Source organism: Calonectris borealis, chromosome 8 (genome assembly GCF_964195595.1).
Source record: "Calonectris borealis chromosome 8, bCalBor7.hap1.2, whole genome shotgun sequence".
NCBI classification, from domain to species: domain Eukaryota; kingdom Metazoa; phylum Chordata; class Aves; order Procellariiformes; family Procellariidae; genus Calonectris; species Calonectris borealis.
In genome coordinates, this window is record NC_134319.1 from 24,278,064 (window position 1) to 24,495,731 (window position 217,668).

At 38.6% G+C, this 217,668-nt stretch overlaps 1 protein-coding gene and 1 long non-coding RNA gene across 4 annotated transcripts; one reads left to right on the top strand and one right to left on the bottom strand.

Moving 5' to 3' along the window:
• Window positions 1-22,452: 22,452 nt before the first annotated feature.
• VAV3 (vav guanine nucleotide exchange factor 3) lies at window positions 22,453-201,725 on the bottom strand. Of its 3 annotated transcripts, none has more exons than XM_075156466.1 (28): window positions 201,536-201,725; window positions 163,568-163,684; window positions 131,144-131,202; window positions 130,185-130,250; window positions 127,166-127,274; window positions 122,953-123,045; window positions 122,784-122,852; window positions 119,348-119,451; window positions 117,311-117,410; window positions 115,844-115,939; window positions 115,584-115,667; window positions 114,135-114,203; window positions 111,546-111,632; window positions 110,998-111,083; window positions 110,485-110,617; window positions 110,031-110,140; window positions 93,433-93,534; window positions 90,764-90,864; window positions 81,860-81,882; window positions 78,653-78,698; window positions 55,982-56,118; window positions 48,995-49,060; window positions 44,175-44,209; window positions 42,760-42,876; window positions 41,968-42,055; window positions 37,676-37,805; window positions 26,810-26,961; window positions 22,453-25,031 (listed from the first exon to the last, which is right to left on the bottom strand). In XM_075156466.1, exons 1-28 carry the CDS (start codon window positions 201,560-201,562, stop codon window positions 24,990-24,992), a joined length of 2,448 nt encoding a protein of 815 aa, XP_075012567.1. In that variant the 5' UTR covers window positions 201,563-201,725; the 3' UTR covers window positions 22,453-24,989. The 3 variants fall into 3 exon arrangements, with proteins under 3 accessions (XP_075012567.1, XP_075012565.1, XP_075012566.1); XM_075156464.1 differs by lacking the exon at window positions 201,536-201,725 and adding an exon at window positions 196,141-196,416; XM_075156465.1 differs by lacking the exons at window positions 115,584-115,667; window positions 201,536-201,725 and adding an exon at window positions 196,141-196,416.
• A 9,151-nt stretch (window positions 201,726-210,876) lies between these two features.
• LOC142085016 (uncharacterized) lies at window positions 210,877-212,063 on the top strand. The gene is made up of 3 exons (XR_012674524.1): window positions 210,877-210,928; window positions 211,666-211,724; window positions 211,853-212,063. It is a non-coding gene; the product is annotated as an uncharacterized LOC142085016 (long non-coding RNA).
• Window positions 212,064-217,668: the final 5,605 nt, after the last annotated feature.

Here is a 217,668-nt window from a genome sequence, read left to right on the forward strand (position 1 = left end):
ACAAAGTCTTCAGCTTCACAGCAAAAGGTTAAATACAGAAATGAAGATTGGAGCCCACACTGCAGAAGCAGAGGTTACTGAAAAGGAAATGTAGACCAGCAAGAACAAGATGAAGTAGAATTAACAATTCTGTTCCCACTACAGTCAGACACAAATTTTACCTCTGTCCCACACAGAAGTGTATGTGAAAGGCATTGGAATCCAAAGGGAAATAAAGCAAAAAGCAAAAAATCCACTTTTCTCAGGAGTTATGATATTTGGGGGAAACCCAACACTGGGAGAGTGAAAAGAAAGAGAACGCAAGTTGCTCTCAGACTAAAAATATACTAGGATCTCAGGGAAAAAGCCAATCTAGATACTACATACATACTCATAAATTCATAGACACAGCATTTGACATTGTAATCTCTGATTTGGAAACTGCAGGACTTGGCCTCGCACAGACAGGACACTCTCCGCTTGAGGATTTCACCTCTCTAGGTGAAACACTGCTCACTTATCTGCTGGAAGAGCCTAGGCCCATCAGCACCACCTCTGCTTTCTCTTTGGCTCCAGCTGTGAGTTTAGCAGCACTAGTCTGGCCATCTAGTCCAGATGTTCATGAAACAGCTGCTTTTCAACACTTTTTGAGAAACCCTCAGAGCTCCCTCAGACCAAAGCAGAATAAGCTGTGTGGGAAGAACCCCATTGCCACGATCTGTCCAAGGCCAGCGGTTACATCTGCTCTTCGCCATGCACCTCCTAAATCATTAGATGTAATTCTTATAAGGAGATAGAAGATGAAATGTGTTCAGAAGAGAACATTTTTCCTCCAGGCCTTCTATTGGCATCTGCTGTCACCATGTTCATCACGGGACTGAGCTAGGCTCTGAATGGCTACACTGACTCATTCAATGCATTTCTTGTTAACATCTCTTACCTCTAATTACTGTTGCTTGGTAGGATGGGAGAACCGGCATGTAGAGCACTCCAGTAATTACATTTATTGTACTGCTTTCTTTTGCCATCCTACAGCTTGCTTTCTTCCCTCATGTCAGAGGTTCTTTTTCTATGCCCTCAAAAAATGTACTTATTACTTTGCTCTAGAGATCTCCCATGGGCAAAAAGTAGGTGGATTGGTACTTATTAATTAGTCTTGGCAGTGCTCTTTTGCCTCCCTAGATCTGGTAGAATCACAACTACTTCTACAATTCTCTTATTGAGTAGGATGTAAGGAACGATGACTAAACTATATAGATTTAGTGGTGAACAATTTTTTGACAGGTTTCTCATTTATTGACAATATCTAGCATCTGAGTATCTCCCAGACTTTACTGAGGTTAGCTTCATGACATTACTGTAAAGCAGGGAGGCATGCTATTTCCATTTTATTCATGGGGATTGAAGCTTGAAGATGTTGAGAGACTTACAAAGTCAATTACAGAAAGAGAGATTAATTCTGACACCTTGTCCACCACATTAAGTACTGAGACCTCCTCCATCCAAATTACATACATCTGAAGTTAAATAGTCTTCCATCTGCATGTATTTGCCACCCACTTACTTCAAATTATCTTATCCAAGTCTATTTTACATTACACCTCCCAAAACATTGTCTTTGCCTACCATGCTTGGAGTTTCAATGTTGTGATATGTAACTCACACATTTGATTTTGCTGTTTTGGGTTTTTTTCTTTTGCACTTCAGTCTAAGGCTAGAAGGAAACCACAACTACTATTTTTTGAAGGGATGTTATATATGAATCAAAGTAATTGGAAGCATCTTAACAGTCTGAGAAATTAAGAGACATGCATACAGAAAAAACAGTAAAACACTAAAATACTTTTCCAAAAGAAAGAGTTGGCTATGGGGGTTTTTTCCCCTCCTTGTCTGATTTTTTTCTTTATTGGATGTATTAAAGCTCATATAATAATAATATTATGACTTTATAAATTAATACATAATATCTTTTTTAGCTTGAAATACCTATAGCTTAGGCATTTAATTTCTTCCATAAATGTCTAGATACTGACACAATAAGGTTTTGATACATAGATATTTCTGCTTACTGGAAATCTGGTAGCAAAAAGACTCTACATTTTGAATGGGCTCATAAATATATATTGAATTTAATTTTTTAGTACACAAAATCCATTTTCCTATTGTTTGGTTGGGTTGGTGGCTGCTTGAGAGAAATATTTTCTATAAATATTTTTGTTTTGTACAACTAATTAGTCCATAAATCAGTACATTGTAATATGGCAGAGATTACCCTCAAGCCAATAGAGAGCAACTGATTGAATGTACTTACCTTCTTCATAATTCATCTATCTCTAATGTCTCTGCATTTTCTTCTGCTGCTTTCAAACACTGTCTTGCCACTTTTTTCTCTTTTCCCATTCTTCAAATATATACGCCAGTTTAACCAATAAGCATACTTTCTGTTAAACACCATATTTTTCCTGCGTTTTCAATCAAGTGTAGTGGGCTGACGAAGTACATAAATAAACAATAACCAGATAATCATAGATTAATCAGTTTGATTCTGTAGTAGGAATTTTTACATGCTTTCCATTTTCACATTACTTATTAGGGCCATTTACTGATATTAAAAATGTGCCAACTCTCAAGCAAAAACATGTCTCTAAAAGAGAGTAAAGGAAAACTACAAACATAAAATTCCTGTAATAGATATCAAAGACTAATTTAGAAGTCAGTTCAGGATGGCAACCACATTAAAAAAAAAAGCGTAAGCACATGCTGGACTTGGAGCATGTACGTTAATAACACCGAAGCCCCCTTTAGTGTATTTTTTCTTCCTGACCGTAATGTCTACTCTGTTTTCCTCAAATGGCTTGCAATGGCTAAGAGGTAGGATTGTTCTGAGGCAGTATCACATGTGAGTTGCATGCTATTAGTCATCCAGCCCTCTACAACTTTAAAAAACAAAACAACAAAAAAAAAACCCAACAAACAAACGAAGACAGGCATGGCTTTGTCATTATTTCTGCTGACTTAAGTTCCTGAGTGGCAATTCTTGTGTGGCAATTAGTTGGCAGTCTTAGTACAGCTGCTAATGGAGATATGCACACTGATTAACAAAAGCTATCAGTGTTTTTTCCCTAGCTGTCAATCTTAACAAAGGAAGCCAAGTGGAAGTGGAATGAAGATGAGCTAGCCTTGCTCCTCTCAAAACCAGGCCTCAGAGAAGGAGAAAATAGATTGACAAAACAATATTAGAAAACATAGAACTTCAGTGTACGTGATGCATCTATTCTGTAGACAATTAGGATTCATTCTCTAAGGACTGACCAGTTTGCATTCGTTAATGACCTGCTCCAGAATCCACTAAATGCAAAGGAAAGCCTTACCTTGATTTCAACAAAACAGAATCAGGTTTTAAATCCTATTGAAAAATAATTTCAGGAAAGGAAAAAGTAATCCCTTAGGCATTATCTCTCTGATCCTACTACAATCTGCAATATTTGTACAGTTCCATGTACTATTTATTGTGCATTATTCTATTGCAGCACTTAAATTATTCTCATTTAAATGTTTCCATAGACCCAGCAGTTCTGGTGACAAATGTCTTAATTTTAAAAGCTGGTCTGCATGGCAGGCACCATTTCTATCCAACAGAGAAAGGAACTCCCTAGCTGAAGCTGTTTTCACCAACAATTTGTTTGCCAGCAGCATGTTTTCCTGTTTAATCCGTGTTAATATTTTGTTCGGAGTTATCCTAACTGGCATGTATTCTGTCTGATAAACATCTCCTCTTTTCCCTCACGGAAACATTATTTATTTATGACATTATTGTTACAGACAACTAAACAGCCAAGAGGGAAATACATTTGCTTTTCTACAAATACCTGCACATGCTGTTAAACCTGCATCATTTTTCTTACAGAAACATCTAAAACTTGGTAAAAGGCTTCCTAGCATGTCTTTGGTATCCACTGAGAACAAGGAACAGGGACAGACACATGCAGCAGTACAAAATCAGCAAGGGTTCAGAACAGGAGGAAAATAATGACATTTCAGGTTGTTAGGCTGATATATGAAACTTTCTCCTTTCCGGCCCAATTTGTCATGACTCCATGACTAAATGAACTAAATGGACCCGACATAAAATGACTCAAATCAAGAGCTGCTTTCATTCATGCTCTCTGTACTTTTGCCAACGTAGGAACTAGCTACTGTATTATCAGGAAACCAATGCCCAAACATACACACAGTGAGCTAACACCAAATAATCTGTGTTGGAGGTCACAGTGCCCCCCAGGCTTCATGACTGAGGCTGAAATAAGAAGGAGGAAATAGTATAAATCAAAATTACCAAAGTGCCTGAGAAGCAAATACCCTCAAATTCCATCACTTCACCAGTTAGTACCACATGTTGGATCCTTGGTGACAGAAACACATACCCATTTACCAAAGGACTCGAAGACCTACATCTGTTTCATGAATGACACTGACAATGGGTCAATGCATTGTAATGGGTCATCAATTAAGTCATTACTCTGCACCAGACTGGGACCAGCAATCTCCCACTTCTTTGAAGATCTTGTTCCATCCAGGATCTGTACTTTTATCAACATATAAAGATTTTAGTGTATCTGTCTGTGGGTTTCCCACCATTCTTTCTGTATGATCTTTGTCTCAAAGTGCAAGTTTCTTTAACACATACATGTCTTCAAACTACGTGACACAGCTCAAGACATAGCACATATCCTCAATTATTATTAACTGAGATATTTTTGAATCTTCTCACAGTGGGCTCAGAATTTTTCAGATACAGAAAGGATATTCTCTGCAAAAAGGCTCAAGTCAAAGGAGAAAAAAAACAAAAACTGGAAGAAATGGAATGCATTGACTTTTGACAGCAGGACAAAGGCAACCTTTAAAGATGGACTCAACTGTAGGTATATTATTTAAATAATACATACTTACATGCATTGGAATTATGTAGGTGGATATACATATATGCTTGTATGCTTATAGTATTTGCTAACCAAAAATTTTATAGGGCTTTCCAAATATTTCAATTCTGTTACATGGGAAAGTATTTGCATATTATGTGAACACACACAGGTAATAACTGTGTTTGAGTATCTACCCACCTGCTCATTTGCAAATTTCTTTCTAAGTTAAATCAACCTTATCCTCTGTACTTTTTCTCAGCTAAAGGATGTTTTTCTGCCCATTATCTGCTTCTTAGTATAGAAGATTTAGAGACCTTCTGAAGTCCCTCACCAACAGAATCTGTGTTTCATCGATGTGGTCCTTTGCAGCAAAAAAGCAACACATCCTGGGAAAATTAAATACAAGAGTCACCAAATAATAGCCGCAGCACATAAAGGCATGATGGCAGCAAGTACAAGATGAAATTCTGTGCAGAACTTGAGTGCATACCCATGGTCTGTGACAGTATGAACTGATGTCTCTGTCACTCTGAGCCTGTGCCTTGACTATAGTTACCCACATTAATTAAAACAGAGAAAGAAAGGGGTGCCGAGCTGTGCAACCAAAGCCGCACTCCTCAGAGGCTGAGCCTGTACAGTGCAGAGGAGCCACTGCATCATCTCTCAGCCAGGGACCGCAGGGATCACCAGCAGCATGGGGCGAGGGAGAGGGAGGCAGGGAGAACAAACACATAGAGGGCAGGTGAAAGGGTCAGTAATGTGGACAGCAAAAATAATGGTTATTGGCAGGTCAAGGGGGGAAACAGGTATACTTTCCAAAAACATCACAAGCATTATTGACTAATGCAGAAAATTTTTAGTTTAGCCCCTAATTAAGTTTTTTTGCTGCACACCACTACTCCTGAGAGCAGGTCAGGTTGCTGATTAAGAAGTCCTGCCTGCTTGTGTTGGGTTTGTGTAGCAAGATAGCGGGGGGGGCCCTACAGGGGTGGCTTCTGCAAGAAGCTGTTAGAAGCTTCCCCTATGTCCGATAGAGCCAGTGCCAGCCGGCTGCAAGTCAGACCCGCCGCTGGCCAAGGCCGAGCCAATCAGCGGCAGTGGTAGTGCCTCTGTGATAACATATTTAAGAAGGAATAAAAGTTGCTGCACGACAGCACAAAGGAGGCTGGGATGCCCAAAGGAGGCTGGGACCCCCTGGGAAGCCCACGCTGGAGTAGGCTCCTGGTGGGACCTGTGAATCCGTGGAGAGGAGCCCATGCTGGAGAAGGTTTGCTGGCAGGACTTGTGACCCTGTGGGGGACCCATGCTGGAACGGGACGCACGCTGGAGCAGTTTGTGAAGAACTGCAGCCCATGGGAAGGACTCACATTGGAGAAGTTCATGGAGAACTCTCTCCCGTGGGAGGGACCCCACGCTGGAGCAGGGGAAGAGTGTGAGGAGTCCTCCCCCTGAGGAGGAAGGAGTGGCAGAAACAACATGTGATGAACTGACCATTCCCCGTTCCTCTGTGCTGCTGGTGGGGAGGAGGTGGAGAAAATAGGGAGTAAAATTAAGCCCCGGAAGAAGGGAGGGGTGGGGGGAAGGTGTTTTTAAGATTTATTTTTTATTTCTCATTATCCTACTCTGATTTGATTGGTAATAAATTAAACTAATTTTCCCAAGTAGAGTCTGTTTTGCCCGTCTATGGTAATTGGTGAGTGATCTCTCCCTGTCCTTATCTCGACCCACGAGCCTTTCATTGTATTTTCTCTCCCCTGTCCAGCTGAGGAGGGGAGTGATAGAGCCACTTTGGTGGGCACCTGGTATCCAGCCAGGGTCAGCCCACCACACTGCTTAATGTTTCTCTGCTAAATTAGAAAAGCCATGGAGCAAGTCTTACAAAAACTCAAAAAAAAACCCCAAAACACCCCCAAACAAAAACAAAAGAATGCCTCCCACATCTTGTTTGTGATACACCTTAGAACTTTCTCAGCTTCTTACAACAATGCTGAGCAAGTGTGGGGTGAAGGGGGGAGGTGGTGTTTATAAAGCCTTCTTAGAACCATGTGTTGGTTGCATTTTCAGACTCATTATTCGCATACCTCCACTCCCAACTGAAGTCACTGGGGCCACTGACTCAAAAGACAACAGGCCAAACTCAAAATCCTTGCATTCAGTGCACAGAACACTATGCAGGCTTTCTACCTAATTGTGTCATAGCACAAAACAGTAAGGGCTGAGTTTTAAATCATTCTAAGGAAAGTGAGTAACAAAGTCTTCGGTCTTTAGAAAGAACTGATTGTCTGGCTTCTTTAGATGCCTTTAAAAATCCAAGATCTAATCATTATCTTCATCATCATTTTTACTGGTATATATATGCACACACGTATACATAAATATATACGCATACATAGACACGCACGGTAGTCTAACCGCCGAGTATTGCTCCTTACTCAGATTAGCCTGACATCTTGTGGCTATAAGGAACATAACACTCCGTTTAACCAAACATCCGAATACCACCCGGATGCACATAAGCATACTAATGCCTGTATATTTTAGGCAAATACAAAACAGCTCTTGAGCAATGCAAGGCAATTATTTCACTCAATTAGATGTGATGTGGTGTCAGCATCGTGTTCTGATAAGACAAGCTGGCATAGAATTGTAAAGGCAAACCACAGTTACAAATAATGCAGAGCTTTGGTTAACTGGACTACAGCAGATGACATTTTGCTCAAAACCATACACCTATCTAATCTGAAATAAGAATTGCCAGGATTATCTGCAGTTGTTCTTCTGATGTTGCCATGTTACTTTGATTTTTGTCACAGGAACCAAACCACTCCCACTGCAAGAGCGGAACACCACTGCAGCGGATTACATGGAGAAAAAATGTCTTAGATAAATGACTAACAAAGAAAAGTGGTTTTGCCTTTATACACAGGCATATCATGGGTACATGTGTGGCAGCGGGGAAAGGGGAAACACCCATCCTATGAAGAGTAGCTGCTTTTTCTTTTCCTAAAAAAGTTGGTCTATTGACTCATTTTCAAGAAAAATAACTTGACTCTCAGGGGAAGAAAAGAATTCTTCCTTCTAGGAGGATTCACTGCACTGTCTGAAGAGGTTTGACACTCACCTCCTGTTTTCCTTTTTGGCATAGAGAAGAACAATCAAGCAATAACACAGAGAAAATAATTTGTGCAGTTTGATTAGTTTCTACACCAGATGTTCCCACATATATTCACATCTCCCCAACTCTCTTTCTCCAGCCAAGAGTGTGCGCAGCTGGTACTTCTGTTGTCAACACCAAAGCTATTTAACAGAGCTATTAGCAGGGGGGGTTCCATTATTGTTCCCATCACTCTTCTCTGGGGGCCTGCTCCTATTCCCATTGAAGTGAAGGCACCATCATGCTCAGCCAGAAAACGTTGCTGGAAACATTTTTACTACTCTGTTACATAACTGCACTTTCACCTCTTCCAGCCTATGATTTCCATTTCATTTTCTTGCTGGTACCGTAAGGGACTACAGCCATTCACTGACCAGTTGTGGGTTTTCATTCTTCATGAAATAGATTCCAATGGCAAACAATTTTTAAAAGAATCGCAACAGATAAGAACTGTTGCTTGTTTGTTAATTATGTTTTAATGACCATAGATTTCAAGATATGGCAACTACAAAGTTGCATCTCATTAACGTACCAGTGACTGAATAAAGCTCAAAGATGGACATGAGCGTTCCCAGATGAAAACAATAGTCATATGGGTTCAGGCAAACTCCCCTAGGGCAAGGGCTGGCTAGAAAGCCAGCCCCCAGCTTTCAAATGGCCACATTACAAGAAATTCTAAATTGCTAAATCAGCTCCTGTTCATTTTTTTTTTTTTTAAAAAAAAAAAAAATTCTTACTTAGTATTGACAGAAATACTTCCATTGCCTTGGAGCTTTGGGGTTTGTTCTAATTGCTCTGGTTGCAAGTGAGAGGTTTACTGTAAGTGCAGAAAGGAAAAATTTCCTACCCCTTCATATCTTATTAAGAAGGAAATTATAAGGTTATGTACATTTGCATTTCTAGGATCTCAGTATCTGCAAATTTTGCAGCCAGTTTGTCTTCACAACTTCCGTGTCTTGTTGCAGAAGACACACGTGGGATTCTTTCATGAAGGATTTATGCTTCCTTGATGCAAATTAAAGGTGATCTGAGGTGGAAACATACTGGTGGAAGCACTGCAGTAACAGCTGGGAAGAAATCATCCTGTATACCCACAGTATTGTCCACGGGGATTTTTTGCCACTAGGTTGTTAGTGTGTGCATCTGAGGACCCGTCTTTTCTACGTGATGATCACTTGGAAAAAAATGTTAAAGACAACTGAAGGATTCTGGTTATCAGCTGAAAGCTGCTACTCTCCAGAAAAGACATTTTAAATGTTTAAGTGCCAGGTTAGCTAGATTACCTTAGATAACTAAAAGCATAAATAAGGAACACTGCTTTCAGAAGGCAAGGGATTGCAGGAACTGGTCAGTAAGAAGTATGTGATTTGAGAAGAAGGAATGGTCTGTACCTACGCCTGAAGTCTCTGTAACGAGACAAGATGCGGTACTGCACTATACCAACACAGTAAGACTGGGTGAGTGCTGACAACAGACTGTCAATGTCAGCATGGGCTGAGCAGGTACTACTGGGAAGTAGGAAAGTACATAAAAATAGGACACAGCGATAAAGTAGTCAGAGGAGTCTGGAATATGCTTCCTTCAAGCAGCATAGGGAGATGCAGAAAGGAAGATTAGCAAACCTAACCCTCTCACTCTGAAAGGGACAAGCTGATAAGCAGAGGATATCTTCAGAACAAAGAAGGCAGTGGGCATCATATGGGTCTCCTGAAGCCTTAAAGGGAAGTTATAGGTACAACTTGCTCAGATAATTAGATATAAATTATCATACTGTTCATCGCTGGTTTGGACTTGAAATGTCACAATGTTTAAACACTCTCCTATGGTGACTGCTACGCCAGTATAGAAGTCTTGTTTAAAACCAGGCAGAAAATGAAAACGACCTACAAAGTAAAGTAAAATAATCCATTGTTTTCCTTCTCCTTGTTGAATGAGGCAAAGAAGGGCAAAGCAGCACAGAATTAAAGGCAAATTACATGGCTGACAATGTCTGTATACTAATCATTGAAAGCATTGAAAGTAGAATTAACACAGGCATCTGTATTTCGTGTGGGCAATCCCTTTTCCTGAACTTTGCCGAGTTCTGCCACTGACTTCAATGTAGCCACAATTTTATCCAGAAAATGCATCAAGTCAAACTCGGTGAGAAAATGGAGGCCTGCCAGTGTGTTAAGATGTGAGGGACACTGCATACCTCAGTCTTAAAATAAATAAATAACTAACAATCTTTGCCATGAGAAGTTTTCTCTTCATAGGGAAATAAAATATATTTGCATCATACCAGCACAGTAGCTTATTCCCCTCCCTCATGCACAGCTGATGCAAACTCCCACTCTTCTTGTTATAACAGAGAAAACACCTGGGACTGTTTCAACTGTATTAGTGGAACCTGATTTTTAAAGCTCCAAAGATGCAGATATGACATGGGATTCCCAAATGCATCTGAATACTTTAAAATCTGGCAATGAAACAAGACACAGGATGTTTTACCATGTTCCAAAACATTCTTGGGAGGTATCAAGTTAAAGCAAACATAACATGAGCAGAATAGTAGGGTCTGGCAAAGGAAAGGACACCTTGCACAAGCTGAAACAGTGCTAGAAAATATCATTTGGTCCCTTCCAGTAATCAGAAAGCTTTATTATCACAAATGATAAAGCTTAGAGAGACTATATGGCAACCAAATGCTCCCCCTCCACCCCCTTCTGCAAGCTCATTTCAGTTGCAGTTATAAAACATGAACATAAAAAGACTTCAATGAACCCAGGAGAGAGCAGATGTTAATTATAGCAAAATGGTATCAAAGCCAAACTGAAATTTGGGTTGGTTTGGTTTTGCATGATTAGTTCAGCAGCGCTCCCGAATAGTGTAAACTACAGGGTATGCAAACCCTGACCACTTGACAAAGATATATGTAGACTTGCCCATCCTATGTAACTGAATGTCACCTATGTGGTTATTAGCAATTGCCCTTAAGCTAATGCATCATATGTCTTTTTGACAAGAGTACTGGCTGGGTTCTGACAAAGAATAATTGCCATTTCGATTGAAAAATGTTAAAATATAACCGAAATCGAACATGAAATAATTAGTGAAAAATGTAGGAGAGATGACAGAAGTGTATAACTTCACTGGAATTATAGTAGCTTGACTGACCTTAATTTAGTTCTAATAAGCATACAATGCAGTACAAGCCACAAAAGCAAATAGAAATGGTAGTTACAGTGCTTTGAGACTAGGGTGCCCTCAGAGCCCAAGGAGCTTCAATGCTAACCAGAGAACAGCAGTGCTCCTAGGGAGTTTCCGTTCCCACCAAATCTAGGGCTTAATGGCCTAATTCTTCAGTTTTAAACTAATTTTAAACTGTCAAACTATTGAAAACACTATACAGTGTAACAAAATGAGGAATAAGGCCGTGTCCTCCAGGGTCAGCTGCTGTGCTCCTCCAGCACACCCTTTCTGGGAAGTAATGAAGAGAACAGTAAGTACTGCAAGTCTCTCCTTCCAAATCTCAGACTTTTGCAGTATGCCATTGTCTTACTTTCAGCAATTGAAATTAAGCTCTCTAAATATTCCAATCAATTACTTTTTGATTTACTGCCTTCCATGGCATTTTCCTCTTTCATTTATTGGTGCACTTGACTTGTATTTCCTACGGGGACATTGCGTGCTAGAATTATATATCATTCTTTTAAAACATCTCTTTCCTTCCAGTACAAGTTTCGGCTGTACCCTGTAAGGTGCCCCTGAACTAATCTCTTCTCTCCCCAGTCCTAACAGAGATCTCTGCCTCTCCGGCTAGCAGTTTTTCCTACCACAGCAATGGTTAGAATATTGATCAAAAACTTCTCCTGAATCCTGCCTCTATAGGACTGCACTAAGCATAACAAGTTAACAAACTTAATATCTTCCAGCATGCATTTATAACATCGTAGTGTCTGCTTTCCTACATTCAAATGCACTGGTCATAGTCCTTGTTTCCCTCTGAGGAATAATCGATATAAATCGTGAGTGGACTTTGCCTATGTATCCGTAATACTGGGCAATCCAGACTTTGGGATTGTTCTTGCTATGTGGGCCACTAATCATTGCCAAACAAGTCAGAAGATCCTTGTGCCAGCCGTGGGCCAAATGCATGATGGAAATATCATTAGAGCAGCTCTTCACAACCCACTGACTTACACACCACCTTACTGATCAATTGTTATTTGTTTTGCAGTAGTTGGAAACTTAGGTGTTTTCCTAAAAGTGAATTTAAAATATCCCTTTGCATTCTACCCAGCCTTCAAAATACTCAGTCATTCAGGCCCATTGCTTTGTCATTGTTACTCACATAGATCATTTTTCTTGCGCACACACAGCCCTCACCGCACCCCTCACAAATATTACGCTTTTCTTCAGCAATAGAATACTCAAATTCTCTAAAGCAATCCATTGCCAACACTATTATGGAGACCTTAAAAAAGAAAAAGCCTTTCGGATAGTAATCTCTTCACCACAAGTATCTATTTTTCCCATGTATAAACATAGCAGAATATATCCTTAAGTCTAAGTATGCTGTTACTTGTTCTTAAAGTACCAGAAACTAACAAGAAAGCCATGCCTTCGCTGTATTGATAATTCACAGCGCCAAAGAAAGGGACAGGGTGGGGATTTTCTGAAATTTTAATTAAACCTAAAAGAATCAATAAAACCATTTGTTTAGTTCTAGCACCTGCTTTTAGGTGATAGTATCTTCATGCTGCTGCTTGTTTAGTTATATTAGAAATTACATTATCTGCTCAGCTGCAAAAAGATTATTGATTTGTATGTAAAACCAGGCAAAAATACTGGCTGTTTACAAGGGATTCATAGTTACTGTGAATAGTGTCTGTAAACAGTCACCGGACTCCAGTGTAACATATCAGCATGCCTCAAAGGAAGCAAGCTAAAAAAATCAACAGTTCATATAGCACATAGGAACTACTAAGCCACTTACTTTGTCAGGTAAGAAACTTTCCAAGTCTGACAATATATATAACACAAAAGAACACGTGCTTTTCAACAGCTCCTAAGAGGAAGATTAGGGAAGGGGAAATAAGAGAAGAGTAAAATAAAAGAAATTTGATAAACATGATCATTTACGATTCAGGCAGGTTTCTGCTACATTGTTCTTTCTGCATACCTACTAGGAATTCTTAGGTACATGCAGAATTCTAAAAATATGAAAACACTTATCTACCTAGTAATGACTTGCTACTAACCAGTGAGCACTCACTGGTCCAAAGCACTCCAGGGAACAGCACTTACTGGTCAAAAGTTTTTTGCCACTGAAAGAATAATAGTCTGCCCTTGATCATTTCTGCCCATACTAGAGGAAGCAAACAGAGTCAATGCAAGTGGAATCTTTGTCACAGCCATTACCCTGAGCACCTGTAGGTTTCAATTGTGAAGTTTCATACTTCGTTCACCTGGTTACTGCATAAGATTTCTATGAATAGACCTACAGCTCTTTAGTACTGGTAACTGCATGTTTTTCATTTTAGTATGTTTGGATTGAGGTGTAAGCTTAATTTGAACCTCCTGGCTTTGTTATATGTAGAACAGTTGTTGATCACCTTTTATTATTATGAAAGTAGATAGATGGAGAGTTGCTTTTTTTCTTTTTTTTTACATTCATAACACTAACATGTTTAGTAAGGATGAAATTAGTTTCCCAGCCTCAAGAATTCAAGAACAGAGAGACAGAGCAGTCTCTTTTCTGCTACCAGGGCTTTGTTGCCCTTTGGGTAAATTGTAACTGAATCCAATAAACATGGAAGTACTTGGGTTTTTTCTGCACTAACTGTTGGAATCATAAACCCCAAGCAAGTGATACTAAACAGGGAGGAGGCAGTCACAATTAATGCTCCTCAAACTTTTTTCAGCAGATTCTTCATCCTATAGAGTTTTGTCAAAAATATCAGGCATCCAAATTCCAAAAAGCTTTTCTCAAAGCTTTAATGGACAACAGAGCTGGGTAAAAGCAATAGATCTTGATTTTTGGTCTACTTTATTTCTGACACTGTAGGATTACTGTAGCTTTTAGGCTCTGGCTTAGAAATGCTTAGCTCCCACCACATTAATTGAAGTTGAGGCCTCTCTGCAACTTTGGGGTTATGTCTTTAACCTCGGCTTTCATGCATGTGATACAAGGATGCTGATGTATTCCTCCCTATGCACTGAAGATCAGTTTGCTTGAGATGCAGCTGGAATATAGTTTTCTGGACAGTTATTTTATGTGATTGCCAGAGAACTACGACTTCCTCTAAGACATGTCGTCAGGCACCATCACTGCTAAAAATCATGCAGCTGCGTAATTCTCAAGAGCACACATATTGACTGATGCACATGGCTTCAGTTTGCACCAGTCTGTGTCCTTTTGACAATGAAAGGTCCACAGTTACAACTGAACTTACCAGTTCTGGTGAAGCTTGAGCTGCTTCTGAGGTTGTTGCCTACATTCTACATTTTTTTTCATCTTAGAAGCTTAAAGAAAATATGATTCTAGTGTTATGCTGGAAAGCGTAATAATGAATTCTGATCTTGAAAGTAACCCCATACATTTAAGGGATATTTCAGTTTAGAGTTTTCCCCATCCTTATAACAAGCTATATTGTTGCACGATCACAATAGATCACTTAAGTAGAAGAACTGTACAAAACATTTTGAAATAATATAAAATCTCTGGAAAGTTCCACTACTCAAGAGAATGTTGTTAAAATGAGTGTTCAGTTCCCTCTTACAATAAACTTCCTCTCAGCCTCGCAAGAAGCCAAACCAGAGTGTCCTATAAACTCTTACGTAAGAAAATGCCACCACTGAGTAGGTGATATGGCAATACTATTTTGGGTTCTGTTCTTACCAAAACGTTCAATATAGAACATTAATATTTTTCCAATAAAATAAATGAAAAATACAGTATCTACAAGAAATGCTCACTTTCAAAAAAAACAGAGGAAATGTTGATAGTACTTGATTAACTGTGTTTTGCCACTGAATTTGCTACTACCTATATTCCATAGGATTTCTTGTATTTTTTATATATGCACCATGCTGTGTTACTGTGCTGGGAAGTGTTCCAAGCTGCTTTAATATGTATACTTCAATAAGTTGAAGTTAATGCTCTACTAAGCATTTTTCACACTGACTATATGAAAAAGAAAAGTTAAATGCTTCTTGCACTGGTAAGTATAATAAGAAACCACTGCCCAAGGCAAGGTACTCCTTGTGAAAACTTAACACAGGCTGGCAAAAGGCCTCTCTGGGTATTGCTTCCTAAAACAGGGATGAGGCATGGACCGCAGAGTTTTTGTTCGTGTCGTTAGAGGAGAGGGAGAGGAAGAAAGGAAACAAAAAAGCATAAGAAACCAGGGAAGCAATATACAGGCATAGAAGAAAGCCACAAATGAGACTAAAAGGGTGGTTTTTTGAACAAAAGTGTTCACCAGAAATCTCAATCTCTGGAAAGAAAACTGATTCTGGTCTGGAAAATGGAAAAATCTGTATATTTTTCGTATACTGGCTGCGCCAATGAAATACATTATTTTTTCCCCCAATTTCTTCTCCTAAAAGCAACAAGATTCTAAATAGTGGCTAACCACACAGACCACAAAGAATATTGTGTATGCACACCTGAATGCATACTATGTAACGCAACCTTATACAGATATAGCTGTAACTTCAGTGTCTAGATAATACAGTTTTTAGAATTTATTACAAATTAATACATCAGTAGAGCAAATCCTGACATTTTGCCAACTCTTTGAAGGCAGGGTGGACCCACACAAGGACCCATTAATATCAGCTCCCAAATAAGCAGCCACGATGACAAGAGGTTCAACCACCATGTCAAAGCTCAAGCTGATGTGTGGTGAACCATGTATATGCTCTAAACACCAGTCACTTTAACAGGTTCTGGATTTTGAACCCAGTTTCATTTTATGAATGGAGACAGGCCGAACTCCAATGACACAAGGAAGAACAGTGTCGCATCGCATACCAGTTGTTCTCCAGGCATATTCTGTTATGTCACAGGTTAATCATTGTCACTTCATGCAGCCACACATCACACGGTCTATTAATTATTACTTAATGTCACTACACTACTAAATAGTTTGATGAATTCTATTAGTAATTAGAACTGTTCGTGCAGTGACATTCAAATAAAACTTTTCTCTTCACAGTGCATTCCTGATGAAGAGACAGAAAGAGAAAATACCTAGGTTTATTAGTCTTACTGACTATATGCATTTTATTTGGACTACAGCTGTTTTCTGTGCGTGTTGATTTATTTCACTGATAACTACAAAATACTCATGACAATCCAAAAATTGAGACTAAATTCAGCTGCATGTAAGACAAACTATTGCATCTCTGTATACACATTTAGAACAGAAAGAAAGGATGCCAAAAGCTAACATTGTTATTTGTTATTTATCTAGAAAAAGTCAAACAAGAAAAAGATGCGTTCAGACACCAGGTAGAATTAACCTTAGTACTAGTATTAAATCATTTTACTTTAAAAAATTGCAGTCATGCTGATAGCTTGTTTGCCACTCTCTCCTTTGTGGACAAATTTTAATATTACAGTACTTTTGCAAATTCTGCATGAGAACTAAATGAACTGGTTTTGCTTTATAAAAATGTAGTTTCTGACTATTTGAGGGAAGGATACTTGAAGCAAAGTCATCTCTTTCTCAGAACTTTCATTTTCCATGCCTTCCTTGTTAACCTTCCCTGAAATCAATGCATATTTAAGAAAAGTTTTGATTTTGACAACACTGCATATGTTGCAGCAACAGTATGTTCTATCAAAAATAAACTTATAAACTGTAATAATGCTGTTTAGCTCATGCTTCCCACTGTGAACCAACTCTTAAGGCTGTGGTTTTACACCATTTTTACACTACTGTGAGCTAAATATGAGCCAATTGCAACTCCTGAAGAAACTTTTAATTCGTAAACATTCAAACTCTTTGCATATTTAGCAACCTGCTAGCTCTATGTTGGATGTTCATCTTACTACCTTTCGTGTATCTTTTCCTCTCTGTGTTGGTGTAACATTTCTATGGGATTTTGGCAAACATCAGCAGCTGATTGAAGCACTGCACAGCTGAAAGGCAATTACAGAAAGGTAGTACAGCAGGAGCTCCAAAAGAACATGTGGTATGCATCTTGGGCATCTTGAACTATATATAAACTATCCCTGACATACGTTTAGCTAACCATATCTTAAAAACCTCCAGTGTTAGAGATTCCACAATTTCCCCAGACAATTTTGCATCTAGGTAGCTTGATATTCAGAAAACTTCCCTAAAGACTAAAACTCCTTGCCCCCGTTCAAGCTTGTTTTTTTCTGGTATTATTTACACTGACTATGGAGAACAGTTCAGTCTCTTTTAACCTATGTAAAACCTTTCACTTACTTGGACGCTATTACCACCACCCCCCTTAGCCTGTCCTATAATTCGGTTCAAACAACTCCAGTTTCTTCACACTTCCTTATCAGTTTCTTCACACTTCCTTATCAGTTTCTTCAGGAATATTTTCAATGAGACTATATCTTATACAAAATTTAGTGCCCAAAGCTGGCCAAAGTACTTCAGCTGAAGCCTCACCAAAAATGAACTAAATGATTACCTCACATTTTATAGATGATGTTCCCATTACTATACACCAAGACAGTATTTACCTTCTTCCCAGTAAAATCCTGTTAACTTATGTTCTTTCCATGATTCGCTTTTATTTTCCTCCCTCAGTCCTTTAATACAATACTGCTGCTTAGCCCGAAGTTGCCCACTCTTAACCAGTGTAGACAATTCTTTCCACCTGTAAATATAACTTCATAGATATTCTTATTTAATTGCATCCTCTCTAAATTACCAATTTATCAGTATCTGGGCGAGTTAAAATCCCATCCTCTAGCCCACTCACAGCTCATGCAAGAAAAGTAGTGTTTGTCAAGAATTTGCTTGCTGGGGGAAGGTCACATTTGAAATGGACATCCCTGAACACAGTATAAAACTTAAATCCCTATAGACTGAGACCCTCAGAGATTTGCAAGTGAAGAATGTGCAAGCTGGGAATCACTGCTTTTGGGAGCTTGTTTTTTCTAAAGCCGTGCAGCAATTTGGAGTAGTAAGCAAAAGAAATAATGAATCAGAAATATTTTCTGTAGCTATCTTTTGTATACTTACATGAGTATTTACCAGTATGCCCTAGAAAATGTAAAATAAAAAGCGGTTTGTGCATCTGGTCTTATTGTACAAATTTGAGTTGTTGTAATCAGACTCTGCTGACAGGAAGACTAAGTCTGCATTCCCACGTTCAGGAGAACGTAGGAAAAAAGGTATATGTTCCCCTAAAGTGTGAAGCAAAGTTGCAAAGACTGAAAAGCTGTATCTAGATTTTGTTTAGATTGCAGGGACTTCATTTTCCACAACTTATTATCTGGAAAAAGTTACAGTGACGTACTGATTTGGAGAGCAATCTGCCTTTTAATCTTTTAATTCCTGTCTTTACTTGATCTAACTGGATATGCTTATGTTGCTACACAATTGTAAAAACAATAAATCTCTCTTTTTAAAATAAAATATCAATAGATGACCTGCTATTGCATCCTTTACTTGGAATGGTTCTTGGGAACAGAGCAGCTGATATAATAGGAATGAAAGTCCCATCCCACCCTTCCCTCAACAATAAAAATTAACATTACCAAAACAAAAATCAGGCATGATTGCTTTTATGATCTGCCTGTATTTTTCTTCTCTCCACGTTAATATTCCTGACGACTTATACATTTATGGGATTGGGCAGGTTGACTTGTACCACACCTCAGCTGAATTTTAGAACAGTCTTTGTGATTTGAGGAGGGAAGAGAATGAATGAAAACAAGCCTCCCTTTCAGCGTGTAGTACATTCAAGTGTTCTTTCAGCTAAAACACTCAAACTAAATGACACCAAAGAGTCACACCCAGAACATTACAGAACACACAGTTCCAAGGAATTTTATCTTTCATCCATCACAAACAGATGTTTAATGAAGCTATATTCAGAGACACATCAAATCAAGAGAATAAAACTGGCCTACAGATTCCTCTGAGGTAAGCATTCCCCTCCCTTACATTAAAACAAGAGTTGCCTATACTACCCTTACAGCCATTCTAAGTCTATATTAAGAAGTCGGGAAGCAAAGGAGAAAAAACTCCCAAGCCACTGCGTTCACACTGTATTTAACTAACTGGCCTCTCTGAGATACCAACTTTAAATAGCACTTGACAGGAAGGGGAAGGGAAAACAAACTCAGGATTCAAAGAACAAAGTATCTGGGAGAAGAGGTAGGAAAGGTGTTCGTACATCACCTGGCAACTTAGTAGGGTTGGGGCCTCCTGGCACGTTCCACATTATTAATAGCTTACAAGCTACAGGGACACTGATTGTAAAACTACCAGAGAAAAAGGTTCCTTCAATTATACATATTTCCGTTAGCCTTACGCATGAGTAAGAATTACAATCCTAGGAAAAATATTGCATCTCCTTGAGGAAACCTTTTAATTGCTTTGGGAAAAAATACAACTAATTGAAGGCAGATTTATAGAGTTATCTGGTAGGACTGGGACCAAATCCAAGGGTCCTTGATCCCTCTACTGCATTAGCAAAGTTTTCCCATACAGAAGCATTAAAGAATTTCTGTTTCCAATCCAATGCTATCAATCGACATTTAATATTTTGGGCAATCATTTAGAAAAGTTATCACACACCAGGTTGTTTCTAACACATATGGTATGGTATCAACTTTTTACTTCTTGTTCTCTGATCTTCTCTATTTCTGTTCTTCCTAAAGCCACATATTACGCTATTAATACAAAAAAACAGTTCTGAAAGAAGCAAACCAGCTTGCCCCTTGCCAAACAGCCACCTGCAAACCTGCCATTTGTTGTAACTATGAGTTTACTTAAGGTCAGTTTGCAACGTTTTAAAATGAAATCACATATTTTCTGAAAAGCACATTACCAGGTAAAAAACTGTAGCCCAGAAAAAGTCACCATTAACTCAAACATTTCAGGAGGCTTATTAAATAAAATCTAACTTTACAGTCATGTAAGCAGCAGAAATCCTTATAATGAATGGGCAGAATACACTACAGCAGATCAGGAATTATAAAACTAAGTTAGAAACCCAAATCTCATTTGCCATAAAAACAAACGGCTCTTTGTTCTTGAAAAGGAAGTTGCTAAGATAACGCAATGACTCACTCCTTCTGCAGTCAATTTCTGATGCTTAATCCTTTCTGTATTTCTATTAGCTAATTATACATGCATCATACATTTCAGCATTTTGGGAAAAAGTGGATATCATTGACATCTCATCACACAGCTTTATGAAGTTAAAATTACTCAAAACTACCCTTCCTCCATATAGTGGACATAAGGTAAGAGCTAAAATTCTGTGGCACATTTCAAGAAAGGCTAGGGAACGTATTAACTTCTTTCCCTTAAATGAATACATTCCAAGATTCAAAGTTGTATGCCAGTGATGATCCTACCTGAATTTGATGAGAACAGATACTACTATGGCTTGCTAAAGCACCGTGCATTACATATACACACAGCATCTCTGCCTGTCATTTTACCTTTATGCCTGCAGTACTTGGACCGGCTGAGATGGCATTAACTTTCTTCATACCAGCTCTTACAGTGCTGTGTTTTAGATCTGCGACAAAAACAGTGCTGACAACACTCTGATGTTTTAGCTATTGCTGAACAGTGTTGCATAGCATCAAGGCCTTCTCCGTTTCTTACTCTGTGCCCTCCCCCTGCAGTACTAGAAGTTGGGAGGGGACACAATGAGGTAGATGACCCAGACTAAGCAAAAAGATACTCCATGTCATATAACATCATGCTCAGCAACAAAATGTAGAGGAGGGAGTGCTTCCTCTGTCGCTCAAATGGAATAAGCAGTACTCTCTGAACAGAACTTTAATTTCGGATAAAATAGTAATGTAAGGCTCTCAGCAGCCCAGTTTGTAGCAAAGAGACAAGAGTTACTTTACTGTAGTGTCAATACAGTTGGTGAAACTGTATGACAGTGCTAGTGCATAAATTGTATCTGCCTTTGCAGGTCTTTTTCCTAAGTGCTGGCAATATTGATTGTGAAATAGAAACAAGTATTTTTGCACTGAACGCCAAGTCAACAGAACAAAACCTGGGTCTGAGGCTGGGTATTTTGTATAAACAAGCCCCACTTTTTTCGAGACAGCACCTCTCCCTCATAGAGCATCTAGAGTTTGCCTGTGAGGCAAAGGAGAAAGGTATCCTGGTTGGCATAATTTTCATTGTTCAAGTCAGATTTTTTTCAAGCTGAGATTTTCAAATAAGCTTCCAAGTCTTAGAGCTGAAAAAATTATTCAGAACACAGTCACAAGCAGTTCTTACGCCCTATTTACAGTGCTTTCTCAATTTCTCACCCATCAGAGGACACACATCTCTTCTCGCATATAAGGGGAAGGAGAACGTCTGTGACTGAGTGTGGTATTGTTAACAAGAGAATTTAATTGAGAAACATTTCTGCATCTCGCATTAGGTGCGACTCTTAGTTATGTGATATGTTCATGGGTGACAGGAAAATTATGCCTTACATCTGTAGAGATGTGTAAATGCCTCATTACATTTAATAATTATCTGTTAGAAGGGCAGTTCCACAAGAAAATCTCTGCTACTGAAAAATAGAAGGGGCACAATGAAAAAAACACTGCAATTGTATCATCACTGACCTTGCTGAATTAATTCAGTCCAGAAATATTTTTATAAACATATTAATAATGAATATTACATTGTAAAAAATGCGTGAACGGGTTACACCATGAAAGGGTTATCAAATAGTCCATGAAATTAGACACAGACTATATTTTCAGATTTGAGCTCAATTTAACCTGAATTTATATGTTAATTCACATATGACGGAGAAAGCAGAAGGTGGAAGAGAAAGGACATTGCTATGAAACATGACACATAAAAGGAAACTTTTTAAGAACAACTTTTTTTTCAATCAAAAAACTACAAGTATCATCTTTGACAGACAAAAATCAATAGTATATGACTGATTCCACAATGTTCTCTATAGCTAAAAAACAAAACAAAACCCACCACCACCTTCTTGGATGTGGCAGAAGGCAAAGTATCCCGACAACAAAAAGCTCTCAAGGAAAGCTATACTATCCCATTTACGTTGAGAGCTCAGTTTTACAGTTAAACAAGGATTATACAAATCTGGGAAACCAAAACAGAACATTATCAACTTCTGCTCACAATGAGAAGGCGGTTAGACAAACGAAGCACAACCTTCATACTAGCCAACTACGCATTTTGACACATACCATTAAACAAAAAATTAACCAGTTTATTGTATTTAACATATTTACAAAATAATACAAATTAAAGTACTGTAACTCCATTATTGCATGACAACAAAACCTCCATACAGGCAAAAGCAGCACATGAAAGAAACACTCCAGAATATTTAGGAAGTCTTTGGTACTCAAAATAGAGTTTAAGATGCAGCATTAACTCAATCAACACAGGGCATTAAACACAGACAATGAGATGTAGATTTATGCCACAAAAGTAAGTTTAGCTATGGCTTTCATTCTTCTCAAAGGCTGATTACTGAACTCAGGAATTGACTAAAACCTTTACAGCAACTTTAGGACGGAAAGACTACTCAAAATGATTCTTAAACCAAGCTGTTGAAAATGACTGTTGTATTTCTCAACTTGTATTGAATTGACCTACCTCTTCTCAGAACTATATGACAGCAAAGCACTAAACACTTCACAGGCCTAGAGCCTATTCCTCTACACCTTGAGCAGGCAAAACGGTGAAAGAATCAACTTTGTCTACTTAAGGAATATAGGATCAGGCTCACAATAGACAATAAAACTCCATGGCAAAACATGATCAAAAGACAGTATACCCTAGACTACACTGCTGTACATATCATTTACAAAATATGTTTTATGCATCATCTACATATTTACAAATGCTCTTAATTGTTCCATCATTAATGTATTCAACACAATCACAGTTTACATAATTTTGAGGTAAATCCTTGAAACATTAGAGCATCAGCAGAGTTTCATCTGCAAGGCTGAATCTCACAAGCGGAGGATTTCTAATTAGAAGATCCTCTTTCACCTGGTCACGCAGCAGTGTATGCTAGGTGTAGCAGATGGGCAAGATGGTTGTAGAGACGAAGGGGATTATTGCGAATCCTCTCTGCTGTGCTTGGTTCTTCCTGATGGCCAGAAGGCGGCCAGAAGGAAGCAAAGAACACTGGGGTCAGCCAAAAGGAATCTGAAATACGCAGAATCTGGAATAGCAGATTCTGCTCTGTCGACAAACAGTGGATATTATGTTGCTTGCAGAGTGGGAAAAACTGCAGTGTTAAATCGTGCAGTGTCTATGCACACTAATTGCAAGATGCCTATCTGAAAGGAGGACAGGGAAAAGCAAAAGAGAGTATTTGGGACAGGATGAATTAACTTTCTTGATTGGTCAACATTACCCTAGAAAGAAAATGCATTTAAGAGCTTTATTTTCTTAGAAGTTTTCAAGCCAGGTTAGACATTATCTAAATATTTGAAACTGCACATTTGAAGTCATCACCCACATTTATTTTAGCTTATAACTATCGCACTTCTGACCCTCCATAAATATATTAAAACACTGCCTCACCAAGGGGTGGACACCACTTTACAAGGCCTGAAGTTTCAAGCTAGCTAACCTCGACCATTTTTCCTCGGGGATGTTCATAATACTGCCATAAGACCAGTCACTCACTGAACTGCCACTAACATCCCAGGGAACACGAAAGGAAAGAGCACAAAGACGACTACAAGTTCCCTTTGCATTACCTCATAAAAGCACAAAAGGTGATAGAAACTCCTGTCTAACTAGGAAAAGACAGCTTAGAGTTGGAAGCATCAAAGTTCATTTGAATCAATCAAAAGGTTAAGATAAACAGTTTTGTTCTTGAGAAGTGACACTATATAGCATTAGTATATTCTCCTACAGAGTAGGTCTACAATATTTTTTTAATGTTAATGCTGAAAATTTTAGAACTCATCTTGTCATGACTATCCTCAGTTGCACTTTTATCGTCAGCTGCTTAAATAAAAAACCTCACACAAAAAGACTTGAGATGACAAAGAAAGGATCCCACAATTCCACTTTGTGGATGCTTTTCCAAGCAATAGGACATCACTACACCTTTTTAAAATGTTGCCTTTAAACAAATTGTTAGAAGATTTAGGCAGGACCTCAAAGTAGTCAGTTAACTAATTATATATGCATGAATGCTACTCATGTTTACTACATTCATTTTTCCTTCAGAATGTTTTTGTGAGTGTAAAACTGTTTGTAAGGTGATAAGTAAAGTCATTTGATGTTTCAAGACAAGTCTACTGACTATACTTTATGCCCACTGGAATGACTGAACTCTGTTTTCTGCATGCAGTGATAAGGAATAATAAGCCTTCATCTCCTTGTACCATCACAGATGCTAGCTAGAAAAAAAAAGACTTATTAAGTATTCAGCCACAGCTAGTATTCATGGTGTAGTACAGGGTGAAATGAAAAGAAGCATAAAGAAATTTGTTTTCCAGAGCTCTTCTGGGAAGGTGAGGGTTGGACTTTGTACTGATCCCCAGTGATGGCAAACCGGCAGGTTGTTTCTTGCACAGCTCTGGGCAAGGTAATCTGTCAGCAAACTTCTGTATAAATCCCAACATTAAGACTGGAAGGTTCAGACAGACAAAAATGCTGCTGTTTAAATACTTAACAAGACCAGTAACACTTTGAAGATACTAAATTTTTACAATCCCTGAAACTGCTGGTCAGCAGAGGAAAGTTTTTAATTCATTCGTCCTCTTCAACATAAGTTGATGGAAACCAGCCCACCTAAAAAGAGGAAAAGCAGAACAAAATAATACATGAGATGCACAAGTTTTTTTTAAATGGCTGAACTAGGAAAAACAAGGATGGGTCTGTTCAGTAAATATAAGATTACAAAGATAAACTTGACTGACCTGCCACAGTTAGGGTAAGTACCCTAAATAAAAGAATAACTTGCAGATATGATGACCTTGAGACTAACTCCCCTCCCACCCCCCACAAAAAAAAAACCACCACACAACAACTTTTGCCCAAATTGGAAGTCTAAGCATTCAGGAAAAAAGTCTAGAAATGCCAAGAGCAGAAACAGTTTTACTACAGGCAGGATGCTGCTATTTTTTTGAATGAGCAGTTAAATATTTAACAGGCTTCAGTCAGGACCAGGGAATCCTCTTACAAAGGAAATAGTGACTGATTTGATTGCATTACATAGAGTTAAATTCCACTGCCTCCAACAGGAGTTTTAAATAAGACGGAACTGGAAAGCAGAGTCCAGTGTTTTACACTTCATAAGTTATAATGCTATCTCCATTCTGAAATGAATGATGTGTCAAATAAGGATTATATAAGACATACAGGGAAGCAATGTCATATATTTCTTATTGTCTTACCTATTTGCTTTAGGTTTTTCACTCAGACTTCTTTATACCTAAGTCAATTTAACACTCATGAAAGACCTCAAAACCAAACCTAGAGCATGATTGGAAGGAGTAACTGCATAAACTTTGTTTTAGGCTACCTTGCCAAAACATGTCCAGAGGTGAGCTTATGATCTCAAGTCCAGGCTGTGAAAGCCATCAGAAAGAATGCTAGTAGATAACAGAGTGTCCTTTAGGGTGTGTGTAGCTGCATTAGAATGAGATGCTCAGTTTTCTTCACATGTGAAGTGTATATAGGATGACTGCTATTTCTTCTGCTTCCCTATTTCTTCTTGTCTAATTGACCATTTCACCTTAAGATCATAACCAGGCTCATAAAAAAAAATACATAAAAAATAGTTCTCCAAATTGCATAAAGCAGTAAATCTTTCAAATTTAATTCAAATTCAACCAGACTTGCAACTTTCATTTCCAGCTTCCAGCCAGTCTACTTTCTTCCACCTCACATTCCTTGACCCTTCATCTCAGCCCTTTAGACATGGAAACAGCAAATACTCAAATACTTCTGACTAATCTACATTAAAGAGCAGTATACCAAGATTGAAAAAATATAGCCTTTATAGGTCAAAACTGAAACTTTACTTCCATGCAAGTCTCAGAGTGCAGTGTAAAGTGAAAATCCCTTCTAAATATGCCACTTCATATGAGATACGTTTTTAGAGATCAAAGCAGCAGCCTCCTATAAAAAAAGGTGGCTGATTCCATTGCATTGTAGTCTGGCAGAAAGGGCTGGAAATCATTCTGTGTCAAACTGCTAAACAGACTTCCACAGCACCAGGAACCTGAGCTTTTGACCCCAAATACATGTGTGCAACACAGTTCAAGAAAGTTCAGCTGTGGCTATACTATTAATCCTGGTTATTTTCCAACCATATAATCTTGCCCAAATATTCAGCCTGGTAGGTCACATTAAATAACCAATTAATTTAGATGCTGGGAAAGCTGCCTGGCAAGAGCCTGGCTCCTACGAAAGAGAGATGAGAACATGTTGTATCTTGTGAATTTAAATATACAAAGAAGGTTTATGATGTAAGAACACACCTTATTTTTTTACAAAATCACTGTCAGTGAAGGCAGAAATAAGACAAAGAAAAGAAAAAAAAAAACACACAAAAACAACCTTACCCTTCCATTTACTTCACCTCTCCACCAGCCATTCGCACTCATCTTTGTATAAATTTTTACAACATCCCCTTTCAATAAGGACAGTTCTCTCATGTCTCTTGCACAGAAGTCATACCTGGCTATGGCAATGCCTATCACCTTTGGGCTCAGCACTGAAATGAAACAGACATTGATATTATCAGGGTTTGTTAGTTGAAGGCTACTAAAGTAATGTAAATAGCAGTTCTGTAAAATATAAAACAATTATTTCACAACAACATAAACTGGCATTAATTTTATGCAAATGTGAAAGCATCTGCACTACACAGATCAACAAGGTTTAAACATAAGTGAATGGTGTAAAAGTTGAAGGGATTTTGTGATTTTTTTTAATAGTTCTTTTTATTTTTAGAAAAAAGTCAAACTAGATGAACCATAAATAAAATAACCCACACCCCGAAATTGCTAAATACATCTGTGATTATTGTATTTTTGTGCTTCATAATAAAACTTGCTGCCAGTTACATGCATAAACATATTTTACAGGTCACTAGTTTCTTTCCAAAAGAATTATTAGCGTTTACAGTTGATTTAACTTTAAACCTCTAATGAAGCAAAACAAACACAATAAGGTACTGTTCTTTCAAAAACAACTCCCAAGTTAAATATTAATGCACTTAAAATTGGAAGCTAACATCAGCATGAGCAAAAAAGTAAAGAGTTTTGACAGGAAATTTGTATGGATCATTTGTTACAATCTGCAAGAACATTGGCTGATGTAAATCTGCTCTTTTCAGGAGTTTATTCTGTAAATGTATTTGTTCTACAAAACTTTTCATGAAAAAAAAAATCCTTACAAATTTTTTCCTAAGTTTCAGTGAAATTAATACTTAAAAATTTTAAGCTACATCAGTATGTAAGCATTTTACCAATGTAAAGCCCAGACATTTTAAGCAATAAAAAGTTGTGAAATATTTTTAAAAAGCAAATGTGAAAAAAGCCTCATTTCAAAAACCAACCCCCCTCTCCCAAATAATTTCATAGGAAATTATGTTTTTAACCCTGATGTAGAATGTCCAAACTTGCAAAAGAAACCCTTGACTCTTCCAATGAGAGGAAAGTGGGCATCTAAGAGACAAAGGCCTCTGATTTGAGCAGTTTAGAAAAAACATCTACTACTCTACTGCATTTTGTAGTTGGATTATTTCGCCAAAGCATTCTTTTTTTATTTTTTTTCCATTAACGCCATTTTCTTTTGCAGTTGTTTTCTTATGTAAGTCACTGTAGATAGGAATTTACAAGCATGAGCAAGCTTCCTACTGAAAAGATTTCAGAAGAATTCATCATATGATCATGATGGATGACTTGATACAATGTACATCAAATAATCTTTTTTTCTCAGAACCCTTTTCAATTTCTCAGAAATTCCCAATCCTCTTTAGGAAATACCATTAAGATTCTAGTTTTAGCAATGCCTTCAACAATATAATATTAAAAGTTCATAGCTAGTTGCCTTTAATTTAAATCAGGAACACAAAACATGGCAAATGAGCTAGAAAATCCTGACAGTTTCAGCTCTGCTTAAGATTTCTTCTGACTCCACTGGAGACATTTCATAGAAACAGTGTCTTTTGCCTAATAGTATTAAATATATGAAAATCATTATTTAAATATTTTACCTTACAGAGACAATACAAAAAAATAATTTTAAAATAACAACAAATACTACGTTTAAATTATTATTAGATATATCACAAAAACAGAATGCCTAAAAAACTGTTTTGGCAACAGATTATGCCCTTTTTTATATCATGCCATTAAAGTTTAGTCCAACATTTCAGACTGCTTATGTAGAGTATGCTTATCAGATACTTGATATAGGATGTACAGGATGCCATATAAAAGAGAATCAGCATCTCAATTTATTGCTTATATTTACAATATGAAGATGTAAAAATCTAGGTGATAACATATTAAGTATATTAAAGTTCAAACATACTTTTTTTCCCTCTAAGCAAGTCAGATGTAGACGCTACTTGTTTAGACCCTGACATGAATGTTATGTCCTGTACCTTATCAGGATTTCAGTAATCAATTTTGCAGTGAAAGAGCACATCATGGGCAGCAATTGTTTTAGAGAAAGAAAAAAACAAAAAGAGCAGTTACTGATTCTAAGGTCAGTAACCATTTATAAATGTGCAACAAAATCACTGGCAGATTTGGGGAAGCATCGCAGGATGGAAGGAGTGATTCTGAGGAGCAGGGTATCATTTCCGATTTTAGAAAGGAGAAAAAGGGGCAAGGAAGAAGATTACATGAGGCAAAGATGAACAAATTTAGGAAAACCTGGAAGAAAAGAACTAAGGAGGGAAGAAATGCATGGAAGAAGAATAATAAACAGGGAAAATACTGAGAAAAATTAGGATAGAAAAAGAAAGGGGGGCAGATCTGGGGGAAAGGAGGACTTCTAACTCTTTTTCAAGTTGTGAAGCAAGAGAGGAAAAGGAAAAAGAAGCAAGAGGAATCCAAACCATATATCTCCAAAAGTCTTGAGGCAGAAAGTAGCAGAATTTAGATTAATTTAGAATCCAACACCCATATTTTCAAATAAAAGTGATGCTCATGATAGGAAATATATAAAAGGAAGCCAGATGAGTGATGGAATACAGGAAAATGACAGTGCTTAATTTTGGAAGAAATATTAACTGTATCTCTCTGGTGACATAGTCTCTACTCAAGTTGTTTTTGTGACTATCAGCCCTGAATTTCCAATCAGATCTGTCCCAGGATAAATGAAACTTGAGGGAAGAGAGTCAGCATGTGGAAAGGACATCTGTACAGCTGGGAGAGAGAAGAAACACTGAGTGGAGGAGAGAAAGAGGATAGCTACAGGGAGAATGAGGAAGGAGAGATAAAATGGGATTAACAGCAGGGACTGATGGAAAGAAAGTGCCCAACAGGAGAATGTGAATGAGAAATTAAAGAGGGAAAAAAGAAAAGGCAAGAAAAAAAGAAGAGAGGCTATTGAGAAAGCAGTAATAAATAAACCTTGTGTATTAGGAGGGAAATACTCAGAGGATTAACAGGAAATAGAGTGAGAAATCTAATGGAAGTGAATAAAAGGTACATGTGTGAATGAGTAAAATACACTTTTGCTTAACCTAGCCTTTCCTTCTGCAAACAGGAGAAGAAGAAAAGACAGGGAGCTATAATCACACTAGATGTATGTTGGATTCACATTAGAGTATGTTGGAAAAGTTTCTCACCAACAGTGAGATAGATGTGCTGCAAATGCACTTAAATACTAGTTTGGGCCACTGATGAAGGAACTGGGGTGCAAAAAAAAGAGGCTCCATGTGATCATAGCAGGCTGGTCTAGCTCACGTTTCTGCCTGTGCTTAAATTCCACAAGGGTCAATGCATCATTACAAAAGCTGTTAGTAGGTTTTTTTCTCTCCTTGTGGTTTGGCCTCCTCGTAATTCTGCAGCCATATCCCCTAAGGGTTGCTCTTGTGCATTAGCTTCCATGCTCCTTGAAGCAATGTACGTTTACTTGCACTGTTTTACCAAACCTCAGTTCTATTATACAAGCACAGGCAGCACCTCCAGTAGTGCCCAGCAGTCGGCTTAACCCTTCTCCTGTGTTACCAACTTCCATATCAGCAGAACTAAGCCAGCTCTGAAGATCCTTTTGAAAAAAAATACTTGTAATATCATGAAATAAGTATTTGTTCATTTAATGTAAGCAAATTCTTTGGCTATTGTAAAAAAGATGGTTTTACTAAGAACATATGAAGCAATGTAGCCTATCTATCAGAATATGAAATCCCATAAAAACAGGTAAATAAGCTTAAATTAAGAATTACTAATCACTATTTTCCTTTAATATTTTGTACTTGTATAAAGAAATACTTTACACAGCGTACTGTGACATGCAAGACATTGAATCCTTACTTATTGCTACAGCTACTTAAGAATTTTCTGATACAGCAGTTTTTCATAGGAAAAAAGGAATATAATTATAATTTGTTGAAACCATATATGGGAATATATGGGAATGTCTGATAGGCTTAAAGTAACCCTGAGTTTTGATTGCTGTTGTATCACTGTAGGCCACTTCAGAGTTTTGTTTCCATGGAACAGATACCAGTTTCAGTAAGAATGGACTTCACAATCAAGTACTGTGCAGTTGAATGAAAGAGGTCATCTTCTATCCTCGCCCAAAAGGATAGAAGCTTACAGCACTTGCCTACAATAAAGGGCCAAAGCTTAACTCCTTTGTGTTCTCCGATTCAAATGAGTTGAGTGCTTCAGATGTTCCAGCTGAATGTCATGACCACAGGATAAACAGCTATACCAGAATGGCTTTCTATTCATCTTTTCTACAGATGTATCCCTTTATATAAGTAATTGTCAAAAAAAATCTGTATGTAAGGAGATAGAAATGGAAGAAACAGACTCCCAAACAGTGAACAACTGAGGGGCAAAACATTCAAGAGCAGTATAGGACACTGAGATTGAAATCCCTGGCATTAACCCAGGGAGGGCCCATCAGAGACACTCTCAGCACAAGTAAGCACACTAACCATTCTACTACTGAGCTGCCACCTACATCCTTTTCCCCTCTAGAAACTATGGAAAGCCTCAAGAATCCATCTCAGAGCACTAAGCAATTTGGACGACCTCTGTGGGGTCTGCCTACTCAGATCTCCTACTCAGATCGTGATTATGACTACATCCGCATTCGTGCATGCTGGACACCTCCCTTTCCCTAGTGCAAAAGCCAGCCTTAATCCTGATTTGCATAACCTAGGCCAAGTCCTCTACGCCCTGTACACAGAGGCGTGTCAGCGTAACGTGAGTGAATGCTGCGTTCTCAACAGTAGTAGCTCCTTCCATACGCTCCTCGAAGGCATTTACCTTCCTACTAGCAAAATTCTTCTTGAATTGTCCAGCGGTGCAGTTCACCTCTGAAGACTAGATCATAGCCATACTGATGCACTAATTGAGACCAGCACCGCTACTACTTTAAGCATTTTTATGCAGCATCTTAGTTTAAATTGTTTGCATTTATTAAAGTCAGAGATGGTTAAACGAGAATAAAGAAAACAATATTTAGAAAACAGATGGGTAAAATTAATTAACAATGTTAATGCAGAATTTAAAGAAAGCATTTTCTACAAAAAACCCTACTGTATTCTAAGATGCTGCTGCAGTATGGTTTACTGCAGGGATGGGACGAACATATTATTTATCTACAAGCAGTGAAATTTTCAGGTATGTGCATATGAACAAATACATTAAAATATATATAGCTCATAGATGTCAACTACATAGCAAATTAACGGTCAATTGATTATTGATTGAATCTGCTGCAACTATTGAGCTTTGCAACATCTATTCAAATTGCTTATTGTAATATACACTTTTTCAGAAGTTTAAGAGTTTGATTTTTGTTACACTCCAAGAGTAACATGTAATAATTCAGTTTTTTGGAGTCAGAGAAGTGGAGTATTAGATTCGTCCCTTCCCTCGCTTGCTGCACACAGAAAAAACAGAAGCAAATTTAGAAGAAATATAAAAGCAGTAAAGCAGTACCTGACCAGAAAGGAGTGGAAGAAGGGGGAACAAAGCTGTAGTCTGGAGGAGTTACAAAAGAAAACCCACAGAACAAAGAAGGGGCTTAGAGAAAGAAAGAGAAAAAGACAAAAGCGAAAGAACATTGAAATATTGGCACAAGATTTAAATAATAGTTTTTTAACTATATAATTCATTGATAATAAGGAAACTAAGGTTCCCTACTAAGGATGTCTGGAAGGAAATTGACTATAATAACTAGAAAATTTGGATCTATGATTTAATTTTTAACAATTGCATTTTTCAAAGAGTAAAGTAGAAAGAAGACACCCATTTAGGGTTTAGAGAAGCAAATTAAAACTGCAGACTCTTGCAAATATTTTCAGATTTAACAGAATATTTTTTTCTTTAATTTTGTGTGCCCCACTTCTTAACAGTACAAAAGCAGGAATTCATGCATACATAAGAATTCCTTTGGAGCCCAGGAAGACTGTCATATGCCCTTAATTAGGAATACAGTCTAAGTACCGGTTGAACTGGGGTCTTATAATACGCATGGAAAAAAGTATGTATTTTGCCCTGATAATCATTAACATCAATAGAAAGTCCACGGCTAACGACATCCTCTAAGGCCCAAACAGTATTGCTCGCCTTTGCAGCTTTCCCTGACTTGAGAGAAAACCCTTGAGCAAGCAAAAAAAGCATAAGTTTGGCCTATGCAGAACCAGCACATTATCCTAGTCCCTATTAACAGCTTCCTCAGTGAAAGATTAGAGGTGCACTTGCTCTATGGCCAATAAACCTAGGGTCAACATATTTTTAAATACAAAATTAGATGAAATGAACTAAAGTCGCTTCAAATGGAACTACAGTTTGTTGACATGTTTTCACATTTTGTCCCTCTTTTGAAAAGGCAATGAAAATACATAGTGTACAAATTCTAATAAAGTTGGCATCTTTGTTCCCAGCTGTGATTTGGAAAGGGAAGTCCATCCTCAACTGGGTAAATGATAATGTAGCCTCTAAATTACACCTAATAGTATCTACAATTACTGACCAAGAGTGTTCCTTAAAAAGGTAGCAGGGTTATATTCATCACATAAACTGCTTCCTTGAATTTATTCTTGTGACTACACATGAAACAAAATAATTTTGCTTCAAAATGGTTATTTGCAGGAATGATGACTAGAACTACTTTATGCAAGGAATTAAGAAAGAATCCATGGTGGAGGTAATGATACAGTTTTGTGCATCTTACCTGGATGGGTATAGATATATTTGTAACTATGAAACTACCAGCATAAATAAAATAAACAGGACCGATGCTGTATTTTAACATTCATAAGCTACGGGTTATTTGTTAAAAAAAACGCGCAACATAAACCAACAGCAGTTTAGGTTAGTACCTCAAAGTAATACAAAAGAAACATACTCCAGGGTCTCTTGCGCACTAGAAACTCCCTTCTGATCCTTCACAGTGATGATCCTTTCTCCGCCTTTAATACTAAGCGGATTATCTGAGAATGCATGAGGTTACCTGAGGAACTCCTTTATACTGGAGCTAGTAATCCCCGGTGACAGCTCTGTGTGGAAATGTGTTACACAAACTGAAAGGGCAAATTGACTAAAATAGTGTGCCCATTCTTAGAGACAACTGCCTTTATTTCTACAGAAGTACAATGATAGCGTGCAAAAGTAGCATGCAGGATTAGACAGGTTAGGTGCTATATAGGGGGTGGCTGGTCCTTTCCTGTCCATACAGTATCTTCATTTTTTGAGAATTTTTCTGTCCGATATAACTAGAGGTTTGGTTTCACGTGTGAAATTCTGGACAACAAAACCTATGTGAGCAAGGAAATCCTACTAGATTTCTACAGATAACTAGTCTATTTTTAAACGTCACTGGTAAGGGCTTTTAAGGAGAAAGGCTGGGTTCTTCTGTTTCCTTAAGTGTTGAGGTGATACTTGTTTTTACACAGTTAATGCATTAAGTATTAGAATGATGTGATATAACTAGCTAATGTACCTACTCCTAGTCTACAGGTGATAAAAACAGTCACTCAAATAGTATTTGGCTTCGTAACTTAAGTTACATTAAAATCTAAATTTCATAACGACTCGGATTTCTCAATTTGCATCAGCAGATTGGAATAAAGCGCCAAAAACTGTTCTGTAGAAGAATATCAACTTTTCTTCCATTTTTGCCTTTATTTCATTAAATGGTCGATCACGCCTCTAATCTAATGTAAGAATTAGTATCTTTCTGAGTAGCAAAACAAAATTTGATCATACGATTTCTAGAAAAGCCTAGGACTGAAAAATTAAGAAGAAAGAATGTACCATCTCCCAAAAAATCTTCCTAATTAATTTGAATTTCTATATTGAAAAAAGTAAGTGTCTGACAGCTTTTACAACCACGTTAAAAGTGTACAATAAATATCAGAACAGAGTGGGTGACTTCTGCAAGACCAGGAGACTAAAAAGCAAAGTTCTAATTAAAGTGGGAAGCCAAATTAACTATCTCCATAAAATGAAGATTTTTGTTCTAAAAATCTAGTAGATGCTGAAGGGAGAATCAAATTCCCTGAAAATTAAGAAGTTACAAGGTGATTTATTATGATTCATATCAGAAATCACAAGTAAACTGAAATGCCACTTGATTTTCTTTCCTTCAGTGGGTAAATGAAAACATGACAATTACAAAAAAATGAATATAATCCTTTCTCACATTGTTCTAGAAAGTGAAGTTAATTTGGTATTGCCATTCAATTTCACAGCAGCTCAAAGACTTCAGCAGCAGACAATAATACAACTCTGTCAAAGTCTACAGTGGTTCAACTCACGTTTTTTAGAAATACTTTTCCCATTTATTCTGTCAATTATATATGCTAAAGACCAGCCGTTTTGAATAAGAAGCTGATGCCTTTTCAAAGGATGGACTCATTAAAAAATCCAGATACAGTCATGTGAATAGTATAGTGCAAAATATTGAGCTGAAACCCAAAACCTCCTTCAAATCAGCTTCAAACTGCCAAAGTCCATTGCACTCATTAGCTTAAGCCCCATGCTTGTTAAAATATGGTGAATGTGGCACTGAGTAGTTACACAACCGAAAAAAAAAATGAGAAAGTGTCCCTCTGTCTTCAGCTGACTTGTCTGGCTTCCTTTCAACAACTGTTTCTCTTGCACTCAGATTAAGTGGAAAGAGGTCAAAAAAGCAGCTGTCTGGTGGTTCTCACTGAGGGCTGCAAAGTGAACTCAATGTCTAGCCGCTGTCCCATGGCTTATTTGCTTCCTCCACTAAACAAAACTGCAGCCTAAAGTTTACCAACTTCTTTCCAAATTCAGCCCAGCAGGGTTCAAACAACCTAGATATATAGTTATTCTAACATCAACTTGGTAAAAACTAACAGGATAGCTTTAAAACTGAGCAGTGTGACTCACAGATGGGCTGTTAATCATGGAAATTTTGCTTTAAAAAAAAAAATCCACCCCACACTCATGGGGACATGCTAAAACTTTAAAACTGTCAAATCCATTAAATGACAGTGTCATCCAGAGTCTCTAGGTAGGCTAGCAGAATTGTGGAAATCTATTAGATTTTATGAGGAGTCTGAGAATTGAGAGGTTTTTTTGATCAGTTTGGCCTAAGACAAAACTGGCCAGTTCCCACCAGCACAGTTTTTAACATTAAATGGCTGATATTTACTGTAGCAGAGATGCACTTTCTCATCCCCTGGACTAAAATGAGAGCATCCCACACTCACTTCTCTTGCTTTTCCATATACTGCCTAAAAGATCTTGTTAAAGCAGATTTCTTCTTTTGTATGTGGACTGAAGGTAATGAGCATGTACCATAAGTCTTGTATCCTATAAAGCATGAAACAATTGAACTAATGCTCTTGCAGACTAATAAGCTGATGGACAGTATAGATACATTCTAACTGGTCTAAGAAAGGAAAGAAAACAAATTGGTTCTGCTCACAGTCAATAATAACCAAAACAAATGCAAAGTAAATTAAGCAGGGCATATCCTCTCAACAGTTAAAGCCTCAATGCTGTGAGGAGGCAAGGGATGAGGAAAGCACGAGAGATGACAAGAGGAAGAGAGAAGCAAAGGGAGATCGCAAGTAAAGGGAGAAGAAAGGATGGGACAGATAAATTCACCAAGAATGGAGATGTGTTGAGATACAGCATTGCAGGGAGACAACAGAAAGAAAACAGAAATGGAAAGAATAAAGAGGAATTGGGAGATAGAGACAGAGTAAATGAAATGCACAGAGACACATTGGTTTCTTACAATCATCTGTCCTAAATTATCTTCACTTTAATTAGGAGAGGAAGAAAGTCCCCTAAGTTACAGAAATGTTATGGAACAGAGGCAAGCAAGTAAACAAAAGCTCACAAACACAGCAAATGAAAGTAACACAGCCGGCTTCATCATCACACAGACTAGACTGGACTCTATGGTCCTTCACAGCAGTCTTCATATTGTTAAAATCCCCATCAATTTTTATTTTCCCCTTATTATCTGTTGCAGTACAAAGATACAGCCATTGTCTGCAGCACTGCAAATCTAGTATTTGCTCTTTGACAGAAACATTATATATTTTCCAGAGGCCAGCCACGTGGTAGTTTTTATCATTAACATTGAACTTGTACGTGTCCTAAAAATCATGCTAACTTCCACTTAAGTTGTAATAGGTTAAATAAAGGATACCATATGCATTGTAAATCTTCTCAGCTTATTTCTAAACTTCAAAACTTTTTAACTGCTATTTACATCGTACACTAGTTCATTAACTTTCAGAAGCTTAGAGGCCTGTAACAAACATTTAAGGTTAAAAGGCCGGCATAAAAATAATTATGATACAGTAAATCTAATGGTTTTTTTGAGACATTTATGTGGTATTACTGAGATGCTACTTCATATGGCTACACTACAGACTGATTTATTTAAATCCCTTTTTAAGGATTAGAAATTGTCACAGATATTATTAACACTTGTATCTGCCTGTATGCAAATGTCTGAAAAAACTAGGCAGGATGCAGTTTAATCTCTCACCAGCATGCCTAATAGATTTTTGAATATCAGGGAGATTTTAAACTTGGCAGTTAGACAAACTTGCTAGACATGTTTATAAACATCCTGACAGACCTGAATCTGCTTAGCTTCAAAAAATCCTAGTGAAAAGCATTACCATATTAATTGGTTATATGTCAAAAATGGAAAATGAAGATGTTCCAAGTACCTCGTCCTTTTAATATCTATATGACAGAAAATAATATACAAAAATTTATAATACTCACAGTTGCCACCTGTTCTGTTACTCCTTTGCCCCACTGAGTTTTCAGATTCTTTGTATGGAAATTGAAGAGTAGTATCCAAACTTCGAAAGCCTTCCTTGAGAGAGTGGTGCTTATAGTATTCTACGAGTTCCTTTCAGAAAGGAAAAATACTATGTCATTGGAAATTGAAATTACGTCCTTTTCAACATTCTGGTGTACAGTCAATGACAGTTTTATCACACAAGTAACCTTATTTTATAATACAACTGCTTTTACACTGCCACTTATCTGTTTTTTTGGGTTTTGTTGTGTGTTTTTTGGGTTTTCGGGTTTTTTGGTTTTGGTTTTTTTTTTTTTTTTTTAAAAGTAAAAACTTATTGTCACAGTCAACACTTATTGCTCCTTTGAGCCAGGCTGAGCATGTATTTGCTTTTCTGAAGTCTGGCAGAAGGCAAGGTCAGCTGCTTGTTAAGTATATAATGGTAACTGTCTTTGTTTTCTCAAATTTCTTTTGCAATGATAAGTGATGTTTATCCACAAATGCATTGAGTATACAGATCGAAAATAAAGCGTAAGGCTTGCATATAAGCATGTAACTCAACAGCAACTTAATAAGCAGATACATGGACCATGTAAAACTTTCAAGGCTCTGCCGTTAAAATTTGTGGGGTTTTTTTTGTTTGTTTGTTTGGGGTTTGTTTGTTTGCTTTTTTCAGATAGTGCGCATTGACTGAAAAATCCAGCATTTCACATTCTCCTTAGGCCCAATCCAAAAATTTGTCTCTATGTGTGTGTATATGTGTGCATATATAAAAATATACATATGCACACGCACATACACAGATTTTATATATATGCACAAGTTTTATGTATATGCACACACACATATAGATATGAAAATATAAAAATCTGGCTCAAATAGTTTATGTAACCAGGGAGATAAGTTACTTTAATTTCTATTCTAAAGAAGGCAACAACCATCAAAATACTGACAGCTCATGTTATTCCTTTGCGATCTTCAGCCCCTGCCACTGTCTCTTACATTTGAATTAGCCCTAATAATGTCAATATCACACAGTTTGTACACAGACCCTAGAATAAGATTAAAAGTGACCAAACAATTCAAAGCAAACGTATTTCATTTGATTAATGATACTTCCAACTGTGGGATTTCACTCTTCAGAAATGCAAGCAAAAAGCAATGTATTTAGTGTAAACCCTTCACTCCTAACAGTAACTCAGTCATTCAATTCTACTAACTTACATTTAGATTTGCAAAATCAAAGTTGACCAAGCCAAGCTTAGGTCAAAATAAGGAAATAGTACTGTGTTCAACCATTTCCTTCTAGTTAAAAAAAAAAAATTAACGAAATTACTAGTCTATAACAGCCTACATCAGTGATATATTAATTCCAGACAAACAAAATGACTCTCAAATTATCTAGTCCAAGATCTTGTGCATAAGTTCTTGATAATAGCTTGAAGATTATCTTCTGAACTGAACTCTGGAGCACTTCACTCCCCATGCTGTGAGCTGTTGCATGTCTCTCAAACTCTGCTTCTAAGGCAGAGTCCAAAGCTAAGTAAAATCTACACCTGCTTTTAACAGTTCATAATCACAGACCTGCCAGGCACTCCAAGTAAGCAGAAAGGCCAGAAGAATAAGAACTGTTTGGGCTTTGTGTCTGATATCAGCACAGCACGCAAGCTACAATGTCAGCAACCAAATTTTCTGTCACATATCATCACCGAGTACCCAGACATTCAAATTACCAAGGCAACAGAGAGGGTGATTTGTAAGTAAGGAGCATTCAAAGTAGGATTTCTGGATAAATGCAAAAATAATTAGTATGAAATTTTATTACCTTTTTGCACCACATAAGTCTGTAAGAATTATGCTGTTTGGTAAAGATAGTAAGAATTTCAACTGGACAGATTTTATTTGTTGGCAAAATAAGTAAAACAGTTCCAAACTGAGAAAAAATTTACTTTGGTTCACAAAGATTCAGTTGCTTTTAAAAGCTTAGTTTTTAATACCATTCTTCCATTGAAACAGTCAACAAACAACTGGCCTCTAAAACATTCATGACACAAATCACAGTAGCAAGCTTACAAACAGGTAAGTAAGGTAAGTAGCCCCTACCAGCGTGGATGGGGCTCCTCAGGAGTCTGTCACATTACCATGATTCACATCAGCAGCAGAGCTGACCTTTCACTACATCTTGGCCTGCTCTACACTCCCAGCACGTTTTAATTACTCCTGTGAGTGTTTTTCAAATGTACTATGAAAACTATGTACAAGAGCTGTTCTACTTTTGTTACCTCCAAGGTAGTACTGAACACTGTGTCACCGCAGATCAATACTTTAGGTTTCCATGGCTGCTGGCTTTGTCTCTCTTCTGCTCCCAGTTCTACTCAGACTACTTTTGTTCCTCTCTTCTTCCAGACACTGTTACCTTTTCTCTTGCATCTACCCAGAACAAAGCAGTTGTTCCGCAGCACATGCAAATTGTACTTACACTATCACTTGCCTATTTAACTCTCAAGGGCAGACTTCATAATATCATAAAAATGAGTTAAGAAATTACTCTTTTCTAATTGAATGTCAGCAAGGCTAACTTGGTAGCGATGAGGTCTTTACACTAGAAATTTCTTTTGTCCTCTCAATTCTTTGATGCAATGCATATTCTTTTTGTTTCTTTTTTATCCAAGTTTGTGTCCTGTACTTATATCTCTGATCATTCAGCTCTATTTTGAAACCTGCATCAGTGCCATAAGAAGATATCTGGCAGCGTCCGACTCCAGCTCACATGCTTTGTCAAGATCCTGAGAGCACTCCTATGTTCTCATCAGTTTCCAGTGAATCATTTGTAGTGTTTGCAGCCTAAGTAGCCACCTCCTTCATGCACTTGAGGAACACCACGATTTCTGTTGCTACCAATGATAAGATCTCAGGGTCCTCAGCCTTAACACTAAACACTTCACTGTTTTTAAGTGTCAGATGAAGACATTAGGGTGCAGAAACAGCTTGGTTCATTCTTCATCAGGAAATATATGTTCTTCCCATTCTAATGAGCACTTATTTCAATTAGGGTCAGGCATAGATTTCTGCTTGATTTTTTACCACTTGTAGGATGCTCTTGCTTTACAGAGTATAAGTGCTTAAATTAAAATAATTTCTAAGGCTTCCTGGTTTTAAAGCTTCTCTCCCTACTCTTGTTTTGCATTGTCCTTCATTTTTACTTATCATTTTAGAGTACTTGGATATGCATGCAGGAAGGCTGCAGCATAAGTTTTAATCCAATTGATTGCACTAAATATAATATATTGAACAAGCTTCCCTTAACAATGCATCAGAAAATGCTTAAGCAGTAAAATTTTACAAATGCACTACGGTAATTTATTCAGACACCTTGTATTTATGAGTCTTGTCTGAGAAAAATGAGCTGTCAAAAAATTCTTTCAAATTGAAGTTCAAAAAAAGGAATTTCTTCCCAGTACAAGATGACTCTGACATAACATTGAAAACTCACGGATCTGGGCAGTTATAACACCAAACTCTTATTTCTGGGGATGAACTATGCCTATAGTTGGCGTGAAAGTTAATGAGAGTGCCTATGTTTTGTGTGTTATTACCATAGTTTGCCAGTGAGTGGTTTGCTGCCACAGAGTGTAAGTTCGAAGTAGCCACACAGTTGCTTTAATTTAGACTAGTCGATATTGACTCCGTATGGCTATTATTCCAAAAAGAACTTCTGAGCTATTAGACAGCACCATTCTCTAGCTGCACTACTTTGCCTGGTGCACCAGGACGACCAGCCTCTCCCGAGTTTTTCAGGGTTCTCTGACACAGCTGCACCTTATATCCTTCTCCCTCTCAACTTACACATCAATAGGCATCATTATGTTCAGCAGTGCACGTGTACATGTGCTGGGCTGGGAAGGAACCTTCACCTAGCTACTTTTAGGGATCATTACTGTATAGAGAAAGATTTCCAAACTCATCAAATTCTCCTTTCAAGGTTCAGCCTAATTCCACAGTGGGCTGATGCATGGGATTCAAATTCCTCCTCTCTTCCACATCACTGCAAGGGACACAGTCCAGTCCTAAATATAAATATGTAGTTTTAAGCACGTACTACCATAACTTAGAGAATAAGCCATAAATATAAAAAATTATCCTATTAGCAGGTATGGACACAATTCAGATCTCTCACTCTCACAGCCTTCGGTAATTTCGCAAACCAAAGTGGCTCTAACAGCAACAGCTACATAGAAAATCGCACATTGTTAAAATCCTAATCAATGCTTACCATTAAATTTTTAAATTTTCTATTTTCTGCAATGTGGAAAAAGCCATCTCTTGTTAAAATCTTGATGTGTTTCACTTCGTTATTGTACCTGTGGGCAATGAATAACTTATGAATATAAATGTGTTTTTAATCAGACACAATCAATAATTTCCTGAGGGCATGTCCCAATAACACCACACGAATAAATTCTTAAGACAAAATATATATCTGTGCCAAAACAAAGTTGATGTCTAATTAACCAAATATATTTATTAAAGTACAGCTCAAGAGGTAATCTGTATTCAGAAAAAAGTCACAACTAACTGCTCATTCTAATTGGGAATTCCCATATACTTCTTACTTTTATATCCATGTTGATAAACAACATGAAAGCTAACAAGATCCTCACAATAATTTGCATCCACAAAATTTATGAACCCAGATTTTACTGAAATGTCCGAGATGCAAAGGGCTTTGACAAGTTCTCACTGAAGTCAATGAAACATTCTTATTCACTTCAGAGAAGCAGATCATGTTACACTCCAAACACTTGCTTATTCTTACCCGATATACTAAACCACCATTTTTGCAGACCCATTTGCTACACCAGCATTATAAAACCATTGCTACCTTCCTACTAAAAATCCTGGGTATTTTTGTCAGCAACTTCAGTTTTCCTATATTGACTCTCTTAAAGGCTGTTTATGATTATATAAATTGAAACATGTTTTTATTTTCCTTAATTATTTCAAATATTGTCTAAACGTAAATGAGAACAGGAAAATTTTCTGTAGGAGATCTTATTCCACTTACTTAATACTAATTGCATATTCTCCTGACTCTTTGGTCCTGTGCCGCACCAGATAAGTGCTATTTACTCTGTTAATAAGTTCACTTTCTGCTTGCAATCTTTCCATTGCTCCTGCAAACCTGTAACAGAGAACAATAAAAATTGCCTATGATTTTTTCAAAGCTACAAAAAAAGGTCTATCAAATATGCAATGCAGAGTCCCAGTATTCTGCATATGATGGGGACCTAAAATTACATCAGTTGCAACTGAATACCACTTCCATATCTTTGAATGAAGAATAAAGTGTGAAAAAGCTCCACACTCGGGGGGGGCAGGGAGGAATTCTTAGAAAAGTACTGGTACACATGTTGAATACAATGCCTGTTAAGGAAAGTACTCAAGCCTGAGCATTAGCTGAATGACTACTGGTTGAATGGCTCATAAAACCAAATGGTGCCTATTTTACCTTTTTATAAAGTAGTCTAAAGACAGTCAACATCACAGACCACTACTATGTAAAATGTCATACTAATACATCACTACCAATTAGAAGGGAGCTTTAAATAAAAAATAGTTATTTTATGAAACACACCAGGGAACATTTTGAAGTTTATCACAAAATACATGACTTTTTACAGCAAGTTTCAGCCTAAAGTCATTTTTCAGCTAAGTATTACAAATCCTTAGAAGATAAAGACTGATCCCCCTGCTTTCTTCTAACAAAATTATAAATAGAGCAAATGTTAGAATTTAATTTAAAATACCAATTTTAAATATGAAACATTCTATTTGGCTTGTTATGAAAAAATAAGGTTTTGTTTAGATCTGATTCTGATTTCACTTTCGGCAAACTAGAGGAAATCAGAACTCACATCTAAACAACAAAGCATAAAACCAGTGAAAGAACACAAGTGATGCTTATTCTGTTCTCTCAGAATCACCATGTCTTTTCTAGAACCGAGCTGAATTCCGCTAAAGAGTTCACACACTACATAAGCCCAGACCAGCAGTGGTTGCAGTTTTGATACACTGTCCTTTTATATCCCTACAGTCTTTTTTTTTTTTTTTAAAGGAATGCAGAATTATTCATGAGACAAGATGTATTTAACATTATTCCTACTCTTTATTCACTTAACATGTAAGATCTACTTGCACACTTCATATTATACTCATCTCTTATTATTCTATTTCAGACCTCTGGGACTAAGGCTGCACAGCTATAGACTTGTAAACAAAATGTCAAAATCATTAAGCACTTTATTACATCAGAAATGCTTTTAGGCAATGCATGGTGTTGATTTCCCAAACCACTACATAATGCCTTCTTCAGAAGCCTAGAAAGGTTAAACCAATATAAATTAAATTGTAATAAACACAGTCATCTTTCTGTGACTGCTTCTTTCAAAGAGATTCTTGTAAGCCTAGTCAGGGACTCACCACAGCTGTGAAGAGTAGTCTACTGGTTTAGGAACCTAGGACATGAAACAATACAAGAGAATGAGGATCAAGATTTTTTTCCTCATCAACACAAATTAGATGGCATTGATCTAATTGTCAATATCCAGATGAAACAAGTTAAAAGAAACAGACAATCTAATTAGGCTGCAAATCTATTTTCTTTTGAAGGAAGTTAGAATAAAGGACAAATATTCCATACCATTCTGAAAGTAGTGAAGAATATTTTAACTCTTTGCTGCTGTGACAGATTTTTTTACTTGATAGAACTGTTAGCAAAGTTTTTCTGACAGTGCCTACATTCAAATTTCACACATAAAATAGCCCAATGCTACATATTGTTGAAAAGTATCATTAAAATGTGCCACAAATTTACAGTAACGTATAAAATTCACTTCATCTATGGCCTTAGAAAGACTGTCTACTAGGAAATATAATATATTATCTTCTGAGAGAGTTAAGGATAACCATCCATACGTTGTATTGTATGACATCATACATACCTTTGTATTTGACTTGGTTAACTCTTGTACTGGATTTTAATAAGCATGGAATTTGATTCTCAAATTCAGTTTAAAAAATTAAGCAAACTATAATCAGTTTGCAAAACGGATGTTAATATGTATACATAAACATATGCACAGATAATGTTTATACATGCACAAGATGCACAGTATAGCAATCCCCATGAAAATTAGCATTTCATCTTGACTATCTTCCACTGGAGTATGATACTTCAGTATTACCCTACTCTTGTAAAACGTGTGAAACTTGCAAAGTGCTGAAAAATTTATTTTAGTGGAAGCTTAGCATACATCTTGCAGACTTATAACCTAATGTAATGGATTCTTAGATAAGCAAATGATTTCTTTTTTTTCTTCCAGTAAAACCAAAGAATGTTTTATTATTTTCTGGAATCTAATACGGAAAAAATTACAGTCACATTCTTTTCACATTTTTTTATTTATGATATATGGAATGTCTTCAACAGAGACTCCCAAACACAGATCAACTCAGGAAGATATTATTATACAGGCCTACAAACTTAAATTAATTGAAATTTAAATCAATTACAACTCCCACTAACTTGACCTCAGGTCTCAACCAAGATCTCTATCAAGTCTCTAGACCTGACCTTGAAATAAACTCCAGTGATGGGACAAAAAAAGCCCCCAAAAAACAAAACCCTGACAAAAAAACCACACAACACAAAAACCCCACCTCCCTGCATTTTTAATCACAGTATTCTGCAGTTAAAGTTGCAAGGGTCAAATAATGCAAAATTTGTGTTAACCTGTTCAAAATGCTATGTTATATTCTAGCAATATTGCTGAGGTAGTAATGGCAGCTTTTGAGTGGAAAAAAGCAGAATAGGACGCTACGAAGTGATTATTGAACCAGGATATTGTAAACTAGATGACAGCAGACGGTATGTGTTGAGGGAACGTACAGAGGAATATGATATTTACACCACTTGTGTTGGTAACATATCTTGCAAGCTCCTCAAAAAAGCAGTTACTGGAGTGCAAAATTACTATATTATTGAAACAAGAGCTGTTACAATTTCACCATTTTAAGGCTCTCATCTTCATGCTAAGAAGCCTCAACACTAGAGTTATATAACGCACTTACTTCAAACACTTCACTTAAAACACTGGCTAAGTATTTTCTTAGATAACTTCAGAACATTTTTTTATTGAGAAAGTTTTCGAAAAACTTAGATTAGGAATTAAATTAGTACCTCTCCTAACTTCTCTTTCTCCACAGAAGTAAACAAAACTGCTCAGGTTTTTGTGATAGGATAGGGTTTCAGCTAACTTTAAATCTACTTAAGATGTAACTTCCATCCCTGCACTGTTAAGATTCATTTCCATGAACCAAAATTTGCAGCGTTCACAAAGCTCTGCTTACTGCCTTTGATATAATGGTCACTCAAACTAAATACATAACCACTTAGTCGAATGCTTCTCAACCCAAGATTTTTTTGATAAAATTCTGAATTTTACAGGACAGCCCAAAACTTACATTTTTTCTAAATAACAAAGCAGACACTAGTGTGAAACACATTAAAGTTCTCTGTGATAAAACCAGGGTCACATGTTCAGCTTGCAAAACAGTAAATCCATCCAGGTGTTAAAACAGACATTAAGTTAGTCTAGTTCTTGAGAGAGAAAAAGGAAACATGCATTACTCCCAAATAGCGTAGACAAGGGGCTCTCAAATATTAGCATTTGTAGTGCTGGTGGTACGCAGTCCTTTGAAGTGTAGGGGACCTAACACAGCCAGGTACTACCACTGGCAGCAGCAGTGGCACTTCATATCCCTACATCTACTGATGGTGTTGCTCGGGCACCTCTGCTTCTAATGGTGAGACTTGGAAAAAAGTTAACAGATTATGAATATGCTGACAAAGAATTCCTACAAGAAATGTTTTAGTGAAGCAACCAAATGAGACATTTCAAGGCCAACTAGGCACTTACAGAGTCTTTACATGCTGTGAGATATTTCAGTAATACATTTCATCTACACAAGAATTGCACCTTTAATGATTTGTTTTATCCCCCATAGGACTAATTAAATAACATTCTATCAGCAGCAGGAGAAGAAAGAATAGTTTGAAAAAAATAAACATTCTTAATTTGTCAAGTAGCCCTACTATGTTTAAAAGGATATAAAAATTCAAAGATGGTTTAAGTCCATCCTTCAGAGCAGTTAAACAATAGATAAGTAGTCCTTTTCATTAATTTTGAATGGACATATATATATACAAAAAAAAAGAAGTGGTGTTCATTGTAATGAAATACAGTAAAATCAAATGTTATTCCAGAAGCTCTTGGCTCATACTGTGCTATGTATCCAATGCCTCTATAGAAATGAGAAAACTGGAAGAAAGCTAGGAAGAACCAGATATTACTCATATGGTGCAGAAAATGTCTGCTGACATATACTACTTATTGCAAAGAAGAAAAAATTGTTTATAGGTACATCTGTGAAAAGTCTGGAATATAAATATTCTGGAGCTCAGCAGTTTTTCATTCAATATTCATTCCTAAAGTCTTTTGATGGATGTATTTTATGCTGTTTCTGGGCGTTTTTATATCAGCTGGTTGTAAAGACTGTTAGACTTAATAATAACAGTAAAAGTTATAGCATGTTTAAAACCTGATTGATGTTACAGTATCTTTAACTGCATCATTTATCATAGTAAGATGTTTATATTTCATCCTTCCAAGTTAACAGTGGTAAAGCATCAATTTATCTTTTTGTTCTGATCATGACACTGGTTGGTAACATTTCATGAATAGTATTTATCAATTCGGTATTATTTTCAATACTCCTCTAAATAGTCTATTTCTAAATTTAGCAAAAAGCTTTATCACTAGAAAGCAATCTTCACAACACCCCAGTAGCGTTCTTCCTAACTTTGGATATCCTGCTTCCTCTGCTTTAAAGTATAGTGATGGTTCCTAACATGTTGCTACAGTTGCTGTCAGTGATGCTATACAATGACTGACTGGGTGGCTCCAAGAACCTAACGCCAACACGTAGCAGGTACTGCCGGTGTCCAGAAGAGTGACACCGTGGCACAGGAAATCCACAACTTTTACACTAAGCAAGGGGTGGAGGGAAGAAAGCTAAGTTCACAAAACATTTTCATCTTTATTCCAGACCTGTTCTCTCACCCAATCTAACATACCTTGTACGTACAAATATTCTGTGCATCAAACAAAATTCTGAAAATATAGGGTACTAAAGATGTCTAAAGATACACTAATATACTAATATCTCAAATATACTAATATACTAACTATAAATACTAATGTATTTCACATGTAATATATGATACATATAGGCATACATATACATTACAATATATAATATCACTAATATCACATGTATATTTGTTTTAGAAACTAAGGCACAATATAAGCCTTAAAGGCATATCAAAATGCAGCCACTAACAGCTGATTCCACCTACTTATAAACCATTTAAGTGGCATATCTTGATTGCTGTAATGAAAGCAATTCTATTAATAAGTTAAACTGTTGTGAATCAAGTTAAAAGAAGTTAAAGCTGTCTTAAAGCAAAGGAAGGAATACGATTCATCACTTTTTTTGGGTTTACATCAATTAATCTCAACAAAGGGAAATAGAGTAGTCTGATGCACAGTGTTATAGAGGGCAGAGAATGAAGGAGCAAGCGTACAGTATATTAATGCATCATCACATCTGTATACAAAACTCGAGTACATTTTATAAAGTAATTTTTCTTATTGTTATCCTGAACTTTTCTAGATTGAGAACACCCTTGTGTGAAATAAAGGCAGGTAAGAACATACAGAGAGGAGAAAATTTATCGAGCAGTCTGAATTCAAAGTTTTATATTAGTTTTACGCATTTTTAAACTCGCTACTTATGGTATAATCCCTCTCTCTAACCCAAAGTGACTGCGGAGTAGATTAGAATCACAGCATTCCCACCTTACTGCTGGGGAAGGAAGAAAGTGCACTTTCACATAAAATGCATTTGTTTTATACTCTGGAAACTCTTTAGACAGTTCAATTTATTAATAGTCCCAGAAGTTAAATCTGCTTCTCAAACATGTTTTCTTGACATGTCCTATTTACTTCTGATAACCAAAAGTATTAGAATGCTATATTTTAAGCAATATTGAACATACCATGAAAACACAAAGGAACTAGAAACAATATGATTTTCATAAAGTAAGATTAATAAAGCAATGGTATGAACTAGGCAGTTTTTTTGTAAGATGACAAACAGAATTAAACAATTGTACTTACGCATGGGCTAGGCTTTACCGCATCACTTGGGAAGAATCCAAGCTCTCCTGTTGTTAGATTTCTGCCCTAGAAAAAAACCAAAATTTTCCATATTTGAGACATAATGGGGATTAATAGTAAATAATAATACATGCACAGGGATTTAGGACAATAAGTGTATCAAAGTGTCTTTAAAATAAAATGCTGTTCTAATGGAGTGTTACTCAATAGTTGTGTGGGTTTTATTGGTTTGGATTTTGGGGTTTTTTTTTTTAATTTATATACTTAATAATTATAGCTGATACACCTGAGAGCTCTGAGACATGAGATGCAAGAAGGGGTCTCAGAGCCTGGGTTGTGATTCCCAGTTCTGTCAATGTCTGCCAGTGTCTGGTACCTTCATTAATGTTAATTAACTCCTTTCAAGTTACTTCCTCCTCAGCTGGCATCACTCTAGTGACAGCTGCCACACTGCAACATTACAGATCCCCAAAACGACTACACCACCATGCAGCAGCAGTTGCAGCACCTGAGAAATCACGCTAACTCCAATGGGAACTTATGGCTAATAATCCATAAGCCAATTCAGATACAAAGTTCTATAGTTAAGGGTTTTCATAAGTGATGCAAATTGTTGGAAATCAGCTGGGCACGAGAATACTAACAGAATTAAAAATTAACTCTCTATGATATATTCACCACATGCTGTAGATGCGCCCACACAACTGGGAGACCAGCTGCAGAAATGCATCCAGCATTGCCTAAACTGAGCCTTTTATGCAACCCAACTGCTGCCCCAAAGTTGCAGGACCACCAATTTACTCTGGGCTTCTGCAGGCCAAAAGTGTAGATCATCACAGAGCCATGTCTCAGCAGCTCACAATTCACCATCAAGCTCTCCTGAAGAATGCCTCCTCAGCCAGACAGAACAGCAAAATAAAAACACCTTTCTAGTTCTAGTAAGCATTCGGCTGTGACCATGTTGACCACATTTTTCAGAGCAGAACAGAGCACATAGCTAAAATTTCTAAACACAGATACATAAAACGAAGGCATCAAACTGTGTATTTTGGCAAATGCTTTCATTTAACAGATTTTTAAAAGCACATAAATGCCTAACCTCCATGAAATTTAATATACTGACTGTAAACATAATATACTATCAACATTTGGCAATGAGAGTAAGAATGAGTACTTTACAAGCATTGTAATCTTGAAAATTTTGGGGTTTTTTATTTTTGATGGCACACCTGCAACATAAAAAAATTAAAAGGGGAAAAAATGCTTCAGCAAGATTCACAGAATTTCTTTGGGGTTTTAGTTCATTTTGTTTCTGTAACACTAAATGTGTAATTGTACCCTAATACCACCACACAAAACAGAATTCAGAGATTTCAAACAGGCTGAAGCTGAATGTAAAAGCAAGAATTAACGAGGGTTTATAAAAAATGAAAACATTATTTGATTGTGATATCCTAAGCACAATAAATAAATGCATCATTTTCCTAGGGAGATCATGACGCAATTTATCACACACAGATAGTGATGCCAGCAACTGCCATCTTTACCAAACATACAGAGAAGTGCAGAGCAGAGAGAAAAGTAGTTCAGCAGTATTTAAGCTATAATATGCTGAATAGTGATAATATTAAAAAAAAGAATTATGCGCAAACAAGTGACAATCTTCTAGATCTGAACCTGTGTTCAAAGCTTCCTTGCCCTCTTTCCCATTATCTCCTCAAATACAGGTTACCCTTTGCATCCATATATTCTATTTACTCCCAAAACATGAATCCCTTTCAAGTACAGACTTAACTTACAAGCAGAGCTCAGACACAGTCTCCCATCTAAGTGATACTTCTTTACAATACTAATTTTATCTGAATAGCAAGTGATACCACAGTCAATAAGACCAGTCACTGAGTAAAATATATTAATGAGAAAAAGCGTTTGAAGGAGCACAAATGAACATTAGTTTTGTATGTGCCCACACACCATTGCTATTCATGAGAAACTTTTATATAAAGTGAAAGAAGCTGAACAAGATGACACATCGTGCAACTTATGTCCACAACAACTAGAAAGCAGCCAAGGATCAAAATTTGATGAGCTCAGGGACAGACCCCTGTGTTACCTCTGAAAGTGCAAAAAGGGACATAATTTCAAATGTTCAATAGGGTTTCATAATGCTTATAGTGCCTCCTCCTGCAAGTTAGAAATACAGTCTGGATACTTACAGGATTATGTCTTGCTGTTTTTCCAGAAGTGTATTTGCACACCCCGAAATACAGAATGAAAGCTAGCTTTGATTTGCAGACATTTAAATGCTTCAGTCTGCACTGAATTATACCAAACTGAGCTATTCTATGACCTCAAGTAAAAATAAAAAAATAAAGCCACATTACAGCCACTGAAGAAACTGTAGCATGTACAGAAGGACCAGACCATGGGACAATATGTTGTAGAGCCAGCATTACATTACCTGGCTTAGATACTGCTAGCAGTACACGGTGGTATGAATCACAGCTTAAAAACCCAGCAGAGCAGCAAAGATCATGAGATTAGCTGTGGTCCATACTGGTTAAATCATTACCACAATGCAGGCAGACATAATGTACACACATTCAGAACAAGGAAACTGAACTGCAATCCGTGGGCTGTGTTGTAACATATATGTGCACTTTCACTTTAAGTATCCTGTAGATAACAAGTCAATGGCACGTGCAGCAAAAAATGAATCACCTGGAGGACACTGAACATTCATTGAAATGAAGTGGTGAGAAACTACATCATCAGTGGACAGACTTATATGAGAGGTACAGCATTAAGAAACAGTCTGCCCAAGCAACAATCCTACAATTTCCTTAGATGTCACCGCTTGTTGGAAGATGCTGTTCTGTGCAGCTGTGAGACACAGATGTGTCGCTTCGTTGGGCTAGGAGAGGCGACAAGTGAAGTATACATTCTATGGACAGTACACCAAGACCAAAGCGAAAGCAGCAGTAGAGAAATCACATGGACAGACTCTCTCATCACACAAAATATCCCGAAGTACTGTGACCAGTACAAAACTTTGCCTTTGCATTTTGAGCAATACCATGAATGTAACAAGCACCGAGACAACCCAAGAAAGGCATTGTCTTCTGAAGACAAGCTTCACATGAGATAACTGCAGATGGCTTTGTTAGTTAAATAAAAGCAAATCCTTAAACAGAACAGGGTTTGATTTATTACACATGACTGAAGGAAACAGCTCACTTTAAAATACTCTGTCGATAATGAGCTCATATGAATAATTTGATAATGTCCTTAGGAGACTAAGTTATTTTGTTTACTTTGGAAATTCATCTAGGCTTGGTGTCATTCATACACAAAACCATGACCTGTTGTCAGATGATGATTTCAAAATTTAAGATCTATCCATCAACTCATTAACAACAGCAAAATTATGCCACTTCCACTAATCATTTCTTTTTACTTTATGTTTCCTGCTTGCTAATTGATTATTGTTTGATGAGTAAGCATTTCCCTTGAACACTGCCCTATAATGGCTTATGGTCATTAAAAGCAGAAGCAAAGGACTGGACAGAACTAGTTTTAAAATTGATATTATGTATTTCTAAATTATTATATTATATATTAAAATATATACTACATGTATGTGTATGTGTGCATACATATTCATATATACAAGGGCCAATGAAGCCCTTCAGTCCTCTTCTTTCAATGACAGTCACAGCAAGACTAGTGGCCAATTCACGACTCTTGTACCTGTTTTAACGAGGGAGACCTTCTGAAGCCATTTGACACAATTGCTCTAAATTTCCAGACTGCCGCCTGCTACTTAGCTATGCAATGCCCTTTAACGTCATTGGACATGCACAGAACTAGAACTCCAGGATAGCTAAAATTTCTAAATTATCATGTCCTTCACCCATTTTCGTTTTGTTTACTGCAGTATGGTGAAGAGAGGAAGGACACATGAAAAATTACAAAACGAAAGGAAAAAAAAGGCATTTTCAAAAGGCACTTTTCACAGTGCTACCTCCCCAATGTTTCAATTTCATATCCTAAGTATATTTACAATATACTTAATGCCTTTTGGCTGTTTACAGCAGGACCACTAACTACTGAAGCATTAGAAAGTACATCTGTAATAGCTATTACTTGATATGGGTTTAATCTGCATCAAAGAAAAGCTGGTTTTGAAAAAGGAAAGAATCAGTCCAGGAAATATCTGTATTCTTTTGGCATACTCGAGAAACATGACTGCCTGAGGATACCAGGTAATTGCAATGCAAACCTGTAAAACTAGAATTACATTATATCTTATGGTAGGCATTGTGGCACCCCTGAAAGCCTACCCTCAGGTTAAACAGGTACCAATTTACTCAAACCAAACTCAGAAGAAGAGAGAAATATTCACATTTATAATAAAAATCTGACTACTTCAAAGCTGCACTACTACAGCTGAAACAACTAGTAGTGCTCTGGTTAAGGGGTCTGAAATTTCCATTTAAAACACTAAGTTTTCTCCTCTCTTCCCCCCACCCCAGCCCCTCTTCCTTTTCTTATTTCATTCTGCAAGTGATGTTAGCCGAGCACCAGCCAGGCAAGCAGCATGGCTCTTCTAGTCTTGCACCTTGACTGAGCAAAGAAAAGTAGTCATGCACAAGGGGATGCATGAGTATCAGCATAAGACCATCCTTCTCTCTGTGTGTAAACACAGACAGGTGTTTACTGAGGAGAGTAAAATAACTTGTGACAGTATCAACCCCCCTATATTACACATTCTCTTTGAAGAAAGCTTAGGTTTTGGATGATACCAGTGAAGAGGCAGAAAGCAAATTCATGGAATTCAGAAATGCTTATCCCAGCCATCTTATTGTCTCTGTAATCGCTCAGTTTGCCTCCCAGAAAAGTTTTTGCTGTTTCATGAAGAAAAAACCCCATACTTCTCCTGTTTTCCAGACTGCATAACAGATAGATTCATATGTGTATATGGTTTTGAATTACTACAGAACTTACCACAATAATTGCTATACAGTCATTCAAACATTAACTTAGCAGAATTTTAATGTCTACCAAAACACATTTGATCGCATTTAAGCTATAGCTTAAGCGTTGCTTAGTAACTTGTAGTGTTTATTTTATGTACTGTAAGGAATGAAAAAATCATACTTAAACCACACATACTTATCTATTACAAGCACTTGAATTTCTAAACTGACTGACCGTTGACCTAAAAATCCATTCTAATATTGGTCTTGCAGGTCAGCTGTAAATTACTTTAAAACGACTCTTGAATAAAACTTACAGATTTTAAACCCTGTGTTTTGCAGGGGTTTTTTCTTAATATGCATGTTAAAATGCAGATCTCATTACAAGACTTATGAAAATCTGTATTAAGCAGTCTGTGACAAAGCAGCTTGTGAGAAAAAAAAAATTCCTGAATGATGCTAATGGAGATGACAGTTTCCATTAAGATTCAAATCTATTACTAAGGCTTCTGGGGGAAAAACCTCACACACTTTCCAATTTCTGCTAGTTAAACACAGTGAGATTCTAACTAAATTCTTTAGCATGATAGTACAAATAACATCTAAGACAAATTCCAGTAGATTGAGTTGACGGATGTATATGAACATGGCAATAGAGTCAGTCCCACAAGGTGCCAATAATTCTGGCTTGTACTAAGTGTATCAGCCAGGTGATTACCTTCTAGGCAGTCCCAAATCAAGAGCATGCTTAAATGCTTCTCTGGATCAGAACTCAAGACCTTGCAGAACCATGCCCTACATATAAAACTATATAGGGCCAAAATCTGCCAGCCAACATTTGAAAAAATTTATTTTTAGTGATGTGAAATATCTATGATCTGCTAAGTAACAGTTTTGGTGGGTTTGGGGGGGTTGTTTGGTTGGTTTGGGGGGGGAGAGGGGTGTTACAATTATTTACGTATTTTTAAATAGATAATGCAATTCTATTGTTTATGACTTCCCCCGGTTAAATGTTCTTCAGGATGATGCAGTGGCATAGGAACAGAGTTCACTGATTCAGTCCCGGAGAGTTTGGAGAAGATTCAATCCTAACAGAAGCCAACAAAAAAAATGTATGACCTAACTTACGTAACAGAGCAAGCAGTTTTTATAATTTTATTCATTAACTTCATATAGCCTCAAAGAAAAAAGAAAATCACGAAGACAAACACAGGAATGACAATTCAAGACAATGACAGGTGCTTCCCAGTTGTTGTTCTATTAATATACTGAAAGTTCTTCTATTTAGCTCTACTTCCATTATGCAATAATATCAGTAGTACGTAGGATTCTAGTACAAACAATTAAGAAAATAATCAAGAAAAATGAGACATGCTTTAATGCTTTTATCTTTAAATTGAATGCAAGACAGCATTTTGAATCTGTTTATAGTTCTCAATTAAAAAGAAATTTCAGTAACAGTGATTGAATCACATGATACTGAATTTTGCCATCAATAGAATATACTTTTCCCATGTACATAAAAAAAAAACCCTGTCCTTAATTGACTTGAGAGGTCATCATGAAGTTTAGGTGTGGTTCTGTTTTGCAGAGCTATTTCTCTCCCCTATAAATCTAATATTCATAACTGGGTTTTGCCAATATAGCTTTTAGTTCTGCTATGTTAAGAGAAGCAGTGACTGAAAATTCACAGGACTTCGCTGTTTATGTGCCAAGTGCTCTCCTTAATTTCTACAATTTCACTAGAAGGATTGCTACCAATGCCATGTTCTTGCAGATTTATTCACTGGGACCTGTACTCTAAGGCTGCAAGAATGAAGCTTTACACAATATAGGAACTACTGGCACTTTAAAAGTAAAAATAGTTGTATTAGACATTTATTTTGGGTAAAACACAACAATATTCTTTTGCTGTTCAAAAATGAAAAAAATTACAAGAGCAATATATCAAAAAGAACTTCGTATCTGGGACTAATGGAATATAGCCATTTGCTAAATTATACAATACCTGCCAAAATAAGCTATGTGCATCTCCTCTAATTAGTTCAATAGTGTCCCCAATCTGGATATGCAACGGTGGACCATCTTGGGTCGCTGGTTGTGGTATTCCATTGTAGTTTCGAATGACTTGCATTTTTGGTAAACCTGAACAAACAAACAAAAACCAACAAACAAAACATAAGTCCGCATATATTTTTAGTTAATGACAATTTATAAAATCTGAAGACCACAAAAGCAATCACAAAGAGACACTATGTCTTTAATAGGTACCTGACTAAGGCAATGCCTCAGCACTACACCACGTACAACCCAATAGAAAAGAACTACTTCGAAAAAACATCTTTGTCCTCCCTTCTTCTTGGGGTAAAGTTGATTTCACGTCTATGGAGGCTCTTTCCTCTACATGTGCACCCCTGGCTCTGCATAAGGTTCAAATATTAAGGCTATCTTTGTAGTTTAATGCAAAAATCATGATGAACTAGTATTAAAGACAGCAATACAGATAAACTCCATCAGCTTTAGATCACTATTACCAAAAAGCCTACGGCTGATGTGAACATGTCCAAGAGAGTAAGGATGACAATCCTTGTAGGCTTCTTAGAATTCTTCTTTTTTTTTTTTCTCTTTTTTTCTTTTTTTTTCTTTCTTTTTCTTTTTTTTTTTTTCTTTTTTTTTTTTTTTTAAGATTTCCAGGTTTTGACAATATTTTTGATCCAGGCTTTGCTACGTATATCCAATTTAAGGTTTCACTTTCAAGACAAGGACTGTAGTTGCACACTAGTCCTTCCACGTCAATACTGGCTGCATCTAGACAGCTGATCCATGATTTTTTTTTTTTTAAGGGAGCAATCCACTTCTTGAGACAAAAAATATTTTCCCCAAAGATTAGTGTCTCTGCCTGCAGAAAGAACTATATCACTGTTTATAACTACAGTTCAAGAAGAACTGTAGCATATATCAAATAGGGGGCGGGGGACAGGATTTCAGCTGGAAGGGAAAACAGTGGGTACTGTAACTCCATGTTCTTATAACTATAATGGCATTTTTTAAAAAACATTTTAATATTATGGACAGCTAGTGTATTGCACTAAAAGAGCATGCTGTGATATTATAAGAATACTTGAAATCAAGTGAAGTACCACACACTCCATAACAAACATAGTAAAGACTTAAAAGCTTTTAGAAAAGCATTTTTTTCCTCTCATTATACTGCCAAGGAAAGCATCATTTTAACAGAACAGATCTATTTTTAATTACTCTCTATCTTTAAATAAAACTTTATATAGTAATTTCCCTGTTTTTAACTGCACATGGGATTGTAAAAATTGCTACAATTAAGTGGGCATATCCATTTATAATCTTAACCAGAAAGTTTTTTGTTAAGTAATATTTTGTAAAAATGTGTATTAATAAATACAAACAAGAGTGAAAGCATGCAAAGTCAAGGTAGCTGGGCTGCCATATTTAACCAGTTTCTTGCTGGAGAGTCATGATTAACTTAATTCTAACAACAAAGGATCAGCAGGCCTGCAAAAGACCTATTTCTGTTGCAAGATCATACTGTAATTTAGGTGGCAAGAAATAAAAATATTCATGATCTCCTCTAAATTGTATGAAACATGAAAGAGATCACCTTCAATAATTACTACTCTCTGTATTTAAAAATAAATACTAATCCAAAATGCTGACGAAACGCTAAGCAAAGTAATAACAGGTCTTACGTTACTCAACCCAAATGACACCATAACTTTTACTATTTCTTCCAAGTTACCTGGCATACTTAAAATGAGCACCTAATTATTAGTAAGCCATTATTCCACTTAGGTAAATACTAGACTTTGCTTTATTTCTCAACTGAAGGCTGTCATGCTTTCAAATACTGATTCAGCATCAACAAATGTCGCTACTATTGTGTGGCAAATAGAAGCAACGCTGCATACAAGTATCTACCCAAACCTGACAACTTCGTCCTAATGCAAGGAAACTCCCTCATCACAATATAAATGATAGCTCTGCATATGTGATAAACAAACTGTAAGCATGCACTCATCTTAGAGACATACTTGGAAGATGAAACAAATGCACAAAAAATTATTCACGTTATGAAGCCTATCAGGTGGTTTAGTTTATCACATTTTTAGTGTGCTGATACAATATACTGAAAACAACGCCTTTGTATTGATCTCATCAGAAGATAATCACGAAATACTCTCATGCATTTTTCACTGCAAATCCTGGGGTTTTTTAAAGATACTATAATTCTGAAATTACTTATCATAAACACATGTAAAATGACTTCTTATTCCTATGTCACTGGTAATTATGAGTATTGGCATCTCTGAACACCAGGCCAAGAGAACATGGGGAAAAAATCATGCTGTGTCAACGAGCAGAATTATTCAAAAGCTAACACAGAATTAATCATGTTAAAACATATCATGCCTATATACTTGTGTATAATTCAATATGCTTAATTCTGTAAAATCCTATAGCGATTTTGATTATAAAATTCCCTTGGCAGATACAATGTTGTAAGATTTGTTCTAACACCTCTTGACATCACTAGAAATAATCCTATTCATTTAAATAGGCTTTCGGGTTAGGGTCTTGGTCTTAAAGTTCATTATCTTGCTTCAGATCCCTTCTTAAAACTTCTTTGCCATAATGCCTACAGATGTGCATTGATGTGCTACAGCTGCTCTCTACTACGGTGACCAACAAATCTTATTCTTCTACTGTAACTTTACTACCTACTTTTATGCAATTGTTGTCTTTGCTCTACTTAGGAGTCCTTTGTGCTCAGCGTGGTCTTTGCTATGAATACACACATATTGCCTAGAACAACATATACACACTATCACCAAACCTACAAAAACCAGCATCTGGAATAAAAGGGATACATGGCTAGGATTCCCATACATTGTAATAATACAGAACAACATTGTGATTTCATTAATTAGTGTATTACTTTCATTCATCCACTTTAGTAATGATATTGTGTCCACGCATAAACAAGTGAAATTATTTTCTGGTGCTAATTATTTAAGCACGCATTAGATTTGACTCAGATTCTGAAAAGATTGCCTCGAAGTACAACAACTGAAGGTAAATTCACTCTCCAACAACAGGAGTGTCTGAGTCACAGAGAATATATTCATTTCAATATCAGTAATACCAGACATGCATAGACAGCCTGTACTGACCACAGATATAAAAGCAGTGAATGTGCAACTAATGCGTTTTACTCATTGTATGACAATATCATCAAAAGGACCTGTTCCTGTTACATGATTTTAAACATTTTTCAAAGATCAGTTTTTCAAGGAACAAAAGACTGAATTAAATCTTTGAATCAATCAGAAACAAGCACATACTATTCTGGAATAGCTATTTTTCCATGGATAAATCTTCTTCTCACATATCACCATTAAGCATGGAAGAAATAAACGGCGTAGACAAAAGTTAATAAATTGAGGTAAAGAGTCAAAGAGCTCCAAACAGAATACTCAACTTTCTTTTCACCATATTATTATAGATTTGATAACAGTAGCTCAGAAACAGTTTAGCAGATTAACATTGAGATGGTGTACATTTAATTGGACAGAATCTGGTCAGCCCTTCACCTCCTAACCTATACAAAGTACTCTAGGGTGTGATGGATCAAGTCCCATCCATCGTTATCACAGGAAAGAGCTCATACAATCTTTCAGCTGTTTAGCAAGCTTATCCTAAAACTAATTTGTTTGTTCCTATGGTTCATTTTAGAACTTTATTCTCTGAGCATTTAGAATCCTCTACCTTCCAGTGTAAATTAGTTCATGGCCAACTTATATCCATCTAGAGGCAGCAGCCTGAATAGTCTTTTCCTTGTCTGCATTTATTTTCATAATGTAGTTATAGAGAGCAATCATACCCCTTTTAACCTTCATTTTGCTAGGCTAAACGAGCCAAGTTCTTTTAGCCTCCTCTCATAACAGATCAATTCCTCTGAGGCAGTATACCAACTGGTTTACTGAAGTTCAAACAGACAAGATCTAGAATATTTTCCTTGCCTATCTTGAAATTTCATTCTTAATCGACACATGGATTCATCAGAAATATACTCATTAAGAATCCTGAGTATCTGCTGTAATATAATAATGCAGACAAGAAAAAGCACTATGTAACAGAAACCTGAAATGTTTTAAGTGTAATTATGGATTATTTGTGATAGAAACAGTATAGAAACATTCTGCATTAATGACTAAAATGTGAAATATGATAAGCATCAGAGACACTGCTATTGTGATGTACACAGCTGCAGTACTGAGAGTATCCAACAACTGCAGAAAACCTCTGGAAACAAAAATGTTATTCATAAATATGCTTAAAAGCAGATAAAATTCCAACACAAAGGACAAAGTCAGTACTTCAACCATGCATTATTATAACTAATGGCAAGATTTCCACGTGACAAAGCTTTTGTCAGGAAAATTCCTAATTTAAAGACGGAAAACCAGCCTGGCAGTTTCCAACCTTAAAATCAAAAAGCAAACTGACCCCGTTATTCCACCAATAAATAGCTGAAATTTACTTCACTTGAAAACCAGGAAAAACCTCAGATTCCTAGAAGAGTCTTCATACCCAAGCTCTGGGTCACAGACCTAACACAAATTGATGATCTAAATCGTAGCTCATGAGAAAAGCAGAAAGCATGCTAGAGTCAGAGTTTACAAAGTATCAATTTGGCTACAGTACAGAAAAATAAAACCTTTCATAAACCATACCACACATTTGAGTATTTAATCTCATAGTTATGAGTCAAGGAAGAAGGTTATATTTTAGAATTAACATAATACATAATAAGTTAGAATACCCATTATATATGAAATGATGAGAACATACAAACTACTTGTATTCCTTACAGCAACTCTGCATTTATGAATAGCACTGAATGACCCTCAGAGTTTCATGCAGCGATTCAAAAATGTTATTTTTTGCCAACAACATGCATAATGGATGCCCTGTGATGACCTCTTATCCGTCAAAATTGATTCCAGCATCTGTTATTTCCCAACAACACAGAACACGGTTTATGCTTTGGGCAGGGATCATTTTAACATACAGACTAATGACATAGAGTATATGAGGAGGATACGAGTATAGAGGAGACCAGGGCTCAAAGGCGAATTTGTGGATATACTATATACTATTAGCACAAAGACATAAAAGAGCTTTGTCTGCATTAAACATCCATTCCTAGTTAATATGAGTCTTGAAGGAAGATTTTCTTTTTTCTCTAGAGAAAATACAGCCTAGTCACCAAATATTTATAATCTGATCCAAAAACCACTAATGTAATGGAAGAAAGCTTCCTGACTTCATGAGGCTTTGAATCTGAAACAGAATTTCAGACCATCTGACAAGGCCACATCTTAATGTTTCCAGAATCTCACCACAATGACATTTGCCTTTCCTATAGGAAATGACATGAAGTCTCACTAATTCTGTCCTTTCGTTCACCGAAAGAGCGTTTTGGGTGTCTGTTTGAACACACTGAACTTGCTTTAAACCTTTTTGCTTTATAGTTTTGTAGCTACAAAAACAGGGAATGCAGCTCTGCTGACAAACAGACTGACATTTAGTGATTGATAAACCTTCCATAGCAAAGACCAGAAGAAACACTCCATCTCAAACCTCAGAGTAGGTGCATCTCCAGCCATCTTCACCCTCCAACCAGGAAATGAGGGCAAAGTAACCCACGGCAGTATCTCATTGTCTCATTGGATTAAATGTCCGTACAGTGACCCACAGTGTCATGAATCACTAACAGCACAAACTAAAGACACACAGGCAAAGGAGACCTTGTATTTACATAAAAGTGAAAAAATCCAAAATTAGTAGTTGCACCACCGTAAGTAAAGTTAGATTGTGAAAGTTTCAGATCAAGAAGCATAACTGCAGATAATAAAGTAACAAGGAGTTATGATAAAAGTAGAAAGAGGAAAACATATGGGTTAATAAGGACAGCAGTGTGAAGAGCAGGTAGACAGTTATATCCACAATCTGAGAATCCATGACACAAAGAACAGCAGCTTTGCCACCTTTTTTGGCAACATCTTGGTCCAATACTAATATTATTAAAACCTAGTTAAAGGGAAGCTCTATTCTGAGCATGGACTATATGAAAACAAAGTCCTTTGACACTCTCTGTATGTTCTTCAAATCAGCTCTGCTAGCTTCAGTGTTTAAAATTCCTGTTCCTAATGATTTTGTGGCAGAATTAACAGTAAACTGGATTCTCCTCTCTTGCATTTATCAAGAGAGCTCCTGCTTAATTCCTAATCAGTGTCATCTATCTCCACAACCAGTGGAAGTCAATAGCTTTGTACAGCTTCTGCCAAAGGCAAAACTTGTCTGGAAGGACTACTTAGCTGGTGAGGAGACACAAAAAAAGCAACACTACATAATCACTTACAAAAACACACATACATTCAGTTTGTAGGGCTGTCTATTAATGACGCGAAAGAAAATAGGTGGGTTTTTTTTTTTTACTTTTAGGCCAAGTACTTACGACACAAATTACAGAACTCTCATACATGGAACGTGCCAGCACAGTCTTTTAAGTGCACTCTTCAGAGTGGCGATGATTTAAATAACTACTATTGGACAAAATTAATACAATGAATAAGTACACAGACATACCTCAAAGAAGATATTTTAATTTAACTTTTAATTCTCCCAGTCTTAAGTCATTATTTTTTTATGTCACCATAATTAAAACTTCTAATTTTAGATCTTGCTTATAAGCCTTACATTCAGGCAAGATGACTGAAATGCTGACAGTGCCTAAGAATCAGCTTTGAATACTTCACTTGTTTGTCTTCTCTTTAGCGTTTTGTCTTTGAGTACTGTTCGATAAAGTCTCAATATTTTTCATATGACTAACCACAACCCCTGAGTTTGCTGCTTGACTCAATTTTAAGTCAAAAAACTTCAGAAGACTGACTATTAAAACATTTAACAGTTACCATGAGCCTTACTGAACTAACTGTTTAAGCTTCTGCTTATAAAGGTATATAAGCAGAGCAGCCCTGGCAGGGCTTTGTTCCATAAACAGAGAACTCACAAGCACCAGGGCGGGCAAAAATCTTCACTATCTCATAATTCAGATGACAAATTGGTAATGCACTCCAAACCACATCTGATAAACATTCACATTTCTCTTCCACTTCTACAGACACAGAAGAATTAAAGACAGTAATCCTACAGGACAAATAAAACTACTGAAGAAAATTTTTTTTTTTTTTTTACAGTCCTAGCCCTGCTTTCTGTGACTGTCCTCCCTCAACTGTTCCTACCATTGCACCTCCTTAAAAACCTTCTTGAAGCATTCAGGGTTCCCTCCAGTCCTTCACTACCTGCCAAATCTTCTATAATTATTCAAAGACTCAATTTTTCCATCATTTCTCTTTAATGCTGCATATATAAGCTGTATTCTTGGCAGAGATCTCTGCAAAAATGGTTAACCATCAACTAAAATGAAGATGTGTAGGAGGAAAAATCTGTCTGCTAACAGTCTGATCAACAACTTGTTATCCGAAACAGAAAAACACCACAACTCCGGAAGTCCTTTTGCTTCTTTGGGTTTTATAGACCTGATCATTAGCAAAAAGCCTCCTGATAAGTAGGTGTATCTCCATTTTCCAGATAAGATCCACAGAAGACTTGGAACTACATTGCAGATCATAGGAGTTCATTACAAGGAAAATAAACAAGTCTAGCTATGTTATTCAATTCACATGGTTCCATTTTTGAAATTGTGTGACTGCTGAAATATTTCTACACAGATTTTTTTTTAACATTACAGTAGTTTGTTTTGCTTAAAGAACAACGCGTAGACAAATGGACATCTTCCCCTGCTCTGAACATCAGTATTTGACTTAGCTCAAATGTTTTTTCAGCAAAGACATTTGAGGATAACTCTCTTTATGCTTAGTGACAATATGAGCAGCATTAGCAGCATGGGAACATGGACACTCACTGAGGTGCACAGTTGCCTCTCAGTAGCAGCTTTAAGTTTTCAGGTCTTCCAAGTCAAGGCCAAACTTAATGCTCAGCTTAGTGTTCCTATAAATACAGCTAGCATTTATTTTGATCAGAAATAAGCAATTTAGCTAAGAAAATTCAGAATCCAAACTGAAGTTTCAGAATTTAGTTTTTTATTCAGAAAAATAACTCCCACAGAAGGCATTTTCTTACTTAACTCCTAAGCAGGGACATTTGGCACATCATGACATTCATTTTAAGGAATCTGGAAGCTTGCCTCTGTGTAAGAAAAAACTGGCACTGCAGAAATGCTTCTGAACAGTTATGTTTTTAAAATTAAGAAGAGAAAGCCATAAGGGCTGCCTTTTGGGAAAGGAATGAATCTATCATCATTTAGATGACCGATGACCATTTGTGTCTCATGCCCTTGAGGGTGGTTCTGCTCACAACTCTCATAGATTTACTCCTCAGGTTTAAATTTCTTTTTTCTCAAAACAGAACAGACGGAAAAGAAACTGTGAAGATTTGGGGAAGTCAGGGGACAAAATGTTACAACAGAGCAAAAGCAATCTGAAAATTAGTTAAGTACACTACTACACAATCTACAAATGCCAACCCATTCCTGTTTGCACAGCAAAAATTTTCAGAAGCTGTCCTAGGCATCATTCAAACACTCAGCCTTCTCTTAAAATACATACATTTGTTTTTGTACACCCATATATAAGTGCAGCAATAAAGGATCCCATTTTTAGAAAGTACCAAGTACTAGAAAGATCAAGTACCACTAGCTCCAGCTGCACTTGTCAAATTTTTTTAAAATTTTTTTTTTTTAATCTTGACACAGACACTTTAGCAGATCAATTTAGAAAACCTGACATGGCACTCTAAAATGTGTATTTGTTCAAACATTGATGTCTGCAGTTTGTCCTCCCTCAAAAAAGAGGGCTCCCTCCAGGACTGCACTGAAAGAAGGTGGAAGAGACCTAGGAAGGTCACTGACTTCATAATAGTCAAAGCCACATGCATTTTGTGATAAATTAGAGTGTAACCTATTTTTCTTTTGCTGACAGACCTTGGTTTCCCTTTAATAGCATGTCCTCTTCCAAACAAGTGCTAAGTACAAGCTCTCGTGTTTTGTACAATTTTAACTTCAAATGCTTATTCAGGCAACTAGTCCTTTACTTGCAGTGACTGAAAATAGGCAGCTATTTTTGTGAGAGTAAGGGATTTTGGAATTGTCTAGATGGAGAAGAATCTCAGCTCTTTGAACAAACGTTAGAAATGGCTGAGTGCTAAATATTTATTACGTGAATAAACAATAAAGAACAATCAGGTTTCAAAAACACAGTTTTCATTTGTTTTGACAAAGTAATGAAATCTTATCATTTCAATGTAGTCTAGTAGGTGAATTGGGGATATAAATTTTAAAAATAATGTTGCCTCAAAACTAAGAAGCTTCACTATCTTCTTTAAAATTGAGCAAACTAGAGTTATGGCATATGAATTAAAAAGTGTGGTACATGAGGTGCTGCTTTTTATAAAAGCACAAGGTATGAAAATTAACCAGTGTTAATTATCACATCTTTTAATGTGGTGCTGTAGACAGGCATGGCACTCTAAAATGTGTATTTGTTCAAACAAGTACCTGCCCTGAGGAGCTAACAACTTACATTGGGCAGATACTATAGATGAGCTATAAAGGTGTGTCCAGACAGTAGTAGATTACGTGCAGCAAAATGTTCTGAAAAACAGGGACAAATCTTGGAAGATAAAAACCCATTATTCCATGGAAGTAATTACTTTGAGCTATATTTTTAACACTACCTTCTGCCTGCCCAGGGATAATTCCGCAGCAAGCAGTAAGAAGAAAAAGGCTTGAGAACAAGAGCCCCACTTTAATACTGTGAAATGTCATGAATCTTGTACAGGTTCTAGGCATTTTTCTGTTCTTGAGCATTCACAGACTGAATAAGTATGAACAAACATAAACTTTGTCCTTTCTAAAAAATAAATATACCGCAGTAAGAATATGATAGTCAAATCTCACCTGCAGTGTGCCTGAAAGCATGGCACGACAGGAGGCAGCCCTACCTTTCAACAAGTCTATTCAGCACAAATGGAATTAGTCATCCTTCTGACTACACTGTACACTTCAATGTACACATACTGTACACTAATATAATAATCACAGACAGCCAGATGGTAACTGTGCACAATATAACCCATGAAAACGCACACCTACGCCACCTAGAATCTTTCACAGGTCTCAAAGAAAATTTAAAAACATGCATTGCTGAAAACGTGCTGAGTTTTTATTCATCAAGCATTGCAAAAATGAAAATTAAATTATATTTCATGCAATTTCTTTTATGCTCAGTATTGACTAATAGCATCTGCCTCGTAAGATAAAACGCCTTACTCTCCATTTCTGCTACTTAAAAGAAATAAATTCTCTGGCAAGAGAGGAGTTTTAAATTATTACATAACCTGAAGGGGAAGTGGCTGATGCCTGGCAAAGCAGGCAGGTTCCAGCAAATGACAGAATAATCTTGCCTGCATGCACCCTCTTCATAATGCTACATAATCCTTCAGCTTTTTAAGTTAAACGCTCTTGTGATCTTCCTCTTTGAGCAATTTTTCTTTTCTGTGGCCTCTACCCTGATTATGGCAGATACCTCTTTTACTTCTTAAATGACAATTCTTAACCTACATGCAAAAAAATTTCAGGCCGATATAGATCTTCTTTGCATGGAACCATCTGTAAATGAATGTAGTTGAATGTAGAAGAATTATGGCATTATATTAAGCAATGAAAAGACACTGTTTGCTTTGGCTAAAACAAACCTGCTTTCAAAAAGCATGCCTACTGATGTCTGGTTTGTATAGGTTCCAGCAAATAACTTTTCTTTGGGAAAAGAGAACAAAACTTGCTTCCATTACAAAATATTTGTGTTATAAAAGTAAAAAAGGATTAATACGTATTTCCCTGTTACCGCAATGTAGTTAAAATTGTTTATCCCTAAATAATATATACTTGTGATTTTGTTTTTATACTTTGCACATTTGAAGCATTGGCAATCTATGAAAATAACTTCTAGGAAATCCAAAAGGCATAGTATTTTGTGATACCTCCAGCTTTTCCATGAATTTGTAGTATCCCTAGCCTCATTCAGCTGACATACCTACACACAGGCATTCAGACCACGTTTTAAGTATCCACTGAGTATAAAAATGTATATATCTTACATATTATCTGGTCTCACTGTCTTCATTTAGAAGTTACCCTTTCTATTCTAGCAGGATTGGCATATCAAAAATTATGTACTACTCTGATGCACTAAAGTTTCTGCAAACTTCCCCCCTTTTTATCAAAGAAAAATATTTTCAATTTTTAGTACAAATTTTAAAAATTGTTTAAAGAATTAAATAGCTTAATTTTCTATGTTTACATATAAGTCCTTAACTTGAAGACAGATCACATGATGAATAAATAATAAGCAGTAAAAGGGTGTTGTTTAAAGATAAAAATGAAAACATACAATAAAATCATCCATGATCACTTGATCTTTGTTGCAAAATCAAGAGGTTATTGGTAAATTATCATAGGCAATAAAGATGGAAATCAAGTCCAGTCCCCTGTCAAGATGTCGGTCCTGCCATAATAATCAGGCTCCATCTTAAAATCTTTTTGTTTCTTTCACTCCCCCCAAGAAAACCATATATTCATCTTCCCAATAGTAAAGGTTCTCCTATTTTCTGTTTCCAGTCTGAATGTGGATTATATACTCCAGTAAACACTGGGTAATTTGTTAGGACATAAACCATACCTGAAAGCAATAAAGGATATGGGTTGATGTTCCGTCTAACCCAGGATGAGCGTATTCTGTCGCTCCCCTACTAACTGTGCAGCCTCAGGACTGAGCTGGTTCAGCAACCCAATCAGATGGAAAATCACTTATTTCCCTGTCACTGCCATCACCACCACCTCCCATGACCATTATCTCATGGAAGCAACTTAGCCCTGTGACTAGATGATCATTAGATTCAAAAGAAAGGGCAGTGAGGGAACACCTGGGTGGGAAAAAGCACCACACCTTGTGGCAGCAGCCCGTAGTTACATCAAAGAATCACCAGAGGTCAAACTGACATAAGCAGAAAACCCGGAGTTGGTTCTTTCTCCCAAAAACACTGCCCTGACAAAGAATACCCCTTATGCACTTAAATCCCAGCGTCAGCTTTTTGAGCTTAGTTGATTATTTGATGTTTCTCAGATGCCTGAGCCACGTACAGAGCGATGTACAATTACAGGATTTAAATCAATACCACCAGCAACAGACAAACAACAAAACCAGCACACAATGCACAAGAGCAGTCAGAGATTTAAGTCTCCAATCATTAAGTCTCATACTCTTTTCATTTTGGGCCTTTCTCCTTATTTATCCTCTCTTCTCCCCATGATCAAGCAAAAAAAGTGGGAGGGAGAAAACTATAGGGCAACAAAAAAACCCACACATTTAAATTGTAGAAGAGGTAGTGGCATTAAGTGAATTCCACTGTACTAACATAATCACTGCTAGTTGCAAGACGACTGCTACTGCCAGGGGTGAGATGTTATTCTGGAAGGAAAGTTGTGCTCTGTACATGCAGCTTTTGTTGTTGTATCGTATTTCATGCGATTTGTTGCTGTCAAACCCGATTAAGGAAAAAAAAAATCCAAGAACAGTAAACATGCTGCTTTATCATCTGAACTAAAAGACATAGTGCCTCATGCTCTCTCCTCATGTCCCACACGTCCTGTTCCAAATGGGCTGGTTAAAGAATAACTTCTAAGGTTAGTGGAACTGATGCACACTTTCAAGGTATCAGATAACGAAGTTACTATTAAATTCCCTGTTACACACTAAAGCTTAAGAAATGCGAGTTATGAAAAGTGCAAGACTGAACACGTCTTCTATTTATTTGCAGGTCAGCAAGAGCAGCAATGAGGGCTGAACTCAAGTGCTTTCTCTGAATCCCTTATAAAGGTACCTTACCTTTTTACCTGGATAAACCACATCAAAAGGTTAAAACAACTGGGTTGAATGAATTGATTCTACTGAAAATCAATCACATCAATTTTTATACTGTCATTACTTGGAAAGACTAAGTACTAAATAAATTCAAATATGAAATTGCCGAGTTGTTTAACCGTGATCTTTTTTAAAACAGTCTCAGTACCATAGAAATGGGAGGTTAAGTGTGAAAGCAATATTTTAAAGCAACTCAGTTGTAATCAGTAGATGTCCCAACACAGATATCTGATGTTTGTACGAGGCAGATGGTTAAAGCCTACTATAAAAACAGAATTTGCAAATATATGGATAAATATAATGTAAAAACTAAAAATACTTTTTAAAGGAAAATTGGGGACATTGTTTAGAGTTCTTTGAAGTAGACAATGAACATGAGGATCAAGAGTATATATTAATGCGGATTAGGAAAATAATTTTAACAGGACTCACTATGAGGCTCTCTTACAGTTTTCATGATATGAGAGGCAAAGTTCCACCCAGATAAATAAGCAGCAAAACGAAAGGAAGTAAAAGGTTGAAAGAACAATATTTTTTTCAAATAGAAGGTGGTTTCCAAAAGGGTCACCCAAAGGAATCTGTGCTTGGACTTGCGTTGTTCAAAAAATTAATAAGCAGTATTGAAATGAGAGTAAAAGTGGATTAAGTCTTGTAGAAGGTGCAAAATTATTTCTTTAAAAATAACACTACTTGCAAAGAATTGAAGGAAGATTTCACAAACCGAAGTGCCTGTACAATAGGATTACAAATCACAGAATAATTTTGGCTGGAGGAACCTTTGGAGGTAATTTGGTCATAACTTCATCCAAGATCTAACTTAACAAATACAAAGTAACGTATGGGTTGAATATTCATACACGATGATGGACTCTAAAACAGTTACCATCATATAGACAACAGATCTCGGAGCAATTGCTAAGTATTCTTTAAAATCAGTTCTTTAAGATCATAATCTAATTCTGCTGCGTACCAATGCTAAGAAATGTCTCGGAGCAGACCACAGAACCAGAAAGACCAACCACTCTTGGACCTAGAAATATGCAGACAAGCAAATAGGATGGTCAGACGTAAGCAGATAATGGCTCTTCAGCCTAGAAGAGAGATGACTGGAGGGAATAAGACAGAGACAACTCGTGAGTGGCACAGAGACAGTGACCAGAGAAAAAGTATTCATTATTTCTTCGTTTATTATTCACTTTCTTGATTCAAAAAATAGGAGGCATCAAAGTAATAGGCAGCAGGTTTAAAACAAACAAAAAGTAGTACTTTATTCACACAACTAATTATGAAAGTAAAGGATGTTAAAGGATGTTGTGAATGCCAAGATTTTAGATTGGTTCAAAAAGTGGTAATGAAAATATGTGGAAGAAAAATTAAGAGCTAAGAAACAAAAACACAAGGTACTGGGGGAAGTACCACATCTTCTTACCCCATATTCTATCCTTACGCATCCATTCAATTGGGCTACTGCTGAAGAAGGGATTCTGGGCTAGCTTGGCCTGCAGCCTAACTCAGCCTCATTTTTCTCTTCTCTGGGAAGCTCAAAGAGGTGAGCACATTAAAAACGCTCCTGAAAAGCGGCATCAGTTTCTCAGGCTCTTGCCTCTGGCCCCTTCTACCAAGCTGTAAAACCTTCCTCAGGCAGAAGGCAGAGGCAGTTCTGGGCGCTTCTCTTCTGTGAATTTTCAGCAGTCTTTTCTCTCCCATGGGATGGCTGCTTTCAGTTTTACAATGTTTCCCAAATTCTTTGTGTGAGAATTACTTTGAAGTAATGATCAAATACTGATTTAGTTAAATGAGTAAGCCACAAAAAAAGAAACCATATGCTTTAGAGTACTGTTAAAATTCAGTAACTTTTGACTATTTTTAATCATTCATTGCCTTACTATCTTTGTTTTGCCTTCTGAGAATGACAGTATCCTGAAGATTAAAATCAGATATGAAAATATATGGGTAAATGCAATACTCCTCTTGAAGATGAATAAGAGATTTACAAGTCCCAATAAACTTTAGCAAAATACTATGCAATTCCCTTCTACTTGTCATGGTAACTAAAGGCAACTTTGGGCCGTGTGATTTCTGCACATGCCTTTGTCTATTTTTTTCTTTTTTCTTTTTTTTTTAAATAGTGCTGTACTATTTTTTTGTGTGTAGAATGCAAAACAGTATATTTTGTTTTATTGATCACACTTGTATGCCCATTTTGTCCACTTGTACCTTAATCTTTTCCTTTTTTCTGCCTGCCAACTCCCTTGTAGTTATCTGCAAACAGCAACGTTTTGCTTAGAACAGTCCATGTTGAGAGTGGTTTTATGCAGAAAAAGAGAAAGATAACTGTAGGACTTTTAACCCACCTCACCTTAAAAATTATCCTAATACATGCTGGGCATGTATTAAACACCATTGTTTCTCTAAGAGAAAAATAAAACGTTAGTTGCTCAAGATATAGAGACAGTCCCAAAAATACATCCAGTAAGACAAGAGTGCCTAAATTACTCAACTACAAACTAATCTTGCAATCCAACCAGACAAGGATGAAAGAGTTTGACAAAATAAACATATTTCACCCTTTGGCATCTGGGTCTTCTGATGTTTAATTAAAAGAAAAGGCTAAAGGCTATGTTCTTCTCTGAATGTTAGCTCACTGCTGAGATGCCAAAGGGACAGGCACCTTTCAAAATACCTCTCCCCAACAGGAATGTAAAAATAATTTTAATTTAAAATATAACAACTCAAATAAAAATCATTAAACTGCATTTGAAATGCTTCATTGGAAGACAAAACTCTGCTTTGCCTTCCAGAAATGCGTTAGTGGAAAATTTCTTGGTGCAAAACATTAGACATGTTCTTTCTTGTATCACAACAAAGATGAATTCGTTATTTTGGGAAGCAACAATAGCTCAGCACACGGCATTAGCGCTGTAGTAAAAAAAGCAAAGATCCTCAATGTTATATGCCTTTTTAATAAATATGTGAGATAAGTTAATTTGATCTCACAAATTAGGTCACACAATTCAGTGTATCTCTAAATTCACTGCTGCCGAGGTCCACCTGGAGGAAGCTGTCCCATTAACTGCTCCTAAGAACGTGGTGACCACAAAGAAATTCACTGATTCTGGTCTCAAACCCCAACACTGTCCCAGCCACATGATATAAAACATGTCAAAACATGTCTATCAACACTAAGAGCTGGTCAGGTTACAGCTGCAATCCAAGTCCTTGAAGGACTCCAGAACATTCAGAATGATACAGCTCGTCAGCAAGCAGTATTGCCTCTATCTAGCTAAGGAGACTTACGTTTGCAGCAAGCACGCTCCTAATTGCCCTGTTAAACGAGTTCTTACCTGCGATTCACCTGGTTCACACAGATTCCTAGAGACATGCACTGTATCCTTCATATACACCCTGAACAAAGTGTTCAGATGCTGTGTAAGGAAGGAAAAAGCATCCAAAACCCAATAAACTCCCCAAAAAAATTAAGCATAAGTGTTATATATATATGTATAATCAAAGCTCGTTTTTGGTTCTGTAGCTTAATACATTACCGTGTAGAGAAGTCTTTAGCTATTTAGCAAATCTAATGCTCCACGAACATTACAAAATTATCTCTAGGGAAAACACGCAAAACTATATATACTTGTTATGACTGTTAATCATTAGACACACTTTACTTCCAAGAGAAGTAGACGTTTGAGTTCCTTCAAGTCTCTAAAATAGTAACTTCTCTTTTTTTTTTTTTAAGCATATAGGCTGCATTTTGAAACCGTGGGCTGCATTTTTATCTATACTAGGAAATTGCAAAAACTAAATCAAAAGGACATAAACGAGCAGGTCATTCTGGTTAGTCTGCGTGCAGCAAGTGTCCAAGTCTCCCGGTCAGTTACAGGATGCAATGGATGTTTTACTACTATGAACCTCATTAGGTTATCCCATATCAGTAAGCAGTGGGAAAAACCTCAAACTTGTCAAACAACAAACTCTTCACTAGAGAAAGTTTTGTGACACATTTCTCTTTCCTTCAGTATTCCTTCAGGCTTTCCCCAATTTAATTTACGGTCAGCTGCTCCTTCATGTACACATTCATGTTGACCAGCCATTAAAACCCATGGTTATGTTCCATGTAAACAGTATCTAAAGCTGAAAAGAATGTCTTATGTATAGTCTAGTACTTCAGTCCATGCTGTCACATCAACTCCCCCAGAAGCTTTTCCAGAGATATTTAACAGAGAAAGAAATAAGCCTGTGGGACTCTGAGCAAGGTCCTGAGGGAAGAAGCAGAAACAAATGGCCTGTAATGGTTTGCTCTACTCAGTCTGAAAGGAAAGTCAACTATTAAAAGGGGATTGCTATTCACACCTACATTTTATGACAGGAAAAATAATTAAGTAACACTACCAAATGTCTCAGAAAAACACCTATCGATGTATTTCTTGATTCTATACACAGAAACTCCTTTACTAAAGGAAAAAATGCTACCTTGGTCTAAGCCATCTTGATGAAGTCAGACATAATAGGGAGATACTATTAGTGACATCAGTCAGCTCCTCACTTCTCATGAGAAAACTAAATGCTGGGAGCTTGTTTAATACTGGCTTTTTACTTTTGGTAGACCTTTTTCTGTGGCTTAAAACTAAGATAAATTCTTGTTCTCAACAATGACATTGACAGCCAGTTAGTAATAGGCCACCAGAGATCCAACCAGAATCACAGGTAGCTGCCCCCATTGCTGAAATTTCTGAATGCCAGTTTTTCAGCACTGGGCTTCATGTTGCAGAAGGTTATCTTTTCTTATCCATGAAATTGGGTATTCTTCTACACTGGGCTGAACGAGAAAGACAACAGTCAATCAGGACTACCAAGGACTTGCCTGGATAGTTCATAAGACAAGAAAATGAGAGACATGCTTCAACTTCTCAGTTAGAGAGAGTAGTTTTACCTATAACAACTACATGCTTTGCAAAGAATTATCTGCAGGCTGGGATATTCCAGCATTTGAATTTGGGCCAGATTTTGCTTTTGGCTGGGCATATGGTTGGAGTGGCACTGAAATGGAAATCAGAGTTAGACTTGCATATCAAGAGCACACTGTGTGCTCTTGTGTATCTCACAGTCTAATATACCTCATTCTTAACTGAAAAGGAAATTTAAACTGCCAATATTACACTATCCCCTAATTTCTACTACGAAGACGAGATGCAATCATTACCCACAATATACAAACATCTCAATATTGTTTCACTGCTTAGTAATCAAACACATATAACAATGACACAACCGAGTTAAAAGATTCCACAATCCAATTTCAACAAAATATGAAGCACACAGTAGCTCATTTCCCACTATGTCTAATTAAATAAACGTATCTCCAATCTATACTTCTCCCTGCGCGGATTTTTTTTTTTTTAAATATATATACTTCAGGCCATAAACCCAATTATTCTTTTCAGATCCTTTTCTTTATAATCTGTGTAAAATCAATATTACAGGATTGCTTCACAAAGCAAGTATGGACCAGACACCAACCAGAGATACAAATACCTCTTTTTATAAAATTACTATTTGAACTTTGAACTCCCAGGCTGAAAAATAGCTTTGCCCAAGCTACTGCATTGCATACATTACTTGTTAATATTGTGCCCCCCCCAAAAAAAACCTCAGTTAATATTTTACTTTCTTTGAAGGGAGAAGACCTGTTGGTTCTGTCCCTCAGTTCAGAACCAAGGTTTTCTAAGCTTTCATCCATGCTTATAAAGAAATCAGCTATTTAAGAAGTCAGAACATGCTCAGTGACATTCTTTCACAGCTCAGATTGAGTTTAATCTGCAATGAATCTTGAATATAAGGCTTCTAGTGTTCTATTTTTACGAAGTTTATCCTTCTGATATGAAATATACTTTCACACTTTTGGAGATTAAAGTTCCAATGTTTATATTAGCAGAAGTGTTTAGGGTAAAACTAGTTTTAAAAAACACCAAGCTGTGAATCTATCACATTTAGACTCTTTATACTGTTAAAAATAAAAAAGATAGCAAACATACACTGTATTATTCCAATAGCTGAGAAAGAAAATAATTTTTACACTTATTAAAATACATACAAAATTATTTCTATTAAAAATATTGGTCAGATTGCATCATCCTTCTCAAGAAAACATACAAAGTCTTAATTTATGTTTACGAATATACAGATGAATGGTCCATTTGTTATTTAAGTCAATAGTGCAAATCACATGCTTAAAATTAAACACACGCATAAAAGTTTTCATGACATTCCTTACACAAGTTAAAAAACATTATACAATTATCACTCCATATGCCCATCCTAGGCAAAACCTGACACCAATCTAATCACTTCTCAAATACATTTAAGCAGAATCATGATGTTCTACAGTAAAATGCAAACTCTAGACCAAATTTTTCCTGGTTTTATAGGTGCAGATGCATTTACAGGTTCATTCTCTCAATGGCTTTTATTATCTGCTGACTAATCCAAGAAAAAGTTATCTAAAATCTGCCTCCCCTAAAACTTAGTAGATGGACCAATGCAGGAGGCTATCTGCAACTGGACCACAAGCTGAAGTCATAGTGCACAGAATAAAGAAAAGACAAAGTCATTATTTTCTTATAATTGCTTTCCAATTTGTTCTTTACTTGTACAGTTTCTGCACACATTTCTTTTTGTACAGTTTCTGCACATATTTCTTTTCTCATGATTGTTTCATTCCCCAGGAATTTCTCTGCCTCATCATCCATCTCCAGCAAATCTCGAGGAGGAAACTGTCACTGTCAAAACTTTTAACCAAACTTCAAAGAGAAACAAATTAAACAGCCATGAACAATTTATTGCTTTTAGGGTACTTCAGCTAGATAGGTTCCTCCACCAATGAGCTTTACCAGCAGAAGACAAGAAATATTTTAATCCAGTATCTTCACACTGTTTTGTTTAGACCATCCTTCTACTGGCAGTACTTCTCATCAAACTTAAATGATTTTTCATTCATGGCTAAGCTGTGTCAGTAAAAGTAGAATTTGGCTCTAACAAGCATAAAAAGAGAAGCACAACGCATCAACTTTACTATGCTATGCCTCCCACATTCATTATTCTTTACTAAAATAGCCAACGACAGACAACAGAAAGAGACAAGACAGAACATGATGTTGAAAAGTTTGTGCTAAAATACTTACAGCCCAAAATTATTGTATTTACTGCTGATATCAAACTCCATCAATATTTAGGCACTGCAGGGGCCTGTTATTGATTCACAGCAAATGCCTGCTTTCCTAAACTAGTACCCATGCTTCAGCACCATAATATGCAACACAGGTAGCGGCAGCATACTAAACCTCCTGAAGAGAAACCAGTCTGGGCAGTGAACTTTTTTTTTTTCTAAGATAGACAGCACATTCAGAGTTAAATGTTATCTCTGATTTTGAGTACCTCTCTCAGCAAAAAGAGCACCATGGTGCTAGGATTTCCAGAAATTTATATACCAGTGTTCTTGAAAAGCTCTTAGAATCAATGCAGTAAGGTATGCCTGAAATAACTGATCTCTTACAAGTGCTGCTCTCTGGATAGCATCTTCTGTCTCTCAAGGCAATGTGCAATCTGCTGAGCACTATTACTTAGAATATGTAAAAGAGATGCTAAGAGTTTACTAGAGACATTAATGTCTTTAAAAGTTATCTCCACCAAGTTCAGCTGGACTCAGAATGCATATGCTGACAAAATGCAAATAAAAAAGCTCACTTCATTTGAAAACTGACAAAGTACAGAGCATGTTAGTATGTAATATCTTTTTTATTATTATTTACTTATTTTAAAAAATTTGTAATCTCAGAAGTAATTCTGTAACAGTCTTCTGCAACAGTATCTCTAATAAAGGGACCTAAATATAATGTAGATGTTCTGCATTTCTACTGGCTTTCAAAAATATAAGGGGGACCAAGAAGTTTACTCAATAAGACTAACCCAACAACTCAAAGAACTGTTCTGTGTAGGTAAATGGACGGGGGGGGGGGGGGGGGGCGGGAGCAGAACCATATTTTAGGTATTGGTTTCATACAGCTTTTAAATACCTATTTAATTCAATGACTCCGGTGATTTGAACAGTACTTAGTCTTCGATAAAAACTAATTTTTAAGTATCCTTGTATATAAAGATCATGTAAATACTTCTATCAGACTTCAACAGCAAGTAAAACTACCAGTATACTCAAAAGGTTCTCAAAGCTAAATTACTTAACCTTTAGGAGTCTACATGAGACAGCTATGTTTAAAGATCTGGACCTACAAAGACTATTCTTGCAAGCACACATTACACGTCAGTGCAACATATACCACTGAATGGGAAGAACTCAGAGAGTCCCACTTGGAAGAAGTATTCTTAGCTCTTCTACATTATTTAATTGATATTTTTGATGTTCCCCCTCTGACCATATTAATTTTCAGAGTTACAGGGTGCTCATTTTTTCCTTTTTTCTTTAATGACTTCAGTCAACAACACACAGAACAGTTCAGGAGTACCATGAAGCAATTTTTTTTGCTCGAGGGAACAAAAGTGACAATACGTGTTCCAAAACATGTCAAAGTTACGTGAGCAAGAAAGGTGTGGTCTGCTTCAGCTAGTTACAACGTTTAGACTTTCAGAGCCAAGGCAGCTGCAATGCTAGTGGCACAACCAGCATTCCTACTTTTTCCAAAGTGCTTAGCTCTGCCAGGCTATAATGTGGTGTATAGAGTTGCCATCCTGTTTAATGTTTGACTCCAACTATTCTCAGGTGTCCACATCTAGAAATATTTAATAATCCACAGCTTAGTTTTATCCCAAATAATATTTGCATAACAAATCTCCAGTAATTAAACTATGCAAGAAACATAAAGGACAGAAATGTAATTACTGTAAAAGAACGACACTAAAAATATCACACAGTTACACTGAAAAACATTGAGTATTTTATACAGACATATAATGGGTCTCCAGTGGAAATGTTCACCCACTTGAGTACACAGTCTATAAGCAAGCATTTAATTTTCTTAAGGGCTGTTGCTGCCATGATTCCACAAAAGTATCTACTATAAACTAACAGGAAAAATAAAATCAGTCTGAAATTCTACATAAAACTGCAATTGGTTTATGCCTTTTAGAAGAGCAACTCATATTCAATACAGCTAAGCACTGAGCACCACTGAAGTTAGAAGAGTTGAGAATACCCACAACTTCACAGATCGGAACCTAAGCTTTATAAGCAACTGTCTGCTTTTCATCACTTAGTTATTTCTTTTAAAACTGCAGAGTACAGTAGGGTGGGTCATGTTAACTGAAAGCCCAGAGGCATTTTGTTGGTCAGGTAGAACTGCAGCAGTTAAAAAAACAAGGAAAAAAAAATAGAGTTCAATCAGCTGACCTTATCTTTGAAATCACAAACAAAGCAATCGCTTTAGACCTTCACGACTTTAGCAATAAAGAAAGTTCACAACATTGCGTGCATTACAATAGCATTCATAATGCAACCTCATAAAGTGACTTACAGCTATCTCGCTCTTTTTATTTAATGTTTAACTATTGAAAGTCATGACACAAACCTGGGTCCACGTGTCTAGAGTTTCTTCTAATTCCATTCGTTCGTTTCTGCGTAGCAAAAATACAAATCAAGGATATGAATAAACATGTTTTCATGTAGGCACATCGCACTCCTTTCATTCCCACAATCTACTAGGTAAAGCTCGTTTTCTTAAGTTATTTCCCCCAACCACCACCACAATTATATTTATCTTGTAGAAAGATCATTCTTTGAAAAATATTCTTAGTAATGTAGACAGTTTTTCCATATATCCCACTTTTTCTGACACTAGGCTCAAAAGATTCTTAGTCTGTAGATTTGTTCATACAGCAACATCTTTTGATACCAAGAACAAATTTATTTTTTAATCATTTATGAATAGGATAGTGGAAATATATACAGTTTGGCATTATCTGCCCCAGATAATGTCTACAAACACAGAAGTAACAAAGCTGCTTGCGTTGCTTTAGTAAGGCAGAAACTTTCACTATTCACTATTCCTACTTTGTACTTAAGGTAGCTAGAATTTCCTGTGCAATTCTTAGTTTCCTTATTTTCTGGGCAAGTACTTAAATATATTTAGTAACTCGCCTCCCTCTTTCTTTTAAATTTGGATGAACCAGAGCTGTGTGAAATCAGAAACTCTCTGACAAGACTGAGACTTTTTTAAATTTTTTTTTTATGTATTTTGTAGTCCAAGACATTTAATATGGATCCCTTTAAATTTCAATGTGAAATAATGCATATCTGTGAACTACTGATCTGCTTTTGCAAACTTGTTTTAACTGGTATCTTGCATGAAGGTTCATGCATTTATTTATTTTTTAATCAAACCAAGCAGAGAAAAGCATGTTGCATAACAAAGGGAACAATTAGGTTGCTCCAATTTACTTGCAGTTGATATAAGCTGATGCAGGACACACACCGAGGCAAGCCAGAAAGCAGTAACCTGAGGCATAACCAAATTACTAAGCCCTGTAGCAAGCTGGTTTAAAACAAAAATGCTTGGTTTAAAAACAGCTTTCAAACTCTTGAATCTTTGGACATACTCTCTCTGTATCCCACAAAGGATGCAAATTTTGTTTCATCTGCAGTGGAAAGAAGAAAAATTTAAAACTACTGCTACAATGAAGGTAATATCACTGAATAAGAACAGAAGGGTCAATTATATCCTAGGTTTTTTTTTTTTAAATGAAGGCTGTACTGCTGATAAGGATTGACGCAGAGTGGCGAGTAACTGCAGATTTGCACAAGAGAGGGAAAGGGGCAGGAGTGGGAAAAGCAAGAACGAAGGAAGACACAGAAATGTTTAACTGAAATGAAAAAAAAAAAAAACCAAACAATAATTCTGTGACAACATAAGTCATATACATCAGAGGACCGGATGGAAAACAATTTTAAGGAAATAATTCTTGGGCTGTATGAAAATACGCTCAATACTCTTAAATGTATTGCAGCGCCAGTAGATTTTATTACATTACTGGTATGAAATCTAAACCCCTGTTTTCCAAAATGATAGCTCCTCATCTATGCTTAAGTTTCCTTCTGCACAGAGAGAATTAAAGCAGGCACTTAAACAAGAGTTTTGGTAAAAATGAAAGCAATCCTGACATTTTGGACCAACTCAATAGTCAATAGCAAATCAATAGCTCCAGAAAGGAAGCCATTTTTTCCTCACAAAAAAGATTTACGAATCAAGCTAGGGAGTGAGAATCTGAGGAGCAGGAGGGATTAGATACAACCAGTATACATATTTTCTTCATCCAGCCACGGTACATTCACCACAGTTAGCTTTACTGAGTCTGACTACCTCGTCTGCAAGGCCCAGTAAGTGATCTGTTTATGGCTCCCCAGCACTGCCCGTCAGCTGCAGTCTGGGGAGACTGTCAGGCAGACAGACCGTGCTGTAGTTTCCCTGTTTTAGAATGCCCTTACTTAGCGGGTATTTCTAGGCAGAGACATGAAAAGCCAGGCAGCACGTGGCAGGAGGCACGGCTGAGGGAGCAGCAAGAAGAGCGGGCAGGCGGCAGCATCTCGGGCACCGGCACGGCCTGTGGTAGCGCGCCCTCTCCTCACCCGGAGCTGCTCCCGAGCCACCTCGCCCTTCCCCTGCCCGGCCCACAGGAAGCCGGTGCCCGCTGCTGCGGCCTGCGCCCGCCTGAGGCCCGCAGCCAAAGGGCTCGCCAGAGGGTGCCAGGGCTGCCCTCACCCGGCCCCCGCCGCCATCTGGGGTCACAGCAACCCCAAACAGCTCAAACATCAGAGAGCACGGACATGGTCAGCCCTGCACACGGCCGCCCCCTGCACCAGGCACGTCAGCAACATCCTTCTGATTCCATAGCCCCAAACACATACATGCTTATGGAGAGAAGCAACATACACGCTCCTACGTTGCTCATAACCAGCGTGTCATTTAAGCAGTTAAATTACCATAAACTTCGGATCTAAAATAGATGCTAGAAACTATTATACTCTACATTTAAAGCGCTGCCTCTCTCTTGTCAGAACCGGCAGACAAAACCCTGCTGCCATGCCCTCCTGTACTTTAGTGGAAAGGCACCAGGAGCTGGCAAAAAAATAACCCAGGGTAGCTTGCAGCCTTCCTGGGCTGATGGCAAGGTACACTACGTGCACAACAGTAGCTCCTCTGTACAGGGCCCATTTTACCATTCTCCCCAGATTATATAAACTCCATAACTACTGGATAGCTCTGCAACTAAAGTCTTTTGACTTGAAGAGGCAAACACTGCCCTGCCGATCCTTCATCGCCCAGCAGTCTGGCATGGCAGAGATTGGTACACTAGCATGTTACTCCAGCACGACTCGTTAGCATTTAAAGAAGGGAAAAAAAAAAAAAAAAAAAAGAGAGATTACTTTTAACTCTACTGCTAGATTTGGTCTAGGAACAGTAAGGATCTAGACATCAGTTGTGAAGCAATAAAGGTTTTTTATCTGTAACTTTAAAAACACATCTCCACCCCTTCCAGTGCTCTCAGCATTAAGCCACATCAACTGAAAATTGACTCACACTTTGAACAGAATACCTTTATATTTAATTATGAATACCTTGTTTCTTAGACAACTTCTATTTTCCACCACTCTCAAGAAATCTGTTGTTAAACACAGAAAAAAAACATACCTGCTCCAACAGCACATGCACAAAGTAAATAAGGAGCTCTTATGTCACCAACAAAACAAACATCACATGCAAAGGAAAACAAATCCTTACCTCATGTTTCAGGTTCCCGTGTTCTGAAACGTAAGTAAAAACTGGCATTATTGGCGATTGTAAATTGTATGCTTTTTATATAGCAATCTCAGTCTGTGCTGCGTTGCATTACAGAAAACACCGCTGCCTTCTTTCGCTACCTGAAACCTGCAGCCGCCCCGGCAGCCCGGGGCTGCGCCAGGTCCTGTTGTGCAAACCCCGCCGCGCTCTCCTCCCCGCCCACCGGTCCTGCGGGCAGCGCCGGGCCGGCGAGGACAGGCTCCCTCCTGCCAGTTACACCGGCTTCCCGACAGCGGCATGGCGGTCTGGTACACCAAACTTTACAAACTTTTAGAACATTTCAAAAATACTTTATAAATACTGACTTGTTGGGAATTCAAAAGCTACAGTTCTTCATTGCAAGTCGAGTGTACACCTTTTTTTGTCCCTGTCTTTTCATAGCATGCCAACGTATATCAAGATAAGATGTATACCTTCAGCGTCAAAATTTTCTGTGTTTTATGTCTTTAAGTTCAATTCAGCATTGCATTAGTATACCACAGACTCTGAAGCCACTGATGTTTTATTTGCCTCTTTTGCTATGAATTTTCTTGTATTATTGAAACATGAGAAAAAAAAGTCCTGTGGGTGATCAGAAGGACTGCATCAAGACAATAATGCTTTTGCACACACACACAACCACACATCTCAAAAGACACAAAAAGGGGTATTTTTTTTACATTTTCTTTGAATGTCTAATCTGATAACAAGTATTTGGGTGTACTCTAGATTTTGGTTCGGTGCCTTACCGAAGCACACGCAGCTGCATTTACCTGTGTGCGCTCTCTAGGACTGCACACGCTGTTGAGGCAAAGCACGAACTGCAGATCATCACATTTGAAAACTTTTACTGTAATATCTTGTAAACAGTAAGCTATATTCACAGTAAATCAACTAAAAAGCTTTAACTGCAAGTAGATTTTGTTCCGCTAAAAAAAATTACATTAAATAGTAAACTGTGGGAAAAAAAATCTTTGGCTTTCTAGCATTTTATGCAAAGATGATAAGGCATGCCGAGACCAAGCACGCCAGCTGGGACTCTGGGCCGGGCCGGGGAGGCACAGCCTGTTTACCACGGGCAGAGCTCTCTTCTCACGTACGCTTTCAGTCACTGTTTTCTCTCTCGTACAGTGCACCAAAGACACATCATCTTGTCATCCACAGAAAACACTTTTATGATTATAACCTTTCCAAAAGTATTAATTTGCATTTGTATAGTGAGCAAAGAGAAGAAAAATAAGCCCGCCCCAAAGGAGGAGATGCAGGTAGACTATTGAGGTTTTCTAAGGAGCCTGAGGGAATTAGTTGCCTAGGTCTGCTGAAATTCAATATAATTTTGGTATTTACTTTTGCAATTTGATATGCCTTTCAGAATTTTTGCCAAAATCTCAATAAAATCACCTTTTTTAAATGTTTCATCTCAGCATTATAAATTATTTCAAACGAAGGGAAGTCATTTAGGTAAGTACTTGCGGGAGGGTCAAAACTTCAAATCCAGGGTTTTTTTGGAGTGATTTTTGTTGGTTTGTTTGTTTTTTAAATGCCTTATATTTAGTTCTGCAGATCTCTTATCAAAAAAAAGAAATGAAAATGTTATTCTATCCTCCAATGGGAATGAATGAATCTGATTTTTAATGGTTGCTGTTGAATATTATTTTTATCTCTAGGAAATATCCCAAACCCAACTAGATGAATGAGTCCCATGTGGTGATTGCAGCATCCCAACACTTTTCATAATAAATAATAAAGAAACTCATCGATAAAGTTTAAATAAGTGGATTCAAGAAATCACTACACAGGAAGATAATAAATACTTATTATACTTATAATAAGTACTTATTAATAATAATTACCAATAAGTAATAATAAGTATTTATATAATACTTATAATACTTATACTCCTGATAATTCGCATAAAATAAATTTCATTGGGGGGGGGATTGGATTACAAAGAAAGCCCAAAACTTTGCCAACACTGACGGACTGAAATGCCATTTGTGACTTCACTATTAACACTTCAGGAATAGAAAAATATCCAGTATCTGTATTTCCACATAAAAGCCTATTCAAAAAATAAGACTTATGCCTGTCTTGTTATTTCATTACAGTTTAAATATTCCTGTACTTCAGAATATTCTGTATTGAATTATGTGAATTGCTTCCTTTCTTCCCAAGACATCTTTTTTCCGAATGTTTACACAAGTACAAGAGCAAAAAAACCTCATTTCTATTTATTTCTATTTTTAGAAAAAAATGAATGTCTGAGGATACCCACCAGCAGATACTTTACACATGACAATTTTAATTCAAGTTCCTGCTCATCACCAATGTGCCAATGAAATTATCAAGTGAGTGAGTTCTCAGTTCTGACAGCAAGCTACTTTTACTGCCATAGTTCAGCACAATTTTTAGGTTTTTTGTTTATTCGCTGAGGCCATGATACCATTGGGTCACATTTTGATAATTATATTTTACTACAAAAGCAACAGGAGCAGCAGCTGGCCTTCATAAGTGAGGGAGCACAGATCGGAAAACGGGAATAAGCTGCTCCTCAGGGTTGCAACAGAGCAGCTGGATTTACATGCTAACTAAATGGAGAGTAAATAAAAAGGATATATAGTAAACTACTCACCTTCCTATTTTAAAATAAAATTCAAAATATTTAAAATGCAGGAACTATAAAGTAAGCCACTTTGAAGGAGCTGTGGGACTACCTGCTCCTTTCCGGTCATTTAGCCAGTCATTGCATAATCAGAAGAAAAGCAAATCGTGACCTAAAAGTACCATAGCATAGGACTGCAGAAAATATCAAGCCCTCTAAGTGACTCTTGTTCAGGTTGAGCAAGGATGGTTAGTTGAACAATACAGCTCAACCTTCGTTGCAGTTAAATAAAAAGCGGCATAACTCCAATGAACATTCTCGGATTTGAGCATTTATTTGTCAATGATGTTGACATGGTAGGTTTGAAGGAGAGCCAGCAATTTTGCAACTATTGATAAAGCCAGCAAAAAGGTAAACAGTGAAAGCTGCTGGTTTCTTTTTAGATGTCAAAACACATGCTTTTTATGAATAATCTATAATGTGCTGTAGCAAGCAGTTATTACCTAAACAGCATGGACTATGTTATTGGGCATACACATTACCACATGAAAGCAACTCTAAACTTAACCCTTAACCCATTCATATGGTAACATTTTCTTTCAAGTTCATCACACACTTGAAGAAACGTCTTTTCCAACTAAGGAAATGTAGTACTTTTTCAAAAGGAATTATCTGAAGGAGAAAGCAATCATGCATAAGTTAACTAAAAATTACTATAAAAATGCCCAGTTAATGTTTTTCTAATCCATTTATGCCCTGATGAGAGATGCTTCCAACATTCCCTGGGAACAGCGATATAAAGAAGAAAATTTTGTGGGTTTGGCACCGTATTTAAAATATTCAAAACATTTTCAGATTCCAGAACCGTTATTGGAGGTTCATCTAATTGAAATATTCAATAGTCTGTGGAACCAGCAAACATTTGCCTGAGAATACTTAATTCAATATAATTGAATGGACTTGGAAAAATTCCAGTCTGGCAATAGAAATGGATTATTAGTTCTGCTGTTTTAGACTAGGAAACAGACTGGAGTTCCGCAGTATGTTCTGGGCAGAGTGATACTGCAGAAATTGCAAGGGCCACAGAACAACCTGTACAATGGAAGTGGGAATAATGAGGGAGACAGTTTCTCCCTTTGTCTATTAAAGGTGTGTCTTACTCATGCTCGCTTAAAGTCCCACTCTTAACCATTCCCAAATATAAACCCTTCCAACTAGTGGGTGAGCATCACCCACATCATAAGTAAAATTGTCCCGTGCCTTGAAATAAGACATAGGAGTGCAGTTGAGAAGCCAGAAGAGGTAGGAAGGGAAGAGGAGACCTCCTCAGCCACCGGAGAAAAGGACACCACATACGTTCTTATAAATGGCCCTGTCAGAGAAATATGTCCATCCATTTTGTAACCTCTGTGCTTAAGGATTTCCTAAGACTTGAAGGAGTTCATCAGATCATTAGCAAAAAAGAGGGGGTGTGGAGGATTTCAAGTCACGGACAAATTAAGTGATAGGGCATAAAAGTAAAATATATGAAAATACAGAGGACTACTTGAGCATGGACAGGGCAGCATTTCAGGGGGAAAAAAGTTAATTCAACAGTGACAGAAATGAGCACAGAAGACTTCAACCAGCACTGCCTATTTACAACAACAAGGGCAGGAACAGTAACAAAAAAAACCAAGGGCTAAATGCAGACATTTTGTTCTATTTATTAATTTAACTGATTAACTCTGCATCTTTTATTACTGCAACTTCTACAGTCTGAACTAGCCTTCTTTGAAGCAAAACATCTGAAGAGCTGGCATATGTTTGTGTATAAGGCATAGCATAATAACACAGCAATTTATCTTCAGATTTTGTCAATGTTTCTCTCGTAAGTGTATCATCTAAATCTGACACTTATTAAATTTGTCATTCTAAAGGTTTCATCTGTCTTTGGATGTCTGTCTTTTGAATTTTCACAAACTGTGACTTGGAATGAAATACAAAAAGATGTAATCCACTCAGGGAGGTTCTTAGCATCATTTCAGGAAGGCTAGCAAAAACATCTGCTCAGTGGTCTAAAAACAAAACAAAATCTTAAACCGTACAGAAACAGAAAATGCTGAGGAAAATTCAAATGCCTTTAAGAAACCTAGTCGTATATTCTTATTGCAATGTTTTGAATTCTGATCACCTCTTTTCAAATAGACCTCTGGAAATAGAAGAGGTCTACAGAATGGGAAAGAAAGTTATTTGAGGCATAGAAAAAGTTCCACTTATGAAGAGATAATAAAAAAAAATTTAAGACTATTCAGTTCAGAGAGTATACTCATAAGAGGTCATGAGAAGTTATAAAATAATTTATCATATAGAAGCAGTCAGTCAAGACTTCCATTGACTCTTCTCACAAAAACCCAAAGTCACACGTTAAATTAAAAAGGTAAAAAGGTCAAACATAACCAGCATAAGATACACAACCTACAAAAAAAACCCACAAAAACCAAAAGCCAAACAAAAACTTTACAGAACTCACTGTTCCAAAACATCTGAAATGCAGTTAGATATTTCTATCAACAAAAATAGGGAATCTATGCAAAAGCATTAACAAGATATAAAAACTCTTCAAACACCAAAAAAGATAAAAAGAAAATCTAACAGGATTAAGAAAGTAGCATCATTCCTGGGCGTTGTCTACCAGACAGAGGATTTGCACTTTCCTGTGAAGCATCTGGAATCAGCCATTGGCAGAATGACAGAACACCAGATTAAACATATATATCATGGGATATATATATATATTCCATGTCTGTGGCTGTAACTAATACCACTTGACTGGGGAATAATAATGTCCAGTTTCCTAAAAGGATGATTGTGTTTCATGTCCATTATACCCTGTGAAAAAGGCTGTAATAGTCCCCTAGAAACAAAAGAAATACATAGCGATACAATAAATGTTCCAGGCATTTTGCTACTATTGAAGCATTCCGGCTATGCTCCACAATTTCTTATCTAATAGCACTCTCAGGCCACCTTTGCTAATTTCCTACAGGGGCAGCAAATGACACCACTAGAAAAATTAAATTTATCCTAAATGAATTTCTCTAAAGATTTCAAAAGGAAAAGCTTCAAAATTAAAACCATGTTAGAATTTTGTGCATGTAGAGCACACTTTTTCCACAAAATGCAGTGAAAATGTTGAATTTTACATGATATCTTTGTGTCTGCATTCCTTTAATAACATTTCATAACTTAGCAGGCATGGCAGATAACTTAGAGGAGACCTCATTTCTCAGCATAGCTCTGGAAAAGTGAGAACATAGCTCTGGAAAATCATTCATACTCAAGCTGCACAAACCAATATTTAAGAGAGTCTGATTTGTCCCATCCCCTTCTGGACCATATAGGGAAGCAGGAACTGGTAAAGCTCCTCCTTAAACCTTTCCTTACTCTGTGCACATTATGAATGGGCAGCACTGCTCAATCAATACTTCCTTCTTTAAAAAGACAAATAAAGAGAAAAAAACACTTCTCCACAGAAAACGGTGGAGAAAAATCTCAAGATTTCCCTTCCTACTCATTGGCCAAAGTCCCTCATCAGGTGGAGAGGGGACACATTTTCAGCAAAGTGGGCAAAACCATTTGTCCTTTCCATACTCATTCATTCATAGAGCAAGAGGGAGCATGGCAAGAACTGCAATTTAGAGTTTGGTTTTGCAGCTATGATCTATTCTCAGAGCAGGCTGTAAGGAAGCCACAGCCTAGCACCTCCTGTCATTTTGCCTCATGAGCAGGTGGAAGATACACAACTCTGTACTAGAGCTACAGACATCTGGGAGCCTTTGCGTAGAAGAAAAATAGACTGGAAAGAGAAAGAGAAATTTGAAGGGGGACAGAGCAGAACACCTGGATGTAAGCTAAATGCGTAACACAAAACAGTATCTTAACAATCCAGTTGCTTCCAGTTACAACTTCACTAAAAAAAGACTCAGTACAGTATCATTTTACAAAAATCAGGGCAATGATTTAAAGTAAAATCCAAAATAACATTCTGCTCCTTTGAAGTTATAAAATGATAATTTATTCCACTTACAAAGAAGCAGAAATGTGATTTTTTTTTTCTTTACTTTGTTCCCTCTATCAAGTGCACAGCATTACTTAAGTATATATGCAGGAAAACGGTAAGAAATCAGACCTTGTGTTATTTAGGCATTTACGGTCATTTTTACTGATACACGCTGCACCATATGTGTCCACAGATCTTTACAGAGGAACAGAAAGACAAGCTTCTGCCTCCTGGGGTGCCAGCTATCCAATTAAAACAAAAACTACAAAAGCGCTTAAAACAGAAGGTGCAAAAGAAAGAAAAAAGTAGAAGTAGGGGTGGTTTATACCACAGAAGATAGCTCTTTTAGGAAGAACAGTATGTGCTTTTTTCCCACTCTATTAATTTAATTGTAATTGCTTTAAAATATTCAATTTTTAATATAATTTTAAATACTTTTTTTTTTTAGAGTATCTGTTAGAGGTTCTATGAAAAACCTGCATTCCAAAAAGGATTTCAATGAAAAATAATGTGATTGCTTGTATGGTTTTCAGATCTACGAAAGATTCTTTCTAAAAGTCCGGACTTGGAGGACGGCATGGAAAATCTCCAATACAGGAAAGAAACTGAGAAAATAAAGTTCACCGACTGCAGCAGAAGTCAGTAGCTCCCATCCTGATGATTTCATGAAAGAATGAAGCAGGTAAATAGCACAGCGAGCCAAAAGCCAAGTAGAAGTAATGCAAACGGGGACAACGACAAACAAGCTTATACAATTTTGAAAGGAACAAAAAGCTAAAAGAAAATCTTGAAGCAGCAGCTTAGTGAAGAGCAGTGGATGAAGTCATGATGTAATTCAAGTAGTGGGAGAGAGATTATCTCTGCAACAGCATTTTGCAAAGATTGTAGATAGTAATGTCAAAAAGAAAATAACCCAATGGAGGAGGTTGCAGTAGCTTATGTGAGACATGAGAAACTTCACAAACTATTATGAAATAATTCTGGATAGGAATGTAAAGGTTTTAGAGAAGTGAGAAGGACAATTAATTAGAAACTTCCCCAACATATACAGAAACACTTTCCAAAAACATTTTCCAGAAATCACCATGTGTTCCAATGGCTTTTCTCTTTCAAACACAAACAACAGAAATTCAAACATAATAATGGAGAGGGAAATTGGGGGGGGGTGGGAGGTTGGTGGCGTGGTGTTTGCCCATTGTCCCCCCCCAACAGCACCAAATCACCTCTAGAAAGAAGAAAGAACAGTTAAGAACCTGGACAGAAAGAAGAGTGAAAAACGGCACTACGGCTACGTGACTAGCTGGCTGGAGTATAACAAACTCACTGCCACCAATTGAAGAGGGGAGGGAAGCAGAAGGGAAGCAGAAGGGAAGCAGAAGGGAAGCAGAAGGGAAGCAGAAGGGAAGCAGAAGGGAAGCAGAAGGGAAGCAGAAGGGAAGCAGAAGGGAAGCAGAAGGGAAGCAGAAAGCGATGAGAGCTAACATTTGGGCATTAGCAGTGGGAAATCCAGAACATGTCAGACAGAGAATTAGAAATACAATACTGAGCATAAAGGGAAGAGGTCAAATTTGGAGTCATCTGAGGGAGACCAAAGGGTAGCTGAAGTCAAAAGTCCTTAAGGTCCCAAAGAGCAAAAGAAGAACAGGGGAAGTGCAAAGTGACAATGCCCAGGGAAGAAACTCTCAGACTACAGCAATTAAGATTAAAAGAAGAGGAGAAAAATGGTCCTTAGATGTGGGAAGCAGAGAGCCATCAATCACCTTTTTGTGAATATTGTGAGTGGACAGAAACCATGGAAACCAAAGAGATGAAAGAGGAAGCTGAGGCAACACAAACAGCTTTAGGAGCTGAGAGGAAAATATGAAAATTGACATAGACATAACGGGAGAACCACAAGGATGATAGATGATATGCTGTACAGTAGGTGTTACATACGAGCAGTCTACGATTAAAACGAGAGCAATTCCTTGTTGTATACGACATTGATGAAGAAATTGGGTTTGACCTATAAGAGTTCTCTCCTGCTTTCGAACATTTCAATTTAGTAGCAATAAAAATCCCCATGAATTCTAAATGCAATTCTAATTGTGCTTATAAATGGTAGTTTCACAAGTATGTATGTTACAATAAACACAAATTAGAGGTAAATTAAACCTTAATTATATCTAGCAAGTTTTATGTCCTAATTAAAAATGGTATTCTAACAATAAGAATGACTTACCACCTGAATTAGCTCTGCCACAATTGTCTAATCTTCCTAAACATTCTTTGTGTGCTCCAGCTCCACACTTAGAACATAAATAGCCTTGATAAAATGTTCCCCTGCAAAATAAAATTAGGTAGTGATACATTAGAGGTGATAAATTCTATGCATAAAGGAAATAAGAGACATGGCAGAAGGTATTAGAAGTCATTTGCTGTTCTGCATAATGATAGTCCTTAAAGGCTCAACAAAAAGTGACAACTGACAAGCAGTTCATCTGCTTTTTGTCACTACTAACCATTCAAAAATCACCAACAGATAGTTCTTCTGGACTACTAGTAGAATAACAATCTCCATTTCAATTTAGCCCAAAGCAACTTTGGCACAGTACACTTCAAATTGTACCATTATGTATCTATCCTACTATAGATCTACACTTTGTTTCATCTCAATGGGAATTTGCCTAGACACCATGAAGAATAAGATCCATTTCAAGAGAGTTGTAAGTATATTTAAGCATTAAGGAGTTTATAGGCTACATTGCAAATATTCTTGACTTTAAATTTATTCATTTTAAAAAAAAGATAGAAAGAGATCTGGGTACACTTCAGTTAATATTCAGAGCTGCTAAATAAGGAGTCATTTTCCTTACTTTAAATATTCTCCAATTCCCCTTAATGAATTGGAATCTGAATTTGAGTCTGAGGAAACTGATTTATTTTCAGATTTGTGCATGGCAGGTACGATTCACTGAATGGCTGAAGGGAAACATTTTTTTACATGTACCTGTGAGCAATTATTTAAATTCCATCTACTGATGTATCTGCTTATTCTTCACACTTGACTTGTCTCTCTCCAAGATTATCCTGACCAGTTTGGAGTGTTTACGCATCCTAGTGTAACATGACACCTTCAAAGGAAAATCAGGTGTCTCATATGGAAGACAGGATTGAAAAAGTTAAACCTGAACAAAATGTACAGCCACTGCTATTTACTACAGCAATTTCTAGACTGTTAGTGATGAAATATATTTTTAATTAATTTCAGAAGCTCAGTATTTTTAAGTGTTGGAATACACAAACTTAAAAGACAAATAAGTAGAAAGTATAAAAATATTTTAATGCAATCTTCCATTTTTTTTTTCCTTATTGCTATACAGGAATGCAAGATTCTCTAGATAAAAGTATAGGACATAACATTATCCTTCCCTACAGACGCTCCTAAGACTAGGATTTTATCCTCACTTAAAGATTAGGCACTAAGGTTTCGATTTTTTTTTTTTTTTGGAAGTATTTACACGTTAGCTTATGTTTGAAGCTTAAAATTACACTCCATTTTAAAAAGTGATTTAGGCACTTTATGAGGCTAAGTCCAGTAGGCTTTCAATACAACTTAGATATCAAGGGACACGTCTATATACCACAAGGTAGTACTTGGGGATACCCAAGCTATTTTTGAGCAAACTGGCATGCCTATGCACAACAATGCAGCGTTACGCGCGCTGTATCCTGAAAGCAAGACCGCTGTTTCTCAGCAACAGCAGTTAGTGCAGTAACAGAGACACAATGACTCAACTATACTGCTTCAAATTCAGAAATTAGCCCTGCCATCTCTAAGTTCAGAATGTCTGCACCACTCTTCATAGTCACTTAGACCTTACTGCATTGAGGGGGGGGAGGGGGAAAGCATCTAAAAAAAAAAAAATCTCTGAAAATCCAGGTCAGTCTAACTGTTCAGGAAAGAATACGTGACAGGGACGAACATACCTGAGATTATTTTATTACATGCCTCTGCTTAACAAAAGCACTACCCATACTTCAAGTGCCCTTTCTAAAATGCTGCGGCTACATTTTTCAGAACATCAACAATATGCAACATGAGCACCTGAACTGGCCAAAGTTTACAAAGCTTTTGCATCTCCAATTTACACTATGGCATTTAGGTTGAATACATGCCTCTGTACCATTGGACATTCCATATTTACAAAAAAAGAAGGTAGCTCAAATAATGAATGAGAAGCTACAGATGTGCAAGCATGTGTATGTTTCAGAGGAAAGAGGCAGAAAACATGGAATTTCTTAGTTTAAGTTAGCCTTACAAATCCTTGTTCATGAAAGCATTAGTTGTCTGCTAGCATTTCTTATCTAGCTTTGAAACATCTACCTTCAATTTGTCTACGTATGCCTGGTTCAGAAATGCCTGTTAATGCTTCACAGTTCTTTTCTGTCTCACAAAGCAATCTCCCCATATCAAACATTTATGGGCATCGTCATCATCTGATTTTCTGGGGGGAAAAAAAAAAAATTCCATCTGTTCTTGTGACTGGTGGTCTACAGCAACGGGACCCATGGAACAGCCATGGTAGTGAAAACTGTACAAAACAGTTGTCATTTACTCTTACATAAGAACTCCTGTATTAAATAAAGCAATTCTCATAAGAGAATCATGATAAAGCAGCCTTCTGATAAATGAGGAACATCTTGAGGTTTTGAGCTTTTAACAGCATTCCTGCTAATATTTGTCAAAATGATTATAAAAACTTGCTAATATAACAAGAAATACTATGTATGACTTCATGGCTTGTCTGTCTTGGACAGGTAACCAGCTAGCCATGTATTTCCACATAATCCTTTGACTCGGATATTTCATCTGGGGAAAAAAAAAAACACCGCACTTAAAAATCTTACCTCAGAAGCATCTGACAGACTTTGCAAGACGTCACGCGACTGAAGGTATGCATTTTGAACTCATGAAAGCTTGTATCTGCATAATCTGGCCGTATGTTTGACCTAAAAAAAAAATGAAACTCTGCTTTAAACAGATGAAATCTAGAACATAATGCAGCATTCACAGCAGGAAATCTGAATCCACAAACAATTAGTTTTATTTACAGTTTAATGTTTTTCACTGGGGTGAACCAGAAATATGGACTTTACCACACACCTGGAAACGAAATCTGAATTATGATGTCATGCAGACCTGGTCCTTAAAATACACCCTGTAACTACCTTAATGGTCACAATAACTAGAAAACTGTACATCAAAACAAACATCATCTGGTTTTTACTCCTGTTCAAGTAACTAGGATCATTTTATGGACCTAAAGAACGCTCGCTTTTTCATTCTCAAATATTTTGTTATGTCCATGTACAACGAAGAGCAGCTAACACTGAGAACCACCACATCTGAAAACATGAGCAGCAAATTTGGGACAGTTAGGTCACAATTATGCAACAATACACTGGATAACAAGAGTGATTTCAAAAGCAATCAGAAAATATTTACTGGGGTTTAGCTAGTCTTTCTTAAATGACTTGCCCAATGCCTACAGCTGTGGCTACACACACTTAATTTAACAAATAAAATAGATCACTATATACACTGCTAAGATACCAACACACTATTGGCACACTTAATTCCAAAAATCAAATTTATGTACAAAGCACTGGTCCATTACTGTACATGTGTTTTGTTTATTCTCCCTACTGATCCCTTTTAAGAAGCAGGAGTATAATTTAAAAATGAACCACTCATCATTTTGTTGCACTGGTGACTGTTTGCAGGTTTACTTAAACTTTATTAAGTAATCCATTCAATTTTTTCTGTCATCTTCCCCATTTCCAAGACGGGGCGGGGGAGGGAGGGGAGAACAGGAATTTTCAATTGATTTGTTTTTGTTTTGTTTTGGTTTTTTATTCAATAACATCCCCAAACTAGCTTAACACTGTCAAAACCAGTAACACGACCAGAAGCTTTTCCAACACACAAAATAAAAAATTCATGCATTAAAGTTGGAGATACTTATTAGATAAGTTTCATTTTTATGTATTATAAATAACTTCTAGACTAAAACATAGACCAGCCACAAATTGCAATGAAACACATATATAGGTAACCATGCAAGCATCAATCTCTCCAGGACTGAATGAAAAGGCTTATGAAAAAAACATTCAAAGAATCTGTTTAAGTATCTAGTGTCAGAAAGGTCAGTCTTCTAAACTGCCTGCTGAAAACGAACATGCTGAAAACGAAACTGTACTCAAAAAGCAAATGGGATTTTGCTTTTATGCTCAAGAATAATCTTACACTCACTACTGTTTTAACTAGCTCACTAGCGTCCCTCTTTCTGCTACGATATGCAATATGTCAATACCACAGCTTCTGCTAACTAAAACAGACATGAATACTACCCATTCACAGCAGGAAGGTACAGGTATCAAGGCTAAAATTAATCTCAAAAAATTAAAGAACTTTTTAAACCAGGAGAACAATGTATTATTTTTGGGCTGTTAACTCGGCAGAGCAAGGCCTGTATTTCATAATATGTTTGCCAAGGGGCTGCTAAAATCTCTTAGACTACACAGTTAACTATGGACAATCCTGAAAATTCCCTAGAACAAGTTACAGTACCTATACTCCCAAAAAAAGCTGCTTTTTGTTGACCATTTGGTTCAGACCAGGATAGCTTGCAAAACCATGTCAAAAGTATCAGCCTAATATGCAGAGACTCATCAGATTTGAAAGCATATCAAATTAATCCTAACAACTTGACCATTTTTCAAGAACAAACCAAAGAAAAAATTCCATTCATTTAATTAGAACAGAATCAATCTTCAAAAAATAATAAGCATAGTGGACAACCAGGGGATCGGGCCCAGCCAGCACAGGTTCATGGAAGGCAGGTCCTGCATGACCAACCTGATCTCCTTCTATGACCAGGTGACCCACCTCGTGGATGAGGGAAAGGCTGTGGATGTGGTCTACCTGGACTTCAGTAAAGCATTTGACACTGTCTCCCACGGCATTCTCCTAGAGAAGCTGGCGGCTCACGGCCTAGACAGGTGCACTCTTCGCTGGGTAAAAAACTGGCTGGACGGCCGGGCCCAGAGAGTTGTGGTGAACGGAGTTAAATCCAGTTGGCGGCCGGTCACGAGCGGTGTTCCCCAGGGCTCAGTACTGGGGCCGGTCCTGTTCAAGATCTTTATCAATGATCTGGACGAGGGGATCGAGTGCTCCCTCAGTAAGTTTGCAGACGACACCAAGTTGGGTGGGAGCGTTGATCTGCTGGAGGGTAGGAAGGCTCTGCAGAGGGACCTGGACAGGCTGGATCGATGGGCCGAGGCCAACTGTATGAGGTTCAACAAGGCCAAGTGCCAGGTCCTGCACTTCGGCCACAACAACCCCAGGCAACGCTACAGGCTTGGGGAAGAGTGGCTGGAAAGCTGCCCAGAGGAAAAGGACCTGGGGGTGCTGGTTGACAGCCGGCTGAACATGAGCCGGCAGTGTGCCCAGGTGGCCAAGAAGGCCAACGGCATCCTGGCCTGTATCAGAAATAGTGTGGCCAGCAGGAGCAGGGAGGTGATCGTGCCCCTGTACTCGGCACTGGTGAGGCCGCACCTCGAATACTGTGTTCAGTTTTGGGCCCCTCACTACAAGAAGGACATGGAGGTGCTGGAGCGTGTCCAGAGAAGGGCAACAAAGCTGGTGAAGGGCCTGGAGCACAAGTCTTATGAGGAGCGGCTGAGGGAACTGGGGCTGTTTAGCCTGGAGAAGAGGAGGCTGAGGGGAGACATCATCGCGCTCTACAACTACCTGAAAGGAGGTTGTAGCGAGGTGGGTGTTGGTCTCTTCTCCCAAGTAACTAGCGATAGAACGAGAGGAAATGGCCTCAAGTTGCGCCAAGGGAGGTTTAGATTGGATATTAGGAAACTGAAAGAGTGGTCAGGCCTTGGAACAGGCTGCTGAGGGAAGTGGTTGAGTCACCATCCCTGGGGTATTTAAAAGACATTTAGATGAGGCGCTTAGGGACATGGTTTTGTAGGCATGGTGGTGTTGGGTTGACAGTTGGACTCGATGATCTTAGAGGTCTTTTCCAACCTCAATGATTCTATGATTCTATAAGAAAAAAAAATTACAGCCTCATACAGACAGTTGTTTAACACAAGTGTACGACTATATAACTTCTTTTCGTATGTAAAAATTCTCCATTCTTTTCTCGGGCTATCTTCCAAGAAGATTCAAATACACGAGCTACTGAAAATATACGTCCTATTAACAGAACAAAGATCATACACTGTGTTCATTCTTCTTTATATTAGAAGTAATATTTGAGTTTCTTTATATTTCACAAAGCCATTCAGTTTCATTTTACAGTCCTTAATAGAAAAAGTTATTCTTGAGAAGAAAAAAAGCATAGTGCTAAAATGGCAAAGAATGGAGCTGTTACCTCACAGAAGAGCTGTCACAAGGCCCTCCACCTTCTTTCAACATAAGTTGTTTTATTGCACCTATGGGTTAAACTATCGGATTATAACGTACCTAAACAAGACAGAATATTTATCCAGGTAAACAAGCTTACAACTTCGGCTCTCTACTGTATGCTAAAATTTGGATACATTTGTCCTACTTGCATAAGGAGAGGAATACAAAACTGAAAACATATAATACAGCACAACTTTGGAATATAATGCAAATTTCGGTTTATCTTGTCCACTATTACCTACAGGAGGACCTAGTTTGGTTCCAAGTACTACTCAGTTCTTAAGGATCATAAAAATGTATCATAAAGAGTGAATCCCTCAGTTTCTTTAAACCCCACAGGTTTTAGTTTAGTGATTGTAAGATTCTAACAATTACTTCAATAAATTCTCTGTCCAAAAACCTGTTCCTTCTTCACCACCTACACATCTTTCATACTCCCTATCAATTCACTACCATGTAACTTCATGTATTTCTTTGTTGGCTAAGGTCAAGCTAGCACAAAGATCTTCTAAAATAGCTTTTTTTAAAAGACGTGAGCCTGAGTAGCTCTTCTAGGGGCACACAGCAACTATTCATAAATCAAAAGGACCTTTTACATTTTGCTCGCCCTTCCTTCCACCACTCAAAAGATATCAGTCTTCTCCCCTTTTTCCCCAAAGCCACATCACCCAGAAGGAAAAGCCTAAAAATCCCTAACAACAAAAGTTTAATGAATCAAAGGAGATGCCACTGAAGTACATCACCCATAGATTAAATGAATCTGGAAGGGACTAGAGCCTCAGCGTATTACAGAGGATCCTGTGTAGAAACAGCAGGAATCAACAAGAGAAGAAACCTCACCTGCTGCTCAGTCTTTCTTTTTGCGCAGACTTAGAAGATAATTCCAAGCAGTTGTCTCAAAACGAACAATGCCATTGCATTCACGGAGAAGAGCAACATACACATTTTCTTTTGTCTATTCCTTTCTATTTCTAATCATTCCTCTTAATTGTCTCAGATTTGAGGCCAAACAGGAATGGGAAAATGTCATGTGTTTTGTTTCAGTTTACACATCAGCAAAATATATTCTCAAGTTTGAGAGTCCGTCACATTTTTAAAAGATTAGTATTTTACCCATTATCTCATGATTCTCTTCATAAAGAAACAGTCTATTAAAAATACTAATATTTAGATACATTGTTATCAGTTGATTCACGTTAGACAAGAAGGCATTTCATCACTGCTCAAAAAAAAGCATTCACATTTATGCAAAAGCAAAGTTTCCAGTCATCGATATTCTGACAAAGGCAGTAATGAACAGTGCAAAATAAGAAATATGCTTACTCTGAAGACAGAGTAGTGTAAAGTGAAGCACAATATAGAAAGATAATTAATGATACAACAAAACCCAGAAAAAACTACAGCAAAAACAAAAAGATAACGATAAGGTAATATACTGTAAACATAGAGGTGGAATAAAGAAAGCTTAGTAGAAAAATATATATTGCAGTGCTAACTGTGGAAAACTCTTGCACATTCTAGTTCCTGATCAGCCATGCTGCATTATGGCAAATCCAGTTCTGTAGTCACATTACACATCACATCAGACAAGTCTGAGATAATCGGAGATGATGCACTGTAGCAGTACATATCAAGTAGCAAGTCTTTTAATGTAAAGTCTGAAACTTCATGAATCTAGGCGTTTGATATTTTAGTTTTCAATATATGCTTTTCAACAAATCAAAATTAATGCAAGAATAACCCAACTCGATACCACACGCATGTTTCCAACTAGAGATTAAGCACAACTCATCTGTGACTGTCCAAGCCCAAATACCACAAGGACCATAGGAAATTTTTTCCACAAAACCTTTCACACTGAATAGCATATACTATTTTTTGAGTTTTTAAATACAGTAAATAAAGCTTATAACTTCAACAGAAAAACAGCAGTCACAGCATAGCATACAGCTTTTCATAGTCATGTCCAACCATAAAGAAGCTCTTTTAGTTACAGCATTCAAGCCTTACACTGATACCCTGAGAACACAAACCAGAGCTGCCACAACACAGTAAAGAGAACATTTCATCCTTCTGAAATCTTCTTTTCCCTTCTACTTCCCAACCTGTGGTCACGTTCCAAGACATAGAAAAAACTGAATATTAAGTCAATATTAATTTTAAGCTTAATACTAAGAATATTTTCTTCTTCAGAAGGAGGATTTCTTGCCGGGAGGGCGGACGGGAAGGAACCCACACATGGAACCCACACTCAATTGTTATAAAAATTGAAACACATTGAAGCAATTTCTGTGGCTAGCATTAGGAATATCTAATTTAGGACTTAAACTAGGTTCCTTCCCCATCACAGTGGAACAGTCACCAGTCAAGCCCTCTTAGAGGTTCCTCAGTCCTCCTTCCACAACAACGTCTTCTATTGGGTGCCCCAGGCTCACCGCAAATGAAATGTTTTATCCATCTCTGCTGTCGAACAATCTTGATGATTGGCCAGAGCAGGAATTCACCCATATACCAGGAATACTTAATCTGAAGTAAACAATGACAGAGAACGTGTTCCTCATTTTATGGTAAAACTCTGTCTCTTATTTTTACAAGCAATGTGGGAAGTCAAAAGTCGTTTCCCTTCCTCTCTTCTACTTTTTCCCCAGGTTGTTTTAACTCCTACACTCTAGCAGAGACAAAATGTCAGGCTACAGAAACAGAGTGAATCTGTAATTAGGAAATTTTTCCCAATTCTCTCCTCAATTCAGCAGCAGAAGGCTAAGAGATAGTTTACTATAGGTCCTTCCTTCTATTTTCCTATGTGGAGAATAAACGCATTAAAATCCCAGTCTTCATTTCCAGAAAGGCCATATTTCTAAAGATACAAACAATGAAAAAATCCCTGTTTCACAAATTTTAACATACTGAGTACATCTTCCCTTGGATGTTTTGCCCTTCAGATGTTTCAGTATTAGCCGTACAGACATTAAGAACTATTGTCTCAAGTTTGGTTTGCATGGACATATTACTAAAAGCCTACTGGCTACCAACAAGTCTAACAAAAATATAATAAAGGGATAAAATAATGTATTGTATTGATTAGATTAATTAAATTATTATAGCAAGTTTAAATTTTAAATAGGAAATTAGTGAAATGCAAGTAATACTGCCTCTACTGAAAAAGAGCACACAAAAGAGAAGACGTGGTATTATAAAAATATAGAGTAGAAGCAACTAGAATCTGCAGTCTTTGGCTCCTGGTTATGGGCATCAATCTCATGCGCAGCACTAGCAACAAGAAGGTATGCAGCAGCAGAGAGCACTAGAAGTCTACCATCTTATGGCTTCATATTCTGCAAGGAGTTAAAGGAAGGAGACTTCAGAACACCACACAAAGAAAAACTCTCCTCTTTCTTTTATTCTAAATCTATTTACTATTACCTTCAATGCTACCAGTTAGAAACTGTAGTTTAAATAACCTGCCTGGAAGGTCCACTGCTGTCCTCCACTAGTGACCAGTTCTTCTGTCTTTCTTGCTGTATTTTGAGGGCCATTTCTTTTAATTGCTTCCTTGGCAGCTTTTCAATACTAGCTTGACTTCAGCAACTAAGATCTGTACAGATTCCCCCCCTCCCTGGGTCAAGACCACTGAGAAGGTGTTGCTTATACCCATTTCAAACATTTCAATTTATGTTGAAAAATTGCTTCTCTGGAGTACTTAATTAACAACTCAACTTCTCCTTCCCAGACTTCAAGTATTTTTAAACTAAATTTATTTTTTCTTAAACTGGAAGGAAAAATGTATTGGGGGGAGGGGAGGCAGGGGGGAGAACCTGAAAAACGTTTGATATTTCTCAGATATATGCACATCATTTTTCCACCACAAAAAGCACATACATGCTTCATTGCAGGAATCGCAGCACATACAGAAAAAGAAAGAACTAATACATCACGTAGAGAAATGCAAAAGTAACCCTTTGCAAAAGGATCAAGAAAGCTCCTTTCAAAAGTGAATTAGCTGCAAAACAAGACAGGGTATCAACAAGAGCAGGTGCTGACCTAGACACTGTTGAGTAGATCACTTCTGTTAAATACAGAGAAAGCAAAGGTATTGTAAACACTGACTGAATTGAGCCATTCTTCGCAGGGGACTGATGATAAACCTCACAGGTATCATTTAAGCCCAGAGATTGGGGCTTAAATCCCCCCCCCAGATTGTCATTAGCTCTTGGGTTGGGAACAGGCTGTCCAGCAGAGTCACAGGTTCTACGTAACAGTACAGTGCGACAGCTGCCCTTTCTTTGGGGTTGACAGTTTTCCCCCAAAAGGGAAAAACATGCTAGGAAGTTTTAATGATCCTTCTTATTTTTGGTTTTGACTCATTTTTGCAGAAATGCTATTTAGGTCAGGTTTTGAAGATCTTTTTCCCATATCAGTCTCTTCAAGAAATGCAATCATGTCACAAGAAATTACACAGGGTTCGATTGTATGTAGATGTCTGCAAAATATCCCATAATTTAAAAAGTGCATTATATTTGAAACTGAGTAGCCATTTCACTTGATTAAAACTTGGCTTTAGAGAATAAGTATGTATGTGAGCCCAGAGGCATAACAAATAAACACGTATGAAGTCTGCAGATGAGGAGTCTGCAGTGAATTGCAACTGTTTTAAGTATTAAAAGAAGAAATACTACAGGGAACTCAGATAAAACTCAATACCTTGAACTCCCCTCAACTCTCAACCCAAAGTTAGACCTTTGCATTTTAGAGCTGTTATTATTCTACACTCCATGTTACGCTTATAATAATTTAAAATGCTTCATACAGAACTGTTCAGAATTATGGACACCCTGAGCACAAACTGCTGAAGAACATTTTAAAGTCTATGTGACATGAAATCTGATGCTGTATTCATGCAGTATAGCCTATAAAGAAAATGGCACAGGTTAATACCTGAGGACACTGAAAATTTTCATTCCAGTTTTACTTATTGTACTAATATTTGACATCACTGCAGAAAATGCATCAATAAACCTAGATCTGCCATAAGTATTTTTAAGGTATTAATTGCTAACAGAAATTGTTTATAAAGACATCCTAAGTTAAAAATCCTGTTTTGTGCCAAAGTGACCTTCTTTCAAAATTTTAAGCACCTTAGCCATGACAACTGGTACTACACACCTCAGAAAATTTTGGAAAATTTAACTAGGCAATAAAACATAGCTAACATTTGTCACATATTCAAATGTTTTAAGTAATAACAAGGACAGCAGAAGTTAAGAAACAGAAAACCATATACGTTACAGTTAAGACAAAAAGCTTTCAGCCAAACCTCGTATGAAGAAATTCATGCAAAGCTGGTCCCAAGAGATGTTCAACCTCACTCCCTGCTCTGATATGCAGACTTCCCCTAGAATCCTGTTCCCCACAAACAGCAGAACCAGCCTTACATTTGCACTATCCTTTCTTTCCACGCGAAACATTTCAGCTCTGTGCGGCTATTACCATTTCAACTGATCACTTGATACAACATGCTGTCATCTAATAGAAAGGCATTTGTGTAATAAAATAACAAAATAAGAGTGCAAAGACAAACATACAAATAAATAATGCTTTTTCAATCTTTACAAGGATTTTATTATTAACTGTAAAAAGGTGAAGAGAGAAAATGGCATTCTTAAGGGGTATTCTCACTAGAGGTGGGCAATGCCACTTCACAAAGGATGATTTTCAGCTTCTTCTCTAACTTCTCTTCTCAGGAGCAATGCTGATTACTTACAGCTAATTCATTTTCTCTGTTCCAGCTAGGCTGTTATATTTCAGAATCATCCTTGAAGATGCTATTTACTGAATTAATCAATCAATCAATTCTCCATATGCTAATACTCAAACAGTCTGGTTTGTCACATCAAAGAGTCTCCATCAAGAAGACATGTTATATAATTAAATTAACCATATCACAAGTAAATTGCGCTTTTGATCAAGAACACACAAGTTCTAAGACTTTGCTAGGAAATTTGCTTATTTGATCATATGATGAGTGGCTTTTTTGAGATCAAGAAAATTATCTTGTTAACTTTTTGGAAACATACTGCATTGTTTCAAACAAGATGGCTTTCCTTGTTCCTTATCAGCCTACTTCCCTGAAAAGCATGGGAGATGGACTGTTTTGAGCTAATCTATTCCTGTACAACATTTTTAAACACCACCTGATAGGAACAAAGCTCTGTCACACATCAGTATTTGTAAATCAAAAGCATCAATACTTTATATACTTTAATATTCACTGGCTGAGTCTTATTTGTGGAAGTTCTAGTCTTACAAATCCAAATTTACAAAGTTACTTGTCTTGATAAGCTTGAAATATTTTATCATATATTTACACTTCACTGAAGACAAATGTCTATGTTTTGGAGTAAAAAAATGTAAAAATACAGTATGTATACAGCCATAAACTTGTAAATTACTGGACAAACACCTAAATCCGCTAAGAAAAAAGATAGCATTGATTTGCAGGGAGAAACTAGGACATCTGTTCATATGCCAAAGTATCACGACAAACACGTAATGCAGCATTCCATGTTTAAAGACTGAAAAAAACTAACATCTTGTGCAAAAACCAGTATTTAGATGGTAGTACTTTACTTTCATGAGGTAGTGTCACTACAAATTTATTTCACTGAATTTTAAGAAACACTTATTAATTTTCATAGTAATATACCTCACATGTTGTAAAGTAAGTTGTAAAAACATAAGGACTAGGAAATCTTTGATTTTTGTAAACCAGAAGACATAATATCAAAGTATATTTATCATCTCCAAGTGTTTACACACTGTTTTCATAAATTCTGTTTTGCTTTCACATTCTACACTGTCCTTACACTGTGCTCTTAATCATATACAGAATCTTCACACAGTTCTTGCTGTGTCTGGAATAATCTAAAGAAATTGCATGACTATAAATATGTTGTGAATGGTTGCTTATAATCCTGAAAAACATTTGATCAAAAACAACTGGAGTCATAGCAAAGAACAGGCAACCATTCTTCTTTGGCAGACACTAACTTGGCACTCATTTTTGCAGTAGTGAAATATTTATACTGATGGAGAAGCCCAGGCAGACATGTTTGTTTATTGCTTTGGTAACCTATGTGAGGTTGGTATAAGTGAAACACCTTTTCAGGCTATTTGAAAAATGCAGCAGATATTTAAGGCTTTTAAAGTGCTCTGATAAGAAAGCTTTAATTTAATATGTCAGTGCTCAATATGTCAGAGCTCAAATATTCTCTCAGAAGTCATCTTAATGCATGTGCATTATTAATGCACTATCTAAGGGAACAGATCTATTTGAGCTGAATCTGACCAATGTCATAGTCACAGAGTGCAACCAAATTTGGAAATAGGTACGATAATAGGTAAGAGAACACTTTTCACCTACCTTGTTTCTTGTACTAGTTTTCTTTAAAATCTAGTAAACCAATGAGCTCTATCTACAATTTATGTAGCTTGCCTAATCTAAAGTGTTGCGCACATACCCATCAGGTTTGAGAATCAGTGAATCTTGGGATTATTTCCTTACAATTAGATGATATGTTCTGTGTCTCTTGAGTTACACAGTGTGAATTTACGTCTAACTGAAACAGTAATTTTTCAAAAACATATTAGACTGTACCTGAGCTGCTGCACAAACTCTGTAGTGAGTTTAACTTAAATACAGTGTAATTAAAACTAAAACCACCAATTTTTTGAGGGCTGTACAGCTTTCATGTTTGAAATATCTTTTATTTGGATATTAAAAAAAAAGTCAGATTCATTAACTCCATGCAATTAATGTGTACCCTAATCACTATAACAATCATGTATTTCCCACTGATTTTTCAGGCATTACTAATTAGACATGACATTAATATTGCAATTTCAGTAACAATGTCAAAGCAGAAACTACAATCACAGTACTTCTGAAGGTGAAACTTTAAGTACATTCAAAAAAGGCCTGTTCCTCTGCCTGCAAGATGTTTTCATGCACTTCTCAGTTTGTGAAAGAGAGATGTTGAGTAAAGCCTAATTAAAAGGCATGTTACAACACTGTTGCATGAGACTTTGCAATATTGGTTCTGTGCATCTTGAAACCCAGCAGTACTAAACTCAAGCTGACAAGGCCCTAAGCAACCTATGCCTTGCAGGAGACTGAGGCAGACAATCTCCACACACCCCTTTCAACCTAAATTCTTCTGTGATTACATTTTAAATTGCATTTCTGTGTAATATGTTCTTGTCTAGAAATATATATTCTGAAGTAAAGTTTGCTGATGGCCATTTTTAGAGTGGGTTACAAAGCACAATTGAGAAACCAGAGAAAGACTTAATTAAATTAGCAAACTGGACATCATGATGACAAAATAAATTCAGCACAAACCAGCATAAGATGTTGCACGCCATATTACACTAACGGATTCAGATATTAAGTCAGTGGGAAAATATAATATGTTGCCTCTCATGGAAAAGGTCTCTGCCATTGTGAGGAAGACCACACACCCCTGCTCCATGCTCTACTGTGATCAAGAAACAAACTACACACAAAGAAATATTTAGTGGATGGAAGCAAGCATTTAGTCAACACGAGACAACTGTAATAATAATCAACATATTTTCTTTCAGTATTTATTGTATCATCTCATGATGAAATGAAAGAGAATTAAACTCATCACAGCAGTGATGAGAAAAGCAGTTACCACACAATAAGAAATTAAGTCTGATAATTACTCAGCTAAGTAGTTCCAGAGTAATATAACTGAGGTATATACACACATATAATAGAGGAGGACAACTTCAACTTCCAAGGAGTTTTTTCTTTTAATAAAAAATGGTTAGCATAAATTCATTGACACATACATTAGTCAACTATTTTTAAAAATAAGCATTTTTAAATTAAGAAAAGCATCTGTAGGAGAGCTTTCTAGGGGAAAAAAAAAAACCAATCAATGCTCCTACCTTTTAGCATAAGCTGAATAACATAAAAGTATCAAATAGTTTATGTAATTTGTAGGTATATTATGAGACATTATATATGTTATAATTCTTCTGATTGTTTTTGATACAGGAGAAAGATTAGACAGGATATGCTACTCAAAAAATCTAACAGAACTGTGTCTCACACTCACAATCAGTTTTTGAGGTTTTTAATGGCTTAGTTGCAGCAAATAAACCATGCATTTTATCACATTGCTGACAAACTTTCACTTAATACATGATGTTTCTAATTTGGCTGAGTAATTTGGTGCAGTAATTTGGCTGTACACTTCTATTAATATTATCTTGGATATGGAATGACTTTGCATTTAAACTAATGCTATTTGACATGCTAGATTAAATTTAAACATTCCACGTCTAGTACAGTAAAGTCTTTGTAGTACTATCTTTTAAAAAGTGTTTATTTACTCATACAGCTATAGGCTCATCCATTACTATGAACAGAGGTCCAAGAACAAAATAACAACTGCTCAAATTAACCACTATCGCTGTTAAGCAGTGCGTCTCTTCTGAGGCAATAAGCGGTTACGCTCCCCCTGTGCATGCAAAGCTTCCATTCACACGAGTGAGGGAACAGGCACACCAAGAGAGAACTCAGCCATTTATGATATGATGGCTGCTCTTAAAACATCCTCCATCGGTCTTTGCCTGCTAGCTTTACGAAAACCTCTCAAATTCATCAGATTTATGAGTCCAACCAAAGTTTCAGCTTCAAGAGCTTGATTGTGATATTAACTGTGCTTGCCCCCGTGTCCTACTTCATTTTATTGTCATCTAGAAAATCCAATGCTCCCAAATAAACAGCAATTTTGAAGGTTGTACACAATAAACTTTAAAAAAAAAAAAGGGGGGGGGCGGGGAGGAGGAGAGGAGGTGACCCAGCCTCAACTGTGGAGATTACTGTGAATAGGTCAATAGCATCAAATTCAGTGCAGCCGTGCCACTGTATCATTGGTGCTGAGGATGTAGTATATGAACAGGTTTCATCAATAACCCTCATGAAATTCTTAGGAAAAGTAAAAATTGAGGTGTTTTGGTATTATATATTTTCTAAATAAAGCAATAGTCTCAGGAAAACAGCAAATACATACTGTAGCAACAGAACTGCCACATGAATAAAAACAATTTACTCAGTTTCTTATGACCAGTAACCCGTCGTTCCCAACCTCCCTCATGACAAAGCAATGCGCTATATACTACAGTAACAACAGAGCTGGCCAAGGGGTAAAATATTTTCACAGGTTTGAGAAACTAGTTTTCTAACAGAAACTTACTAGTCTGAAAAGTAACACTGGAAATTGCACTGGGATTTCATCCTTCCTTTCTTTAAAGATTTTCCGTATCAAGTGTGCCTAATGTATTCCTGCCCTCCAAACCTAAACCAAGTCCAGCCAGCAAAGCAGTATTCTCCTCTGTTTCATACTTCACCAATAACATAAGCTTCCCGTATCTGGAGACAAAGTCTCATCTCAGTGACACCACCATCTCAACAGTAGGTGCCTTTTCAGCAATATAACTATAATCACTGTTGTTCATACACTGGGATAAACATCTAAACTTCTAAAAAATAAAAATAAAAAATTACAGCCTAGCTAACATAGTTATGCCAATAAAACTGTTCTAGTGGCAACAAGGTTAATTCTTAATTTAAAAATAATAAGAGATCCTAATTTGTTCTCTTGTTATGTTCTTGAATTAACACTTGCACAGACCTGACTTCATACAGAATGCTATGCCAAAGGCAACAAAACTGCATTGAAATTTCTGTCTGGAACTTAGTAAACAACATTTCTGATAATCAAAAAAGAATGTAATTCAGCCCTTCAACCATGCTGTTTTTGCAGTCTCAGTAAAATTTTTAAGTAATGAGAAGTATTTTGCCCATAGAAGCAGCAGTTATAATTGAGTATGATAAATAATAGCATACTTCCAATCACAGATACTTTTCAGAGTAGAATCACACTAGAACAGATAAACTACACAGTAGGCAATGAGACCGCTGAAAACAACAAATCAAACCAACCAACCAATTGTTCAAAACACTTGGCTTAGTTTATTCCCAAACACAAACTCTTGTGCCTCAGCATGCATTAGAATATAATTATCACTACATACACCAAGGTATGTTTTGGGAGAGCTGCTGAGGGAAATACGCTATTAAGTCAAACCCATGTAACGGAATTGGGGGAAAGATATAAAAACTTCAGAAAGCATAAAAGCTCCCCATTGTTTTCAATCCTAATAGTTATAAATATAAGGGAGCAAAAGCATTGCCCAATGCAAATAATGCCACTATATCATTTTGCACCTCAGCCCTGGCCTGCAGCAACCCTGCTGCTCCAGTTCCCATGCCTCTGCGTTACGGCCTTTAATCACACAGAAAGAGGTTAAACTAGAGGTATGGGTTTATGAGAAAGACAAACATCTGTGCAAGACAAGGGTGACACGACGACTCTCGTTTCCAACCACCAGCTCCATCTGCCCAAGAGGAAGGAGTAGCACATTAACCTGTCAACCCCTCAGGTCCCGTTCGTTCTGCTCACGTAGGGCAACCGGCAGCAGTAAACCATTGTTCGCAAGGCACGCTGGTGAACCGCTCATGAGCGCTGGCTGGCGCCTAGCACTGTGTAAGGATACGCAGCTGCACTCACTCACCACACACGCGGCCATGGGGGGGTCCTGCACGGAACCATAAAAGTGTTTGGGAAGAACTAAGGATACAGCCCTGGGAAAAAAAAACATAGCTCTCTTACTGCTCTCCTTAGCTCCTTGGCTGACTTTGGTTGGTTTTTTGCAATGCTAAAGCTGACAATCTCATGCTTTTCATACATGTTTTATCTATGTTTAAGTAAATATCAGTAATGACATTACAGGAAGTGCAGCAGGGAGAGCACAGGGACAGAAAGAGGCAAAGTACCCAGCTTTCTGCACACAAACAAATAAACACCTCTTCCCATCTCCCACTATGCTAACCAGAAATTTTTGCCAAAACACATGCCATTTTTGTCTTCAGTAAAAATCAGCAAGATGGGAACCCTAGTAAACAGGCCTCATAACATCTGTCCAGCCCAGGCTCTCCTCCCTTATGTCTTCATTTAAATCATTAGCACCCATCAAACTAAGGTTTTAAAAAATATATATATAGTTTATGAGCAAGTTTCACTCATAAGCTCATAAGAGCTTCTTTCTGAAAACACATACCTTTACAATCACATCCAAAACAATCTTTATTAATGCCATCTCTCTATTTTCACCGGGAGTATCTCACTCCTCCTCACACTTTTTTTTTTTTACCATAAAGCAAGCATCAACCTGACATCCGATTCCCTTGTTCACGTTTTAAATTTAATCAGAATACCTGAGGTGTCAATAATCATGTCTGTCTTTCTGACAAGAATCAGAAATGGAAATAAAGCTCAAGCTGCATAACAATAATGTAATCTGCAGTGCTGCATCTGAACAACTTACTTTTCAAGCAGTCTAAAGCAACCTCCTCTTTTAGTTGAAAACATTTAAAGGAAATGAGCCTTTTGAAACTAAATTTATTAAGCCAAGCAACTTGATCCAAATATTAAACAATAAATCAGTTAAAACCACTAGGAAAGATGCCAGGATTCCCTCTCAAATCATCAGCATCACCTTTCAAAAAATATATTTCAATTAATCAAAATAAAAATGGGAGGGGAAAAATGTCACTATTATGTTAGATATTTATGGCTAAAATAATTAACATTTCCCCCTGGTTGCTTAAGACAGTATTACTAAAACAGTCTTAGCAGCAAAGTTGGAAAGTAATACATAGCCTAGAGTGCCCTCTTTCTTTTCCAAAAGGAGTTTCAGGGAAATACTCTGTTCATGAAGATGTCGGTCAGTTGTTTCTCAGAAAGTCAAATAAAACAGATAACTAGGGTATATTAAAAAAAAATCTAAACATGAAAGCAGTTTAGCATAATTTAAGTGTATTCTTACACTTGTGATGAACGTGATTCTACCTTAATAAAAATATACTTACAGAGCCATCTGAAATTGTTCAAGCCATTTTTTCTTCAAGTCTTTAGTTTTGCAATAAACTTCTAAACCATTTTGACCTTGGATATGAATGAGGTAGAAGCCATAAGACCACTGCATAAAAAGATTGGCAATACAGAGGTCATCAGTTATGAAGAAAGGAGAAAAAAAAAAAAGAAAAAATAAAGAAGCATTTGTATGTTCCTTAATTCCCTGATTTTGGGAACAGCAAGACCACATTATTGTGGTCACTTTGTGTGTTCACTTTGGAATGACTTACTCAAACATTTTAATTACATGAAAATAAACAAAGTTGAAATCCCTAAATATTCACTTCAGCTTACATTTAAAACATAAAACTTTGTAAATCAATTGTATATGCATTCTGAACTCCTGCAAAATGCTTCAGATTGCTGCTAACAATATACATTTTGTATGAATTAGCAACAAATATTTACCTTCTTATTTTCTTTATCAGTAGTGGGGTTATTTGTAATTTTGTATTTCTGAAGATCTATTATTTCCTTCATTTCATAATTATCACCTCTCCGTTTGCAAACAATTACAGCTAGATCAAACAAGAAGATATGCCTATGAAAATACAATATAAAGATGGTTAAAAACACTCCAGAAAGCCAACACCCAAAGTCTTATTTTACACACCTGTACCTGTGGCACTGAAAATTTTGAAGGTGAACAACAAAACTACTGAATAACAAAACAAAAAACACTGAAAGTACTTTTGCTAGAGCCTTGCTATTTGCAACGGACTTAGGTGATCTTAGATGATAACTTAATAGCTAACTTCCCGCAAATCGCTTTGCAAATGCAATTGGTAAACAGCGGATAGGCTCTGTGAATGCACAGTGAAATGGAAAGTACTCTCAAGAATCACTGAGCTGACCTCAAATCTAAAAAGAGAGTTATGTTACAGGCTTTTTAATAGCAAGCATCAGAAATCATGCCATCACCTGTCTTGCCTCGCACGTTTGTCTAACGTAGTTATCCTTATTTCCCCATCACCTTGAGGTCTTCCATACTGTAAGAGGGAATGATTCTGAAACAGAAGTAATACGTACGATTCAATACAGCAAAAGTGTCAAGACGATGACACATTTAGATGTTAGACCACTCACTCCTTTTACCCCAAAAAAGGACTTACCAGGCCTGAAAACAACATCTTTTCCTCACTATCATCTAAAATAAATACAATAAAGAATCGGTACATTCCATTTTTGTCTTCAAATGGGAAAATTTTTCCCATTACAAAAACACCTGAGTCACTTATACAAATACAAACCTTTAACTATGCCAATATATTTAACTACAGACAGATGCCCAAAATAGCAGAGATTTCTGTACTTAAATATTTGTGTCACTCTAGACCAAGCAAAGCATACTTATACTTAAATATAACCAAGAGTACTATAATCTCATATGAAATAGGGAAGAAATACATCCATCAATATATTTGATCAAAAGTGATTTAAAAACTGTATAAATGAAAAATATCACATACCAAATTCTCTATTGATAGTTGAAACTGTCTAATTTCACGGAGTGTTTCATTATCTCTCTTCACTTCATTTACATATTGAGCCAAGTCCTAGAGCATCAACAGAAAAAGGGAGGGGAAAAAACCCACTTTTCCGTAACAGACCACTTTATTACATGATTTTGGCAAATTTATTTCTAATTTTGTCTGACTTATCTGCATATTTAGTCATTTTTGTAAAAAAAATTATCTTTAATGTTCAAGAATTACCAAAATGTATGCCTAAATAAAGAAGGAAAAAAGCCTCTGCATATCTTCAATCAGATTTGCAACTTTCTTCATCATGTCTATTGAAACACAAATTTAGTAGCAAGAAAGAGGGAAACATGTAATAAATTGTAAAAAACAGCTGATTTTTTCTGAATTTTGTTTATGTCTTATTTTCAAGATTAAAGATGGAAATGTAATTTATGCAGCACACTTATGGTCCAAAAAAGCAGTCGACAACATCCAATATCTGAGAATAAGACAGAAGGTAAGTAGAGCATATAGTAGAAAACGTATGTAAGGCAGCTCAAAAGCAGCATGTAAGGTGTCAACGTATCATAAGCCTGGGTGCTTATTAGGAGAGAAGAAGCTACTGCCCCAGTAGCAGGATCTTGCTCTTACTGTTGCACAGCACAGAGAAGCCATTACACAGCAGATTTTTAAAGGGGCTTTTAATGCGATATACTACCTGAAGTTGCAAGTTGAGATCATCATTGTCCCCTTTACCAGAAAGAACAGGTACTCTACACATTTCACTAAAACCTTTAAAATGCCCTGAACATGCTTGAGTAATAGCGACAATTTGCTGGGGCTTCTCTGTTTATGGCTAGAGATAGGAGTGAGCAGGAGTGGTAATTTAAGGTCAGGGATGCTGAGAGCAGCATTTGGAAAAGGCATTCTGATCTTCACAACTTGCTTTTACAGTATCCCTTCAATATGGTCACAAATTTAGAGGGTGGGATAAAGATACATCTTCTTCCTAAGACATTTTTAATCAGAGTCTAAGAATAGCTACAATCATTATGCTAGCTTCGCAAATTAATCTGTGCAGGATACATTCACATCAGTCTTAAAAGGGTTACTGTAGAAATTAAATAACCTCTTTTCTTGCTGCTCAAAGAAATCTGACAGCATAATCCTTCCTAGAATTTTCTTTCTTGGGGGCAGTGCCACTTTGCTGGCAGTTTTTCCAAAGACATTTTGTTTTCGAGCAGACACACCAGGGTTTTTAGATGCTGCATACCGATGCTGCACGGTTACTTTTACTACACTGGCAGGGACTATTTTAAGAGGATACAGTAAATTGGGAAGGAAACAATGCTGCAACTTTAAGGAGATATGCTCATACCTGGGTTGGGTTTTGAGGTTTTTTTTGGGGGGTGGGGTTAATTGGCTGGTTATGTCCTGCCAGCCAGCACATAACTGTCACAGCCACTCTGGCAAGAGATTTCTTAATTGGTCTTTTATTTGCAGTCCAACAGCCACCAAAAACAATGAAGCAAGCCAGCAAATGGGAAAGAAAAAGGGGGGTGGGGAAAGTAAATTCCAGGGTTATTTTCCTAGCCAATTTGCAGCAGCCAGGATGCATGGCTTGCCACCACATGGAAGCAACACTGTGCCATCCCACTTCAGGCATATCACCGTGGGAGATTATCATGGTGGCTCTCTCCACATTCACTGCACAAAAACGCATGACAAAAAGGGGGCACAAAAATCCCATTTGTGAGCTGGTCTGTATTGCAGGCATTCAAAGCAGACAGTCACATAATATGAGGCAGCTTTGTGACCCAAAACTAACTTAGTCTGACTTCAGCATCTTCCATGGACCATACAGACTACAACAGAAGGAGATATGACCTATGCCGTGTTGGCTTCTTTCCCCCTTTCCCCACAAAGGATAGAAAAAATTTCACAATTCCAGCACATGAATGTCACAGTTCATGCCATGAAGTCAACTAAAGCAGAACTGTACCTCATTTCTGAAGCTGTGCAGAGGAACGCATAATATATTACCTTATACATAAGGCAGTACAGCTATTCTATAAAGCATTTGTTTGTACCGCTTGCAGGTGAATGTACAGTGACAGATACTCTACCTCCAGAAAGACTGCTTTCAATGGTAAAGCCACAAAGATAATATTAAGATGACAGAAAAGAAGTCTTGTAAAGATAATGGTCTTCATCTCACTGGGAAACTACCAACCTTGATTAGAATTGACTTACTGTGGCAGAAATATTCCTAAAGTTGGGAAGTGAGACCAACATTATTGAAACACCTGTTTTTCATCTCATTGTATGACAGCAAATTGATGCAGAAGTAAACTGAAATAAGGAAGTTCCATTTCATAAACCCTCCACTTCAGAAAACCACTGAACTTGCTTCCCAGACTTGAGCAAAGCCTTCAACTATATACTTGCACTGACATACTCGTAAAGCTCACAGTGACCTGTGAAAACATGTTTGACCTGCTGTGAAGAACATCATCTCCTTCAGGAAACATAGTTCTGAGCTACCATTTTAACTGCCAACAAAGACATAAATACTTCATTGCCATGAATACTTACCTTCATCGCATCAAGTGCCAGTTTTAGATTTGCCTTCTCCACGGGATCAGTAGTGTGCTTTACTAGCTCCTGTGGACAGAGCAGTTAAAACTTTTCACCCACTGTCTGTCAGTTTATAAACTGAAGTTGTCATTGCTCATCCACACCCCCCCAAAAAAAAAAAGAAAAAAGCCAAAACAAGAAAACACAACCCAAGAATTCACATTTTCATCCCCATAGTGAGCAGCCTATAACCGAGTGGGGACTACTGCAAACAGGTAATTGGCAAGTGTTTAAGAATGATTGCTATATAGCCTAAACGCTGACTTTAGCTGATAATGAACCATCATTAGAAGCTAATTTGGTCTGTCTAGCACTTAAAACTTGCCAATCAGATCATTACTGCATGTGCATGCTGAAAGCACAGGCAAACACTTGAGTTCATTTGCACATTACTATACAGTATATCATCCCATTCCAAAGCATGCACTTGTCTGCAGAGAGGGATGTATGCTGGCAATAAAATCTCAGCTAAACTGTGCAACTGCTTAAAAGAAGTCACTGTCTCATTACGCCTAAGATAAAGCTAACTCAGAAGACATTTCATTTAAATCAAATGTAAATGTTTAAAGAATTTTTTTAGCCACTTCCCATATGGAAAATAAAGGGGCTTTTTTGGTTTTTATGAAGTGAAAAAGTAACCTCTTGGGAAAACAGGTTATTTCTTCTTTATAATTTGAAAAGAGAATTATACATTTCAGCTAACATAATAACTTGCTAAAATCCTAGGAAATAAGTATTTATACTTCACATTACAATTCCAACAATTTACTGGATTTTTTCCTTTCAAAGTCTATCATTTCTTTCTTGTACGATGCATACTATAGTGTCACACATTAAAGCGCAGTGACATATTGACTATCATCTTTTCATAATATACAGGTTGATTATAAAATCATGACTCGGATCTCGTAAGTTTTTTTAAAAAGCAGTTGTACCATTCATTTTGGTTTTTCCAATTTTCCATTGATCAAAATATTGATGATTCATAGAAATATTTCCAAAAATTTAGTATTACAGAATGTTGCTCTGCAGAGTCAAAATTATGCTTCACATACAAGTAGTAGATCTTTTTAAAATGACATTTTACAAGCATCAGCAGGGTTGACAGTCTAATATAGTAATATATTTCTTTGCAGCTGAACTAATGAGTCTCCTGGCACAGCTATCAAATTAAATTTATAAGACTCTCCACCCTTATTACAGGACTAACTGCAAAAGCTAACGCTTTGTGGGTTATAACAAGAAGCATTTCAAAATAAATACGGCTTTATTGTAATTTATGACAGCAATGAAACATCTTAAAAGTATGCTGTAAGTATGGTCCAGCTTCTTCTTTTGGGGGGGTAATGGTTCACATTTCAAAGTACCAAGATTATAGTTTGGTACTACTATCCATTTTAAACATACCAAGAATGAAAGGTGCAGATGCTGAGGAAACAATTGTATTTTATTCTTTTTTCCCCGATATGCTTCAGCTCTGAGGAATGATCTCTGTAAGAAAACCCGCACTTGACTGGATTTTATTTTGTAGCAAATCAGCCTCAAATCTATGGAAATGTCAATCACCTCCCCTTGATAAAGACTTTTAGCTCTCACTCTTACAATCCACTGATGATAAACAATCACAGTTTTGCTCTCAGCCCCCTTAAACTTCAAAAATAAAATACCTGGAGCAATAGGTGATATTTTAGCACCCTCTGCATTGGAACCACTAAAAGATCCCGCAATGTAAATTTCCCATTATTGGCCCTCTTGGAACATTCCTAGTTCAAAGCAGAAGAAAGAGTAAGTCAAGAGAGTTAGAAAATAAAAATGTTCAAGTGATATATATGAAAATTCAGTGATATATGGGCCAAGCAACTATATTAAGCTTGAGATAAAGAATATCAACAAAACGAAGGAAAACAGCTGATACGGCAATAATAGCTAAGCAAAAAAAGATTAGGTCTAGACACTTGTTCTTACATATTTCAACAGCATGAGAAAGAGTAGAATAAATATCACGGAAACTACAGAAATTAGGCATTCTATTGAAGTTAAAAAAAAAAGTGAAGGCAGCACAGCAAAGGCAGCAAATATTACACCTATCTTCAAAAAAAGGAAAAGGTAATCTTGGAAACTACAGGCCAGTCACTCTCCCTTCAGCCCCCGCAAAAATTATGGAGCAAGTCTTCTTGGAAGCCATTTCTGGGCACATGAAGAAGGTGACTGGGAATATCCAGCATTTACCACAGGTAAATCAATGCTTGACCTACTTGACTGCTTTCCCCAATGAAATGGCTAGATCTCTGAATGGGTGGGGAGAGTCTACCTAGACTTTTCCAAGGCTTTCAACACCATCTCCCACAGCATCCTGATATCCAGGTTGGGATGCTATGTTCCAGATGAATGAACTACTAGGTGTATGAAAAACCTGGCTAGATCATGAGGCTCAAAAAGAGCAGCGACTAATGTTTCCTACACTACCCGAGGGACAGTTGCAAGTAGAGCTCCTCAGGGGTCTATCCAGGGACCCCTCCCATTTAATATCTTTAGCAATGATCTGCAGGAAAAGACAGAGGACACCCACAGCAAGTCTGCAGACAACACCAGATTGGAGGTGCAGGTGACACTCTTCAGGGCATGTCCAACAGGAACCTCACATGAAGGCAACAAGGACGAAGGCAAAGTCCTTCACCTGGTATGCACTAACCAGGGACACACTAACCCTGAGGGCAGACCAGCTAGGGAGCAGCTCTGCTGGAAAGGAACCAGCAAGCCATATGAGGCTGTGGGACCAGGGCTTGTTCAGCCTAGAGGTCCCTCCCAACCTGAGTGATTCTGCAATTCTGTGTTCTCGGCTGAGATGTCACAATAAACAGAAGGGTATCGTTGATGATGACTTCCCGGAAAAAACCCTAACCCTACTGACACCAGTGTCAAAACTGCATTCACTTCAATGCCAGGATATGTACCGCCAACAGCTCACATATTCATTTGACCAGAGGCTCCAAAAAAATGAAAAGGAAGAGAAACGCATTCAGGTATCAGTCCAGCTAGTTTTTCATCATAAAGTTTTTGAATTGGATGAAAGCAGGGCATATTCATAGAAACATGTGGTTTTTATATATATACATGTTAAAAAATACTGATACCTCTAACTTCAATTTAACATCTTCTTTTGTCTTAGAGATGTTGTCTAAGCATGATATCGCTATCTCCACTTGACTGCAGTACTGTCCATAAATAACCAATCTAAATCAAAGCAAGAGATAAAGAATAAAAGGAACATTTGCTTATTTAAGAAAAATCCTTGATCATTCTTCACAAATATATTGTTAACAATCCTCCTTTCAAAAGGAGCAGTGCCTAAATAAGGAAGGATAGGATTTAGCCACAGACTTCAATAGGCAGCATGAACTCAAAGAATAATATTCAGGAGAATACAATTTTGATCTACCTTCAAAATGCTGTATAATCATTGCAATTTCCTTTAATATTCACATGTATATGTTCTGATAAATATAGGACTCATCAAAAAGCAGCGTAACTGCTGTTTAACAGAACAACGGTCTGTAGTATTTACAATTCCAAGGTTGTAATGACTAAGTTCTGTAACACAAGCTTAACAGAATTAATTACAGCTATCCTTTAAAGAACTTGTAGGTTACCCAAACTGATCCAGCTCCAACACTTTCTACCAAGTTATATTCTGTGAGCTCTCAGATCAAAGTAATAGTGTATGAAAACTGAAGAAGTTTTCAGTAGTTGTCAAGGGCAGCAATGCTTCTTGAAGGAGCCTGGTTTTATGACAGAAGTTTCTTGACCCTGTTCGGACTGCTTCTTTCTGCTAGTCCCATTGCAAAAAGTGCTGTTTCCTTTCACCTTTTCATGTATTTCTGGAGGTGATTCCTTCTGTGTGCTTCAAATCTTTACCATTCTTTTTTCACAATTAAAGTGATACTGATTTAACACCTACCACTTCTGATTACTTTTAATCACTACACTGAGTCTACCTCCATCTGTTTCCTTTTTGTGTAATATAAACTTGAGGTTTCTTCTCAGTGTCCTTTGTTCCCTTTTAGCACAATTTCAGAACTATTTTTGAAAAGTAAGCATTTTCCAGAACAACTTCTTGTCCCCTAATTCCCTCCTACAGCAGCAGAAATTCTAACAGCCTGGGAAATAACTGTCCTGCTCCAACATAAAAGCTGAGACAGAGGGTCTCTGAAGGCAAGACTGTTTATGGGTAGCCTGGGACACCCTCCTCCCTCAGAAAACAACTCTCCTGTCTAACATTTTCCAGATGCTGCTGTCCAATTTCTCACAAGCCTGTTATTACTGCAACGATCCTCCTTCCCCATCACCCTCAAGCAAATCCAATTAGCTCCCACAGGTCTTTCCCACTCCGGTCCCAGGAGAAACTAATTTTTAACCACAACCCAAGGGTTACTTCAAGGTAGGTCAGCACTGTAACCCACAGTACAAGTGTTTTTCAGCTAAGTACCACAGGCATATAAGTTCATCTATACAGTCCAACAGCTGTTCAGTGCTGGCAGAAAAAACCATCTGAAAAGGTGGGTAAAAAAATTGGCAATTAGCCTACAGGGCATAGCATGCTGCCACAGCTATCCTGTTATCAGCTTGGCTGTTTTTCACAGTTTGAAGATAGAGCGTGTTTGCTTTGCTGTCACACCTTTGACTGCAGGGTAGGGTGAGATCCTAGTCTCTTCTCTCTTCTCTTTTGCACCTGCTTTCTCTTCCTTCAAGTTATGACCTCTTCTGTTTTCTTTAACCTGGAATAGCCTTAATATATATCCTTCCCTTATTTTGCCCCTTCTTCCCCTTTTATAACATTTTATCTGTTAAACAATACAAGTACGTGATATAAAATACCTGGGATTATTTGCATGGAAAAAAAAAATGCTGTGCAAAATAAGTTATTTAAGTTGTGTTCAAAATGCTACCTGTAACAATATTGCCAAAAAAATGGGGGTAAAAAGAGGGAGGGCTCATATAGCAATAGGTTGCATTTTGACTTCCAGGCTCAAAACACCAAATACTAGCTTAATAAGTATACGGATATTGAATTCAATCCTGTTTCAGAGACATTCATCAAACAAAAATATGGTAAAATACAGTACCAAATTGAGCATAGATTATCACAATTAGTAAGAGTGCATAAATCTTACCTTTCCTTGTAGTTAATAAAAATTTGATGTAGGTTCTGATCATTTTTGTTAACAATGGAATCATTGATGTCCTGTGTTAGATTCCTGTGAATCTTCACCAGATCCTTAAAAACAATAATGAGGATGGGGAAAGGTTTTTAAAAACAGAATGACTTAGAGCTTTGAATATAAAAATAAATTATTTCATGTTAGATCCATTAATTTCAATAAATTGGAAAACAGATCACTTCAGAGTAGAACCTAATTTTAAGGTTTGCCACATCTTCCATATAGTGCAACAAGAAAAACTAAACTCCAAGAACTACCTATTAGAGACTAATTTATTCTAGCTTGGAACGTGCACTGTTAATTCATCTTCATTTTATAATGATAATTTTAAAATTAAGCAAGTCAAGTAAATGCTTTAGTGACAAGATAAAGTAATGATTCATGTCCCTGAGCTGTGAAAAATTAGTTTTGTACATTACATTGGTCAATTAGTGATGTTCTAGTGCTAAGTTAACTGCAATCATAATGAGTTTGCCAATACAGCAGGCAACTAATGGCTGAGAGAATGGCAAGAATATTGCAGAAGGATTTGCTCCCTGAGTATAGTAGCAACTCACCTTTCGTGTTCATTATTATACAAAAATCTGTAAGCAACTACAGGAGATTACATCAGCCTTAATACTGTATGGATACTGTCAGAGAATTCAGAAGAAATTAAGTCAAAATAGGTTAAAAAGTTTTGAAATCAGGATAACTGACTGTAAGCAGTGTACAGACCACGGCAATGAAAAATAGAGGACTGTTTAAAAAAAAGCCATTGAAGATGGTTTGATGCAGCAAACGATATACTACAAAAATAATATGCAATACTGAGTTGTGAACTAAGTAAAAACATTTCACTTCACACTGATGAAAACTAAGAGTACACACAAGGTCAATCATCACATCACAGGTGAGGGAGCAAAAACTTAAAACAGATCAAATTCAGTTGCTAGCGATTGTTTGGCCATAACCTCAGAATCTTAAGTTGCAGCAGACAAAGACGTTATTATAGAAACGCTTCCCGATTAATACATTCCAGGAGCATATTTTCTCAGGAGTGCACAAGGACTTAACTAAGCAACACTGCTGAAAAACAGCTTAATGCTAAGGGGACAAAATGTCTTTTTGAGCTTCCATCTCCAATTCAAAGTCAAATTTTAAATTAAACTGATGTTAACATCATTAGAAGTTAATTAAAGTTCCAACTTCAGTTTCTGTTACATGTACTCCCATCTCTCTTTCCCTCTGTATGTCCATATATACATCTCAATTCAAATGCATGCATAGATGTACATACAAATGCATCTGTATATGTGTGCACACATATATACGTACACAGATGTACGTACAAATGCATATATATGTACATAATATATACATAGACATCTATGTACACATATACACACACAAATGTAGAGCCATACATACATTTTGTAGGACAGAACTTTGAAATCTGAGCCCTAATGAAAGGCACTCTCTTTAGACTGGTGAGTAGTTTGGGTTGGTTGGTGGGGGCTTTTTTCTTAAAAATAAAATATATTTTGACATCGGCAGATGATTTTTTCCGGCAAGCATCTTTCAGAGTCTATATAAGGAATATAGCATCACCCTAAAGCACCGGTCCTTCACCACAACCCTTTAACAGAGGCAAATCCATCCTCTTCTGATAACGCTGCTCTTGCTCTCCACATCAGTTTGCTGTACAGCTCTGTGTAACAGCTATTTTTAGTTTAAAACAAGCTTCCACTGCCCTCCAGCCTTCCTGCTGAGGAACTGCCACAGAGACAAGGTCTGAGCAGACAAAGCGTTTGCACATATTTTTGGCTTAGGGAAGCCCTATATTTCTTTTAATGTTTTTGGGTGCCTATGAAATGTTACTGGAGTCAGAAATAAGCACCATCTTGTAACAGCAAAATACTGAATGCTGATAATGAAAAGCAAAGTAAAACAACCTAAATATAACAGTTTACTACATGCCTTCCTAGTTTCAAATAAACAGGTTTTGTTCTTTTTACTCCTTTTATCTGATCCTCTTACATTTCTTTAACAAGTAGTTAGTAGGCTGACCTCTCAGTGCTTACAGCGTGTAAGCCCTTTTTATAACCCTGTGCAGTGTTCCACGTTGGCCGGCTTCACGTCTTTCAATGCACATAAGTCAACGTGCCTGGGCGCACAGAGCCTTAAGAAAGAGGTTTACAGTAACTTAGGTAGGGCACATCCAGGGCCTTATTGCAATGAATAAGAAACATTAATGTAGGAGAGAATATAAATTTGTTTTCAAAGGCAAAGGGATCTCTATGGGCAGCTGACATACTTCAAGAAGACAAGTAGGTTACTGATATCTGTGGCAGTATTTTGGACTAATATTCAAAGAGAAGGAAATTACAGCAATTGAGATTCAGGATGAAAACTTTAATAGCGGGACAAATATGGCAAGGTGTCAGGTATCATCAGTGTAATAACTGTCGTAATTTACCTTCTGTCAGGATGGTGCTGGAACAGCAACTAAAACATTCTTACAGAGCAGGTTCCCACAGAATAAAAAAAATCCCCAAGACCTCCTCCTACAGCCCTGAGAGCTTGTGGGACACGCCAGAGGTGGCCAAAACAGATGTGATCTTTTACAGACAATAAAGGTTTCACGTGGCCCATGCGCCACATTCTGGGGACCCTTTCTTTACAGCATGCCTCATAAAAGAACATTCCTTTCATTTGTCTGTGTTGAGAGAGGCTTCAGACCATGTCTGATGTCTCCCTTTAAAGAGAGATAAAGACATCTGCTGAATACTTACATCCACTAAAATATACATAAATTGTCATACTATTACGATTAGGCCAAAAATAAATGGAACAAAGTAATAATCACAGAAACCTTTAAGATTTCAGTCAAATAAGGAGATCTCTGAGATACTTCACAGAGAATTTCCATACCCTTTCCAGCACCAGATTCTGAATCCAAAACTGTGTGTTATCTTAACTTTAAAATGTCTTCAATGATGACAGAGCCAGGGTAGATACAAGGATTTGCAGAGTAGCTATAGAAATACTAATGAAAGCACCACTCAGCATACAGTGGTAGGCAGCTTAACAGGCACAACTTTGTACCATCACTAAAATGCCAGCATATATTAGAAGATAACCCATCCTCTATAAATTATTAGCTTCTATAGGTCAAAGATCTCCAGTTTATATCTGACATGATAATTCTATTTCTCTCATCCTATTCCCTCAAGCGGAAAAAAAATGAAATAGCGTGCACATCCTTTTTCATCAACTGTCCTAATATCTACATAAATGCATTGTGCACCATATTTCATATAATCATTTTGTGCAGTAACATACATCACAAATATATCATAACCAGCTACGAACCTTATATCTGTTCAGTAAATATGCAATTACTTACAGGAATGTTGATGAAAACAGTATCAAATTCTGATGCTGACAGAAACCTTTTCAATGGCACCATGAAAAACTGCAAGGGAAAAAAAAATATATATACATCGACTATGTCGTTATATTTTCTAGACTGTTACAAAAACACGTAAGTAACAATTCTATAAGTAGTCTCTTACTTTCTCTATTGATTCCAGTGTTTCAGTGTATTTCTCTTCAGTTTGCTTTATTTCAGCAAGACAACAGCTTCTTATGTCATTTTCAGTATATTTCTGCAATTACAATGGAGTCAAATTTATGTCATTAACAGGCATCTAATGGATAACAAATTTATTTATTTGTTTAGAATTAAGCAATTAGGAAAACTGCTTCCTGAAATTTTCTGAGTACTGCAGCCTCCAAAGATGATAGCAATAACTAAGAATATTTTAATGTTCAATTAGTTGATGACTTTAAGAGTTGTACTAAATTCAGCATCAAAGGAATATTATGAAAAGTTAATGTTTAGACATAAAACACCGAACTCTCTGCATGTACTTTGGAAGCTGAAGTACAAGGTCATATTTAATTTACATCCAGACTGAGAAATCTTATTTAAAATACTTAGCAGTTAATAATTCCATTAAACTTAATGGGACTAAATCACATAAGTAACTTTGCATTGCCATAAATATTGGATTCAGTCTAATCCCAGCACTTATTTACAGTTTTTCCCTTTTAGTTCTCAAGGGGAGCTTTCTCTTCAGACACAGTATAAGTATGTCCATGAATCAGGAAGTGCAGTGACCTTCAGCTCTTGCATACGTATGCATGTGTCTTCAATGAGACCCTGGGATTTTCCCATGTAAGCCACGAGACTCATAGGAAATTGAAGTAATTCTCAGCACAGGACTCTATAAATATAGTTTACAAGCACTCTTACTGAAGATCAGATTTACAGTGTTACAGCTTCAATAACTTGCAAATCTGATTTCAAATAAAAGAGTAAATACCTGGAAGAAGGTATGGAAGTATCCATGTCAAGCAAGACTTAAAACATCTGGAGACATACAGGTCAGCCTGGAGACCTGACACAGTAATTGGATCGGCCCTTACAATTAAAAGCAATAATTGATCCAAAATATTTTCTCCAAAACCAACGTTAAGCAGAGGCTTAATATGCAATAGTACTGTCAAATCCCTTCTGAAGCCTATTTATCACTTTGTGACATCCTTCCAAGGCATCCTTCAGCATATCCCTGACTGTATTTTACCTTTTTTCACCCAGTATAGGGAATCCACATACTGCACATAATAGACCTGATGACTGGATGTTACTCAAATACGGGGGGAATCAGGACTAGAAATTTAGTACTACAGTTCTTTCCATTCAGAAACAGACTTTTCTTTTGCACAAAAGACTCTTCTCCTCCAGGAATAGCGAAACTTCTAGACTGAAGTTTTAACGATTAGCTGTTTAGTATGCCCAAGAGCTAGACTCCTTCCACTCCCTCTCCCTGTTATCAGTCTACCTGACACACCTGCGAAGCACAGCACAGCAAATAGCAAGCCACACTTAAACTGTCCATGAGCCACATACAGCTCCTGTGATATTGCTTGGCCACCTATGAAGAGTGGGAAATGTATTCCTATCGTCTAAACTAGATATCAAGTTGCAAATCATACAGGCACATAAAGCTTCGTCACTGTTCGCACTTCTGTTTGCTGTTTTGACGCATCTCCTTTACCCTTCTCTCTGTCTCCATGTGACTCTACAAGCACCTCCTGCAACTGGAACATGGCTTCTCACTCATCTACCAGGTGCTGTGTTATCTCAGAAATTACTCTTTAAAACCCAATTGGTGCAGTTATTAATTTTCCCACAAACGTTGAAGTGCCATCCTTATCAGCTGCAGACAGAAGAAACCATTTTGCAAAAATACAGTCTGTCATTATCAGTAGAAAAGTACTCTGTGAGCATCATCTGATGATCAGCCTCATCTCAAAATCTATCATTTATTCCCAAATTCTTTGGCAGGGGGAAGCAGGCACTGTCACAGTTAACCGTAGTTAATCAATCTCAATGAAGTATTAGAATTTGACATGATTCAGGCTTTTAGTTATTTTTCACCTTTACTTTTGTGAGCCCAATACTGTTCAAATTGCTTGCAGTATTTGCACCAATACAGAAGCTGTTGTACCCGATAGGAGTTTATATCTATTTGCAAAATGTGGGGCTTTGTTTTTCACCAACTCTCATATGGACAATGCAAACAAAATCCTGGGTTTCCGCTTAAAACAATTCACTTCAGTTTTGTGCTCACTTAACCAAAACAGGTCATTCACATAGGCACTTTTGGCAGAAATTAACATATTAATTTTCTATATGTACCACAAACTTCCAGAATTTAAGTGCAATAAACAAAAGGAGAGAGGAAATAAGAAATAACGTGCAAACACCAGTACAAGTGAGAAAAATTGCCTTTGAAGGTCAGCTACTGCCAGAGAAAATTTAGCGGAACAGTTTACTTTGCAAGATAATGACAATAAATCAAGGATGAGGGAGATGCGAAGCAATTTTGGCTGCTATTGGAGACTCTGAAAAGTATTGGGTTCTTCTAAAAATCTACTTGATTGTCCTGTGTTAGTGTTTTTTATATGCAAGGGGTTCTCACGTAGGATTCAAATGAAAGAACTGTGCAAAATCATCATGTTAGCATGCAATATATTTATAAACCTGAGAGGAAATTGTCACAAACCAGAAATAACGACAACATTCAAGAAAGCTATCACAGCAACAATTGTAATGTTTCCATTCATTACATGTTGTGGAAAAAATACTTTACTGTACCATGTTTTCAATTTTCATTTACTTTCTATAAGAAACAAATACACAAGTCTGTTGAAATCTGAAGTATCTAGGCTAAGACGCAACTAAAATTAGAACATGAAAGTTCTGATTGCTATATTAATCATTTGCTAGAAACACAGATATGCAAGACAGACATTTGCAACAGGAAAGAATCAGAGAAAGTTTACGCATTACCAACTGCCAGAGATTACCAACTGTTATGGTTGAAGAAAAAAAAAAGCCACCAACACTCATATGAAACCCAAAACTAATGCGTTCTGAGTATAAAATAAAAACTCAAAATAAGATCACAGTAAAGATTTCCAATGATTCAAACACTTTTCTAAAACATCCCGTCTGCAAGTGAATGTGACTTCATTATATATAAAACAGTGTTTTTTCAACTCAATTTTTTATTTGGTTTTCACTGAATAACCTAAACTTTAGGAGGTAAACAAAGTTAAGCAAAATGTGAAAAACTAACATAACTTTCTGCTTATCTCATCCTTAATTTACACACATTACCTGCAGGATTATCTATTAATAGAAAAACAGGCTTGAAAACAATATTGTTACACTCAAAACAATAGAGATTAAAACAAGACAGTAATCTTCCCAAAGACAAGATAGTGGTAACTTTGGGGAATCACCATAAGAACAGAGAACACAAATCACATTAGGTATCTCCTGTGCTTGTATTGAAGAGATACACAAGGTATTAAAAAAAAAAATCTTTAGACTTCTTCATATAACTATATTACTAAAAAGCAATTTGGAAAAGTAGAAGCAAGTTTCCAACTTCAGACAACAGGAAGCATAATATAGCTTCATGTCAATACAGAGGAAGAAAACAACTGTCCTAAAAAACATATCCTGTCATGGCCACAGACTAACATTTTCCAGATCAGAAAGCACATCTCTAAGGATGGGCAGACAAGTACATTAGGGTTTCTCCCAATTAGCAAGTAAATTTTATTGCCTAAATTTAGATTTTTTCCAAGACAGTTTTGAAAACTGACCATTGTACCTTTATATGATAAAGTGAATAAGCTACTTGTCCCATTCCCAGTAAGACAAACCTAACCTAAACAAAAAACTACAGGGTTGAATAAGCAGGAATTTCATCGGTATGAAACAATTATCAGTTGTCCTTGTTAGATTAGTTGTCCAAATTATGGCTGAAGCAACAGCGTTTCACAATATTATAACTTAATTTTTGAAGTAGGGCACTTTGAAGTAAGTAGTTGATTTAATTGCTCTTAAAATAGCTGGTAAATCTTACCATTCATAACTACCAATCTTAACAAATTAAGTAATTATTATATCTCATTTTAAAATTACATTTCTTTCAAAAAATTACCATAGTTAACATTCGACCCTTTGCCAAAACAGCCTGCAAAGTCTTACATAGGAGATAATGCACTGCACGTGACAGCTCCAGATGCAACTGAGCATGAGTGAAGTTTCAGTGAAACTAGCTATAAAGAGATCATTTCACAAATATTAACTTTCAAAAATATAACTGCTATTGTTCAAAACTAGCTAGGAATTGGAAAACGTACAGGTTGCTGTGCTGCTTCATCTTTCATCAGGTCTTCATAAACCTCCCCACCTTCATCTTCTCCATAGACGCAATCATACAAGTCCTCATCTTCATCAACACCAGTTTCACTGAAAGGAAGAGGAAAAGACAATAAAAAAAACCTGTGCAGCACAGCTCTGCAAGGGATCACTCCTCATAGGAAAAGATTTCTATAGTAAACAGATTAATTAATAGAACTATCTAATGAAAAGAACTCATTAAGGGAAATTAAGTCCATTAATTTTCTTTCCTCAACACATTTAAAATATGATTGTACGAAATCAACACACCACTGAAGACTCCATGAATTTAGAACCACACAGGAACTAAACCAGGCATCAAAAGCAGCTTGTCAAAGCAGTTTTATCACGAGGTACTGTCCAGATGCTCTCTTCGTCCCTTTTCCCACCACATCCAGTGAAGAGGAGCTGCCTCTCCTTACTGCCTGGCATCCCACTGCACTGGGATGTGAAACACAGCTACAGGTATCCTTCCTGCTGAAAGAAGGGATTATCTGGGGTAAAATATACTAAAGACTGTAGAGCCAGCAGCTGAGAGTCTGTACTTCCAGACCGTAAGCCAGTATCTTGATCACCTCATGGCAACCTTCAGCTACCCAAAAATGAAAAAAGCAACCTTTCAAACTGAAAATCAGACAGCTTAACAAAATCGAGTATGCACAAGAAGTGTCCTATTACCCAGGCTACACGAATACGTCAGCATAAAGTCAGTGCTCAACTCTACCGTCAGCTAATTCAGCGTCATTCATCCTGCTGGAGTTTTGCCTATTTTGCACTATATATATCAAGCCCATAATATCTCTTTCACTCACATTTCTTAGGGTATGTCTACAAAAGAACTCTAAAAGATATTGAAAGTAGTCTGGTCATAATAACACAGAGACTTGATCAGATGTGCTGATAATTTTGAGATTTTTATTGTTGGAAGACAACACTGAAATCCTTCAGAGTAAAAAACAAACTGAAGATCAGTCCACTAGAACTAGGAAGGATAACCATTTTTGTAAGTGGATTGTCAGTACTCAAGAACAGGACGTCAGAAGCTCTACTGGCAGAGACTAATGATTTCAAAGAAATCAAAATGAATGAGAATTGCTACCAACACAGCTGCCACACGGACTACTTGGAAATGCCAGACAAAATCACTACGTCTATATACAGGACTACATACAGAAATCAAGTGATTTTTTTATTTCTCATTAAATATGTAGTACCCTTTTTGTTGATGTTGTTTTAATCAAGGACATCAGAAGGATTAAGTAAGCAAGCATTAGAAGTTTCAATAGATGGAATGATTAGAAAAAAATATTTGGAGGATTCAACAGAAGACAGAAATTGCTCACATCCCTTCCTTTTCCAACAGATACCATCCCTAGCAGAGCTAGAAACCGCAGGTGCTCCAGGTTAGTCTAACATTTCAACTTGCACCAGTGATGATGGTGTGCTAGCATTTCACATTAAACACGAGCAGCTGTGTCAGATGCAGCACAGACACACTCCATTTTACCACTACGCTCCAGGGAACAAAAGCTGGCAAAAGGCAGAGTAAGGGTAGAAACATTTAACTACTACAGCTTTTTCTGACAGACAGCCTTAAATTCATTTTAAATTCCTGAGACACCATTTAATCTCAGAGACAATTAGATTTATTTTAGTCAAATACACTTACCGATTAAGATAAACTAAAAAATGTGGGCCATTTGCATCATTCACTGGCACTTTTTTTCCTTATGAAGAGAGTACTTCTTGAATTGCTTCCTCCACAATTGAAACAGCATATAACTATGAAATTTCAGTAAACAATATTTGTAATTTGATGCAAGAGAGCTATGAATCTCAATTTCTTTGGTATGATTTGTTAACTTTTTTTTTTTAAATGAAAGGCTGTCTCCCAGTACTGAATTTGTATACCTATTTAAGAACTGATAGAAATAATATTTTCAAACAGTGCTAATGCCACCACATCTAAGAGATGAGGACATCACCTCTAGCCCACTTGGGTCTCAGAGGAGACTGCAATTCCTATCTTCTGCACTCTGCTACGCAGAGTGAAAAGCAGCTATCTATGAGACAGCCAGTCAGCTGCAGGAGTCAAGGAAGAGCTTTGCAGGGAAGGTGATAAGTTGAGCGATGCCAACCATGGTGGGGTTTCCCTTCTTTATAGGCAGTAAAGAAACAAATCCACCGTGTGAACAGCAGCTGCTTCACCACATCACAGCAAGCGACATACAATGTGGCCAGAGCCAAGATAGAGCCAGATGGGCACTAGTGAGGTGAGCGATGGTGAACTTTGAGCTTTGGGACAGTGAGCTCTGATCCTAGCTCTTGTCCAATGCGATTCCTAATGGATCTTTAGAGATCCTAGCCATAGGATACAAGAGTAGTTCTTCCTGACAATTTTTTATGCCCAGATGTATTTATCTCACCAGTCTGCAAAATAAAGCTGCAGTCTACCATTCAATACTATACAGTATGTTCAAGTCTATCTTCCTTGTACCTCAAAGCTAATGTGAAAATTGGCAATAATTAATAATCCTGCAAACACTTAGTCAGAGAGGTAAATGCACTCATACAAAGAATTTCATTGACTTTAGGGAAACAACCCACTTGAATTATGATCCAAACATGCATTTTCTTTGCAAGTTCAAGACAATTTCCTTGGGTCCCTTACAACTCATATTGTCATTCCATGAAAGCATTCTCATAGTACAGACAGAAAATTTTAAAAAGCGTTCATGATTTATTTTGCTAGCAGCGCCCTCTATGGAATATGCTTCTTTACATATCTACATGTATTACAATCATTCAGATAAGCTTTCATAATTAATTCTTCCTGGTCAGCATAATGGCTAACAAAATCTTTTTAAATCAAATAAATATCCCATTCTCATTAAAACTATGTGTTCTATAACATCATATAAATAATAGCATGCAACTGAAAGCCAAAATCTTTAATTTAACTGAAGATTTACAACATACTCTATTAAATCAGGAAGACCTTTGTAGACATCTTCATCATCCACACTTTCTTCTGTAGGGAAAGGCCTAGAGAAAGAAAAATAGCATGAATCATAGACAGCACTAGTCTAGTCACATAGTCTAGTCTAGTTTTTGTTTGGTTTCTAAAATTTTCACACAGATTATTGTATGTTAATGTGTTTGTATGTTCTGCTCTTTCTCTGATGAACCGTATACATGTATCTAGACTTCTAAATATGAATTGATACTTAATATAATAAGAAACCCTACTGGATGGGGTTGTTATAAATCACCACTAATACACATCATTGCCAGTTTTTCAACCGAGAATATTAACTACTCTTTTTAGCACAGGACATGGATTACAGGACTGGCTGGGGAATTTTGTCTATGTTTTAAAAACATCATCCATTCATATATGATAAGACTGCTGCATCAAACCATTCAAAAAGATGGAGAACACCAAAGCATGAAGTCTTTCACCTTCTCTCACAGCCCACAATTACAGTTCATGGAGTTAGGTTTGGCTGGGGTTTTTTGGTTTCTTTTTGAAAATGAGCATCTTGCAAACTTGGTAGTTTTGCTGATTTTTAGAAGGGAGAAAGAAGAGAAAACCCATTTGTCTTTACATAGATCAGCACTGCATCAGCCTGACTCACAATCCACGTGTCACAATTATCACACAAGTTCTGTAACACTAACTGCTCATTTGTTCACCTCGTGTTTCAGCACGAGAAGTAACTGTAGTTCAGGCACTTCAGTAAGCGTACCAGCAGTAGAAGATACCCTTCGGAGCTCTTCAGAGGTCCAGAGCCTTGGTTAGCTGTCCACTGGACAATTTGGTTTACAACCAGAGAAGTTCCTACTGGGGGACACTGCCTATACTGCCTCTAACAACTTTTCCAAGGAGCATCAGGCAAGAGGCGTTATTCCCACCATTCACTACGGCAATAACATACCTTATTCCTGTGCCTACTGCAATAGGAGTGCGAGAAAGTTTTGAAAGTGTTTCTATCACCTGGAGAAGGAAACAGAAACCATTATTGGTTGTAGAACAGAAACAATAAAACATTTTGTTCTCGATTGTTTAATTATCAGCAACATGATTTCACATCAAATGATATAAACAGACACAGAATCTGGCTATGCCAAACACTGAGTGCAGTGAACTTCCACAGATTTTCCATGAGCTGGTCTTCAGTGCTTTTATACGGGGATGTGATGGGAGCACAAAGAGAGGAAAAGGGAAATCTCTTCTTTACAAGTTTTAGCACAAGTAAAAGCCAATTTAAATGAATTTAAAACCACGTCATATATGTCACAAATTAGACATTCAATTTGCAATTGAACCTGGATGCAATTGTAATCAAATTTTATCTTATAGACTGCACTGATTTTTTTTTTTTATTGTAGCTCCAGAAAGAAAATCCAGAGGTATTAATTTGAGCTTTTCCAAACACTGGCCAGAGGAGGGAGCCAAATGCCAAAGAAATGCCAGCAGAAAGCCACCTTTTCAGGACTGGTTTGCAAAGGAAAGGTAATCTTTTATTAGCCAAACAGTTAAAGAAGCGGCACATTTGAGCCTATAAGCTTTGTTTATTTTTAGAAGATGGCAGCAGTCTGGAAGATCTCATTCTAAGAAAATACCTCCTGTAAGCGCCCAAGGTGATACAATAAGAGAGGGACAACAATAGGGAGGGTAGAATACATGTACATATGGTCATGTATGTGAAGTTATTTTGCTGTCAGCTGTAATAATACAAGACAAACTTGTACTCTGCCTAGTATGTCCTCTCTGTCACAAATATTTTCTCTTCTTTTGAGCACTATCAGATTGGCAAGCCTTATTTGCTAGAGAGAGAAAAAGAGCCAAAATGACATCCTGTCTGAATTTCCATACTTCCAATAACAAGGTTCCCCTGAACTTCGCAGAAGTTTCAGGTTGGGTCTTTGCAACTTAAAATCCATAATAAGCTGAAGTGAAATTTCCAAAGAAGGTTTTTATTGGTAGTATCAAAATTCAGTATAGCAATTCTACATTCCATGGGCATTTGGGAATAATCTCTACAATTAAAATGGTTTATTTTTGTAGTTTTAATTACAAGACTAACCTGACCATAAAACAGAGTTAAAAGCACATCTCTCAAAGGAAGGACAATGACATATTTACACAGCAGAACGACAAAGTAAAAACCACAGAGAACAATCACTAACTACAGAGCTTAAACTGAAGTTACAAAGCCTCCGAAGTGAATCAGGTCCCATACGCAGATGAGCAAAATTCAGAATGAACTAAGTTATACTACTCCTGTGAAAGGAACATTTGGTGTACATTTAAGCTGCTGTGAAAATTAGTGTCACAGGAAATCTGGTTTTGCCTTACAGAAAAATCAAAGAATGATAAAAACAAATAAATATGCTATGAACATAATCAAAGGGGCAGGCACATTAATTCCCCTATGAACAGAAGAACTGCAATGCAGCCTATAGTAAGTTTTGGAAATTGTGAATAAAATTTGATTGAATAAACCATAAAGTTAATTAAAAACTATTACACATTAGTCAAAAGGTCAAAAAGGAAAAAAGACTCCTTTAAAAAGTCTTTGTGTTGCAGGGGAGTTCTGGTTTCTGTACCAGACAAAAACCTGCCTCTGCACACCTGCAAGAATCCCAGTGCAGGACTGCAGGGACTGCTAAGCCACATGAGACAAGACATTGTGGGAAGTTAACAGAAAATTCAATAGCTGGCAAAATGATGTGTCCTGACAGATGGGTGAACACCAACTGTCAAAAATCACAGGAAAAGAGGTTCAATGATTATCGAAATAGAGGGGGGCAAGTCTGGTGAACTTTCCTGTTTCAACATGTTATTTCCCAGCACACAGAAAATCTTTTGCAAACTACTCCACCCACGCAAACCTTGTTCCTTAGAGGGGTTCTCACTTATCTAGCATAATCAAACCCAGTAGAAGTATGACTTGCTCTTTACAGCTAACTATGGTTGCTTCAAGATAACATGAAAAAGATCTGTACAAAAAAAAATTAATTAATTTTAGGAAGAAAACTAGCAAATGTTATTCCAAAATGCACCACCAAATTTCATTTTACAGCTATCAAACAAACATGCACACCCAAAAAAGGAGACAGAAGGAACTATATGACTAGAGAAAACAGAAGACTACTATTAACTTCCACTGCTCTTAGAACGGAGAAGGTCTGGCACCGCAGGAAGAGCAAACTAACATGCCAGGAAGCCAAAGGGCAGATTTCTGTCAAAAACTGAACACTGGATAATCCGCTAAGAAGAAAATGATAATCACCACAACAGCTGTCAGTATCTCATCAGAGACACCCTGCGTTCTCCAGAAGTACGTGATAAAGTGTGGCCACGCTGGCATCACAAAAGGGGAAGTCATGGGCAGAGATCGCTATTCTTCTATTTCAGAACAAAACAATTAAGAACTGAAGACCATTACCCACCCCACTGTGCATTTAAGATTAAATATGTTAACTGAAAACAGACATAACTTCCACAAAATAATGCTTGCCCATTGACCGCTCCTATTAAAGCGCAGCTTAAAACAGCGCTCTGTCAAGAAACAGAATGGTTTCTACTGAGGGGTCTTGTTCTTGCTGCTGTGGCTTCCTTAAAGAATTCTGAAAAAATGTCAGGAATACTTACACAAGTAATCATACATGAATACCATTTCTGGTCAACACACTATTTCAATGTCACATACGTGTAGATGTATTTGCTCCAACATGAAGTGGGGCAAAGAAAGATTCTCCTTCCACATGAAATTTCAGTTCTTTGGTTCCGAGCCACTGCAGGAATTCTTAAGAGTTCCTGAATTTCTAGGTCCATGGGCAAGGCCGCAGTTATGTATGGGTTGAGTCGTCAGAAAAACAGAGTTTCAATAGACATTCATCAAAGCAATCAAACTAAACCAAGCAAGTGTCTGATTTTCAACAAACTGGCAAAGAAAGACTCGGGTGTTTTTCAGAACAGTTCTAGTTTGAAGCCCTATACAGTTGACGTGAGGGAAGCTGTAATATAGTGCAATTCTGAACTCCAAAATTACAGTGTACCATACACATGAAGGTCCATGACATCCAATTTAATGCTTTTCCTGTGCTTTTTTTGCCTTGCTCTTTCAGCGGAGCTTTAATCTGTTTTACCCATTTAACCCTAAATGATTGCCCAGTTCTCTTCCACAGCAAGGACTCAGACAGATGCTCCTGTACCTTTGAATGAGGCTAAACTGGATCTTAGCTTAAGTGCAAAAGTAGCACTCCTTGCTTGTACAAAGTCCAGAACAACAGGGCTTCCGTGACTGGCACTGCTCTGCAACAAACAACTGCACAAAGGGCTGCAGGGCCTTTGCACGCAGGCTATTACCAGGAACAAGCAGTGAAAACTAGATACTGGGTAAAGATTCATATTTATGTTCTGGCTAGCTACGACACATGAAAAAAAAAAAACATTTCTATTCCAAAACATCCTGCAACGACTACATCCCTTCATGCTGGAAAGCTCAATAACTCTATGACTCTCCTACAGCCAACCTGAAATTGGGAGATGTTAGCAAGAGACTTCCAGGCATAAAAGGAAGCCCCACCTGCACCCGCCTCAATATAGGTCCTTGGCACTGACTAATGCCTTCAGACAGAGGTTAAGCCACTCTTTAGAAGTCATGCCAAAGCCACACTCGCTTCAAGAAGATGTGAACATCCAAGTTTGTTTTTCAGTATATAGCCAGTTTATGCAAAATATGACATGAAATTCAAATCTACGGCCCTGCAAGAGGAAGCGCACCGCAGCCTGTGCGCCAGCGAGTGACTCTGCTCCTCATTCATGTTTTGGGCACAGCTGGCAAGAGCAAGTCTCGCACTACACATTAACTTTTTACTTCATGAATTACTTGAACAGCATATTTTTTTTGGCTTGGTATTTATTTTTGTTTCACTCGACTTACTGTTGTAGGTCAGACTTTCCAGTTTATGTAAGCACTTTCACATCCCTTGCTGAAACGTTATTTTGTAATTTCCTGCAGCCATACTCTTTGGTAAATCACATCAGATATTCCTATGCATACTTACAGCAGCAGTACACTAGAGGGACAATTTTACTTCTTTCCATAGCAGTGGTGTGTCTGAGTTTAAAATATGCCTTATGAAGTATTTTGGTGGGGGTCACTTTTTAATCTTGTTTCTTAAAAAATAACTTAACAAACAAAGTACATTTTAAAAGTACTTTTCCACCTTTAGAAGAAACAGAAGCAAATAATTTTGCAACTCACTGTCTCCCCAAACAGGCATTTTCTTGCTATTGACAGCTGCTGTCAGGACTAGGCCCATATTTATATTTCTGATGTTTACCTAAACTGAAAACGTGAAGAGATCAACAAATGTTGAGGCAAAAGTTTTATAGTTTATGCCAATAAAACCTAGAAAGACTCACTTATGGGTTAGATCTTCAAAGCAGTTGTTTCCATGTATGCACTTAAATCAGGATACGTTTTTCTAAGACACAGTAAAAGTCACAAAGATTTCACAACCATATTACATATCAAGTCCTTTTTCAAAATCTGGGCATCTGGCTTAGTATTTGAGTGTTGCATTTTGTTGAAAACTTAAGCTTTACTCCCTCCCTTGAAGTGAATTTATTTAGCAGATACACAGAAACAGATTAGCATAACATAGAGCAGTTATTTGCCAATGAAAAGTATTTCCAATACCAATCTACTTTTTGATACATGTACATGAGTATTGAAAGGTAGTGAGTCTTGAGATACATATGTGCACCTATTAATTATCTGTATGTTAGCAAGTGCTTCGACTGTCTAGAGCTCAATGACAGCGATAAGGTCGAGTGCTTGTGGGTAAGGATGAGGGGGAAGGCCAACAAGGCGGTTATCCTGCTGGGAGTCTGTTGTAGACCACCTAACCAGGATGAAGAGGCAGATGAAGTATTCTACAAGTGGCTGGCAGAAGTCTCCCAGTTGCTAGCCCTTGTTCTCGTGGGGGACTTCAACTTTCCGGACAGCTGCTGGAAATACAACACGGCAGAGAGGAAACAGTCGAGGAGGTTCCTGGAGTGTGTGGAAGAGAACTTCCTGACGCAGCTGGTAAGCGAGCCCACTAGGGGAGGTGCCTCGCTTGACCTGCTGCTCACAAACAGAGAAGGACTGGTGGGAGATGTGGTGGTCGGAAGCCGTCTTGGGCTTAATGACCATGAAATGATAGAATACTCAATACCTGGTGAAGTAAGGAGGGGGGCCAGCAAAACCGCTACCATGGACTTCCGGAGGGCAGACTTTGGCCTGCTCAGGACACTGCCTGAAAGAGTCCCTTGGCAGACAGTCCTGAAGGGCAAAGGAGTCCAGGAAGGCTGGACATTCTTCAGGAAGGAAGTCTTAAAGGCGCAGGAGCGGGCTGTCCCCATGTGCCGTAAGAACAACGGGCAGGGAAGAGGACCAGCCTGGCTGAACCGGGAGCTCTTGCTGGGACTCAGGAAAAAAAGGAGAGTTTATCACTTGTGGAAGACAGGGCAGGCAACTCAGGAAGAGTACAGGGATCTCATTAGGTTGTGCAGAGAGGAAAATTAGAAAGGCAAAAGCCCAGCTAGAACTCAACCTGGCCACTGTCGTGAGAGACAACAAAAAATGCTTTTACAAGTATATTAAAGACAAAAAGAGAGCCAAGGAGAATCTCCATCCTTTATTGGAGGCAGGGGAGGGGGGGACACGTTGCCACCAAGGACGAGGATAAGGCTGAGGTACTTAACGCCTTCTTTGCCTCAGTCTTTAATAGTCAGAGCAGTTATCCTCAGGGTACTCAGCCCGGCGAGCAGGATAAACCCCCCGTAATCCAAGAGGAAGCAGTTAACGACCTGCTATGCCATCTGGATGCTCACAAGTCTATGGGACTGGATGGGATCCACCCGAGGGTACTGAGGGAGCTGGCAGAGGAGCTTGCCAAGCCGCTCTCCATCATCTGCCAGCAGTCCTGGTTAACAGAGGAGGTCCTGGATGACTGGAGGCTTGCCAGCGTGACACACATCTACAAGAAGGGCCGGAAGGAGGATCCGGGGAACTACAGGCCGGTCAGCCTGACCTCGGTGCCGGGGAAGATTACGGAGTGGTTTGTCTTGAGGGCGCTCACAGGCCATGTCCGGGACCACCAAGGGATCAGACCCAGCCAGCATGGGTTCATGGAAGGCAGGTCCTGCTTGCCCAACCTGATCTCCTTCTATGACCAGGTGACCCACCTCGTGGATGAGGGAAAGGCTGTGGATGTGGTCTACCTGGACTTCAGTAAGGCCTTTGACACTGTCTCCCACAGCATTCTCCTAGAGAAGCTGGCGGCTCACGGCCTAGACAGGTGCACTCTTCGCTGGGTAAAAAACTGGCTGGACGGCCAGGCCCAGAGAGTTGTGGTGAACGGAGTTAAATCCAATTGGTGGCCAGTCAGGAGCAGTGTTCCCCAGGGCCCAGTTTTGGAGCTGGTCTTGTTCAACATCTTTATCAATGATCTGGACAAGGGGATCGAGTGCTCCCTCAGTAAGTTTGCAGACGACACCAAGTTGGGCGGGAGTGTTGATCTGCTCGAGGGTAGGAAGGCTCTGCAGAGGGACCTGGACAGGCTGGATCGATGGGCCGAGGCCAACTGTATGAGGTTCAACAAGGCCAAGTGCCGGGTCCTGCACTTCGGCCACAACAACCCCAGGCAACGCTACAGGCTTGGGGAAGAGTGGCTGGGAAGCTGCCCAGAGGAAAAGGACCTGGGGGTGCTGGTTGACAGCCGGCTGAACATGAGCCGGCAGTGTGCCCAGGTGGCCAAGAAGGCCAACGGCATCCTGGCCTGTATCAGAAATAGTGTGGCCAGCAGGAATAGGGAGGTGATCGTGCCCCTGTACTCGGCACTGGTGAGGCCGCACCTCGAATCCTGTGTTCAGTTTTGGGCCCCTCACTACAAGAAGGACATGGAGGTGCTGGAGCGTGTCCAGAGAAGGGCAACGAAGCTGGTGAAGGGCCTGGAGCACAAGTCTTATGAGGAGCGGCTGAGGGAACTGGGACTGTTTAGTCTGGAGAAGAGGAGGCTGAGGGGAGACCTCATCGCGCTCTACAACTACCTGAAAGGAGGTTGTAGCGAGGTGGGTGTTGGTCTCTTCTCCCAAGTAAGAAGCGGTAGGACGAGAGGAAATGGCCTCAAGTTGCGCCAAGGGAGGTTTAGATTGGACATTAGGAAAACTTTCTTTACTGAAAGAGTGGTCAGGCCTTGGAACAGGCTGCCCAGGGAAGTGGTGGAGTCACCATCCCTGGAAGTATTTAAAAGACGTGTAGATGAGGCGCTTAGGGACATGGTTTTGTAGGCATGGTGGTGTTGAGTTGACGGTTGGACTCGATTATCTTAGAGGCCTCTTCCAACCTTAATGATTCTATGATTCTGTGATCTGGATATATACATACACTACCCAGAGCTCTGGGCAGATTATGAAAAACAAAAAGCTAAAGCAAGTAGAAATCCAATGTTCCTAGAGAAAACAAAGACATATACACTCTGCATCACTACGGTAAGTCTCTTATGAGGCCAATTCCACATGTCTCATATCCAGGATACTTCAAAGCCAGAACTGCTACTCATGCCCACATGCTGAGTTAGTTTTCATTATGCTGTTTTCACTCATACATCAGACTGGAGAGAGAGGGGGAAAAGAGAAAACAGAAATCATAATTTTGCATCTCTGTCACTCAGAGATAAGATGAAATTGCTATATATAAATAAATTCTCAAATGACTTATATTAAGAAAGAAGGTTTATCATTTGCTACTCTGCAGTTTACCAGGCCCTGGACAGCCCTGGATCAATACCTCATTTGGCACAGAAGAGGGGAGGGGGGAAAACATATCTTAATATTTTACCATAATCCAGCATTAACTTTTGAACCAAAAGACCTCTAGGAACTGTTAGATTTACATTGCATTTAACCTGGCTGACAGATGTGAAAAAGGACATGTAGCCAGACAACTCCAGGGTGATTACACAGCTGCTGACCTAATGAGCATATTATTCCAAGTAAAGGGTGTTCATAAGTTAAATTGAACATTTTCTCTCCATCTGCCTTGTTCTGGTATCACGAGTGTTAGTACTCTGTGTTGGTTCAGGTTAGTTTTAATCAAACCACAAGCCTCTAGGGAAGGAGAAAGGATGAGAGCTTTTCAAAAAAGGCAGAATGAATGAAAACTCATTGGGGGGGGGGGGGGGGGGGGGCGGGGAGAAAGATGGCCTAAGAGCAAACCCTTTGTTTCACATAATGGCAACTCTAACAGGCCCTTAAAAACAAACAGCAAATTTCAAATACCAGCTATGAAAATATGCCTCTACTAAATACTGCTATGGCATACACTGAAGTGTCAAAGTCATACAGACACAAACACGTGAAAGACAATTTACAGCCTTGGCACCCACACCAACATTTCCTTAGGAACACAACAGTCTGCACACCTCCAGCAGGTAGAAATGTAATAGTCTGGTTTTGATTACACAAAGCTTCACATATAGCTGAATACTGATTTTCATCTAATTCAAATAATGAAATCCAAGCTTTAGGTGTAGAGCACCGATAGCTCCAATCCAAAGGAAAGTCTTAAATTTACCTTCCACAGTGGCAATCACCAGCTGTGGGATTGCTGCCTGTTTTCTCGCTGACATCACCTTCAGCTACCCCGATTCTGGCATCTCTCATTGTCCACGTCCATTCTTCCATTTCCACTAAAAAACATCCTCAGGAAATACACCTGAGGACTACTCCATCCTTCTTTCCCATCAAGGCTTAGCGCTGGCATAGTAGCAGTAAGGAAAATAGCCCAAATGTCCCAGGGAACCATGGCAGAGAAATTCACAACCCTGAGCCAGGTTTTTTGTGACTGACAGGAGCCTGCCAGCAACTCTGAAAAACAGTTTGAAACCAGATGCCAAATGCATTTATGCAGAGGGAGCAAGGGTAACTCGACTGCTATAAAAGCTGGTTTTGGCAGTCATGCGCGTTTCCTCTGAACACAGAGCCCCAGCTCCCAGCTGCGAAAGGAGACCTCAGAGGTGCTGCCGTGCTGCTGGGGTAAGCCTGGCTGGCTCCGGGCATGCAAACCTCCACGCTTTCCCTCCTGGGCAGGGGATACCATACAGGCATTGCCCTAGGGAAGTCTCATCTTGTATCCATTTTCTCTGGTGTCTCCACAGTGTCTTCACAGATAAAGTGGCAGGAAAGTCTTTTTCCAGACCAAAAAAAAAAAAAATAGCCATGACAAAAAACTTCCTGGGTGTTGCCTCTTTCTGTTTGTAGATAAGCTAACTACAGAGATGCAAACTGCTAGGACTTCAAAAGCCCTGGGGAATCAACAACTATAAAAGATGCAACATTTTCTCTAAAGCCTTGTAAGAAGGAGAGGTGGGGAAGAGGGCAGTTTGGCACCAGAAAGGCAAGCAGAGCCAGAGATAGAAGAATATAATTTAAAAAAACCACTCTGGAAGATTTAAGACAACAGATTACCTGATGTCCAAAAGGACAGCTTAAGGCTGAGCATATTTTCCCCTTTTAGTAAAAATAAAAGGTTAGAAATATGCAAAACTGAAGAGTTCTGTTGCTGTTTTCTTTTCACATCTCTAAATTATACCAAGCAGCACTTGATGTCATATGTTTACATTACAGATGTAAAGTATCTATAGTGTTTTTCTCTAGGACAGAAGTTAAAATAAAAGCATAAATGTAGTTTCCAGCAATAGCAAAGGGCAGGTTGGACCCCTCGCTAACCAAACCCCTCCTCTACTCCTTTTGCACACTCAACATTTTTAACATTTTATCCCTTTTATAGGGAGTGATACCTCTGATCACACAAACTCCTGAACTGGAATAGTGGGACTGGCAGATGTAACTACATGGGACTGTACACACGACCCCTAAACATTACAAAAAAAAAAAGAGAAAGAGGGAAGCAAAACTGAATGCTCTCCACGAATTCGTAAAATGCAACGTCATATTTTTAGGACTATAATAAGCAAGTCTTTAATAATGAGTATCCAATTATGGACACAAATGTATGCAACATTAAGCAAAAGTTGTGCTTAAAATCCCATTTTTTTCAAACTTCAGGTCAGTGACGAGGTTACAGTTGCTAGTCCAAAGGCATGTAATCTTCCCTAGACAGTTCTGCTCTTATAAGGAACTGAGAAAGTCCAAACTGCACAAGCGGCACAGTCCTGTTAATCTCTTAGTTCGTTTTGTCCAAAAGGCCAAGACACTCACCAAAGCAGGCGCGGGGTGAAGGAGCGTTAGCAGCCGCTTCCTGTCTGCAGCTCGTGGTTTTGGTTCTATGAATACCTTCCAGCCTTCACCATGCCTTCAGGGGGGTTAGGTTTGGGGTTGGTTTTGTGTTTGTTGTTTTTTGTTTGTTTGTTTGTTTTTTTAAGATGTTGCTTAAAGAATGACAACCTTCCTTCGAGCACTGCTGTGACCTAAACAGAGCACTTGAACACTGCAGCTAATAGCATGAGCGCAGACCGCCTTCAACCATACTATCCTTGTAAAAGACAGAGAATGAAATAGCATTTTTTTCCCTTCTGGTGCATTTATTACATTTCAGGTTTTGCATGGAGGGCAAAGGAACATAAAAGGATATGGCTAGGACAGTATTGCAAAACCTAGCTGCTATCAAACCATTTCAGTTCCCTTCATCATAAACTTTATAAGGATAACCTGTACTTACAAACAGCATCTTCAAACTGTATTCAGCTTTGATTAAGTGCTCACTTTCAATGCTTTGTAAACACTCTTACTGATGATACCACAATTTTTTTTTACCATATTTCATATGGGTCATAACACTAAACAATCAAGGACAAAACAGCTTTTTCCCTGCATTTTTAACAGCACATTTTAATATAATCTCAATTTTTTCCTAAAGTAAGCATGTAAAATCCTTAATGACTTAACAGTGAGATTATCAAAGGTGTTCAGACTTTGAACAGAATATTTTTTTTAAATAGGAATGGACATAAATCACATAAAGCTGTGTGGTTGTCAAAGTTACATTTCCTTTGCCACTGCCCTTTAACAGACTTCAAAAAGACTATTTTTACATCTTGGAAAAGAACAAGCAAATTCTCTAAACTGCAACCACCAGTTTGTACACTATGTATAGGTTTTAGGTGTTCTTGACCTTGGATGTTTAAAATTAGCATACAAATGTTTTAGAAGGAAACGAGTGCTTTTGTATTCATTATTGATTGCACCTCAAATATTGTTTTAAGTATGCATCCTGGAGTTTAAGTGACATGTGGTTTCTTCACTCCCACTGTATTATTTCACTTTAATATTTAAACAGATTACTTGTCAATTTTGATATTAGCAAGAAAGATACTCAGAGGAGACTATGCAATGGAGCTTTTCTTCCTCTCTTCTGCTAAAAGCAGAGGAAGATCTTTCTCTTCCTGTCTTAAGTGAACCAGTCACTGCCACACTTCTCCCTTTTCTGAATTTACTTTAACCATTGACTCTAAATTCAACTAGAGCATGGCTTTGCTGAATAGTACTATGTCACACTTGAACCATGAACTCAATTTACTCCAGTACGCAATCACTCAAGATAAGGATATTTATTAGGGGTAAACACACACTGTATGTCCCCTTATTCTCTGCAAGAAAAAAATTTCTCCTGCTACAGTGGGGATTGAGCTGTTCTCTTTGATGCAATTACCCTCCAACTCGTTCACAGTAGCTTACAAAAGCCCAAGGCTCTCTTCAAGCCTCATGCTCTAGAGATCTCTCTTCAGTACCAGAAGAGACAAAGGATTGGATCAGTCCATAAGAAAAGCATTGCACTTACCTTCAACATTACAAAAAGATACACAGTACACAGGATGCATAACTCACTTTTACTCTCCCTGTCTTCCACTCTTATTTTAAAAATCATCATCTTTGATACAGGATAAAAAAAATTATAATTGGAAGACATCCTGCAATGAGAATAGCAATCTATCGACTTCTATTACAGAAACCTGTAAGAGCAGTGGTTTGGTTTTCTCCCTAATAGTCTGTTCATTTAGATTTAAAAAGAAAAATATAACTACACTTACTGTACTGAAAGAAAATACAAAGTGAGATTTATGTTCTCATTACGTTTGTACCTAATTCTCCTTCAGCTGGATCCTTATACTGAAAATTACAAAATGAATGACAGAAACTAACTTGCTAATTTTATTTGCTACTGCTTCATTATTCTTTTGCTTTGTTCCCTTGAACATGCAGCAGCTTGCAGGTTGTATTATGTACGTATATATCTTTCCTGCGCTTCCAAAATGCCACTGCAGAACTGCACAACCGAAGGAAAGTGGAATTCCTCTCTAGTTTCTTTTTTTTCCCCTAAATGTTTGTAATATATTTGAACTTAATGGTAATAACCTACAAAATACAACTTCTGTGCTAGTCAGTGTCTGGCTGACATCATATCCTCCTTTGCACTGACACTGATGCTGTCTTTATGCTACCTATGACAAAATTAAGCCAGCCAGACCTCAGCAGCTTACCATCTAAAAGATCAGTTAGAAGACAGAAAAGACAGACAAACAAGACACTTAAGGGTAGTTCATTTAAAATGACTTCTTTTTTGAATTTTCATTTTTATCTACAACATGCATCTATTTAGGTCAATGTTTTTTCCCAAGCCAGCCACCTATTAACACTGTAAAACACAGAAGTATTTGAATACAAGCAAAACAAATACAAAAGTATTTGAACATGAGAATAATTACAGAAGATCAAAAACCCTTCGCCTCTGTACCAGGCATAACATTATATTAGGTGTTATGCCCGTATTATTAAAAAACAAAGAGTCAGAACCAGATCTCGTAACAACTCTACGTCCCTGGTCTGTCCCGTCTCAAGTCCTTCCCCCCACCAGATATAAAATAGAGGTACTTCTTAGGCACTCTACACTCTATGACATGATGCCATCTCTAGTTAAGGAAAACAATATTTGCTTAACTCTTCCTGTCATTTTTGGGGGCAGGGGCACATTATTCATGGATGTTCCAATACAACTGTGGGGCTTCAGGTACTCTATTTCTCTTACAGAGAAAAGAAAAGCTTTAAATACTATTTTGAAGAATGCTTTATTCTTGTGTTGTATCAATATCTTAACATGCACAGCAGCCAACATGTCTGATACTAATCTAAGAACTGCAGCACAAGACCTAAACTGAAGAGAGAAATCAAATTGCTTTATAATATATCTAACAATGTTAAGTGGCTCATATGAGACGTCCTTTAGATAGGGACTTGTTCTTCAGTTTTCATTTGTGTGGAGATTTAAAAGAAGATTTTGAATTCTTCAAGTACATGATAGGGATCATACTATGTATTTTAGACATAGATACTGTGATAAATAAGAGCAAACCACAGATACCTATCACTAGCCATTTAGTTATATTTAATATTAAGATGTCTCTCGGGATTTCGCCAGCACTGTTGACTTCAGAAATTTCTGTCCTCTGCCTTCTGCTCTTCATCCACTTGTTTCTGCCCTACACTTCAGTTTGCTACTGTCTTAGCTGTGCTAACCCAATTGTTAGCATGGTCATGTCATAAATTACATCAGAGAATTGATATGCGGAGAGAGAGGGAGGGACTGATTTCTTAAAATGCTATTCTAAAGGACAGATGAGCTCCTCTGCGTATTTCCCAGCTCAGCCACACCAACAGGTACAGTGGCATGACAAAGGGAGCAGAGCAAAGGAGAGGCAGTAATGTCTAACATTAATATTGCCTCTTAAAGTACATAGGACTATACCTCACTTTTACCCTATAGGGTTTATAGACATTTCTAAATATTTTGTGTGGAATTGTGCTTAAAAGCATTTGTGAAAAGGCACAGGACTGAACACATCCCAGATTGGTAACAGGTTATAAAACTTCATCTAAGGCCAACTTCAGTCCTAATTATTCATGAAAAAAATACCAGTAGCACATAAGAGTTAAATGAAACTCTTCATATGAATTGAGTTGGGCATTGCAGTCCAATACAGTGTGTCCAAACCAAACACAATATCCTGAGTGTTATTTAGTCCCACTGTGTTATTTTAGTCCATCTCAGCAGAGGCCTAAGTGAACGAACCTAAGATCAGCTGCAGGTGAGCAGATGCACCTAGATAACACACCACAAGTAATGCTGAAAACTATTCTCTGTCCTACACAAGAATAAGCTACAGAAGAGGCCATGCTTTAAGAACATCAGGTTCCCACAGCTTTTGCAGTCAATGCACAAAGTCATTTTGGGGAGATAAAAATGGGAAAAAATATATTGCAATCAACTCACCTTGTATAAGCAATCTGGTTTTATCTAACAACATGAAAGATAAACCTTACGTGATACCAATATTCTTCTAGTAGTTTGTCATAGGTCTTATTGTCTCATTGAAAGGCAATGTTTGTGGGAGAGAGTTAAATTTTCATGGGTCAACTGCCCTGGGCGGGGGCAGGGTTGAGAATTTCAAATATCTAAACCTTCCTTCAGGTCAGCAACAAAATTCACAAACTTCACTATAAGCACAGGTTGGGAGCAAATGTTTTGAATTTATAGTCCACATCCAGGGGCAACCTAACTTGAGTTATGCCTCTGCCTTCTCCATTTTTTACATCAAACTTGAAATTTAAAACAGAGATCAGTTAAAATGTACGCAAGTTGATGAATGCTAAATAAAGTGACTGGAACAGCCTCAATGCCAAAATTTCAAAGAAGCTGTTAAGCATTAGTGCTTGTAGTTTTACCCCATGCTAACTGTTATGTTTCTTAAAATTGTGTCCCTCAATATATTTCCCTTTTTACTTAGCAAGCATTAATTTTACTGCTCACAGATATTTCCAACTGCACAGAAATTCCCTTGCTGCACTCATACCAAAACCAGTAGCTTCAGGGATGAGACTGCATCAAAAACAGTGAAATAAAGTAATGCTTAACGGAGGCAGATGCGTGAAATGTAATATTCAGACAGCAGTGAAGTCGGAGGGTTTGGCGAGAGAGAAGTTTTGGGAAAGATGAGAGATGTCAACGGGAGAAAGATGTGAGAAAGGAAGTTGAAGGAGGGAGGGTGAGGCAATGGAGGAAGAGGAGAAATCTCATTCTAGGAAAGTAATGTTGTCAGGTTCTGAAGGGGTTTGAAATGACAAAAACGTCATCTCAAAAACTAGGAAACAAGATAAGAAAACTGAAACTAAACCTGAAAAGCAAATGAAACATAAAATGAGAACAAAGAAAGTCACAGTCCCCTCAATGGTAATTTGTTTCCAAAAAAGATGCTACAAAAAGGAACAAAAATATCAATGTATGAATCTTCTTTGTTAGCTATATTAATGCTGTTAGTTTGTTGCTGTAGCTGAGGTACCTACAGCATGCACAGCACACACAACATAGATTTTGTGAGATATGTGGATCAGCTCAGTACAAGGTATGGACATCAGCATCTGTTCTTAAGTTAGATTTACCTTTTCAAAAGTTTTAATTACTGCTGTTCAAGAATAACACAACCATTAAAACCACTCTTATACAATACTTTTTGGTATCACTTGTACTGTAGACTATGGAAAAAAGCTTTTATGGCCTGCATTACACAAATGATAACTATTTATTTTTTGTTAAGATGAAGGTCTAGTTCTCAGTCAAAATTCAGTGTTACATATGTAACGAACAGGCCAGGCTACTGCAGTACAAGTTTAATTTTCAGTGGATTTTTGATTACTGATGTACTTATGTTTCCCACTGTCTGTGACACTTGGAACACGCATCCCGTGGCCTCCATCTTCAGAAGCCTACTACAGCTTATTAACATCCAACAGAGCAGGCAAGGAAAAAGGGCTTCTGACAGGAATCACTGCCTTGCTAGTTCAAGGCTCCTCTGGCTATGAGGAGCTTCACAGCAGGGAGATTTTTCCCTTAAGTCTGCCAAGTGAACTAACATGGATCAATTTAAAGCCATCATAAGGTCTGAGGCACTCTGTCAGACGGATTCTTCTCTACCAGCCAAGCAGCTTTGATACAATGGTACCAAGTCACAACACTTTTTTGAGAATGCTGACCTTGCTTTTAACATTTAACCTAACATTATGTAACAAATTTATAGCTGAATTCCCCTGCATACCCGGCGCTCTGCACTTGCAAACATGCAAGGAAACGCAAGTTACTTTCCTACCATACCTACGTGAACGACCAATTTCACCGTGTCTGAGCAAATTGTTTTCAACGTGCACACAAATAGCAGAACAAGACCTAATAGTGGTAAGTTTGAGTACATCTACAAGCTGCTATCTCTTAATGAGTATATTTTTCATTATATTAGGGGACTGAAAAAGTTTTTAAAATAATCTCATGACTTAGCATAGAAAGCAGCTTAACCTCTATGTGAGTTCACATTATTTTTACTTGGCAAAAGCAATACGTTCTCTCAAATGCTTGTGAAAACAGCTGCCTCTAAACCAGCACCTGGATTCATCTTCACTTCCCTTTTCTGGGAAACCATTTGGAAAATAACTTAACATTTTGGATTTTCTTTCTTAACAGAGTAATGCGATAAAGCATCTTTCATGCCTCCCAGAAAAATATATCTAAGGAGAAAAAACTTATGCTCACTAACTCTTATTCACTCTCTTAAATAAGACACATCTTTTCTCTTAGCCAGGAAGAGAGCCAGGAACATCCAGACTACATTCCCAGTTGGCTTACTTCCACATACTCTATCTACTTCAACAGTAGGAGCTGAAGACATGTCTTTTAGCATCAAACTGTGTCTATGTTATTAGGCACAGGTGCCCAAATTAAAAAAAAAACAAACCAATGCATCAGGATCCAAACAAGCAAATATCATTAACTTAAGCACTCTGTCCCCCCGAGGCAGAGATTTGAAACCGTACCAGCCCTGAACAGCAACACACACAAACTTGATGAGACACTCCTGTACACCTCCTGCCTCCCAGCACTGCCCAGACATTTGCTAGCGGACTAAACAGCATTAAGAGCAGCACAGAGAATGGCAGCCTTTGCTGGAGGGACCTGCCGCAGCAGAACACATTCACATCAGCAGCTCGAGTGAAAAAAGCCAGGATCATCTTTCCATCATAACTTGAGGGTCTGAACAGCAAGCTGTGGCTTTCTCCATGCAAAGGGAGAATATAAGCAACTCAAGTCACCACAATGGCCTTGCAGCCTGACTTCACACCAAAGTTTTATACTCACAAAAGTTGGTAAATCATTAACAATGTCTCAGATTTCTCCCCCCGCCCCCTTATATGCCTTTTTTCCTTTATATGCCTCAGACAACTCAGACTGCCAGCACTACATGGAGTCTCTGCTTCTGTAAACACACACACAAGCAGAAATGCACCATAAAAGCACGGACATACCGTAGAGCTACACTCCCCTGCCTTGCACTGCGCTCTCCGTTCAGCCTGGAGGTATGCATTGGCAGGAGACTCTCTTCCTATTTCTATGTAGCATTTTCCCTGGAATGATCTTGATCAGCTTCTGGAATTCATAATCCAGACTTCTAAAAAGTGCCATCACTCAGGTACTTTTTATTGCCTTATTTTCTAGGACACAAACCTTGTTTTCTGTATTCAAACACCAGTAGTAGTTTTCATAGTCACATTTGTGAGTATTGATTTAATTAGAAATAGAAGGCTAAACCCTCCTCTCAGATTCAATGTTCTCTAATTCAGTTTTAAATGAGGAATCGGTTACTGCATCTTGGAATTTGATAAATGAACTCCGAGAAACTCGGGGCAAAGTAAATCTGATGCAAGTCCAAATTTCTGACCTCCTGAGATATCACAGCAGTTCATATATGCATGCATTGATCAATACTTCAGTTATAGACACCAGTACATGAATGATCTCTCCTAAACACTGGTACTGCATACTAAACTGACTATTTTTTAATGTCAACTTTTTTAAAATTTGAGAGAGCGAAACATGGTTCTAAGAAAAATCTATAGCTCAGAATTAAAACGTCCTTTTGAGTCATTCCAAAGAAATTAAAACATATTTTACGGCTTCCAAATTTTAAAATTACTTTATTGAACAATTTGTTTATGTGAAAATTGTAAAGTCCCTTCTTTGCAGCTTCATTTCAAGAGTTTTGGGGTTTTTTCAGTTTAGACAGAGGAAATAAAACTTTATCAGAACATCAGTGCTAAGAATTCTTTTTCCTTTCCAGAGGTTTGCTGGTGTCAGACAACACCAAAGACTGGTCTCACTGTGCTATTCAACAAAAATACGCTCTGAATCAGATGCAAGAGGAAGCAAACAAAACCACACTTGAAAATTTCTTCTTTACATGACCAAAATGAGAGAAGACACCCTGATATTTAAGTTCTAACAAATGTATAAGAGGAAAAGCAGCTGAATTGCAGGATTTCCAATAGAGATATAGCTCTCCTCTTGCAAGTAGTGAGTACTTATCTGGTAGGCAGAAAAATCTGAAGATGTATTTAAACAAGCACAGGAATAACAGGACCGGTCTCCCAGCAAAAACCAAGAGACAAAACAAAACTGCAGAAACAAACCTGAAATGCAGAAATGGAAAAGGCCCAAGAAGCACTGTAGGGAGGGGGACAAACACCAGACTGCAGAGCAAAGTGATGACAGAGGCAAAGGATGAAGGCAGCAAAGGAGGCAAGGCAATGATGAAGAGCAAACAGTAACTAACCAGGGAAAAGGAGTTTAAACATTATGTGATGAGAGCATAATTAAGTAGAAATGGTCATACAAATTATGTTCTTTAGGTGTAAGGCTAGAGCAAGGGAGAACACAGGCCAGCACCTAAAGCCAAGTGTGGAGGAAGGAAACTGGCAGCTCTGCGCTCCAGAGCCTACAGCGAGTGGTCAGAGCAGCCTGCTGTCTCTGCTCTTCCAGTTCACCACCTCCCTGTATCTCATCCCTCATCTCTCTTCCTTTACACTTTAGTATGGACCAATAAAATACCACCTGTATAACTTCAAAACCAACTAATTTTAAGAAATCCCAGCAAAGCTATAAACAGGAAAGCATGAAAACATTTTATTCCATACATATCCCATACTTCTGAACTTGTACCATGGCAGAGACATGCTGCTACTTGGTATGGTTATTGCCTTGTTAACGTTAAGTTTGTAAGTAGCACCTTTTCCTACTGTGTAGGAGACTATTCAAGGCACAGGTGGGCTACTCACTTCCACAAGGGAAACAGACATGAGGAAATATCTAAAAGCTCCACAATTTGAATAGAAATGTTCTCATGCACTCCCATTTAACTCTGCATGCAACATCAGCATGCTTAGCACTGCTGAACCGATGGTTAATCTAATTAAAAATACATACAAAGGCAAGATTTAAAATTAGTCTGGTTGTGGTTCCTACAGATTCCAAATTTATGCCACCCACCCGTGGGTGGCAAATCTCCATCGAAAAAACAAAATGTAAATGTGAATTACGCTGTAAAAGTTCAAAATCAAAAGTGCGTGTTACGCTTAAGTTCCTAGTATTTGAGCTCTTTCACTAAGTTTTGGATGATATCATCTAATGCTTGCTAGGTATAGGAAAATTACTTTGCCTTTCCTATGTTCTGAAAAAAAAAGAATTCATATTCCATTTTGTTTAATTTTGTAAGGAAAGTGTCTGTAGAAAGTGAGACAATACTGGGATTTTTATTTATTTAAAATCAGATGCCTGGTCTAGAATCCACTTTTTCAATCACAAACCACATGCTAAAGTGTGTTAATAATATTAATATAAAAAAAATATTTATCCTAATTTAAAGAAACCTTGTACTAATTTGGCCAGGAAAAACCTGTTTGTTTTCTAATTAAGGTACAATCATGCTTTAAACAAACATTTTCTGCCACAAAATATGCAACTGAAAAACCACTTTATATCCAGTCTACATCCAGCCTCCAAGTTAGCATATACAAAAATGTAGACCTCACCACTTTGAAAATGGTATGACGACATTTCTCGTCAGGTGGTTTAAGAACTTTCATTAACTTCACTGAGCTAATACTTCAAGACTCATAACAACACTTGTTTCCAACACCCAGATCGTTTCCCACAGATCACACAGTCAGTCTGTGTCCATCCACTATGTAGGGTACTCAGGTTGTCTAACCTTTCTTTTTAACTAGCTGAAAAACGCTAAGGGAGGTCCTCTCCCTCTCCAAATCAAAACACATTAAAACTCAGTCTCAAAATAAATCCAGAACTATGTTCTCAACAATATTTAGTATACCAGAATAAGTTGTAAGAGAGGCTACCATATACACAAGTGCTTAAATATCAAAAGATGTATATATAGTGTGCTTTTCAAATAAACCAAGAGTGGTGACCAACAGATACAGTAAAATCTTAAGAAATCGCAACAGCCAAGTAAATATCTTAAATGAAAAAGAAAGTGATCTCAAGAGAAACATGCACAGCTATTCCTGACTGGCCATTTGTTTCAAACAGCTATGAAATTTCCTATTCATTACCTATCCAAGCAAGGAAAGCATTTAAAAGAAAACTTGCAGGTAAAAGAAAGTATTAAGAAATTTGGTTTCACTCCTTGTTCAACTGCTTTTGAAGGGACAGCTTTTGAAGGCAAGAATACATTGTATGGGATCATTACACCACATGCAAACTACAACCTCTTATCAGGACTTCGATAGGGATAATATTTAGACAACAAGTAGAGCCAACTGTTTGGACAGTGGCTGCCACAAGCTTGGCATTGTTTCCTTTCCTAATGCCATGTTACTGTGCAAATCTTCATGGGTCACGTTCTGTGAGGTGCTGGGCGATGTCATCTCCTAGTCATCTCCCCAACCCAGAAGCAACTCCCAAGGTGCATCAGTCAGAGGGCATACAGCTACTGCTATGCCTCGTACCACTCAGAAAGATTATTTTCTTTTTACCTAGCACTGGGCGAGGAAAAAGCTACATAATGTACTACTGAGTCACTGTGAAATCAACAGCATCTTTGCTTGACACTTTAGACCACACAGTTTCGGACAACAGCTTACCCCAGTGAAGGCTGAATGGGAAATTGTGGAAAACTCCCCACCCCACCAGTGACCTACATTCAATTTTTTGCTCTACTACCCTGACAAAGGCACAGGCAGTAAATCCTCTCTCAAGTCATTTAAATATTTTGGTAAAAGCTGGATTGTGTAGTGCACTGAATTACTCAGCTAGTATCAATTAGCCACTGCAGGAAACACACCTCATGTGCTTGCACAATGTCACTGATGTATTTTTGCTCAAATCAGTTCTACTTTAGAAACACTTCAAACCTTTCAGCATCTTAAAGTTGATTTTTGGGGCATGAAATATATTTATGAGAACTAGCCCTCAATTGGTTTTCTTAAGTAATTCTGCCAAGTGTCCCTTACATTTTCACAGAACAAAATGGTTTTCAAATAAAGATATATTCAGACCTATACACAATTCTATTTAATTTAGGAATTTTATTAGCATCAAAATTTGCATATAAAATATGCTCGGAATAGCACCTTCCAAAAATTCAAATAATATACTTTTGTCAGCTTCCTCAGCATCACACTGCATTGCGCAGTGTACCTATGTTGCCTCTTCATACCAAAGGCTCTTTACAGGCAGGTCTTGAGACCTATGCTGGCATATTACAGTTTTAAACTGTAATTGGGTGAAATCTAAGAACTGATTTACTTGTAGAGGTTAGCAGTAGCTGAAGTGTGTCATTTAATTTCGCTTTTCTTAATCATTTTATTTGACAATACTTTTAATTTCTTCTGTAATACTACTTTCTACTTAGCAACTGTCATTATTTACAACTGTTTTTAAACAGGTTCCCAAGTTTATCAGCTAATATATTCATCATAAAATTTTATACTGAATGTTTTATTTATTGAATGATTATTTTGGAAATTAAATCCTCAGTTTTCAACAACCAATGTTTCACCTTCAAAATCTCATTAAGAAAGCCATGAAAATGCAAATCTGTTTAATAGAACTTCTCCAAATAAATCTCATGTTATGCTTCACAGTTAAAAACATTTAAGATCCAAAACCTAAGATCCAGCATTTCTGCTGTCACGTTTTGACCAAAAGAAAAATCCATCTCCCTAAATACACTTAGTGTTTGCAGAGAAAGATGCATTAATTTTCCCAGCAAGATAGTCTTTATGATCTCAATCACCTACAAACGATACAAGCTTTTCAGACTTATAACTAACTGTGTTGGAATACACTCTTCTGACTTATTTTTCCATTACCAAACTATTTCAAGTATCCATCCTTTTCAAAGGCATGCAGTAGCTGTGCATCTGACATTTATTCTTAACACAACTACTGTGTCAGAATGAAAAACAGCAGAACACAATTCTTTATTAGCAAACACCTCTCTGTCACCAAATACACCCCATAACCAACATGTTAAGTAAAAGCTCTATAACACATTTTGTAAACATTTCTCACTAACTTGTACCCATTTCCTTTTATGAAATACTCAAACGTTGTTTGCTGCTGCAAACCATTTACTGCAGGTTTCACTTTCTATTGAAATTGGACAGAAAAAGCAGTGAATGAAATTACAACCAATCTAACTACCAGAGCATTCTTCAGGCTAAACAAACCCTGAATTTTTAATACTTAAAGAAACAAGCAGCAACTACTGTCTTTGAAATGTTATCATCTGGGACTTTTCACTCAAGCACACTTCTGCTTTACATAGGAGAACTACCAACCGTATACAGCTGGCAGGTGGTCTCCCACTTGCCTGCACGAAGAGCGGGACTCTACAGACTGAGCAGAAAAATAATGGTCTGGATTTCCACCAGCATACTAACATCTCCCAGGTTTGGCCCCGTGAAGTCATTAGCAGCCAGTCTTGCAGAATGCTTACACTTGCTTGACTAACTCTTCACAGGAAATCCCAACACTGCATAATAGATGGCTTAAGCCACCATCTCCCTAGCTTGCAATTTGTGCCTCTCAAGTAGAGTTCAAGAGTGGCCCAAATTTCTCTGGTGGAGGTTAAGCACAGACACCCTTCAATAATGTTTTAAACTCATGACATATTTATATCTAGAGACTAGAAGACATCTTTCAGTAAAAGAGAAGTTCAGCTATTTCAAATCATTCCAAGGAAAAGATAGGAAGAAAACACCAATTACACTTTCTCTAACTTTTTTTATATTGGAATGGAGCAAAGTCACCAACTTTATTATTTTAAAACTATGCATAGATAATGTATGAAGTTAGTTGAATTGCTGTTGTCATCAATGCATACAACAAAAAGATATTTGGGAAGCAACATAGGGACTGATAACTATTTCAAGTTGCTCACTTCTTAATATCCTTTTTGTTTATTTGTTTCTGCTTCTTTGCCTCCTAATCTTTGATTTTTTTATCAAGATGCAGTCAGCTAAGATTCAAAGTGAGCTGCAGGAAAGAGTAAGAAAAACAGATAATAGTGAAAAAATATGTTCTAGGTAATTCATAGTGTTGCTTCTGTCAATTTCTTGCTCAGACAAAAGGCCAGTCACAGAGGAATGACACTGCACATTAGGAGGAACACAGTTTACCAGTATCGTAGTAATTAAGTTTGTTGTAATCAAAACTCTTCAAAGATGCATCAGTAAGAAACCGAATGCTTTTTTATGTAGATCCTACACAAAATCATTTCCCATTTTAAACAGGGTGCCCAGTTTAGTATTACTTTTGAATAAGCATCCTACTGTATCTTGAACATAACCTCATACAGCTTATTTTGAGACAGATTTAAAAAAAAAAATCAAAGATCTTCTCAGATTCTTTCTGTAGCCTTCATTAAAATCTCAAGTAGACAAGTAGAATTGAAATATGTCAAATGGGTGGATTCAGATAGATCCAAAGCTAGAAAATACATAGCAGAAGAAAAAGAGGTAGAGACAAGTAAAACCAGGAAAGAGCATAAAGGCCCAACAAACACAAGAAGTGATAAGCCACATATTAAAGAGCTGAATGAATACTTTTACAGTAAACACAGCATAAACAAACAAATCATGAAGATACATTCCTTAAAACCAAAGGAATGTGGTGGCACATGTATTTTTCAACAAGAATAGCAGACCACTTTTTGCATGCTAATTAAGCATGCTAAAGTGCATCAACACTAAAGCACCTTATACAGCCTGTGGTCACCTATTACCTAAAAATCTGGAGATATTGTACTATTTCAATACAGCAGACAAGCACATGGGCTGTCCTTGACCTGCTTCTATTTAAATACGATAACCAAAGCTGCTCTGTCTCTTACCATCATTTAATAGTAATAAATAGTAATAGTGGCTTACTTCTTCAGATAGAAGAGTAGCCAAGTGTTCAAAACAACCCACCCAACCCTATAAAAAGACTATACTTGAGTCCACATGGCTTAATGAAACATTAGATTTGAGTATGACTGTTACAAGCAGACACAAAGTGTAGTCCAAACCGTTCGTGAAGTTCTCTCCCTAGAAATATTGATATAAATTCTAAACAAAGAGGAGACAAAGCAAAGCCTGAACATGACTTGCACTGGCACAAGTGTTTTCTCATGATCTAAAAAAGGATGTGCAGTCAATCATGTCAGAATGTACTATCACGTAAAATTAGTATATAAATGAAGAACGCAGTTTTAGATCTGAAATGGAGAGCACCTTAAAAACATCCGCTCTCATAAAACAAGCCCTGAACTCAATGCAAAGTCCAGTCTGAGACTGTCATGAAGTAGTTTGGGTAGCAATAGATGTTAATGACAAAACATTACTTGTTGCCACAGATGTTAACTTTGCTACAAGCATTAAAGCTCATAGCTCTGTGGATTGGATCAAGTCTTCCCCACCTAGGCTGTGGGAAATTAGCTAGGAAACCAGAACAAACGACTACACTGGGTTTACCCAATTCCTGGCTAGGGAAATAAAAGGCTGATGTGCAATGGATGGTGTTCCCCAGAACTGAGACCATGCAGTGACATCAAGTTCTCTTTCTTCCCTTCATAACTTCCAAACTATGAGTGGAATGAACAGGAACAAAACAGAAGGAGGGAAAAAGAAAAAAAAAAACCAACCTACTAGGAAATGTCCTTCCTTACACAGTGGTGGTATTTTTTACTCAGAATCTAATACCTATAAGCAGACATGAGGAATATCAACAGAAAGCAAACGTCTCCCCAGCTCGAAAGAGGCAGAGGATCATTAAGTGAGTAAAAATTGTAAATCCTTTAGCTCTACAACTGCGCCCTACTTCAATCTCTGACTTGAATATTTAATTTGCACCATTGATGACAAAAATAGAAGTGCATTGGTTCAAAAATCACCAAGCCTTTCTAAGTCCAGTGGAAAAACCAATCTTGCATCTTCCCAAGATGTGAAATTCAAACACAATTTACAACAGGCTTTTTAGGCTGATGTCAAGCCCATTTATGTGGTAACTGGAAACAGCAGAATGACCAACAGGCCCAGGTAACTGCAATAGCCCTATAGTATTTGTTTCTAGAGACATTATAATTTTATGCCTATGTCATTTGAATCTCAAAATCCCAGAGCAGAGAGAAGAACAAGCAGAGAACACAGGCAGCAAGCAGGAGAATCCAGGTCAAAGTGGGAGAGGGATTCTCTTAGAAATTAACTATACTGCAAGCATGAGAGAGCATGGAGCAGCTTATACAAATCGTACTTCAACTTCTCCTCTTCCCCCCACTCTTCTATCTATCCACTGCACCAACAGAAAGCTGTCATGCTTCTCCTCTTTGGAAGCCTCCAGGCTTTGGAAAAGGGGGAGAAAAAAAACAAACAAAAACCCCACGTTTCCTATCCTTCTTAGAGGGTGAACAATTTCACTATTACAGAAAAAAGATACACACAAAACTCTTCAAAGTTCATATGGACTTCATCTGCAAGTCACTCATTTATTGCCTTCTGGTTTTATTTATAGTTTATATTTGTGTTACTTTGACTAATATTTATAAATTCAGGAAGTTTTGGGTTTAGTTGTCAGTTTCACCATCAACTTTTGGTTACTGAAATGCTTGTATTGCAAGTACTGCAGGGAATTAATTCCCTATTTAAAAATAAGGTTTAAAAACATTTCTATAAACAAATGTGTGAGAAAACATAAGTCTTAAACCCTGTCAAACCTATGCAAGCTCCAACTGTCCTCTTCCTCCAAAACTTCTTCCACCTCAAAAGAGAAATGCATGTTACCAGAATTCAATGCTGAGTTCAGTGTCTCCAGGATACGTGAATCAGGTACACCTAACATTTGGACAAAATCATCTTAACAGAGAAACGTGCTCAGTTTTATTCTCTCATATTAGCAGTTTCTCATTAACCTTGACTTGCCAAACCTGGTCACATTTGCTGAAAAACTGAACAGAAGCCTACATGATATAAGGACTCAAAGTCTTCTGATACTTCCAGAACAGCCCAAGCACTCCTTGGATGAGAATTTTTCATTAATGATCAAATATCTGCAGTATGTTCAACACCTTGTGATGTGGTCAGAAATGAAGATTATCATTACCGTTTTCACCAACTGGAAGCAAACATTATAACTTGAAAAAGTTATGCCAAACTTTTAAGAAATTCATGAAGACTCATTTGGAAAGACCAGTGAGGTGATAACCCACTGCTATTCTGTCACAAGAACATACGAGACCATAATCCTGAAATATTCAGGCCTAAATATATACATAATATATATATGTAGAAGCTATAAACTCATGCTAATGGTTTTAGATTCACTGAAGTTATATGCCTAGCAATTTGTACAGACTCTTTGGTGATGATCACTGCAACAAATTATTACAGATAAGTGGACTAAATTTATCTGGTGTTTGTAATGGTTTCCACTGTCACACCATGGCAATCTACTTCTATAAATTTTCAAGGACTTTTCAACCTTGATGAGCTATACCATTATTCATCCCACTCGTTCACCCACCCCATCACTTTGCCCAAAACTTTTATGTTCTTTGGGGCTGGAAGTCATTTTTTGTTATGATTTAAGGGAGGCTTTTAGAGAGGCTGAGTGCTTGACCTTTATGTAACTCTATACAAACAGAAATGATATCTAACACATAAGGTCTTCTACACATGCCAAGCATTTCAGCAGTTTTGCAACAGGCTAGTGTTTTCTTGCTCATTTTGTCCAAATGGACAAGTATCTCCAATGGAGAAGGAAGCTGAAACCTGTCCGTATCTTCTGTTTCTTCATTCTCCCACATTCACAAGTACACCTTGAAGGAGTTCAAGTGTCATTCATCCCAAACCAGGCCATCTCACCAAAACATTTGAAAACATTAAAATGCTACTCATAAAAGCACTTGTACAGCCAGTTTCTTGAGCAAACCACTAAGCTCTTTTTTTTATTCTACCACTAAAAGAGCTCAGAGAATGAAGATACAGAGCTCTGTTTTTAATGACTGCCTTGTTTTTACCAGTTCATTTCTCTTTCTCTATTTTTATATCTTTACAAAAATATGCCATAATGTCTTGGCATGTTACCCAATGTTCTGCAGTTTTAATATGATTCTATTAGTGAAAGTGCTCATATTTTGCTCTATTACCTCACTCATTAAATTTGTCAAATAAAACGTGAAACAACTGAGGTTAATCTCAAATGCTTCAGTTTTATTGAAAATTTCCTAAACATTTCTCCTCCTCTCTCTTCCTGGAAAGGTATATAACTTTTTATAATAACTGTTGCTCTTTGTTGTGTTGATTTTGGTGTGTGTATCTCATGCACATCTGCATGATCTTCCTGGAATCTGTTAAACCTAAGGGAATAATAATACACCAGGATCCTCAACTTCAGCATGACTTTCTGCTGCATCATAGCCCGGATTTCCTTTGCGCTAAGATAGTGACTAAAATGATCACAAACTACATAACCTTAGTATATGCACCGAGTATTTTCACAGCAGTTGCTTGCTTTCACATAAACCAGCCTTTTAAGCGTCACTGGAGAGTTAGCCACACTAGACATTATGTTATATGCTTTTAACCAATTAGATACTTGTTTGATTGGTAGCAGTTGATATTTGATCCCCTTGTTTGCTTTTTTTAAAGTCATGATTGAATATTGTATGTTATTTCTAGACATCTATTGCAGGACCCCTACTGGGGGGGGTCTATGGCTATGTTCATATTAGATCAGTTATATCATAAAAAACACTCTGTGCTCAGTTATACATTGCTTAGAATATTTAAAAGCAGAGTACACAAAGTTCTTTTTCTGCCAATATCTGGACACCATTTTCCCCCACAAGACCTCAAACACAGCTCTCCAAGGCCAGGGAGCATCCATTGACATCAACGGGCGCTGGAACTAATCCTCAGATTCCCATTTCTGCAACACATTAGTTGCAAACTTCCTTCAGAGAATAGGGATAGCAACAATTTGTTACGGCATACCAAACAGCAAAGGCTGCTGTTTGAGCAGCGTGCAAGGCTCGCAGAGCCGAAAGAACAAGTATCAACATTATTTGTTGATTCTGGCACACAGGTAGAAAGGAAGAACCTGACAACCCTGCGCTAGTGAAAAATGACTCTCCAGCATGGAATTCGTAATGAAAACACTGTCTGGCACCCCGTGTGCGTGGGAGGGCATTTCATGCTCTGTCAGGAACTTAATGCAGCAACAATGAAATGTACCGATAGAAAGGTGAGAGAGTGGGAATGGGTGAACACTGTAGAACTCAAGGAAAAACAAGTTTTATGTAGTTTTAGAAAGCATGATTTAAAAACTTTCCTATTTCTGTGTAATGTAGCCCCTCTTTCAATCACAGTCAGTCTAAAAATAAGAAAATCTGTGCTATTATACTTAAAACAGAAGAAAACCCTCATCTTGTAACAGCTGATACCAATACCCATACAGAATGTACGCATTAAAAACATACTGATGGGGTTACCCACTTCCCTGTTTCTTTACCTGTTCTCCAACTATCTACATGTTGCTACTTCAGCTTCACCTCTGATTTCCATCCACACCGCGTATACTCTTCTTCTTCTCTAATCACCGGGAGATCAAAGAGTCTCTTTGTGCAAAGTGGAGCACAAAGTTCAAGTCAAATTTTCATACATTATGTCAAAGCATCTGAAAACAGCTCATTTACCCCTAGCTATTAAATGCAAGTTTCACCATTACATCAAACATTTTGTAACCAGTATTGCACAAGGCTGTTAAAAGTCTTATGACTATATAGGCAGTATACAGCTGCTACTTCTACCATGCACAGGGTTTTGCTGCCATTTTCTTTAAAAAGTTGAAAAACATCAGAATATTTTTTAAAAATGAGAGTTTCCATCACCAGTCCATCATCTGATTTTTCCCTTCAGTCTTATTTCCTTGAAGGCACATTGTTCATCTACAGTTGACACGCTTCTCCTGTTCCCTCCACTAGCATGCTTAAATAGTCATTGAAATCTGTCATATTAAGCAGAATATTCCATCGTAAGACAACAAATTCAATAATTTTTTTTTTTATAAATTCAATTGAAGCATTTAAAAGTACCATATACACAAGGCTTACGGAGTCACCTCAGCTACAGTTTATTTACATCTCACCACTAATAACTACTTGCCAACTTCTGCCATCAAGACAGTTTCCAGTACATTCAAATGTGTTAGAGGCTGTAGATATTGCACACACTCATTCCATCACCTATTTGGTCAACAGTCTGGAAAACAGACTGTTTCTAAACCATATTACCCTTTTTGTTTGTGCTTGTAATCATTTTAAGATCATTCATATTTTATACAACTTTAGGGAGAGCAGTTCAAAGAATTCTTTTAGAAACGGCAGAATGACTTGGTTGCAGTAGCAGGAAAAATCTGCGACACTCTCTTTTTGGCCTTTTGCATATATACCACTTCAATTCAAGAAGGCTGGAGATTTAGGACTATATTGGGGTTGTTATTCGTAGGAAAAAAATAACGAATGGGAAAGTTGAGAAACAAAGAACAACTTGAAAAAGATAAGCTTTCTTATTCTCACCACTGCTACGAGCCATCAGAATTTCCAAAGTAGTAGGTACATTATCAGATATGCAGTTGAAATCCCATGCCACTTTACAGATATTCTCAGCTAACTGTACAAATGTGACACTTAAAACTATAGAAAAAACTCAGCATAAGGCTAGGTATACATTTTAACACAGTTGTAATTTTCCCCTCCACGTTCTTAATGGCCTCAAGTTCACCAACTGCTTTAGGAAGCTGACTACACGCTCATTTGCAGAGGCTAGTAAAATATACATATCAGCCTATCTAAATACAGCATATTGTGCGTGGCAAGCTTCCACACAGGCATGCAGTGGAAACTGCTGAACAGCAGAGCCTTATGCACCTAAAAGTGTGCCCAACACAGCTATTGCAAGGATTGCACAGGCTTGTTCAGTTTAGCACCTCCACCTCTGCACAAGCAGCTGTCACCACACATGTAGTTAGCCTCATTAAAGAATCCTGCACACCAGTGTCTTACAAATTTGTCACTGCATTTTTACCTGGTAGCTTTCCAAGAAAGGTGACAAAGGCCACTGAAGAGGCCGAGACTAGAGAAACCATTGCTTGTAAAGCTGTACCACCATCGCTAAAACTGAAATACCAGCACCAGGAATAATTAGTCTATTTGTGCTATACTGGGCAACAAACACAGTAAAAAATCCATGTCTCTGCATCCAATTTTACTTTGGGAAGAGAAATAAAATACTAAATATTGTGGATGGAAGACAGTATTTTTTTTAACCAATTATTCTACTTACATAAAATTGTATTCTAAAATAAATTATGTTAAAATGATAATTAAAGAGTGCCAGAAACATATTTGTTGGGTTAAATTCAGCCTTAATTCAGAACTTGTTTACTGGGTATTCAATGATGCAGCAATAATAATTTGCACTGTAAAATACTTCTTCAAAACTAGACTATATTAAAAAAACAGGCTGGTTATGTTTACATGGCACGAAATTTGAAACTCTCAGCAATTAATTAGAACATAAATAGTAAAAAATTTCTGTGCATTAGGCATAGGTATCAAATATTTGAAGCAAGCATTAAGATACTTGACTTATTAAATACCTTAAATAAGACATTGCTAGCGCACAGAAAAAAAATCAAAGCCAACAATTTTAAGTCCTCTGCTACTTACACAATCAAAATAAAAACAAATCTCATTTTTAATAAGCAATACACTAAATTTGTAAAAAATAGTACATTTTAACAAAAGCTTTGCCTGAAATGTGATTTATGAGGACAAAAGATATTCAGCATAACTCAAGAACAAGTGGAATTACCAGTTTTATCTCATTTTATACTCAAAGGACTTAAAACCAGCCAAAAGATTCAGAAAAATAATTAGATATTTTGGTTAACAGTAATCACTGAACCATTTCAAACACTCAGTCATATTGCAGCCCTGATTCATACTTGCACTCTTACATCATCTTTACCTCTATGTCTACTTATAAAAAGAGCACTGCATAAAAATTAGTTAGTAAAAGTATGACCTCTTTAAAAAAAGGAATGATGCTTGAAATATACTGAATTTGAATAAATAACTATTTTTGGTGCTACTTCAGGTAATTTTTAGACCCCTTCCTGTGAAATTAGGGTAGTGATATCCTATGACTCAAAAGCAGAAACCAAAGTTGAACTGAACATATGCTGGCAATGACAGATCAAACAGATACGTAGGAGGTTGCGAACAATAGACTGGAAAAAGCTTTTACATATAGAATAACTAATCACATGCTTACAGAATATACTTCAGGCTGTGTAAATTAGAATAGTCACATTAACCCACGATAGCTTTATCTCAGCTTTTCAGCAGGTTAGAAAAAACAACAGATTTAAAAACTAATTGTCAAAAAAAAAAATTTACAAGGGCAGATACATGGGTGAATTTCGAGCACTTGAGACTAAAGAAACATGCTCTGTGCCCTATGGTCTTACAATGTATAGGCCCAGGGTTTCTGATTCCACACTATTTATGTCAAAAGTGATTTCACCAGACAGTACTCGCCCACAGTTTGCCATCTTCACACATTTAATTTACCTTTAACTCAGCATCTTTCCATCCGTTTTTTTAATTTATCTATGCTTTTCACACCTTCAGAACTTTCCTATCAGGGATTTCTCTCTGCCCTTTATTAGCGCCTCCAATGTAAATCTAATTCTTCTGCTTTCTTAAGTCTTCCCCATTGTTTTTTTACTAATGAATGCTCATCCATTAGTCACAACTTTTACACAACATCTACCATGAAAGTCTTCTATACTCAAGCAGCAGAACACAGGTGTTACTCAGGATATAATTAAAAGGATCCTTACCTTTCCAAAATCTCTCACATCAAACAAATCGAATGCTTCAAAAAGTTCACTTTTCTTCATCCCAAATACTTCGCAGCATGCCGAAAGAAAAGTCCTTATATTCTTCAGGCAAAGAAACTAGGGGAAAGAAAACAAAAACACTAAGCATCAAGTGTGTCAATTAGCAACTTGCATACTCACTTTGGTCACAAATACATTACAAAATTCACCGATACAATTATTTCTAAGTCAGCACTTCCACTATGCTGTGATCTTCCACTGGTTCTAATTCAGCCATAAAAGTTCCCTTCAGGCTCAAAAGCATTAACCAAATTCTGAGTAAACACTTTGTGAACAAAAACTATTTTCTCTCTTTCTACATAAAGAGAAATGACAATATGCTACTAGATACAAATTAGTCTAAATACAGACTTACTTTTCAGTTCTCTACAGACAGCATGGAACAAAACAAATAAAGTTACCTTAATAAAATTATAGTAATAGGAAACTAGAGTAGTCTAGTTTGAATGTTTAACGAACACACATGCACTGTTTTAACACACTGAAGACATTATGAATACATATTCGCCATCTGGAACACAGGAGCAGATGAAATTTGCAATTGAGAAGTCATTTACAATTTATCTAGTGGAGATTTAAGATCCTCAAACCACCTTGATTTCTGTACTGAATCAAAGGCTATTTCCCTTGAAGTTATCCACACGCACCAATGATCATCTGAGTCTGCAAAAAAATCAAGCTTCTGCCACAATGCTCTCCTTATAAGGCTTTTAATGCATTTTCCTGTAGACTATTTTTTTTAAAGAACTTACCAGTACAAAAGACAGTAAGTATCAATAACACTGCAGTAACGAAAGAGGGATAGTTGAAAAGCGAAATATCCATTTTTGATAATGTTTAGCACCATAAGATATAGTTCCTCATGAGGACATTAGCTCCATAAAGATGCTGTTTTAGAGTCTTACGATCCACTATGGAGTACAGTTCAAAAGCAAATACAATATTTATAAGCAACAGTATTTCAAATGACCCAGCACTGTGCTTTGAATATGCATTTTAAAAGTACTGATACAGCAACTCAATATTAAAACTGAGTTCCTAAGAGTTCTCCATTTTGTAGTGGATTCGTAAGAATGACGATCATTTACATTAGGATGGATTATAGAATTGCTCTATATTCCAACTTAATGTTGTTTATAAAAGCAGTATTTTTGATATTAATACAGACTAAGTGTCACAGCCATACCTTTCCTGAGTCAAAAGTTAATAAATACCCAAACTGCTTACTCAGACAAAGTATGTCACTGCTTTATCTTCAGCATGAGATGACAAAATACCAATTCAGTAGGGAAGCCCTACTTCATGTCTTACATAGAACTAACCAGCCAGACACAGAAAAAGCAGAGCACCTGACAGATCAGATATACAGCAAGGTTACAGATGTGAAAGCACTGACTCAACAAGAGAAGCTTCAAGAGTAGACAACTCTAGCAGACGGTTGTGGACATCACGACAACAGCTGACAAACTCATCGCAAAGCATCACAAAAGCAATCCCTGCACAAGCCGAAGCTCCCAGGAAGGCTTCTGTGACTGACAACTGCCACATCAAGTGTAAGGGGCCACAGATGTACCGGGTGGAGCTTTAGCCTCCACCCTTCCCTCCACTCCAAACAGCCCCATCTGCACATGCTCCCAGCTCACATGGGGCAGCCGGTGCTGGGCAACACTGCATTTATGCTGGACTGCTTTTATGCCACGTGAAATTTGAAAAATGAGTCTAGTTTGCTTAGTCAATATCATAAGCTTCTCTGGTTTTGCAAAGATTATAATTTTCAAGCCAAAATTACAGGGTTAGAAGGCTAAGAGATGTAAAGCGTATGTGCTTCTTCCACCATGACACTGGCAGAAAGAACCAGAAGATGAGCTGGTTTGGGAGTACACAGCTTTAAAAAAAATGATGGTACATACAAAGTGATTATTGTTTTCGGATTTTTTTTTTCCCCCAGGTTTTTTATATTTTTCTTAAAAGCCATCAAGGGCCACCAGGATTGTCCAATACAGAATACTGATTCAACCTGAATACCGATTTACTTTCTTACATTGACATTTTCACAAACACTGACAAATTCTTCCTCACTGGAAAACTCAGCTGCTTTTTTAGAACCTAAGTTCTGAGTTTAGATTAGTTAGTGCTGAAGTCTGCCAGTGCAAAGAAAGCTTACAGCTGCATTAAGTTGTTTACTCTAACGAGAGCAAGAAGTTAAGGGAGAGACAGGAGCTGTCATGGGCCTAAAATCTGGCCTAGATTTGCTAGAGAGCATTGTAGCGAGGCGCATTTAGCTTCTTAATATAGCTAAAAGAACCGTTTATGTATCAGCAGTTATGCACAAACAAAATGCCCTTCCCATTCTGTAAAATTTCTCCAATTATTCTTAACAGAAGTCTCCTACAATAAAAGATAAAGATGGCAGCATTTTTCAACAAGATTTATCTGTTACTTCAAATTCAGAGGGAATTCTGTGACATCAGCCTTTTGTGTTTAAATTATCATTACTATGAATTATATGCAAATAGATGGGAGATCATATTACAAAAAATTAAGTTTCCTTTAGCCCATATGTTTTAAATGGTGCCTTTAGCAGAACACGCCTCCTGGCAAAAAAGTCTAACCCCCTGCTAGTTCAAAGACTCTTAGTGAGTTTAGTTGGGCATCTAATGATTTAGTATCCACCAATTTTCTCTTGTAAAATGAAAATGAAAGGGTTATTACTAAACTATTAAGCTAACCACAGTAGCTACCAGGATAAAACTGTGAGACTACTAAAACCAAAAACGTGTTCATATTTATATGCACTCATTTTGCAATAAAATAGATTGGGGGGGGGGAATCTTTAAAAAGAACTCGTTATACGCTACTCATGTTTTGGAAGAGTTATTTGATTATATTACCCAGAAAACTTTCAGAAAGATTTCCAAAACTTTATATTGCAATCATCTAAAGAAACAATTTTCCTCAATGAAAACAAAGATTTTTATCACTGTGGTTATTGTATGAAGAAGTACAAATTAGTAAAAGAAACCTGCAAATTAAAAAAGGGCATACACCTAAAATCTAGGCAGTTCTATAAAAGACAACCCTCCTCGCTGGCAATAACAAAAAGACACCATCAGTCTTGCAGTCTCTCATTAGTAAGTACAGTCCTCAGGACATTTGGAAACCTACTACATTATTGTGTTTCTCTTTCAAAGAAAAATATTATACTTCGGCACACCACAAGGGAGATCATTAAAGACAAACAGCAGTTGGGTACCCAGTTCTCTTAGAGATGCAAGAAGAGCTAGACATCCTTCACTTGGTCTAATCTCTGAAAGTCTGCTCCACAGGAAATGTTGTCTTTCAGTACACAAACTGGTTTCTTTTCATTAAAAGATAACATAACTTAAAAACATTCTCTTGAGTTAATGCTGCCTTTTTTTTTTTTTTTTAAATTACATGGCTGTATTAGGAGACAGTAGTCCAGACTTCTTAATACATGCATCAGTAAAAATATTGCAGTGCAGTAGTACAAACCATGAGTCCGAAAAAGTTTACACCAGTGAAAAATGCAGCTTATATGTGGCTCACCTCCAGGTATACCATGAGATGAGAGCACACCCAGCACCCAGAGACGGACCGACAAAATCACAAGCTGTTGGGGTTCACGACCCTGAGAACAATTTTCAATATTAACATCTGTAGATTATCAAGACATTTCTAAAGCACCCTAATGTTTCACAGCATAAGTAGTTACACTACAACAAACAGATAATGTTATCATCGTCAGGCTGCTGAAATGGTACAACTCTTGTGATAAACCACTGTGTTTTTATGGAACAGATTAGAGTTTTCATGGCCTCTGCTCCATTCTGCACTGAGATTAATTTTCTAAGAGGCATTAGCACAACATTTATTGAAATGAAAAGCAAGTTTGCAAAAAAAAAGTCTACGACCTAAAAAGGCAGGTATGGTTTATATAATTGGGACTGTATTTGTCTCAACAAATGGAAGAAAGTGGAAGAGAGCAGGCAAACCAAAGTACACTAGGATCCACAGAAAAAGCATGCTGTTTTCTACCATAACATTTGCCACTTCACACAAGAAGAAACATTTATTTGAGGCTTTTTCAACACAGTACATGGTTATGTGTGCTGACAGAAATGTATAGAAATATTTTACAAAGAGTACTGAATAGAAATGATGAATTAGACACAAAAAGTACAGGCAGGACTCTAGCTGCCCACAGGGAAGAGGGATTTCTCTAAGAAGGCCTCTAATGAAGTGAAAGATGAAATGCAAAAGAAAAAAGAAAAAAAAAAATCAATTTCATATATCCTCTATTCATATAATCTTAGAGGTATTTCTCAGAAAATATATTTTAGCACTAAAGTACTTCAATGGAATAAAAGTCTGTTTGGTACAGACCATAATATTCAGTATCTAGATGTATCTTTTGTACTAAAAGCACTCCTAAGGGTGTTCAGGGACCAATACAGATCAAATTCTCCCGTGAGACATTTATATGACATTCCAACATAGCAACACCAGTCAGGCGAGTGAAAACTGAAAGGCCAAGAAATAACAAGTATTTAGGAAAGACAGAGTTCTAATCCACTTTCAACTTTTTTTTTTACATTACCAATAGGGGAAAAAACAGCTATTTGTATTTATTTCAACTTCCACCTCCTTTTCATTATGGTGATTTAGTCACAAGCAAGGAAGAAAGCTTGGGTAGCTGGCAGTTTCCTTGTATTTGTATCTGGATCAACAGACATTCACACTGCATTTAGGACAAACTAGAGAACATACTGAAGCCTGAGCATCTGAGACAGTCTACATAGATGCTAGGCTATAAAGGGGTATTAAAAAAAAACGGATCAGTGTCACTCTGTGTCAGGGAAGGTGGTTTTTTGTCCAGTGTGATTCACTTTTGCTGACATTGTATACCCATCCCTTCATCACCACGCTTCCCAGGCTTTTTTGCATGTTGCCTTCATGGCCCCGCGCAGACTTCAGGAGGTTTCCAATAACTGCACGAGAATTGAGGCCAGTCGCTCCTAGCCACCATCACATAGAAGCTATGACGAAAGAGCAAAAACATAGAAAAAGAAGGACCCTGCTTAGCCAATTGTCTATTAAATCCACCTTGCCTCTGTGGCAGAAATAAGGCATGTCAATCAGGGAAAGTCCAGAAATCTTCCCCTCTTACTCCTCTAAATGGCACCACTTTATAAACTACACAGCTGCAGCTATTCGCCTTTGTCTAGTCTTTAAACAGCCTCATAGGCATAAACAAAAAATGGTGAGGTTTTATGTAACAGCAAGCATTTTATGACAAAAATAGTTGAGGGAAGGCCAGACATTCAAAACACGTATATAAAAGGGAAGTAATCAGATGAGCAAATTCGGCTTCAATTCACACATGTCAGAAGGCACAATCACTTTCTTTTTTTAATTTGTGAAATACTAACGTTACATGCAAGGAGGTACATACGGGCTTGTAAAGATGGGAGATTTTTCTATCAGCCATTTATGGTCTTAGAAAAGCAGAATTACACAAGAATGGAAGGCAGAAGAATTGCCGTAACACCTACATGCTCTTCCTACACCTCAGCACTTACTGCAAAACATGGGCTCCTGACCTTTCCTATCCCTTTCTGGGATGCTGATGAGAACAGATTAGCTGGGAACATCTCATTTTGATTTCCACTCTGTTCCTGAGAATATATGCAAAATGGAAAATAATGCAGTTATACCTCTTGAGGAAGAGGAGAAATGTGAAAATTGCCATAATGGATTTAACTGGAAGAATTGCTTTCCTACATTCTGTCACCAAGCTTGATATGTGCAAGTTGTTTCAGTTAAAGAAAGCACTGAAACAGAAGAACTTGTCTCCTCAAAGAAGTTGATTAATGCCCTGAGGGTTGCAGATTTTTCTCTTCTCACTTGTTTCAGTATTCGTTGCAACAACTGTGTTGATCGGAGTAACATAAATTCCATACTAACACTGTTTGAATCCTGCTAAGTCCAAATCTAAGAGAGAGATCCAGGAACTCCCTACTGTGACCAAAGAGCACTATCACCTCTTCTAGCCACGAAGTGAAGCTACTGTGACCATAGAAAAGCTACACAGCAGCAGACCAAAATTGTACCTTGAACATAAAAAAGCAACAGTAACTACAGATACAGACCCAAGAGTTTCATCAGCTCCTACACAATGTGTGCGCACAGGAAATGTCTAGCTTCCTTTAAATTCTTTCAGCCACATCCAATAAAGGAAGAAAATCAGGTGCTTACAGCTACAGCTGCTCATATATCAAGGGCTCCTTTCCGTAAGTCAAGCTGGAGGGTTCCCCAACACATGCCATCTTTGACAGACCGATCCCAAAAGCAGGGTTACCAAACTAGGAGCACATTATACCTCTATTACATGACAATTTTTTTTTTTTAATATCTGTACATTCATTAACATCAGATTACTAGGTACTCAGACAAAGCAGAGGCCCGCTGTGGTCCTGACAGAATAGTACATTCAGGGTTAACAATTCAACACAGAAATCATTCCTGGCTCCTTCACAGATAGCAGCAGCCAAAGCAGATTAGATTAGTTCTGCTCTGCCAACAGGAGTAATTATCACTACATGCAGTAAAAAACAGCTGTAAGGATTCTAAGTGAATGAAGTACGGACCCACTGATGAAGTCTTAATTCAACATCTATTAATGTCTTTTCCTAAGCCAGCAAGAGGGAAAATAGCAATATCAGAGTCAAGAATGGAAGTTTTAACATTTCTATTGTTCCTATACGTGCCTCTTTTCTTGTAAAGATCTTTAAATCCAGAGTCTTACTGAGGGTCGGCAATGCAAAAGGGCCATAAGGAATTTAAAGACCAAGTCAATGCTAGAGGATGAGTGCTCCTATTTTCAGTAAGCAAATGAAAGCTACAAGGCTGTCTCCAGAGTTGTTTTTTGTTTTAAGTGTCACAACACCACAAGTAAGCATTATTCTTTTTCTCACTCTTAGATAAAACATATTAACTTGCAAATTACATTTAAAAAAGAAACTAACACACACAGGAAGAACACATCATTCACAGCAAAGGAATTCAGTTTTAGGTTCTGCATTTGGCCTCTTGTTCTGCAAACCTCTCCATCATTCAGATGATCAATATTTTTAAAGCTCTAAGCAGGAGCAAACAAGCCAAATATGAAATACCTCCTAACCTTTGCTCTTCAAAAGGTTATGAAGCAGATACACTAATAAAGATGGAGGAGACAGCACAATGAGTTTTGGAAGAGGCAGACTCATTCTCAGTATCTCAGTAGCTTACAGCCTATACCTTAGCTCTTTGTGTAGTCATTTTGGGGTAACAAAACATGCAAGACTGGTACCATTACATAACTGTGAAGAATTTTGCTAAGCAATGTGCTGTAAAAACATACATACATAAATACACAACAACAGACATTCCTTAATTCAGAGAATTAAAGAATAGCTAGGGAGATCTGTAGTGTTACTAGCTTACTAGATGTGGGCATTCTTTGAGGGCCTACACAACACATAGGATTCTGTATGAACTATAAACCATATTAAATTCCATTGAACCACTGCTAACGCAGTATGAATATTAATAGCATGTTCTTTATTTGCTCAGTTAATGTAGTAATTAAATATTCATAGAAAAGCTCTTCTTAAAATTCCTAACTGACTACTATTCAATTGTGTCTATTGCACTTTGGCTTGAGTATGAAGTTTTGTTTATGTACGTTTGCTCTTCTCTGAACTCCAAAGAAAGAAAATGGAAATTGAAACTTGAAAAAAAACCTGAGGAAGCACAAAGGATGCTCACCTTTTATTAGTACTGATATGGGGTGAACAGCGGGCAGAGAAGAAAAAAGCTGAGGACTTGTCATGCATTCCTGACTCTCTCCTTGGCTGTGCTGGCACTATAACATTGGTTAAGCAAGGGAGGGCAAAGAAGCACTGACATTGTCTGTGTCTCTTAGGCCAAGTACTCCCACAAGCCATGGAACTGGCAACTTCCAGTCAACGGTCACTGAAACACATTCAGCAAACAGCTTCCACGTCCTACCATCTAGGCTGCCTGAAGAAGCAATAAACCTCTTCTCCTTTACCTATTGCAAGATGAAAAATAAGAGCGCGCTTTGGGAAAGCACACAGTCACTAAACATATGGGAATTTTTAGACCATAGAGCCCCAACTACAGGAATTCCCCAAGTGTAATTGGCAAGAGGCACAGGTGTGAGCTCAGGACAGCATCCTGTCGCAAAGGGCTATTTTTTGAGGAGCCCTTTGTTCCCCACTAGCAAGACTTACCAAGTCCATTCTGCAGTACCTTGTCAAAAAGAACAGAAATTGGAACACAGTATTGAGTATGCAAAGTGCATAGAGATTAGCTAGGGGGTTCCCGTGCTTAGTTACCTTTTCAAATGACTAGCCCTATCTGTCTGTCTTACATCCCGAAGTTGCATCCCTAAAATGTCTTTCACTAAGGATCTCAGTGTCTTTACAAACAAATGCAAAAAGAAGGAAGACAAAGGGAACACAGAAAACAGTCCTGAGGAGAACAAGAATAGGAGGAAGACAGCAGCAAGTAAATGAAAAGAGGACCACAGGAAAACGAACAGGAAAGGGACAGACACATAGTGAAACAAAAGTTTAAAAAAATCAAAATAGACCAACAGAGAGAAAGATCCAGTCGGAAGGACCACTGAAGTAAAAAGGAACTTGACTCGCTAATGATTCAATTATGCGAAAATATGAAATAAAAGCCAAACACAAGAAAATGATGTGTTAAAATGCTTCAGGCAAAGCTATTTATGAAACTGCCATTTAAAGTAAGACAGTGGTCACTGTGCTGTAAATTGTATTTACAATTGTGACATGGAAAACGCTTCTGTAAGAGGCAGAACCATAAAGGACACTGATTTTCTGCTAGGATGTATTGTCATTGATCCTAGCGTAGGGTTTCTTAATCACTCACGTTTCAGCTTAGTTGATGAAACATTAGCAGTCGCATGAAACTGTTTTATAGATGCAGAAACCTCAAAACCTACACCTACCTAATGTATTTAAACTGATTGGGCGGGGGGGAGGAGGGGGCAGCGAAGGGGGAAGAAAAAACCTAAAACCTACAGCCTGATACATTTAAAAAGCAAAATGAATAAAAAATCTCAAACAAATTAGCATTCAATGTTTTCATGATCAGAGAAAAAAAAAAATCACGTGCACACTCAAACCACCAAAAAGCTTACAGCTACAGTATGAGATACAGATCTTCACGCTGGTGCTAAAGAGAACACGGAACACATTTGTTTCATGCTGTTACCTTGGCACACCTTGCTGTTTCCATTGTATCTTAGCATCTTTTATTCATGACTGCGTTTGGTTTCTACAAGTCTCTAATGTTAGTGTAATAACATAAGAAGACATCTTAATTTGCTTATACCTATGCAAGGGGAATTAATTTTGGTGTGTAAGAAGCCCCATAAAGGTGTGGCAAAAGATTTTCATATAGGCTAAAGGTCCCTGCACAGAATTAACCTGAAGGATCCACACTTGACTTCAGTTCCGTTACAAAAATACAATCCCTTTTGCTATTTCTACCCCACCCCTAAAAATAAGCACCATTGAATTCATCACCTGAACTGGATCTCCTTTGTGAATAAATTATGGCCCTAGTGCCCTGGACACAGGCCCTACAGATCCAGACCTGGATCTCAACAATGAAATTCCTTCAAAAAGACTTAGTGTGGATTTTTTTAAGATCATTTTTTAAATTAGCATATACTGGCTTGTTCTCTTCTAAGCACTTTAAAAGGTCTCAAAAGCTGTCAACACTGAATCCTGCACGGAAATGCAATACAACAGAAAAAAAAAATCTTCACAGGGTTAGTCAGTGTCTATTAGAGGTGAACCTAACCCAAATAACTCCTATGCTCTTCTATTTCTTATTTGCAGATCACATAGATCATGTACTAGGTCTATGATTTCCAACAGGAAGGAACAACATTCTTGTTATCATTCATTAGTGTTAACATACATGATTCATCAAATATTCTAAATGTTTTCTTGAATTGCGTATGAGTCGTATTTTCCAAGCTCTTGTCATGGAATAAATTCCTGGCAAGACCTTAAGGATGTAGTACAGGTCTCTACAAATTGCCAAATATGAATACGGCTCTCTTCTAGTTACCTATTTTAAAAATCCACTGTTCTATTTTTGCTAGTATGTCACTTCAGGTTTGCAGTTTATTAGACCATGCTCTGTGGCAAGGACAGGGGTTTCTGATATATTCAAAGAACAATTCTCAAAGATTGCAAGGCAAGTAAGTAGAACAGCTAAGTCCAGAAGTCCAAACCCAAATTCCAAACCAGTGGGAATAGCCATGAATGAAAAACAAACTGCAACAGTAGATTTGCAGATTGGAAGTGAAAACTCAGTGGTCGCAACGTGTACTGACTACATTTTTACACCTTGTGATATTTTCTGGAGCTTCAACCCAGCACCAAATGTCATCTTTCATGCACTAGCGCCGTACAGTTCTGATCTCAAAGGCTGAGAAAGGAAGTCAAACTCTTAACTGCTCAAACTTATCATACACTTGCATGGAGCTCCGTCTTACTTATCAGGCTGAGAAAGTTAGATGCTCCTGCAATCTTTATTACCACATACATAGCATTCGAGCATTTCCCAGTAACAGTGATTAATCTATTAAAACCAAATTCAGAGTTTGCTTTACTGGTCCCAGATTCTCATGCAATTATAAGTAAAGCAATGGGTACCAGATATATCATCTTTTTCTGCTCAGCAGTGAAATAAAGTGACCCAGGCTAGGGTGCTGCACAAAGCTCACCTTCATTCACCGAGCAAGCACCAGGTGTTCCACCTGTGTTTCTGCCCTCAGCGAGGATGCTGAAGATCATCATGTCTCCAGACTCAGACCTGAACCAAAGCTCAGATGCTGAAGATCATCGTGTCTCCAGACTCAGACCTGAACCAAAGCTCAGACCAAGTGCTAAGCTCTTCTAACAGCCAAATAATCAAACCACGGCAGAAAGCAAAACAGCTCAACCCTTTTAACTATTTAACAAGGGTTTTTTGTCCCACTCGGTAGGAGGGGCTTTCTGCCCCATTGCCTTGTATTAAAGAAAATTAAGAAGAGAATGGCCCTCAAATCTGTATTGCTCTTGATCGTGACAGTGAGGAAAGAAAGTTTATAATACAAATATTTTAACTGTCATTCCATTGTTAATGGAAAAATCATTTGTTATCTGAAGAGTTTTTTTAATATATCTATTGAGGTGATTTCACCTCTGAAACGTCTTAAACTATAAGCTTTCAGCACATACGTAAAGATTAAAGCAAGAGAAATTCTGATTAAAAATAGGGAATAATGATTGCACTACATTGTAAATAAATTATTACTGTATAAGTAACCTAATTACATAGTAATAAAAATTTATTTATAATCCAATTATAAACCTGCAGAAAAAACACCCCTCTTTCCAACACATCAAAAAAAAGGGGGGGGGAGGGGGCAGGAACAGGGCCTCCATCTTTTTCAGTCATTAGGCCACTGCACTGGTGCGGTGAGAGGCGCGACACCGTCAGCACACTGACCACCGCCGCCTGCCTCGCTCTGCTGACTTTCCCAGCGGCTTCCCAGAGGTGCTGCTGGGGTAGGGAGGGCCCGGGGGGCGGCCGCCCGGGACAGCCCCAGGACAGCCGGCACCCGCCAGGAGGGGGGGAGGCAGGCCTCCGCCATGGCTGCTCCCCTCCGCCTGCGGCTGGAGGCCTTCGGCCACACGCCACCCTTCCCACAGCCGCCCACCCTGCCAAACCCCTCTGGCTACTCCCTGGCGAGCCCGCCAGGACCCATACATGACAGACGGGCTGAACACTAGCCAGAATAAAGGCAAAAGATCGTACTGGATGCAGTGCCCCAGCAGGCCTCCTACTTCAGAGGTTTATGAAACAACTTCTGAGCAGCTGATAAAATTGGCTGGGATGAGACAGGCAATCCCAAACATCCACAAACCACAATCTTCCAAAATTCCTGGCTCAGTGAGGGGAACCACAGGGCCGTTCATTCCCCCTCGTCACGAGAGGCCCCAGCCCAGACACTCGTGCAAGTTCAGGAGACCTTGCTGCCAGGGTCACCCACACCTTAGGAGACTTTGCTGATCACACCAGGAGAATGGGAAGCCTACGGCGATACAACTCCACGAACGTTTCATGTTTCCAGATAACACAGAGCAGGTAAAGCAGTATTAAAAGCAGACAGGTACTATACTACAATTCGTTTTGTCAACGAGATTTAAAGACACAACTCCGCACAGACCATGTTTTTAACCAGCACAGGCCTCGCCTCCGAGAACATGTTCTCGAACAGATGGTGTCACCCCAGGACCTGCAGGATCCACACTAAGTATAGAAACGTAGATATTTCAAGTAAAATACATGTATTTATTTCAACCTACGGTGAGGAAAAATGTTTAATACCATTTATTCCATAAATAATTAAAATGTTCTAAAACTCTGATGCTTTATCTTATACACTACAGCAAGTCTTTCAGAGGAAAGATGTATTTGGATGATTTCTAAGACTGATTTTTATTTGGTCCAATCATTTGTAGTACTGCATTACCTCAAATGAGAGTTAAAACACTTCCAGTGTTAATGACACAGCTTCTTGGAAATACTTAAAAGCTACTACACAGACCACACACAATTTGGAGTTTTGGGGTTTTTTTAAAAAACAAACAAACAAAAAAAAAACCACACAGAACACACAACCTAGCAGAACACACTTTCTAAGTCAGTTTGGTGAAGAAGTATCCCCTCTTGCTCGCTTTAAATATGCTACCTACCACTTCCATTGGATACCCCTCTGTTTCCACACTGGAAAGGACAGCAAATAATTTTCTCTTTCCTCAGGCTTCTCATTCTCCCCCAATGTTGCCTCTTTTCAAAGCTGAAAAATCCTTTTTTTTCTATTGAGCTGTTCCTTACTGTTTCATACCTTTGAAAACCTCTACTGCCCTTCTCTGCACCTTTCTCATTTTATTACATCCTTTTTAAAACAGAAGACCATAACATAATACAGGAGCACCGTGGCTTATGCAGTAGACTGCAATGGCATAATGAGCCATAATGCCTAATAGCATAATGAGTGTTTTGGGCACAAAACAAGCCTCTACAAATGCACTTTGCAAAAACCCTTGGGTGCTACATCCTCCACAGATGTCTACGGGAACGGATTACTGTTCTGAAGAATCTGAGCTATTGAAGTAGATGAAAGAGTGGTTTGATTCATGACTGCAATTCCTGTGATAAACAGGACACAAAAACATTAATAGTTCTCAACTTCCAAAAATTCTCTGAGGGAAAAGTCAGTTAAAACACAACTCTCAATGTAGAGACTAATGTCTTTTCACCCACAACTGTTTTCCACACAGAGTCACTCTGGAATTCAGCCAGTGTTAGGCAAACTGCAGTCCATTTCTTCAGTGACATGTAACCTTCCTAATTAAGGAGTTCAAAGTGAAATATTGATATAATGCAAGAACCAGTAAATTTTAGAACAAATTCTACCATCAACAACATTAATTTACAACATCAACTTAAAATCAGGTGACTCCCTATGAAGCTGCAGTAGGCATCCTTCCTTACAAAGGCTGACAAACAATGAAAGGTAAACCTGACATAAAATGTTTCAGCTGTACATCATCATAGGTCCTTGCTGTCTAAAAGGCTGCATTCACTTACCCCAGCTGTCTGCCAAAATGAAACGCATCATTGAAGGCAGCCCAAATTTGTGTGGAAGATGTGTCAGAATCACATAGACACCTACTTCCACTAGTATGAATTAACAGCTGTGATCATCTCAGGAGAGGCAAATGAGTGAATGCTCATGGAAATTCAACTGTCACTTCTATCTGCGGCACATTTGATGTAACGGCTGAATCATATTGACGCCTTGCCTCACAGTAACCTTTGAAGTACACCAATGAACAGTCCAAAACTTTATTTCAAAGGATGTCAATGTGGCATCTCAAAGTAAAAACAAGAGCATGGTCTCATGAGAAGGAAGGATATATATGAAAAGAAGAAAAAAATTTAAAATAAAATCCTAGAGCACAAGTCAGTATTTATTAGATAGCCTAAAACAATCAAATGATGAATAAACCAAACACTATGAAAGCTCTGCAGTAGAGTATAATTTAGAATTATCTGGACTCTCAGTCTGCTGAGCAATTTGCTACAGTACAATCAGGGTTTTAAATGGAGTATGTGGGCGCCAGTGAGAAGTCTGCATTACTGAACCATACTACGTGCTGAGTCTTAAGATACAAGTATCACATTTTTCTCCAATTCAATTAAGAAAATTATTCTTAAGTTACCGTAATATAGATGTTTCAAACAGCTCATTCTAACCAACGTGAAGGCAGGTTCAGTAAAGAACCCAACATAATCGTTAAAAGATCTGGTCCTCAGTCTTCAGCAGGTAAAGTCCATGGGAGATCATACAAGACCACACATGAAAGCTGCCTTTTCAACAGAGAGCAGCACGGAGCCCAAGATGCGAAGCAAGCCTCCAGTGCACTGTCTCAGGTCCCATAATAATTAAATCCTTCAGCAGTGCAAAAGGCAATCAGCATACTGGCAAAAAGCTTTATTGTTATTGTATATTGGCAGTTCCTGCAATATAGCTTACAAAACCAAAGGGTGCTGATGAAGCCCAGGAGAGGGGCAGGCGGGCAGAACAAGACGTCACACATGAGAGAGCTCCACTTAAATAACGACCTGGGGGACTCTACCACCAATGCCTTGTCATGCACAACTATCTTGCCACCAGGTATCTTCACTCTCTTGGCTACGCAATCACCTGGAGAAAAGAACTACAGAATATTCTACCAAAATAATAATTCCGATTAAAAAAGTACAGCGTGCTTTGAGTTCTGCCACATTATTCCAAGTGTCTGTAGATGACGAACTGGGTTAAGGATCATTTTAAAGTGGTTTAAAGAACTCATCCCAGTCTTTACACTACTGACTTCCAGCTGAACAACTTCAGAACAACACTGCACATATATTGGTGACCTCATGAAAAGCAAATTCCCTGAACCATTGTTAAACACACCTGTAAAAGGTATTCCCCATCCCAGAAAGAAAGGCTGTGTAAATGGTTAGTTAGTTTCATGCTTATATTTTCATCTCTCTTAAATGTACAAATAATATACACATCAGTGCCTGAAACGTTCTACCACAGAGGGGACCTGAGAACCACTAACATAGGAAGTCCTCACACAATGTTCTGCAGGTCTTCTGAACTTAGTGAAGAGGATTGGATCCTGCCTATTCTATTCATAAAATTAATCCTATTAAAATCATAAGGTGCTCATACACATAGAACAAATTAATGAAATATTTACTATTTTAGCAACAGTGTCTGCTAGCAGGACACAGACTTTAACTTGGTTTTATAAATACACTCCTATCATCTTAAATTTAGTACCATCAACAAAATTAAGTTTAAAAAGGCACGCCAAAATCATAGCAAGATACTGGCTATTTGCACAAATCTACATAAAAATCAACAGTCACTCTTGTCATGGCTAAAAAAATTTCTGCATGAGCAGTAACCTATAACTGGTTTCGGCACTGATGCATACGTAAAGGAAAATATAGCAACAATGTAGGGATAGTGAAAGCATCTGCCTGCAAGCTGTAGGCAAATATTGTTTTAAACCTATTGTACAAAAGAACACATGCAAAAGCAATACAAACAGCTGCTATAACATACTTTCAGACCTCTGAACAGTCATCAGCTTACTAAATTGCTTAACAGAACATCACTTCAACGCAAATGATTCCTTAGGTGTTTGTTTTAAATAACATATTGAATGCAAACATTGCAGCTAATCAGTAAGAACATCTAGGAAGACTAGATTTTGTCTAGGAAGCCTAGTATTACATCTGATTTTGTATAGTATTATTTTGTCCTACAGACTATTCAGCTAAATACAATGAAATCTAAATAAAATAGAGTATGATCCTGGACCAGTTACTATCTTCTAAAAGGCATAATAGCTTGGTGAGACAACAAAGCAGGTGGAGAATGGAAAGAATAACAAAATCAATATATATGCAATTTGTAACTGGGAATTTATAACGACGACAGATCTTCCTCTGCCTCTCTATGGAGATGGTTCTCAGCACAGGAGAAGTAAAAAGAGTGATTTTCAGACAAGTGGACACGGTAATACCGCAAGGCTGATTCCTGCCTTTAAGTCAGAGAAGCAGAATAGCAGCACGGAGTCCCTGTAGCAAAAGACAAACTTGTTTGATTTGTTGAAAGAAGATAATATAGTGTGAACAACTACACAGAAAAACTATTCCGCAAAATCCTTTTGAATGGATCAGAATAAGTGAGATTATGTGAAACAAGGGCAGGAGAGTAAATAGGCAAAACAATTAGAACAGACCCTTGCAACTAGTTCTGTGGCTATATTATTCAGGAAATATTTGTATTAAGATCCTGTTTGCTTTTTTCAGAAGCCAGCATTTCTCCATTTGTGACAATAATATGCTACTTCTCAATATGTGTTTTAAAAAAAAAAACTAAAAGTCAGTATACATTAGGGATCTGAAGTATATAGCCTGATTATTTAACTTTTGCACTGCTCATTCATTTCTAAATGAAACCATGAGAGCAGCTACGTGGGTATTTTCTATACCAAGGACTGGAAATTCACAAGTTTGTGACTCATTGTTCCCTGGCTGAGAACAGCTGTGCCACACACAACTGACCAAACTGACTGATCCTCTGAACATGACTCACGGGTCTCCAAAACCTGTGTCGAGATCCGCTACCAGCCAGAGGCCACCCCATCAGGAGGAAAGCATCTCCATACGTATTGTTGGCAAACTCTCCCACAGCTCAACCCTTCCCACATGCTTCAAAAGTCTCCTCAGGGCAGAAAGGGGCACAAGTTATCCAAACATCTGCTAAAGCCTGTTAAATGTATACACTGTCAGCAATAAGCAATGCAAACTAAAGTTCGTAGAAGTCTGTTCTCTGTAATTCACAGAGAAAATTACTCCAAGGATGGCAGGGGGACTAATAAACTGTCCACCTCCTATATTATTTTTCACTATGTCCACCCTATCCACTTATGACAGCAACACCACAATTAAGAGATGCAACTTCTCTACACAGAATTTGTTTTTTTAAGTAAAAAACAAGCAAAAACATCAATTGGATATCAGGGGTAATATTTATCAGTTTATGTAAGCAATAAATGATACATGTAACAGTAGATGATTTTACTTCATTTTTATAAATCACTAGATCTACCCAGCAGGAAATAGTTTCAACCTCAAGAGATTTTAAACTTTCACAACCTTTGAGATATGTTCAAAGCACATTTTGGGGGGAGATCAATTAGCACGATTGCTACTGAAAAGTAGACTGAAAATAATAGATTTGAGGTCAATCCTGTAATGTCATCAGAGAGCTAGAGTAGAAAATAAGTCTTAGATCCTCTGGTTCAAATGAAATTCACTTTTTAACACCAGTATGACTTACCACTGGAAGGTATTTCTGATTTTTTTTTTTTTTTGACAGCTGCAGAGAACTAGTAAAAAAATAAGTTGTCCTACCTCCATTTCTGTCAAAGCCAGTCAAGTTACTGCCCAGACTGTCTGCTAAATGTGGTAATTTCTTGAATGCCATAGAGGATATTGAAGAACATGCATAGGAAATACAAGGACCTCCTAACACAACAACATGGAAATCGCTTCTCCTTTTTGTGAGCCGCTACTGTTTTGAAAACTTTAAGTTTGATGGTTAAGAAAAATCACAGCCATTTCAAAGCCAGCTGGAAAAAAAAAAGGAAACATCTGCTATTCATTTATTTGTTCCTTCTAATTCTTAGAAGACTCCTACCTCCAAAGAAGGTTTTAATCATCCTAAGGCAACCAACAATGTGTTATCATTAATACCAAGGGAGTAGACATAACCAAAATAATTTTTCTAATGTTGACTGAAAAACCCACAAAGTATTTGGTCATCATGCGTCCTTCCAGTGAATCTGTAGCCACTCAAGATCTCTAGCTTACTTCCCCCTTGGGACATTAATAAACTTCCAGTTAGTAATATTAAAAAAAAAAAATCTCAGGCATTAAGCACATCTATAAGTGAATACAGAGACATGATAACGGTTGGAAAAGAATATGACTAAATTAAAGAGTACAACAAATTTTTAAAGCCATTTCCCTAGTTAAAAATCACTCTCACAACTACAAAAAGTGAATAAAGTTGAAGGAAGCATAAAAGAGTGGGCCAGACTTTACAATGGAAAACTTTAATGATGGAAAGCATCAGTGCAACTAGAAAACTAAGCAAAAGCCACCTCCTTCCTGGCAGCATATTTCAGTTCTGAAGGGGCATGTGAGGAAAATTATTCTGAAGTTATGAAGGATCCAATACTGATGTAAAAAAATCACTGACCTGGATTAAGTTCTCATCAGTATCTCATCATGAAACAAATAGTTTAAAGCTGCTCTAGTACTTCAAATGATATGAAACCATAAAATCAGCCAGCGTAGTAGGATGAATGTCACAATAATTATTCTTCAAATAAATGTTCTCCATTAAACCAAGAACCGCATGACAAAATTTTAATTTAGTCCCATGAGAACCTTTAAAAAAATAACTCTCAAATGGTAATATTGAACTGCTTCCCCCTCACAAGGGGAGAAATGATGTAAACAAATGAAGACGAGAGGTGCTTGTTTACGGGACAGTTACTGTCCATTTATGCCTTGACCCTACCGAGCTTTCAATTACAGCACATCCACAGACTTCAGTGGAGTAACCAGCTGGGCATCGCGTCCTTCTCTGCCAGCGATGCCTATGAATTATACCAGGCCTATAAAGACTGCGTCTGTCCACAAAAAGCAAGCAAGCAAAACTCCAGAAACCTGAAGAAACAAATTGTAGTCTGAATAAAATAAAAAAGAGTTTCTAAGTAATCTCTGATGAAGTTACTCTCAAATTTCCATCTAACCTGATCTATAGTTGCCATTAGCTATCAAGGTAATCCCTCAGGGACACCTTTGTGTTGCAAATTCTTTTATCTCACAATACAGATACTTAGTTGTAGTGCTTGTTTCACCTTGAGTATAAATAGTCCTCTCACCTCCAGCCTGGGAAGCAGAAATAAAATTATCATGTCTATCAGCCCCTGAAGAGCGAGTGGAGCTCATTGGAAAAAGAGAGGAAGAAACCATGGAGATTGATGCCCAACACAAGGGAACTGGCTAGCAGGGCTGGCTATTTCTGCGTTGCAAGCAACATAGATAATCAATCTGAGAAGTGGTTAAAAATAACTACCATTCCCATCCCCACCTGTACTCTCAGGACACAACCCCAGAAAAAGATTGCTCAAGAACTGCCGCAGTGGCACAAACCTCCAGAGGCTGGCAGGAAGAGCAGGAATCAAGTGATGCTGCCTTTGAAAAGAACATGTTTCCAGCATCAGTGGCTGATTCGCCCTGCAGACTCCCAGCACTAGCTTTCCTCCTCATCGCTCCTCACTAGAGTGGTCTGCCCCATCACCTGTAGCAAGTAGCAAAACAACTTTGGGGACATGCTCACATATGTTGGAAACCTCTGACTGCAACAGGAAGGAGGCAGAAATCTTTAAAATAATCAGTAAAAGCAAAGCAATGACCATTTACAAAAAGTAGTCACTGAAAAGCACCTTAAAACAGCCCAACATGCGATTGCTGTTCAAGCACTGTCTGGTCCCTTGAAACACCTGTGTTTGCTGGTCCTAAAAGCGTAACTTCCACTCGAGCCCTCCTGCCCAGCACTCTCACCTACGCGGGGAGCAGCTTCCGGAGGAGAGACACTCTCATCCATGCAGGAAACAGATTTCAGAGGATCTGCAGAGGGATGAGGCCAACAGGAACAGTGAAGACAACAGGGCAGGGAAAACAGCTGAAAGGAAGAAAGAGCATCAGGAAAGAAGTGAAAGAGGAAACAGATGCACTGGAGGGACATGAAAATACCAGGGGGAGGAGGAAGGCAAATGGAGAAGGTGAAAGTAATATAGTCCAGATTGAGAGGAGAGAGCACGACCACAGAACATGCTGCAGAACTGAGATGAGTCAAAATGAGGGAGAAGTAGAGAAAGAAGGAAAAAAAGAAAGAAAGAAAAAAAAATTTTAAAAAGAAGCCCAGACCTGTCAGAGCAATACCTCTTACTAATCACAGAGCAGTCTGGGTTTCTGGGCTCAACAGATAAGATCAAGCCACCTGAGTCAATGTAGAAAAATGTGCGGAACAGGGAAAATTGAAAAGAGGTTGTCACTAGCAGAGCTGACAGGAAAATGAAATATCCTATAGAAATCCTAACATTTCAAAATCTGCTGCTCTTTCAAATCAAGATGAAAGGCATTTTAAGTTCATTAAACTTTAACATGACTTTACTGAAACACTGGATTTTGAGGTCAAACTCTAACGATATTCAGCACAAAACAGGAAAAGCTAAATACTACTGCATTTCTTTTCCAAATAGTTTAAAGAAGGTCTCCCAAGAATGGCATTCCTGCAAAACCTTTTTAGGACTAATTTTCCTGTAGCACTGCTCCACCACAGATTTTACAAACAACATTAAATGAAATCACTGTTCCTCACTGGAATGAAAAAGATACATCACTCAGGAGTCATATTTCCAAACATAAACGATTTTGCAAAATATATTTGTGGTCCTGAATGTTGAGCCATGAATTTTGAAAACCATTTTTAAGACTTAAGAGAGCCATTCCCCGCACCTGCCCCCCCAGAGCATGGAAATGGCAACGAGTTCTGAGCCAGAAAGACCAAGTCCTTAATCAATATGACAACCACCGTCAGTAGAACTAGACAGAGAAACCCCACCAAAACATCAATTCTGCCCCAAAGGAGAACATCCCAGCCTTTGTTCACTGCTAATCAGAGGCCACATGAATTCACGGCCAGTGTTATACTACTGATGGAAGAAGGATCTACTCCTCAGGCCTACTCCTAGTGAGGTGTGCTCAGAGAAATGTTACAAAATACACTCCCTCTCGTTTCAGGAGTTTTTTAATTAGGAGTTGTTTTCTTATGTTTCTCCCATTGGCACGGCAAACGACTTATAATTTCTTAAAAAAAAAAAAACCACACACCTCCAGGAATACTATGTCATTGTTACTGGGAATCCCACACACAACTGCAAGAGATTTTTTATTTCATAATAGGTATTTTTAACACTAAAGAATAATTCACATTACATTTATTATTGCTAGAGCTTTGTGCTCTTGAAATAACGTGACGCGCTATGGGGCTTACAAGCTACAAAAACCTGAATTCTCAGAAAAGAGAATGCAGATAGTTTAAATTAATCAGATTCCCCAGGGGTCCATGAATCTGAGCAATTATAGCTGCGAAGACACACAAATTTGAAATATGCTCCAGTCTGCTGCTCAGGAGTTTCTCATGAAGAGCAGCTCCCCTGTTCCCAGCACAGCTCAGCCGTTCCTATATCCGCACCCTCTTCCATCACCATGTCTGTATTCGCATGCAAATCACACGGGTCCCAGTCAGCAAAGGCTTTCATCTCAGCTAATCAATTTACCAGGGTGTTCCGCAGGAAAGGAAATCTATAGGACTCTAATACAACTATAGAGGCATTCCAATAGGATTACTGGAGTCATTTCCATAACGCTTCATAAAACCTGCAACAGCATAGAGACAGTAGCTACAAGCATTTTCTAAGGCACAATCCTTCTAACCAACAATATCGCTCAAAGGCATCACTGAGAACAACAAACATGGAGTTAAACCTCAGCTTTTACACAGATTGCCATCTGTTCGGCATACTTTACAGTGAAATCAGTGGCCTCAGCACAATCCACAGAGAAGATGCATCACCATATTCAGTGCTGCCAGCCGCAACTGCAAACTGAATGAACGCAGACCCTGAATAACTTTCTCATGACTACTTGTAGTGATTCACATCAAGGCATAGCGGTGGGTAAATTCACACTGCCCTCTTTGTGATGGATAAAAAGAAGATCAAGACATAACAGGGACAGGCAGAACTCAAAACAAAATGGCTCGGTCGAATCCCATTTAGGACTCCCATAAAACCACAGTACATTTACATACCTGTTAAAGACCACTTCAGGTTTTAACATATTCTCCACTTTTAAAAATGCCCTAGGAATTCGCTAGAACCAAACAGCCCTAAGAGGACACACACACTCCCCAAACGAGCCATCGGGGTAAAGCCCAAAAACTATTACTTCATACCAACCATCCCAAAACCTAAGTGAGATCCACAAAAAATAAAAGGAAGGTGGGAAATCAGCAGGAATTTTCAACAATATTTAAAAATAAGCAATTGCCAATTCAGAGAAGTATGTGATACAACCTGAAATCCTGCATCACTTTGTGCACACACATGGAGGGTAAACCACTAAGAACATGAAACTTAAATGTTTCCTCACACATATTGGTGCAATTTAGCAAAACTGGTATTGCTCTGAAATGCAGAACTTGAGCCGAAAAGTAGCATGAAGAGGTTTTCAAAATACCTGCCTAAATACAAGTTAGGTTTTTAAAGCTTGGCAGAAATCCCTTTTTAACCAACCAGACATCAACTGACCATGAGCCCAAAGGCAGCAGCCTGCAAGGGCACTTCAGAGAGTCTCAGTCTTTCTATTTCAAGAGTAAAAGGAGCCACAGGCAATAGCAATAGTTTGAACATTCTCTCTGGTGTTTCTTACTTTCTGCTTATTCTCCAGGAAAAAGAAATTCAAAGCTGGATCTAAATCCTACAAAGTAGGATTAATGAGTGTTTATCCTGAGTTACAGTTCACATGGTAGGACTATATCATCACCATACCTCCATCCAGAGACACCTAAAATCTGAGAGGTACATTAGTGCTGTGAAGTTGTGGTCCTCCATCTACCTTTAACCATCTCTGCACTGGAATCAGACATATTTGCTCACAGATCCTGAGGAATTCAGAAGGAAAAATAACATGGCCATCATGGCCTTATATCAGCTGATGTAAGGCATCACTGCTACATGGAGTAGTAGCGGGTGGGAGTTTGAAGTCAATCACTGCAGCATGTAAGTATAATTTAAATCTTGACCGCCAACATGCAAGCAAAACACAAGGAATTACAGAGGCTATGAGGATGCTGTCATTATTACAGTATTACTTTAGAGTGTGGGCAGACAAAATAACACATTAAATGGTTTTAACATCAGATTTCCTACACAACAGTGAAGTGAGGCTGCTTTGACAGCCAAAATTTTCAAGGGTCAAACTCTAATCATTCCGCTTTAGTTGACTATAAGGCTTCTTCCCATGTTGAAGCATGTGAATGTAGAACAAGCAATGGTACAAAATATCCTCAGTATAGATTATACAGTACATACCCTTATATAACTCAGAAACAAATAGGTAAATTTGATGGTACCAAGGATTAAAGGGCATATCTAAGGATTTTGGAAATACAAATCATCTTGTCCTGCTAAGCTTTACCAGTTAAAAATATGCTTTGAAAAACATTTGATTATAGCAACATCAAATATACATTTTGTTTGCTCCTGCAAGGCAATCATACCATATTCTCTATATCATTTAAAATAACTTTCAAGTGATTTTTAGAGGGATAAAACTAGAGAAAAATAGGTAATGACAGATTAACTGAATCCCTACTAACCAATTATAAAATAAAATTCTGATTGAAAGTAAAGGCAATTTACAGGCCCAAAATATTTTGGATTGTAATACAAGACAGCTGAACTTAACTTTCCCAATTACATTAGTTCATACCTGTAGGTCTGCAAGAGTTTTTTAAATAGTACATGAGTGGCTTTTATACAAATTGCCACGATACCACTATATTACACAATTTGTGACTAAGGTTTCATATTCTGAATATACAAAGAATCAAATAACCTATTAATAGTCCTTCAGTGTTTCATGTTACCAAGACATTCACTATTGTCATTTAATACAGGATGAAAGAAAGGGTCATTGACTGATGTTTTTCTAAAATGTATGTTCTCACTTGACAATGTGTTGAACTGGAGCCCATAGCATTCACTGAGCTTTGAGGGAACATCTTTCTCCTAAATATAAAAATTTAAAACCTTAGTATAAAGATGTCAGTTCGGATTGCATTTTACATATGACAAGTCTTCGCAAACAGCTGGTATTTCACAATGCCTGAAGTCTTAAACTTGGCTTGTCAAAGGAAAATAAGAGGAAAGAAAAGGTAGCTCCAGATATTGCTGAGTAAACTGGAAAGTGCAGGAAAAAAAATAATAGCCGATTTGACAAAGTACACATCAATTCGCACTTCTCTGTGAAACAGAATTTTTGAAATACTGAAGTAACACGGTACAAGGTAGTATGAAACATTGGTATGGAGCGTTATGGAATAATATGGAAGTACTGCAACGTTGTTTTGGAGCAATAAAAAAGAGAATAAAAATCAAAGGTTTTTGATGGGGGTTTTTTGTTTGGTTTGGTTTTTAAAGAACTACAGATACAATTTTAGTTGGGGGAACAAGTTCAAAAACTGACACCTCTGTATCAAGTAAAACTTAAAGAAGATAAAACTGTCAGCGACCTAATAAAACAAGACATCTTCCTCTGTACTCAGAGATACCCATGCAACGCAGGGCATGAGCCAGGACTTCCCTGCCTGCGACAGGCAGCAACACGCTCCGGTCTGGACGCGAGCTCCCCTCTCCCCGGCACACGGCAGGCGTGCAGAGGGGAGCAGGCTCCAGCAGGTTTCCTTCGCAGCCACAGGCACTTGTCCTATTCCTGTCTGGGTCAGCTGCTGGTCAGGGAGCCAACATCACTTCAGCAGAAAACCGTCTCTTTCCCTGCCTGCCTCTATTTTGCCAATATCAAACCGTGTTGAAAGTCCACCCCGCCCATGCCTCTCGCCAGCCTGCTAGCCGCTGCCCTCAGTTAACCCTCCTCCCAAACACCCACACCAGTCAAGCCCAGGCTCAGCTATGCCAGGGCCAGAAGCTGCCAGGTCCCCACAGGCATGGCCACAACGGACCCACCACCACGCTCCTTTCAGGGTCCTCCCCCTCACTCCTTTCCCACCAGCAGCTGCCTTACCTTGCAGCCCTTTCCCTCCTTACCCTCTGTATTTCCTTCTTTACACCCATGATTTAATTTTTACACCTACAATTTAATCAACTCTTTTGACCTTCAAAGGAGAGGGGAGGAAAGGATGCAGGCAAGAAATCCAAGATCCCCTATCTCACCAGTGCACAAATTGTACCAACACACTGTGCTAACCCATCCTGATGTGCAGCGCTGCAGCCTGGTAAATAACCTCCTGGAGCTCACAGTTCTAAGGCAGTACGTTATAACTGAGACCGGCATACCACCATGAAATGATAATGCCATCATCACTGAAGAGTAACACAGCATATCCAAGACTGGTTTTCTGTGTTTATCTTGGGATAAATCTTAACTGCTTTTTCCTGCCCTCTCTCAAAATCCCTAAGTGTCTTGCTTGCTGACAGCCCCTTCAATCCAGCTTCCCAACTTCTCCTGACCATTCTCTCTAGTTCATAATTGTTTCTTCTGATGGTTTCCTCCTACTTCTTACGTATTCTTCTTATACATCCTTCTCTGTCCCTTTGAGCCCTTTTGATTTATTAGTTTCTTTTCATAAGCAGTCCTTCAACTTGCCACTATCACAGGTCTCCCACCTTTGTCAGACAAGGCTCAGAAAATAACTTGGCTTCTCCCACATGACACAGCAGCATGCCGTACACAGACATTAATTTAAATTATCCACTGCTGGTATACACTATATGTATACAGTATGAATATTTTTCCTGTTAATGCATTAGACAGCTTCAAGCACACTAAAATTTTGTGCAGGAAGGGACATTTGAGACAATTCTTGGCAAGATGCATATGCTGCATTTAACAACTGTATGATAAATACAGCATGTAAAATAAGCTTTACAATACAGTACAATTGCAGTTTTCCCTTCCCCCCCAAACAAAAAGAATCAATGTGAATCAAAAGAAAAAAAAAATCATTACATCAGTTTTCAAATATTATCTTCTCCATCTTCTCAAGGTAGGAAGAATTACCTAGAAAAACCGGGTCACTGCTTTTTTGTCAGTTGCTTTTCCTAGCACAAAGCATAGAGGTCATATTAAGGTTCTGCTTTGAACAAATATTGGTTCAAAATATTACTAAGTCCAACATGTGTAAGATATGCATTTGTATACCTGACATACATATGGATAAATTTATCTTTCATGGATAATACATCGTATGGATGTATCTTATGGCCATTGCAGCTTTCATTTAGATGAATCATTGAAATAAAGCTAAATATGGTAAAGACGTTTAGTGGATCAAAGTACCAGCAAGTAAGCAAAGAGATTGAAAAAAACTGAAAAGTTCAAAAACTATTTTTAAAACAATTACATTGAATATACACAGTCCATTCTAAATAATTCAAAAAGATAGGGGTGTTTTTGAACACATCTCTTCTTTCTACACACTTATAAAAATTAAACCAGTTCCCAAACTGTTGTTCAAGCCCAAAAAGTTTTGCAGAAAAACTTTTCAGAAAAACTGTATTAATCTAAATGTATCTTTGTGTGCTTCCTTAACTCAATAACCTAGCACCTAACGTAACAAGCAAACACAGAACAAGAGTTATTTTGCAGACCAGTTCTCTCAAAGATCTCTCTGCCCAAGGAAAATAAATTACTGATATCCCATGACTCCTGGGAAGGGCCCAAGCCCCACTCCAAATCCCCTTTATTTTCTCATTTAGCTCATCTGGTCCCTCCTAAGATCCCAGACGTAAATCACATCCTCATGCACAGAGGTCAGCACATCCACTCACATCCCACTCTCTCACTTTTAGGTAACATGCAGAGTCAAGAGACAATTCCCATTTCCTCCTTTGCAGAGCCACACGGCACACGAAGTTTGGCGTGCTCTCCTAGGCTAAAATTTGGAAGGAAAAAAATCAAGTGGCGTGGCTGCGGGGAAGCATGCATGGGGGAAAGCACACCAGAGTGCACCCACCTGCGGGAAGCTTGCAGAGGTGGGATACACGCTCACTGAGTTAGGGGCAGGAGATCATGGTTATCATTTGTGGGGGATGGGGAAGCTCCAAGCCAAGGGCAGGATCAGAGGAAACGGAGAGGTATGTCTCTCGGCACACCCACATCCTGAGGCTACCTGATAACCACTGTAACCAAGAAAAATAAACTCCTGCTCAAAAGCTCAGTTGCCACACCAAAATATAACACGGATGACAAAGATAATGAACTTCCTTTGGACTACATGGTCACACCAAAAAAGTAACTCCCTAAAATTAGAAAACATTTGAACTTTTAATACAAAGTGAGGGATATTTTGTTTATTTTTATTAGAATAATAGGAAATAGTTATTTTTAATATTTAATCTATGTCAACATCCCCTTTAGTAAACTCCCATGCCAGTATTGCATTAAGTGCAGTTTTCCTGTTTAGCAATCTCTCACAAGTTAACTAAATGCCTTGCAAAAACCATTTGGAAACTAGTTTGCAAAGTATTAAAGATAAAAGATAAGCATTAAACAGATGACATCTTCTGCAAATCCATCGTAATCCATTGGCTTAGGTTTTATATTTCTGGTGATAAATTATTTAAGTTCTTGTATGATTATGATTAAACATTAGGATTAGTACTCTCTGTTATGGATCACTTCTGTTTTTATTATTTTCACCAGTCTATGTTAGCCAAGAGGCAGCATCTGAGGGAAGTGAATTGCTACAGCTCCCATGGAAGACACAGATGCTGAGCTGCAGTGCTCCATCCTCCATCTCACTGTCACCAGGCACCGATGCTACACTTCAGGGGAAACCCTGCAACACACCAGCACGCCAGTCACATCTCTGCAATTCGTTAGCACATTCCCTCTTCCAGCTCCGTTCCCAGTAGCTGCAAGGTTTAGTCTTCTTCACATGGTGCCTGCAATAAGACCACTTTCACAAGGCAGACTCCCCTACAGTTAAAGGCCAAAAGACATTTGACCCATCTTCCAAATTTCCTTTCCTGATGGCACATGCACTGATTGAAAATAACAACTAATGTTGCTAGCTCGTGGGAGTTCAAACATCAAAGTGTTTTTGGGCCTTGACACAAGAGCTCTTAATAGAGCCAACACTCTCCTGTTCTGTTCAGTCATAGTGATAAAAACGTGGACACGAACGTCCCTGAACCCGACAGTTTCCAATCTCATACAAAGCCCATGTGGAGTTTTTCACAGGGGACCTAGCACTGAGACATGCCAGCTTCTCAGACAGGAGCTAGGCAGCGTTCAGCTGGCAGCCTGGAGGTGGAAGATTCACTGGCAAAGTGACAACACTGCTGGTCCTTTATATACGCGAGGTTTATACTTTCACATCTGGGGCTTACTTTCTGGAAAGCATAACTGAATCAGCTTCTGTTCTTCAAAGGACAACTTCCACTAACCAAATATAAATCTTTTCATAAACATACAGAAATGCAGACGAAAACAACCAGCATTCAAATAGCTTCTAAACCCATTGTTTTGCAATCTAAAACCACTGACACATTTCTCTTACACAGACATTGTTATCTCCAAAAAGGTAGGGGGGCTGAATCCACAGATTTCAAATGCATAAAACAGCCCACCCACGAGAACAGCTGTGACACAAGGTGCATGGCTGGTGGTGGGACAAAGGCATGCAGTTCCCCGTGCTAGCCAGCCCATAAAAGAGAACATACCCACTGCCATTTGGTCAAGCACGTGTTTGTGTTGCAATGCTGAGCATCGCCAGTCTCAGTTTCTATTCCTGCCCCGAGAGCCGGCAGCAGTCGGGTGCCTACACAGCCAAGCAACAGTGCTCCTGTTTGACTGAACGAGGCTCCAACAAAAAGCGGCATCTGAAGCAGCAGCATCAGTCACATTCCCTCTACACTTTTGATGCAGCTTTTAAGGGGCTACCAAGGTCTACTGAGCAAAGCTGATGAGCGTCACTGACGTCTGATCTGCCACATTCATTCTGAAAAAATAAGTATGTAACGAAATGGAACAGACTTGACTCTCTTATGGCAGAGGCCTAACATCTACTCCCAGGTCTGCCTGAGGCACCATCTCTCACTTTCCTGTTCTTTGGCGCTGCTGCATTTACAACTAGCCCCCAAGACATGAAAACTTGGTTCGCAGAGAAAGGCTTGACAAATGTCAACAACAGTAAGAGACAAGGTTGAAATCACACAGTCTGCCTTTCACGAGGCCCATTCGTGAAGCCTTCATCCACCCTTCTCATTCCCTGTTTTTATTGCTCAAAAACTGTGCAGTAAGAATCCCCTGAGCCATTCTAAGATTTTGCGGCAGAAAACACCATCAGATCAGGGAGTATGGGAGCTGCAGCTTGATTCTAGAAGATCAAAGATAAGGGCCACATGAGGTTCAAACGGTTCAGCTAAGCGGTACAGACACAGCAGCACGTTCAGCAGACTGCGCAGTCAGTGGCCAAGACGATTTCCATCCTCTGCTCCGGCACCCCATGCCCCCAATGTCTATAAATCACTACCCCACAAGGAACAGGAGAGTTAGCTAGTGTTTCTACAAGACCCTGAGATCCTATGATGCAGCGAACGTATTAGTTTACTGACAAGTATTATTCTGACAAAACTCACAATTTAGGGCTCAACTCTGCAGACTCCAAGCAGATCTCACCAAATTAATGACCTTCAAGCTTCTGAGACTTCAGCACAAGTTATTGCTAAGTGCTCTTTACAGTCTTAGCAACAAACTACAAGCAACTTGCAGAATTTCAACCTACTACATTTTTAGAAACAATTTCTGAAATTTTCACTGAGTGATCCTTTCCAGCAGAAAGTATCTCCTCCAAGTGAGGTTTTTCATTAAACCCCAGAGAACCTCACCAAGATGGCCAAATCTTGATCTCACAGAAACAAAAGGTAACATTCCCAGTAAATTTAGTGCTGCGAGTTATCCATTATAGGTTTTGATCCAGCAACAGTCCCCCCTTTTTCACGGGTGAAATCAGTGTAGGGCAGAAATGCACCACTGGAGAGAGTGGTCTGCAGCACCACGGAGTGCAGGTTCCTCAGGTGTGCAGCCGACACACAGACAAGGAGGCAACTGTCATAGCTGTGAAACAATTCCAGTAGCTACATTATACATATATAAAGCTGAAGTTCAAAATATGCATTATAAATAATCCAAGATCTACAATTATAATCCATAGTTCAAACACACTTAGAGAAATAAATACTAATCCTGATTTCCAAACCCACTCTAAGAAAGACAGCAGAGCATTTTGATACTTATTCTTAGTAGACAGAAGGAGACCACCACGGTTTTAATGCATCAAAAATAAAATTAAGTAATATTGGTCCAGACAAGCAACATTAATCTCTAACTGAGGTTGATTCAATGAGTTAGCTATCCAGAAAATACTGTGTAATATCATGAGGACATCTTTCCAGTTCATTAAAAAAATGAGAATCTGTTTCCATATTTTTTATCCATTACAAGCAGGGCAAGAAACCATTTCCAACAGTTCATATGCAAAGTATTTATAGTTCTGCAAGCTAAACTGAAAAAGGGTCAGTTTGGAAGCAATCAGTCTAACTATAATGACAATATAAACCAGGGGTCCAGTACAGTTTAGCAAGTCCTGAAACTCTCACAGAGTTTGAACGGTGCAGGGAGAGCACTTATCTGGATTTCTTCCATTCAGAGGAGCCCACCCTCTGCGTTTCTCCATCACTCAGATAAAGCATTGCCTCTGCATACGCAATTCAAGCAGGTGCTTGAGCTCTCAAGTACGCAGGGATAGCCTTTATACCATTCACATCTAGTACAAGGGTCTGGGAGTTTATATTCTGACTAGCTGAAATATACCTGATACTTTTCTCCCTTTTTGCACTGTAGGCTTCCAGAAAATGTTCCCTTGGTAGTAAAACATAGCTGCTAAAAAAAGGAATTGAAAAGAAAGAAAATAACTGGCTTTGTGAGTAAACATGGACAAAGAACGTTCCTCCCGAAGTATAATTCACTACCACTGCGCTTGGCCAGTGTCCTAAACACCAGTGGCAATTTTTATTCCTATAAATCTAAAACAGAATCATAACACTGAAATGTTACAATGTACCAATTTCTCAATGTTTTAAGACACATGAAAGGCTCAGAAGTTTAGTTTCCTTTCAGACAACATCTGCTTGGCTGCCACCGTCCCTGCGGAGGCATAGGTGTACGGGAAGCTGTGACAGGAAGTCATGTACATACAGAACCTCTTCTCATTGAATAATTAATGTAATCTTATCTCGATATCTGAGACCAGCTTTATGAGGCACAGTAACAAAACATCAGTCCCAACTGAAAAATGCATTTAAAAGGGGATGAATTTGGAATTACAGTTTATTATTATTTAACCAAAATATCAATTTAAAAAGCTAAATTTAGAAGGGTCTGAAGAAAAAACGACACTAAAACACAGGCAGCCAGCTATCAAGAACACGATTTCTCATTACCAATCCCCCTCTAACATTCAGCTTCACAGGTCGCAGGAGTCGATGCGGAGGCCGGCTGACAGGCGTTACCACCGCTCCTCTCGCCCGCTGCCCTGCGGGCCTCCCTGTGCCCCCCAGCCCCCCGCCCCCGCCGGCCACGGCAGGCGCCGCTCCCTCAGCCTCGCCGCCCAGCTCCAACAGCACCGGCCCCGCTCCTTCCCTCCGTCCTCGCGTCCCAACCTCCCGGTCCCCTCGCTCTCCCTCCCCCTCACGTACCTAGGTAAATCCAGAAAAACTAGACGCAAGAGGTCAATTTGTGTTGTAGACGGCTCATATTAAATATTAACGCACACAGAGATCTTAAATTGCTGGCTCCGGCACTACTGCAGGGAACTTCTCCTCAGCACAGCCGCCCCGATGTGCCGGGCCCGTGTGGCTCCCGGCGGGGGGCTGGGGCAGGCTCCCGCCCAAACCGCCTCCCGCTGCAGGCAACGAGCACTCAGGGAGGTTTTGGGAGCCGCCAGCCCGGAGCGTCGGTCGCGCCCTCTCCCGCCGAGCCGGCGGCCGCACCGCGAGGGAAGGGGCCCGGCGGGGGCTGCCCCGCTGCGGGGCCGCTCCGGCTCAGACCCGCCGCGGCTCGAGCTCACGCTCACCGCCCTGCGGGAGCGGGCCCGCCCTCCGCGGCGGCGGCGGGGACCTGCGCCGGGCGCGGAGGCTCCGGGCTGGAGACAGGCAGCAGCCGCGGGCGCATCCAACGTCCCGCGTCCCGCGGCTCCCCCTCCGCGCCCGCTCCGCGCCGCCAGAAGCCGCAAACAAAGCAGACGGAGACCCCACGCGCGGCGCGGGGGGCGCGGACAGACGCGCGTGGGGGGCGCAGCGGCTCCGCGGTCGCACCTGGGACATCTGCGGGCGCAGGTTGATCTCCTTGAGGTTGATAGAGTGGCTGCGCAGGTTGTTGAGGAGCTGGCAGAGCAGGACGCCGTCGCGCAGCGTCTGCGCCAGGTCGAAGACCTGGGCCGTGTCCCAGGTCACCCGGTGGTTGGGCGGCAGCACCTTGCAGCTGATCAGCCACTGCCCGCACTGCTTCCAGGGCTCCATCCCTGCCTCCGCGCCGCGATGCTGCGGCCGCGGCGGCCCCCGCTGCGCCCTCCCGCCGCCGCCGCCGCGGCCGCCCCGCCCCGCACCGCCCCCGTGTCCGCGCCCGCCCCGGGAGGCGGGACCCGCCCGCCCCCGCAGCCCGCCCCCCGCAGCCCGCCCGCCACGGCCGCGCTCGGCGTCCGCCGTCAGGGCGACCGCGCCGCGTACCTGTCCCCGCGCGGGACGGCCGGTCCGTGACGGTGCTCTTCTCGTGTGCTCCCGCCGCGCCCCCGAGGTGGCGTAAGCAGAGCACCTGCGGTGTACAAGACGCAGCTGTAACAGGCGGGTGTGTAAAATGGCATAATGTTATGTTCTGGTTTACTTCCAGGCTGTTGTCCGTTCGCTAAGAAAACAGCTAAATGCTCAGAAGAGGTGAAAGCAGCAAGCTGTCAGGCATGTTGAAAGATGCCTCTCTCAGCTCTTTCTAGAAATGATAGAGAATACATCATGGCATGGCATTGTTTTCCCTCCATTCTCCCCTAAAACATTTTGCACTAACTGACTTCAATTTTTATTTGCACTTTAATTAAGTTTGGGAAAAAAAATAGCTTCCAACAAGCACTCACAACTTCAAATAAAAGATACTCAAGTGATTTTAAGTTACTAACGGTGACAGACTCCAGAAATAGACAATACAAACACCAGAGTTCACAATGTCCTCCGCATCTGCATCTCAAAAGCTATTGCTTCCTTTGGATTTCTGAAGCAGTGCTGAAAACATACCTTCTCAAAAAAGAAAAAAAAAAGTCACTTAAAAGGATACAAAAAGCTGTTTTTCTCCTCTATTGAAGTGTTTGTTTTTAATTAAAAAAAAAAAAAACGAAAACACTTTAAAAGTACTATTAATGGGTAGTTTATGGGGGAAAAAAACCACAGTGGGGGTGAGAAAGCCTTCTAATAGCAAAAAACTAACATGACTATTCACAACTATCCCTGGTTTTCACATCTCCTCTGTTAGAAGCCTGACACTGCTTTCTGAGCTCAGAATAATCCCACAAATTTCAGAAACTGAAGCCTAGCAAGTGTTTTGCATGTTTCAGTAAGCTTAAAATGCTGCTTCTCTTTTTTTTTTTTAAAAACAGGTGATATGTCTGCTATTCCAGGCATTTTCCTGAGCAGACAGTGGTATTAACTTTGGATCATGCATGCAGGGCTGCAGAACATGCCGCAGGACAGCTCACCACTTCGCATTGCAATCAGCCAAAAGAAAAAAGAAAAATGTGGCCTTCGGAAAATAAGAAGGATCCAGCTCCACCATCCATAACACCGGTGCTGTCACCCAGCAGACGATGGGATGAGATAGGTGTGACTTACTACGTAATTACAGGCACAAGTGTTGCTCAAGGACATCTGGGAACAGCATTTGGTTCCACTCCTCAAGATGCACAAAGTTGCAAGCCACCAGCTTGCTTTTCAGTCCTCTGCTTGGGTGAGCTGGGCTCGCAAATTAAAGAGGCTCCCAGCTTTGACCAAGCACAGAGGGAGCTCACGAAGGTGCTCGGTACAGGTCCGGTCTGTCAGAGCAGGAACACATTTTAACCAATTATAAACTCGAATTAGCAGCAAGTGATTTTGCACGAGTAAAAAGATTCAAAGCATTGGTGGTGCTGCAGCTGAGCTGAAACTCTTCAAAATAACTCTTACATGGGAGAGCATGACTTCAGGTTGGGTTGCCTCAGCAATGCTTCTTTCCCTGCTCCCAGCAGGTCCCTCCTGCTCCCACCGCCAGGCAGCCGCAGCCCACGCAGCTCCTGTTTATCAGGAGAGATGTAAATTCTCTATTTAACCACCTCAGCCCAAACACTCCCTCACGGGTAACAGGTGCCTCTGCCTGCTCAGGGCAACCCTTCAACTGCTTTATGCCTAAGCTGCTGGAGGAGAGGGAAGTTTGCAACATAAACATGCTATCAAAGTATCAGACTGCCTACAACCAGGCAGAATTAGAGAGAATTTAATTCCTAATTTAAATCAAAAGGGACTGAAATTAACAGCCGGCACTGTGATCATTTGGATATCATCATCCATCAAAATGAACATCAGAGCAGTTTGATCAAGAACACAATAAACGCTGTCTCGTAGTAACATTTTTTATCTGTGACAGGTTAAACGTGAAGTGGTAAGTGAGTAAGAATTTGGTCGTGCCCACAAGCTATCCACTCTCAGACTGATAACAACCGTAACACTGAAGCAAATGCAGAAGGCAGGAAAAAAAAAGATAAAAGAAACAGAAAAACATCTGCACTACATTATCCACATCCCCACTTCAGCTGCCCCCAGCCAGGATCAGTGGTACAGCACCCTGAGAGCAACATAAACTGTTGGGATGCCTTTACAGAGATACAGAAAACCGAGCACTGTTCTGATTCATAAACAGCAAAAAAAGCACTTCAGGCTAGTTGCTCAAATGGATCTAATCTTTTTACATGGTTTAATAGGAGCAGTCCAACACTCCTTAATCCAAACATTACATCCAAATAATATGCATGCTTTAAAGGTGGTGGTTGGAATTCTAAATAGCTGAAAAAGCTACACTGCAGTTTTAAATTGTTTGTAAGTCATAGGCTGTTATACTGCAATATAAGAACTAAATTTCATTCAAAATACATGGGTTTGTTCCTCTACTGTATCTCGTGTAATCAACTGAGTGACATTCCTCCAAATGGAGAAGAATCCATATATCCACATAAATTCCAGAAAATAAGCTCTCTACAAAGAGTTACATGGTTGAGAGAAGGGAAGGGGCAAATGGATTCACAGCCGAAATTCACAGTCAGCACAGCCTTGCTAGAGCAGAAGGCTGACTGCTACTGAGGTTCAGGGATATCTGCACATTCACTTCCCTCCTCTCTTGCAGTACTCTTCACAACCTTCTTCAGCTTCCTGCATTGCCCACAGTCATTTATTGGAAGCGGTTCCATTTTTCCCTTAATCCTAAATTTGTTTGTGTTCAAGAGCTACTTTTACATTGACTTCTTTTTTGCTGTTAATAGATACAAAAACCAGAAAACCTTATAGCTCAAATATCAAATACTTTAAATGAACCAGCTGCTGAAGACATACTGGAAGTTTGAGCTATTTCCATCCTGTTGTTCTCCTCATACTCCAAAACCAGCTTACAGATCTGTTGGGTTGGAGGATCCTCTGGATTGAAAGAGGGGCCGGTTTAAAAGTCACCTCAATCCATCTCCTCCAGTTTTACTAGCACAGACTGATATTCATGAACCTGGCAGCTGATCGCAGTTTAGATTGCTCAAAAGATACAATGTATGTCACATACTTTTTTCTTAACACATCATTAAGCCATTCGCTGAAGCAGTTCTATCCTCAGGTTTTTTATAAAGAAATCAGTAAAATTTCAGACATACATTCCCACTTTCAAAATACTGCAAAGCAGAAACATATATACAAAAAAAGAAATCTCTATTAAAAGAACAGCAAGTCTAAAGGAGAATTGTTCACCAAAAGGCACCCAAAAATAGCTTTTCCATGGTTTTTCTCTCCTGCCAGAAGACAACTGTCTCCTTACTGAAGACATCATCATGAATTTGTTTTCTTTACTCTTACCCTGTGCTGCATCCTATGAAGGTGGCAACTTTCCAACTCTTTTCTTGTTGCTTTATTTCAAAAAGGAAACTCAATTTGTTTTATAAGGGCACATTTGCAAGCTTTCTGAAATAATTATTTCCCACTGTCACCACACTTGCTGTGTTTAAATAACTTACATTGCTCAGGTTGGGGAAAATAAATAAATAAAATTTAAAGAAGAATAAACCCACAAATGTACACACATTCCCTCTTTTTCCACTACTCCTGCAGATACAATAGTGCCCAGGAGCCCTAGGCACAGACCCCCGTTGTGCGAGGTGCCAAACAAGGATAACAAATGGTAGATCTCTTCCCAAAGAGCATCGCTCCTCACTTCCTTTTCCTACTTACTCCCTTATTCACCGACAGGTTCGTCAGTTCTGGCGCTTAAAGTTTTCCTGCATCCTGGCGATTGCGCTTGAGTGCATTTTTGAATGCTACAGGGAGAAAGTGGTGCAAGCCCCCCCAAGTGAAGAACTGCCATCATTCCTGGGTACTAAAGGCCCACGTCTTGGCTGAGCCAGCCCTGAGCTCATGCTCAGCGTGTCTCAATTAGACCCACTTAATTATACCAGTAAGAAAATTCAGTTACACATGGTCTGCAAGTGAGCGGGAACATGCAGTCTTGTGTCTCAGCCATTTGTATCTTCCTCCCCTTTGGAAATGCATTGGGCTACCATGGCTCCTGGCCAGAAGCCTCCCTCGAGCCCCTCTCTTTTCAGCTGGATGGGAATAATAGGGAGGTGGCCAGAGTCCAGCATTTCTTAAGTAGCCTGCTTATCTTGCAGTAAAAGTAAATGAGGGTAAGATTGCTGACCAGAATTCTTCAGTAATTTCTGTCTGCCGCTGAAAACGAGTATCAACGTGGATCAAGATCTCCCAGATGCATCTGGCTGTATCCTATAGCTATAGGCTCCAGTTTCAGAATTACTTCGGAAACTTTGTGGCAGAAAGTGAAAAAGCAGTGCTACTTTTAATTGATTGCTTATTAATTATTTGTTAGTGTTATTGTGAAAAGTCTTATACTACAAATCAGATAGACTTTTAAAAATAAACATTCTAAAATAACAATCCTATCTGAATTTCAGCAAAGCGTTATATTTTACTTTAAAAATCTATTTCAAGTTTGCACGGAAGAAGTCATAGACAAGTGACCTGAAATCTAAATGAAGCACTGAAAACAAAAGAAACAATGATAAAAAGTAAAATAATAATCTGGGAGGATGTATGGAACTGAGTGGAACAGGACTTCGTATTGAATTTACTTTTCAACAGAGACCTGAAAGATGCAGGCAGGCAACATGATATGTGAGTGTAGAGGTAGTTATAAACTGAGAGGAATTCTAAATGCTAACATACCAAAAGGATACTGGTTTTAGTATAAGATTGCCTGAATATATAAAATGCATTTGAATGTTTGAGAAGCCTATTCAGTGATGATGCTGTAAGGGAAGATCCATCTAGACCAGTCAATGTCAAAATAAGACATAAAGCAGTCAAACGGACTGCCTAGCTCTAACAACTACCAACCAAATAATCATCTTAAGAGTTGAAGGCATTGGCTTACCTCCCCTGCCAGAAACCTCTTTTTCATTGAAGTCAGCAGAAACGAGTCCCATTACTGGGTCCAGAATCCTATGCTGAATTCCTAAAATAGGATATTTGCTTTACAGAAGCCCAAGTTTCAGCTTTCTAAAAACCATTCAAACAACAGGAGTAAGCAGACGATGTGCCACCTGTGCTGAACAAAAAGGGAAGCAAGGCTCCGCCAGCCAGCCGCTCGCCTCCTGCCAGCGGGCAGCCGTGGCACTTATGATAAGGAAAACATTTAAGGTCAGAAAAAAGAAAGGAAATTGTCATGTACTACTTCAGGTATTTTAACCAACATATCAGAAAGGCTGGTTTCTTAAGAACCCAAGCAACTTGGAACAGTAAATAAAATCATAACCTTCCTCCTGCCTTAGTAGGTCCTGTTCAATTTTCTTTGACCTTTTTGACACCTCTAAGCAATATACCTGTTTCTTACCCCTTTCCCCCAGTTCATCTCCATTTCTTGTCTTCCATAGGTTGTTCTCAACAGTCTGATGATGATTTTTAATGCAAAACCATATCAGATGACAGGATTACAGGACAGCAAAAACTCCTGTCTTCACTCAAGACAGAAGGAAAGAAGATGCTGACAAATATCGTTTTTGTGGTCCCAACTGACAAGAAAGTGATATTTTTATGAAAAGTCAAGGTATTCAAGTGCATATAACTGAGATATGAAAAGCTAGAAATTGGCACAAGTAAGCCCGAAAGCAAGGAAAAGCTGTTTTTATGTTTTCCTCGTTTATTCGGGAGCCAGAACCGAGAATCCGGAAAATCTTTCTTTTGTTGGAAGAAGGGATCAATCGCTGAAAGTGTGACACTTGCAGGAAACAGTGTGCTGGATGAGGTCTGAATATACGGAAATCCAGGGAAAAAACCTTCACATTAAAATAAAAAATCTCCACTCTACTTAAAGTTTGGAAAAACTGAAAAGTGCCATGCATGAAATATCTACTCGAACAGTGAAAGAATATCTGGAGTAATGTTTATAATCCTATTACTAATAGAATATTTATTTCAAAATTAATAGTATTAGGCAATTGAATTTTTCATATCCTAAAGGCAAAATTTACTACCAGTCTCTAGTCTCATGCTGTGTTAACTGTTATAAAATAGGGCAGTCACATATAATCTCTGAGACACTGCTCCAGTTTTCCACTTACAATGTTAGATCTGTATTTACATACTAATCTAAGTTTGATAAATAAACCTTTCCTTTTATGCTTACAAGTCAAAAAGATTAATGATTTTTAACAACAAAACATCCACATTTATTTTTAGAGAACTCAGCAGGCAAAATATTTCTAAACACTTCAGCAGGCAGTACAGCTTCATCTCTAACGTTACCCATACTTGTCTCTCCTCAAGAATAAAGAATATAAATATTTCAGAACATTCTGCTACCTTTTTTTTTTAAACCTTTCGTAAGTGAGTGTACTTGGGTATTGCTTGTCTAACGAGGCTGGGCCAAGGCTCGACTGTGGCTCAGCAGAGGCTGAAGAGTTAGGGGGCTCTTTATTCAGTCCATTGGGGTTGAATTTGCAGCAGCAGGGACAACGCTAGGTTAGGGCCTGAAGGTAACAGGGGCCATGAACCCTCGTCTTCAGCTCAGAAAAATAAGCCATCACAAGCGCAGGACACGAATTTTCAGAACTGTCCTCTGAGTGTTGTGCACTTCCATTTCTGCAGGCTCAGTTTTAGACTTAGTGTGAGATCCCACTCCCCCGGGTGCCAAGAACATTTCTTTTGTTCTGAAAGAAACCAGATCTCACCCCAAACCTTTAATTTTAATGCCTAGGATTTCCACTTCAGTTGAAGTCAGTGGTATCTGTGCCTGCCAGTAACCTGGGTTATAAAGCTGTGTATCCAAATTAGAAACCCCGTTAAAATAATGACTAGTAGTGTCTTAATTCATACCACAGACCATTGACAGGCAAGCCAATGACAGAGAGAAATTATCTTCTACCTCGAGACATCAAGTCCCACCCACTATGCTGATACCAAAACTTCCCCAGTCCTGGTTGACAAATATTGCTCTTGAGATAAAACTGTCCGAGTGAAATGATGATTTGGAAACTAAAAGATTTAGATTCAGATCTACCATATAGATTAATGTCAGAAATGAAACATGCCACTCTCAGTGTATAGAACTAGTGGTAGGCATCTGCCAATTTAAGGCATTTGAGATTTACCCGTCCCGTGAAAGTAGGAAGTGCCACACATGAGCAGTACGACCTTCGTTAGCTGTCCCTTCTGCTTCCAGCAGTGGAAAGCTGGCTTCGTAATATCGGAATAAAGACAAAGAGCCACACAAAGAAGTTTCTGAGTGGTTCATTTAAAAGTATGTTACACCTTAAAAGACAATAAAACTGCTAAGATAACATTTATGGAGAAGACAGAAATTGCTTTAGTAGCAAGGTGCATTTGCAGCTTAGGTTTATGCTCAGCAGAGGTCATAGTGGTCCATGTGGCAAACCCAAGTTGTAAAACTATTTCACCCTCCCATCTTTTTTCTTACAACACTATACTAGGACTAAAGTAGGAGTGAAGGTCCATTACTGGCTGCATAAAGTCCAACAGCTACCTCTGGCTTATCTATACACTTGTATTGTGCTCTGTGGGCCATCATCTCACCTACAGGAGAGTGAGGGATTGCCAGAGAACAGCTCACTGAAGTAATCAAAACTGACTCCTGGCACACAACAATAAGAAGCAATACTCTCCGATAGGATGCAGGTTATGTTGAAGGCACAGGGATAACATAAAAACAACTTGCCTTAAAGAGCTTGCCAAGTTAATATGAACTTCAGTCCAGTAAGATGACTGTAAACCGAAGATATGACCCCCCAAAGACAGAAGCACAATGGATCTGTCTACTAAAGAGCTGATTTAGTAGACAAAACTGAGAAAAAATGCACTGCCCAAGTATCACTTAACCTTTCTCCCATTTTTGTTCTTCCATGCTTCCTGCAAACAGACCTTCTTATACCACTGCAACTTGTGAACAAGGTTCAACCAAAGAAAACAAAGCTGAATTTAAAACACCTGTGTGCCTAAGCACTTCCCTTATCCTGTGTAGAGTAGCACTTGACAAAACAGCCTGAAAAGGCAAATACCCTAGGCACAATTTTAATGGCAATAAATGCTTACATGATATCAAAAGGCTTCATATCCAAATTAGATAAACTGATGCAAAGTATTTTTCTAAAAGGAGTAAAAACATGCCAGTAAGTATCAGAACGACACAAGTATGACCAGCACAAATTGGTCCCCAGCAAAGCCAGTCTATCAGCATGAACTGCAACAGAACCTGACGCTGCAATCACAAAGCAGATATTTTCCCTCGCTCCAAGGGAGAGTTGTTCCTACTAATTCCTTTCTCAAATAGCTGCAGTTATTTTGCCTCCTTCGTTGGATTTACAAGTAGGACATACAAACGAACACAGGCTGAATTACAGGGTTTGATTTGTTGACTTTTACTTCCCTTTTTCCCAGGGAGGTACCGAAGGGCAGACGAAACACGGGCAGGGGCCAAGCGAAGGTCTGGCAGCAGACGAGCTGTGCTGGGATCCAGGACCCGGAGCAGGAACCAAGCCGCAGGGTGACCACCAAGCAGCCCCCAGGGGCACGCCGAGGTGATGCAAGGCAAACCACCAGCTAGCCCCGAAGGCCAGTCTTTAGTCTCCTGGGAGACTAATGGTGGTCAGGTGGCCCAGCCAGGGCTTAACTGCTCAGGAAGCCCTAACAGCCAGTTGTGCTAAACCAAACCTCCTCAAACAGGATTCGCGTGGGCTTACGGAGGTCCTCTTGGGTGTCTGAGTGAATACAAGTTAGGTTAAACTTGCCTGAAGGCTGTTCTTGGGGTGGTTTGGGCTGCATAAAACATTAAAATACTGTAAACAAAAGCAAGGCGTATATATATAGAGAGGGAGACTTCACTGATCGCACACAGAGTAATTAGTTGCACTAATCAAGGTGATTGGCAAGTCTTTACAAATTTGTTTGCCCTGCTAGTTTGTCAACGTCATCTTCACGTGGAAATAAAGGGGTTTTGGTTTTTTCCTTCAAATACTTTTTGTGTTATAAATGCAATTATACAAGGACTTGTACTGATCCAGTACTATTCAGAATGATGGGTACTACGCTGATAATCGATGCCTTTAACTTTACCAGCTGTGACATTCCCTGCAGCAGGAGACAGCAGGAATAAGGACAGCAATCACTCGGGAGCTGTTGTTTCAGGTGATGCCTATGCAAAGAGTCTGCCATGAATCTGAAAAGACAGAAGCATGTTTCAACCACCTGGGTGCTGTATTTTAGCACAGCTGATAAGGTGCTATTCAGCAGCTGCTAAGCTGGCTAAACACTGCCTTGCGTGGCAATTTCTGATTACGAGATCCTAACCTGTAGCTCAAACCCAGCTGGGTGTGCAAGGGTGAGAGAGCGCACTTACAAATTCACTAATCTGAGAGAAAAGGACACAAAATAAATGGACATGTAGAATGCTATGCTTACAGTGTCATTTTCCTCTGCAATTAAAAATTAAATAAATATTTTCAATAGTATGACCAGTCCACTACCATTTTCTCCAAAATTAGAATGTGGAAAACATTGAGTTGTATAGATCTAAGTGAACAAACATATTTCCTATGTTTCTGGATAGGAACAACATTGGAAATGTTTGGCATGGCCTTTCGCCCCTTCTTTAAAACGTCTCCTTTGCCACTCCCGGGTCGAAGCTCTGTGGCACGGCCCGAAGCCGCCTGCCCGTGTGCCTGCAGCCGCCTGCCCGTGTGCCCGCAGCCGGCTGGAGCCGCAGCCGCACAGGGACATGTCAGCTGTCCTGTCTCTGCCAGCTCCGGGTCGCCAGCCAGCGAGCACAAGCCTTTCGGGAGAGAGGTTAGCAGATGTCAGCCTCCAGTTGTGCAGGATTATATTCTGAACACGGAATTGTCCTCGTCTTGGCTGCATGCTGCAGGATGGTATTCGGAGTGATGAAGGATTAGCCGGCTGCAGAGCCATATTGGCCTTTTGGATGTCACGTTTCTCAACAGCGAACACTCAAAAAATGCAGGATTGGGGAGGCTGGTAGTCTTCTGCTACAACAGTCACCATACAAGAGGCCCAAATTTCTGTTTAATTTACAATTACCTAGACTTTTAAAATATTTCTTGGCATATAAGAGGTGTCTGTTTATATTTGTGTTGCAATTTCAGTGCCCATGAAAGCAAATGTCTGAATTTTCTTCCTGTTTTCAGGATCAGCCGCTCATGGAATTTAGCATAAATCTCCATTCCCCCTCAACAACCTCACCCAGCACGTGTGGTTTTTGTAGGGGTTTGGTTTGGGTTTTTTTCCTAGGAGGGGGATGGGAAGCCTGGGGGGGAACACCCAGAATAACTCATTTAAGTGACACCTTCAAAGCCAGGCAGGTAGGCGGCTGGCTGCTGAGCCATGTAATTGCGTTCTGTTCAGGGCCCACTGCTAACGATCCCTCTGTATGCGTTAAGGGCATTTCTACATACTGAGATAAATTCATCCCTGGTGAAAAGTGCTAATTTCTATAGAGTTATACTAGGCATGAATTGGAGTCACTATGTCCTTTTAAAATGCGCCTACTGGGATTAGTTACAGGAATGCAGTTTAGCTCAGATATAACAGCAAGATCAAGGCCACTGCTGGATCACAATTACAACTGAGAAAAATGTACTAACCAGCTGCCAATCAAACATATGAAAATGAGTAGCAATAGCCATACAAATAGCAATAGCTATTTGTAACAGCATGCTCATACTTGGACCTCAGATGCCTTAAACAGTCTGGAAGCTCAGCATAATGATTACTCTAAAAGGGGAAAAAAAAACCCGTGTTGATAATAGTTGTTATGAGACAGTAAGGTTTTAAGCAGATGGTAAAAACTGTCGGTCTGAGGCAAAATATAGATCTCCCTGCTGTTGAATAATTAATGAAAAACTCCTTCCCCGTATAGCCATTGCAACTGTGTGACTGTTTAAATAATCTCCATTTAATAAGGCCTCACGTATACAAGCTGAAGTCACCTCTTACAATCAGATTGTTTTTCCAGGGCTGGTTTCTGTTGTGCTCTCTCCCGCTCCTGATCCCTTTCCACAGGACAAATTCTGTTGTGCCTAATCAAGCGGAGCTTCCAGTGAAAGCAATCAAGGCAGTTTGATTTAGCAGCGCAGCCTTTAGTAGAGAAATCCTGACCCCACTGCAGTCGGTTGGAGCCTTGACATTGACTTCAGCCATGCAGACATGCCATATCCTGAGTTCTCCCTTTTAATTGGATCGTATCCTTCTGCTGATTTACACCAAGACAAATGGGAGTTTTCTCAGAAATAATTTTATTTTTAGGTTTTGGAATACACTAATTGGAAATGTTCAAATACACCTGAACTAAAAAAAAAAATCATGCAACCAGCTCTAATTCCAGGGATATTATTCTAACATTTAGATTTTCTTATCATACCAACTGCCATTATGTTCTTGCATGCATTTCGTAACAGAAGGAGGATCTGGGAGCCTAAGAAGCCAGAAAAAAAGAAGAAAGTGAGATAAAAGAGGGCTTTCCAAAAAATGAAAAGGAAAAGGAGGTGGTCAGAGATAGGCACAAGAGGTTATGCCCTAACTTATCACAAGCTGAAAGACACTGATGTGGACAAAGTGATGGGGCAGGTCGTGAAAGGACACTTGAAAGCAGCAGGTCAATGCCTGGCTGCAGCGCAGGCGGCGAGCAGAGCACGAGCGGGGTACTGGGGGCAGTCGGAAAGGACCGCTGCGTTACCTCTGAGGGAAAGCTGCTCCTTCATACTTCCTCTTAACAAATGCACTTAGCTATGGTATTTGTCACAAAGTATTGAGTTTTGTCCAACCCCAGTGCTAATAGAAACTCAGAGCAGTTGTCAAATTCTCCACGTACTCGGAGATTTAAGACCCAAAAGTCACCTCCGTCTCCACAGGCAGGGAGGGCAAACCCGCAGAGCTGCACTCTGCAGGCAGCGCGTAGCCGAGCAGAGCTCGGCAGAGCCTCTCTAATACCTTTAGCCTGTGCTCCGGTCTCCATCGCTGGCAGGGCTTGCAGCCCCGTCAGCTACAGCTCTCGGGATCTCGGGGAATCTAGCTGTTTTCTGGGAAAAGACAATATTGACGACGGGTGAGGACTGAGGGGTGAGGACTGCTCACATTTCTTTACCACAGCTGAGGTCACAACTAAGGGGTTTTTAATGCAAGAGGGTACTATTGCTTTTCATCACCAGTGAGGGATGGCTGTGGTAGCCGGAGGGAATGTATCATTTACTGTGTCAGATCAATGCAAAAACGGAAAAGAAGGCGACAGCCGTTATCATCCACTTCTTGTGACTTTGCTGGACTACATGAACTTAGTGGTGTAGCCCAGGATACTACATTAAGCTGTGCTCTTGCTACATTAAAGGTTTGTAACCAGAGAAATAGAAGTTAAATGCACTCATGTTTGTGCAGGGTGCACAGATGGAAACCAGACCTCTCTCCTCTCTATCTGCTGCCTCTCAGCTCCGGGGTGAGACCCTGAAGTCCTGGGGCAGCGTAGCCGCAGGAGAGCAGCCACTTCGCTGGAGCTCACCAGCAGAACCGCACAGATCACTGGTTTATGGCAGTAAACACTGGTGGGTGAGATGGAGCTTCCACGTTCCCTCTTACATTCACCTTAGCTTCTGCAACTAATGACAAAAAATTATTTCACATCAGTGGGCATTTCACTCATTCCATGCATGTAAATGCCTTTCACCGCAGCAAAAATGTGACATGGAAATATAAGCATTAAACACACTAAATTTTTTGTATGGCTGTCAGAGTAGTGTAACAGTTCTTCCTATTAGCTGCTGTGAGCCAGATCCTGCCTGAAATTAAATCTTAAATCTTCTCTTGGAGATTGCATGCTAGCAGATTTCTTTGCATAATACTCACAGCTTGCCTTCAAACGTGTGCTGCATAAATAGCTCAGGGAAAGGAAACAAACTCAAAGTCACACTTGTAAATTATTTGATCATGCTATTCACTGTTTGCCAAATTCCCTCATCTTTCTACAGAAAAAAAGAGGTTTCCTGATGCCTTACTATCACAGCGAATTCTTTCCGGAGAAATCCCGAAGCTGACAATCCGCATTCCCTTGCAAGGCACAGCCAGGCTAACAAAAGACATCTGATAGAGGTGACTCTGAACAATACCAGCACGAAACAGTAGCTGTATCAGTCTCAGGGAAATACCAGGGTATTTCTTATAGATTGACTGCCTTCAACTTTCTGAGAAGTAAAAACACCTGATGTAATGTTGCCGCAAGTTTACAGAAGTAAGAGACGTTATTTAAAGCCAGTGTTTCCAAGTGTGAGGTTTTCCTTGGCAGGATGTCTGCTGCGCATCGTCTGGAGGCTCCCGCACCATTCCCGGGATGGGCATGGCCAGCCAGGCCCTACATCCCGGGATAAACAAACTTGCTGGATACTAGGTCAAGACAATTGTAGCTCAGGACCAAGCTGCAGAGGCAGAAGTTACACCAGGAACTAACCTGGTCCCTAGGTACTGACTTTGGGTGTGAGTCTGCAATAATCCTGGCTTTCAGCACGTGAGCTCGCAGCAAAGCTTCTTCCGCTTTACGGGATTGTCACAGGAAAGAGTTTTGCTTATGAAACAAAGTTTATGTTGAAAATAAAGAAAAGATTATTTGAATCCTTGCAGCGATCACATTTTATGTCTAAGAACACTATTAGTAGGAGGTGCTACCTAACTCACCTGAGTGAATTGTGGGCTGTCTTGAAGTCAATCAATGTTCAATGATCAATGATCTCACTTTGGCAGTACTGACCTTGAATCCTAAACACAAGGGATGACAACCACCAGCTACTTATTTAAAAATGAAAGAGCAAAGACCAATCCAGGACTTCTCAAAAATCAAAAGGCACAGGAACCTCTGGAAATGGCTGTGGAGGAGGAAGCCTTTAAAGTGCCACCAAGTGTACTCCATTCAAGTAAAATGCCATTTGGATAGTCAAAAACTAAAATAATTATTCTAACAAAAAGTAAATAAATGAAAATCTAAAATATTTAAATGCAAGGCCAGGCAATGAGCTCAGAGATAAGGGTTTGTCCATTATCTGTTGGGGCACAGGCAGCTTTTACTGGTGCGTGACAGCATCCTTCCTCAGCTGAATTTGCAGGGGAGCCAGGGAGCTTTTGTCCTTTTGCACGCGAGCCGATCGCATCTTTGACACATGATCTGCCCGAAGCGTGAGTGACGACCTATTTCCAACCCTTGCTCATCGTGTGTATTCGGCACGTTCCTGGCATTGTTCAGGCCTGGCAAGTATAACATGGGGTATGAAACAGATCACTTTCCCTTTTCTTGGTGCTATCTTCAGCTCTAAAACAATAGGAAGGACAACAATAGGACAACAATAGTAGGAACAACAATAACAAACTCAGGTAATTACCTGCAACCAAATGTTGCAGACAACAACAAACTTCACATGAAATTTTCAGCTACAGTGCTAGGCATTGCTCAAGGAGGTTACAGCTAAAAGCTGCCCTTTCTCTGTGTTGACCACGCATAGTTTTAAAGTGCTGTTCAAAAAGACAAGTGGGGGGGGTTTGTCCACTCTTATTTGCCAAAGTTAGTTAATGTTTCAAAGCAAGAGCTAGAAATTCTCAAGATAATTTAATTCCTGCCCCTTCTGACCCTAAAATCTCATCCCTCTAGGTACCACCAGACACCTCACCGGCTGCCGAAGCAGAAGGGGTGTACACAGCCTCCACACGAGCACAGGCAGCTCCACGAAGCGCACATCGGCAGAGAATCAGCTTCTTTGATAAAGGAGTGCTCGAAACATTAGGAATAAAAGGTTCTTATTTTGAATTTAAGGAGGTAATTTTTTTTACTCTCATCGCGAGCATTTTTTGATATTTAAAATGAATCTATTGATGAAGATAAAGGAAGTGCTTCTTGGGAGATACCAGCTCTTACTTTATGTTAGCTATCATCAGAAACTGTAAGAATAAGAGATGGCAGGTATGACTACAAAGGAAATGAGTGTTACATTTGTATATTTTCCACAGAGAAATAAGCTAGGAGCCTGCAGTGAACAGAGGAAAGAGGCATGATGCTCCTTCATAAGGTATTGTGATGATTATTCTAGCTGAAATTCTTCCCAGACCCAGTATATTATGGTAGGTGAGCATATAAATGTGCATTTTACCATTTCATACTGCACTGTTTTCCTTTTATTGACTCCCACCTGATCAGGTTTACCAACAGACGTTATACTTTGAATCTCTTGGGCTGGATGTAGAGGATGAAGAAGTGACAACTTGGAAACGTGTTTATTAAGCAATGTGAAGCATCTGCTTCTGTCTTGCAACACACACTTTACCTATTCACAGGAGACACAAATTTATATTTACTTCACAGTTACACCCACCGAGCTATTACAACTATTAATGCAATTATGATATAAACTGTAGTGCAGGGATGGAGTAGTTTCCTTAACCACCAAGGTACCTGGTGTCTGTAAAACCCTTTATGTTTGATGTCTCCAGAGCATGTTTGCATGCCTCACCGTCTCAGCCAGCACGTTCCTGGATAGTGATTTTCTTTCTATGTCCAAGAAATTCTACTGTTATTAAAAAATTATTAGTCCTTCTATGTCTGGAAATTCTGATTATTTATAAAATGCTATAAAGGATGTGGTTCTTTTCACAAGTTGGTACTGACCCTGCACTAACGTGCTGGCAAACACGAAGAGCATATGTGAGTGCTTAACTTCAAGGGCAGCAGCAATCCTGCTCTGTAGAGTGACTTTAGCAAAACTCTCTTAAACATTATTATTAGGCTTTGAGCTCTGAGGGCTCCTTTTACTCATCTGTTCAGTTACTGCACATAGATGTTTACACTTTTATATGGCTGAGCCTACAGAGATCTGCTTTTCTTGCTGCCAAGAATGGAAGTTTAATATTATTAATATCCGTTCAATACAAGACAGCGCATGGAAGGAAGGAGAATTAGCTACCCGAATTATTTTCACTGATCATCACATCACTTTCCACAGCAATGATATAATGTCATGATGCTATAACATAGCAACGATTCTGCTTTCAATACCTACTTTGATTCCCAACACTCAGTTCCACTATGGACGCCAATACAGAAATTCCTTCAGTCCTGCTATTAGATATAACAGAAATGTCCACCACAGAAATGCCTCTCACGCATCTTTCACACACGGAAAAAGCCACTGCTTGAGCGTAAGGTGGTGCAGCTCCTGCCCTCGCCCAGGGCGCGCGGCTGGCACTCAGCGCTGGTCCATGCAGCGCGCCATAGGACAAGGCGACAACACAGCTCTGCTGCTGAACGGTTTTGCGCGGCTACACCATTTCTCGTGCACACAGCACCGACCTCCCAGCAGGGTTAACAGCACGCAAGGGCGGCGCTGGCCCTCCCCGTACGCTCCTGTTACCTTACAGGCATTCGAATTGCTGTCCTGCCTCTGGTGCAATTCTAGCCAGTGGTCACACAGCAATACCTGCCTGTGGTCTTGCTGTACTCCTCACTTTGGAAAACAAAAATAAACACAAACCCCCACATTTTTTCCTACGTTAACTCTGACAAATAGAGAGCTAGGGTTAAAGGGTCTCTAGAGTTTGACAGTCGGTAAACAAAAGCGACCAAACAAAAGGTAGCATGTGTAAAGCTAATAAAAAAGCTAAAGGCACGTATACTAATGATTTCTTACAGTAAAGAAACCCTTTCTTTTCATTCATGAAATAACATGAATTTAAATTATTTGGGGAAGCGACCATCTTCTAATGGACAGATAGCATATTTAGGACTTAAAACAGATTGACTGTGAAAATTATGCTAAAATCGTTGGGGGATGTAAATCCTTGTTTAATTGACGCTGCGTGAGCTGCCAGGAATAATTAACAAGGCTAAATTTAACTGCTCTGGCAGTATTTGCCTTTCAGATGCAGATGGTTTTGGCCAAAGCCCAGGCGATCTAAGGCAGGTTCATCTTTCCAGTGCTGCCAGGAGGACCAGCACTGGGGGAGAGGTGAGCTGGGTTTCTTTCTTCAGAAGAGCTGCAACCATTTTGTGTACAAGGGCGCTGAAAAGTAACTCCTCTGCTTCAAGGTGCTGTTTCAGGCTGAAAACTCTTTTCAGCCTGGGTGCAAACCGGTGAAACCAGCTGAAACCAAACAGGCAGGTTTACCGTTCTCTGTTGTGCTTTGGTGTGTGAGCTCTTGTTGAACTCACGTGTTCAGCTCAGGAAGGAAAGCAAACCCAGACACCGCGCAGGCGAGCGGTGGAGGGTAAGCGGTGCTACCCCGCTGCGGGTGCGAGGGAACTTGGTTTTGTGAGATGCAAAGAGGCGAGTGACCTTTTTAGCCCAGCCCAAAGCCCTGTCTCGCTCCATTTCCTGTCTCTTACAGCCACGCGGGGGAAAGAGCAGAAGAAACAAGTATAAACTTGTTATCCCCTAATTTCATTTTAACACCCTCCTCCCAATGCCTTTCCTGTGAGAAGTTCAGGTACCCAGAATAATACTGTTGTATTAAGAAATGAGAAACAAATTGCTGAAAAGGCACTGGGATCCAGGCAATCTAACCCGATGCCTTCTGCTGGTAAAAACAGCTGCCCCTACCAAAATCTGCCCGAGATGATGGCTTCAGCTCTCGAGGTGTGATTAGTGCATTCCTAAACCTGAAGGCAAATCAGGCTTCCAGCGGGACATGAGCACGGCAATCCGGATGGCTCAGCAGCAGCTCCAGCACGGCAGCATCTCAGAGAAACCTCAGCTCCAGCACCAACTCAGAGGAGAAGACCGACCTGCCAGGCACGGCAGCAGGACCTAACCTGGGTGTTAGATCATCAACTCGTTTTGTGTTCTACAACAGGAAAAGATGACTCCAAAGCTCATCCCTGTTAGCTGGCAACTGCCAGCCCTGTCCCAGGCACAACCTCAGCTTCTTCTTTCCCTACCATGTAATTAAAGAGAAATAAAAAGAGCACAAGAATGACCCATAAAAAAGCCAATGGAGTGGCAGTTGATGAATAATTGCATTCACATTAATTACCACAATGTTTGTCTGCAGGAGAAAAAGCCAGGCGGTTTTATTATTGTTGTTTCACTACCAGAAACAGTGCAAAGCTCATATTTGGATCAGGCGTGCAACTGTTCTTCAAGGTACCATGAAGAAAAGAAGTATTCGTAGCAAAGACTGTCTTGCACAAGGTAAGAAAGTATATCTTTTGATCCACAGCAGGAGAAGAAAAGGCTGCAGCCATAAGAAGAAGATGCTGCAGCATCACTAGATGATGAGCAAGGTGAGCAAGCATAACGCAGTAAGAGTTTTAAATTATTTTATCACTCCATTCAAGAAATGTTTTAAAATCCAGAACAAACCATCCCTACTCAGAGAGAAAATTTGTTTTTGTGGTTAAGATGAAACTGGAAATTCAAGACGCATGTTAATTCCTAGTCTGCATGACATGGGAGTAATTTGATTCTCTGTGTCCCAGTTCCTCACCTATAAAATGAAGCTGAAAATATTACCTTTTTTTGTAAAGGCACTGCCTTTTAGATTATCAGCTTACAGAGCAAGTATTACATTTTACTTCGTATTAGGGACAGCATTCAGAATAAAGATGCTATAATTTCAGATGGGCAAGCCTATACTAAAAACTTAAATTTATATGGTAAGATTTTAATTTTAATCTAATTCCATGTCTTGTCATGTCTTACTTGGGATGTACTGACTTACAGGAAAGACAACAACTGACTTAAAGGAAAGACAACAATAGCATCATACCTATGTTTCAAGCACCATAATAACCCTTGCAAGAAAAACTTACCAAAAATACTAGCTGTGAAAGTGAAAGGGAACAAGAGCTGAAATATGATTGTAAACCTTGCACTGACACCAGTGACAGCTTCAGCTCACCCGTACAAGCTGTAATTTGCAAAGCTGGGCCTTTTAAGTTGCTCCATCAGCGACTGCCACTGCTGTTGTATCTCCTCACTCAGCATCCTGCTGTCGCGTCCTCGCCCGCTTCTCACCCCTCACATCTCCACCACCTTCCGTAACCAACGTGCTGTAACGCCACCGAGGGAGCCAAAAGCCGGAGGGTTACGTAGAATCATAGAATCATTAAGGTTGGAAAAGACCTCTAAGATCATCGAGTCCAACCGTCACACGTGGCAGGGAATGAAGCAGGGGCCTGGGGGGGAAGGGGAGCAGCCCTGCGCACCCCCCAGCAGAAGCATTGCTTGCTGCCTGCCCCCCCGCAGGAGCGCGGGCTCTCACGGGGGCTTACTCTGTTCCGCTCCACACCGTCCTTCCAGTGTGGACATACCTCCCGAGAGGAGGATGTCTGACCCCTTTGAACTGCTGCTCTAAACCCTACAGCCTACAAAACCTCAGTCCCCCAGCCTGGGGACTCAGCTGTCAGCCCAAAAATCTGGGGTCTCCACACACTCGCCCATTACTTTGCGTGTTTCGAGCCAAGATCCCGCCAAACCAGCACGATCTCTCCAGGCCCTACTGCTCGGCTTGCAGCAACCACCCTCGGCTCCGCGGGCAGCTCCGTACGCTCGCCCGAGCGCTGAGCGTCCCCCGGCCCCAGCGCAGCCCCGTCCCTCGCCCGCTGCGCCCGCAGGGAGCCGCTGCCTGCAAACCGCCCTGCCCAGCGCAAACCAGCCCGGACGCTTCCCTCCCGGGCCCGTCCCCCCCAGGGCCAGTTCCCCCCCGGGGCACGCTCTGCCGCACCCCACACTCTCTTCAGGCACCCTTTTATTCTTCAGGCAAATTTGGCAAAACCTGGGCCACAGCCCATCACCTCTTCCCATCACTCCAGGCTGGCTTTTGGTCGCTCTCTCCTCAGAGGGAACGCCTGGCTCCTCTCCAGCGGGATTTGCTGGCTAACCTTGGCTTTAATGGGGTTGCCTACGGCACCCTACGCCATTTAATGGCCAGGGTCTTTGTTCCCTCCAAAACAGCCACTCCTTATGGGCTGAGTTTGAGTGGGCTGCTTGAGGCACGTGCAATGGTTCCCGTTCCCACCCAGGTTCATAGAAAGACTGCAAGTGTCTCCACGCTGACTGCAATAGCTGGCTACTGAACCAGCCCGGCAGCTCGAGCTGCTAAATTCCCCACCAGCAACTTCTAGGGACAGTCTTGCTTCTACCTTCAAATTAATTTGTCCATTCAGAGCCCCAAACTGGATCTCAAACCCGATTTCACATGTATGCAAAATAGGCTAATCAGTTAATTTATAAGAGGAACTTAGAGGCCTGGACAGCTGGCAGTACAGGCTAAATAATAATTCAGACAAACACTGCCTGCACGATGATAAAGGACAATTGCACAGCACAGGCAAACACATCCCAAATAGATTGCAGCGCAGCCTGTCTCCGTACAGCCCCATGAGTCATGCTGAGCTGGAAAATACTTTATAAATGCTAGTAATGGCAGGCAATCATTTTAATTAGATATGGCCTAATTAAAAAAGAATAGAGGCTTTTATAGTTCATGCCTCCCCAGTGTGCACTAGGGATCCCCACTGTTTGGCAAACAGGAAAAATGTTTGTATTATTTAATAAGCATAATGTTATCAGTAGAGCTTTAATGCAGGATTTAATGCATATGCTCTGGCTCACCAGACTGAACGTTGACTGGTCAGTGTGCAGCCTAAACGGAGGAAGGTCGCAGGCATTTCACATCTCTAAATGACATCTCAAAATGTCTCAAAACGATAAAGTACGCACAAGGAATTGGCTAAACCTCCTGGGTGTTTATTAAGCTGTATGTGGGCGTTGGACAGATTGGTTCAGACACAGTAAAAATTGGCCTAAAGCTGCAAAGCGACACCTCAGGTTGATCAGCTTCTCTGCAGGCGTCAAGTAACGAGGAGAGAGAAGCGATGTCAGTGCCCTCCTGCCAGCCCCGTACCTGCCCACAGCTCACCCTCCCCAGAGGGGACCAGGCATTCCCGGCTGCTGAGAGCTGGCGTGTGCCGCCATACCGGCCCGCGTCCCTCCACTGCCGAGCCAGGAATGGCCATGG

What these genes read in the sequence shown, in the direction of transcription:
- VAV3 (XM_075156464.1), bottom strand. Translation starts at nt 196,344, where the DNA reads ATGGAGCCCTGGAAGCAGTGCGGGCAGTGGCTGATCAGCTGCAAGGTG. An exon ending in ATGAAGCAGCACAGCAACCT is followed by an intron (nt 123,046 to 127,165) that starts GTACGTTTTCCA and finishes TTGTAATTGCAG; the next exon opens with AAATATACTGAAAATGACAT. An exon ending in CGGTAAAGCCTAGCCCATGC is followed by an intron (nt 44,210 to 48,994) that starts GTAAGTACAATT and finishes TTCATGTCCTAG; the next exon opens with GTTCCTAAACCAGTAGACTA.